The following is a 288,358-nucleotide window of genomic DNA, read 5'->3' on the forward strand; positions in this document are numbered from 1 at the left end:
CTTCCTTGTGTTAGTTTTAAATCTGCTGCCTATTAATTTCATTGGGTGACTCCAGGTTCCTGTGTTATGTGAAAGGGTAAATAACACTGCCTTATTCATTTTCTCCACGCCAGTCATGATTTTATAGACTTCTACCATATCCCCCTCTTAGTCGTCTCTTTTCTACGTTGAACACTCCCAGTCTTTGTAATCTCACCTCATATGACCCCAAATCATTTTTGTCACCAAAAAAATTGCTCATGATGGAGAATCCCCAACCCATGGTAAGTTGCTCCAATGGTTAATGCCGCTCACTGTTAAAAATGTACACCTTATTTCCAGTCTGAATTTGTCCAGTTTCAGCTTCCAGCCACTGGATCATGTTACACCTTTGTCTGCTAGCTGGAAGAGCCCATTATCAAATCTTTGTTCCACATGCAGATATTTATAGACTGGGATCAAGTCAAACCTTAACCTTGCTGCTGGGCTGCTTGTGACTACAAAAACTGCCTTGCAGCAAAGAGTACGAGGCCTAGTTAATCATAATCCACTGGGCATTTACATTTGGGGCCAAGGAACCATTGGAGTTAGCCAATAAGGAGCACGGGAAAAGCAGAACACTTATGACCATTGCTTCCCCCTCACTAGAAAAGCTGAAGCCTGTTGGTATGAATTAGGCAAAAGGCATTTACTAGCTTTGCCAGAATCAAGGCATTTTCCACAAAGGTCCTGTCTACACTGACCTTTGAACCACGTTTGAAAAATGACTTGGAATTTGGGTTTAAAGTACTTCCAGCTAACTCTGTTTCAGAATTTGTCTGGCTCTCAGTGCTGACTGGCTCTAACTCTATTTACCATGCAGGATCCTAAGTCCCTGCCTCTGTCAGAATATAAGACATGGACCCTGCAGCGTAGTCAGCAGCCAATCACACAACTGTTTACACTTGGCCTGTAAGCTCTTGACAGCAAGGACCATCTTTTCATTATGTATGTGCAGCACCTTGCACAACAGAGCCCTGATGAGACAGAGCTCCTAGATGCTACTGCAATACCAATACAGTATGACAGTATTTAGTCCAAGCCAGGACTCGGGGAGACCCTGTGTGGGTGAAATGAGACAGCACAGACCAACATTAGTCTTTCAAGGACAACCACAGGCTCTGATAAAGAACCCCCTTTATTCTCATGACAGTTGAGTCCTGTCTCTTCTCAACTAGGAGAAATGTTACAGGCTAGAACCCAAATATCCATCCCAGAACACCCCCACACTTGGATCCAGGTGTTGGGCTTTCTCCACTGAATTCAAAATCGGTTTAACTGGAATTGTGCTTAAATTGAATTCAAACTTATTGTTAATTACAACGTGCAGTGTGCTAGCACCTAGAGGCCCCAACCAAACACAAGCCCCCCCCATGTACAAACACACCGAAAGAGACAGTCGTGGTCCTGAAGAGCTCAGGATCAAATAGCTAAGACAGACAAATGGTGTGAGAGAGAACAGAGAAGTGACTCACGCAAGAACTCACAGCAGATTAGTAGCAGAGACCGTGCTAGAACAAAGATCTCCTGATCAGAGCTGGACAGGAAATGGGAAAAACACCACCTCCCTTCCCCACCCCCCGCCCCCCCAAAAAACCCAAAAAAACTGTGTGGGTCCATCTAAATGGTTTGATAATTTTGAAACATTTCATTTCAATTTTGACTTTTATTACTATTATTATTTTTAACTATACATTAAATTTTGAAGCAAAAAGTCATTTCAAATCGAAACGCTGCACTTTTCATTTTGACACAGGCAAACCGGGCTATTTTGACAATTTTGGTTCCTGCCCCCCCGCCCCACACTTTTTTTCTTTTTTTTTTTTTTGAAATGGGAAAGAACTGATGCTTTCCTGCCCCCCCCCCAAAAAAAGTTTTTCATTTTTTATGAATTGGCATTTTTTGATGGAGAAATGCTTTGTTAAAAAAAATTCCAACCTGCTCTATGCCTGCGTTTTAGTTGAGTGCCCAACACACAAGACCGCTCTGTCTCTGGTTGTTTTTCAAACATGGTTCAACAGTATAGACAGGGGCCTGTTGCTTACCTTCATCTCACAGGTATGGAACGTGGCATGAGCCCACTGCTGATCACCTTTGTACAGATCTGGGCCTTCTTCCATGGAGTTTTAGAAACTCAGACATGGCCAGTTTTTCACATGCAAGGAACACTGGGGTGGGCATCTGAATTTGATCCTGGGCATGTACTCTTTTTGCCAACAAATGCAAGGTGTAGGGGTTGGCAAAAACGATGATTAAGTTTCAAAACCATCTGTGGCAATACTGAGACATTCATGAATTTCCCTCTCCCGGGTGAAAATTCTTTCTTTGTTTAGTGAAAAAGTCAGTGTCCTTGTTGCTGAAGTTGCAGAAAAAGGTGGTAGGGTAAAAAGAAAAAAAAGGGGGGGTTTTCTCCCATCACCCCAGACTTTGGAGCAGTGGCTTAAGAAAAATGACTATGGCCTAGAGCTCCTAACTAGACTAAAATTCCCTTAGTTCTAATCCCACTTTTACCACAGATTTGGTGTATGACCTTCAGCACATGGCTGAGAGGAATTGGTTTGGATTCAGGCCTTGTCTACACTAGAAAGGCTTTTCTGGTGCAGTTCTATGGGGAAATCCTCCTAGCAGTGATGCAGCTAGTCCATTGGAAGAGTCCTTTTGCCAGTGCAGTTCATACCAGTTCCCCAAATGAAATAAACCATTCTGGCAAAAGGACTGTTTTGCCGATATAGCTGCAGCTACACTAGGACTTTTGCCAGCACCACTATGCCTGTCAGGGGATGATTTTTTCGCTCCTAACTAACAAAACATTTAAGTGGGCCAGGCCTCAGCTTGGGACTTTGCTCCTGGTTCCATAGACCTCTTCCCTTCAAGCTTTGTTTGTCTCAGCCTTAGGTGGCCTGACCTGATGAAGCTGTGGGGACTGAACCCATAGCTTGGAGAGAAGGTTATTACAGTGACCCACCAGAGCATTGGTGGAGCAACCTGTAAGCTAAGCAGTGTCCTTCCTCAGCGCCATCCGGCACCGACTCAGTCCCATCACCCTCTCGTGGAATAGGCCCTTCACCCCAATGAGAGAGAAGCGCCCTGACGCCAAATGCAGGAGGCGGCAGCTGTCAAGCCACGGTGACAGGTTTAACCTCGGACCCATGGCTGAGGCCCGGGAAGCAACCAGAGCATGGTCAGCTCTGTGCTTTGAGCTAGTAGCCAGCTGGGATGGATGTAGGCTGGTCACAATGGCCATGAGAGCCTGCGACATCATCCCTGGGGGCAATGTGTCACCCAGAGCAAACGAATGGCTGAGGGAGACAGCTGAGCTGCCGGTTCTGGCCTCCAGCACAGAGACCTGGACACCAGCTCCAACCCCATCCTGGGACTCTCACGTTAGGTGGTCAGGCCTCAGCCTGGGAGGCTTCCTGAATTTGAGGTCACAGGGAACCAACTCAGCTACCCCGACTGGAGACGTCTAGGCAAATAGCAGTTTGCTGACGAGGTCTCGAAGGGGTGCAGCTTCCGCAGGTAGGTATGGGACCGAAGCTCCCTCCAGGGCAGGGGGTCTGTGCTGTCTGTGTCGGGCTATCCACAGCCCAGTACGAAAACTCCCTTCCCAATACAATCCCCTGGGCCACCCCAAAGCATCGCGTTTCCACCCTCCATCATGACATGAAGTGAGACTGCACATCTCCTCCTCCCCCAGGGTTACAAGCCGGGGTCTAGGACCACCTTAGACCAACGTATTCCTGCTACTTCCTCCTTCCACGGGTCCCTCACCTCCCCTGCACATGGGATTGGGCAAACACCAGCTTTCCCCTTCCTCCTGCTCCTGTCTTCTTACCACACCCCAGGACCTGCGACCAACCCTCCCATGCCCCCCTGAAGCCCACCCAGCTCTTAAGAGCCGAGCTCTCTGCCCACCCCCTCCCCTCCTGCCTCGGCCTGTCCAGCAGTGTCGGCGTGTTTGTGGCGAGCATGGTTCCTCATTGATCCAGCTGTCTGGCAGCGAGGCTATCTGATAAATCCAGGCAGCAGTAATGAACCTCCCAACACGTCTCTTCCCAGAGAATAAACCAGCCCTGGCCCAGGCGGTTAATATTTAACTGAATAAGGGCCATAAATATGGAAAATGGGACTTTTAATTAAATAAGCAGCTTTTAAAAGGCCCCTTGGGCTAGAGAGGCTTTTGTTTAAATATGATTGATTTGACACGTCCTTTTCCTCACGCTATCTCGCTCTCGCCCACTCCTCGGAGTCGAACAAGCAGGGACACTCGGTCCCTGGGCTTGTTCCCAGGGGCTAGAGCCAGCCCCGGGAGGGGAGGAAGGGGAGCAGCCCCACAACTGGCTGGCTGCCTCAGGGCTTTCCCATTGGGGTTATCACCTTTTCACAGCACCCTGACGGGCATGATGGGGAGCTGAGTGTAAAAGACGCAAGAAACCAGCCGAGGAAATCTTTGGGTTTGGGACAGTGGGGAAGGTGATAGGGAATGGGCGGCAGGGCTGTGCACACTGCCCTCATGCCCCTGGCCTCAGTCTCGATCCTGCCACATCCCCTGCTATTTCAGTGCTGATATTTCTGCTGATGCACCCCAGTGCCACTCCACAGCCCCCTGCTACTCCTGTTCTGGCCTCCCACACACGACTCTGCCAGAGGACCTCAGGCCGGACCTCGCAGCACCGCTCTGACTCCAGGCCAGGGAGCTTTACCAATGCCCTGCCGCTCCCCATGCCATTCCAGCCCCAGTCTCCTGCTTTGCACTTCCCACTTGACTTCCACTTGACTCCTGGCCTGAGACACTCTTGCAGTCCTGCTTTCCTTAGCAAACTCTGCCAATGTACGTTTGGCCTGCAGCCCGTCTTCCTGCTCCAGGACTGTTCCCACGCACTGTGCTGCGAGCGCTGGAGGAGAACACTTGCTTTTCCCATTTGCACTCCTCCAGGAGAAGGGAGTTTTGCAGTAAAGATAGAGGCTCCATTTCCAGTTAGATTCACTTACTGCTCAGGCATGTACCATGTGGCAAAGCTTGGTTGCCCCAACCCTGCAGCACTCAGCCCTGGGTGGCACAAGTGGGCAACCATTTGCAGAGGTTCACAGGGAAAGGCCAGATACAGAGCCCATCAGATCCCTGGTGGAAGGGGCTATCATTCAGTGGTCTGACTGGGGAATCTTCCCTTTATTATCCATCAACTCCACACCCTTCAGGCTGGATTTCCCCACCCTCCTGCCCTCTCCTCCCTGGGTTGCCCAGCTACTGCAGGGACTTGGGTGCGCTAGGAACTGGACAGAAAGATACTTCCACCCCCTTTGCCTAATTGCTCTGAACTTTCCCGTACTTCACAACAGCATCTTGCTTCAGCCGCAAACGTGGAGGGGGCAAAAGGCTAAGGCTTAGATCCACTGAGATATTTAGGAACCTAACTCCCATGGATCGCAGTGGGAATCAGGCTCCTAAATACCTTGGGGCATCTGGATCCATGTGTCTAGGAAGGTCTTTGCCATCAGGTCGTCCCCGTTGTCCATCAGAGCCCAGAGGTGCAATGTCAGCAATGACAGTTGCTTCTTCACCCTTTCCCCAGGAGGGAGGATTGAGCTGGTGAATTCGCTACAGACCACCAAGGCCTAGCACATGCTGCATCCACGGATCCACTCCTATGAGCTGCTGTATCAGTGTTATATTGCAGTAGAGTCCAGAGGCCCAGCTGAGATTGGGGTCCCATTGTGCTAGGTGCTAGAGACAGGCCGTGCCCTAACCAGCTCACAGTATAAATGGACAGGACACCGGGTGCATGAGCAAACTGAGCCATAGAGGGGAAATGACTTGCCCAAGGTCATTTCCTGACCCCCAGGCGAGTGCTCTAGCCACTAGACTACACTGCCAGATACAAAATTGCCCTGGGAAGGGATATTGGACCGAAACCATGGATTCCCTGCATTCCAGCAGCTCTCAGATCATTGCATCAAAGAAAGGAGGGAGGGCAGCCTTTCCTCTTCCCTGCATCCTCCCCAGAGCTTTTGTGTTGTGGCGACACCCCAGCAAACCTGGAGACAACTTCATATCCCAGACTATTCTGCAGCAATGGGCTAAACCATTCAAGACAACCATGACCACAAGACAGCAGCCAGGATGCCTCAGAGCCTTGCTCAAGTCATCAGAGAAGCAATAGGAACAGTGTACGCAAGCCAAGCTGAAACTGCACCTATCCTGGCTCCTTGGGGAGTGAGAGGCAAGGTCAAGACTTGAGCACTGCTCCCTCTAGTGGTAGGACATTTCCCACAGCGCCGTGGTTATGTTAAAATACATTAAACCACAGTTTCTTTAAAGTTGTTTAACATGGAGGCTCATTTAGGCTTCAGGGTGTTTTTATTTTAAAGCTATTTTGTAGATTCTAGGTTATTTCCTATTCTCCCAGTGCAACTGGATCAAATTTTGTGTATGAAACTTTTTTCGTTGAAAACTGCAGATGTGGCAGCACGGAAACCTTTCGCAAGGTCAAGTCTGGTTCCCAGACCTGTGTCAGCTGGAAACCCTAAAAGTAGTTCTAAAAAAATCAAAGTGTTTCATTTGGATGTTTTCAAAACAAAATGTTTGATTTCTTAGAATAAAATGGTTTCATTTTAAAACTCTGTTAAATTTTTTAATAAAAACCATCAAACCTGGTTACAAATGCTCAACACCGAACTCACATGTTTTGTTTGACTTCAAGCAATTTTTCTTCCAGACTGTTTGATTCTCCAAAACTTTTGAAAAAAATAGTTTTTGGTTTAACCACAAATGATTTTTCTCTTCTGATTTTTCGGAATTGCCAGTGAATTGAGAATCTGTTATATGCGTCTTGTTCTATGTCACAGATACAGGGCTAGCTGCCCCTTGAACCCCTGCTTCCAATCTCACTGAACACACCCCACTCAGCTGTTAGGCCCCTTGCCTGTAACTATACAAGGGGCAAAACCATGATTACCCCATTCTCAGACCAGTCTCTGCTGTAATTCCCTGGGCATCAGCTGTGATTGCTCAGCAGGATCAACTGGGTCTAGTGACCTGCAGGCTTTCCCTTCAGGAGCTGGAGTGAGCACGGGGACCTCAAAGCAAACTTTTCAGAATAAAGTATTTTTAATTTCAAAAAGTAGGAACAAAGCATCAACAGAGCACAGGGTTCTTAACACAATGGAAGGTCTAAGCACATCTGTATCTTACCGAGATGCTTAGGGAGGCCTAGCTTATCCCAAACACCCCCACCTCCAGGGACTGGGGCTCAGACTGCTTCCCTGCAAGTATGTCTGCACTGCAAAACAAGGTGTGTTCCTAATTTGGGTTAAAACAGCAATGAAGACACAGCAACTTGGCTTGTAAATACATTAGGGCTCAACTCAACTCCTCCCATCCCCATTTTTCACTCTTCCTATCTGGTCATCCTAGTTTAAACCCAAATTGCTGTGTCTTGACTGCTATTTTAACCCAAACCAAGAACACGTCTTCGGGTTTTTTTGCAGTGAAGACAGAACTTCAGTTGTTACCAACTCTCATGACCCTGTCATGGGTCTCAGGATAATCATTGTTTTCCTTAAAGCCCCAGCTCCTGGAGTCACGTGGAGATGTGATGATTTCAGCCTTGATTCTTAGAGAAACAGTAAGCTTCTGGCCCTCGGAGCTGTGGAGAAAGCATCAAAATGTGACCTCAGTGCACCCTAGAGGCTCAAAAAGCAGAAAGCAAATTAAAAAAAACCAACAAATTTAGTATTTTTACCTACTCTCACAATTTTAAAGCCAATCTTGTGATTGGTGGTGAGCCTGACTCATGATTTTGGAACATTTGGGGTTGGCAGTCCTGTAACTTGCCTGTCTCCCCCTGTGCTTCTCTTCCTTTCCAAAGTTCTGCAGTTGCCTGCCTGGAAGCCCCCCGAGATTACACCCCTGCTTGCCAGCCAGGTGGCCTCAGCATGGACCAAGGTAAACTCTAAGGGGAAAGACCCTTGCACTGTCCTTTAAGTATTGGTAAGCAGGGCACCGTGAAGCTAACTGTCTCCTGGACAGGAGGGCATTAACCCTTCGTAACCCTACGGCAAGTACTACCATAACAGTCAATCAGACAGATAGAACATATAAAATTCATGAAATATTACAGGCATCTCCCATGTCCATAGGTGCCAAGTCTGTGGGTGCTGCAGGGCTGGAGCACCCGTGGGGGAAAAAAGGTGGGTGCTCAACACCCACCAGCCACAACTGTTTGGCAGCACCCCCAATCAGCTGTTTGGCGGGGCCCCTGATTAGCTGATGGGAGATGCTGCCCAACAGCTGTGGGGGCTTGGGGGAGGGCAGAGAGCAGTGAGTGGGCAGGGGCCTCAAGGAGGAAGCGGAGCAGGAGTGGGAAGAGGTGGAGCACGGGCAGGGCCTTGACGGAGGGGGAGGAATGAGGGGGAATCTTGGGGAACAGGGTGGAGTGGGGATGGGGCCTAGGGGCATTTCTGCCTATAAGGTGCTCCCCCTATGCCCAGGCACGGGGGGGGGGGGGGGGGAGGCGTGCAGCAGAATGAAAGCACAGATTTGGCAAATGATCACGTTTTTATATGCCATCCTACTGTGCTCCAACAGGGCTGAGGGAAGGCAATGCCCCCGTTAGGCCCTGATTCAGCAAAGCTCTTAAGTGCCTGCTTAACTCGACACACGTATTTAAGGCCTGCTGAAATCAACAGGATTTAGGCATACAGGCCGGAGATTTTCCAAGGGCCCGGAGGGAGTTTAGCTGCCCAAATCCCATTCAAAGCCAGTCAGAGTTGGGTGCCGAATGTGCACAGGCACCTTTGAAAATGCCATCCCCCTTAAAGATAAGCACATTTTCAAATGCTTTGCTGCACTGGGGCACAGTGGGGTGGGGCAAAGAGCTGAAGCTGCAGGACTATTCCTGAGCTGGCAAGTGCAGCAAGAGTTACGCAAGTGGGGACAAAACCTCTAGGGGTGTTTGTGCTCCCCCCCATGAACACCCTTTGTTTTAGGGGTTTGGATCTGCTAGAAGTCCTTAGGGTGCCTCCCCCTCTTTTTAAAGTTTTTAAAATGTGTGGAGTGGGGGAAGAAGAAAAATGATTTAAAAATATAATGGCTGCTACACAGAAAGCCTCATTGAAGTGCCCGAGTGCCGTCCAACTGCACCAGCCAGAACGCACCTGCTGTATAGCAGGACAGCCCAGGCAGGAACAAGCATTGCAGGAACTTGGATTTACCGAGGGTCTTTCAGCCCCTGGAGCTCAGCAGACGGTTCCTGGAGAGGGAGCAGAAGACCAGAAATTAGGGCGCACTAAAGCTCATACAAGGAAGGAGTGGAGCCAACATGGCATGCCCGTGCCCCTGTCAGTTTTCTGGGTTGGGGGCCACAGCTGCTTTGGTCATTTGGGGCAATGCTTGGGGCACAGTAGACTGGAATGATGGGCCTAGTGATTCTACCCCAGGCCTTCTGGGTGACTGGAGGCAAGTCACTTACAGTCTTTTGGCCTCCACTCTGAACCTGTGAAATAGGGAGAATGATTCTTTCCTTTCTGCCCCTCTTTGGCTTGTCTCTTTAAACTGTCAGCTCTTTGGGGCAGGGCCTTAGTCTGGATGTTGCTGGGCTGACCACCGTGAAACTCTGAAGAATCTAGCCTGGGCCTTTGAAGTCAATGGGAGTCCCACTCCCTGACCCCAATGAAGCCACACTCCATCTTGCCAGTAACACTGTCTGGGTTCTATCAACCCTTCTCCCGCCTGTCACTCAGCCCCGGAGATCTTATACCACTGCTGGTGACCCACTTGATTCTACTCCTGCCGCTTTGCACTCACTTGGAGACCTGGGAGGGAGGGAGGGAGGGAGACATCTCCCTTGAGTCTGGGGACCAGTACGAGGGTGAGGCAAGAAATCAGAACCGAGAATGAAGCGTTGACTCAAAGAGCCTATGCATCAGGGAACTAATTGCCTTTTATGGCTACAGTCCGTTTCCAGCGTGCACTGAACAAAGGCCCGTTTCTGAATCATAAAGCATTTGACAGTAGTTCCACTTTGTTTAAACCTAGATGCATTCAGAAGGGTCCCTCTCAAGATCAAAATCCTTGATTTTGAGAAGTAATGTCCCTAGCTGAGGCCCTGACAACACTTGCCATTATTACAGTCCATATAATTTTTAAAATCTAAATTAGTGTGAAACTCTTCCATCAGCTACACACCAGTGTAGTTCAGAGTAACCCTGCTGCCTTCAATGGAGTTACACCAGCTTTCCACCAACATCCCCAAGGACAGAATTTGGTTGTTCACTTAACACATACATTTACTTTGTGCACTGAACTCAGCTTGAGCATTTAAACTGGCTGGTTTGGGTGCTGCTCATAAGGCACAGCACTCGATTCCTTCTCCTGTGTGCACTGATGTGAATCAGGAGCGGCGTCACTGAAATCAGGGGAGAAGTGCTGGCCTGAGAGGGGTGTAAGGGAGAAAAAAATCAGGCTCAGTGTCTAATCCAGCTTCTGACATGCAATCCGCACACCACAGGCTTTGGGGGGATGGAGGTGTGTGGTTCACTACCTTGTATCAGCCCACATCTGCCTCCCCTTTCAAAGACGTTAAAAATCCTGAAGGCACATTTTCATAACAGAGACTAGCACGGTTTATTTTATATACTTACAATAAAGCCTATTATTTGTATGTATTTATATTACAGTAGCATCTAGAAGCCTTATCTGAGATAGGGGCCCCATTGAAATAGGTGCTGTACAGACACAGAGTGCTATGAAAAGCACACAATCTAAGCAGACAAGACAAAGGGTGGTTGGGGAAACTGAGGCACAGAGAGGGGAAATGACTTGCCCAAGATCACCCAGAAAATCTGTGGCAGGGCTGGGCATAGAACCCAGTTCTCCTCCAACCCAGCCTAGCTGCCAAATGAAACTGCCTCTAAAAAACAACCTTCAAGCTGAAACTCCAGTCAACGAGCAGTGTCCCTTTGAGAGACAAAGCGTTTGTGGTTTATAGTCTGGAGACATTGAAAAACAAACAAAAGAGCCCAACAGAAGTGCATAAAATCCCCCCGAACAAAGAGACCAGATTTTGGCTTTGGAGAAGAGAAGGTTCCTAGAGCAACGCTCCAGGCAGATAAATGACTTTCTGTTACTCCTACAAGTTCGGCGGGAAGGGAGAGAGCCGGAGAAAAGCAGTGCGAGGGAAGGAGGGGAAACCGGAGAGCGGGTAAGCGTGGATAAAGGAGAGCAGCAGGGAATGCTGTGCAGCAGGCAGGCGCAGGTCCAAGGTCAGCGCTCCCGCTCTGCTCAGTATGCCGCGCTACCTGCCGACTCCACATGAGCACACCCAGGCAGCCTGAGGCTATGCAGAGCCGTGGCCTCTGTCAAGCACATGCCACTGGCAACACAGCCCCCCTCCTCCCCCAGCCGAGAGGCCAGAGCTGTGCTTCATCTCCGTGTGCCAGCTCCAAGGGCGATTTACGGCTGCCCTCGCTGCCCCGCTCCCGGATCCCATTTCACTGCAGGCCGGGCTTTACACAGAAAGCCTTGGGGCATATGCTGCTGCAGTAATTCATGCCGCCTGTGACACGCCACAGCCGCTGCCTTGGCAACGGACGAGGGTGTTACAAGGCACCGTCGCCTCCCTTCTGTGTACAGATGGGGGTGGGTTTGTCTCTGGAACGGGGGAACCGTGGCTCAGCTGCCCACTTAGATGGACCAGCCTGAGATGTGCTAGGCAGGGCCGCATTTGGCTCTTGTCCGGCTACGGTCATGTCAACAAAACAGAACATGACCAAGCCAGCCTATTCAAGCAGAGAGCTGCAATGTCTGAGCTGGATCCCAAGGATCTATAAGATCCCTGTCAGGATCCAGGAGGTCAAGGCACTCACTAGCCTTTTAGCCAAAGTCAAAACATTTTGCTGCAGGTCCCAGTGAAATTACCTGAGCTGAAATTTCATCCCTGTCACACGTTTGTCCGTTTCACGAAAGCATGGAGTGATGGGACAGTTTGGCATCGCTGGGACTGCAGGCCCAAGGAGAGCACTAGCCCAGGACTGGAAAAGCAAGGGGGGTATTGTAGGCCAGGACTGAGCGACATTGGCAGACCTGGGCTAAGGGGGCAGGACTGGAATAGCAGGGGTGCTACAGGTCAGGATTGAGGGGCAGCTGCAGAGCTGATGTGAGAGAGCAGGGCTGGGGGTACTCTATAGTGCTCAGGACCAGGCTCCTCCCTTGCTCCAACCAGAGATCACAACCCCTGCGTTATACAATGTCTGGCTCTAGCCAGCATTATCAGCTACTTCCCTGAGTACTTACATTCACGTACACCCCCAAATAATTCAAAACTAGAGTCCGAATTAGAGGATAAGGTGCAGAGCTACAGTAATAGCTTGATAGGTGTCCCTTAAAGACTTGAGAGGTGCTGTGTCCTAATGATCAGTACCTGTGCCTGGGAGTCGGGACTTCCATGTCTGAACTTGGTAACTTTCACCCAGCATCATCAGGAGAGGGAAAGTGTCTTGGAGGCTATGGTCACAATTCCCATGTGGAAAGAACTGTTTCATGGCAGCCCCCTAGCCCCAATAATCCAACCAGTGCACTGCCAGGGCCCGGACTGCACGATCTCAGATGTTTTCTATCTCTAACTTCTATGATTCTCTGAGGTGTCAAGTTCAAGGTCTCAGTCCTTAGTTTCAAGACGCTCAGCGGCCTGGGCCCTGGACACCTCAAAAATAATCTAAAGCTCCGGGATGAAGATGGTGATCAGCAACTCCACTCCCCAGACACAATAGAACCTTCTACCACCAGGGTAAAGCTCGTTTTTAGACTGTTCAATGAACACAAGCACTGAGGACCATCTCAAACCTCCCCACCTTCTGATTCATGGTGGACTTCTCTGACCTGCCTTCTCTACATGCGGAGCAATGCGTCCATTTAAAAAATCAAAACCAAATGATCCACTGCACATCCGATTCTCCCCTTAGAAAAGGGCAAGAGAATGAATGTACCACAGGAAGTACTCAGAGACTGCTGTGATGGGGGTGTGTGATGGGGCGTTTGTCCCACAGTAGCCCATAAAGGGTTAATAGGACCTTAGGGAGGCTGTGCAGGAGACAGCCAATTGGAGAGGGGCTGTGAGGAGCAGCCAATTATGTCTGGACAGGCCCATATAAGAAGAGCTGCAGGGCAGAGCAGGTCAGTCACTCCCTGGAGCTCAAGGAGGAAGGAAGGAAGGAGGAGGACGACTGGCTGCCTTGCAGGCAGAGGTCAGCTAGCACCTTGGACAGAGCAGTGCTGGGCAGGATCAGGGGAGCAAGAGTGAGCTCCTAGCGGACTGCTGACAAGCTGGGGCCCTGAGACAGGAGCGGAGAAGGTGCTGGGGCTGCGGGGAAGTGGCCCAGGGAAGTAGCCCAGGGAAGTAGGCTAAGGGGTTGGCGGGGACATCGCATGTGGCTGCCATCTACAGGGTCCCTGGGATGGGACCTGAAGTAGTGGCTGGGCCTGGGTCCCCGCCTTTCCCCTAACTGCTACCAAGGAAGTGGCTGGACAGTGGACAGCCGTTCCCCTGGAAGGGGGAAGAACTGAGTGTGACACAGCTGGAGGGCTATGTCTTGAAGAGGATGCCACAGTCCTTGGGGTGACACGGGTCCAGGAGTGGAGGTGATGGCAGGCGAGACACCGCCAGAAGAGGGCGCACTGACTAGCAGAGCTGATCCCTGGGACATCCAGCAGGAGGTGCCGCAGTGGTGAGCCGAGGCCCATCACAGGGTGGATAAGAACCTACGCAGAAGAACACAATAGAAGGGTGACCCTTTGCTGAGTAGGCCGATATAAGAAAGGACAGGGACGTTTCTGGTGAGCTGGGTGAAGTTACAATCCCAAAGCCATGGAGCAGCTGCTGCCTGGCCTTTGGGTGTTGGCAGAGCCCCACCAAAGAGTGTAAGCCACAGGATGATGCAAGTGCCAGTTGACTGGGCTTTGCTGAAGAAGCCATGGGGAAAAAAGCACCTCCTTAAGAATCTGCATTGGAATCTAGGCTGGGCCGAAGCACAAACCCAGCCAGCACCTCCTGTGCTTTGGGGGCGCATAGAGCTATGTCCCATGAAAGATCTGCGGCTCACAGGATGGCCCTGTCTCTGATGCCAGCAGGGTGAATAGAGGGGGAGGAAACACGACTGCCAGACCTTCATGTGCCCCCATTCAGCTATGGGATAGGGCGGCAAACTCATCTGATTTCCCCTTCACAATAACTTGAGATCACACAGACCGTGGGGCGGGGTCAAGTCAGAATCCAAGAGAGGGTTTTACCAAGGCAAGTTGCACGCAGACACTGATGCACACATGGGACACACGCAGATGGAGATGAACCATTGTATTGTGACTAGGGCTGGTTGACAATTTTCCAGAAAAACAGTTTTCCATCAGAAAACGCAGAGGCATCCAAACTGGAACCGTTCATGGAAAAGGGCTGGTTCTGACAATCTGTTCGACTCCAGATATTTTTGACACCAGTTTCTAAGTAGTCAGAATGTTTCATGTAGACATTTTCTCAACAAAAAATGCCCGTTCTCTGGTTCCAACAGACTTCGCACTTAAATTTCTAAGTGAAGAATTGTTACAAAAATTAAAAGTCTACTTGGAAACAAAAGGTTCTGATTGACCTGGACCAAAATTCTTCATGACTTTCAGTTTGCAAAACTTTTCAAGATTTTGACTTTTCAGCTGGGAAAATTTTTAGATCCCAAATTTTCGAGGGACAGGAAAACCAACCTCAAACAGAGAGGGACCAACAGGAGCTGTGTTCTGCCAAGAGAGAGACAAAGTGCCCTGTGTGGCGAGAGGACAGATGTCCCCTCTTAAGGAGGGTGAACTCTGTGTGTGATTAACATGGATCTGTACTGCTCAGTCACTTTAAAATCATGGACTCTTCCTGCAAATGAATCTAGCCAAAGGGAACGCCATTGCTCTGGCAGAAAGGAGACACACACACAGAGCCCGGCTTCAAATATGCAGTAAAAACGTGACTTAATAGCTTTGTTATTGTTTGACATTTGGGTTTTACTCGCTATAGAAAGTGGCACTAATTACTTCTTAGTTACACAGGAGCTGCAGTGTAACTGGAGCGCAGGGTTTTATGGAGTGCTGCCAACTGTAATTGCAAAGCCGTTTTGTGGGTGAGCCGCACAGTTCCCAGTTCTGCAATGCACTGCCCACCCCCAAAGTCAATGCAGTCCTAAGGGTAGCAGAGGCCTCACGGGGGCTGCATGTCTGGCATTCGCAGTGACCAGTGGACACAGGCGACCACACTCCATACAAAGTGCAATACTCTCTCCGGGCTACAGCTGCCTCTTACAAATATGAAAGTACTAAGGTGAACAGAGGAGGGAGACGGCTCACACCATCCCTCAAGCTCTCTCTGCGTGGCAGGCTGTTAGCTCATGTCCATGGCTGGCTTTGGCATTTTGCTGGGAAGCCACGGGAGTGAAATACAGGTGCGAGCCTGAACTGCTGAGCAAATCTGCCCAGCTCCTGAGATGTACCAATGCAGTGATGTCTGCTGTCTGGCCTGACCAGAGCTCTTCGGTGTTTGTTAGGCTGGAGGTCTAGGTTGGATATGAGGAAACACTATTTCACTAGGAGGGTGGTGAAGCACTGGAATGGGTTACCTAGGGAGGTGGTGGAATCTCCATCCTTAGAAGTTTTTAAGGCCCGGCTTGACAAAGACTTAGCTGGGATGATTTAGTTGGAATTGGCCCTGCTTTGAGCAGGGGGTTGGACTAGATGACCTCCCGAGGTCTCTTCCAATCCTGTGATTCTAAGATTCTATGAATTCTCCCATCGTCCTTTTATGACACCATTTACTTCCTGGGTACCCTGGTGATGGGGCATTAGAAATCTGTAGATAGCCCACAGGCAATTCACCTGAGCCTGTCAAACTCAATCATCCACCACCTTCCCAAGCACATGATCCTCCAGAAGGTCCCTCACCCACGAAGGAGCGAGGTGGCTCTTGACTTTTGCTCTTATTGTTACATTTCACACTAGATTGCTCCACCTCTCTCTCTCCCCGCTACTCCCACCTCCTCCAGCAGACAGATGACAAGTGAGAATGCATTGTCCCATAGAAATGATCTTCCCAGCATAACTCCCTGCCCTTGCATTGTCTGGACAAGCTTGGGTGATTTCTAGTGGCAAAAAAATTGGGGGAAAAGGGGGGAATGGTCATTCAGAAAAGCAGAAAGGAGGGGGAAAAAACCCATCTTCCCATACACTCCCCCTTCGACAGCCTGTCTGCTGGGTGAGAATGAGACACGCCTACCTTGTGAGATCCAGGGGGATTTTGAAAATTTCACACTCACTCCCAGTCTAATTCCACACACTCAGAAACTCTGCACAAAGGTCTCTCGACACTCCCAGCAGCACAATCTGAATTTTTCCCTATGAAAAGCCACCTTCTTGCTCGCCCACCCCGCTTTGCATTTGCTGCCCAGTCACTAGCATGCAGAGCAGGGCACGTTTATTCCGGGTCTGTTTGCCTTTTTGTTTTGCGTGGCTCTGCTCCTGCTTCTGGATGTAATAAACTGTGCTCCACCTCTGCCTGCATGAAGGAGGTGCAATGGGCTGGCCAGAGGGCGCTTGGCAATGCCACATTCCCAAGGGAGTTGGAACCTCTTGCTCAATGGTTGGGCAGAAGATGGGAGCATCAAGGAGGACAACACACAAGGAGGGTGGCTGAGGTACTCACCTTGTGCTGGGCCAAGCAGACTCCACAAGCTAAGTGGGATCAGGTCTGCTCAGTGCAGCATTGGGAGACCTCCAAAGAACACAAAGGAGCTCAGGACGTGGAGCTGGTGGTTTTACAGACAGCACTATTTTCTTAGGTGATTTAAATACGATGGGACCCACTTAATCCAGTCCGTGGTTGCAGAAGTACTTTATCCTGCTGTTGGCAATGTAGTAAGAAAGATGGCCTAGTAAAGACAGCCCCCAGCTGGGACTCAAGAAACACAGGTTCAGTTCCTAGCTAGGCCACAGATTTCCCGTGTGTGACCTTGGGCAAATCACTTAATCTACATTGTGCATCCCGGGGAACAATACTGATGTATCTCACAGTAGGGTGATAAATCTGCTCAGATATTATGGTAACAAGGGCTGTAAAAGTACCTAGGATAGACCACAGCTGAAGGGGAGGCGGCCTTGTAGACTCCGCCAGTCACGATGGCACAGGCTCCTCTGCTCTATATGTCATGGTTACCTCCTGTCCCACTCTCTGTGGCAGCCCGTGTCAGCAGGTGGCAGGTCTCGGTAAACAAAGTAGGTCCAGCTGCTCCCTTTTGGCCAATTCTGAGGGAGGGGCAGCACCTGTCGCTAAAAAGGGCTAGGCCTTCCCCATGGCAAAGTTGTCAGTAACATTCACCATATTAATGGTGATTCCGTTTAATTTCCACCTTTTCACTACATTTCCTCCACCTATTTACATTTAAGGAGTCCTCGTAGAGGGAGCGTGCACGTAACTATCTGCATGAACAAAGCGACACTAACTATCCCCCAGACCGTGACCTGTTCCCGAATGGAATTGTGTGTGTAAAGTTCCGAAGAAATGAGCGAGCACTAACTTGTTAACAGAGCAGGTTAGGCTTAAGTTCCAAGCATTCTGTAGTTCAAAGCCTGGAATGGCGATCCTCTAACTACACTTCCCACAATGCCCCAGGAAGCTTGAGCACACCCTTAAAACCATTTATGAGCTTTTCATTGTGATGGCAGATTGTTACATTAATTTTTCTTTTTTTACTGTAGAAGTGAGGCCATGTGCTATTTTTATTAAATAAGGTGAGACGCATTAAAAAATCAACGTTTAAAAGTTACTGTTCCAGTAACTCCATACACACATAGTATCGGCTCCACTTCCCGGAAGTCCAGTCAGATGATGCCGCTGACACACAACAAACATAGCCCAGCATGAGGAAAAAGCCGGATATTATAAGAGCTTTACTTTTTTTTGACAAATGTCTGGTTAAATTAAACTGCTATAAAAGCATCAGGAGGCCTTACCTTACAATTTTTAATGTCACCCACCTCTCATTAATTCAAATGCTGTCTCAAATGACATCATCAGATAGCAGTTCCTGCAAGGAGGATGGCTTCCTCTTGACTGTTTTTTTTTTGTTTTGGGGTCTCTGAAGCTGTTTTTAGTGACATACCCTTTAAAATTCCTAAAATATATTGATAAAATGTGTATTTCATACCACATTGAAGTTTTCCTTTAAATAGGGGTTGAAACCACCTATGCACATGTACATGCAATGACCAGTGCTTATATGCCATATACTCTCTACTGAATATAGAGTGGCCTAAATTTTCCAAACGGACTTTGGCTGCCACAATATTTTGGGGTGCAGATTGAGATCTGAACACCCGCACTCTGAAAACTAGGCCTCTTTAACACATCTCAAGTTGGGCACTTAATAGTGGAGACAACCCAAGTCTCCAGTTGCTTTTGAAAGTTGAAACCAATGTACGCCGTTGTAATTCCCAACGATTTCAACAAGCTCCTCAGACCAGTTGAAAAGCTCTGCTCCAGGATAGGATTATGAAGAGGTCACTGCAGAATCAAGTTCTTATCTGATTATGTATACGTTAGTAAGGACAGGCTGTGAAATGGGTATCATCTTTATGTACAACTGTCTATGACCCAAGGACCGCTTTCACTGACATACTAGTTCACCGAAGTGTGTCACGGAAGGTCTGTACTGAAAGCCTGTTTCACTCTGATCAGCATAATCATTGCAAAATATAAGTACAGAGAATACGTAAAGAGCTATGTTTTTATACACACACTGAAAACTGTTCTTAAGGTACGTAAAACAGGTCAGCAGAAGGCAGTAAACAGGCTCCATTCACACAATGGACAGGAGACACTTCTCTTCCTGGCTGACCATTGTGTAACGGGTAACAGGTATAACGGGTAAGCTGGGGTGTACCATTCCTTTGGGAACAGCAGGTCCGGTAATTCTGAGAATGTCCAGTGGAACAGGGGCTGAACACAGCGGAAGGATGCTCAGAGGGTTCGGGGGCCGTCGGGATCTGTCACTAACCTGCAGAGGGACAGCAGAGGCTGTGTAGGCTGGTGGGGGAGTGCTTGTGAGGTCTGTGGCTAGGGGTGTCGTAGAGCTGACAGGCACAGACAAGGCTTCTTCACGCTAAGCGCAGGTGGTAGCGAGGTGCCTTACAAGAGTGGGTATCCCTAGGAACCATAACGCTGCCCCTCACTGGGCTCCAGAGAGGGTTCATTAATGCTTTGAGATCACAGAACAGAGAGTAACAAGAAAGGTTTCTTCAGGTATGTTAGCAACAAGAAGAAAGTCAAGGAAAGTGTGGGCCCCTTACTGAATGAGGGAAGCAACCTAGTGACAGAGGATGTGGAAAAAGCTAACATACTCAATGCTTTTTTTTTTTTTCTCTGTGGAGAAAGAAGTGGTTCGGGACTATTTAGAAAAGCTGGATGAGCACAAGTCCATGGGGCCGGATGTGCTGCATCCGAGAGTGCTAAAGGAGTTGGCGGATGTGATTGCCGAGCCATTGGCCATTATCTTTGAAAACTCATGGCGATCGGGGGAGGTCCCGGATGACTGGAAAAAGGCTAATGTAGTGCCCATCTTTAAAAAAGGGAAGGAGGAGGATCCTGGGAACTACAGGCCAGTCAGCCTCACCTCAGTCCCTGGAAAAATCATGGAGCAGGTCCTCAAGGAATCAATTCTGAAGCACTTAGAGGAAAGGAAAGTGATCAGGAACAGTCAGAATGGATTCACCAAGGGCAAGTCAGGCCTGACTAATCTAATTGCCTTCTATGATGAGATAACTGGCTCTGTGGATGAGGGGAAAGCAGCGGACATGTTGTTCCTTGACTTTAGCAAAGCTTTTGACACGGTTTCCCACACTTGCCAGCAAGTTAAAGAAGTATGGGATGGATGAATGGACTATAAGGTGAATAGTAAGTTGGCTAGATTGTCGGGCTCAACGGGTAGTGATCAATGGCTCCATGTCTAGTTGGCAGCCGGTATCAAGTGGAGTGCCCCAAGGGTCAGTCCTCGGGCCGGTTTTGTTCAATATCTTCATAAATGATCTGGAGGATGGTGTGGATTGCACCCTCAGCAAGTTTGCAGATGACACTAAACTGGGAGGAGAGGTAGATACGCTGGAGGGTAGGGATAGGATACAGAGGGCCCTAGACAAATTAGAGGATTGGGCCAAAAGAAATCTGATGAGGTTCAACAGGGACAAGTGCAGAGTCCTGCACTTAGGAAGGAAGAATCCCATGCACTGCTACAGACTAGGGACCGAATGGCTCGGCAGCAGTTCTGTAGAAAAGGATCTAGGGGTTACAGTAGACGAGAAGCTGGATGTGAGTCAACAGTGTGCCCTTGTTGCCAAGAAGACCAATGGCATTTTGGGATGTAGAAGTAGGGGCATTGCCATCAGATCGAGGGACGTGATCTTCCCCTCTATTCGACATTGGTGAGGCCTCATCTGGAGTACTGTGTCCAGTTTTGGGCCCCACACTACAAGAAGGATGTGGAAAAATTGGAAAACGTCCAGCGGAGGGCAACAAAAATGATTAGGGGACTGGAACACATGACTTATGAGGAGAGGCTGAGGGAAGTGGGATTGTTTAGTCTGCAGAAGAGAAGAATGAGGGGGGATTTGATAGCTGCTTTCAACTACCCGAAAGGGGGTTCCAAAGAGGATGGATCTAGACTGTTCTCAGTGGTAGCAGATGACAGAACAAGGAGTAATGGTCTCAAGTTGCAGTGGGAGAGGTTTAGGTTTGATATTAGGAAAAACTTTTTCACTCGGAGGGTGGTGAAACACTGGAATGCGTTACCGAGGGAGGTGGTGGAATCTCCTTCCTTAGAAGTTTTTAAGGTCAGGCTTGACAAAGCCCTGGCTGGGATGATTTAACTGGGGATCGGTCCTGCTTTGAGCAGGGGGTTAGACTAGATGACCTCCTGAGGTCCCTTCCAACCCTGATATTCTATGATTCTATGACGCTGGCGAAAAGCAAAGTAATTACCGGTACTATGGGAGAGATTATTACCCACGAGGCTTCAGAATTTGAGTGCTTTTGGTGCCTCTTTCTCTTGGACTCTATTGAAAAATCTCCGCCTACATTTATATCCGCCAAGTCTTCACCACCTCTAGATTTCCTGGGTGTGCATCTTTTAGACTGTCAGCTCTTTGGGGCTCGCACTGGGACTAGTTTTGTGCACTGGGCAGTGCCACACACATTGCCAATGGTAACCACACCACTATGCCCATCTCTAGTTTAACCATTTCATGCCAAGAGTAAATGACCTCTACAAAACTATGACTGATCCGCCAAGTCCAAGGAGTTACCTCTGAGATGACATGGTTCTTTCTCAGACGCCCAGTACCTCTGAGTAGAGACTTGGGGTAGGATTTTCAAAAAGCACTTGCTCAGCATTGGCCCAACTCATACCACTGATTTCAAAGTGAGCAAACCGCCATTTAAAATTCTCCTTTTAAAACCTGAGCCACCAGCTATAAGAGTCACTGACATCTCCCCAGTGCATCCCCATCTAAGAGGGCAGAAAACCACGCGTCCTGCGTTTGAGAAAGGGGCAGTGGTGGGACTCCCATCTCCTGAACTAGAGTCTGCCCCACTTGGCCCAGGTTTGCCCCTGTTCAAGGCTGGGCCATGCCTGGCATCCTGCAACCACTTCCCACTTGATGCTCAGAGCGGGATTTTCAAAAGCACCATGCATCCGCCTAATGCTGCTTCCCAGTGATCTCAATGACAAAACGCCCACAGCCTTCAATGGGAGCAGAGTTAGGCCAACGCTCAGTACATCTGAAACCCCTTCTTTACAGGTGGGAACGAATAGAGACCGCATCCCAAACTCCAGAATCATTTTAGGCAGCCGCAAGATGTAACCTTCCAGGGAAGCCTTAAGACACCTTCCCAGGGAGCAAGCTGACACTGTGACTGAAGGCAGTACTGGGCTCACATCCACTCCCTTGGGAAACCAGGCAAATCAGGCCAAGAGCAGAAAGAAGGGTTTTTTTTAAAGCTATGCAGTGATAAAACATATATATAAATAAATAGAAAATTTGCAGCAAACATGTGTGATCTGTTGCATCCTCTGTTAGCCAGAGCAGTTTTGATGTAAGACAGCAAATCCCAGGGGGAAGGGGGTGAAGTGAAATACTTTATCAGCTGGGTACATATGTAAACCAGTACCCCCGGCTGAAAAGCAAAAGCTTCTTTTCCTTTGAAACTGGGGAAGTGAAAGGCCACTGCTGGCTGCGAGCGTGGACAGAAATGACAGGCACAGAGATGAACACTAACATTTTCACCTTCCTCGTGGGCTCGGATAAACAACCAGTTGTGGTTAACAGAAATAAAAAGGGATTCACCTATTTTTAGTAACAGTTTTGAATTTTTTTTTTTTAACGTACACGGATGTTTTTTAAATTATTCAAGCAATAGGAACAATCGGTTACAAAAACAAACGACTGATGTTCCCTTGGGGAGTAGCTTTCTCAGTCTGAAGGGCCAACTCCCCAGATTGCAATGCTGGTGGGTGTGCACCTCGCTGAGGTGAAGGAGTTAACGTTCTAGCCTGAAATCCTTCTCTGGTTTAACAGGGCCTTCCCCAGGCGCACGCTGACGGGCATGTGTTGCTTGCAGATGGAAAAGGCTCGTCTTCCACCTGTGGATTCAAGGGGCATTTCCCTTTTGGCTTTAAAGGGCCTGGCTACCAGATCTGTGTCTGAAGCAAGAATTGGTCCTCCGGTTTAAAGGCCTGGCATAGCAGGTTCAGATGGCAACAAATGTGCTTCATCTTCTTGGTTGCAGAATACAGAGGTGGATGGATGCCACTCACTCTCTCTGGGTCCATCAGCAGATGACCTGAAGGAACAGAAAAACCAAAAACAAAACACCATGTAGCATTGTTACCTTTCATCACTGTTTAGAAACCAGGACAGAATCTTCTGCTACCAAATGTACACAGTAGAGGCCAATGTAGCAATAGCATGCAGCAGTGTGGAGGTGGGGGGAGGCTGAAAGTGACCAGACCAACGCACTTGAAAGCAGCCAGTCCTTGTGGTGGGGGTAAAGAAACACAGACCCCTAAGTGAAGTCCCCTAAGCCACAGCCCAAGTGAAATGCCCATTAAAAATGAACAGTGCTGCTCCCCAATTCCAGGGAAAAGTTTTAATGCACACAAAATAAAGGTAAGCAAAATGGATGGAGATGAAGGAGGAGGAGAAGAGAGAGAGAGAAAAAAGGAGAGAATGAGTAGAGGGACAGGGAGAGAGGGAGAATGAGAAAGAAGGGGGAGGGAGTGAAAGAGCACACACGCGCGTACCCATCTGGGCAATGCATCACATTGAAATTGCCCCGCATTAAAAATTCACCAGCCAGTGAATTTTCAAGGGATTTGTAGTAATTAGATGACAAAATGCTGGCAAATCTCAGGCTTGCCGAAGATGTTACTCAGGGGTCAAAGACTCGACACTTTTGGCTGGGTAATTTGTAAGTGTCAATCACACTCAGCCATCAGAGAGAAAGGAAAGATCTAACGGCTGAATTCTAACTAAGTCCACTGTTCTTGCCTTCAGCCACCCTGTCTGCTATCATCCCCCCTCGCTCCCGCCTTTATGTAATGCAAACGCAGCCGCTGCCTCTCGAGAGGGACTCAAGACTCGGCAGTTTAAACACAGATTTCTTTTTTTAAACTTCCTGTTTTTATTTTTAAAACCCAGATGCATGGAGAGAGTGAAACCTGTGTGGTTATTTTCACGTGGCTAGAAAGACGACTGCATGGCAGTCCCTGTCACTACAGGTCTTTCCCTGGTCTCCCCAAATCCCAGTGCCATTTCACCTACTGGTGGAAGAATGCATTGGTCCACATCAAGGCTTTCCCTAGCTGACCCTCAGTGTGCCCTAGGCCCCGTCTCAGTGGCTGGCAAATCGGGATTTTCTCATTTAGTCCCTTGCTACGTTCTTAGAATCACTTTTAGACAATGGCCTCTTATCCCATCCCTCGTCATCCACCTGGCTCCCGGGAGAAAAGAACAAACCAAAATAAAGCATTTGCAGTTTCATTTGCCTCACATGATACAAAACCAAGATCTACTCAGGCTGTCACAGAAGACCCAGGCCCCGATCCTGCGATGCACTCCACATCGGAGTCCCTTATGCTTATATGCAGCCCCACTGCATCTGAAGGGGATGAGCATGGGTGCAGGGGTTTAGCTGCATAGAGCCCAAGGGGTCTCAGTGAGCAAACCCAGTAATAAATCACAAGTGCGGTAATCCAGGGAAAACGGCTGCATAAATGACACTGACCTGACCAAGCGAGTAGGAAAGAAAGGAGAGGATTTACTCCTTTTCTTTACTCATGAACCAGGATGCCCTCCACTGACACACTCCCTTGCAGGAGGCTTAGACAGAGGTCAGAAGTTTGGGAGTGCAACAGATATGACAGTTCAGTGGCAAGCAAGATGAGACTTGTAATGCAGTCTTATGAAAGGGTCACCAACTTTCAGTCACCAAGTTACAGACCCGCAGCCAGAGGAAGGGTAAAGCACAGAACTGGGAACGAGGTTTACTGGGCTCAGTTCTTGGCTCTGTTATGACTTCCTGAGCCAAACTCTGCTCTCACTCACATCTGGCTCAATCCAAAGTAACTCCACTTCGTAGTGGCTTCCACTTTAGGGTCTTAACTCAAACTTTGACTAACTGGTGCTCTCCTGCAAGATGCAGCGAAGCACTTAAGCACGTGCTTATCCCCTTTGAAGTCGGTGGGATTCCTCATGTGCTTACATTTATGCACATGCTTTGGAGCTTGGCTGGATCTGGGCCAGACCTCAGCACCTTGCAGCCTTTGAGCCACACAACATTCCTGAGAGGAATAAGTTCCATTTTACGGATGGGGAAATGGAGACGCAGAAAGGTTTGAACATTTGACTTTAATGTGGATGCCTGAAGTTAAGCACCTAAATCTTTATTTTGGTGCCAAAATTAAGTGTCTTGATTGTCCACAGCACCCAGCGGCTTTGATGGGACCCGTGGAAGCTCAGCAGGCTCAACAATCAAGCTAAACTTATTCAGGTGCCTATCGTCAGGCATTCAGTTTTGAAAGTGTTGATTTAAGCGGCTTGGTCAAGGTCCCATCATCATCATCACCATGGCAAAGCCCTAAGGGGCATAGCTCCTTGCAGAATGAACACCACTTGGTCGATCTCTAGCTAGGTCCTTAAAGTGGTCTGGCTGGATATTCAACTTATGTCCATCACTGGCGATCTTAGTGCATCACTGAAGCTTTCAGCCAAGGTCCCCCATGGAGTCACATTCTATTCTCATCTACTACTAGTATAACCCCAGAAGCTGCCACTCTCGCCTTGGGAATCACTCCAGGCTCACACACGTTTAAGAGCAAAATTTGACCCAAGAAACCTGTAGCACAGCTGGGCATAGGACCCAGGACTCCTAACTGAAACATCATCCTCTCTCTAGGGGTACCCTGGGATCAATGCGTTTCAGATCAGGGCTCTGCTGAACCAAACTTCACTCAAGTTTATGGCAATCACCCAATTCCCTTTGATGGCATAACAACCCTATAATTCATAGCTGCTTATTCAGGCCACGTTCGAGATACAACAAAAAACTAATTGATTCACAAGCGTCTGTGCAAGTTATTTTAGGTCACCAAAAATCACAGGGGCGTGTGTCTAGCTGCATTCACTTTACCTATGTTTTATGTGTTTAAACAATGTCATTGCCCACTCTCTAAACCCTGTGGCTCACATCTGTTTCTGGACTGCCAGCAAGGAAGAAGGAAAAGTGGGAGGAGAGGTAACGACTGAGGTAGTGAAGGTGTAGGACTGTCATGAAAAGCCAATGGCAAGTGGCTAAATCTATCCTTTTCATATAGCAGAGATTGGGCACTGCGGCAATGACGACACAATCTAGGGCAACTGGGATTATATAGAGGGGACAATTTGGGCATCAAAACACCAAGAATTTTAGTGTGGGTGCGGCTGACCCATCAGACAGATCCCAGGGCAAAGTAGTCCTACCGTATGTGATAAAGAATTCCCAAAATACTAAAAAATGTAAGTCTCAGAAAAACAGCCCTCTTCCTCAATTCCTCCTGTGGGCTAAATTTTGTAAGATTCTGTTTTATAGAAACACGGGAACAGAAGAAAATTACATTTGAAAAGAAGAAATACACTTTTGTGTAGCAATCTTGTCAAATCTCGCCATAGGGTGGTGTGACCGTTATATCAGTGGTAACTCAACCAAACAGCATTCTGTTGATCTTGACCCATAGAAATGCCCTATGTAAATCAGCTAAGGGGACTGTTAATGTTACTGTAGTTTCGCCTTAATTTAAAAAGTAATTTAACAGCTGTGAAATGCTGCCCAACAACAGAGCAGATTTGAGTTGGGGCTATTTTTGCTAGCCAACAGCAGGATTTTAGTTCTATTATAAACATTTAAATAGCATTAATTTTGTGTTATGGCACCTAGAACTTTACAAAGGTGTCTTTTTTATTGTTATTTACATTGAAAGACATACAACCAAACATGCAAAGTACACATGCTGGCAGGTAGATGCGGGCAGAGCTAAGGTTGTGTGGGGTATTTTATCTCTTCATTTTCCACAGTTCCCTCCTTTTTTTAGTGGAACTTTAACTTTGAACTTCTTGGCTTTCATCCATTTGTGTTTTTAAACTACAACATTCCACTAAAATTTTTTTTTTCCTCCCTGTAAGTTATTGATACATATTTACAACTTTAACTCAATGAATTTCTCCCTTGGGAATAGATAAACTATGGATCTGACCACATATACACACCCACATGTGCACAGCGAGTGAAAGAACCAAGCCACTGCTGTGATATCCCATTGATGATCTATTAGGTCAGACCCTGGTCCCAGGGAGATGCTCTCCAGAATTGCAAAGGAGCCAGCCAATGGAATATACTCTGCATTTAAAGTCTTTTAGGCTTCAGTTGAGCAAAACACTCAGGATAAAGTTTTCAAAAGGATGTAGGTGATTTAGCAGCTTAAGCTCTACTGAAAGATTCTTGGAATCTGAATAAGGCTCAGGTCTGGTCTACACTACAATGTTGCTCCCACCAATGTAAGCCCCTCACTAAACTGACTTAATTGCATGAGAGGCGTAACACTTAGGTCACTTGCAGCCAACAGAAGGAGCTAGTATGGCCATGCAAACAATTTTGTAGTGTAGACTTGCCCATTGGCTCGTAAGTACCTGCGTCACTTTTAAAAATAGGTCTTAAGCTCCTAAGTCACTTAGGTAGTGGCAGTGTGACTTGCAGCCACGGAATACGGGCTCAGGATGCGTGTTTAGGTGTGACTAAACAGGACTGATCCTCCAGCCTCTTCCTGCAGTTCCAGGAACATACCGATTGCCAAATGGGATCAGCCCAGTGCAGTCTCCTGCCTGACAGTGGCCAGGACCAGCTCCTTCAGAGCACAGTCCCAGAAACCTTGCAGTAGACAACTGCAGAACATCCTGCCTATGGAGGAAGTTCTGCCCTAGTCCCTGCCAGTTAGAGGTCGTTGTATGTCCTGGAACAGGCTGATATCATAAAACCCATTGTTTTTTCAAGGACTCTGTTTAGTCATATTGTACATCATCCACTCCCCCCATCTTACAACCCTCCTCAAACGCTTCACTGCCTGCACCCTTTGGTTCTTGCCATCATGGCTTGACAAAAGATAATGCAGCAGAGCGTCAATCTAACATTGTGGTCCATCTAATCCAGGAGTCTGTCTCCAACAGCAGCCAATGCAAAATGCATCAGAGAAATTCCCCAACACCTCCTATAAATACACTCCTATGTGCCACAATGTACCAAGGGAGGAAGTTTCTTCCCAAGCTCAATCTGTTGATGGTTTTATAGTCTGGGATGAGGATGAAAGCTCATCTAATTGCTTTCCCCGGGGAAAGCCATATGCTAGTCTTAGTGACAGGTCTAACCGTTTATTAAAAATGTCACCAAGATGTTTGACTCAGCCATATCCTGCCTCAGTGAGTTCCACAAGTTAAAAAGGGAAATAGTTTGATATGCAATTATTAGTGTTATATTTATTGCCATTAAGTGCCCTCCTTTATTATAACAGAGTACACAGGCAACAAACAAGCCTTTCTGGGCACAATTCCCTGTATATATATAACTCAGCTCCTCTTGCTCATCTTTCCAATGACACATTTATGTTTATAAGCAGTGCTGTGTGCAATCATTGACACAGTACCTTTGTTCAACCTTGTGCCCCGGCCTTAGAGCATTATAACAATCCGATGGGGACTGCTCCATCACTTGCAACACATGCAGTATACCTGCAGAACAACAGGAGGGTACTGAGGGGCAGCCATACGCGCTCTCATTCTGCTGCTGCTACGCACCATCGGCTCAAGCTGCACGGCCAGGGTTTGACATGCTCACAGCCTCTCATGTGAATTATAGCCTTGTGCTCCCAACTCCTTTATTCTCTCTCTGGCTGGTGAAGGTAATGGCAAGAAGAAAGGAGAATTCACAGCTTAGGGGAAAGTGGAGGTCAAAGGTTCTGGAGTTCCAATATTTCTTTATCTTCTCGAGTGACATGGGAAGATGCTCAATCCCACAGACAGTCAAAGAATTACAGCTCTGTATGTCTCTCTTCAGTTTAAACACACAAGGAAACCAGTGTGGAGGAGTTAACCAATTAGTTTGGGGGCCTTTCCAACCTTTTACTCCACAGTTCATAGTTCAGATCATTCTGGCCTAGCCTAGAAGGACTGTAAAGTGGTTTGAGGCGAGACGGAGGTTCCTAGATTACTGGACATCTTCTGTACCTACTCGGAGGTCCGCAGGCCCAACAGATCAGTGTTTCTCTGGGCGCTAGACAACTCAAGGCGAATTGTAACAACTGTACCACACAGGGATAAGAGTCTGGTCGCCATTCCTTCCCTCTGGATCAACTGGGTGTGTACAGGGCCTCAACTCTAGCTGGAGAGTGAGCATCACTACCAAGGGCAACCCAGCGCAGAGTACAGGATGTGTATGCTACTCCCTGAACAGATTGCTGAGACACTCACCCTGAAGTTGGGCTTTTTAAAGTGCCTGGCAGATTCTACTGGTCAGGCTAGAACACCTTCCTCCCTTCCCCAAAAACACATGCTCACTGAAGTCAGCAAAAACATCACTTCATAGATGTAAAGGCCAGAAGGGACCATTCTGATCTTTTAGCCTGACCTCCCAGATAATGCTGGATCATTTAAAGACCTAGAGAACTCTTGCTCCATTTGGTTTGGGGTATTCATTAGAATCATAGAATATCAGGGTTGGAAGGGACCTCAGGAAGTCATCTAGTCCAACCCCCTGCTCAAAGCAGGACCAATCCCCAATTTTTGCCCCAGATCCCTAAATGGCCCCCTCAAGGATTGAACTCACAACCCTGGGTTTAGCAGGCCAATGCTCAAACCACTGAGCTATCCCTCCCCCCATTCATCCCTGATGAACAACACTGGCTGGCTCAAATACACTGAGAGCGCCACAGGTCCATTTCCTACTTCTCCTGCCCCTCCACCGAGGCTCCTAACCTCACCACAGAGAACGGCAACCCAAGTCTAGATCTCACTCTAGCACGCAAAGGGCCATTACATGGAGCTACTGCACCAGCTATAGTGCCGATGCTGAAGTCAAATATGGAAGGCACGTGTTGCCAATGCCCTCAGAGGGGATGTCAACATGTCTGCCTTCCAAACTCGCCCCTTCCGTTGCCATGCCTTGCGGACAGATTTTTATGCTATTTCGTCCACGTACGGCACTGGTTTGCATATTTCACCGATTCCGGTCACATCGTGTACGCATATGCCTGAGCCAACGTTTGTTGATATTCTCTCTCCCTCTCTCCTAGTTCCAGTTTGGGGTGAAAGCCTTCCATATTAGCCAATTTGGATACCCATTTACTGTGAATTACTGAGCCTGATTATTATTCATGAATGGATAAATCTGAAATCTCAGTCTCTGCCATGCGATTTTTCTCCCTCTTGAATGCATATATTTAGGCAAAATAGGAGGCAGTGTGTATCACACAGTCTCTCTCTCTCTCACTCACACACACCATAGAAGGAAAATCTGGACAGTGGCTTTTCACAGCTCTAGTTTACTTTTTAACCAGTGTACATGGATCTGCCACAATCAGCACTGATGTTCACTGAGATGGGACACAGTAATGCAGGTGGATGCTAGCACTGTGTTACCTGAGGTGAGGGACGCTTTAAACTGGAGCAGGAATGGAAACTGGAAGTTACGGGACAGAGAGCCAACACCAGCCAGGAGCTCAGAAAATTGGAGCATTTTGACTGCTGGGTGCAGGAGGCTTAAGAACACATTCCAGCCCAATGCACACAACACTGGCTTACGACGCTGAGAGTTAAAGTCTGACGAGGCAGGAGTAGTTTCGGGCTGCCATGCAATCTTCTATAATTGATTCCAGGTTCTCCAGCAGGGTAGGCAGAGGGTTTTTAAAATTTAAAGGGCATAAATAACGATGAAAGAACGTAATTACTAGCTAAGGAAAGAGTCCAAAAGGCTACATTAAAAAAACAAAACCAAAAAACCCCCAAAGAAATCACAGCGCACCTGCACAAACAGCGGGGACTTGTACTGTGGACTCCACAATAATAATCACTGGCACTTATTGCATGCAGCCGTTTCCAGCCGGAGAGATACAAGGTATTTTACAGATGGGGAAACTGAGACAACGAGGTTAAGCAACGTGACTACCATATTTCCTATCTGCCCTTGCAGTCAAAGGGAATGAGGGAGGCAGTGTGGCCTAATGGAGAGAGCACTGGACTAGACTTAGGAGACCTGCGCTCTAGTCCTAGCTCTTCCACCAGCCTGCCGAGTGACCCTGGGCAAGTCACTTCACTTCCCTGTGCCTCAGTTTCCTCATCTGTAAAAATGGGGATGACAATCCAGACCTCGTCTGTAAAGTGCTTTGAGATCTACTGGTGAAGGCAGGCATTATTAGTATTATTCTAAACTAGAGCTCGCTCATGGGTGGGGAATACTGCAGGCTCTTCCATAGCTGACCTTTGAGAGACTTTGGTAACTTCAGCCGAAACGCCATGTTGCCTGCTTCAACCTGCAATTATTGTGCAGCTACAGGGAACCTGACAGGCTGGGGACCTGGGCTGAACCCCTACATCTTCACACACAGATTGGAGTATTCGCACACACTCCAACTGGAGGCATCCTCTGCGGAAAATCTGGAGCATGGTTTGCAATTGCTTTGATAATCCAGTGATACCCAAAATGGAACAGAGAGTGCATTGGATGTGCATGCCGCTCAGAGAAGTGCAAAAGGGGCTAAGCCACAGGGAGTGACGCGACCACCTTTTCCTTTGTTGGTCGAGGAGAGCAGGCAAGGTTACAGAGGAGAATGACCATCGGCACAAAACCACAGGAATACAGAGTTTACACACACCCTTGCAAGGATCCAGCAGCTGGCTGGAGCTCAGATGTGGAAAGGATTGAGTATGCCGCAACAACCTGGCAAGATGTGAGTTCTTCTTTCATCTCCACCAAAGGGCTGGGAAACAACGTTCACCATGCTGGTTTCTTCTTTGAATTCAGCCTCGAGATGTAGGTAGGGTCTTGTGACAGAATCTTTGTACAAGGTATGTCTTGTAAGGTTTCATTTGAAAACTCATAATTTGCTGCTCAGTATTGTCCTGATCAAATATGTGTGGCAACACTACGTGAAGTTATAAGATTCCCCAGTATGATGCTAAGAGTGCGTGTTCAAGCTCCGCATAGCACCAAACTGGTCCAAAAGGCCTGTCTTGAACAAAAGAGTGCACGTTTGCCTTAATTTGCATTTAAGCAGTAAACAGAGTCATCAAGCAGGAAGGCAAAACAAAGGAAGCTCAGACAGGGGGAAAAAAAAACCAGCAGGGAACATCCTTCCACTAAGACTCTGTCTCCTAGTTCCCAGATGGAAATGTTTTTCAAAAGGGGGATGGAAACTATAAAAAGAAGAGGCAAACACACCAAGCCACCCCTCTTTCTCTCCCTGCCCACCTCATTCTCTGCATCTAAGACGACAAAAGGAAATGGCCCTGGGACTCTGGGAGAGGAGTCCTGACCTGTAAATTTGGTCAGTAATCTGCTGGAGCCTGCAGTGAGACAGTTTGCTTTGGAAATGAGATAGTTTTTTAAGTAGATACTAAAAAGCCTTTTATCTTTATTTTTCTTGTAACCATTTCTGACTTTTATGCCTCATGACTTGTACTCACTTAAAATCTTTGTGTGTAGTTAATAAACTTCTTTTGCTGTTTTATCTAATCCCGTGGTTTTAAGTTGAACTGTCTGGGTAACTCTCTTTAAGATAATAAGCTGGTATATGATTGTCTTAAAGGAAAAACAGACTTAAAATATTTGCACTGTCCAGGAGAGGACTGGGTAGTCCAGGGCATACATTTCTGGGAGAAGATCCGGGACTAGGGTTGTGCTGGTATAACCAAGGCTGGTAAGAGGCAGGGTATAACTGGCAAAGCTGCAATTACACATAGACACTCAGGGGGTGGCTTGCATGCTGGAAGGCTGTTTGTAAGCGGCCCAGGTGGGAGCTACTACAGCAAGGCAGGGATGACACAGTCCTCCACTGGTGTGGATTTTGCCCCGGTAGGTCAAAGGCCTTTATTCAATTAGCCAAACAGATGCTGGGTTATCAGGTTCTCCCTTCTGTAAAGGTACAGCTGGAATAGAGCCCAGAGCAGCCAAAACCCACAATGTATTCACCAGCCAGGGCAAATCCAGTAGAGACAGGAAGAAATCACCTGGACCTAGGTACCAGAGTGATGCAAAGGGACACAAACACACACAGAGATCATCAAGCTTTCCTGAGTAGGCAGCAATACAAGGTGTCACAGAGTCACCGGGTGAAGCTCTGGAACTACTCCATATGAAGCCAGTCAGGACTCTGGGGGAGCCTCCTCTCTCTGAGCAGACTGTCGCCAGGGCAAGAAGCTTACACAGCTTTGACCCTTCCTGGGTCTGACCTCGGAGCATTCAGCATCCCCTTCCTCACTGTGTGTTTCCCGCAGCGAGTCCGCCTGGGCAGGGCTCCTGGGGAAACCAAAGGGCCATGCACCCCAACTCTGCAGTGACGCTCAGCCAGCCAGTGAAACAGGTTTATAAGCTGACAGGAACACAGTGTAGAACAGAACTAGTTAGCACAGAAATCAATGACTTTCAGCCAAGTCCAACTTGGGGAGTCCTGTGCCCTGGACTCCCCCTCTTCCCGTCCCCCCCAAGCAGACTGCTCCGTTTCCAGCCACCCGACCTCTGACATGCCCATTGCCCCCCCTCCTTGTCTTTGTCCTGCTTCCCGGGCAAAAGGTGTCACCTGGTCGCATCCCCCTCCCTGGTCTCAGGTTATGAAGGGCACTGGCATAGCCTATGTGCAGACAGCTGGACAGCCTCACCTGCCCCGAGGGCCTCAGCAAAAATCACACACCCAGTTCCCACCACCAAAATATTGGTGCAATACACAGGGAAACTGAGGTACCCACAGGATTAGTATAGGACAGTAAGACTCGCTTGCAACATAACAAGATGAATAAAACCCCACTTCGTCACACAAGGATGCAATGTGTGAAACAACACCACAGCAGGCCTGGATGCTGGTTTAACATCTGCAAGCAGATTGGAGGCTATACCCTGTGGTTTCATTTCTGTCTGGGGTATGGGATGGATCAGAGAAACGCCACAGACCCCGGCCAAGATTTTCCAAAAGTGGCTAGTGATTTTGGATGCCCAATGTATGTTGATTTTCAGGAAGTGCTGAGCACCTGCCCTCTAAAATTCCTAATCCTTTAAGATGTCCCAAAAATAGGGGCACTCAAAATCACTGTTGAACATTTCGCCTGATATGTTTATTACTGTCTGTATTACACTGGTATTGTTGTTGTCCCTTAGTAGGTACTGCTGCCACTGAGGCCTTTGGCAATGGACAGCTATGCGTTAAAGTTACGCTAAACCATATTACTTTATCTAACCCAGTAAAAAGGCTACATTCTAATACAGCCCTGTCCCTGTTCTCTCCGCCCTCCCTGTGGTCTTTGGTCTATAGTTCTCTTCTTCCCAACACACAACTGAGCTGGATTCTTAGCTGGTGTAAATCAGCAGAATTCAATGGACCTATGGCAACTGACACCAATGGAGCATCTCATAGACATTTAAATTTAAATATATATTTATTTGTTTTGTGATCCATGACGGGGGCTACTGGTTACTACCATAAAACAAAGAATAAATAATACTAATAATTCCCAGCCAAAATAAACACATTAAGATGGAGGTCATGTTGAGAATGCATGTAAGGCTAAAAATCGATATTGGGTGAATTAACTATAAGGAAAGTGAAGAGTTTGTATTATTCCATCATTAGGTTCATCTGAGACCAAAAGAGGTCTTACGATGGGTGCTACATTTCTTAAAGGACCCATTTACAATTTCATTTCAATTCAAACTAATTAATGGATATACTTGTATGTTGTCAGAAAATCCCTTTTGAGTAAGTGCTGTAATTTCAGGGACAGGCTTCATGGTGTTCTTTGTACATAACAAAGAAGTTGAATCCTTGCTCGAAGAGTAAAAATCAACTCAAATTGTACCATGGAGCTGTGATTAGCTCATATATATTCTCATAATATTCTCTCACACACACACACACAAAACTGTGTAGCTGTGATCAGCACCTCCATAACAATGCACACATACATATATTATATATGTACATACATGTAAAAGCTTCCCCCACCAACATTAAAGAGATTTATTTGAAACTAAATTGTCTGAAAAATTGGCCAATGCCAACTGCTGAATGAGATAAGTATCATTAAGGGAAAAGAAAGTCTTCATTACTTTCAAAGAGGAAAAGCCTGTACACCAATGGGGAATAACATGTTTTAAAACATATCAAAGGGTTAAATTAATTTTCATTAAAATTTAAATGCGGGAAGGCTCCCTTCCCCCCGTCCCCTGCGCCTTTGAATGTTTGACTGGCAACCATTTCATATTTCAATCTCGGCAGAACAAATTGAATTAGATGTTGAAACCAAACTCTGCTCTGTTCTCTAAAGCCTACATGCTCTGCTTGCGCTAATCCTTTTCGTTGCTGCTACAGAGCACAGAGACGCTCAGTAAGAAATCTGCCCTGCCATAAAAGACAATAAGAAAAGAAGGGGGGGAAGGAAACCCAACAAACCCACAACCCCATCAAGCCTTGCTTAAGTTGTCTTCCACGTGTGCTTTAAAAAGACTGGAGTCAGAATCCCCATTCTGACCCCTCACCAGTTGTCATCAGGGTAGAATGGATATCAAGTATTTGTCGTCTTTCCACTCCTCTACTCGCTCCCTCATCATTTTCTACATACCTTTTAAAAATAGTTTAAAATGAACCAGAATTTCGACTTATCTTTTACATGATTTCCACCCACCCACACCCAGCCTTCTGGTTCTCAATTCCAAATATGCAAATTCCATCCACACAAGCCAACTGGAAACTTCCCCATCAAAAGATGCATCTCTACCCAGCCTGTCTTCTCAATTTCATGCCATGAAATCATCATAATCTCAATGACCTCACAGCTACTGGAGATCAATAATAGGCCTTACTGTTTGGTTTTCCCTCCCCAAAGCATAGTTGATAAAGGTACCACAGACTGAGCACAAGACAGGAATGCCACAATGATATCTTTGTAGCTCTTAGGAGTCCTGTCATGGTCCAGATCCCATTGTGCCAGGAGCCTGTACAAATCCAGAGCAAGAAAACGGTGCCCCTGCCTCAAAGAGCTTCCGATCAGTCTAACCCCATCCCTTTTACTGACAAGCTGACACACCACTTTAACCTTTCTGTGCCTCAGTTTACCAACCTGCAACATGAGGACAATGTCCATCCTGCCTCTTAAGAGGGTTGGGAGAATCCATGTTTGCACAGTGCAAAACACCATAAGGGCTGAAGTGCCATTTAGTGGTCTAGTCTTTCTCCACTGCAGAGATGAACCTAAATCTTGGGCTTGGGTGTCAAGCAAACGTGAGTTTGCCTGTTACCAAATGGTGAAGTAACAAAACTACCAATGCAGTTAAGAGATTCATAAATTCCAAGGCCAGAAGGGACCACTGTGATCATCTAGTCTGACTTCCTTTGTAACACCGGCCAGAGAACTGCCCCATAATAATTCCTAGAGTAGAGCTTTTAGAAGAACATCCCATCTTGATTGTAAAAATTGCCAGTGATAGAGAATCCACCACGACCCTTGGTAAAATTACTCCAGTGGTTAATTACCCTCATCGTTAAAAGTTGACCCCTTATTTCCAGTCTGAATTTGTCAAGCTTCCATTTCCAACCCCTGGATCATATTTGACTTTTCGCTGCTATTTGAAGAGCCCATTATTAAATACTTGTTCCCCATGTAGGTACTTCAAGGTCCAGTTCAGCATGACTGGAACAGCAGGGAGCTGCAGACAACATTAAAGGGATGATGGTAGAACCTTTGTTCCCTGTGCCCACAAAGGACTGGAACGGCAGAATGCTATGGATCAGGCCAGAGGTACATGGGGAGAGCTCTGTGTCTATTGTTGTCAGGCTCTATTCCCAGCTGTAACCAATGCTCACCATCCTTTCCCCTCACGCTGCTCCCTCCCCACCCCCACGTCTCTCCTCTTGCTCCCTTCTCAAGAGGGAGGTGTTAACAACAGATGCATCTGGAGGCATCCTTATATTAGAGCCATTCCAAAAGGACAAATGGTATCTCAAGGCCCTGTACTTATTCCAGACGCACGGCATGGAGCAGACAGTTATTTAACCCAGCTTGGATTATTCCTGTGGTCATGTAGCCACCTTTCCTTTCATCAGCAGAGCCCTGATGCTGTGTGTGCTTCCGTCACAAACGGGAGCCTGGGAAGGCAGATATATTAGAAAGGTTATTGGTCAGCTGTAGGCCCAGATGTGTTTTGAGTCACTATTCAGGAGGCCACCGGTGTTGTGGGTTTAACAAAAGTCCAATAATAAGTAAGGTTATGAGCATCCCACTGCTAGGCGTATTGGTAAACGTCTCGCAACAATAGACAGCTATCACAGAGAAAAACAGCCTCTTGCACACTAATATACATCGCACACAAAACACATGCCACTGAGAGCTGGCTGACTATCTGCGCACACAAGGGCCTAGTTCTGAGGACACAGCTAAGACTGAAAGAGGGTATGTGTGTGTGTGGGGGGGGGGGGGGACGGGACGATGACCCTTTCCTTAGACATACTAAAACTAGACAAGGAAAAGCAACTGAAAACTAGGGAGCATCCCAGGATTGGCAAGGAGAGTAGATGCCCTAATTGGCCTTCGTCATCCCGTGACCCCTGGGTAACCTCAAGAAGTTTATGAGCAGATGCCTTTCCTGACCTGTTCTACACACACAGTAAACAGGGCAGGTAACATTTTCAAAAGCACACAGATGACTTAGGAGCCTAATTTTCAACTTAAGTTAATGGAACTTCAGCCATTTTGAAAATTGTACCCAGTCCGAGCTCACTTCTTTGTTGGGTTTTGCTTTACCATCAGAGAAAACAACTCAGGGTCATGGCTTTGCCTCTTTTGATTCTGGAAGTCACTCTGGGAATCAGGGGAATTGGAAGACAGACACTCTTGGTTCCACTGCAGGAGGAAGAAATTCGGAATAACTCAGGCCTCTTTCGGAGCCAAAGTTCAGACAATGTGTGTTGCTCTTGGTGGCGAACAAGTCTGTCTCAGGGGGTCTCCACTGTTGGAAGTCAATTTGTGATGGATCTGTGCAATGACAATGTGCAATATGTGTTGGTCACTAACTGCCTGCTCACAAGTCTGATTCCTGGGAGGTGATGGGCCACTGGTGTTACCCTGTTCTGATGGCACCTGTTCCACAAATAGATGGCTTTGAGGCAGAGGGATGAGGAGTGGGCACCCCCTTGCTTGTTTATCTAGCACATGGTCATCAGGCTGTTTGCGAAGATCACCACGACGGAGTTCTGGAGAAGAGGCAGAAACGGCACACGGGCCACTCTGATGGCTGGGTTCTGGGACGTACACATGCAGCCCCCTGTTGCTTGGGAACCAAGCGACTCAGAGCTACAGGTGATGCAAGTGAGCTCTCCATCCTGTCCCTGACACATCTGTGATCAAGATCCTTGCTGGGGAGAGGACTGAGAAGGGGAACCCTTTTCAAGCGTTTGAGGGTGTCAGGCAGCTCCAAGTGACATGATACACTACTATCGCCTTCTCGTCTATCAGGTGTTTCACCGGAGAATAGACTGCCCTGAACCAGTGCTGGAGGGCATGTAGGTAAAGCCTGGCAAGTGGCATCATGTACATGCTGAGGTGGCTGCCGGACTCAGCTGCATCGATGGCCCCAGTGCCGGGTGATCAGCGTCGATGTCATCAGTGCTGATTTTGATGGGGTTTTCTTCCTGCCCTTCTCACTGCTAGACCCCAGGATGCGGTGTCTGCTCAGAGAAGAACTTGCTGAGCGTCACCCCATGGGTTCCTCGGAGGCGGATATCTCCTCCGGGGTGAGGTGACATGCATCAACTGCTTGAGCAGGTGAAGTCTGAGCCATGTGTCCCTGGGCACACGAATCCTTTACAAGAATGATTTGCACACCAAGCACCTACCAAGGATCTGACCCTCCCCCAGACAGACAGGGGCATCAGCTGTGCCCATCGACGAGAGGGATGAGTCCATTGTAGGTCGGGTAGGGCCCAAACCCTGAAGGCTTGGAGTCCATCATGGCAGTTAGCATGAAGCACCCTGCCCTGCTGTGCACGAGTAGCTGTCTCCTGATCTTTTTAGTTTTGGAACGTCCCGTTTCAAAGAATTAACAACAGAGGAAAGTGATGAAAGACTCTTCACAAAACTAATGAGTTTGAAGCTCACGAAAGAGCAGTGGGTCGGACAGTCGCCAGGATCCATGTCGCTGTCGAGGGCAGTCAGAGAACAGAGGGACCATGAGCTCTCAGCTCTTCAAGCCCTCACATGGGAGCATGAGGTGGCATAGGGCACGTGTGCAGCCCTGATGGACGCTGCTCCTCCACAACATCCGATCAAGTGCCTGAGGGGCCAGTGCACCTACAGTGGGAGCCCTGCTGACACATCATTAAGGAAGAAATGAAAGTTATTGCATTAAATACACACACAAATTTCTGATTGGTGCAACAATTTAAAACGCTGCCTCGCGCATGTCTGCACACGTAGGTGGTGAAAATGCAGCCACGTCTAGCCACCTGTCCTGAAGAGGAGTTTACGAGAAATCCACCCAATTAAAAAAATATCCAAAAATACATTTACTCCTGGAAACTCAGTAACCAAAAAAACAACTCTGTGTATAGAATATTAAGTTAAACCCGAAGATGTGCAGGGGAAGGCTGGAATTCACCCTAAGGGTGAAATGTGCCAGCTGAAGCTGTCCCCCACACCACAAGCAAATGCACTAAAAAATCTGTATCAGCCACTCTCCTGCAGCCACTCTCCTTGCACGAGAGCCACTGGTTGCGGGCACTAGCGCTGGGTGAGCAGGATTCGCTGCGGGGGCTCAGGAATGAGGTGGAAAGGGAGCTATAACCTGCGATCACAGGCACAGAAGGGTGCAGCAGGCCTGGCTTCTTATTTATTCGCCTGCAACAGTTTCCACAGAAGCTGTTCCATCCTCCCTAGAGCCTTCGAGACTGTGTCCCCTCCTGGCGCCCCACGCCATGGAACTGTAAGGAGAAGACATGAGCTGCACAGCACAAGAGGGAGCAGTGCCAATTACCACTCAAGGCAGCATGAACAAGACACTCTAAGTAGCTTACCAGTCAAAGGAAGAAGGCAGTGCAAAATCTTGAATCCTATTACATGCCACTTTGGGGCTAGGTGGCTTTTGTTTTGTGTCACAGCATTTCACTTCCATCATATTTTGCCAGCAAATTTAGCCCTGTTGAGAAGCATCAGACTGACAAGACCACAGAGCAGGCCTATCTGGGCATGGTACCCACACACTGGCCCACCAACATAGACAGCGTGCTCAGACCTCTGGGTCAGAGGAGCTCACTATGTCCCACTCCATCTCTGGCCTCTCCACTGAGATGGCTAGAGGTCCCAATTGGATTTCACTGCAACAGTTCTGTGGCTACCTGCCCCACTGGAAATGGGACTAAGATCTCAGTCTCATTTCATACCTGCCGGCTAACGGCGATGCCTTTGCTCACTGCAAACCCGAGACTCTGGAGTGGACTGGCTGCATGCGGCAAGGCCTGAGCTAGCCAATCCCCTCCAATACGACAGCTGTCTCCATCAGTTTGTAGCAGGTGACTATAGAATGTCACAGCGGTGTCTGAACAGCACAGCTGTCATCCAGCCCCATGGTAGCATCTCCGTGACCTTGAGGTGCCTGGTCCCTACAGATGGAGCGAGGCAGCACAAGTCAGCAGTGGTGGCAGGAGAAAGGAGATTGCCAAGCTACCCATTTTGCGGCAACAGCTGCTGGCTGCTCTCTAGACAGGCTCTTTGGCAGCCCATCTGTTTCCTCGAATGGAGCAGGGGCAGGTGAGGAACAATTCGGTATTCTCCAGCTCCACTGCCTTTCCTCTCAAAGCCCCATGAAAGTGTATAAAGCGAGCAGGCTGCTGACTGATTTCACCCCAAAGCCCAAACGTGGCACCAGTACTGGACCCAGTTCTGATCCGCCACCCCAGTATTGTGACAAAAAAACTGGTGAGGGGGTGACAGATTGCACACAGGGACATTGCAAACCGGTTGAGAACTGCTTCCAGCTAATGGAATAACCAGCCTTTGAGGCAGTGCCACCTGGTAAGTGGGAGTTGGGACTGCTAGGGTCTTCTCTGAGCTCTGCAACTGACCTGCGGTGAGACCTCAGTCATGACACTTAATACCTGCTGTGGGACTTAATGTTTCTAAAGTGCTTTGGGAAGTTTGGATGAGAGGGGCTAGATAACCAGGGAAGAGCAGGGGCTGTTTCCACACTGAAAGGAAACCTGCCCTTTGCTTCTGTAAGAGCCGCGACCCGCTGCAGCAAAAAGGCACATGCACCTCACAAAAGACCAGGCAAGCGGTGGGCTGCGACCTCTGAGTCTCTGCTAAGCTGCTTATTTTACGATTACCCTGCATCCTCCCCTGCCTCCACCCCCATTTGTCTTTTTGGACCAGCTGTTGCATCCAGTCCGACACAAGGACTGTAACTCTGAGGCAGGGTCTGTCTTCTTTGTACAGCACCTAGCGCAATGGGACCCTGATCCTTGACTGGAGCTCCTAGGCGCTACCATAATTGAAACAATAATAAAACAACTGAAAGTTGAGAGGACTTGCCCCCGCCCCTGCATGGAACACATACCCTCAGACACCAAACAGCAGCTGATGAGTCTGCTAGTCGCCCGCATCGTCATCCCTGTCCTCCTCCAGCTGCTCGAGGATTTCGTCCAAAGCCACAGTACGCTGCTTCTTCTTCGGGGAATCTGTGCAGGCCCAGATGGCAGAGGAGCGGGCGGGGTGAGAGAACACAGACAATTAAAAGACATGCATCTGTACCTCACTGCAGCCAGCTTCTGAGGAGCTTTCCCAACCCCTGCCCATGCTGAGCGGTGCACGGGGCTGGCAACAACCGCATTCAAACGCTTCAGAGCCCGGTGCTGTCACAGCTGGGATTAGAAGCCAGGCATTCCTGGCTCCCAGGCCTGAGCTCTGATCACGTCTCTCCACCCCAGACAAGCCGAAAGGGCCTCCTCACCTTTAGAGAAGCAGAAGGCCAAGTGAGCCTGCATCCCGGTATCTGCGCCACAGGGCCTGGGGCAGGTTGTGGGGAGGAAGAGGATGGGCTGTGGAAGCTTCCACAATGCTCTGACTCTTGTGGGCTTCTCTTTGTAACAGTGGGGAGGGCAGGACAGGAGAGGGCTCCTGGGGAGTCTCTCTCCTTCCACTTGCTGTTCTGCAGGATGAGTATGTGTGATGGGGGGGATGGGACGGGATTGCAGATCATCCCCCTTTCTCACCTCTGACCAGGGAGGACACTTGCACCCTATGGGGGGCAGCCAGATGTCACGTGTGTGTGCAGCGCCTATCAGAGGGGCTAATCACAGGAAGCAAAGGGGTGAAGAGCAGGAGAGAGAGGCAGCACACCTGGTCTCAGCGAGATGAGAGCACATGGATGGGGATACTGACTATGAGGTTGGGGGGGGGGGCGGGGGGGGGAGGAGAGCAAGGCAACTGGCAGCTTCCCCACCAGGATCATGTCCCCTGGACGGTGTGCACAGGAGGGAAGCTGGCTGCCCCAATCCCCCCTGCAGCAACCCCGGGCTGCATACGCCATCCTCGTTAGCTTCCTCTCCCCCACTCTAGCTCTCCTGAGCAGCTCGTCTTTAAAGCCCTCAACTATCATTTGCTTCTTCGTAATAATCAGGCTCTGGCAGTGCACAATGGCCTCTGGAAATTGAATTTGCAGGGAGGTAATGGGAGCTGTGGCAGCGGCGGCAGCCGAAAACAGAAGGGCAGGTGCGGCAAAGCATGAACTAAATGCCTGTCACTCTCTTGGCTGATGTTAACAACGCTGGGGCTGTGCCATGCAGACTCAGCCTGATGTAGACCCGCTCCCCAATAAGGGGCACTCCCTGGGGCCGGGTGTTCCGGGGGGTGGCGAGCGACAGCTATGACTCACTGCCTCCAAAGCTGGCGGGAGATTTAACCCCTCTCCTGCTGCAGCTCCTGCGGTGACAGGGCTTTGTTTGGAGGCAAACCCGCACATTGCTTTAAAGAAATATGCAGTGGGATTCCTTGCAGTGCCCACTCCTTTGATGTACCCTGATCTATTGAATCCATTTATACAGGAGCACATCTCATGGTCATCTAAGCCCCCGTGAGGCATTCAAGTCAGGACTGAAGGTCCCACTGCTATTTGTCAGGGAGGAGGTGGATGATCCACCCAGGACAGGGCTACATGCTACATCTGGGGTACGATCCCGCGTCTCCATGGGCCAGTAATGTCCACTCTGGATTGATTGATAGGGGTTATAGTGGACGAGAAGTGGATATGAGTCAACAGTGTGCTCTTGTAGCCAAGAAGGCCAATGGCATTTTGGGATGTATAAGTAGGGGCATTGCCAGCAGATCGAGGGACGTGATCTTCCCCTCTATTCGACATTGGTGAGGCTTCATCTGGAGTACTGTGTCCAGTTTTGGGCCCCACACTACAAGAAGGATGTGGAAAAATTGGAGAGAGTCCAGCGGAGGGCAACAAAAATGATTAGGGGACTGGAACACATGACTTTCGAGGAGAGGCTGAGGGAACTGGGATTGTTTAGTCTGCAGAAGAGAAGAATGAGGGGGGATTTGATAGCTGCTTTCAACTACCTGAAAGGTGGTTCCAAAGAGGATGGATCTAGACTATTCTCAGTGGTAGCGGATGACAGGACAAGGAGTAATGGTCTCAAGTTGCAGTGGGGGAGATTTAGGTTGGATATTAGGAAGAACTTTTTCACTAGGAGGGTGGTGAAACACTGGAATGCGTTACCTAGGGAAGTGGTGGAATCTCCTTCCTTAGAAGTTTTTAAGGTCAGGCTTGACAAAGCCCTGGCTGGGATGATTTAGTTGGGGATTGGTCCTGCTTTGAGCAGTGGGTTGGACTAGATGACCTCCTGAGGTCCCTTCCAACCCTGATAGTCTATGATTCTATGATCACGAACATTACACGTGGTTCAAGCTGTACTGGTTAGAAGCGATTTGACATGTAAATCACATGGGGCCTTTCTGTCCCCATGTTGGATTACAGCACCAGCACGTGATGTGAGCCCTCATGTACACCTTTGACGGTGGCTTTCTGAGAAGGTGCGACATTAGGGATAACCTGCCTGGGTGAACACTTGCCAAGAGTGAACCCAGAGGAGAGCAAGCGTGGCCAGAGTGAATTCATTTCAAGCTCCAGGCGAGCATCCATGGAAAAATTATCACCCAGCTTAGTGACACCAGTCAAGGGAGACCTTTAGCTCTGCTTGCTGAGGATGGCGTCTCTAGGAAAGACAGACAAGCTACCCCCACATTCTCCTCCCATGAGGAAGCACACCTCCACATGGAGAACAGCTGTTTAAATCCTGCTCTCAGACATCAAAAGCCTCACTGGGTTTCTCAAACAAACAAACATACCGTAGGACTGAAGAAAGGTGTAAAATAAATAAATGGAACAAGCTGTGCATTTTCTTTTAGTATTACAGCTGCTGCCGAAGATAAACAACAAGGAAATGTCACAAAGCATCAATACAGAAGAAATTAACCTGACAAAAGCGCACTCCCCCTCTTTCCCCCTTAAACAATTTTGCATTTCTGGAGTTCCCATCTAATGATTTTATTTTTCAATTAATTCCTTGACAGAATGCCAGAATTGGTCTCCCTTGACTTCTAGACTTTAGGAATGCTGTGGGAGACAGGCGAGGGGCAAGGGAGATTGGGGGGGTGGGGGGGAGAGAATATTGTCCTGCCATGGCTTCCGCTCAGTGTCAGACCCCCAGAGACAGGAGGAAGGCTAGAATGATCTATTCAGAGAGCAACCCTCCCATTGTTAAAGTGAGACATAAGGCTGCAGGTGTCTCTTGCTTAAACATGACAAGGAAAATTGGGACAAACTGAAACAGTTGAAAGTCTGGAACCTCACAGCCACCAGTAACCTTAACTCTGCCCTAGGATCCTTACCCGATCGCCATCTACAGCCCCTGTAATGTTACCCAATACCCCAGTCATCTTTGACTCAACCCAGATCACCTTTCTCCTAACTTTCAGGGACGTCAGAATTAGCCCAGCCTCCTTCCTGGATGTTTCCCCAATCTCCCTCCCCTGCACACACAAAACCCTCTCACTCAAGTGTGGTGGTGGTTTCAACCTAGGCTAGCTGGGGCAGCAGGGCTTTCACTGGGGCTGTAACCCACCTGTTTTTCAATGAGGACACAGGCTAAGCCACTCAAGTGCTGAAAGTCCTCTAATGCCTTCCCTCAATTCACCCTGCTCAGAAGGACAGACAAGTTCTCTTACAATTCACTGGGGGGAAAAAGCCATACAGCGGCTCAGCTCACTGAAGTGCGAAGCACCCTGGGATGTGCCCCCAGAAGTCCTAGTGACACACATGCAGCACCAGTGAGGACACTAACTCGACGTCACACTTCACTCTGTTATTGAGAAACAGGGATAACATACTCCCCATATACGTGCACCAAGTCCAAGTGGTACTTTGCGCTACACACTGCACGAAGTGGGAACAGGTACGGTTACTGTCCGACCATAATCATCGTTAACTCACATGTGATAGTGTGCACACAGGGCTGGGTTCAGATTTCAGGGGTGACTCAGGAGTAGCTTTGCTGATGGCAGTGGAGTTATACCAGTGTAAAGGAGATCAGAAGCAAGTGGCATCTGTCTAGGGGAACCAAGAACTGGAGACAGACGCCATCAATCAGAAGGCTGCTGATGGAACCTTAACTATAAACATTAACTCCAAATTTTCAAAATTTAGAGAAGCCCTAATCATCCTTGTGTTGCTTTTTGGTGTCTAAATGGGTTATACCTTATATGACGGTTACATTCATAGCTGTAAAGGGTTAGCAATTGATAGGCAGCTGTTTTAATAAACAGTAAATTGTCAAAAATTAAACATGTCATTAGGTTGCTTATAACCACGGCTCGTCAATTACACCTTCCACCGATACACTTATCTAATACTTACCAGCCTTATCTGCATATCACTATCACTTATTAACCCTTTATAAGCTACTTATTACAGACAAAAAATGTGTTCAAAGAACGTTGCAAAGTCAAACGCTCAAAAAATAGGAGCTGTCGGAATTAAGGTTCCACGGGTCAACCCTAATGTGGCCTTGGGCATGTTATAATAGCATAGGGAGCCTGAGGGTCTCATCTTGCTCTCCCTCAAAAGATCAATATCAACGCGTATCCCTCGAAAACGACAGCCCAGATTGGGGGTTATTGCTTAGCTTGAATAGTTCCGCAGGAGCACAGGATGTTGACAGAGGGCACCGCATCAGGCAGCGTTCAAGTATTTGCCTAGGCACTTCACAGTCACCCCGGGTCACTCCTCAGCTTCCAATGCTCTGCAGTGTGCCTGTACGCTCACCAAACCTGGGACCCGACGCCCCACGCGGGAGAAGGTAGTTCCACCACTTCATGGTAATACCACGCCAGTTGCTTGCCTACCTAGGCTTGTGCGAGAGGTGCGTACTTCTCACTGTAATGGTGGCGGTATAAAAGAGGGAGACAGGCAGTCCTCAGCCTTCCATTTGTCTGAGGAATTTACATGACCTTCAGCCCTATGGCATCTGAGCACCTCACAGTCTTTACACACACCCCTGTGCGGTAGGGCAGGGCTAATGTCCCCATTGTACAGAGGGGAAACTGAGGTACAGACACACTATAACCTGCTCAAGGTTACACAAGAAGTGTGTGGGGGAGCAAGGAATTGAATCTGGGTCTCCCAAGTCCCACTGGACCTTCCACCCTTCTACACTGTCATCCTAACCTGCTAAGGTGCCTATAAACAGCGGCTGAAACACCCCGGGTCTCAGTGGCAAGCCTGTGGGCTTTGTAAAATCTGTCCTTCAAAATCCAAAGTTACTGCCAATGCTTTGCATCCTTTCTGCTGCCTAGACTTGCATGGCTTCTGACAGTTTGAATTTTAATTCTGAATAATTAAAATCACAGCTGAAAGCAGAAACTCACTGAAACGCCACTCTGCACGAATGCCCAGCATAGAAACTGTCCGATCCTTTGCTGTTTTGCAGACAGAACTGGGATTTGGCCAACATCACATGGGAAGCTGGTGGCAGAGTCAGGAATAGAACCCAAGAGTCCTGACTCCCCTGTGGTAGAGACTGCTGCTATGGCTCCCCAGAAACGAGTACGTCCCAAGATGCACATAGCTGTAGCAGGGAGATTTCAGCAGCTGGGCATAGTCAGCTGAAGGGTCTTGAGAGGGGCTGCACAGAGCACTGTGAATGGGACCCTATCTGGGAGAAAGCTTCTCCACCTCCTGGCAGGGGGACTGGCCAGCTAAGGGGATGAGGGATGGAAATGCAGAGCCTTCCACCTCTAGGTCGTCAGCTGCAATCTAGCTCAGATCACTGTGAATGAGCATTACCATTGCCCGACGGCGATGTGGTGGCCTCTGACAAATCAGTTGCCACAGCCCATGCCCTAGTAGGCGAGTGTGTATGTCATCATGTCCCCTGCAACTGGTCACAGCAGGCGACGTCTGGAGACATGACCAGGAACAAAAGGGCCACAGGGAGTCAGCGGCCGTCAAACCATCGGCAAGCTCTACTGTACTGTGCAGGGTGGAGACATCACACCTTGATGGGGCTGCAGGTGGGGAGGTGGGTGTGGGAAGCTTTCTTTCCCAGGCCATACTGCTCTGGGGGTGGAGGAGTTCAATCTGCAGCGCTGCCAAGACAGCACCTTGGATCAGCATCAAATGAAAATAACAATATAAAATACAAGCTGCCAGTGAGGATATGCCTCCCCCTCCCCGCCACTTGCCAATGCAGAAGAGATCTGGGTTCGAGGCCTGGCTCTGCCACAGACTTCCTGAGTGACTGTGGGCGAGTGTCAACCTGTCAGTGCCCAGAATTGTCAGTCTTGCCTATTTAGAATGTAAGGTCTACAGGGCAGGGACTGCTTCTTCCTCTGTGTTTGTACAGCACCAAGCACAATGGGGCTCTGATCTCAGTGCGGTTGCATACATTAGAGGTGGGCGCTCACTCTCCACATAAGCAGGCCCTTGCTCTCCAGACTAGGAACTCCCAGAGACGACACAGGCAGGCAGCTGCTGGGAATGCACATAACCGTTTGCGCACCTTCTAAAAAAGGGAAGCAAATTGGTTTGACTTTGGTGCATGCATTGTGGTTCTGCTGCTCCAAGCTGGTTAAGGTTTGCCTGCTAACTATGCTATTTGCTTTCTTTAGACAATAGCAAAAGCCAATGAGGGCGGGGGCTAACGGGGAATTACCATGGGATTATCACATGGCAGGGTTGTGGCTGTCACACTAATCCGGCAGGGTTTTACTCTCTGGCTACGGCATGTGTTTGCATTAGTTACAGATGCTCTGAAAAACAAAACAAAAACAGAGGCACAAAGCAGAGGGGAAGGGAGATACATACTGGTGAAAGGAACGCGTCTCAAATGAAAACAAACACGGGCTCTGAGGAGCTCTTCAAACACGATTACAGGTGGGGTCTCTACAATGCACCTAGCAAAAGTGGCCACCAAAAAGCCTCTAAAAAACTTTCCAAAGGACTCAAGGATAGCAACACTGGGTTTGATAGTGATAGGAAGTATTACTGGGCCAGATCCTTAGCTGGTGTAAATTGGTGCAGCTCCATCAATGCAGACTGTAAATAGTGGGCCAGATCCTCAGCATCAGTGGAGCTACACTGATTTACACCATCTCAGAATCTGACCCATTATTTACAAACGCAGTGCATGCACCAAAGTCAAACCAATTTGCTTCCCACAGCCTTCTGCAGAGCATCTGGCTGGTCATGTCTGTTCACCACACAGCCTCCTGGAGAATGAGAGGAACTGGTTATAAAATGTTGCTGCCTTGTTTTTTCTGTGCCTCTTTAGCACTGAAACATGAAACAAGTCCCTTGTCATGCCACCCCCCTGCCCCACATGCTTTCCATTTGGAAGCACCCCTATACACACCCACACTTGCCGCCCCCATCTTGCCCATGAAAAGTCACTTTCCCCCTCCTAAGCCTAGTGCGAAATTCCCCCTCTGTCAGTTTAATTCTTTGATCGATGGGGAAGAGAAGGAAAAACGGCCCTGCTCAGCTGGCCTCCCAAGTTACCCCTGGCAGGAGATCGCCGGCCCCGCTGGTGACGGCTGAGTGAAATGTTTGCGGAGCACAGAGAACACAAGTCAATAGTAATTTAACTGGATTGGGAGCAAGTACCTTCCCTGCACGGATTGCAGCTCCCGGGAGAGAGGGAGTGTGTGCAGGATATTACTGGCTCGCTCGGAAATAGTTCCAAAACACCACTTGCCAGAGTGAGGGAGGCAGAGGGAGGCTTGCAGGCTGACACCGGCGCTACTGCTGTCTGGAATTGCAAGGGCTAGAGAAAGCAAGAGGGGGTTGTGTCTGTTCATAGAGGTGTGCCCCTCTCTGAGGCATCACCTCCCCTGGGAACTGACTGGACAGACCAGACTCCAGGTTGGAAAGCATCCACAACCTCCATTTTCCAAAGGCCACAGGAGGATTGGAGTGGTGACAGCGGGGTGCATCCCAAAACGAGCAGGGCTCAGCCCCCAGTTTAATCGTGCACTGGTTTGTGTGCAAAGCAGCCTCAATTGTAAAAGTAACTCCCCCACACTGGAAAAGTATTCTAGGAAAATTCTTCCCATCACCCAACTCCTTCCCTGCAGGAATCCAGAGCCCTACGTAAGTTCTCGGAGCAGGGTCCGATGGAGCCTCGAGTGGCTGAATGCAGATCAGCTGCCATACAGGCTCATAGGAAAGGCCATAAGAGAGAACCCCAGTGGGCCGCCCAGCCCAGAATGTGTCTGACAGTGGACAGCACGAGATGCCTTAGAGGAAAATGGAAGGAACCCCATTAATAACCTACCTACAGGGGAAAGCTTCTTCCCGACACCCCCCCAGTTAGGGCTTGTCTATACAGTGACACTCAGGAGAGCTAATCCAAATGAATTTTTCAAGGGGATTAATTAAGCCACATTAAATCCCTGTGTGGATGCACTTAGTCAGAATTAAAGTGGCCTTAATTCAGTCTAGTTTAATTCACTTCAGAAATGAATTAAGTGTTCACGCAGGGGTTTAATGTGGTTTAACTAATCCACTTTACATACATCTTTAGAACATTCGAATTAACTCTCCTATCTCTCCATAGATAAGCCCTTAGTGTTTGCTTTATAGCCCTGCAATCTAACCCAAACCCAATGGGGACTCAAGTACAAGTTCCTGGGTGGGATAGCTCAGTGGTTTCAGCATTGGCCTGTTAAACCCAGGGTTGTGAGTTCAATCCTTGAGGGGGCCATTTAGGGATCTGGGGCAAAAATTGGGGATTGGTCCTGGTTTGAGCAGGGGGTTGGACTAGATGACCTCCTGAGGTTCCTTCCAACCCGGATAGTCTATGATTCCTCTTGGGCCGTGGCTGGGTCAGCTCAACTCCTGCCCTGTGATCAGGCCGGTGGCAGCTGCGTGTCCCACTCCTGCAAGCTGACACCTCCCTGCACCGTGCGCTCTGTGGAGCGAACGTGCTGAGGAATTGCAGCATCTCTCACTGCATGGTGCACACAGCGCAGCAGGGGGCGGTGGACAGCAGGAGCAGGGCACGCAGCTGCCGGCGCCAGCTCCATGGGTAGGAGGCATCAGTGTCACTGAATCGGGTTCCGGGGGAAGGGTTGGGAAAGGTGAGCTTGGGTTTGGTTCCAGCTTAAAAATCAGACCTGAGCAGAGCTCTAGCTCGTTTTATGTCCTTAAGCAGAAGAGTTTCTATCCGTTACATTTGTTTTTTCTTCCCAATGTTACAGTGGATGTTCTCTTTGAACATAAAAGCATCTAATATTTTCTGGAATTCTGCTAAGCTCCTGCCTCAATATCATCTCATAGCACTGAGTTCCACGGACTAACGGTGTGGTGTATAAAAAAAGTATTTAAAATCTTGGGTTGTGTAATGCATAATGTATACAAACCGAGAGCACTAAAAAGAGGCTATACTAATATATGATAAGAGGGCAAACAAACTCCTTGGATGCATATGCAGGGGAATATCAATTAGGAGTAGGGAGGTGTTACTGCCACTCTAGATGGCCGTAGGGAGACCATTCTGGAATACTGCGTCCAGTTCTGGTACCCACATTTCAAAAAGGAAGTTGGAAAAAACATGGAAAGGTTTCAAAAGAAGCTACAAGATGATCCGAGGTCTGAAAAACAAGCGAGAGTCTGAAGACACTATTTAGTTTGCTGAAGAGAAGGCTAAGGGGTGACTTGATGACATTTGCAAAAACCTACATGGGGAAGAGATTTCTGACAGCTGATGGCTCTTTAGTCGAGCAAAAAACAAAAACCAAGATCCAATGATTGGAAGATGAACCTAGACGAATGCAGATTAGAAATAAGTTGCATACTTTTAACAGTGAGAGAAATTAATTCTCTAGCTGGGCCAAATTCTCTAGCAATGGTGGATCCTCCATCGCTTGCAGTCTAGAAGTCAAAACTGTATATCTTTCTAAAAGGTACCTACAGAAGTCATAGGCTAGATGCAGGAATCAGTTGGTGAGATTCTCTGGCCTGTGCTATTTGGTAGGTCAGACTAGATGAGGATTATGATCCCTTCTTTCCTTAAAATCTATTACTCTATACTTTGATGTATAGAAATGCTAAAAAGGGCACCCATCCATATGGTCTAAGACAGTAGTTCTCAACCTTTTTGATACCAGAGACCGGCTTGCTGCGTCCTAAACTGTGTCAGGGAGATCACAGGTCTAGAGACTGCTCGTGGAGAACCACTGTCTAAGAGAATCACTATGAAGAGGATGGAGTTTATTGTTGGTGCAAGTCAAACATTTAGTGAAAGTGTGGCCGCAGTAGTCTTGGAGCGTGCACCGTGTCATCCAATGTTAAAAAAAAATGGATAAGTTGTTACAAACCCATCTCCCTCCTTGTTGGCACTGTGAAGCCTGTCCTACACGTGGACACATGAGGCCACATAATGTTGGCAACACCTGTACAACCCTGTTGTGGCCACAAAGAAGAAGAAACTGAAAAAGGGCTTTTTTAATAACAACCCCCCTCCCCCAAGTGTTTCAAAATACTTTTTAAGTTTTACTATCAATTAGCATGAAACATGGAATGACACGACTACAAAAGGGGTACATTCTGAAACCTACGAGGGATATGGAATATTCATCACATTTGTCCTGCCCAGACATTTGCCTTATTCTAGTATGTGCAGAAACTTCCATGACACTTTAATTGTTTGCTCACATTTCCGTGCAAGTTTTACTAATAACTAGGAAGAAAGCCAGGTGTACTGTAGTCCAGGCTTATGTTCTGCAGCTCTGCCAGCATAACACCACCAGTGCAGCGTGATATAAACGGGCACCACCTCATTATACAAGTCCTGAGCCTGACGTGACCAGAGTCTACAGATTTATTCAGTGAATACAAATCACTTGCATTTCTGGGGCACTTTTGATTCTAAAGGACCCCAAAGCGCTTTGTAAACTATACAGGCATCACTTCACTGCCCACAGAACAGCAGCCCCTCTGGTGTGGCAGGACGCAGCTGTTGAACAATGCACAGTAACACCGCACAGTTTAGGGCAGGAAGCAAAGAATGCTCCATCAGCCCAAGGAAGGGACTGCTGTGCCGTCAGTACGCTGAGGACACCGAGCTCCGATTGTCCTTCTCAGCTGGGATAGTAGAGCAGAAGTGGGGACCGGCATGAAAAGTCGTTCACTCCTGGCAATACAGAAGTGGGAGCTTTTTGGTGGAAGGGAGCACTTGGAAGAACTGGTAACAATAGTGACCTCACCCTTAATGTAGGATGTCTGCTCTCCATGTCTCAGGGTCCTGCTGGGCTCATCTCTGCTCCTGGGCACTCAGAGCCTGGGTGGGCAGAAATGCCTTTTCCTCCTCCTCCTCCCTTTCCTCTTGGATGCTGCCCTGGTCATGGTACATGCCTTGGTGCCCTCAAGGCTAGGTTACTGCCACAGAAGGACTCTGAAAGCCACCTGGAAACCACAGCCAGTTAGGCAGATAGCAGCCCTCCTCATAAGCAGTGCTCATGTTGGTCCACCCAGGGCTGCACGTGCTAGACGAGTAGTTTTCAAACTGTGGGTCGTGACCCAGAACTGGGTTGCGGAATGTCAGGCACTGGGTGGCGGCGGCTCCGATCAGCACTGCTGACCAGGCTGTTAAAAGTCCTGTCGGCGGTGCTGCCCAGCTAAGGCAGGCTAGTTCCTACCTGTTCTGACACTGCGCTGCGCCCCGGAAGTGACCAGCAGCAGGTCCAGCTCCTAGGCAGGGGGGCCACAGGGCTCCACACGCTGTTTCTGCCCTGAGCACCGGCTCCACACACCCATTGGCTGGGAACCAGCCAATGGGAGCTGGAGGGGTGGTGCCTTTGGGTGAGAGCCGCGTGGAGACGCTTGCGCACCTCCACCTAGGAGCTGGACCTGCTGCTGGCTGCTTCCGGGGCGCAACGTGGTCTGCAGTGTCAGGACAGGCAGGAAGCCTGCCTTAGCACCCGCGCTGCAACGCTGTCCGGGAGCCGCCCGAGGTAAGCTCGCACCCCAATCCCCTGCCCCAGCCTTGAGAGCCCCCAAACCCGGAGCCCCTTCCTGCATCCCATACCCCTCATCCCCAGCTCCACCCCAGAGCCTGCACCCTCAGCCCAGAACCCTGACTCCCTCCTGCACCCCCAACCCCCTCCCACACCCTGAATGCCTCATTCCCGGCCCCACCCCACAGCCCTCACCCTGCACCCCAACCCTGAGACCCTCCCACACACCAAACCCCTCATCCCCAGCTCCGTTGGGTCATGGGCATCAACAATTTTCTTCAACTGGGTCGCCAGAAAATAAGTTTGAAAACCACTGTGCTAGACTGTCTGCCAGTCTAACTCTGGGTCCGTTTCAAGAACACAGCCTCCATTCTTTAAATCCCCAAACTTGGATTTGAATCTGGCTCTCCTTAAGATCATCTCTCACCTGCACCCTGCCCATGCCTACCCTATACCTCTGAGGCTGGCAGAGCCCGCTTTCAAACTAAGAGCCAGGAAGCAGAATGCTACCTGGGAGAAGGCACCAGGTAAGATCTCTCCTGCTGGATTTCCCCTACCAGGTAAATGAGGCGCAATCATGGCTGTGCACATTGGATACCACACCCGGATTCCTTCTGGTCAGTGAGCAGCTTTGTTACAGGGACATGTAATCTGCTGAGGGATGTAATCAGTTCAGGTCCTGTTGCCTAGGTACTACGGGGAAGGGACCTTAGAAATCCATGCAGTGGAATAACATTGGGAAGACCGCAATGACTGCTACTGGAGACTGGCCAGGGTAACACAGCTGTCACCCCTCTTCTTGTGCCGTGGGATCTCCAGTGACCACACATGGTCAGGACCTTACTTGGACGTGAAACCACCAGTACAGCACCCCCAGTACATTAGGCGTTATGTCAGTGTCTACTCAAAGCACCAATTACTGTCTCACCAGCACCACGTCCTGCAGCAACTTTGAATCTTTGGCGGGGTCTCTCAATCCAAGCAACCACCAGCTCTGACCCTATTTTGCTTAAGACTGGACAAGCTCACAGCCCGAGTGAGCCTGGGGAGAAGTGGTGGTGGGGTGCTGGCATGGCTACTGGCTGCTAGTGATGCAAGTCGTATTTGAACCCAGCTCTCCAGGCAAGAGCATTAACCCACAGCACTGCCCTACCTGCTATTAACAAAAGAACAGGAAGGGGGGCATTTTTAAAAAAAAACAACAACCTGAGAGAGTGTAGCCAAACAAAGCCATTTCCCTTCTGCCTGAGAGGCCAGCAAACAAAGACTTCTGCATCAGATTCTTTTGGCACTATTATATGCGCTCTGCTGAATTCACAGGCACTGCGGCCTGCAAAAGGACTGAAAGCTTCTCTCAGCCACGAGCCTGCTGTTTGAACCGCACTCTGGATGAATGAGACACAGCCGGCAGCTTACTTACTTTCCTCTGCTGTGTTCACTTCTCTTCCTCTCCCGAGCTCCCTCCCACGCACATGTCTGCCAGAGCATCCCCCTCTTTGCTTGCTATGTGGGTTCGCTTTCAAAATCCAATTCAGGGGAGGGGGAGGGACAGAAGATGCTGTACCCAGACAAGCAGAGCTTTCCGCCTTCCCTGCTGACGCTTTCTGCCCTCTAAGGCTGCTGATCTTTTGAGCGACTTATGCTCCTCTTTGAAACGTCTACTGCATTGTAAGACGCCATGTTCTCTGTCTCTTGGGAGACACAGGAGAAAGAAAACAAGGCTGTGTCCTACATGGCCAAGGGCCCAACCCCCGTGGCTAAAAGCACGATATAAGCTACCCTCAAATTCAAGGTAAAGCGTACACACTGGGTTGCACATAAAAAACCTGGCTGTCCCATGCATGATCTGGAAGAACCCGAGGTGCACTAAATGCAGGGGAAACCATGTGCTTCAATGGAAATGGCTTGCTGGGAAGCAGAAAGAAGAGAGAAAAATGGAGCGTGCTCTCCGCAAAGGAGGCAGCGCGGGGCCTCAGCAGAGCGGAGCGGGTTCAGGTGGTGTTTGTATGTTCACAGTACGTGTGCCCCCAGCAGGAATGCTCATGGCTGGCAACAAATGAAGAACGTTCTGCTCCATGACTCACTCTCACTCTGCTAATCTAAACTGCGGCCTTGCTCGATGGGTGCTTGTGGTCTGAACAGCTCCCTTATCAGCCGGCGCGGAGCAGGAAGCACGGCTGGAGAGACGAGCACGTGGGTGGTTATAACAATCTGTGCCATAGTAACAACTAGCTGCGTGGCAAGATGGGATGGAGGAGGTCAGGGGAGTAAATGGTGAAGCAGCTTTTGATTACAATCACCAATGACAAGAGTTTGGGGCTCTCAGACCCAGACATGTAGACTTTTTATTCCAACAATCACTCAGAGGACAGTATTAGAGAGTCCCAGCACTGGGCTAGACGGGAAGGGTCAAAGAGGTTTCAGAGCAGAACCGCAGTGCATTGGCACAAAGCTGGGTATTGCACAGCGCATTGGCACAAAACTGGGTATTGTACAGCGTAGACCCACAATATGCCTGGCTCCACCAACGGAAAAAATCAGCCTCTCCCCACCCCCAGCTAAGGTGCTATACTGACCAAAACAATGGTGAAGGTGTATCAGAGAGGCTGCTGATGGAAGGGAGAGATGCAGCTGCAGTTTACCTATGCTTATTTCTAGCCCTTCCATTTTCTGCAATATTACAGCAATGGTATGTGTCTCCCACACGTTCCAACATGGCAGACCGAAGCCACACAGAGCCTGGTGGAACACATTTCCCGTTCAGCTCCCTGTAACGCTGTCAGGTTCCTTTTGGGGGTGGCTTTGAAGGACCATATGCTGGAATAGAACGCTCCAGGCAACTAGGAGATGAGCTAAGTCCTAGATATAGTCACACTGGGCTCTCAGGCAACCACTGAACCCAGGGTCCAGAAGGGGCATTGCTATTAAATACGTATATTTCAGAAGCGCCTCTAGGGCTGAATTTGGATCAGGGCATTGTACAAACGCAAGAGGCTTACAATCCAAGTAAAGAAACAAAATCAGCATCACTGGAGGGACTGAATCCACCAACCTTTCAGTTAACAGCTGCATGCACTTGCTCACTGTCCCACAGAGATGTTTGGTCAAGAACATTCCTTTTAAGTAGATGCCCTCACAGTGGACTCCAGGTTCAAGCCCTGAGTCCAGTCCATTAGGTCTGGCCTCTTACGTATTTCCCTGAAAACAGGGCTAAGCACAAAGTAACTGAATGCCAACTAGAAGTAACAATTAGTGAGGGGCAGTTGCCAGTGCGCATGTAGGGAGGGCAGGGGTTGAAGTCCAATCGGTCTGTTTCCCTATCTCCCAGCACTCTCAAACCAAGAACAATTCAAAGCGAGAGACTGCTCTTATTTTCAGTTCCAAACAGATGTGGCTTACTGAACTGTCTCTTGGTCCACAGCTAAGATCCTGGGGACATGGTGCCAGTTTGGCTTCCAACTTCTATCCAGAGCAGATAATACAAATGCTAGGACATTAAGATCCCAAGGACTCAGGGAAAACAAAACCAGACAGAGAACAAGCGCAGAGAAATCAGTGCACCTGTTTGAGCCCAGTGTGACCTGTTGGCAGAGCTGGCTGATGGGGAGGTTGACAAAGCAGGGGGAGCAGTCTGCATTTTTATTAGATCTGCAGTCACCAGGGAAAGTCAAGATCCGTTTTTTAAATGACTCCTCGAGGTGGCACAGGGGCTCTGGAGACTATGAAAACAGAGGGGGAGGCAATTCTAAGTATATTAGGGACAAATAAATCACCTTCCTTGCAGCTCCCTTCTCCTCTAGGGTCACCTTGAGGAAACCTCTTTCCCCACCTTACATCTCCAACTCCACGTGCCGTGTCTGGAGCTATTTACGTGCACAATTCCTCCCCCTCGGTGCACTGACGCCCCCTGATGGTTCAATTTTATTGGCAGACATTTGCACATGCCAGGCCTCCCTTGTGGTATCTAGGTCACATCAGTGGCTCGCCTATTATTTCCAGTGCTCACTTGCTTTTCTGCCTTTCACCAACAGCTGACTGTCACCCCTTCACGTTCAACAGCTGGTCTGTCTGGTGGGATCCAGCCACACCCCTTTCACTGGAGACTGTCTTCCTAACCTGAATGTCTGTCAAGAACCACTGCCCATGCAGTCCTCTATTCCAGGGTGGGGGAGACGTGAGGTTTGCTTCTCATCGCCATGTACGTAAACTGATGCTTTCAATGCTTCCCTGGAATTACCTATCTCAACCCTTTTTTCTGGAGGAAGCTGGCGTGTGTATGATGGGGGCAGATTGCGTTGAAAGGCTGAAGGAGGAGCATTGATCTCCACTATAGTCCTGGAACCCAGGGGAGAACTTCTTACACAAATATTTGCCAATCAATGCATTGGCCCTTGTCAATGGCTGTCAATAGAAGTCTGCAGTAGGGTTATCCATGGAAATGTCGGCTTCTGGAATCTGATCCAAACAACACTGTTCAACTCTCAACTTCTTATCTGTTCCATTTTTACCTGGACTTCATTCTCCTCCTTCTGGAGGCCTGTATTTCTTGTAAATTAGCCATTCCAGGCACTAAACATGCTACCTTAACACACAGCATATGGGGATGTAGCATTTCAGTGTGCCAAAGCACATAATATCATGCTCTAATGTAGAACTCTTCATCAGTAGATCTCAACGTGCTTTACAAAGGTGGTCAGTAGCACTACCCCCATTTTACAGATGGGGAAACTGAGGCTCGTCAGACCACTGGCTGGGCCAGGAATAGAACACAGTGTCTCCTAAGTTCCAGCCCAATGCTCTACTCACTAGGCCATACTGCACAGTTCCACTGCCTTATTATTCAGAGCCATGGGTATCAAAACAGCTTCCTGACCATTACCATCTCACCTCCTATTTGGGATGCCTGAATATTTGGAATTACCCACAGCACTGCCAGACTAGTGAACCCATATGGACTGCAGAAAATCATTTCATGGATTGACTGCTCCAGCGAGCGCATAAAGGGTCAACATACAGATGCATACAGGCAGGCATGAGCAAAGGAGTAGTCAGGATGTTTCATGACCCCTTTCCTTGGCACAACCTTCATTACCAGGGTATGGCTTCCCGCCAGTGCTCCTCGGTGCGGTTTACTCTAAAAGCACAGGAGACATCCTTGGTTTCCACATCCACCATGCAATACACCTTGCAGTTATGTTCTCGGGTTCCACCATCCATTTGCCAACCCATGAGAACAGACAGCTCCTGGGAAAGAACTGGTCTGACCCATGCCAGATAGGGACTCACTTATCTCAGTTGTATTCACCATCTGGTTGGATGCTACTACATTACCGTGAAAATGCTCGGCTGTTTTCCGTCTCAGGGCCTCCACTGTTTCCTCCGTGTCAGCCCACTCCAAGACCAGCCTTCTGCCGTACAAGTGTGTGCTGTGGCACAGGGCGCTGAAGGCTTTCTGAAGGTTTAAAGGGGGGTGGGGAAAAAGAAATCACATGTAAGGAAACAAACTTAATATCTGTACGGGTTAAGTAATAGACATTGCCCTCCCTCTACCTCAAAAAAACCCAAAACCAAATCTATACGGACTCCTGGAACCCCAAGGCATCCAATTGTGGGGGGAGGGGGCATTACATAAGAATGGACATCCTAGGTCAGACCAAAGGTCCATCTAGGCCAGTATCCTGTCTTCCAACAATGGCCATTGCCAGGTGCTTCAGAGGGAGTGAACAGAACAGGTAATCATCAAGTGATCCATCTCCTGTTGTCCATTCCCACCTCTTGATCCAGACAGGGTGCTGATGTTCTTAAACACCTGCATTATGGAGTCTTCCCCTTGAAATCCAGCTACTCAAGGGGTACATCTACTCTGGAATAAAAGACCTGCGGCACAGCCACAACTGGCCTGGGTCAGCTGACTCGGGTTAACCGGGCTCAGGCTGCGGGGCTAAAAATTGCAGTGTGGACATTTGGGCTCGGGCTGCAGCCTGACCTTTGCAGGGTCCTCAACCTCAGGCTCCAGGACAAGTGTGAACATCTACACAGCAATTTTACAGCCCCTCAGCCAGAGCCCCACAAGCCTGAGCCAGCTGACCGGGTCAGCCACAGGTGTTTAATTGCTGTGTACACATACCCTAGAAGACAGCTCTCTCTGGGGAAGAGCAGTTTTCTGCAGCACGGTATCTTACAAATGCATTTGGTAGGGGCGATGGGAGGAGACATAAAACCAGGTGCAGCTGAGAAACACTGGCACAGGTTGGATGTGCCATTCCGCACTGCCTCCAGGCATACGTTTAGTGCAACACAACAGCTGTACAACCTGGAGTGTGGTCTTCTGCTTAGAATGGGAGCAGTCATCTAAGTCTCTCACACCAGGAAAGGTCAGACTAGATAACCACAGTGGTCCGTTCTGGCCGTGGAATCTGACAACACCGCAGACCATGTCACTCTCCTGTACGTCACAGTGAGTGTGTGAAACACAAGCATGATTCCAGAGCTCAGCTTTATGATTAAGTAGGTCCACTGAGGCAATGCATTTTGAGAACTCCAGCTACTGGGGGTAAGAAGTTTTCCCTTCCATTAAATTCTGGTGATAGCATAAGTCACGGGAGCAAATCCGGATGCATCAGAACCCCAAAATGGAATTGCCTCCTATTTCATTGTTGTGGTTTTGTTTCTCATATAGTAAAAAGGTTTGAATGTTTCCCTATTTGCTATTGCTAAAGAACGTGAGGAAGGACATGACCTCACACTGACACTGAAGGCACAAGTGCTGGCAGTACCATTAACACAACAGACTTTCTAGATCCTCAGCTGATCAATGGGAATGCTCAGGAAACACTGGCTTTTTCCTTGGAGCTCTGCTCGGTACATTGCAGGAGTGCGCCCCGTTATGCAAACACACAGTCAGCATTTCTATAGCTCCATTCATTCCAAGGGACTGCAAAGTGCTTCAGAACAAGCCCAGACACATTTAGGAAGACTAAAATGTTCTCATAAATGTGTCAGATAAGACTGAAATAAAACATGTTTATAAGGTTTGTAAACTGACTTCTATGGGACACCTACAGTGACTTAAATGTATGTAGAGTGAGAAACTAATCAATTCACCAGGAAGTGAAATTGCAGCCATGTCTGGGGTGGAACACAAGAGCTTTTTAACAGCATACAGTAACACTACACAACTACTCAGGACAGGATTTGAACAGCATATGCAATTAAAACAGGGACAATTTAGACAGACAGTATTGTAGGTAGTTACTCAGACTGGCACTGGGTCAGGATACCAGAATTAACCTAGTCTGACTCCTGTCTCCTACAGTGACCAGTCTTAGAAACTTTAGAAGAAGTTGCAAGAATCTTCATAATGTCTCACGTTTGAACCCAAGCCCCTTTCCACCCTCTCATAAATCAGCCTGACTCGGCTCAGCAAACACTCAGGAACCAGATCTTAAGACCCTGCTGAGGGATGGGTCACAGCCTGAGTCTCACTAGGACTCAGGTCCAAGTCCTGTCATTTTGCAGTAGAGATAAAAGGTCTGCATAGTGCAGTGTGAATGTGTGAGCATGGCTGCGGGACCTCGGTCCAGCAATCGTAAATCCAGGTTTATCATGTAGCTTGGACGTTCAAGCGCAGGTATGGAAATACCGAGTCCGCAAGTCCGGGTCCCGCAGATGCGGGTTTACAATGCAGTGTAGACATACCCTTAGGGACTAACCTGCCAAACGGGGGAGGAAAGGGGGAGTATTATTTTTCTTATTGGCCCTACTCTGTTGATGGCTGGTTCCTACTTTGAAGCAGGCAATTTTATAACCAGCATATATGTTTATCCAGACATAACCATGCATGTTCTTATCCATATAAATGTCTAATCCTTTTATGTGACTCCTACAAAGCTCCTGAAGCAATGAATTCCACGGGTTAATTATCTGTTGCATAAAAAAAAATTGCCATTTCAATATATTGCCTGTTTCAGTGAATGTCTCCCGCATTTTAACATTAAAAAAAAAAGTGTGAACAGGAGCTCCTGATTTGCCTGCCCTCCCCCATTCATTATTTTATTGACCTCTCATCTCTCTCTTCTTCTTCTCCTCTGTAAACTATATGATCCTAAACTGGAAAAGGACGGATACATTAATTTTCGGTTGGGTGTATTTTCTCCTCCCAGTACTTTTGCAGCTACAGCTGTTTTTATTTGCCACCGCTGTTGTTTTAAAGGCCTATTTTCACATGGAATGTTAGCCAATTAGCAGAGCAATGTGTTGGCTTAAACAAATAGTCGAGGGGTAGGAGGAGGCCTCGGGAGCAGAGAATTGTGATGGCTGTTTACTTTGGCACAAAGAACAATTCCACCCCTGGCAAACAACTGCAGCTCTAATCACTAGGCCTCATTTGTTAATTTATACTTTTTAATTTCTCACTTCCCACAACCCGAAGAAGAGAAAGGCTGTATTGAGAACAGTCAGGAATGAGCACGTATTGCCAGGGCAGCCATATTTTGCCCTACTGGGGGGTCCAGCTGGTAACCTGCCAGGCAACTGGGCACCTCATCTATATCAAATGAAGCTGCTGCAGCCACCTGTATTGTTAACGCAGGGTGCTGCCCGTGGAGACCACAGGTCCCAGCATGCTGGGATGTTCCATCCAGTCTGCTTGAATATGTTAACCCAATTAGTGTTCTTTATTTCTGTGCTCAAATATATTGACTTAATTTGTATTGCCAGTTTACAGGTTTGTTAATAAATCTGAGCATTATTGATCCTTTGGAAAAAAACAAAAAACATTGCATGCTGGGAACTATAGTGTCTGTGGGACCACCTTCAAGATGACCTCCAAAAGAAGGTGCAGGGGAAAGGAAGATATGTTTGTGCCATTTTTTTATTTCTTTAGGAGATATGAAGAAGGCCTACAAGGATTTTTTTCTTCTTTATTTTTAATCCTCCCCCTTCCTTTTTTTTTAAACATTAGAAATTCAGGTCATGTCTGCATTGGAAAAATCTATGGACAACCAGTGAACAAGAAAGATATTGCGAAGTCACCAGAGAAACTATACGTGTTATAGACGGACAGTGATTTTTTTCTATTCAAACTGTTTACATCTCAAGGACTGAGAAGGCTCCTCCCAAGCCCTCACCTCTGGAATTTCTCCAAAAGAAAACAGGCAAGATGAGACTTGACATTCATGTTATCATTAATATAATATAATGAGAAAAAAATTCTGATGTTCTTTATACATCATAAAGGAAATGAGCAGAAACCTAACTCTCTCTCTCTCCCCGTTTCAGGTCACCTTTTAAGAGGAGGTTGGGTGAATTCAATCCTCAGGATCACACTTTATCCCCATCCGACCTACTGGCTGATAACCAGAGCTGTAGCCAGCTGTTCATCCAAGACTGACACTCATTGGAAGAGACTTCTAACCCTCCACTTACGAGTATCTCTTTACATCGATGTAAAGGAGGGTGGTGAAACACTGGAATGTGTTACCTAGGGACGTGGTGGAATCTCCTTCCTTTGACCTTTTTAAGGTCAGGCTTGACAAAGCCCTGGCTGGGATGATTTAGTTGAGGACTGGTCCTGCTTTGAGCAGGGGGTTGGACTAGATGACCTCCTGAGGTCCCTTCCAACCCTGATATTCTATGATTCTATGATTTAAAAGCTCTAGGTGCCCTTGATTGTTGAAAAATGCAAATCAAAAAGGAACTCCACCACAACCAAGCAGCAGCAACCTCTGCTAGTACAACCCAAGCTAGGTAAATGAAAATACAAAGCATCCTTCCCCCTCCAACTCTCCACCACCCTTACGATTCTCCCCGGCTTTCAAAATGCCTCAGGGCTTGAATGAAAACTACAGGCCTAGTGTTTAAGGAAAAAAGGACATGCTCATGTTTAAAACCTTGCTTCTGAACCCTTGTGGATCTGATTTTACATTGTTTGGTTTAGCTTAATGTAACAGCTCGCTATGGCAGGAATTCTTTGCTAGCTAAGTGCCACTTACAGAGTCCTAAAATTACAATATGGCTTTGGGAGAGTCAGCCAGCTGAGTTAGAGTTGGCTGCTCCATGTGCTGTGAATAGACTAAATCAGCCTAATGCAGTTTTCATTTGCAAATTTAAACAAACTGCACCCCAAAATGCTTTGTAAAGTTCAGTAATAAATTAAATGTTGCTTATTTGTAATCCACTTCCAGGGTGCTGATTAAAAGGCATCTAGAGCCCATGCAGATGTGAACCAACAGCATACAAAACATTTCCAAAAAAGCCTAAAGAAAACCAGCTAGCTAAATCCAGAACATAGCCAGGAAGCATCACACACATGCCCAAAATGTGTTTTCTGATGAGCTATTGAACTGTGGTGCTGCTGGAAGTACTGGTAGCCAGGTCCTGGAAAGGGTTAGAGAGGAGGTAGGTGTTGGGTAAGCCAAAATGAACAGGGAAAGATAGAGAGAGGAAGAGGTGGCCAAGAAGGTGGGGTGGAACAAGCTGATGGAAGGTGTTTTGAAAGCCAGAAGGGCAATTCTGCGATGGATTCCAAAGCCAAGGGGCAGCTAGTCAAGCTGTTTGGGGACTGGGCTGTGCAGATGGAAGAGACAGTCTGCTTGTAATGGTGTCTGATGGCCTGGGGATTTGGAAAGTCATAGATCAAGAGACTGGACCGCTCAGTTAATCTCCCTTGGGTGCTATTCCTCACCATCTCTAAACACTGTTTTAATTTTGGGGACACTGCTTCTTTGCCTCTTCATTCCCCATTGCCCTATTAAACACTCAAGCGTAAGAGCCTTAGGGCCAGAATCATTAGAGGGACAAAGGGTTGATAACATTAGATTGCTGATAAATTTTCTTTCCTTCCTAAAAAGGAAACAGTCCCAGTTGAGGACATTCCCTACAATGCCAGCTGAGCTCAAGTTTGTTTTGAAGGGTTGAACATCTTTCCTGAATGGGCAATTTCTATTTGGAGACCAGATGTATTTTTATATCAGCAGGGGGGAAGGAAAGCAGAAACTCTGCCTGCAGTATTAGCTAAAAACAACCCAACTCTCTGCAGTGAGTACTCCAGGAAACATACAAATAAGCCAGTGCTGCTTTAATCAGAATCAATGTGCTTAGCAACACTGATCTGTGCAAAACAAATTCCTCCATGCAGCCACAAAACCAGATACCTTTAAACTTGACATCCATCTTTCAGAAGAGATGTAAACCAATGACTTGGCCTGCGGTTGTTAAAAATCCCAGGGTGCTTTTTAACCAGAGTTAGGATGTTAAAAACGGCTGCCCTGGCTACATTCCAATTCTGATCATTCCTCACTTTCAGTTATTAGAGGTGATAGCCTTCAGTTCCTGTTCTAACGTGTCTAGGGCTGCTGTGTTCTGCCATACACCAGAGGTGGTTGCATTTCAATAGTGGATTGTTAATCTTACTATAGGAGCATCTTGAGGTGATCATGGCCCCATTGGACCAGGAGCCGTATTAACAAAGTGAGAGACAGTCCCTGCTTTGAAGACTTTACAATTTAAAAGTCAGATGGGAGGTTCAGCTTCAGTAACTCAATTAGAATAGCACCTTACAACAAGAGCTGGCTATCACAGGCTACTTGTGGAATAACAAACATCCTACTCATCATGAGCAAGGGGATCAGAATCTGGTTCTAAAAGACCCATTTGAAACACAATGGATTCTGAGAGAGAGTTAGGTGCCCAGTTCCTTTAGGCTGTTATGAAAATTCCAGTTCACTCACTCAGAGTCATTGTAATTGCCTTGCGAAACAGGTGGACAAGGCAGTTCACAGGAACTAAGAGCACTTTTATCACACAACAAACATTTTAAGTTTGCAGTAGGTTCTTCTTTCACAGTCCGCAACAGTTCAGCTCAGAGGTCTCTCAGTCTGCCTCCCCCCTCTCTCGTTCACATAGCATTGAACCAGGAGCCAGTTATGCAAGGGTTTACAAAATTCAGAATCCTACTCATCGATACATGGTTCATTCTTTTCTTGACGGCCAACAGAATGAACCTGCTGTGCACTTTCTTAACACAATTAAATCCCCCAAAGAAACAGAAAACAAAGCTACTTTCCTCAAAAGGAAGAAAAGCACAAAGCTCTCTCTCGATGCAGGGCAATGCCCCAGCACAACAGGATCTGTGCCCTCGAGAGTTACTGCTAGGTCGGTGTCTAGGGACGAAATGAAATCACACACTGGACTACAGATCTGAGGGATGTTGCCCAGGTGAAACCTGTAACAGGGAAGTCTGCCCCTTTAGGGGCAGGGGGTTTGGGGACAGCCAGCCCTGTTTTGAGCCAGGGCCTCTTTAAGAGCAGATGCTCGGGTCTGGGAGAGGAAGTAGGGTGGTTCTGGTGGCAGGCCGTGGAAAAGAGGGACTCCCAAGCGGACAGTCTGTGGGAAGACTGGGGATGAACTGCCAGGGACAGGGAGTTGGATTTACATTGAACTGTTTTCATGTTAAGTATCATAGGGGTAGCCGTGTTAGTCTGGATCTGTAAAAGCGGCAAGGAGTCTGGTGGCACCTTATAGACTAACAGACGTATTGGAGCATACGCTTTCGTGGGTGAATACCCGCTTCGTCAGATGCGTGTAGTGAAAATTTCCAGAGGCAGGTATAAATATGCAAGCAACAATCAGGGTACGGATAACAAGGTTAGTTCAATCAGGAAGGATGAGGCCCTCTTCTAGCAGTTGAGGTGTGAACACCAAGGGAGGAGAAACTGCTTTTGTAGTTGACGAGTCATTCACAGTCTTTGTTTAATCCTAAAATGATGGTGTCAAATTTGCAAATGAACTGAAGCTCAGCAGTTTCTCTTTGAAGTCTGGTCCTGAAGTTTTTTTGCTGCAGGATGGCTACCTTTAAATCTGCTATTATGTGTCCAGGGAGGTTGAAGTGTTCTCCTACAGGTTTTTGAATATTGCCATTCCTAATATCTCATTTGTGTCCATGTTTTCATGGTGGGGCTTACTAAAGATTGTAGTGCAGCCAGTAAATGGTGCCAGGGCGAAAGGGCCTGAACAGACTCTGGGAGTGGCATTTACTCTTTCCTGGGCCATGGAGACAAGCTGACAGCTTAGGAAGCCTCTCTGATGCATCTGTCCCCCTTACAGGCACAGGTGGCAGGAAGAGGAGCAGCATAGCATGAAAAGCCAAAACCTTCATTTTGAGGCTTGCTGCTTTTTTTTCCTGCCACGAGTCCCAGCCCCTCTGCCTCAGGGTATGGGATACAGCAACTCATTCGAGACAAGGTATAAACACATACAACAGCCAGTAGAGGGTGCTGAGGTGGACAGGCTCAGCACATCAATCTCCAGCCCCAATCAGGACCCCTTTGGTTGGAGCCAGGCTGACATCTGCCATCTACCTGACAATTGGGATCCAGGAACTCCTTGGATTATTCTTATATGTATAAGAATAGTATCTGCTGAGATTGGGGCTCCATTGTGCTAGCCACTGTACATACACATAGCGGGAAACAATCCCTGACCTAAAGAACTTAAATTAAATAGACCAGACAGACAAAGGGTAGGACTAGGGAAGTATCTTTAGACCCATTTTACGAATGGGAAACGGAGGCTCAAAGATGGGAATAACTTGTCCAGCCAGAGTCAACCAGTGACAAAACCAGGACTTGGCCGAGGAATCTTCCTAACTTCCAAACCTGTGTTCGTTCCTCCTGTGATGCTATTCAACGGTGAGCCACACAATACCATTTGGTGGACTTTTACATGACAGCAGAGCTGTCATGACAGCTTCTCTGGCCAGTCAAAAACTCTACTAGATTCATAGATTCCAAGGCCAAAAGGAATTGAGATCATCCAATCGGATCCCCCTGTATCTGAAGGCCTCAGATGGTAACTCCATAGTTTAGGCCTTGCCTACATTGGGAATTAGCAAACATTCCAACCATTGCTGGCCAAGCACCGAGGAAGATGCACCACTGCAAAATCCAAGTGCAGACAAGGAAAGCCACAATAAAGTAAGCTACTGATTGCTGAAATCTGGCCTGAATCCTACCCTAGACAAGGCCATTGTTCTTTAAGTGAAAGGCCAGAAAGCAGACATAATTTGAGGGCTGGAAGGAGGAGGGATAGGGAGAGAGGACTGTGCCACTAAGCTCACCTTGGCATCCTGTTTGGTGAGGAAATCCACAAATCCAAAGCCACGGTGAGATCCTGTCCCGGCCATTTTCTTTGGCAGGCGGACGGTCTTCAGCTCTCCAAAGGTGCTGTGAATAAGAGACAGGGAAACAATACTTAGATAAAAACCCACCTCATTTATGAGCCAAGGCAGTGCCATTACAGAGATGTCCCCTTTCATGTAAGCCTTGCAGGCATTACAGCTACAAAATGATCACTGCAGGCAAATGCTGTACCATTTCTCTAGGCCACATTTAGTGACAGATCTTGGCTACTAAAGGTCTTCCAATTGGATACTCCCCAACACAGCAGAAGACATCTTTGCAGTATTTGGCATGTTTCTTCTCTCCTGGGAAGAAAGTGAGGATTTGTGCTGTACCGCCGTACACAGTGTTGAACACACAAGTACATCTCCTCCTCGTTAACAGTTTAATATTAGGCAGCAGCACACTCTGCCTCAATTTATGGTGAACTCCCCATTCCTTTCAGGCGGTATTTAAAATCAGCCGCTATACACAGGGCACTGATGTGAACCAGGAAAGGACAGGAGCCCATGGGGATAGAAAGCCATGCCAGGCAGGCTCACAGTGCTAGCATGAAGAAAAGGAGTACTTGTGGTCTTTCCAGGAACAGCTCCCCTATCTCCCACAGGTTCCACTCCTCACTCCCTGCGGACGTGAGTATCCTCTGAGCAGCGTCATAACTTGTAAAGCATTAAAGAATCAGGCAGCTGACTCTAGTTACCTCCCAATCCTGTCCAATGGGCTTCTCTTTTCAAGCTATTCTCTTACTTCAGACCCCTTGATGGGCTGGGTTAGAGGGAAACGTAGCTTGTGAGAGCTGAAGGCTGATTCTGAATACTTTACCTTCTCCCCACCCCGCCCCGGAGAGAGAGAGACACTGCCATTTTAGAAATTCCACAAGAGGCAGCTTTCCATTTCTCTGCAGCTGAGCTCTAGCTCCCTTTCTTTTCTTTTTAATGTCCAGTTATCATACACATATGCACAAACTGCAGACAATAAATATTTAATGTGGACTGGGTCTGAATAGATGTGTTATTTTATTTGAAAATCTACACACACACAAAGAGGTTGGAAATACAACAATGTCAAAGAGCGACCGGGACTAAACACAGTAAAGGCCGTAAATGCTCTCGTGAAATGATATAAGCTAAATCCAGAGAGTTAACCCGCTGCACTGGCAGCATGACCAGGCATTCATCTATCCAATTTCCTCAGGCAGTGCGGTGTGTAAATGTAGCATTATGAATCCTCAAAATGAATCTGCACGTCTGCTCCTCGTAGCTCTCCCCCCCACCCCCCGCAACCCCCCCTTTGAGATGGTGCTAAGGAAACAAACAAACAGAATAAAACAGAAGAGACGCAACAGCCTTGGAGAGCAGGAGTGCTCAAGTCTAAATGCGGCAGAAACATTACATTGTTTTTGGTGATGAACCAGTCTCCCACAAGGTGGCTGGTGGGGAATTGAGACTACAAGAACTCCATGTACTTCTCCATTATTATTTGTATTAGAGTGGTGGCTGGGTGAGCCAAACAAGATTGGGGCCCTGCTGGTCTATGCACACCTAGTAAGAGATAGCCCCTGCCCCAAAGAGATTACAGTCTGAAGGGACAAGACAAAGGGTGGGAGGGGAAAAAGAAGCAGACAGACAGAGGGGAAGTGACATGCCTAAGCCACACCAGGTCAGTGATCACATTAAAATGCAGGTCTTCTGGCTCCCAGACCAGTGCCCAAATGACTAGACAACATCAGGTCACGCTTCCAACAGGGGAATGTTGCAGGGCGGATACAAATCAATGATTTAAAAAAAAAAATTAAAAGAATCGGATTTTTTTATTTAAATCAGATTTTTTTTGATAAAATGCTTTTTGAGGAAGAAACTTATCAAAAGACAGTTTTAACTGAGATACATTATAGCTCAAAGATATCTCATCATGGAATAGGGATATAAATTCTAATTCTATAGTGTGAGACAATATATTCATGTAATGTTTAAGAAAAGTTTCGTAAACGAGTTCTAATACTTCATGGATTAGGGACCCAATCTTATGGGGTTCCACAGGCTTCTGTACAGGTTATTTAGGTTAATCTTTCTATCTACCCAATGGGACTCAGTGCTCAGCCTAGAAGACACCATCAGAGATGCTTAGTTTTGCAGCTCTCAAACTGTGGATTTGAATTTCTGTCTCCAGCGGTAACATGCTTGTTAACAGCAAAAATGTTTTTAAAATAAATAAATAAATATATAGAGGTAAGAAATAACAGACCTCAACTCTACTGTCCCTCTGCAAATTTGTGTACACAGAGTCAATCCCTTACCTCTCTTTAAAGTAAAAAGTTTCAAAAAATTCAATGAATAGAAGATTGTTGGGGGCTGAATAGATCTGGACAAGGAGAAGAAGTCTGGAGATAAATGTGAGAAGCGAGGGACATATGTTTTTTGTTAAAATATTTATGTTTGCTGTTGAAGAAAAAAATCCAAAATACTTAATGTTGTTTTAGTTAAATAAAACAATTTAAATGCCTGTCTGGTGATGTTCTCCTCCTAATACAGCCTGGCAAGAAAATCCTCCAAATATTAATGATTAACCTGTTGAATTGGATATAGTTCACCTCCCAATTTACCTTTGGTAAATGAAATAACCGAACAATCATTCATTTTCTGATATAGCTGTAAAACTAACCTGAAAAGTTTTCAAAATAAATCACTTAAAAATGCATAGTGTGTACCTTCTAAAAATGAAACATACGTCTCTCTCTGAGTTGCGAAGAATATGTATTAAGGTGATAACAACCAACAAGAATGCACTTTTATGTAGAAAACCATGATTAAATCGAGTCTTCCTAACTAGTGATTTAAATCAAATCCACCCTGGAATGTTGATTCTTTTGCGGCACTACCTGGTGGCGAGTGCATGAAGAAGGGCCTTTGACAGGGGACATGCACACAAAAGAATATGAATTATACCTTGACCTTATATGATATGCCTCCCACAGGAAGAAATCTCTCAAAGCTACATACAACCATGATGTGAAATCCCACTACCCTGATGTGAGATAGGTGGGCATCACCCCGTTTTAACAAAGGGCAAACTGAGGCACAAAGGCCCAGATTTTTAAATGTATTTCGGTACACTACCATTGATTTTCAATGAGAGTGAGACTCCTAAGTCAGGTGTTAGAATGATGATCAGAAGAACACTTACATATCTGTGAAAATTGGGTCAAAAAGCTTAAGTGACTTGACCCAGGTCACAGACGCAGGCTGTGACAGAGTTGGGAAAAGTACCCTGTTCTTCCGCCTCCCAGGCCTGTGCCTTGCCCATCAGAAGCCCAGGTAAGAGGTCAGTGAGGGAAACATGCTGAACTCTGCCCATAGCTCTCGTGCGTTATAACCACCACATTATTATAATAATTAGTACTAACCCCTGGGGATTGTTTGTTTGGGGAGATGACCTGAAAAAACATTGACATTCAGACTCACCCGAAGAGCAGGAAATCAACAAGAGCGTAAGGTGGGCATACCCACAACCTGGGCGGCGGGACAGATTTAACACACCTGTAGGGACTCCACAAGAGCAAGCAACACCATCATGGGAGCGGAGCATGTTTGAGTCCCTTGGGCCTAGGGGAGAGGGTTGGATGGGATAGACACCAGCTCCACCAGACTTGAGCTACTTACTTGACAGTGGTATCCATGGAGCAGCCGCTGAGGGGCTCAGAAGGGAACGCCCAGAGACCGTGGCCTGGGCAGAAGGGGATACACTAGGACTCCCAACAGAAGCACAGATGACCCCGCTAGGGATAGGCAGAAAAGCCACCCCACTGTGTTGATAATTAGAAACCATAACACAGCAATTACCATACGAGCAGCTGTGAATGAAGTGGAGAGATTGGGCCTTTAATGTTCCCCTTGCCACCTCGGTGGAGAAACTCACACCTCACGTAACCAATTATTCCTTCATCTAGCTATTTTTTAAAGGGAGGGGGGGAAGGGTACAATTACCCTCTCCTGAATGGGATATCCCTTATCCGGGGAAGACAGTTTATGCTTTGAACAAAGGGAGGCGTTCTCACATTTCTAATTTGTTTTAAGGGGTGTCCTGTGCATGCATACGTACAAAGAGGGAGGTGTGCTTTATGGCAGCTCAGATCAATGACATCTCCCTCCCTTCCCTATAACCAACTTTGATGCACACAAATCCCACTTGCCCATAGGTGTAAGTGTGACAATGGGAGGGGTGGGGATGGTTCCCTGATCTGTGTGTCGCAAATTGGACTCATCAGAGAGGGTTGCCGAGGAACCTGGCTGTCGGAGCTAACAACACAAAGCGACGCACTGTGCGGCCCACACCCTCTCCACGTATGAAGGGAAAAACCGTGAGACTCAGAAGTGGCAACTGACCCTTTATTCATGGGACACCCATGACCAGGACCAGAGCTCAAACTCTCTGAAGTAACTAGTAACTGAGGTGAGATGTTGGGAAGGGAATTTGAAATCCCTCATTTGTACTGTGCTACTTACTGCCAATGGAGGAGAGTTTAAAAAAAAAAAGCAGTGATTATGGTATTAAAATTCAGTGAGAGCCAAGGCAGAAGGATCCTCACATACTGAACACCAACATTCCTTCCCTAGTGTGTCTGCCAGGGTTCATACACTGCCTCAGAGTGCGACAGGACTCACAGGGCCATGGGTGCATCACCCTCTCACTCCGTAAAAGATGAGGTGGTGACTTTGCTTCATACCAATCAACATTCATGCAAAGACAACAGCATGTTGGCACTACTGGGGTGAATCATCTATATGGATTCAGGAAAAGAGGGTCACATACTTCTCCTCAATTGTGCACAAGCCCCGATCTGCACCTCTACAACCCACAAATTGCAGGAACTCAATAGAGAGGCGAGACCTGGAGGATTCACCGAGGCAAGCCAAAAGTCACAGGTGGCAAATGAGCAGACTTCCTGTGCAAGACCTCAGCCAGTGGGGCACATCAGTGCTCCCACTGAAACATACACAGCAGCACAAGGGTTTGCAGATTGTCTGCATGGCGTTCCTGGAAGTCAGTAACATTCCCACCACACTGCTAACTCTTCCAGCAATTGAGTGGATTTCCTCTTAACCAGCTGGGCGAACAGAGAGAGAAGCAGACGGAAGCTGCTAGACTCGTCTTCAGCTGGGAGCAGGCGAGTTGGAAGAACGAGCCCATGGCCTGCTGACCGTGAGGATGGTATGTTACTATCAAATGGACTGAGATCCTTGGTTTAGTTTGGTGGATAACAAAAAAGCCTATTTGGCACCTCTCAGCACAGGAAGGTCCCAGATATCTGGTGTTGGCACTTGTGCTCCTTTAATGGTGAATATGAAGGAGAATACAAATGAACATGGCCACACATGCGCCTCCTCAACACACACATTCCCCTGTGCTGCCTGCTGCTGTTGCCAATAAGCACCATCCTCCCTGTCACTGAGGCCTGTAACCTAGGGACCATCACTGACCCCTCCCCTTTCTTTTGCCTTACACAACCAGGCCATGTCTAAATCCTTCCTCCATAACATCTCAAGGTCCATCACCATCTTGCTGTCCACGCCCACAAAAGTCCTTTCCAGGCCCTCATCTCAATTACTGTACCCTCCTCCTCGCCGACACCCCTTGCCCCTCCCTCTCCCCCCTACCCCCATTCATACTCTTCACTCCGGCTCCATCACTCCATACCTGGATACCTCCACTGTGCCCTCGCTTTCCACCATGTTTAGTTCAAGCTTTTTGTCCTCACCATCAAACCCCTTTATAGTCCTCCTGCATTTATTTACCTGTTCTTTTCTATTATTGTGTTGCCCCTGTGACCTGCAGTCACTGCTGAACCAACCTCAGCCTCGATGACCTGTCTGTCCATGTTTCCCACAACTATCTCTGTGCTTTCTTCCACAGCAGCCCCTAGGCCCCTACCCTTTCCTCTTTCAAATTTCCTTCAAGACCTACCTCTGCTGTGATGCCTACAAGAAAATCAGCCAAGAAATGCTGGTTCAGCAAAGCATGTTCTAACCCCAACTGCTCTGCATCTTTGCTGTGTCCTTTCATCCCATTCTCCACCTGAATAATATCTATTTCGACTGTAAGTTCTTCAGGGCAGGGAGCTTTTCTTCCTCTTTGCAAAGTATCTAGCATGCCTTTGGCACTACATAAATAACAGCGATTGTACTAGATGCTTCCATAATTTAGCCCTTTCACATTATACACTTCTGAAATGGTGTCATTATTCTTAGACCCTAGACACTGAGCAAAGATCAATCAGAATTAGTGCGATAAGCTGTTAGTCACTATCTAATCAAAGGAAACTCAGCTGAAAGACTCCAAAAAGGAAAGGGAGAGCATAATTTCACCACTGATCTATACAAATGGTTGCACAAGAGACTACATACAGTGCATCCCAAAAACAAGATGGTTAAAATAATGGTTGCAAGGAAGCACCCCGAGACCCCCCACCCCACCCAAATATAGATGCTAGAAAGCTCATCTCCCATTCCAAGTGAATCCAGTGCCGATTACATTGCAAAGTCTAGTCAAGAAAAGATTTAACGGTTTGCCAGTAACACGGGGCGTTCTGGGCAATGAATGCAAAGTTCCCAAGGAGGCACAAGCACTGTGTAGCTTCTCCCTTCACTGACCTGCAAAATGCTGTCTACAGCATCAGGCCTAAATTCTGCATCATCTGAGCAAAATTTAGTCTTCACTTGGCAATGATTTTCTTTCTTTCTTTTCTTTTTTTTTTTTTTTTTTTTAATAAATCACCCCCAAATAGCAATTTGCCAACAAACTATTCCTCGCCAGTCTCTGCTCCTGCACCGATTTACTGATTACAGAGGAATAATGGCCTCTTTTCTTTTTCCTCCTCCTTTTGGAACGAAGGACCCTGCCAAATAGTTTTGCCCCTGGGCTGAGTCGTGGTCAGTTCCACCCCCTACATGAGAGAGTTAATGAAATACACAGCAGAATGTTCCTCCCCCTCAGGTCTTCAGCTGACTCCAGTACAGCTAATCCCATTACAAGAAAATAACGTGGATAATTCAAGCTAATGAAATCGTTACAAGAATGTGGACAGCCAGAGGTGGACATTCAGAACCAATTTAACAGTCTTTGGTGTTGTTATCCCCAGCACAGGAAATATCTGAAAGGAGGAGGAAGAAAAAAGCCCTCCTCTCTTGTTAGCTTAAATCCTGTTCGAGAGTTCAGGAATTAATCTGCCACATATCTTCCCTATTACTATTATCATCATCATCATCATCATCGTCTCCTTGGTAACCTCAGAAAATTAATGAATGAATGCAGGGGAAGGAGGGCAGGAATGGAGTAAAGCCTGCTGACATGCTGAAACAAGTCTGCCGCTCTTATGGCCAGTAGTCCTGGCTGAGCAATAAGGCAGGAGAAGGTTGTTGGAGGGACTTTCCAGCAGAACAGGCATGGGTCTGCACAGCTAAAGCAATCTTAAGAAGGGGCTACTCCCACAATAACCTCCCCAGGGGCGAATTTGAACACAAAGTTAATGTAATAGCTTCTCACCAGCTGACTTTGCCTACACTAGGCAATCCTGTTGGACAGGACACTGAATACTGACCACCACCTTTCACCCCCCAAACCAGTGTTACAAGCAGGTGTCCTCTTAGCATGGATGAGGAAGAGAACCCAGATGAGTGTGCTTCCCATGCATTATTAGATAGCACTTTTGTCTTCAAACTTGTTCGGCTTTTTGCTCACCCTACACCACAAGGCTTGTTTGGAGGCTTCTCCAACTAGTGCTGTGGAAAGGATTGTGTCAGGAGGCCAGAAACTGGGGGCATGCCTTGTGGAAGAGGGAAACTCATCTACCTCATTCCAGGGGGATGAGGGGGATGAGGTAGATGAGGCTTTCTTCCGGCAGCTCACAGAAGCTACTAGATCGCATGCCCTGATTCTCATGGGTGACTTTAATTTTCCTGATATCTGCTGGGAGAGCAATACAGCGGTGCATAGACAATCCAGGAAGTTTTTGGAAAGCGTGGGGGACAATTTCCTGGCGCAAGTGCTAGAGGAGCCAACTAGGGGGGGCGCTTTTCTTGACCTGCTGCTCACAAACCGAGAAGAATTAGTGGGGGAAGCAAAAGTGGATGGGAATCTGGGAGGCAGCGACCATGAGTTGGTTGAGTTCAGGGTCCTGACGCAGGGAAGAAAGGTAAGCAGCAGGATACGGACCCTGGACTTCAGGAAAGCAGACTTCGACTCCCTCAGGGAACGGATGGCCAGGATCCCCTGGGGGACGAACTTGAAGGGGAAAGGAGTCCAGAAGAGCTGGCTGTATTTCAAGGAATCCCTGTTGAGGTTACAGGGACAAACCATCCCAATGAGTCGAAAGAATAGTAAATATGGCAGGCGACCAGCTTGGCTTAATGGTGAAATCCTAGCGGATCTTAAACACAAAAAAGAAGCTTACAAGAAGTGGAAGGTTGGACATATGACCAGGGAAGAGTATAAAAATATTGCTCGGGCATGTAGGAATGAAATCAGGAGGGCCAAATAGCACCTGGAGCTGCAGCTAGCAAGAGATGTTAAGAGTAACAAGAAGGGTTTCTTCAGGTATGTTGGCAACAAGAAGAAAGCCAAGGAATGTGTGGGCCCCTTACTGAATGAGGGAGGCAACCTAGTGACAGAGGATGTGGAAAAAGCTAATGTACTCAATGCTTTTTTTGCCTCTGTTTTCACTAACAAGGTCAGCTCCCAGACTGCTGCGCTGGGCATCACAAAATGGGGAAGAGATGGCCAGCCCTCTGTGGAGATAGAGGTGGTTAGGGACTACTTAGAAAAGCTGGACGTGCACAAGTCCATGGGGCCGGACGAGTTGCATCCGAGCGTGCTGAAGGAATTGGCGGCTGTGATTGCAGAGCCATTGGCCATTATCTTTGAAAACTCGTGGCGAACCGGGGAAGTCCCGGATGACTGGAAAAAGGCTAATGTAGTGCCAACCTTTAAAAAAGGGAAGAAGGAGGATCCTGGGAACTACAGGCCAGTCAGCCTCACTTCAGTCCCTGGAAAAATCATGGAGCAGGTCCTCAAAGAATCAATCCTGAAGCACTTGCATGAGAGGAAAGTGATCAGGAACAGCCAGCATGGATTCACCAAGGGAAGGTCATGCCTGACTAATCTAATCGCCTTTTATGATGAGATTACTGGTTCTGTGGATGAAGGGAAAGCAGTGGATGTATTGTTTCTTGACTTTAGCAAAGCTTTTGACACGGTCTCCCACAGTATTCTTGTCAGCAAGTTAAGGACGTATGGGCTGGATGAATGCACTACAAGGTGGGTAGAAAGCTGGCTAGATTGTTGGGCTCAACGGGTAGTGATCAATGGCTCCATATCTAGTTGGCAGCCGGTATCAAGTGGAGTACCCCAAGGGTCGGTCCTGGGGCCGGTTTTGTTCAATATCTTCATAAATGATCTGGAGGATGGTGTGGATTGCACTCTCAGCAAATTTGCGGATGATACTAAACTGGGAGGAGTGGTAGATACGCTGGAGGGCAGGGATAGGATACAGAAAGACCTAGACAAATTGGAGGATTGGGCCAAAAGAAATCTGATGAGGTTCAATAAGGATAAGTGCAGGGTCCTGCACTTAGGACGGAAGAACCCAATGCACAGCTACAGACTAGGGACCGAATGGCTAGGCAGCAGTTCTGCGGAAAAGGACCTAGGGGTGACAGTGGACGAGAAGCTGGATATGAGTCAGCAGTGTGCCCTTGTTGCCAAGAAGGCCAATGGCATTTTGGGATGTATAAGTAGGGGCATAGCGAGCAGATCGAGAGACGTGATCGTTCCCCTCTATTCGACATTGGTGAGGCCTCATCTGGAGTACTGTGTCCAGTTTTGGGCCCCACACTTCAAGGATGTGGATAAATTGGAGAGAGTCCAGCGAAGGGCAACAAAAATGATTAGGGGACTGGAACACATGAGTTATGAGGAGAGGCTGAGGGAGCTGGGATTGTTTAGCCTGCAGAAGAGAAGAATGAGGGGGGATTTGATAGTTGCTTTCAACTACCTGAAAGGGGGTTCCAAAGAGGATGGCTCTAGACTGTTCTCAATGGTAGCAGATGACAGAATGAGGAGTAATGGTCTCAAGTTGCAGTGGGGGAGGTTTAGGTTGGATATTAGGAAAAACTTTTTCACTAAGAGGGTGGTGAAACACTGGAATGCGTTACCTAGGGAGGTGGTAGAATCTCCTTCCTTAGAGGTTTTTAAGGTCAGGCTTGACAAAGCCCTGGCTGGGATGATTTAACTGGGAATTGGTCCTGCTTTGAGCAGGGGGTTGGACTAGATGACCTTCTGGGGTCCCTTCCAACCCTGATATTCTATGATTCTATTCTATGAAACGCTGGAGACAAAGCAAACAGATACTCCCCCCCTCCTTTATACAGAAGCGTCTTTACTAACGAAGGAAGAGGTAAGAGAAGTCTAGAACGACTGCACATGCCGTCTCAAACTGTGATCTTGCATGCTAAGCAGGCTGGACAGGGCCAGTATGGGATGGGAGACGGTTCTGCAAGAAATGGTGATGCTGATTCTGCATGGGGCACTCTTTCTTCTGAGTCAGCACTAAGTGAATGCCCTACTACAGTTTTGGGTGGCACTCTATCCTGGGGGTTCCATATTGTGTGTGTCATGGAAAATAGATGGCCCCACCTACTTATGGTCATTTATAGCCCATGGCACTTTTAACAGGAGTAGAATTGTTAGTCTTGGTGTCCAGGCCAAATTCCATCTTGCATAATAATTCTCTGCCTATTTAATCCCTTTGTAGTTTCAAATAGAAATGATACTTAACTTTTCCTCATTTCCAGACCTGCACTGTTGGATAGTGTTGGTATGCCCTACTGGACAACTGCCGTGTTCCAGACCAGAAGGTGGAACTTCAGCAGTGAGTTAAATGATCCTGACTTATGCTGTATGTGCTTTGCAATCCCATTCAATGTATATAGTTCATTTCCCTGAAGATTCTAAGACTAGATTCAGTGAGACAGAGAAGTAGAGTTAGAAAACAAAAGTATTTTAGCTCGCAAGGCGACACCAAGCTTTCCAGGGAAGCAGACTACTCCACGAAATAATGGTAGCAGCTTGGAATGCCGTTTGGCTGGACCCTGTTTAAACATCCCATGGAAATGAAGAGTAGCTATCTTTAAAAGCCAGAGTTAATCTTTAAGGGTAGAGCTCAAGCAGATGCCAGTTTAGAGCTGTGCTAGCCCTTAATCAGCTGCAAAGTTTGATCTGTTAAATAATCCAATAGTTATAACATGAGAATGGACTTGTGGGTTCTATTCTAGACTCAGCCGCAGATTTGCTGTATGACCTTGGGAAAGTCACAACAGCCCTGTTGTTGGTGTTTGCCACCTGCAAAATAGGGATAATATTTACCAACCTCATGGAGCGGTGTGAGGCTTAATTCCTTAATTAATTAGTGCTAGCAGAGTGCATTGAGATAAAAAAAAAGGTGCAATGCAAATGCAAACATTTTCAAGGGGTAAAGAAAAATAATGACACACTCCAAATGGCCTGATGAGTTTTAAGACACAAGAGAGTGATTTTGGTTTGCAAACAAGGCAAACAGCCTCAAGCCCTGTGTGATTGAGAGAGAGAAAGGCTTCAAAATCAGCTGGTCAATTGGGGTTTTGCAGCCAAAGGGCACCTAACAGTTATTCTGTGGCACACACGTGGTCCAAACTAACACAGAAGGGAGTCAGCAGGAGGACTTACTTTCTATGCTAAAAGGAGAAGTGCCAGAGAGGGAGAGGGATAGGGGGTGGGTGGCGGGGCCCATGGGAAGTGCCCAGAATGAATGCCATGGTTAGATTTCTCAGGGTGCTCTCTTGCAAACGTGTCTAATTACAGCCAGACGGCGCTTTCGGCGCACCTGCCACAGCAACTGTTTATCTCGCCGACGAGTTAAAGAGCATCATTTGCAAAGTTCGCTAGGAAGGAAAGCCAATTATCATGTCGCCGGCTAGGCACAAAGCACGCTCGCGCTTTATCTCCCCGCTCGCGCTCCACAGCGCGGCAGAGGAGCCTTTCATGCTAATTTCTGCTGACTTCCCCCACCCCCCTGCTTCGCTCCTCCGTTTGGAAAACGATTCTACAGCTTCTCCGAGAACTGGCCCACCAGCGAACCTGTGAGACAGCAGAAGAGGGAGCAGGAGGTGGAAACAAACAAGCATTGCTGCCAAAAACCAGACCTGTTCTCACGAGGTCGCTCTTCCACCGCGGACCCACTCCCTTTTCATCGCAAAAATTTTCAAACTTCCCCTGATGCAATGAGATGTCAAAAGGCAGCTGGATTAGGCCACCCCTGAATAAGGAGACTATGCGATATCATAATTAGAGTGGTCATTAGTGACACACGCAGCAGAAGGACTTGCAAATGAAGTGTGGCTTTCTCTCTCTCTTTTGAGCTTACTATGAATATAGGGAGAGGTGGGGATTTGTCAATGGGACCAGCTTGAAGTGGTAAAATAAAACGACATGCTGTGAACAGGTACAAAAAGAAAAAAAAGCTGCTGGTGAAGCGAGTAGGATGCAGGGAGTAAAGCTCCTGAGTGGGTGCTCTTTGCAGCTCTTCCAAAATCCTCTCTTCAGCCACTGCATAGGGTGGCACATTTCTTTCTGTTTAGCCTTGCTAGTCACATCTATCCCTGCGCACCCCTCTCACTGCCACTTTGCTGAGCTCATACCAGCCAGCAACTATTGTCTTGTCTTATTCTCACTTCTTTCCTTTTAAGGTACTGTCCCAAACCTACCTTTTCCCCCTCCTCACTCCCCCACCATCGTGCTCACATCCTTTCAGGCACTGGGGGGAGGGACAGCTCAGTGGTTTGAACATTGGCCTGCTTAAACCCAGGGTTGTGAGTTCAAACCTTGAGGGGGCCATTTGGGATCTGGGGCAAAAACTGGGGATTCGTCCTGCTTTGAGCAGGGGGTTGGACTAGATGACCTCCTGAGGTCCCTTCCAACCGTGGTATTCTATGATTCTCTCCCTGTGATTCAGGATTCTAGCACCATGGCTAAGAACCTTGGCTTTGTTCTTCTAGCACTAACTCTTTGCGTGTCTTGCCCTCTTGTCTTTTGACTGTCATGTCAAATCCCTTCTTTTCTTAATGCTCCTGCTAATGGGTTGATGTCTCTCCCCTTCCTCTGCTTGTCAGCCAATACTCTCCTCTCACATGGGACCACCAGTTGACTTATTTGTTTTCATTGTTGATTGAAGTTTTATTTCTGTGTCCTGCTACACCTTCCCACGCACTTGGGATTAAAGGCATCTGTATAGATCACGTGATGTCATGGCTGCCGGAGGGATGGAGCAAGCCCAGAGCTCAGCTTCAGGGTACAGGCAGAGCTAGGAAACATGGTATACAACAGAAGAAATGCATACTGCATCTACAGCTAACAGAGGCGAAGTAGCTGCTTAGAGGATTAAGCACCAGCTTTTGTAGACCTGGATCCCCCCAAACCACAAGCAAAATCCCAGCAGGATAACTCAGTGTTTCCCAAGGGAGATAAGCCCGAGGTGGCTTTCAGTATTTGTTTAACACATTCATTATCATTAAGGCCCCACTTGAATCACAGGATGATTGTCAAATAATTGCATCTGAGTTGTGGACAAGCCACCGAAAATCGTTGAAAGTAATAATGGACAGATATTATTTGCAGTAATTCGGAAAAGCTGACAACTGCAGGAGCCCCGCCATGTGTGGGGTTGACAATGGGAGCTCCTGCTGTCAGCCACCTGGGGCAGAGAGTGGGAGCCCGGGGCTGAGAGTGGGGTCACCTGCTGTCGGCTGCCCGGGGCTGACAGCGGAACCCCAGGGCTGAGAGTAGGAGCCCCGCTGTGTGTAGGGCTGAGAAAAGGGGCTCCCGTTGTCAGCCGCCCAGGGCAGCAAGGGCTTCTGCTGTCAGCCCCCTCACACGGCTAGGTTCCCACTGTCAAAATTGCGAGGTGAGGTGGCTACAATGTAATTTGATGATAACTCACAAAGTGTCCCCTCTGCTTTTCAATAACATGTGATGCATACGGGATAGAAAGCTGTGGGTGGTTCTGCCTAATATACGACTCCACGGAAGTCAGTTTGACCCAATTCCTAAGTCTCTTCTCCCTTCACAGGATCCTACAAGTTCAGGGCCCATCCGTATCTGAGAGACTTTTTTGGGGAGGAAAACTGTAACATACATTTCCAGTATATTAATCCATATATATCACCTCTCCTCCTCCTCCTCTGTTCTCCCATAGAGTTTTAAATCCATCTGGGCACGGGCTCTGTTGTTGTTTTGCTCTGTGATCTAAACTTGGCATCTCTCCACCACCACCTCACTCTAGCATCACCTTCCAAATCATTAGCATAGAGAAACCCTGCTGTCCCAATACCCACCCACAGGTCTTATCCATGTGAACTGCATTTTCTGTGGTGCTCAAGGGCCACCATATGTGCTTCTTCTGAGTACTTATTGATCTGCTCTCAACACCCATATGAAATAGGTAACAATTACCCCCTTTTATAGAGGGGGAAACAGAGGCAGACATTTACCAAAGGCCACACTGGGATTTTGAAGCAAAGCCAGGATCAGAATCAGGGCCCTGGTCTCCTTAGTACTAGTCCAGAACCCTCCCCACAAACCCATCCTTCCTCTCTCAAGAGCCCTCTAAGAAGCTAATCACTAGCATCGTTTCCCCTTGCTTAGACTGTTTTTAGAAATGTAACAAGCTTTTGCCCCTTACTCAGTTTATTTTCCTTAATGGTTGCTTATGAGGGATCTTATCAAAAGCTTTCCGAAATTCCCAGTAAATTAGTAATTAGGCAGGTTTTCAGAATGATAATTATGCCCTTCCATACCCCCGATGTATTATTTACCTGAGATGATGTACATAATTAGGGCTCTTCTTTGTAACTGGTATTACGGACACTAAATTCTCCTCCAGTCTATCGTGTAATTACACAGTTAGGCTGCTTGCTAAACAGAATAAGCATAATTCCAAAAACTGGGCAAAAAAAATCCTCTTTCAGCCACACAGGGAAGGGGTTTAAAATGTCAATATCCCTCCATTTAACTCATTTTAAACAGGTGTTAGTATCAGGTTTGGCTTCTTAATTTTGTTTCATTTAATCCCACTTTGCGAGGTTTAATGTTAGTGCAAGATACTAAATTCCGTAAAGAGATTTACTTAAAGCTAGTTTTAAAGGGGCATTTCCTTTCTCAGGTCTGTACAGATTTGCAATGATTGTGGAAGAAGAATTGTATTGTCTTAAATTCTCTCTCTCTTCTCCCTCCCCGCACACTCTTTCTACCTTCCAAATAATGATTATTTTTCGACAGCTTCTCAGCTGCAGCTAGAGGAGAATGACAGACATAGACAGGTACAGTTGCCATGGTACAACTGTCACAGTACTTCAGCTCTACAGTGCTGGCTCCTACAGAATAATTTAACCAGCCATAGTGGCAGTAGCGAAGGTGGGAAATGATGGGTGGCTGAGGCCAAATAATCTAACTTTGCCTGCAGGAGAATCTAGTTCAAACCCCACCTTGGAAGATGCATGTTGGTGATCTCTGCTAGGTCCACAGAGGTAATGACTAAGAGATCCCCAGTGGAATGTCTTTGGAATTAGAGAAGTACAGAAATGGATTAAATTGGAAGAGCTATAAAGCCTAGTTTGCCAGTATCACCACTTCTAAAAAAATATGCCACACAGCAAACTCCAAAGGTGTCTCTACACTGCAATTAAATACCTGTGGTTTTCCCGTGTCAGCTGACCTGAGCTGTAAAATTGCAGTATAGACACTCAGGCTGAAGTCCAAGCTCTGGGACCCTATGAGGGAGGAGGGTCCCAAAGCCCGAGCATCTACACTACAATTTTACAGCTCCGCAGCTGACAAGGACCAGTCACAGGTGTTTAACTACAGTGCAGACATACCCCAAGGTGCCAAGTTCTGCCCTCCGATACACAGATACAACTCCATCTTGGGTCACTAGGTGGTACCTACATGTGTGAACAGGAAGATCTATGATCTACTGCCCCAAACCATGTGAGACACTGTGTGTGGCTGAAGCCAAGTGAGAGCTCCACCCAGGCAGAGCATCCCACATGAGCTGGGGCTCTAGATTGTAATTCTACTTGTGCAGATCAACTTGCAGAAGCAGGGCCTCAGAGTTCAAAAGCACCAAGTCACCATGATAGTGGCACAAAGGCTCGACCACGCCTGAGATCTGAGTGCCCAACTCCCTTAGAAAACCCTCCGCTTGAAAATCCCACTCTAAATGTTTAAATTGCAGCCATGGTCAAAAATAATTTAAACTAAAAAAATAGCCGCCCCAGGAGAGCCCACTACAAATCTACTCTCCCATAGCCTTCTTCTGAATCCGTTTCAAAGGCAGACATTTAAATTCTCGGCTCCATGGAGGACATTAACTGAGAACACATTCTATTGTGCCTTGAGTGTCACCAAGAAAAGCCCCAACTATTTAGCCCGTGTGCTATATGAGTAAACAGAGTATCTGTTAGATACCAGGCTGAGATTATGGTGCTAGCAGCTGAAAGACATTCATTTCAGGTTCAGTTTTAGCAGACTGCATCTGATCTGATGGAGAATAAATACAGAGGCACCAGATATTATTTTTAGGCAGACACCTATCTGAACATAGCTACAATTTGCAAGAGAATTTCCATTCCTGTAAAGCTGCAAAATAACTTTAAAATAAATAATCTGGTTACTTTTGATCAGAACAGAGCAGCACACACAGATTAAGAAATGCAAATATATTAAAAATGAAGTTCAAACTAAGTGTCCCTGTTTTCATTATTTGAGTAAAATAACAATCATGAGATCCGAGTGTGGGGCATGGTCTCCAAAGAGAAGAAACTTCCACACCCACCTCTCAGGTCTTTTTAAAATTGGGACTGGACATAGTAGAACATGGAGTTAACATACCCTTTCAGAGTCTGATGAAATGAAAAAAACGAAATAACCGTTCAGACACAGAGTATTTTTCGTATTTGAATCTTGAATTTGGGTGTCCGTTTCCATCAAACACCACAAATAAAGCCTCGTGTCCAAGTATCTATTGGCTGTAGGTTGTCTCTCTTTATAAGCACCTTATTAAACATAAAACTGCAGTATACAAGAAAATGTTTACCTCCTTATTTGCGTATCAGCCTGTGGGATAATGATAGCAGAAGCGTGTACAGCCTTGGAAATAGCGGCACTACGCACAATGGAGTAGCTCAGCCTTCTTTTGCCAAATGGACACTGCAAATCTAGTAGTTCTCTCTTACGCTCCTGTAGATTTGCTTTGCAATCTCTGTAGTGATTCTCAAACTTTTGTACTGGTGACCCCTTTCACACAGCAAGCCTCTGAGTGCAACCCCCCATTATAAATTACAAACACTTTTTTTTAATATTTAACATTATTATAAATGCTGGAGGCGAAGTGGGTTTGGGGTTGGAGGTTGACAGCTTACGACCCCCCCACGCATAGGTTCACACTGGTTCGCTAGAACCGGCCGAGGGACAACCGGTTCTAAAAGGGCTTCTAAATTAAACAACCAGCCAAAAGTGGCACATTAGGCACTGACTCCATGGGTGCTCCGGGGCTGGAGCACCCACAGGGAAAATTTGATGGGTATGTATTCAGAATTTAAACATGCCATACCAACTTAAATCAGTTTTAAAGTAGAGTGAATAAATACTTTTGCCCATGTTACATGACAGAACCTAGTTTTAAGAGTCTGTGTTTGCATTTGTAACAGTTGATGTTGTGTTACTATAATAGAGCTAGTTAATTCTTTTAAGTGGGCTCTCGTCTATATTATGCACATGTACATATCTCACCCTGGTACAAGCCTATACAGACAAGTCGACAGGAAAAATCCTGCAGAAATATTTATTACCAGGCGAGGAAATATGGATGGTCTTTGTGGTTTTGGCACTAGACGGGGACTCAGAAGATGTTGTTTCAGTTTCCACCCTTGCCACGGACTTCCTGTGTGACTTTGGGCAAACCACGTCTGTACCTCCGTTTCCCACCTGTAGACTAGGAACAGCATTTGCTTTCTCCACACTTTGTGCACTCTTCAGAGGGGGGACTGTGTCACTGTATGTACGTACAGTGGCAAGCACCATGGAGTCCTGATTTTTACGTGGAACAATACAGTAATTCAAAGGAATAACAAACAATGGTTACTAGCATGAGCGGTTCCATTCATGAGCCTTATCCTCATTTACGCTACACTGCTGTGCAGGCGTAAAAGGGTCTTACATATAATTTATGCGAATGTTAAGGGCCCTTTATACTACCAGAGCAGAGTAAATGGGCCGTTATGTACAGGAGAATAAGGCCCAGTGTTTGAAGGAGAGTATCCTACATTTTAAACTCAGATTAGTCTAATAAACTGTTGCAAATTGACATCGCCATTTAATGTTTAGAGTAATCACATGATAAAAGCATAGCTTAATTGCACCACCAAAATTGTGTTCTTTGCACTTGTGTGTTTACTAGAATTCCTGCGTGCTTTGAATTTGGTGCATAGGAAGTCCGTCCACTTTGATCATGTAACACTAGATTCTTTTAGTGTAGTGTAGTGTAAATTCTTTTAGATTCTTCATGCTGTCTGGAGGGGAAGAGGAAAAATGGTTTATTCCTTGATCAGGTATTAATTTAGTACAATTCCACAGTAGTTCAGTATAGATTTCAAGAATGTACAAATGGGATTTACTCAAGCAAAGCTGTACCTATCCACAGCTCTCTTAAATATGGTCCCATTGTATTGGCATGCAATATATTGTAAGCAGAGCAAGCCCGTGTAATAGCAGCTGTGAACCCTGGCCACGTAACCTCACTAATTTAATAAATAGACATTGACGAGACTAAGTGGCTGTTTAGATGGCTTTACCACCCTCTTCCATTTCTTCCCCTCCCAACTAAAAGCCTCTTAAATAAAACAAATTAAACCACACACACAAAAAAAACCACCACACTGCCTGAGCATTTTATGGCTCCATTCTTCAGCAGGAGCCAGAAAAATGCAAATGAATCCAGAGACCACAGAACAGCTCACTGAAGACTCAGAACGTTGTACGGGGACATGTGTGTTTTGGTTCCCTTTCTCTCTCCCCCGCCCCCCCCACTAAAACATCTGTAATAATATTCAGCACAATGCCATAGGTGTCTGCAACCAATCAGAGGCGATGGCAGACGCTTGCACCTTGCTGACAGGTACTGTCAAAATAGCCTTGCAGTCACAGGCTGGATGATAATGTGAAAATGAGATACAAATGAGGGGCTATCAGAGAGGGGTGGGATCAATGTTCTACTCAGTCCAGTAGCACTGCACACTCTGACAAATTCAAGAGAGAGATGTAACACACCCAAGTCCTATAAGAAGGGAGGAAAGAAAAGGATACCCCAAAATAAACTGCAATGTTTTAAAGAGACATGCCTATAAAGGGAGAGTGGAATTCACCTTTTCTAAGCGGCAAACACTTCTATTAAACACCACCTTGTGTTTATAAGCTGCATTTTCAGACCCAAAAGCACTTAAAGCTAGTGTACGCTACAGAGATCTTTTCCCTTGCTGAAATGCAGCCACTTCTGGGGTGGGACAAAACAGCTGTTTTGTGCCAGGAATGTATCTATATTATTTTGAGAGTTAGGAAGGAGAATAACTTCTCCCAACTGAAATTGCAGGGAAAATGTAGGGATATAGGATGCAATTATCCAAAGCTATAAGTGGGCTAAGTCAACATGGGGCTCCCATTCCTACAGCTGTGAAAGGGTGAAGAAGTCTTCAGGCTTACAGTTCCAAATATAGGCACCTACACTGATTCTCACAAAATATGCATACACCTAGATAAGTACCTGTCTGTGCACCCAGTTGCCAGGGTTGCAGGCAAAAGAGTTACATTTTAGATTTTAAAGATCACAAGCAGTCGTGGTCTGGGTTTTATGTTTCACCTGAAACACAGACTTTGAATAACGTGTCAGAAATAGGTTGACTCAGAGCAGAATAGATTAATAGATTACAGGGACAGAAGGGACCATTGTGATCATCTAGTCTGACCTCCTGTTACTCCTGGGAGAATTCGCACGCACAGAATTTTTTCTTCTCTGCAGGAAATACATTCTGCTGGAGAGGTGCTACAGTTACACCTTTTACCCAGCAGGGGCTGCTGTGGCATCAGGACAAAGGGCAGCTGGTCCAGGGCAGGAGCAGCCCCAGATTCAGCTAGGGAAGAGAAGAAGCTGCATTCTTCACAGCGCCCTGCCTGTGGGGCCAAGTTAGGAGGCATGGCACATGTGACGATGGCCATCGTGGGGCATATGGCTTTCGGGGGGGTCACAGACTGTGGTCCAGAAGGGCTAGTGAGGGGGTTGAATAGGAGTCGGGATGCAGGGACAAATGGGAGTGGGTGGCTGAGTGGGGATGCAGGGCCACATGGGGTCTGAGGGTGGCTGAGTAGGGGGTATGGAAAATACATTTCTGTATTGTAGTTGAAATGAACTATTACTCCAAGTTCTGTATTAATATGCCTAGTAAGGAATCTCTCTGTCAAAAAACATTTCCTGAATCTTTTTTATTGTCTGTATTGTTACAGACATACTTGCTGACAGGTATTTTGAAATAAAGTACCAAAATAATTGAAACTGTTGTGATTATACTGCGTTATTTTGACAAATAAAATAAGCAGAATTTTAAAATATTGTGCACAGAATTTTTAATTTTTTGGCACAGAACTCCCACAGGAATATCCTGTGTAACAGCCCCAGGACTTCCCTGAACTAATTCCTCTTTGAACTGGAGCATCTCTTTCAGGAGAACATTCAGTCTTGATTTTAAAATTGCCAGTGATGATGAATCCATAATAAGATTAAGTTGTTCCAATGCTTAATTAACCACCTCTGTTAAAAATCTGCATCTTACTTCCACTCCGAGTACATGAAGTTTCCCCAAGAAGACTGGTTTTAGGTTTGAACAAGTGTGGTTGCCCCATTAAAATAAATTAAGAGTATTGCGCTAACAAAGCGATCCTTAAGCAAACAATCTGCAGCCTTCTGAACTTCAGCTGGAGAAGACCTAGATCAGGGATGACTTCAGGAAGCAGTGTATGGTCTGGTTAATTCAGTTCTAAATCTATGTGCTGCAGATGACAAACTGGGTCACAACTAGGGGTCCCCACAGCTATTTGGATTATGGTAGTGCCCACAGTGTACAACACACTGTACACAGATGAAGAGCTTGCAATCTAAAGAAAGTGGGCAAGTCTTCTTGGAGCAGCCTAAGTCATAGGAGAGAAGTGTTTGGGGGGGGAACCCTTAATCCTAGATGCTTGGAGCAACAAGGTAGTAGTGTTTGTCACTTATGTAGGGCTTTTTCCACAGACTTCAAAGCATTTTACAGAAGTGCATATTCTTATGTAACAAATGGGGAAACTGAGGCATGGGGCTGTGATGTGACTTGTTCAGTCAAGTGGAAAGTCAGTCAGAAGACGAGGAAGAGAACTTGGGTCTCCCAACACCTAGTTTGGTGCTCTATCAACTGGACAATGCTACCTCCCTAATATACATAACATCTGCTCACGATGTCTAGGGAAAGAGGGACTGAAGACAGTAACTTGTCTTTTAAGAAGAGGCTTTCTAGAGGAACTGGCATGTGCACGGAGGAGCAATGAGTCAGAAAAGTTGACTCTCTTCAAGCAGAGTATCTTTTAAGGTTGGACAGTTCCTTTAATCTTCATCTGGAAACAGTCCTACAGAATTGTTCACACAATAAGAGAAGGAAGCTGGTAAGAGCTGGCAGCCTCACACAGTTCAAATGTAACCCTGCAAACCTTGCTGATGAGTTTTTATATAGTATTCCTGCAAATAGTCACTGCTTGAAAAGCTAACAATAAGCACAGTGTACCAACAAAAGTCTCTTCCTAGGGTATTATTTGGAGCAACTGTACCTACACTGGGCCCAACTTTCACTGTACCCATGAAAATGCAGATTCAGAGTCAGGGAGCTCAACAAGGGATTAAAAAGGAACAGAAGGCAAAAGGCTCCTGGTCTCCATTTTCAAAGAAACTGAGCACTTGCAGCTCCAACTCGAGTTTTGGGAGCTCCACACCTCTAAAAAAATATCTGGCCGGTGAGTCTATATGCAGCTCCTCTAAGCTCTCAAAGCTGAGTGTTTTACATTACACATCTTTACTGCACAGAACCTCAGACACAAGCTGCATCCCAATGAACTTTACAGTGGGGTTTTTTAAACACAGGATAAAAACAAAAGGGAGAGGAACATTAAGCAGCATTGGCGAGAGAGGAGAAGGTTCGCAGATGAGGCCAAGGGGATAGCTGAGTGGTCTAAGCTCCAGCTCTGAAGTCCCTAGAGCCACAACCCTTTCTTCTTCTGAGATGGGTAAATTAAAGTTTCCCAGGAAAGGCTCTTTTCAGACAGTAAAAGGCCAAGGCCATGATCTTTGCTTTGATGGACATGGAGATGCCACGAACTTGAGAATTTTGGACTTAAATTTTCAGCTCCTCCACTGTTGTACAACACGCTGCAAGCTTGGCTGATGCCCTCTGCTCCAGACGTGGCTGTACCCCCTCACTGCTGTTAAATATACAGTTAGGAAAATGCTGTGGGATCCCTTCAGGATGAAAAGGTATTACATAAAATACAAGACAGTGTATTAGGAGAGGGGATAAAGACTCAAAGGCAGAGATCCAGCTCCAGATGACTGGAAGTTGAAAGCTCTTGCACCAACAGAGCCGGAGTAGGTGAAGGGACTGAAAGGAGGTAAGCAGGGGACGGGCCCATGGAAGATTTTTAAAATGGGAGAGTAATTTATAGACACAGCCTGACTGTCTGCCCCCTGCCATTGCAAGAATCCTCCCAGTCACAGATGGCAATTGCATGTAAAGAAGGCTTTTACCAAAGTCCAACATGTAACAACTTCCTCATTCCTTACAGGTAGTACAGTTTCCTCTCACCCTTCTCCCGTGCCGCGGTTTGCAGAGTAGACCTGCCTGCTGCAGCAGACCTAATTTCATGAGGTTTTTGTGCAAGCAGCGGGGTGGAAAATGATCATCAGGGGCCATCATGTGGAGACGTGCCCCTCCCGTTTCCTAGATCCAGCCTCCCTCCCCCAGAACCCAGGCAGCCTGAACATGCTGGGCCAGTGCTGTAGCAGAGAGAGGCTACCAATGATCATTCCAAATACCAGCCATTCTGAAGCGAAAGCGCTCTCTGTTCCCATCCCATCACAGCTCCCGCCTTCCCAGACACTGATGAGCAAGACAGCGCAGTCCTGCATGACAGCGTGAAATTAATATGATTTTGGGGAAAGTTGGCAATGAATAATGAGCATCTGAAATACCTTAATTCCACCCCTTGCTTCCACTTTAACCCCTTTGCTGCTGGCTTGCCACTCTGGCATGTATGTGGGCTTAAGGTGCAAACAGTGGCAATTCTGTAGGGAAGCAGCTCTGAAGATGCAGTTGGCTCCATGTAAGCAATTGTATTGCAGAGTATGTTTTTTTCAAAGGCCAGATTACACTAGAAGCAGTTGGGCCTGGTATGAGGAGGTGCTCTGATCGCACCCTGGGCTTTGGAGTACAGGAGTCCCTGGACTGACCTCTTCTTCCAGCCTAAGTGGTGGAGCTCAGATGAATCACACAAAGGAATGAATCCCCACGCAAGGGAACTAGAAACCATGAGGCATTTGCCCCTTCCTCTAACCCCCGGGTCAAGTCAGAAAATGCCCCTGCTAGACTGTCCAGAATAAAGGGTTAGATCATTGCCTCATATCATAAAGGGTAGCAGAAAAGACCTCACAGCTGGGACACAGGGATGAAGCAATTGTGCAAAAGCCAAGAAGGGCCCCAACCCAAGGGGAGTGGAGAGGATATTCTAAAAGACACTCCACTCTTATCTAGAGCTTTTCATCACTAGATCTCAAAGCACTTTACAAAGGAGGTCAGTATCTTTATCCCCATTTTACAGAGGTGAAAACTGAGGCAAAAAGAGGGGAAAGTGACTTGCCCAAAGTCACCCAGCGGCACGGCCAGGAATAGGTCTCTCAAGACCCAGTGCAGTTCTCTATCCACTAGACCCTGTCTCACTCCTTCCTCTAAGCAGTATACTTGTACTGTTCCACTGGCAGGCACTGGCTGTTACATACCCTTATCCACTGTGACAGGGTCGGGCCAGATGGCTTCAGGAGAGTAATAGAAGGCAGATATATTAGCCCCAGGTTAAGTAGGTCTCTTTTCCCTGGGTAAGGTAACAGGGAAGGTTCTAGAACAATCAGGAACCTTCTGGAGACAATTAAGACAGACAGGCTGATTAGAACACCTGCTAGAATCAATTAAGGCAGGCTAATCAGGGCACATGGGTTTAAAAAGGAGCTCACTTCAATTTGTGGTGTGCGTGTGATGAGCTGGGAGCAAGAGGTGCTAGGAGCTGAGAGGGAGAACGTGGACTGTTGGAGGACTGAGGAGTACAAGCATTATCAGACACCAGGAGGAAGGTCCTATGGTGAGGATAAAGAAGGTGTGGGGAGGAGGCCATGGGGAAGTAGCCCAGGGAGTTGTAGCTGTCGCACAGCTGTTCCAGGAGGCACTCTAGATAGCTGAATTCCACACGGCCCTGGGCTGGAACCCGGAGTAGAGGGTGGGCCCGGGTTCCCCCCAAACCTCCCAACTCCTGGTCAGACACAGGAGAAGTTGACCTAAACTGTGGGTTCATGAAAACGGCCAAACTGAGGGCTACTGTGAAGCTCCAAGGCGAGCAAATCCGTCAATAAACGGAAGACCCACCAAGATAGAGGAGGAACTTTGTCACACACACTCTTTTATCTTTCTTGCCTGAAGTATTTAGCTTATAAATTGAAGCAGTTGGTGACTTGCCATCTGATGTCAAGAGAGCCAGCCCTAAGAGGCTACCACAGAACCAGCTTAACGTGACCTTTTCCAGCCTAGCCAAAGACAGAAATGGATGCTGCAGCTTCCTTTTAGTTCACAACTTCCAATCTGGTGAGGCAACCCCTAATCTCAGCATTCTCAGAAAGGTCTCTCCTAGTGCAAGAGTCAGGCTGGCTTCTAATTTCGTCCATGCTTTGGTCATGTGACATAAGGATGGGTCTCAATTCCAATCTGACTTGTCTTTTTCACCAGGAGGGCTTTGGGCAGGGGGCAGGGGAGAGTTTCTGCTGCCCGATTCCCTCTCAAACCAAATCAAACACTGAACATTCCAACTGCTCTTCCTGTTTTTTCAAGGGCTCTATTCCCCAAACCACTCTCGTAAGAGGCAAAAATAAGTAAAAGCTAGATGTCCGTTCACCTGCAAGGCTGAGGTTCCTGGGAGGAAAGGACAACTTACAAGAGGTTTATAAAACTGTACTGTGCCTTTACATAAGCACAGAGAGTGAAGACTTGCTAAAAGTATCTGAATTTTAAAATCCACTGGATTGAAAGGAACACCAATAACATCAGTCCAATGTTGCAGCTTGTTAAAACAATGCAAAGAATGGATTTTGCAAATGTCAACATGAATGGAAAGCATTAGGGTGTCTTTAACAGAATGTGATTATACTAAGACATTCCCATGAAGGGAGGAAGACTGAAAAATAAAATACACTATGTACTACTGAAAAAAAAGATAGGTCAATTTCACTATCTTCATGGTGAAATGCAAAAAATTAAAGTGCTTTTCATTCTCAACATTTCAAGAAATCTAAAAATAGAAAAGGGTTTTTTTTTTTTTTAATACTGGTTTTCAATCTTGATTGTTCCTTGAATTACAAACTTAGAGGTGATCAGCTTTAGATGCCAGGCAACTACAATTTCTATAAAGCAGCTTCTAAAAACCCTTATGGCCAACTTAAAAGCCATCTTAATAGTCAAGCATGCATCTTGGAAACACGCATGCTTTGCCTCTGCCCAACGACAAAAATATTCTTTTTAACAGGTCAGGCAAAAGAATAATACCTTGTAATATGAATAGCATTGAATAGGTATCCAAAGGAGATGCTGAACAAGATTACTGGGACTCAGCAAGTTACTTCCTATGAAGAAGAAACTTAAAAAGCACCCATTCACACACATGCGAACCTTAGAGTCACCGATCAGAACAAACAGATACGGGGTGGGGGGGGAGGATTGCCAGAGGGTAACCCGTTTGAACATGGTATTTCAAACAAAAAACAGAAAAGCATTGATGAAAAACAAGGAACGGGGTGTAGGAAACTAATTAAGCCCCATCACTAGGTTCAGCTTAGTGCATCGGTGAGAGCTACATCAGCAAAAATCATAGTGAGGGACCCTGGAAATTCTTAGTTTGCATTAGACAATCAGCCAGAGTAAGAACAGGCAGTTGAAAATGGCTCAGTGGAGAGGTTTAGGGGAGCAATGAGGAGGCTTGCGGTCTGGAATGTTAGCAATTCACTAAAATCAACTACTGTGATTAATATTCAGACCTCAGAAAGGAAACATACACTGAAGTAACGCTGTCAAGACAGAGCTAAAAATATTATTCTGTTAAACACTTTTCAGTTTCAATTTTTAAAAAGAACACTGAAAACCCATTTAACTTATTATTTCATGGCTCATCTTGGACAGTGAAACTAGACTGGTTAGTTTTGTTTGCTTGTTCCCATGCACTAGTTCAATACTGCTCTGTTGGGGTTTCCAGCACTGCATGAGCAGACCTCAAGAAAGAAAATAAATCTTCATTAAAAAAAAAAAACAACCATGAACACTTTTATAATGTGGTGACAGACAAAGACATGCACAATCCCTGCATTTGCATCTGAAAGTAGGCACTAGTATCTCTCAAAGCTGCATCTGCAATTTGATTTCAATAAAAGCAATTTTATGGAAAGCACATTTTCACATTGTCAGAGGTAACTTGGTGTTTTGAATCCGGTGTGTGGAACTATTAGTAAATCCTCTGGGTCAGGCCTTGTTGTAAGCATGCACCAGGGGTAGATTGTAAGGCCCTGACAACAGCAACACAAACACAAAGTTACAACAGTGTTCTATTATTCTTTATATTTCAATAGCCTCAACAGGCCTTAGTCAGAGATGGACACCCTATTGCGCTCGGCGCTGTACAAGCATAAGATATTCCCTGCCCCACCAAATAGTGCAGATTGGGTGTCCCTGAAATGTGCAAAAGCCTTAGATGTGTGCAAGGGCTGAATGCTGTTAAAAATGCTGTCTACACTATAGAATGGAACCAGACATGACCAGAACTGTAGCGTACACAGGCCCCCAAAACAGGCTAAAACCAGCGCTTAATCTTTAGTCATTTCCATCAGGGAGCAAAAAAAACAGGCATAAAAGAAAAGACTTCGAAGACAAAAGGGACAAAGATCACACAGATGTACAACAGGTGAGGCCACTGCAGCCCAACCCACACACTGTTAATGAATGCTTCTTCCCACCTGTTGTGAAGGCTGCCATTCACTCTCCTAGCAGGAGGCTCACACCTACAGGAAGGAACAGGTCCCAGAGATGCTCTGGAGGAGGGGGAAGTGCAGCCAAGCAGAGAAACTCCATCCCTTTAGGATTGTGAGGCAATGTGGAAAGACACCTACAGCACAGAGGTTCTCAGTCAGGAAGGGTGAGGGCAAGTTGCTGGGACAAATGCACTGATGAAAAAGCATCAATCAGTTTGGTTTTTTTAAAGCACTTAAAGTGTTCCCCAGCTTGCCCCCCACAAACCCCACCTAATCAGAGATTGGATGCATGGGCCGGAACACAAGCATAAGGGCTAGAAATGTAATATTTCACAGATAAAATTCCAGTTTAAATTCTACATCGCAATTCTGCAACCTGTGGAATTGCAGAGCACATAGGGCTTGTTCACAGTTACAGTGTGTGTGTTCATACGTGAGGATCCCAGCTGTCAGACACAGGATCCTAAATAGGAAGCTGAAATCCAGAATTAAACACTAAAGGGTATATCCTCAGCTGGCATAAACTGAAACTACTCTGAGTGATGCCAGTTTAGGATATGGCCCTAAATGATGCATCAAAGATTGCTTTAATTCACCTATAATAAATGTCCAGGTATAGGATCTGCACATCGTATTTAGGTACCACCTTTGAAACTGGGCCTCCAGCATAGAGGTTTTTCACTAGTGAATGTACAGATTGAGCAACACAAACCCGTACAAACGATTACAAACACATGAATCCATCCGTAGTGTAGACACACACCATACACATGCATCTCAGGTGTATTTTAGTCTAGCTCTACCATCTACAGATAGGCCCAATGAAATCAGCTATACAGTCAGTTAAGTAGAGGATATCAGTTCTTCCTCAGCATCTTTAAACCCATCCTTACCTCTTCATTCCTATTCCTAAAATCCATGTGTCCTCATCTCACTTGCCTTGATTACTGCAAGCTCCTCCCTTCTTTGCTTCTCACCTTGCTCCTGGTCCCCTCCATCTAACAAGCACTGCCGTTTGGCCTTTATGACTCCATTTCAAATCCTCTCACCAGCTTCCTCTTCTCTTCCTGAGGAAGTTCAAGCTCCTGATTCACCTTCACAGTCCTGCACAACCCTACTGCTCATGCCCTTCTTGCACCAACCAAGCCTTCCTCCCCAATGACCTTTTTGTCTTCTGTGCTTGGCCCACTCTGGTCCTTCTGCTTACAGACCCTGCTTTACAAAGAACCACCGTTTCCTTTGTTCTTCAACCACCTTCTAACAATAAACCCACTGACAAAAATACGGGTAGGAAAGAGGACTTCTGCTCCACTTCGAAATTAGACGTTTGCCTGGTTATCAGGCATATCATCTGAACTGCATTATCCATGTGCCTTCTCTAAGTAGGCACGGCACCTAGCTGCTCTAAGATAAACCAATGCCCATGTTAATCATGCATCCTTCCCACTCTAGCACAAGCAGGTCATTCCAGCTAGCTTCAGCACTGTGATCATAACAGGAAATCCACCAACGATATAGCGATAGTACCATTATCCACCTCGTAAGAGGCCGTCATTCAGATGAGCATTCAGTACATGGGTCTCTTCGGAAAATCCAAGAGGCAAATCTGTTGCATATTCAACCACCTAATTATTTCCCTCCTCAGTCTGAACATGCTCTAACAAAAATGTATGAGACAATTCTGTAGCTTTCAGCACCAGGAGAAACAGCAGCATCTTTCATTTTAATTTACTCCCTGGGCAGTCCAATGTTCCCCAAGAGACAAAGGGTACTTGTGTGTCTTCGTACATAAATATGATTCCTCAAACAATTCTAGCCAAAAGCTGATATTAAATATAGATCTAATGACAAGTGGCAGTAGCATTTGGTCATTCCAGGATTACCAGGTTTTCCTGTGCTATTTTTGCTCATGCATACTAATTTTTTTTTTATTGGTACGTTGCTAATCCTGACTTGCTGCACCAACAAGGTTACAGACAGAGCTAGTTGAAATCTGACAGAACAGCTTTCTGCCAAGAAATGCAGTTTCCCTGAAACCTAAACATCTCATGGCAACATGTCAAATTCAACAAAATTTTCGATAGGGGAAATGTCTAAACAATTTGTTTAGACTTTCATTTCAACAAGGTAAAAACATTTCATTGTGACTGTTTGATTCAGTTTGTTTTAACTTTTACACTAAAATATTTTATTATATGTATATATTACCTAGGTTTACTATGTTAACATAATATAAAAGCTAAACAAAATTCATCAAAACATTTTGACATTACCAAAGTATTTTGAAAGTCCCAAATTGAAGTGCCCCGAAATTTTCATTTTGTGGGAAATTTCAGCTTTTCAATCAGATTCAGAATAAAATATTTCAGAATTTCCCCACAAAATGGAAATTCCAGTTCCCAACTAGCGCTAATTATGGATCTTCAGTGTCACAGACACCAAGTATTTGACAAATTTCATTAACATTTTACTGTCCTGAAAAAATGTGATAATGCAGTCTGGTCCTTAGGTGAAATTCTGAGGACCTGATCTACATTAGAAAATTAAGTCAGCTTAATTACATCACTAAGAGGTGTAAAAAATCCACACCCGAGTGGCATAGTTAAACCAACCTAATTCCCCCTGTAGACACTGCTAGGTTAATGGAACGATTCTTTCATAGACTTAGCTACCATTTCTTGGGGAGGCGGATCAGCTATGCTAACAGGAGAATCCCTCCCATTGGCTTAGGTAGCGTCTACAATGAAGAACTACAGCGGCGCAGCTACATCAGTGTAGCTGTGCCACTATAGTGTTTTTAATGTAGACGAGCACTAATACAGACGAGTTGATTATCTGTGTTATGTCCTTCCACTGATTTTGTATTTTAGTACACTCAAACTTTACACATCCCACAATTCGTTTATTCAGCATTATATCCCCATATGTGCTGATCTGTTTTTGCTTCCGTTTTATAGGGGTAATAAATAGAAAGCATTATATTAGCATTAATAGCAATCCTTTTTGTTAATGCACATACGTCTGCCTAGTCTTTGTTTCCAGAGGTTGTATGGAGGATTCTTCTAGGGCTCAATATTTTGAACTGTTGAATAGACACAATAATTTGACTGGAAAGATCTGTACTGGGTTTTAAGCTGCTAGAAGGATTTAGCGAGTCATTTGAAAATAAAAATATCTAAAATAACCATTCCCACTTTTAAAATTGCAGCCACAGTACAATAATCAGTGTCAGGTGCTTAGCTATCTAAGCATTTTTAGTGTGTCATATACCCGAGCATATAGGAGCTGAATGTACCAATTAATACCACCTAGCTCTTATATGGGTAAAACCTCACTGTCCATTAATGGACAATTTTCTCTCTTCTGCCTTTGGTTAGTGAAAATTTCTATGGGTTCAAGTGCAGGAAGATATCTTGGGGAAGAGAAAATTTTTTACCAGTCTCTTTACTTGGAGAAAGGTGTGAACATGGAATGTGTCTTGCACTAGACTTCATTATATCTCCGTGTTCCTTCATAATGAGGAATGAAGAGCTCATTCTGGTAACAACTCTTATTTTAATAGGTCATTCCAAGCTTTGAAGAAGTGGATAATGACATAAGAATAACTTTATAAAGATTTAGTTAAAAAAATAAAAAAACTCGACCTATTTTATCAACTGTATCCTTCACCCATACTTTTTTTCTTCCAGAAGAACAGATCCAATTTCCAACTCTTACCCCTTGTAATACAGTTTTAGATTCATGACTGCTTCTACTTCGTCGGTCAGAGGGAACTTACTTCTGTCCTGGCTAGTCTGGCTAGATTGCTCTTCTAAAAGCACTACATCGTGAATTGTGGTTATTTTTTGGGGCGGAGGAGGGGTTGTTTTTAAGAAAATAAGCAACAACAAAGCCTTTGAAAAAGAATAAAATAGATAGACCGTTTATTTTTAGTACATTAAACCTGACCAGTATCATATTCCAATCTTTAATCCATTGGCTTCTCTACAACACAATGTTACTTTCACATAGCAATGTGATAGGCTATATTTATTCCTAGGAACCATAACCTGGTACCATGTTCTGGTATTATTTTCAGCTGTGTTTTTTTCCCCCAATAGCTGTAAACTTATTTCTGTTAAGGGTGAGGTCCATATAAATTTTGTAACCAGGAAGTCTTACTAAATTTGAATGAATTAGACTCCTACAGGTAGGATACAGAGGTGATCAGATATACAATAATGTATCTACATATAAAGCTATATAACTTAGTGTTTAGACTGGAAGTAAACCTTGAATTTTGGGATTTTCTCTCTCTTTTTTTTAATATGTTCTGAAGGCAAATAATGGGGCTAGTGGGCAGCCTGGTTTTCTTCCTCTGCTCATCTGGAAGCATGAGGCAGTGACAGATAGTTCTAATTTTAGAAAAGGGTTTACACATCTTACCCAATTTATATGCAAGTTCCCCAAAACCATACATTTTCAAAAGAAGCCCCACTCGACCCCATCACAAGCTTTTTCTGAATTTGATTTTATGACAGCTCTTATTCCCTTATTTGGTGGAGTGTGCACCATGTGCATTTATAATTCTACGAAAGTAGCCTACAGTGTTTGCCCCTCAACAAGTCCTATTTGATCTAGAGAAAATGTAAAGGACCTTTTACCATTTTAGTTGCTCCTATTTTAGGAGGGGAAAAAGATCTTTGTAACTTCATATTCAGTGATGCGAGTCTGTACAATAATGCCTCCATCTTTTATGCTCTCTAAGTTGGTGTATGAAGTGCTATGGCTATGAAACAAAGCATTAAGATCAAGACTTCTGACGGGAAGTGGTGATTATGTGGGACCAGCATGACATGTTTGAAAGGAACCTAATTTTCAGAAATTGCTCAGGAGCTGCCCTCTGAAAAATAAGGCCTTTTCACAGGTCTCAAATTAGACACCCAAAATCATTACTCATTTTTGAAAAGATTAGCTTAAGAGACTCTCTCAATATAGTATCAAAGAATTAAAAGTCTTCATCTGAGAAATTTTTTTCGTCTCCCCTCCCCCATTTTGGAAATGGACAGTTATAAATTGATAAACTACATAACTAGCAGCCTCAGCAAAGAGAGCAGACAGACTGAAATATCCTCATTATTAGGGATAGTCCCTCCAGGCCAGGATTCAAGTATGGCGACAGATACAGTATGAGGAAAAGCTTATTTTAGTGTTGTCCATGCTTAGGCAAAGGATTCAGACTCCAGGACTGCCAATGTTCACCATCCAGTGTTCACCATCACCAAATGCACATGAAGAAAATGGAGTACCTTCACTCTCCAACACACTCCCAATGGATTAAAACCTTATCCCTAAACCTCTGAAACCAAAGATATGCACCTTGAATCCCCTGCAAGCTACAGTTTTGGGAAAGCAACACTAATTTAACACCCATGCATGGATTTTCCAAAAGTGTTTGTCTTCATCCTCCTTCTTCCTCTGAAAGTTTTGTTAAAGTGATCCAAAACCCACCACTACCACGACCAGGGTGCAGGTCTTCAAGGTTAGTTTGAATTGGCTAGAGGAGAGTAACAACATAGGACTGCAAGGACAAGGCACCTTTTATATGTATCTTAGCTTGTTAGTATTGCATCCTAAACTATAATCATCATTCCACAGAGAGGCTAAGCACTGTGATGATGGATCTTTGAATCAACAAAATACTAGAGGAGAAAGATGAACAGGGTAAGCTGCAATTCTGAACAATCCATGAACTGAAGACTCCAAAAGTCTGCACTGTTTAAACAAATCAATCATTGTCCATTTCAAACAGCTAGCATTGCTAACACCTATTCTTGGGTACATTTAAAAGGGAGAGTTCATGTGACAAAGCTTGAAAGGTGAAGACATTTTTATAGAATAAAAAGGATTTTAACCTTCTGTGTTTCATATCCTGCCCAGACAATAATTCAGAAGTGGAGTAAAGGAACTGGGTTATGGGACAACATCACTTGGGTGGCTAGAAAGTGGCTTTTAAACATGTGAAACAATAAAGAAGAGGTTTGTCCCTCAAAGCCTTTAACCTCCACAGGCAGAGCTACCACTGGCCTGCAGCGTCATTGTCTGCGAGCAACAACTGCTGTTCCCCTCTTGTCCTTTATTTCCTGAGAAGACTAAGAGTGCCCCCTGCTGCCTTGATGAGGGAAATGCCTCTGGTTCCAAAGAATTGTTTTAAACTAAAAAATTATTATTAAAAAGAAACCCACCAAAGGACCTAAATCTATGGCAAAGACTTACAATTTTAAACAAAACCCCAAAAGAATGCCTGGCATTTAATAATGTTCAATGTGTGCACATTTTTAGCTCTTCTGAAAAAAATAAGTAGAGACATTATTAAATCAGCTCAGTTCTCTCATTGCTGGCTTTTGTTCTGAAGATAAACAATGTGTTCCTAAATATATTGTGTAACTAAGTGAAACTGACATTTTGGTGGAACATTGCTTCCTGATTAACATGCATTGTTCTTAACACGCTTTTGATAATGGGCTATAGAAGCCTCGTGTTCCTTAAAACAGACACTATCAGACTGGTCCCATACCCCCATCTTCTCAACCATGCATTGTTTTTCAAAGCCCTTTTAATAACGTGAAACAAAACATCTCTCTGTACTGATCTTTTATCTTTTGGACAAGTACAGATTCCTCCTGTCCCCTGAATATATTACAGAACCGAAAGCCAGCCCGGCTTTGTTTATTATTTGGTCTGTTGGCTGGTAAACTGTGAATATCAGTTGAGCACTGGCAATTTGACGCATCAAGTTGGTTGCTCTACAACTGGCAGGAAGAGTTAAGTTTGGGGCTTGAAGGGTCTCCTATGATTAGAAATCCAGCGGCAATTTTCCTCCCCATCCTAAGAAATTTGAATAGCTAAGATCCAAATTTTGGGTCTAGACCAATTCTGGGGGCTCTATCACTATTCTGTCAAAGAACAAGCATACAAGATATAAGCGCCTTTAAATAGACAAAGACTTCTGGCTAGAAGAGCCCTCTCTAGTCTATATACGTTCTTTTACTGTGCTCATTACAATAGCATCTGAGCAGCTTCCAGCCATAAGCAATGTGACTAACATACTTCTAACACATGGTTACCTCAGCCTGGTTCCAATTAAATACATACAACATCCCTAGCCCACCGCCATCCCTTGCACAGAAGAATTGGCCAACGAGCAGCGAGGACACAGGATCACACTTTCCTCCTACGGAGGCCTAAGTATTTTGTCTCTTATGCCTTGGCAACACTTCTACATGATTTCATGCTAATACAGTATTTAGAAACCCATGAATAAAAGCTCTCCAGGGACCTCTGGTTTTGCTCACCCCAACATGTCATTGGAGGATTGTTCCCTACACTGTTTTTCAGTGCACAATATTGGTTTTCTTTGAGTGGGTTAAGCATCTGGATTTCCCCCCATGTCCCTTAGGGAATAAACCTACAGTCTAACAGGGTTCATTGTTAGGAAAGCTAGAACACATTCAACCTAACCCCGCAAGACCTGAAGAAGTCCTCTCTATACTCTTTCCAAACACTGACACCGTGAACTCACATCCTAAAAGACTTTGTTTTTATATAGCTGTTTGCATCAATATTCTCCAAGACACAGAGAGGGGAAGTGACCTGCCCACGGTCACCCAGCAGGTCAGGGCAGAGCTGGAAATAGAACCTAGGGGGTCAGCTGGATTATTTGATATTCCCTTCTGTCCGTAAACTCTATGACTCCCCCAGTTTACTCTAGTATCCGAGCAGATACTCACATCTAGTGAGGAATTTGTTTAGTCATATGTAAAACAATTCTATCTGCTGTCTGGACAATTTCTTGGTGCTCCTCACCCCTCACTTTCTTGGGAAAGCCACGGAACACATTCTGGACAAGGAGACATTTGAGGTCAGATTCTCAGCTTAAGGGACGCAAAGGAGCCAGTTTCTGTCTGTTACCCACCAGCTGAGACCTGCCCCAGTTAAGAAGAGTTGGGGTACAGAACTCAGCTCCTGCACCAACTGTACCAATGCAGCACAGGGAACATGTCAGAAGAGACAGGGATGTATTGGGGCATCTCAGTGTGGATCCTTAGTGGGCATATGATCCCTAGGGGGCCAGACACTGCTGGTGTACATTAGTGCAGCCCCAGGTTGCTCTAATTCAGACAGAGGCTGGAGCAGTTTGGCCCTCAGGATGAAGACACTATCACCCACTCGCTAATGCGCCTCCCCTCCCGCCCCGCATGCTCCTGCTCAAAGCGGAGCTCAGACACAGAAGTAATCTGCTTATTTCATGTGTCCATATCTGCACTAAACAAAAGTCTCACTTAATCCGTAAGACAACAGTTCCGTCATATTTATGATCACACAGCAAGGTCACCTGCCAAAAGCAGCCACCGATGCCCCAGTGAGTAACGTCCCACTGAGCAGATGAGCAGCAGCAGATTTCTTTACCTGAACAGCTCTCTGATTTCCCTCACGGTTGCCTGGAATGGGATATTTCGGACCAAAATCTTGGAGCTCTTTTGCTTCTTGAGTGTTTGTTTTTTGCGGGATGGTGTCACAGTGGGCCTGGTAAATCAACGGAGACATGGTAAGTTACACTGTAGAGAACAGAACACAGACCTCGCTCTTTCTGGTTCCTTCCAGCTTACGAATCTAGACATTCTGGAGTCCAGTTTCCTGATCGATATGCTCAATGGCTTCTTATTTGAATCAATGGATGCTTCATAGACCAGGTGGGAGAACAGAACAGTTTGATTACAGTTATACTTGGAATATATAAAAATCTGCCTCATTATTTTAAAAAGGTCATAGTCTTCCTACGTGTTTGTGCATTATCTTGCAGACAGGACCCCAATCGTAACAGGGGCTTCTGGGCTGGGTGCTATTTCAAGACAAGTAAATAAAGCACTACCTAGGGATTACCATTCTGGAACAGACCAATCCTTCCGCTGATTTGCTGACCTGCTCTGGTACAGCAGGGAGAAGAAGTTTGCAACACTGGCTAAAGTAGTGTAAGTGAAGCATAGCTTGTGCCTTTAGTTTCACTTTTAACTGTTCTCTGACAGGCTGTAAATAGCATGAACAGTTCATACTACTGTGTAAAGCCACCAGGTTTAATTTCAAGACATGGATTCTGGCTGTCCAAGCCAGCAGGAGGCGGAGGCAATTCTTGGGTCTCAATGTACAGAGTGGTGCATTGCCCCACAGCAGCCGAAGAGCTGTACAGATGGGCCATTAAGGGAAGTCCGATGCAGCTCCTCTTGGTCTAACAAAGATGCCTTTAGCATGAAGGAAGGGGCACAGAACAATATCATCTACAGGACAGAGGAGGATGACAGTGGAAAGATGCTTTTCTTTAAGAAGCTGGGAGGAGAATAGCAAATTACCCCAGGGAGACCCTTATGACAACTTTTCTAGTATAGTTCACCTTTAGTCTAGCGTCTCTCACTTAAGTGATGAAATCATTTAGTGTTGCTTTGCTTTCTTCCTTCCGATTCCCAGAAGCTCAGTGCTTCCTTTTTAATTTTCTACTTAGTCTAATAAAAACAGATCGCCACCTAAAATTTCAGTTATTCCTATCCACTTGTTGGTCAATGCATATATGTTAGGTGTAGTATACACCATATTAATAGGTATTATGCACACAGTATTAATATAATACACATCGGAGATGGGAAATTATGTTAACTGAATGTATTATGCTCTTCCCACAATTCTGTTCACCTGCATCATACATCCCACAACACTTTGTGAAGCTGAAGTCAGCTTTGGCATTAGAAAATAGGAAACTTTTCAAAGCAAGGATGCAGGAACCCTTTGTACCAAGTACACTTTGGGAGTATTTTCATGGCTCATCAACACTTGGAATGCAGCAATTCAACCCAAGATATGGGAAAATATAGGGAGGTACTAAGGACAAAGCTGGCATAAACCAGTGGGTTAAACTTACTTTAAGTAATGTGAAAAGCATTCTGTAACTTGTAAAAAAATCATACTATAAACACTACTAGTTGCAACGTGTATCTTTGAAGCACAACTTGTGCGTACGGTGAACATGCTGTGAGATAAGGATTGCTTCCCAGAGGGAGGGTATGTATGTTTCCTTTTCATATTGTCCTACTTTGCCTTTAGACAATAAAATTGGTTAAGATTAGTTATTTGGTCTCTCTAACATTTTTAAGAATGAACAGCGAGTGTAGTCAAACAACTGGCTATACCTTGGAGTTAATATACTGGACTAACACCATTACGACTGCTATTTTTGAAGACTTACACCTGATCATCTGAAAGAGCCCAGGAAAAACATTTGTTCCATAGGATTGTTCCAGCATATCAGGTAAATGTGTATTTAAGACTGGCACTATTCACCAACTGAATTATGAAGTGACACCAGCAACCATACTGTAAAGAAATTAAAGAGCCATTCTGGGCAATCAAGGGCTACTGCTGCTTAAGTGTATTTGGTGCAGAGAAGTCAGACAGGAATCAGATAGACTTACTTTATGGCCCTTTCAGAGATCTTCACATCCAGCTGATGGCCATCTACTGAGCAACCCTAAAAAAGCAAGTTACAAAGTTTGCTAAAAGAGACAGACCTTAAGAACAGAGAAGAAGTTTTACATCTCAATTCTACTTCCTCCCACCTCTCCTTCACCCAAAGCTCTTCTCTTTCCAAGCGCAGTTAATACAGGTGAAGAGTATAAATACAGATGGGGAAGCAGTGTGGTCTAGTAGCCAAGGCATTGGCATGGGAGTCAAGATACCTGAGTTAATCCCAACTGTGCCAGAGATGTGATGCTGAGCGAGTCACTTTCCCTCCCTGAGCCACTACTTCCACTCCCAGCCTGTGTCTTTAGATTTTGGGCCCTTTTGGGCAGGGACCGTCTTACTAGGGGTATGTTCAGCACTCAGCACAATGGGGTTCTGACCTCAGTCGCAGCCTGCAGGGAACTACTGAAAAACAAATATTAGAAGGGTTCTCGGTGCCTCATGACCAATGTTCCCTCTAATTTCTGACAGGCCGTGTGCGCAAAAAATTTCTTCTGTGCAAATTTTTGTACACGCAATGTTTCGCCGTGTGCGCAGGGTTTAGGATCTGTGTGCACACGCACGGCTTAGAGGGAACAGTGCTCATGACCCACCCACTCCTCCCCTTTGGCTGCGTTTCCCACGGTTACCTGGAGCTGTCGGAGGGCTTTCTGAGCATGCTCTGGTTTCTTATACTCCACAAATCCAAAGCCCATAGGAAGTAAAGTGCCTGCCAGAAAGGGAAGGAAAGAGCCCCGTAAATGCTTTGGCGAAAAGCATTCGATAGTGGCCCGCACAATGAATAGGCCCTTGTGACTGGTTAATGACCGACAACGAAAAAGTGAATCAACACTGCTAGATATGGGGTGAGCTTTGCTGGACTAAACCTGCCCCAGAGGAGCCATGGGTAATTAAAACAACTGAAATTGTGACACTTCAGGATAAAGTCACCCTGGAGATGATGCAAAGAAAGTTGTATGACAGCTGTGTACAGTGGAAATCCATTTCATATGTAACTTCTTTGAATGCAACTAAACAAAAACCTAACTATCGGTCCTACAGAAATGATAGCTATGCACATAAAAGGTCAGTGACCATACTGCTTACATACAAATTTGTCCATGCACAGGGTTTCCTGCACTGCTGCAGTTGCAAACTTTTGGAATGAAATTTTCACCATAATCCAGACACAGGCACTCTCTGGGCATTCCTACCATGCCCTATTCGGACAAAGATACCCCCTAATAATTTACGCTTCCTTTTAGACGGATGTAAAACCTGCGGCTGGAGTTTTGACTGTATTTTTATCTGAAACCCACCAAAGAGTTCACTCTGGCCATCAAGGAGGAAATACCTTGCACATGCCAATTAAAAACAATTGTAAATGGAGCCTTAAAAAGGTTTGTCATCTAGGTAGATCCCTCATCAGAAAGGATGGGCTTTTGGCTAGAGCCCTGGTCTAAGACTCAGGAAAGAATTGGCTCTGCCACAAAAATCCCATGTATCCATAGGCAGCTCATTTCAACTGCATGTGCCCACTGCCAATTGTGAAGTGGAGACAATATATGTCCGTTGTCATATTTATAGGGTAAGCTCTTTGGGGTGAGAGACTGTCTCTGCGTACATTCAGTGCCCAGCATATGGGAGCCTGAACACTCTTCCTAGATATGTGAATGGAAACTGCTTGTTAAATAATTCCAGACCAGGAGTTCAATTAATTTGGGAACCAACGATTTCATGCTCTCCACTCTCCCATTGGTTAATGTAAAAATAGCGTCTGCCCTTTAGGGTGGCCCTATTCCCACTTGCCAGACACAGACTTCTCCCTTTATTTCCAAAAGCTTCGGCAGCTGACAGAATGACTATTCACCCCTTCCTGGTTATTCAGACCACTGGGGATGTCAGCAGTACAGCAAGTGCACAGATACAGAAGCAGCTAACTAACTACTGCTACCGAGCCAGGAGCATAGGGCTTATACATATTAGGTCTTCTCCAAACCACCGTGCAAATGTCTTGGCAAGGGAATAAAGGATTGAGATCTATTTACAAGCCAGAGAACATTATCTGATGTCTTTCACTTTATCACCTAGGTTGTGCCCTAAATTTCACTTGTGTGCCAGAGTCCCTCTGAGCGCCACAGAATAGATGCAAACTAAGCATAGTCCCTGTATGGTCACTCTTATCAGTTCTAGGTTATGTACTGAAGAATGAGACATTCGCTAGAGACGACAATGAAAACATAATTAAAGGGCTGTAGATCAAGTTATTTCCTTATTCAGCAAAAGTTTGCAACACCCTAGGCCATGCAACGCTTTTAGGGAACAGGGTCATAGTATCGTAACTTCAGGGATCCATAAGTAAGGCCCTGAGCAGAAAACACAATGGCAAGTTTCCAAACTTTGATGGCACTAAGCTACAGAAGTCATTCTTCAGTGACAGAAATTGATTGTCCTGGAAGGTAGAGTGAAGCTAGACACGGTTCTCTCCTAAAACCAGATCATGTGTGTATCACAGATCATGAGCAAACATGGGGCTGGGTAGGCAGATGTGCCTGTGAGGTTTCTTTTTAAAATTGACTGAACTCTTCACAAGACCTTGGTGTGAAGTAGAGCTTATGACACTTTCACGGAGCCTTCAGCTGAACAACTACGAGTCCCACCATGGTTTAATACTTACCTTTGGGGCATGACCTTCCTGGTTTAGTCAGCACTTAATTTTTGAGGCTTATGTTTTCAGTCATTTCAACATATGTATTTCTGGGCACATAAGGAAGATTTTTAACATCAACTATCCAATTGCCCACACAAATGAACGCAGAAGGCATCACCACCACCAACCCAAGCAGAAGGAAATGCACAACGATTCATAGGAGTACCTGCTTTGTCTTTCTTCTTTGAGATCGTGCAGCTCTTCACAGCTCCCACTTTGGAAAACGTCTGCAAAGAATTTTACATGGTCCTTAGTTCTCTTTGTAATTAAAGTGTAACCCTTTGACAACGTTCCCCTTTTGTAGCAACTGAAATAGACAAAGTCAACCCACAGCGAGAGAGAGAGATGCACACCGAACAAGGAAAAGACACACATCATGCATTCTGTTGTGACAGCCTTTATTTAAAACACTCTCTCAGTAATTATCCATCACACTGCACTATAGCTATGGAAAGATGCAGTAGTTTAGATCACTGCTACAGAATACTGAAGTACTTAAAAGAATGCTTCCACCCAGACACTGGCTCCTTCAAAGCTGATCTAACCATTGCCAGTTCATTACAATATCCTTAGAACATTTCTCTTTCCAGTACCGCATGGGAGGTACCAAGAAGTGCCTGTGGCAGCTCTCCTATGTAATATGTAGGCTCGGAAGGATTCGATTTTTATTGACAAATGTTGGTGAACGTTGATTTCACCGTATACACATGCACACACAAAAAAATATTTCTATCCATGATAATCAAACCTGAAACAGATAGGCAATAAAAAATGCTGCTTGAGAACTACAGTTTAAGGATTTTTACTTTGTATATTTTGATGTGTGATGTTGACAATTTATGTTTTAATGGTTAGAAAGTTTTAACTTTTTGAATCTCAACATCTACTGTCATTAAATAACTGTCTGTCTGACACCCTTCCCCCCGAGTGTCCAACCCCTCCTATAATTTCCCACAACTGTGAAAGTTTACAACAAAAAAATGCTAGCAATAAACATTGCTATTAGCCATCATTTTATAAAAAATAAAAACTGAATTCTGCCAGGCTTAATTATATGTTGCATAGCCCCAATGTAAGTATAAGGTATGGTGAACGGATTGGACCTAATTAGGTACTAGTGAATCTACAGGAGTTTGTGGTTCCCTTAAACCATAGAGTGAGGGGGGATTTGATAGCTGCTTTCAACTACCTGAAAGGGGGTTCCAAAGAGGATGGACCTAGACTGTTCTCAGTGGTAGCAGATGACAGAACGAGGAGTAATGGTCTCAAGTTGCAGTGCGGGAGGTTTAGGTTGGATATTAGGAAAATCTTTTTCACTAGGAGGGTGGTGAAATGCTGGAATGCATTACCTAGGGAGGTGGTGGAATCTCCTTCCTTAGATATTTTTAAGGTCAGGCTTGACAAAGCCTTGGCTGGGATGATTTAGTTGGGGATTGGACTAGATGACCTCCTGAGGTCTCTTCCAACCCTGATATTCTATGATTCTATGAACACATTAATTCTACAAATTCAAGGCCTTTGGATCCATATGTATAGGAAGGAAACAAAGAGGAGGATGGATAAGTTTCCTCCAATTTTGACTACCTGTATGGGAGATTATTGAAACATTTGGTGTTTCAACAGTGAGCTAGGCATGAAAGGTAAGGGAAATGGGGGTACCTCTACTGGGATACAGGATGGGATAACACACTCCAGTCTGGAGATGGATCGCTAGGGATGTCTGAGCAATTAAGTTAGCCTTTGAAAACTGCCTGGGCTGGTAAAGTTTCCAGGTAGACAGTCTACTTGACTGCCCTCTAACATGACAATTGATGTGAATGAAAAAACCCAAGTGCAAGATTCTCTGAGCATTCAAAGCCACCACTAGCCCCAATCTGTGCAGCATAATATTTTCACAACCAAGCTGGAGAACAGCTCTAGCGTGGTCTATAGCTACATCTATTGTCTCCTACCAGCAAAATGGAGAGTTGTTTAGTGGCTGGAAAAGGAAACAGAAAGAACTTCAGGTTACTCTTCCTGACTCTGCCACTGACTTACTGTATGACCTTAGGAAAACTACCTCACCTCTCTACTACTCTTTACCCTAGCAAAATGGCTATGAGACTTTTCTCACAAAGGCCAGGGGGGGCTCAATGTTTGTAGAGGCTTGGATGAAAGATATGTACTGATGAATGCTTTATCGATAGCTTTAAAATACCAAACAGTAGAGCAGCTGAAGGACTTTTAAATCTAGGTTGAGCAACAAACTCACTGTTTGACCCTGACCAAGCCACTCAAACCGAGCTGCTCCATCTAAACAGAACATTGCTGGACACATGCAACACCCAGTCCCACCACCTCTCCCTTTGTTCACCTCCTTCAGCATATCTTCTGTGGTGGCAAAGTTGAGGTTTTTGATGAACAGTGTACATCCTGGAACACTCTCCTCCTCCTCCTCCTCCTCATCTACAGCTATTTCTTCTGAGCCCTTTTTAGCTTCCTCAGTTTCATCACTAGCTGTAAAGCAAAGAACAAACCATAAACACCATAAAATGTAACTCCAGGCAGTTCTGGAGACTGAAGAGATTTATTGTATTTTGACCCTACCGTCGGAGTCATCAACGCACAGACTATAATGACTCATCTCTCTAGCTGCATTTAGTAAGTTCTGTGGGTGAACTTGATACTCTTGGACACGCAGCCACAACACGTATAGCTAGCGTAAGCCATGTATTGTTCTTCTAACACCCCTGAATTCCGACGTACAGCATACTACTTTCCAGGAGGCCAGACGCTCTGGTGACAAGCCTAGGTAGATACTTGCTCCAACCCTGGGATCTTGCACAGCTCTACAAGTATCCCTCAACCTTGGCCTGAAATACCCACTGCTACTCCAGTATAGCCCTCTCTTGACAGAGGCTGCTAATCAAGTATTTGATGTACAAGGTCTACTCCTGCATCGGTGCATAAAATACCTCAAAATACTCAACTCACTGACTGGATAAAAGGACAACTGAGGACCAGGTTCAAGATGGCAGCCATGCTCCTAAAGCACCCAGCCAATACAGTAGTGCCTCTGCTCTGCTAGTTTATTTTCCATGATCTATGGACCTTACTCAGCTGAACTGCAACACAGATCGTAGCATTTGGTAATCAACACACAACTGTACTGCTCTTCTGAAATACCACAAGTAATGATGACTCTGCTGTAGTGTTCCTTGGCACTCACCATATTACCTGGGAACTGCCACCACAAACGCAACTGTATCACCTCGGATACAGTCCAGTGTACCACAAAGGAACCTCCAGCACTGAGAGACAACAGCACCCCTTCTGCTATACCACAGAACGACACCTGGGAACCTCCAGCACTGAGACACAACTGCATCCCCTCTGCACAACAGCCAGGAATCAACAGGGTAGCAAATGCTGCATCTCACTTGGCTTACTTAATTTTTAAAAGAGTTTATGGGCCAATCTTCAGTCACCTTCGCTGCGCCAACCCGTTCGCTGCGCCAACCCATCCTCTTCGTGAACAGCTTCTGCTTCAGCCCATTTTGATGGAGGCTGTAGCAAGGTTTGAAAGACTTGTGTACATGAAAGGGAACTTTACGGGTTTTTGTCCATAATCATTTGACTCACCACAGCAAGTACCACGAAGACTCCACCAGCCTTTTTCCACTTTCAAGAAACAAACCAAATGTATTAAACTTCTAATTAATCTTCAAGGGCTCTGGCATGAAATGGCCCTTTTATGCTTTAATGAAAACAGCAACAATGATAACGTTGTCCTTTTAACATCAGTGGAACATGCAGCCATCCTATCTCTGCCGCAAAGAGAAAAGAAAAAGGAAAGGAAAGGGGAAAAGAACTTCACATTTTTCTGAGGCCCATTGTTTAACAACTGAGGAAGTTGGAGAGGCTGTCCAGAAAGGAGGTGGAGAGGAGTGAGAAAGGGAAAGGCAGGCTCAGGAGGGATGCACAACCCAGAGCATGAGGCTAATATCAGAATCTAAACTGGAAATTTGCCTTGTGCTCCAAACTTCCCAGAAAATGATCCACATACAAAGTAGGGAATTCCAACATCTCTATTCACCACCTTCTCCCATCTCCATTCCAAATGCTGGCATTAGGAAACAACCCATGGCTGGCTTCCAGCATTATCAGCAATTCAAACCCACATGCTGTCCTCCTTCCACCTGGCTCCAAGGCAAGGTAGAAGAGTGACAAACACTCTTCCTCCTCACCCAGAGAGGAAGATATCACCAACACAACCTCGCTCTTGGGCTCTCTCCTCCGCAGAAAAGCTGGGCTGCAAAACCAAAGGCAGCTGTCTGGAAGGTCTTCCAGAAATGACAGAGACCCAAGAAGCATGTCTTACAACTATCACTATACCCCCAATCTCTCTAAATGCTCACCTAGCCCTCCACTACCATCGTATCCGAGCACCAAATGTGGTGCTTTCCCTAAGTAACCAGCCTAATTCCTTAGCTTTAGGGCCTGCCCTGAGCACCTCCACTGCTGACTGCAATTCCCCTCTCTCACCCCAGCATGGTATGCGCCAGCACTGGGCACCAACAGCTCTCTCCAGGGCTCACCACATACACACGAGTTGCCAAACCACATCCAGCCAGCCTGGCCTCCCACCTCAGTGATCAGCATAAGATGCTTCAGAGGAAGGTGTGAGAGATCCCTTGTAGCCTTTGGGCCTCATCCAAAGCACACTGAACTTAACAGGGATCTTGACACTGACTGCAAAGGGCTTAGGATCAGGCTTATTAGCTCGCCCCACTACAGTTCATGGGAGGTGGTTGGAGTTTTTTATTGTCTCCAAGAGGAGCAGGATCTGACCCAATCCACTGGAGAGGTGTCGGAAGGCGTAATTGGTGCCAAAGACGTACGACTAGCTTGGCCTTCCTATTGCATCTACCCTTTGTACTGAGTATTGTGCTGATCATCTGCTATTCTGTTGAATAGGCATGTTCTGCTGAGACAACAGTGCCATGAGCTGGGTTGGTTCCAAAGTGTACCCAGATCCCTGCTTTGGTTAAAAAGCTTTTCAGAACCAGACACAAGTCACAGAAACAAGTGATCAACTGTAAATTTCTTCTGCCCTGAAAAAAATGTTTCAAGTTTTTTTTCTTTTGGCCAAGCACTTTCACCCTTAATTGCAAGAGAACCTTTTAGCAATTGCTGGAAATCAGCAAACTTCCGTAGAAAATTCACTGGTTTTGAAGACAAATGGGTTGGAAGAGGGGAAAGATGCCTCCATCTGCAGTTAGCACAACAGTCACATGGGGCTCTGTTGTAATCAGACTAAGGAATTTACTGCTGCCTCCCTCCCACACCTTTCCCCAGGCGTATGGTGCCAAAGGCTGACAGCAAAGACCATTATCAAACTGAAGCAGCTTTCCAGGAGCTCCTGTGCTTAAAGCCCTTTATCTGGAGGTGAGGGTCTCGGTTATGGGGAGATAAAACAGCTGCCCCTATCTTTGTCCCTCCCCCAGTACCTGGAATGGGAAAAGCTTTTCATCGGCTCCCTCCACCTCCCTGATCGTCTTGAAAAGGCTTCCAGGGGGAAAAAAAATTACAAATAATAAAACCTCAGCTATCCAACCTCCTTCCGTACTGGTTTTAAAAGTGTTTAAGGCCCCAAATATGCAAGAGCAATGCTAAAAAGCCCCAGGGATGGAGAGGGGAAAGACATAAAAAAGGTCATGTCCTTACCATAAGAGCAGTGGGAATTCACCCACACAAGGCATGCAGTGGGGCTTGAAATTAACACAGGCAAGCACACAAATGCACACGCTGCTCCACGACCTGCCAGCCAGGCAATCAGCTGGTCTGGGCCCTGCTGCCTGGTGCTACCTTCCTTTGTTCAATTAGAGCTGGGATCCTCAGGCCTGGCCCTTCAATTAGGCTCTTTAGACCCTTACAGGAGGGCACCATGTAACACATGTGGACAGGCAGCTGTGTCACTCCCCTCCCTCTGATGGGGAAATTCTGTCAATAACTGGCTTTGTTATAAAGTTTGGGGGAGGGGTCAATCTGCTTCCATGTCATGTTGTCGATACTAAAGTACCCCATCACAGCTACTGTTGGTGTTACTTCATCCTTCCTATCTCAGTACTGATAGGGCCCTCATCACCATGGTATCCAATCACCCCGAACTCACTGAAGGATTTTTTCCTCAACATCTCTGTGGGGTAGGAAAGCACTGCCCCCAATTTACGATGGGGAAACTGAGGCACCGGGTGGATTCAGTGACTCATCCAGGCAGGCTGTGGCAGAGTCAGGAATTGAACTCAGCTCTCCCAAGTCCTAGTCAGATGCTGTAACCACGATCTCATCCTTCCCCCCACCCCCAAACCATTCCTCTCATCCACCTCATCGGTCTTGCCTTTCAGACTAAGCTCTCTGGGGCAGGGACTGTAATTGCTGTGTGTTCACACAGCACCTGGCACAATGGGGACCTGACCTGGTTGAGACCTACTGGCACTGCTGCATGTTAAGTAACAGCAGCAGATTGGCCTTGCTCGTCCTTTTGTTCTGGGACTGCTTCTCCTACCCTCTTTATAGAGCTCAGTCTCCATTTATACCAATTATGCACATGGAGAGAACTCTCTAGTCGGGGTGGTGGCTTGTACAGTCCCTGTAAGCTATTTATGCTGCCTCTTGGAATAACTGAGACATGAGATGGCTGAGATAACATCTTTTACTGGACCAACTTCTGCTGGTGAGAGAGATGAGCTTCTGAGCTACACAGAGCTCTTCTTCAGGTCTGGGCTATAATAATGTTCATCATAATACCCTTTCTAAAGCAGAAATATTACCCATCAGCTGTCACTTCAGTATCTAAGCGCCAGTGAGGCCAACTCTCAAGTCACCAGATTTGACAATCTCAGGAGTGCGTCTCCTAATGGCAAGATCTTAGACGGTGTGATCATCTCCACTAGAAGTGGAGTTAGTCCCATCCACCAAGACTTTTAAAAATGGACTACACTGAGCACCAGAAACTACTGTATCAGGAACAATCCTGAGCGTCTCAAGGCACTGAATGTGCCCTGCGTTCCCCCTGACGTCCTAACTCCAACGTGTTGAAAGTGAGGAGTTGCTACAGTTCTCTCTTTTGGGGCAGTGGAGCTGCTGAAGGCTCAAGATCAGAAGCTCCAACAGAAGCCACCATAGATCCTCGCACAAAGCCATAAACATTCACTGGTTTCAAAGTTCTCCCACTGGCTGGGCTTCATGGACACAAAGCTGAGAGTGGCAATGAGACTAGCACAATTGCTACCTTGTTCGGCCCTGGTCATGAGTGCCATCTTCTAGCCATGTGTGTGTTTCAGGGGCAGGAAAAAAGGCCTTCAGCCGGACACTTCCTGCCTTTTTTGGCCTGGCTTTAATCTCATCTGCCTAGTTTTCCTGAAACTCCTCAAATCACCCTCCTTCAACAAAGGAATCTGCATATTTTTGGAACCAGTACTGATACTAAAGCACATGAAGCATAAAAACTATTGCACCCAAGAAAGATGCATATTTTCTTGGTCCACACTGCATTTGCATTAAGGGCGAATAAGGGGAAAGTCTAAGCAAACAATTTTCTTTGCATCTCTTCTTTAGTTCCCCCTTCTCTATTCTATCAAATATTCCATCCTCATCCTTCTTGACCTGTTGGCCATCTCTGATACAGTCATCTGTGCTCTTCTTCAAGTCCTGTCCTCCCTTGGCTTCCGTGACTCTGTCCGCTCCTACATCTCTAATTGCTCCTTCAGTGTGTTCCTCGGGGGATCCTCCTCATCCACCCTTCAACTCCCTGTGGAGGTTCTTTAGGGCTCTGTCTTTGGTCCTCTTCTCCTCTCTCTCTGCACCTCATCTCTGGGTAACGTCACTGACAAACACAAATTCAATGACTACCTCTGTGCTGACAACTCAGATTCACCTCTTCACTCCAGACCTGTCTCCTGTCCAGACTAAAAACTCAGCCTGTCATTGACGCTGCCTCATGGTGGGATAGCTCAGTGGTTTGAGCATTGGCCTGCTAAACCCAGGGTTGTGAGTTCAATCCTTGAGGGGACCATTTAGGGATCTGGGGCAAAAACTGGGGATTGGTCCTGCTTTGAGCAGGGGGTTGGACTAGATGACCTCCCTTCCAACCTGATATTCTATGATTCTATGAATCTCTAGACACCAGCTCAAACTAAACATGGCTAAACCCGAGCTCCTAATCTTCCCCTGCAAGCCCTCCCCATTACCTCCTTTGTTAACGACTGGATACCACCATTCAGACCTGCAACCTGAGTGTCATCTTTGACTCGGACCTCTCTCTAAGTCCTCGCATCCAGGCTGCATCTAAATCTTGCCAATTCTTTGGGCATAACACCTCTACGATACAGCCCCTCTTATCCATGCACACAGCAACAAAATTCTCATCACTTCACGGCTCGATTCCTAGAACATCCTTCTCTGGCCTTGACAAATCCCTGCTCGCGGCCATTCAGAATGCGGCTGCAAAGATCATTTCCCTACCCCATCACTTTGACTGTGTCAGCCCTCTTTGCACCCTTCCACTGGCTCCCCCTTCTCCGTTGCATCAAAGATAAGCCAATTGTACTCACTTTCAAGGCCCGTCATAGGGTCTCATTTGCTGTTGAGATGGTGACATTCAGCCCATGAGGTCATCCTCCACTGCCCACTTTTTAAATTTTCAACCCCCTCCGTGCTTTCTCCTGCATTATTCCATACGCTTGGGAGGCGCTGCCCATAAACATTGGCACACCTACCTCATTACCCTCCTCCAGACCCCTCCTCTGTCAGGATGCCTACGCAAAATATGGCAACGGGCAGGCTGTTGGTGTGCACAGATCTCTACCTCTCACGCAGCCCAATACTGTCTCATCGTTCACTTGTACTCCTCGGCGTGTCAATAGCCATCCGTTGCCTCTTATGATGTACTTCAATTGTAAGCCGCTTATGTAAGGAACTGTATTTTTGTTGTGCGCTTCTACAGCGCCTAGCACAATGGGGTCTTGGTCTATATTGAGGGCCCCTGGGTACTATAGTAATACAAATGAATAACGCTGCCCCTGCATTTCTGAGCCACAATCATTCTCCCACACTGCTTAATATCTTAGCTCTATTCACCCCACTGACCTCACATATGCTACCAATTGAACCCCGATACTGCACCAAATCTTAGCCCCATTTCTAACACCAGCACTGGCTTCCAAAAACCCAAAGGGAGAGAATGGCAACAGCAAGCAAGTGCACTGCTGTACCGCTTAGGTCTAGAGACATCTGCTTTCCCAGGTCAGCAGTCAAGTGCTCTGCAGAATGATGGGGGAAGAGAAACTCTGCTCATCTCTAGACACACGATCCTCAAAGCAACTTCAAGAGGGGACTTCAAGTAAGGCAGAGGTTCTCATCCATTTAGGACAAGAACAGCATGGCCACTGCTCTACAGGAAAAACAGGGTCACACACACTACAGTAAATACCTCCTCCCCCAAATAAAAATTCTTACCAGTTCCCAGCCTTGCTTCTCCTTCCTCTTCTGGAATCTCAGCCTGCTTCTTCTCAGGGGGTGGGCAGGAAAAGACACCCATGGGAGCCCACTCGAGATACAGAGGGACGTGCTGAAACTGCAAGGGTGACAGATACAAGGGATGGCTACAAGGCAGGGGAGAAGTGACTTTGCAGATGCGAGGGGGTGGAGGAGAACATAGGTTCAAATCTCAGCTCTACCTTCTCAAGGGACATATTACAGGAGATGGGAGCTGTCTGGAGGTTAAAAGCCACAGCTGCATGCTCTCCCTTCAGGGCGTGTTCTCACTGGGGGTTCAGGAGCATTCTCTAGGGCTGAGTTTGAATGACACTGAAGGACCAGGAAATAGCAACATGGGGGGATTTTATTCTCCTAAAAATGCCCTGACCTTCTCCCCACTTCTAGAGATTGCTTCTTTCAGCCCCTCCACATTAAGCAAGAACTTGCACCCTTTTGAATTTGAATTTGATTACTAATGATTACATCTGAGGTTTTAAGATATTGATACCTGATCAAATTATTCCTACCTGGCTTCTCAAAGTGCCAACACTGGGACAGAGAAGAGGGCAGATTTGCATTAGCCTGCCTAGCCTGGATCTCCTCTCCCGAAGTGAGATTTCCACATTAGACGACACATGTTGCCATCCTCATGCTTACCTTGGAGTAGGCCAGCTTGGTGAAGGCTCGCTTGGCCTCCGTGGGCTCCAAGAATTCCACAATGGCTGTGATCCCTCCTTCCGGGAGCAGCACTCGCCCGAGGCTGCCATATGGGCCAAAGACCTCCTCCAGCTCCACCACTTTAGTGCCGGCAGGGAGATTCTTAACTAGGATCACAGTTTTACTCCGCTCTCCAGCAGCCTGAAAAGGTGTGTGTGTGTGGGGAGAAAAATACAGAGGAGGATTCTTATAAGGGGTCTGAGACTTTGGGGGTCCCCCTGCTCCATTTTATATGCTTCCAGGATACACTGCAAACCCACAAAGAGCTGTGTAAAATTCCCTTCCTGCCATTTGAAATGCAGCCCCAGTGGACAAACTCCATTCACTCACGGGGCCAGGCATCAGTTCCCAACATACAATACATCCACACACACTGCTGATCTCCATTTTCAGTTCAGCTAGCTTCGTATTGCTGCGTGCATTCAAACAGCTGCCATGTCCCACTCCAGGCTGGGCACATTTCTGTGGTGGGTGAATCTACTCCTGCACATTTAGGGTTCAGTCCTGTAAGGTGCTGAGCAATCTCAGCAACTGACTTCAATGAGAGTTGAGGGGATCAGGATCAAACCCCCATCATTTGAGATACTTGGGTGGGGAGAAGATAAATAAGTCAATTTAGGGTTATGTATTAACACTTACACATGAATATTAAGGGCTGGGACGGAAGGATGAGAACTATTAATGAGCTGTGATCATTCAGCTGGTCCTGCATCAGCCGTCAGCCAGCAAATCCCATCCCCAGAGCTGTGCTGAGGAGGTCTGTGCACAGGGATGGTTAGCATGCAAAGATGCCGTGCAAGTTCTTCTAGCCTAGCACCGATTTCAGACATAGCTTTTACTACTCTACTCAAAACTGCCCCCCCCCCCAAAAAAAAAATAAAACAAAAAATCCATATTTGTGAAATGGAAAACCGGGGGGAAAAAATGGAGTAGGGACTTTGTAGTTCACATTTTTATACTCAAGCTTCTCAGAATCTCGTTGAGATTGACCTGAGGCTTCTGATGGATCTGCAGACCTCCAAGAGGAGAACACAAGCAGACTGAAAAGCCCTGAAGGGGGATTTCTAGAGACAGATGGCTGCAAATAAGTAAGAGGGTGAAAGGAGCCAGGTCAAATGTGTTCACCTTCCCTGGCAGCTGGAGAAGAAACATCCCAAATCCTAATGCCACCGACTCCAAGGTTTAAGGTTTTCCTCTGCATCCAGCCATGGCACTGTAAGGACTAAGCACCAGGAACCAATGGGATGACAAGCGTGAAAAGAGCCTCAAGTTTCGTGTGTGTTGCGCACCACGTGATCAAGAGAGCTGAAAGGCCAATGTTCCCAATCCTCATAGCACCCAACTTGCCCACTAAGCCAGGAGCAGACTGCTAACTTACAGACCATTCTCTCTGCTGTTCACCGTTCAAGTATTTATAGATGAGTGACCCACCCTGACATAGAGAGCACCCCCACACTATCAGCCTGCATCACTCTCTCCTGAACACCCAGACACTAAGGTGAGAAGAAATAAGCCATCTGCTGCTGCAGCGAGCAGGGTTTCTGCTGAGCCGGAGCTACTGAAGTGCCTCACCTGACTGAAGGAATCCAGGCTGACTCCATTGTCGATCAGGAACTGGCGGACGTCCTGGACTAGCTGGGTTTCGCCCAGAGCTACCCTCACGGCCACGCTGCCTTTGCCTTCCTGCAAATGAGAGCAACAGTGGTTAAATCCAAAGAGTGACAAAGTCAGGAGCATAAACTACGCTGGTAACAACAGGCCTAAACCAGAGTAACACCCACACCACTCAGACTCTGGCCTAACTGGAGGTTTGCATACAGACAGAGGGTGAGATCTTGGCTCCGTTGACTTCAGTCAAGCCAGAACGTCACCCTGAGGTTAGCTGATGACTCGTAGGCCATATCTAAGCTTTTAGGTCCAAATTCCAGCTGTTATGCATATGTAACTCCCATGGGAACTCCACCCCTTGTAACTGAGGGCATGACTGAATCTTCAGCTAGTGAAAAGAATGGTGCTGAATGCAGCAGTAAAGTGTTATGCAGGGTAGTTTTAGGACCACAGCTATTTCAGCTGGTGTCTACTTGACCAGTTGTGTGTAGTTTTGAGCACACAACTGCAGTAATTGTGAAGCGAATTAGGCACAGACAGTACAGCGTGGATTTTATGAATACCAGTGTTACGAATGACCAGTTGTAGGAACCATGTTCTCCCCACAAGGGAAACAAAAAACAAACAAAAAAATTATCACACAACAAAAGTGATGTTAATGAAGAACAAGTCGACATCCCCTCACATTCTGATGCCTTCAGTGCACTGAAAATTGCTTTGAAGTGCTTTGAACAAGTGATGCAGTGTGCCACACCACAACCTATGTACTGTACGAACTGTAACTGAGAGCTTCAGTTTTATGAATTCCTCAACCCTCAATTAGTTCAAACATAGATTCTACTATACTTGTGCACTTAAATTATCTGAATATCTGCCCTTTGATCTCTCGTTAGGTTTCAGAGTTAACACATGACTATAGTGACTTGAGCAAGGCACACCTTCAAATCTGTGCCATGCTGCCTAAACCAACATTACATCAATCACATCCAACAGGCTTTCTTCACACAAGAGCTAGGAGCTACTTGTGTATTAAATAAAAGCAGTCAGATTCTCCAGAATGCAAGTCACGTGGTTTGGACAATGTGCATACAGGGATCAGACCCAGCCCAGCCACTGGGTGTTTGGTACCACTGGTCCATAGTAATGAGGTGGATACTTCACACGCATGTCACTTCTGATCTCAGTGGACTATAATAATGCAGCTCTTCCGAGGTGAAAGGCTGGCACATGTGAATACTGCTCCAATTATGCAGGCAGAGCCAGGAATGATTTTTGTGAAACATACTTGCTCCTTTTAAAGCCTGAGACACCCAATGTAAGACTCATTAACTCCTCCCCAATATGTCCTCATTTAGCCTAGAGATGAGGGTAGAAACCACATGCTACCTGCTTGAGAGAGGGGGCTCCTGCTTCCTGAACCAGAGTCTGATCCACCTGGCCCAAGTTTGCCTGTTACCCCTGTTCACCAATGGGACCCGCCTGGCGCCCTGCTGCAGCCTCCCACTTATCACTCACAGCGGGATTTTCAAAAGCACCAAGCATCCCCCTAACTTGGCTTCCCATCGACCTCAATGAAAACTCCCATTGGCTTCAATGGGAGCAGCGTTAGGCCAATGCTGAGCGCTACTGAAACCCCCGCGCCAGAGAACAGGAAGGAACATCAGGAACTGCTAAGTAAAAAGAGCTGCCTTGGATGACCCAGGTGCCTGGATATACCTTGTATTTCATTTAGCACTCTGCAAGTGACCCCCCATTCAGATGAACTCCCAGATACCGCCCACATCTAGCTGTTAGTGCTGAGTTAAGAGCCATTCCATGCACACATGTACTAAGGGAAACTTAGTTCATGGTACCAAGAAGCGTGCTAAGAGCCTTCTAAGAAAGACACCCAAAGCAGCAGCCTTTAAGCTGCAGGCCCACACGCTTCCATCCATGGACTGAAACGATGCTTCCCAGCTAGAATCCAACTCACATGATCAAGCACTTGGCTCTTGGTGGCATTGTACTTCTGTGCGATTGCATCCGCCACAGCATTCGTGCCCATGAACAGTGCGTTCCAGTTGTGAGAGCTAGAGGGGGAGGAAGAGAAAATAAAATGAGGCCTAAATCGTAAGATCGTTCACACCTTCCAACTGGCATCTGCCTCAGAGCGACACAGAAAAGATACACTCAGCGGGACAACAAGGATCACAAACTGAATGGGAGGAAGGGTAGAGGAGGATGGGGGAGCAAGTGGGTTGTAAGTAGTGGGAGAGAAAACAGAGAGGCTGCATTTCAGTGGAATAGGACATTCTTCACTCCTAAACAGTTACAGAGCATTGGCTGGGCTCTGTGTAGCCTGCCACTGCTGAAGTTAGGATACTGGATTAGAAGGACTGATCTGGTAAGGCAACCTGGATGAGCCAAAAAAAGATCCCGGTTCTTTGGATGAGCCGAGGACAGAAAGAGAGAAGATGCCAGGACATTAGAGCCAAGGAAGGGGCAACGTAACAGTAATTTGACTGGCCCTGTTCCTTAATACACCCCCTAAAGAAGCCGCACACATTTCAAGTCTGGTCCCAAAGGGGAATTCTGCAGTTAGTGCCATATTAAAACAAAAGGATCCTGCTGTGTGACACTGCCCCCCTCTGTACCTGGCACTGTTTGCTTTGTCCTTGGACTCCTTCTGCTTCTTGTAGGAAGAGGATCCTTCAGCATCTAGGTTCTCCCCTTCTTCCTTCTTTATGGTGGAAGGTAACACATGCAGCATCCTGCCCTAGGAGACAGAGAGTATAGGACCTAATGCCTCTGAATCCACATTCACAAAAGAAAGTCTCGCTGCCTCAAGGTAAGATGAACTACCGTCAGTGCAGCACTGCCATGCAACTTCCTCCCACAATGGCCTTTCAACCTGACCTGAGAGGACCTCCTTCTCCTCTGCTGCTCCAGGCTGGCATCAAAGCAACTCACCAGAGCAGCCCAACAGGGAGTTTGAAAGATCAACAAACTCCAAACTTTTTCCCTTTGGTGATCTCTGCATGGCACCGTGCTAAGAGCAGCCTGGAGTTTTCTGAACCCACTGGCCCACGCAAACTGGTGCTGCTACACCGCTGGCCTAGCACTTCCCATCTTAACAGCACTCTATTCCTCAATGCACTGAGGACATCAGGCATCCCAATTAGCAGTGCACAGTGGGACCACCATAAGCATTTGACCTTCTGGCAATAATCCCTATGATCGAACATCCCCTCCCCCTCAACCTAACCATGCAGGTGAGTTAGAGTCACTGTACCTGAAACACCTGCCCATCCACTTCTGCGAAGGCCTTCACAGCATGCTCAGGGATCATGTAGGTGATGAAGGCAAATCCCTTGGGTTTCTTGGTCAGACTGTCTATGGGGAAATGGATCTCTGACAGGGGACCTGCAAAAGGCAAATCCTTTCCATGACATATACTCCCTTCTCAGGCACTGCAGAGCAGGGTTCTGAGCTGGTGTCTTCTGTAGGAGCCCAGCTGATGGAACGAAGCCATGAGCGTTGGGTCAGCTTAGCACATGCAAGGAGAGAATCTGGGCCTACTCAAGGGTTGTCCTCATGGATACCGAAACCTTTATTTACCAAGTTGGTACAGTAATACCAACCCTAATACCAACTTCCCCCACATCCTACTCCTGAGGGTATTCTGTGTCAAAAATTAAAAATTCTGCACACAATATTTTAAAATTCTGCAAATTATTTGTCAAATAAATGTGGAGGCTCCAGCATGGCATTGGGGAGCACAGGCCACCAGCTGCACAGAGGTGGGAGATCACTGTACATCTCCACCCCCACTCTCCCAAGACACGGACTCAGCAGTGAGGCTGCACCCAACCGACATAGTGCAAGGACCAGACCTGCCCCAGAAACACCCCAGGGCCCTGCCCCTCCTTGCGAGGCGCACCAGGCAGGCAGGCAGGATCCAAGTGTGGGCAGGCAGGCTCAGCAAGGCAGGATCCAAGTGTGGAGGGACTTAGTAGGGGGGGATCCAGGTGTAGGTTGAGATGGTTCTGTGTGGGGCAATCTGGGTACAGGCGGCTCAGTGGGGGATCCGAGTGTGGAGGTGGGGGGGGACTTGGATACACAGGGGCTTGTTGTGTTTTTTTGGTTGCAATGGTAATGGGACTCTGCTGGAGGGTCCAGGTGAAGGACCTGGGAGGAGTGGTAGATACGCTGGAGGGGAGAGTACTAAACTGGGAGGAGTGGTAGATACGCTGGAGGGGAAGGATAGGATACAGAAGGACCTAGACAAATTGGAGGATTGGGCCAAAAGAAATCTGATGAGGTTCAATAAGGATAAGTGCAGGGTCCTGCACTTAGGACGGAAGAACCCAATGCACAGCTACAGACTAGGGTCCAAATGGCTAGGCAGCAGTTCTGCGGAAAAGGACCTAGGGGTTACAGTGGACGAGAAGCTGGATATGAGTCAGCAGTGTGCCCTTGTTGCCAAGAAGGCCAATGGCATTTTGGGATGTATAAGTAGGGGCATAGCGAGCAGATCGAGGGACGTGATCGTTCTCCTCTATTCGACATTGGTGAGGCCTCATCTGGAGTACTGTGTCCAGTTTTGGGCCCCACACTTCAAGAAGGATGTGGATAAATTGGAGAGAGTCCAGCGAAGGGCAACAAAAATGATTAGGGGACTGGAACACATGAGCTATGAGGAGAGGCTGAGGGAGCTGGGATTGTTTAGCCTGCAGAAGAGAAGAATGAGGGGGGATTTGATAGCTGCTTTCAACTACCTGAAAGGGGGTTCCAAAGAGGATGGCTCTAGACTGTTCTCAATGGTAGCAGATGACAGAACGAGGAGTAATGGTCTCAAGTTGCAGTGGGGGAGGTTTAGATTGGATATTAGGAAAAACTTTTTCACTAAGAGGGTGGTGAAACACTGGAATGCGTTACCTAGGGAGGTGGTAGAATCTCCTTCCTTAGAGGTTTTTAAGGTCAGGCTTGACAAAGCCCTGGCTGGGATGATTTAACTGGGAATTGGTCCTGCTTCGAGCAGGGGGTTGGACTAGATGACCTTCTGGGGTCCCTTCCAACCCTGATATTCTATGATTCTATGATTCTAAGGTGTTTGGGAAGGGTGCTCTAGGTGTAGGGGGGATAGGGCTCGGCAGAGAGGTCTGGGTATGGGGGGCTCAGTGGGGGGTCCAGATGCTGGGGGAGTAGGATTCAGTGGGGTGCGGATCCAGGTGCAACTGGTTGGGGCTCAGTGGGGTAGGGGTGTGGGTGCAGGGGGAGTGGGGCTCAGGGGTGGTGAGGCTTAGCAGGAGGGTCTGGGTATGAAGGGGTCTGGATGCACAGGGGTTGGGCAGATGCGGGTGCAGCTCCCTGTACAGGGATCCTCCCCACTGCAGCTGAGGCGTGATGGGTGCAGGAAGGGGTGGGGGTGGGGGGAAGAGTTTGCAGAGCTTCCTGCAACCAGGGGAGAAATCTGGGGGTGGGTCTGACCCAGCCCCGGATGCCATGCAGGGGAAGAGGAAGTCCTGTCCTCCCCAGCCCAGTCTAGCAGCGGAGCCCAGCGCAGGGTTGGAGCCACCAGCCGGGTCTTCCCCAGTCCCGCCTCCTGCCCCACAGTGATTTACCTCTCTGTCGGCTGCCCTGGGCACCCAAAACATATGGCCGGAAAAAGTCGCATGACAGCTCTTGTGGCTTCCCTTTGTTTCCCCTTCAGAAAGTCATTTTTCTGCAGGGAAACAAGCCAGCCAGATCTATCCGGGGCCAGAAGGGGAGGCAGTTCACCACCCAGGCTTTTCTCTTCCAGTGGCACACTGGGGCTCCATAAATCCTACTCAGCCCTGAGCTAGGAGATGTCCTGGAGGTGGAAGGGAATTCAGCCAAGCTGGCCATCTCTATAGCTGGCCTCCATACAGAGATTGCAAACCAGGAGGTCAAACATGACCATGAGTTTTGAAATGGGTTCCAGTTGTAAAGATTTAGTTTTAAAATGGTGCCCATCCCTTTGTATCTGGGCATCTGCAGGCTAAGAGTGCCACAGCCTTCTCTTTCCCTGGCATCCAAATGAGCATTTACAGCCAGGCAAGATGATTAACCCTCAGATTTCTGGGGGGAAACAGGAAGCTGATTGGAGCTCCATTCCCTACCATATTTGGAAAATATTTGCTCCAAGTCCTCCTCAGTGCTAGTGTAAGGGAGATTCCTGACAAAGAGCCTTCCTGACTCAGAGAGGTCCTCCTCTTCCTCATCGTCCTTCTTCCTCCTTTGCCAGGGCTGGTCTTCACCCTTCCGGGTGAGCTTCATCTTCAGCCCACGCTCCTCTCGGAACACCTCAATGTAGCGCCCACCTGCCACACACAACACAGGGGGAACCTTACATCTCAGGCACTTCCAAAGGCCTCAACCAGACCTGAGCCTAGATAATTAAAATATATGGTCATTTCTAAAGATACTGGGCCAAATTTACTGACAATGTAAGCTGGCAAAACTCCACTGACCTCCTGTGGAATACCACCCCCCACACGCCCATGAATGCAGCCCACCCCATCTCTGTGAGAAGAACGTTAATGATGTTTTGGGGAAAGCATGGTGCTCATCAAAATGAGAGCAACACCACTGGCTAGACACCTCACAGAGTCAGGGCAGCGCATTCCAGTTCTCACGACCCCTCCCCATTCCAGTCCTATTGCTTCCACACAATAATGGTTTTGCAATATAGGACCAGCTTTCATTGAGGACTGGGATAAGAGCAGGATTTGAACACAGGGCTCCAGCACTAACCCACTGTGCCATCCCAGCCACATTTAAATCATTGTTTTTAGGTTTAAGACAAATGGAAAGACCAAGACACTTCTCCCAAGTGCATAATGGAGCTTTGGCCTAACACCAGAAGCAACAAAAGAGCTGCATGTTAAAAGTCAGTTCTACTGTAGCTGCTTCTACGGTACCAATCTCAGTGTCATTTTGTATGAGACACAGCATTCCTCATTTCTTGCCCACTGCTTCTGATCATAGAGCACTGAAGTTTTTGAAGATACCAGATAAGTGACTTTGAGAGCAAGCTTGTGGCATTTGGCCTATACAGCAGAGATCCCAAGATCAGGACTGCTCCCCAGAAGGTTTCTTGCAGGAGGGTTAGTGCGGGTGAAAGGTGCTACACGGACAGGTCAGAGCTCGCCATACAGCCAGAAATACAGATACAGCATAGGCTGCCGCACAGCAAGCTTCATTCACACTGCCATGGTGGGACTTTTGGGGCAGGAACGGGAAGACTCCCCAAGACTCTGCCAATCCCTTGACCTCTCTGCTCAGACTCCCAACTGAGAGGGTGGGTTTTGTGATGTGGCTACTGGACTGAAATCCACCAACTTGGTTCACAGAGGCCAGCCAGTCAGCAGAGGACGACAGCTTTCAGCCAATACCAACCTGGGCCAGAGTCCAACAGCTTATTTATGACACGCCCTGCTCTCCCAACCCCATACTACTTGGTTAGGTTGCAACAGTTTAGCATTTGGTTCTTTAATGAATTTGAGTAACAGAGTCAGGGTTCAGAGCAGCAGCTGTGTTAGTCTGTATCTGCAAAAAAGAACAGGAATACTTGTGGCACCTTAGAGACTAACAAATGTATTTGAGCATAAGCTTTCGTGGGCTACAGACCGCTTCATTGGATGCCCTAAGAATGGAATGGAATTCCATTCCAAGAATAAGAATGGAAGCTTATGCTCAAATAAATTTGTTAGTCTCTAAGGTGCCACAAGTACTCCTGTTCTTTTTTGCAGAGTCAGGGTTGTAGATCATGCTGCTCTTTGTTTTTGGCCCGCGACCATGATCAACATCATTTCCTGCCAGAGCAAAATTAAGAGACAGACCAGAATCCACTTGACACTTTAGCAGCAAACAGGGCCTACAGCAGAGCGTCACAACACTTACAGACCCATCAGGGTTGGTAACGAGGACCTACAAGCTGCCCTTACCCATGTATTCCTTGTTTTGTTTCAAGGCTTTCTGTACTTCTTCCTCGCCACTGAAATCAACGAAGACGTAACCTGGAAGGAAATCAGGTTCAACTGAGCATCACAAAGGTTATACGGATGCTTGTATGTACACGCACACTGGCACTAACTAGCCAGTTAAGCACAACCTAATGATGCCAGCTTTTTCTGTATTAGATCTCCATAGACACGTGTTTATCTCCCATTACAAATTGACTCTGGGCTGAAAACAACTATCAGATTTCAGACAGGAAGGGCTCTTTCATTGAAGAGAAATGATTGTTTAAGATGACTTTTGTTCTTGCTTGTGTGCACATAAATGGTCTAAAACTGATATGGCAGCTACACCCCATGGGTTCCATACACTTTAACATACCTCGAAATGACAGGATCGAAGATGCACCCCCCTAAGGTTATGAAAACAATGCACTGTGGAAATATACTACCACCCCTGGACTCATTTTGGGTCCCCTCTGGTCCACGCACCATCACCAATAACCATGACCCAACTCAGTTCCAGGTGTGGTTAAGAGCTGAACCTCAAGGTAAAGAACCTCTAACTGGAATTTGGTTAACAGTTCTATAGAAGATGCATGAACCAGAACAGAAGCCATCTCCCATTTGACTCTACAGAGCTTGGAGTTGTAGAAAGCAGTAAATCCCACTGGTCAGCAAAGCAAGTCAAAGTGGCTCATTGCACACAGGGAACAGAGCTGTAGGGCAAGGGGCACCATTTTTACAGTGTCACGCCTCATAACTCCATTCTAAGGTAAGGCGATTGGAGCAAGTCAAAGGAACTTGATGTATGAGAAATGAGGCAATTCATAGTGATTTGGAATCACAGGTACAGGAGACAGCAAAGGCCGGCACAGGAAAGAGCATTCCTAACTACATCTCTGCTATCTCCTGCACCCACAATGCACAAACCCCTGCAGCCAGTACCTGTCTTATTCCCATGTACGTTTCTTGCAATCCTGATTGCCACTGGCTTCAAGGGCAAGAAGAATTCTTGAACGTTTTGCTGCAAATAGAAAAGAGGAAAACAAGAATTTTAGCAAGTTGGGCAGATTTCGGAGGCCTACTTTTGTAAAGGTTATGAATGCTGAGTAGACACTACAAAAACCTTTCATAAACACAGTCAGGGACAGACAGAGTCCAAGGGACCCTCTACAGTATGAACATACCAAGCCAGATTCCATTCTCATAACTAACCCATTAGCCTGCAGATACCTAGAAGCCCCTGCAGAATACATGATGGTTTAAGTTGCTGGCTGCTGAATGCTAGACCTTGGGAATCCAAGGACCATCGTTCTCTTCCCTGTTACAAGCACGATTTAAGCCCTAAACGAGGGAGCAGTAAGGCTGCGATGGCAGGGCACATACCTCAGTAACACTGAAAGGGGCACCACGCAGTTTCACTGTATACGGTGTGGTAGCTGCATTAGGGTTGGCCCCATTCTTCAGCTGGACAGAGGAAAAAGTGAGAAACAACATTTGAAAAGTCATCCTTGGCAAGAGGTTTAATCTGGAACAGTTTCCAGACCAAGAGACAACCGTGGCCGGCAGCACAGAGGAAAGATGGGAGAGTTAGAGGCCTGATACCACAGAGCTAGTCTTACCAGCAAGCAGGAGGCTGTGGAAAGGACTCAGACACAGAGGACTCCCTCCCTCCCCTCACATACAGAGTCAGGAGACTTGGATAGGGCAGAAACAGAGAGGGGCAGCGCTTCAGCCCTTCCAACAGCCGGAGGTGGGGTAGAGGGTTCAGTTAGGCACTGAAATACTATAGTGATGGGCACACATGGGAAATGAAAGACAAACACCCCTTCTACCCCTGGACAGCAATCAGGGAATCCCAGAAGCTTGGAGATGGGAGGGCTGGGATTCACATAAATGGGTTACCCCTGGATCTCCACCCCATCTTTTATATCAGCTTCTGACAAGAAGATGTGGCTAGTTGGCAGGCCAGTAGGTTATTCAAGCCCTGCCTTAGAGAGCCTCGAGGTTTCAGCCCTCCAGTGGGTCTAACAGATCCCACATATAGCATCTGCCCTAGTTTGGCCTGCAGCTCTCAGTTACTCCATGAGATTCCTGCCTTATTTAAGGTCAAAGGGCTGAGCCTGCATGCGTATAACAAGTTCCCAGTTTCTGCCTGTTCCTTGCTCAGGTACGTAGAGACTGAGCCCCCACAGTCAGGGAAAGTCATAGGTGACACAGTGTTCATAAAACAGCTGGTGATTCCGCGGGGCCAACCTGAGACATCTTAAAGGGCTCCAAATTTTGGAGGGCACCAAGCACCCATCCTCTAAAATTTAGGCCTCTTCAAGGTCTGTCAAGTTGGGCACCCAAAATCTCTAGTCACTTTTCAAAGTTTTGATTAGCATATCTAGTCAGTTACAGTGTAACCTGGGTGAGATAGTAAAACACAGGATTAATCAGTACTAAGGGCAGTAATCCTGTACATATTCCCATTTACTAGTACAATGCCCTGGGCATCCTGTGACTAACAAGGCATACTAGACAAGGGCAGCTGGTAAGATGGCTCCAACTACATCCACAAAGATTTCAGAGTATCTGACCCAGCCTAATGTGTGTCTAAGGATGTAACAGTAAGGGAACGTACCGTTACAGTCCCTTCAATGGTCAAATAATTTAATCTGCTTTCACATTTCTCCATGTGGTGTCCCACAACTTGACCACCCAGGGGACTGATTTTGAGACAGCACTATGGAAAATTGCCCCTCTGAAACAAAACGCTAAACAAGGAGACATACAAAACAAAAGCCTAGGTATTTATATGGCCCCCACCACTGTACTGTCAGAGCACCTCATAATACCCCCGTGAGGTAGGCAACTATTATCCCCATTGTACAGCAGAGGAACTGAGCCAGACACACTAAGTGACTTGCCCAAGTTTGCACAGGAAGTCGGTGGCACAAAAGGGAACTGAACCCAAAACACAAACAGTCCATGCCCTGTGTTATATCCGGGTTTGCCTAAAATCAGGCGCAGGCCCAAAACTTTGCGTCTGCTGCATCTCGAATGGCTGCAACTCTGGTGCTTGCCTTTATGAGATTTCTCAAATGAACGGGGACCTTGCTCACCTCTCCCTGTGATGTCCCCGTTCATGCCTGTGTTTCCCGGCAGCATCCCATGTAGAGAAGGCACGTGAACCCATGTCTCCCAAGTCCCTAGTCACCGGGCCATCCTCCCTCTCTTACAAATATATCTATTTAGAATAGATATAGTGATTATTCATTGCAAACCCAGTGTTATGGGAGGGACAGGAGGACACAGACCTTTAGATTTGGAAATCTCTCCCCGTAGGAACGGAGATGGACTGCAGCTGCCAAGTTCATATCCAGAGCCAAACTGCAGGGGAGCTGGCACTCACAGTTACAATTCAGGCCCATCTCTAATTAGGTTATACCTCCAATTTTGCTCCTTTCGTCTTCTTCCTCTCCACCACTGTCCCCTGCCCTTTGCTATGTCCTGCCAGCTCTGCCCCTTTTTGCACCTGGGCACCGATAGTTTCCAAGCTGCTGGGCTTCTCCTCATCCTCGCTTCCCCCTTCACGCTGCTCGCTGTCCAGCTGGTCCTCCTCACTCTCCTCCTCGGATGAGGAAGACGAGGAATCTTTCACCACTTTAGATTTCAGGTAGTCCATATCAGAGAGCTCTGGCCTGGCAGCTGCCTTTTCTCTGGGGCTCTTCTTTACTGCCAGAGAGGAGAGAGATGGGCATCAGATATTGCACATGCACACACCCCCCTTTTCCCCAGCAGGGCAAATGGCCCATAGCAGCACGAGCCCCCACATTCCTTTTGCCCAGCTGGGCTACTGCAAGAGCAGACACCCTTTACACACAGGAGGTACCAGAGGATGGCTCAGGTTTTCCATCCCAGTACCATCCCCTTTCCTCTTCTCAGGTCAGATGATCAAATCCAGCCACGGCTGGTAAGGATGAGAGGCTGTTACTATCTGATCGGCTGCTGGGTGATACTGATTAGACGGTCTGGTGATTCCCAGCAGAGAGGGGTCCCATCACAAAAATCACCAGTGCTATTGGCATTACACTGTCTCAGCAGATGGGACTAAACAGGCCATGGATCTGAATGTCTCCCTCCTACCATTGAGGGTTTTCCATACAAAGTCACTGTCGGGGAGAATCCTACTCTGCTAATGCTCACCCTACAGGACTCAACAGAAGGTTTTGGCTTTCCAGGCTGTCGGCCTTTCTCTGGCACTAAAAACACTCTGCTATTTAAAAAGTTGGATCAGCAATACACAAGGACAGGGAAACACACGCTACGCTGGAGACCCACACTCTGCATGTTATTGCGTTCTTCATTACTAGTTATCCATATCACAACTGCACCCAAGGCACTGACATGCTAGGCATTATACAGGCATAATACAGGCCCTGCTCCAGAAAACTTCGTCTTAGCTTAGGACAAGGTGTGACAGGTGAACAAAGGTGGAATTGGATGGCAGGGAAGGAGCCATAACTACAGTAATACAAGTGTGGTTTTGCATGGACTAGCCGTGAGCACAACTATAGAGGAGCTGACTTTGGGGTTTGGTTTACAAATGGAGACCAATAGGCAGACAAGTATGAGACTCTCAGCTGAAATCTGAAGCACAGTACACAGCCAGGATATATGTGCATTTGTTCATTGATTCACTGGAGACTTACATTTCTCCAGTTTCCCCATCTGTAAAATGGGGCTAACAATATTAGCCTCCTTTGTAAAGTGCTTTGAGATCTCCTGATGAAAAGCGTTAGATAAGAGCTAGGGGTTATTATTCTTGTCCTCTCTTGATATTTAAAATGTTAACCACCTCCGAGTTTGCCAAGATTCAAAGAGAAATCTTTAAAAAATAGAAGGGACACAGGTATTTGTAAAATGCGCATAAGAACGGCCAGACCAGTCCACCTAGCCAAGTATCCTGTCTTCCAACAGTGGCCAGTGCCAGATGCTTCAGAGGGAACAGAACTGAGAAATCCATCCCCTGTTGTCCAGTTCTGGCCGTCAGAGGCTTAGAGACCCTCAGGGAATGGGACTGCATGCCTGACCATCCTGGCTAATAGCCATCGATAGCCCTATCCTCCAAGAACTTATCTACTGTATATACTCGTTCATCAGCCCGTTCGTTTATAGGCCAACCCCCCCCCCCCCCCCCAAGATGGATAGGTAAAAATAGTAAAAACTGTATGACCCTTTCATAAGCCAACCCTATATTTCAGCGGTTGGCAAACTTTGGCTCCCAGCCCGACAGTGTAAGCCGCTGGCGGGTCGGGAGGTTTTGTTTACCTGGAGCGTTCACAGGCACAGAGTCCCTCAGCTCTCTGTGGCCGTGGTTCGCCATTCCCAGCCAATGGGAGCAGCGAACCACAGCCACAGGGAACTGAGGGCTCCATGCCTGCAGATGCTCCAGGTAAACAAAACGACAATGCATTAGATATTCAATTCAACTATTTCATAGGGTTTAAAATCATCAAATTTTGGTGTAGACCTGTTTATAAGCCGACCCCTGCTCTTTGATGTGTCACTTTTTTACCAAAACTATTTGGCTTATGAACAAGTATATACAGTAATTCTTTTTTGAACCCAGTTCTATTTTTGGCCTTCACAACATCCCAATAACAAGTTTCACAGGTTGACTTTGTGTTGTGTGAAGAAGTATTTCCTTGTTTGTTTTGAACCCACTGCCTATTAATATCACTGGGTGATCCCCAGTTCTTGTGTTATGTGAAGAGGTAAATAACTCTTCCTTATTCACTTTCACCACTCCATTTATGTCTGTGAAGACCTCGATCATATCCCTCCTTAGCTGTCTCTTTTCTAAGATGAACAGTCCCAGTCTTTAATCTCACCTCATATGGAAGCTGTTCCACACCCCCAAATAATTTTTGTTGCCCTTCTCTGTACTTTTTTCCAATTCTAATATATCTTTTTTTGAGTTGGGGTGATCAGAATTGCAAACAGTATTCAAGGTGTGAGCATATCATGGCTATATATAGTGGCATTAAGAAAAGAAGACAGAAAATATCAATCTTTTTCCTAACGGTTCCTAACATTCTGTTAGCCTTTTTGACACCACGATCTCTTTCTTGAGTGTTAACAGCTAATTTAGGCCTCATCATTTTGTGTATATAGTTAGGATTATATTTTACAATGTGCATTATTTTGCATTAATCAACATCTAATTTCATTTGCCATTTTCTTGTCCAATCACCCGGTTTTGTGAGGTCACTTTGTAACTGTTCTCAGTCAGCTTTTGCCTTAACTATTTTGAGTAATTTTGTATTGTCTACAAATTTTGCCATCTGTTTATCCTTTTTTCCAGATCTATGAATATGCTGAACAGCACTGGTCTCAATACAGATCCTTGGGAAACCCTGCTACCTACATCTCTCCACCGCGAAAACTGAGCATTTATTCCTAGACTTTGTTATCTATCTTTTAACCAGTTACTGATCTATGAGAGGACCTTCCCTCTTATCCTAGGGCTGCTTATTTTGCTTAAGAGCCTTTGGTGAGAAACCTTGCCAAAGGCTTTCTAAAAGCCCAAGCTCACTGGATTACCCTTGTCCATATGTTTGTTGACATCCTCAAAGAATTCTAACAGATTGGTGAGGCATGATTTCCCTGTACAAAAGCTGTGTTGACTCTTCCCCAACACAATGTGTTCATCTATGTGTCTGATCATTCTGTTCTTTACTATAGTTTCAACCAATTTGCCTGGTACTAAAGTTAGGTTTACCAGCCTATAATGGCCATGATTGCTTCGGGAGCTTTTTTTAAAAATAGGGATCACATTAGATATCCTCCAGTCCTCTGGCAGAGACTGATTTAAGTGATAGGTTACATACCACAGTTAGTAGTTCTGCAATTTCATATTTGAGTTTCTTCAGAACTCTGGTGACTAATTACTGTTTAATGTATAGGTTTGTTCCAAAACCCTCTCTACTGACACCGCAATCGGTAATAGTTACTTAAACATGTCCCCTAAAAAGAGTTCAGTTCAGTCAATTATATGATTTCCAGTAGCACCTAGAGGCTCTGACCAAAATTCCAGCCATATTGTGTTAGGTACTGAATGCATGCACAATCCCTGACCCAAAGAGCTCACAATTTAAATAGACAACATGGACAAAGGGGAGGGGAAAATGAAGCACAGGGAAGTGACTTGTCCCAGGACACCCTGCAGGTCACTGGCAGAGCCAGAGATGGAAACTTACATCTTCCAGCTCAGTGCCTTATCCAAACTTTCTGAAAAGCCTTTGGGTCTGAGACAAAGCAGGAAAAATGTCACTCCTTCAGAAAGAATGTTAGGGAGAACATAGCAAGAGGGTTAATTAAAGGGTTGAGAACAGAGTGGCTGCAGAATCCCAGGTGGATGGGGAATGGGAGAGATTCACTTGGGCAGACAAACCAGGGAGTCTGCAGTTCAGATTGTTCAGGCTCCCTGGAGAGGGACTGAGGGTCTCAGCCTTTGTTACCCACACTGAAACAATAGTTACGGCACAGTTTGTATCTCCTCTTTTGGGATATAGGGCTTGATCCTGTGAGGTGCTGAACTACTGCAATTCCCACCACTTCCAATGGGATGTGAGGGCACACAGCATTTTCCAGGAGCTGCTCAGCACACAGCAGGATCAGGCCCCACATCAGTACACCACTGAAGAGAAGGATGAACAGAGCAGAGGGAAAAATTTACTTTTGGTGCCTGTGGTTTCTTGCTCCTCGTGGCATTTGCTCCTGCCCTCCTCCTCTTCGCTGAGCTCCTCTGACTCATCCGAATCGAAGTTCAGATAGTCATCCGCCGGCTTTGATTTCCCTGTCTTGGGCTCCTCCACCAACGTGTCATTAGCCCATGTGGCCACTTGCGTCCGTTTTTGATGAACCACCAAAAATTCTCTGAATGCCTCATCTCCTTCCAGCTGTTGGAAAAAACCACACACATGAGCAGTGAAGACAGACACAGGGGCAAGTAGCCAAGTTTAGATCAGGGTCACTGTGTAATTCCTCGCAGGTAAGATCTCAGGGGAGGGCGTCAGCTTTTCGCCTGCCAGGGCTGATTTCCCCTCCATGAGATGTGGACAATTACGCTCCATTCACGAATTTACATCCAGTATTATAGGATACGATATAGTTAAACCATCTGTCTCACCTGAATCAACAGCTCTGGAAGAAGCACTCCTTCCTAATTAAAATACTACCAATTAAACACAAGTGCAGACAGTAACTCTGAGGCAGCAAGTGAAATTCTTAATGATATAAAGTATTTTGCCCTTCTATGAAGCACCTTTAACCTGAGGATGTCAAAGCACTTTAAGCACACAACACAGACAACCTACAAAGTTCACTATTTTACAGATGAGGAAACGGAGACACAGAAAGGTCAAGTGACTTGCTCAAGTTGGGAATAGAACCCAGAAGTCTTGGCTCCGAAAACAGAATCAATGCAGAGAGTTCTCAGCAATTTCTACCCCATCCTTTCTATATCAAACCCTTCTCAAATGGACAATTCTCACACACTGCTCTTCTCAACTCACCTCTTTTAAGTTTCCTGTTGTATTTTTCTTCTTTTTATCCTGAAAGAAGAAAACATACATGGTTCAGAAAAGCCTCTCTAAGATATAGCCATGAACCCCATTATACAGATCGGGAAAAAGGCAGAAAGTGCTCACTAAGATCACAAGCGAATGGTAAACCAGGAATAGGACACAGGAGCCCCGAATTCCAGACCCCCTGCTGCAGCCATCAGAGTGCACTTCCACAGACAAAGTTACTGATGTACATGTTGCATACCTGAGGAAAGTGAGTATGACTTACTTCCTTTGTCTCTGTGGGAGCTGAACTTGTTTTGGGCTTATCGGTGGGTTTCTCTGGTGCAGAAGGCTTCTGGGAGTATTTGCTCCAAGCTCTGGGTTTCGATGGGTCACCGAATGATTTACAGAACTCTACCTGAAAAGAGACACCAACAAGGAGGCCCCTTATAACAGGTCCTACGTTTTATTATTTCAGTTGCATTTAAAGCAGAAAGGCTTAGAAACTACCATGCTAAGGGCCCATTCAGAACCATCTGTTTATGGCCCTTCAGTGGAGGGAAGTCTGTAATTATATTAATTATTTCCGGACATACTCAAACAAGCTGTTCTGTTCCACTGTCATCCAGTGCATTGTCTCCGTAGAACAAGAGAAAATGTAAATTTCTTAAATAACTTTAAGAAGCATGTACACAACTTCAGCCCAGAGATCTGAGACTTTAAATCAGCCTAGCACTGGAACAGCACTGCTGGAGCAAAGGATAGAGCAGACTAACAACCAATTCGATTTGTATTGCACACCTGAATCTGACTGCTCCTCTTACCATCAACCTGACCAAAACTAAGAAGATCAAATGCTGCAGATCGTGCCCTACCTCTGCAGTGGCTCCCTTCGCAGAAGAACTGGTATGGTCCCACTGAGTGCATGGAAATAGGATGCTGGGGGAATGCCATATTGATCATGTTGCAGTACCCACACGGCAGATCCTCCTGTTCCTAACCCCTGTATGGACCCTGAGAACATATTCCAGCCACTGGGCCCAAGTGGCCAACAGCTCCATAGCTGCTCTGCAGCTCGTGGGGACAGAGGAAGGGGAGGATTTTATCTCCCAAATATTTGCACAGCACATGGCATGCTTATTCAGGCTGGACACTGGGCAAAGGACTCTTTCCTTAGTGTGTAGCTTCCACAGTACTCCTAGCCCTTGCCAGTGGGGGAGCAAGAGACTAGGACTCAAACCCGGCTCCATGAACAGCAGCAGGGATAATTACTAACACAAGTCACTGGAATGCCTGATAATCACCCCACAAACGAGGCTCCACCACTGAAGTATATATACCCAGCTGGGTTTAGTGAATCTCCTCTCCTCCTCTGCACAGACACAAATACAATTAGTTCATCCTAAAGAGTAAAATAATATCAAGTGGCAAACTTCTCCCAGAGAGAGAAACAAACATTTCATTTTAAGACCAACTCACCGTTATTCTGGCCATGTCTATGAAACTCTTGTTGAAATGATTCATTGCCATTTTGGCTTCATCTTCGGACTTAAAGCCGATAAATCCAAACTTGCGGAACTTGCCATCCTTGGTGAATTTCAGGCTGCAATCAGTCAGCGTGCCAAAGGCTGCAAACAGCTTCCGGAAGCGATCCTCCTTCATCTGTAAAAAGAGGACAGGCACCAGGGAGGCAAATTATTTATAGCACATCAAAAGGGTGGTAGGTGGTTTATAGACAAGTCTTTGCACTGAAAAGCTCACAGTTGAATTACACAAGGACTTCATCTTTATGGTGCCTCAGAAACACAATGTTTAGGGCACCACTGCTGTAGCCCTTATCGCCCTAATACTGAAGCACAGGTTATGTTGATAACAGTCAAATTCCCTCTCAGTTTGCAAGCCAGTCCTGTTGTCTCTATATCTGTCTGTCAGCCTGCAAGATCTTCAGAGCAGGGGCTCGGTATCTGGTGCCTTGTAAAGCACAAGTATGTCACTGATTCAGAATAAACAGCAACCCCTACATGACTTCCATAACTCAGCCTAAGAAGTAAGCTCCCCCTTGACCAGGGTTAGGTTCCTAGCATAATGGTCAGTGAGAGTGAGACCCTTCATAACAAAAAAGCAGAGCAATCCCCAAATTGTGCCCCCTAGTCCTGCAACTTAGGGGCACCCCCTAGCCTTTGTCCCTCCAGCCCTACTCCCAAAGAACTCACCTTAAACCTGGCCCCAAACCCTCCTTGCCCTTCTCCAATATGGGATATCTCCCCACACTGGCCTCTCCCTCCCCGCCCCCCCGCCAAGGCTTTAGCCCACGCCGCACCACATGGGACCCCTCCGACTGTAATCTTCCCTCCTCCTCCTCGCCAAGTGCACCCCCCAGTTTACCTCTACTCCCCCCTGGACCCTAACCATCCCTCCCCATGTTGAGCCCTTCCCTCACTTCACCTCTCGTCCCCAGGGCTACATCCTACCCTCCTCTGCACATAGGGCCACCACGCAAGGCTATGCTCACCCAGTTGTTGGTGACACTGGGCACTACTCTAGTTAACTCGGGAGGGTGGAAGACCACGAGTGTCAGTGAAGCCCCCTTGCTCTAGGCCCAGGCAAACTGAAGCCCCTCCGCTCCTTAAACTTTCTGTGACCCTGCAAAACCATGAGGAAGCTAGCACACAGACAGGTTTGCACATGGCTTGCTAGCCAAAGCCAGCTTCGGCCTGGAAAACGTATAAATAAGGCAGGAATGTTTAGCAAAAAATAGTAACAAATAGAACCAAATAAGGCAAGGCTCGGGCAACGCTACTGAGGAAAAACACAACTGGCTGCTTTAGCTAATTGGCTACAGTACTGTACAGGGCAACAGGTAATTGGTTGCATAAGCTTGTGTAGTAAAGTAGGCAAAGATATAAAATGTATACTGAAATCTGCATGCGGGGCTGCAGGACTTGAAACAGTTCAGTCTCCCTGCGCCCTATCTAAAGCTTCAGATAAATCTCTCCGCTTCTCCACCCCATTGTGGTCATTGGTGCGACGCACACCGGGCAACGAACCCAACTGTTGCTTGCCTCGGGCACTCTGTGCTGGCAACAGTTCTTGGAGCCCAACGTGGGGCTCGAGGCTGCTATTCAGCCTTGCCCAGACCCCTCCTGGTGGTCGACGGACTGCGGCGACAACCGACGCCCAGCACGCACCGGTGTGTTCATCGGGAGGCCTCAGAGGAGACGCGATTTGCTCGACCTCGGAGGGCACAACGGTGCAACGCGCCCCTATAGTGGAGAAGCAACTGCAGGCAACGGTGGGAAACCAGTCCCTTGAAAAAGGTAGGAACAGTCCAGTGGTCTGGACTTTCTCTGTTAAGACCTGGGGACGCCCAGTGTTGTCCGGGAATATGGGACAGGGACAGAGTACTACAGGCAGGGCACAGTGCACGCCCCTAGAATGCATTCTAGCAAACTGAAAAGTGTTTGGATCGAATCCAATAACAAAAAGCAAATTAAAAAGGTTTTGTACAGTAGCCTGTCCTCAATTTCGGCTAGAGGACCAGGAACGGTGGCCACCGGGAGGATCAGTCAATTATAATACGATCCTCCAATTAGTTCTGTTTTGTCAGCAAATGGGTAAATGGAATAAACATCTGTATGCGCAGGCGTTTATGGCTTTAAGAGATAGAACAGACGTTCTACAGAGATGTAATTTGACTCCAACAGGACCGGTAGTAGCTAATGTTAGCCCCCAGAACCCCCCCCCCCAATGTTGTAATGGCAGATTCAGTATCCCCTTCGGCCCCCACACCCCCACCTTATAAGGGTAGAATGCCTTGGGTTACAGAGATTGCCCCCTCGGTGGGACTCTATCCTTTGATTACCGAGACCGTTGTGGCTCGCCCAGGGGCAGACGGACGCCAGGCCACCACCATGCAAGTTGACACCCATGTGCCATTCAATCCAGTAGACGTAGCAGCTTTTAAAACACAGGCTGGGGAATTCTCAACGAACCCAAGCTGGTTTATTTCAGTTTTCGAGGGGTGCCTCAATAGTCACAAGCCGGATTGGGACAACTTTAATACCCTCCTGAAAACCTTGTTGTCTAAGGTAGAGCAAGATCAAGTTACAGCTAAGGCAAGGGAGGAGGCATGGCAGAGACACAAAAGGGAACCAAATAATGTCCCCACTGCCGAGGACGCGGTCCCCCAGCAGATCCCAGGTGAAACCCGAATGACCCCATACTCATGGCCCATCTCACCTCCTATAAGGAGTTACTTTTGCATGGACTCCGACACTCGGCTGTCCGACACAACAATTGGGCAAAACCGTATAAAATAATACAGGAACCAAAGGGAAGTCCGGTTGCCCTTTTACAGCGCATTCGGGATGCCATTCGGCAGAATACTAACGCAAACCCCAATGGGCCTGACTATGGCACAGATTTTAAAAACTGCAAACCAAGCTTACAGTCTAAAAAAGAAAAAAAAAAAAAAAAGGCAATGTAAAATACTGGTAGCAGCAGTGCAGGCTGGCACAAAGGGAAGACCCCGGGATGTTAAGAGTGGACGGGGAGGAAGGAACAGAGGACGAGAACGTCCGGGCCCGCAGGAGAGACTTCTGGGTCGCAACCAGTGAGCCTTATGCCGGAAAAAGAAACACTGAAAAAATGAGTGCCCTGAAAGGGAGCGTGCCCCCATGATGGCGGCAGGGGAGCAGAAATAGGGGTGTCAGGGGAGACGCACCGCCCTGCCCCCAGAACCCCGAGTAAAAATGCGGGTGGAAAGCTCGAATATTGATTTTTTAGTGGACTCTGAAGCGGCATGGACTGCCATGAACCGACCCCTTCAGTTGCCTGTGGCAGATTCCCTTACCGTGGTGGGCGCCACAGGCAGAGGCACCACGTGCCCAGTGTATGCCCCAGCGAAATGCGCTTTGGGAAACAGAACTCTCTCTCACAAGCTGGTATACCTCCCTGACTGCCCAACGCCTCTGCTGGGACGGGATCTGCTCTGTCGCCTACGCGCCACCCTGCATTTTACTGAGGATGAAATAACCCTTACCTTACCCCCCGAGAATGCATGAATCATGTCCCTTGCAGTTGAATCCTCAGCTCTACAAGCCCCAAAATGAAGCCAGTGGGAAGACCACGTGTACCCCTTAGTGTGGGCAGCAGGGGTCCCAGGAAAGGCCACCCACCAAACCCCCGTCAATGTTCAGCTCATGCGAGGGAAGGGCCCAGTGCAAATCAAGCAGTATCCAATCAAAAGGAAAGCCAGAAAAGGTCTGCAGAAGACTATAAATCGGTTCCTAACGTACGGCATCCTGCAAAAATGCCAGTCAGCCTGGAACACTCCCATTCTGCCCGTACAAAAGCCTAATGGCACATATCAATTGGTACAGGACCTAAGGGCGGTAAATAAACGGGTTAAAACTCTGCACCCCCTTGTCCCGAAGCTGTATACACTACTGGCTTCTACAGGGGGACCGTATACCCATGTTTTGGTCCTCAATCTAAAAGACGCTTTCTTTACCATTCCAGTTGACACCCCCTCTCAGGAAATCTTCTCCTTCAAGTGGAAGGACCAAAAAAGGGTTAAAAAGCAACTTTGCTGGACAGTGTTGGCCCAGGGATTTAAAAATTCCCCCACCCTCTTCGGCCAGGCTTTGGCCAGGGACCTAAAGAAGTGGGACAATAAGGGAAAGGCCCTCCTTCTGCAATATGTAGACAATTTGTTACTTGCCACTGTGGGCCTCTCTCCCTGCCTTGAAGCCACCATAAGCCTCCTGAACCATATTGGGCTCCAAGGATATAGGGTTGCATGGAGTAAGGCTCAAATCGTCCTCCCAAAAGTACGGTACCTAGGGTTTCACAAACGGCAAGGGGAGCGCCAGCTTTCAAACAAAAAAAGAAAGCTATATGTCAAATCCCTACCCCAAGCACTCGTAAACGGCTCAGGGCTTTTCTGGGTATGGAGGGCTTTTGCAGGATCTGGACCCCAGAGTTTAAACTATGGGCTAAACCATTATATAACTGTGTCAAGGGAACGGATCATGATCCCTTTCACTGGTCCCCAAAAGCCAACAAGGCATTTAGAATCTTTAAAAAAAAAAAGGTAATGAAAGCTCCAGACCTGGGTCTGCCGGATCTCTCTAAGCCATTTCAATTGTATATACGTAAACAAAAAGGGATGGCCCTGGGAGTCCTAACCCAGTTGTTGGGGACCTAAAAACGTTCCGTGGCTTATTTTTCTAAACAACTGAATCAGGTTGCAAAGGGTTGGCTGGCATGTTTACGGGCAGTCGCGGCTACTGCCCTAGTACTCGAGAAAGCCAAAAAGCTAACACCGGAAGGGGTTATGCAAATATATACTCCCCATATAGAATCATAGAATATCAGGGTTGGAAGGGACCTCAGGAGGTCATCTAGTCCAACCCCCTGCTCAAAAGCAGGACCCATCCCCAATTAAATCATCCCAGCCAGGGCTTTGTCAAGCCTGACCTTAAAAACTTCTAAGGAAGGAGATTCCACCACCTCCCTAGGCAACGCATTCCAGTGTTTCACCACCCTCCTAGTGAAAAAGTTTTTCCTAATATCCAACCTAAACCTCCCCCACTGCAACTTGAGACCATTAGAATCATAGAATATCAGGGTTGGAAGGGACCCCAGAAGGTCATCTAGTCCAACCCCCTGCTCAAAGCAGGACCAATTCCCAGTTAAATCATCCCAGCCAGGGCTTTGTCAAGCCTGACAAAGCCTGACATTACTCCTTGTCCTGTCCTCTTCCACCACTGAGAATAGTCTAGAACCATCCTCTCTGGAACCACCTCTCAGGTAGTTGAAAGCAGCTATCAAATCCCCCCTCATTCTTCTCTTCCGCAGACTAAACAATCCCACTTCCCTCAGCCTCTCCTCATAAGTCATGTGTTCCAGACCCCTAATCATTTTTGTTGCCCTTCGCTGGACTCTTTCCAATTTAACCAGATCCTTCTTGTAGTGTGGGGCCCAAAACTGGACACAGTACTCCAGATGAGGCCTCACCAATGTCGAATAGAGGGGGACGATCATGTCCCTCAATCTGTTTGCTATGCCCCTACTTATACATCCCAAAATGCCATTGGCCTTCTTGGCAACAAGGGCACACTGCTGACTCATATCCAGCTTCTCGTCCACTGTCACCCCTAGGTCCTTTTCCACAGAACTGCTGCCTAGCCATTCGGTCCCTAGTCTGTAGCTGTGCATTGGGTTCTTCCGTCCTAAGTGCAGGACTCTGCACTTATCCTTATTGAACCTCATCAGATTTCTTTTGGCCCAATCCTCCGATTTGTCTAGGTCCCTCTGTATCCTATCCCTCCCCTCCAGCATATCTACCACTCCTCCCAGTTTAGTATCATCCGCAAATTTGCCGAGAGTGCAATCCACACCATCCTCCAGATCATTTATGAAGATATTGAACAAAACCGGCCCCAGGACCGACCCCTGGGGCACTCCACTTGACACCGGTTGCCAACTAGACATGGAGCCATTGATCACTACCCGTTGAGCCCGACAATCTAGCCAACTTTCTACCCACCTCATAGTGCATTCATCCAGCCCGTACTTCTTTAACTTGCTGACAAGAATACTGTGGGAGACAGTGTCAAAAGCTTTGCTAAAGTCAAGATACAATACATCCACTGCTTTCCCTTCATCCACAGAACCAGTAATCTCATCATAAAAGGCGATTAGATTAGTCAGGCATGACCTTCCTTTGGTGAATCCATGCTGACTGTTCCTGATCACTTTCCTCTCATGTAAGTGCTTCAGGATTGATTCTTTGAGGACCTGCTCCATGATTTTTCCAGGGACTGAAGTGAAGCTGACTGGCCTGTAGTTCCCAGGATCCTCCTTCTTCCCTTTTTTAAAGATTGGCACTACATTAGCCTTTTTCCAGTCATCCGGGACTTCCCCCGTTCGCCACGAGTTTTCAAAGATAATGGCCAATGGCTCTGCAATCACAGCCGCCAGTTCCTTTAGCACTCTCGGATGCAACTCCTCCGGCCCCATGGACTTGTGCACGTCCAGCTTTTCTAAATAGTCCCTAACCACCTCTTTCTCCACAGAGGGCTGGCCATCTATTCCCCATGTTGTGATGCCCAGCGCAGCAGTCTGGGAGCTGACCTTGTTCGTGAAGACAGAGTCAAAAAAAGCATTGAGTACATTCGCTTTTTCCACATCCTCTGTCACTAGGTTGCCTCCCTCATTAATTAAGGGACCCACACTTTCCTTGGCTTTCTTCTTGTTGCCAACATACCTGAAGAAACCCTTCTTGTTACTCTTAACATCTCTCGCTGGCTGCAGCTCCAGGTGCGATTTGGCCCTCCTAATTTCATTCCTACATGCCCGAGCAATATTTTTATACTCTTCCCTGGTCATATGTCCAACCTTCCACTTCTTGTAAGCTTCTTTTTTATGCTTAAGATCCGCTAGGATTTCACTGTTAAGCCAAGCTGGTCGCCTGCCATATTACTATATGGTCCAAGCCCTGCTGAATACCAAGGGTGGTCTCTGGCTCACCCAGGCTCGGATAGCTCGGTATCAGGCTAAGCTGTTAAAGAACCCTGAGGTCACCCTGCAGCCTTGCCCCACCCTCAACCCAGCCACCCTCTTGCCAGAAACAGAGAAACAGAAACACAACTGTTTAGAAATCATAAATGCCCAATACTCCAGCCGCCAGGACTTAAAAAATCAGCTGCTCCCAAATGCGGATTTTAAGTGGTACACAAATGGTAGCAGCATTGTCATAAATGGGCAAAGGAGGGCGTGTTAGGCTGTCGTAACCCTCCATGATACCGTAGAGGCCAAGGGGTTGTCCACCGGGACCTCTGCCCAGCTGGCTGAGCTGGTAGCCCTAACCCATGCGCTCAAACTGTCAAAGAGAAAGCAGGTCAAATTTTTACCGACTTAAAGTGTGCCTTTGGGGTGCTACATGCCGATGCTGGCCTGTGGAAGCAAAGGGGAATGCTAACGGCCCACGGCTCCCCAGTAAAGTACAGGCCCCAAATTCTCCAGCTCCTAAAAGCCATACAACTCCCCTCAAAAGTAGCGGTGGTACACTGTAAAGCTCATCAAAGGAAAAATCAAGACGTGGCCAGGGGCAATGCCAGGGAGAACAGAGAAGCCAAGCATGCCACCACATTGACTCCACCGGAAGCTAAGAATGCCCACATGCATACCCTTATCCCATCAGTGGGGAAGCTTCCAACCCCTCAGTACTCTGGGGAAGAGAGAAAACTAGCTAACAAACTCGGACTTCAGAAAAAAGAGGGATAGCTTCATTCCCCGGAAGGAAAAATCCTCCTACCGAAGGGTCTAATCCGGCCAGTACTGCAGCAGCTACACCAAACCACTCATGCTGGCAGGGAGGCCCTTATCCAGCTAATGGAAAAATACTTCTTGACTTCAGGACTCCGACCCCTGGCTACCCAGATACAAGCTGACTGTTTAGTCTGCCAAAAAATAACCCTCGGCCAGGACATCCAGTAACACCAGCTACCTTGGAATCCAGGCCCCGAACTGGAGTGGCAAATAGATTTTACTGAGTTTCCCCAAACTCAAGGGTTCAAATATCTCCTCGTCTCAGTGAATCAATTCAGCGGATGGCCTAAAGCCTTCCCATGCCGTAATTGCACCGCCAAAACAGTGGCCCTCAAGTTTGTTAGGAAAATTATTCCCCGCTTCGGACTCCCCCAACGGAAAAAAATCTAACAATGGAACGCACTTCACATCAAAAATCGTTCAAAACATCTCAGATGCCTTACAGATCCCCTGGAAACTCCACACGCCATGGAAACCGCAGGCCAGTGGTGTAGTGAAGCGTACCAATCAAACCCTTAAGCAACACCTCTCAAAAGTGTGCCAAAAAGCCTCCCTGCGATGGCCCGATGCTCTGCCCCTTGTCCTGCTCCACGTCTGCGCTCTCCCAAAGGGTAAATTAGGGCTTAGTCCCTTTAAAATTATGTTTAAAAGGGCATGGCCTATAAATGGAGAACCAGTTCTGGCAGGAAAGTGGAAAATGGGGTGTGGTTTTTTGTCTCAGCATATGTGCTCTCTGTCTGCTGTTCTCTCTTCTCTCCACAGGTATACCAAAGACGCCCAGCCTCTTCCATTAAATGCCCCCGTCCACTCCTTGCAGCCAGGTAACTCTGTGCTTGTTCGTACCTGAAAGGACAAGCCTCTCCAAAAAAAGTGAAAGGGACCCCACACCGTCCTGCTGGTTTCCCACACGGCGGCAAAGGGACACAAAAACTGAATCCATCACTCTCGCCTGAAGGCAGTGCCTACTCCTCCCCCAGCGGAACGGTGAACCATCCAGCCCATCACCACATCACCCTCCAACAATCTTGAACTCAAATTATTGTTTAAAAAAACATAAGCACGGGGAGGGGGTGGGGGGGCTACAAGGGCATATACACCATGAGGTCTCTCATAGTGGGTGTCATTTGCCTAGTATTCCCCATATCTCTCGCTCTAAAAAAAAGATAAATAAAAAACGTTAATTTCAATGTAAATACCTATAAGGCCTCAAAATCGCCTTTGCCCGTAAATTTAATCTATCCAACTGCTGGATATGTTCCCAGATTCCCCTACCATGTGGCCAGCTTCCCTTGGAGGGCAACTGCCCCCAACTGGTCAGACCTCTGTGATGGGTGGATAAAAGCAAACGCCACTCGGTTGCAAACGCGGCCCACCTTAACAGAAAACTGTACTAAAGAGGCCAAGTTTAGCAGCAACACTAATCCCTGGAAACCCTACTGAAATGCGACCCATGCCCCCAAACCCATCCAGCTACGCTCCGTCCCCATGGGCCTCCTTTGTTATCGCCAGGAAGCCACTGTTAACCATACCTGGTTTGCTGGTAATAGTACCTGTCAGTATTATTTGTCCCCGTCCACGAATACCACTATTCCTCTATGTAATAGTGCTGGCCAAGACAAGGCGAAGGGCTTCAATGTTATACCCCCTTAAAAGCCGCAGCCGACAAATGGGGCCACAATGGCAAGGCAGCCAATGAACAGTCTTTTTATGTCTGTGGTAACTCAGCCTATAAATGGCTACCCCACCGTTGGCACAAAAACTGTTATTTGGGACACCTTACCCCTCCCCTTCGGGTCATGGCCCACCTCCCATCGGGCTGTCCCCGGCATCAGCGGTCCCTGTATGCCACCTTTGAACCCATTAGTAAAAAAAATAAATTCGGTATAATCCTTCTCCCAGCATATGGGGTGGGTAAATTGGCCAAGCTCTATTGCCAGCTCTCTCTATTCCTCACCAAGTTAGCCAATAATACCTTGGCCATAACGAAAAGCCTCAACACGAAACTTTATCAACTCCAGTTGTTGTCCCTGCAAAACCGCCAGGCCCTAAATTACCTTTTGGCTGCACAGGGCGGGGTGTGTGCCCTAATTGGAAATAAATGCTGTACATATGTCCCAAAAAAGTCACAGGATATTAACAAGCACATCCTGTCAGCCAAACAGGCTCTTAACCAGTAAAAAGCCCTAAAAAAAAAAGCCCACTATTTTTGACTCTCTGGGAATGGCTGCCCAACCTGGGGGAAGGCATTATTCGTCTCCTGGTCACAGGTGCCGTGTTGTGTATTATCATTCTCCTCTTGCTTGTTGTAAAACATACATATACAAAATATGTGCCTCCCGCGCCACAAAAACCCCATTATATCCTCTTGTTAAGAATTCTAACTCCTCAGCACTTAATCACTTATTGTCCTTAAAATATAAAAAAACTCAGTTGTTGAGTTGAGTTGTTGCAAGCTTGTTAAGTGTTCTCAAAGAAGGGAGTTGTTGGTGACATTGGGCACTACTCTAGGTAACTCAGGCGGGTGGAAGACCACGAGTGTCAATGAAGCCCCCTTGCTCTAGGCCCAGGCAAACTGAAGCCCCTCCGCTCCTTAAACTTTCTGTGACCCTGCAAAACCATGAGGAAGCTAGCACACAAACAGACAGGTTTGCACATGGCTTGCTAGCCAAGGCCAGCTTCGGCCTGGAAAACGTATAAATAAGGCAGGAATGTTTAGCAAAAGACAGTAACAAATAGAACCAAATAAGGCAAGGCTCGGGCAATGCTACTGAGGAAAAACACAACTGGCTGCTTTAGCTAATTGGCTATGGTATTGTACGGGGCAACAGGTAATTGGTTGCATAAGCTTGTGTAGTAAAGTAGGCAAAGATATAAAATGTATACTGAAATCTGCATGCAGGGCTGCAGAATTTAAAACAGTTCAGTCTCCCTGTGCCCTATCTAAAGCTTCAAATAAATCTCTCTGCTTCTCCAACCCGTTGTGGTCATTGACGCGACGCAGTTGGGCAACAAACCCAACTATTGCTTGCCACAGGCACTCTGTGCCGGCAACACCTTTCCCCCCAGTTCACCTCCTCCTTGGTCTATAGCCATCCTTCCTCCTCCCCCAGTCCCTCCTCCCAGATTTACCTTTGCCCCCGACTCTCCACCCCCAGGCTATGCCCATTCCCCCACCTACCCCAAGAGGGGACTTCCCACCAGAGCTCAGGTTTCAGAGTAACAGCCGTGTTAGTCTGTATTCACAAAAAGAAAAGGAGTACTTGTAGCACCTTAGAGACTAACACATTTATTTGAGCATGAGCTTTCGTGAGCTACAGCTCACTTCATCGGATGCATACCGTGGAAACTGCAGCAGACTTTATATACACGCAGAGATCATGAGACAATACCTCCTCCCACCCCACTGTCCTGCTGGTAATAGCTTATCTAAAGTGATCATCAAGTTGGGCCATTTCCAGCACAAATCCAGGTTTTCTCACCCTCCACCCCCCTACACACAAACTCACTCTCCTGCTGGTGATAGCCCATCCAAAGTGACAACTCTCTACACAATATGAGCTGTAGCTCACGAAAGCTTATGCTCTAATAAATTGGTTAGTCTCTAAGGTGCCACAAGTCCTCCTTTTCTCTCTACACAATGTGCATGATATTCAAGGTGGGCCATTTCCTGCACAAATCCAGGTTCTCTCACCCCCTCACCCCCCTCCAAAAACCACACACACAAACTCACTCTCCTGCTGGTAATAGCTCATCCAAAGTGACCACTCTCCCTACAATGTGCATGGTAATCAAGGTGTGCGCATTCCCCCGCCTCCCCCCCCAAGTGGGGAACCCCCCCAGGACTATACCCATCCCCCCAAGTGGGGACCCCACGGCGGGACCCCCCCAGGCGGATCACCCCCATTCCCCCGCCCCGGACTCACCCCGCTCGGCAGGTTCTTCACGATGAGACGCGACATGGCAGGGAGGGGCCCTGGGCCCGCCTGTTCCCCACTCAGAGACGGAGCCCCCCGCGCTCAGCACTGCTCACGCCGCCCGCTGGCCGCCGCCATCTTGCCCGCAGCGAGTCACGTGATTTCCCCAACGGCAGCACGGCACGCACGTGCGAGGAGGCCAAAGGACGGAGAAACCTTACGGGAAGGGGCGGGGGAGGGTCGGTCCCCCCCTTCGTGTAGCTAATGCGCATGCGCGAAGCTGGGACCTTCTCCTCCTGTGGGCGCAGTGCCGAGGTGCGGTCAGCAGCGGGCGCTGGCAGACGGGGGAGGTTGCAGCCCCGAGCTACGGGGCGGGAGCGGGCTCAGTCCGGGCCGGCTCACACCTGGCTTGGAGTCTCCGCCCAGGCTTGGGGCCCGCGGGCAGCGGCGCATGCGTCACCGCCGTGACTCGCCGTGCTGCGCTTGGGTGTGTCTCTGCTCAGGTCCCTCCCCAGAAACGCCCCTTGGCCCGTCCAGCGCCTGGAGCCGCGGGCAGCCGCCGTGGCCGGAGTCAGCCCCGCGCACGCGGGGGCATTTCCGGGGAAACCCAGCGAAGGCGTGTCTCCTCTTCCCAGCCGGCCTTTGGTGCCCTCCTCCTCTGCCCGCCCGGCCCCTGCCCCTTCTCGCCCGGCCCCGGCCCCGGCCCCTTCTCGCCCGGCCCCGGCCCCTTCTCGCCCGGCCCCGGCCCCTGCCCCGGCCCCTTCTCGCCCGGCCCCGGCCCCTTCTCGCCCGGCCCCGGCCCCGGCCCCTGCCCCGGCCCCTTCTCGCCCGGCCCCGGCCCCTGCCCCTGCCCCTGCCCCGGCCCCTTCTCCCCCGGCCCCTGCCCCGGCCCCTTCTCGCCCGGCCCCGGCCCCTGCCCCTGCCCCTGCCCCGGCCCCTTCTCCCCCGGCCCCTGCCCCGGCCCCTTCTCGCCCGGCCCCGGCCCCTTCCCCTGCCCCGGCCCCTTCTCGCCCGGCCCCTGCCCCGGCCCCTTCTCGCCCGGCCCCGGCCCCTCCCCCGGCCCCGGCCCCTTCTCGCCCGGCCCCTGCCCTGGCCCCGGCCCCGGCCCCTTCTCCCCCGGCCCCGGCCCCGGCCCCGGCCCCTTCCCCTGCCCCTGCCCCTTCTCGCCCGGCCCCGGCCCCTTCTCGCCCGGCCCCCGCCCCGGCCCCTTCTCGCCCGGCCCCTGCCCCTTCTCGCCCGGCCCCTGCCCCGGCCCCTTCTCGCCCGGCCCCGGCCCCTTCCCCTGCCCCGGCCCCTTCTCGCCCGGCCCCTGCCCCGGCCCCTTCTCGCCCTGCCCCGGCCCCTTCTCCCCCGGCCCCGGCCCCGGCCCCTTCTCCCCCGGCCCCGGCCCCGGCCCCTTCTCGCCCGGCCCCGGCCCCGGCCCCTTCTCGCCCGGCCCCCGCCCCGGCCCCTTCTCGCCCGGCCCCTGCCCCCGCCCCGGCCCCTTCTCCCCCGGCCCCGGCCCCTTCTCCCCCGGCCCCGGCCCCTTCTCCCCCGGCCCCGGCCCCTTCTCGCCCGGCCCCTTCTCGCCCGGCCCCTTCTCGCCCGGCCCCGGCCCCTTCTCGCCCGGCCCCCACCCCTGCCCCGGCCCCTTCTCGCCCGGCCCCGGCCCCTTCTCGCCCGGCCCCTTCTCCGGCCCCTTCTCCCCCGGCCCCTTCTCGCCCGGCCCCGGCCCCGGCCCCTTCTCGCCCGGCCCCTTCTCCGGCCCCGGCCCCTTCTCCGGCCCCGGCCCCTTCTCTCCCGGCCCCGGCCCCTTCTCGCCCGGCCCCTGCCCCGGCCCCTTCTCGCCCTTCCCCTGCCCCGGCCCCTGCCCCGGCCCCTTCTCGCCCAGCTTTGGTTCTCGTCTCCCAAGGGTGAAGAGCTTTTGCCTAACCCCGGTTGCTGGGCTCCACACGGGGGCCCGGGTGAGACGGAACCGCCCGCAGCACGCCGGAGCTCAGACTGGATGCTCGAATGGTCCCTATGGGCCCGAGACGCTGTGAAACTCTTTGGCCCAGGTTGGTGGGGACCAAGTCACGCCCCATCCTGCCTGCTCAGGGGCTACGCGACAGGCGCTGAGCTGGCGGCATCGGTCCAGCTCCTGGTAGGAGGGAGGGTGAGCTAGTGGTCAGGGCGGGGGCCTGGGAGTCCGAGCTGGTTTCTAGTCCTGATTCTGTGACCTCGGGCAAGGCACTTTGGGAGCTGTGCCTTGGTTTCCCCAGCTGTACGCTGGGGTTCGTGATGCTTGGTCACCTTTGTGATGTGCTTTGAGATCCTCAAAGGGTCTGTACATCCACACCTGAAGTGTGAGTTGTAGTATTCAGAGTAACAGCCGTGTTAGTCTGTATTCGCAAAAAGAAAAGGAGGACTTGTGGCACCTTAGAGACTAACCAATTTATTTGCATCACAGACCCACCACAGAGTGGGCATTCACTGTGAGTCCCAGCAGAGAGGCTAAGAAATAAATGAGCCTAAAGCCTGAATTGTCTTATTACTCCTGCATTTCCAGGGCAGGTTTGAGGCACTTTCCAGGGGCAGAATGAGGGAAGCACTGCATCTGTAGCTGCTCTGAGTGCAAGCAGAGAACTTCAGTGTGCCGGGCTACCAGCATGAAACCCCTCCTCTCAGGAGTCTGTGGACTGGCTCTCCCCACCCCTAACGTACAGTGGCCAAAGGGAGGTCCCACCCTCACTTATTCGACACTTGCTCATCTGCAAGGCCTTGCCCTGTCCATAGCCAAGTCCCTCATAAAGACACAGAGGTAGCTCCTCAGCTGGTGTAAATCGGCATAACTCCACTGACTGCCAAGCTACCTCCACCTAGTCTGACCCCAGCCTCTGCCTGCACTGGCTTGTGGATACATTGCCTGGTTGGTGGTCCCCTTCCCCGGACTTCTAGCGCCATTATTCTGTGATTCTATGATCCTTGGGTTGGGAGCTCTCAGGCACGGCCCGCCTGTCCTGGAATGTCGGGAAAGCACCGAGTTCATTGTGGGCGCTCCCGTAAATAGTATGTCTTGGGAACGAGGACGCGTGGCTTAGCTGCTGGGAGGGGGAGGCCCAGCCGACAAGCATGGTTAATTCTGCCCAACCTAGAACTCTTTCCTCTCCAGCTCCTCACATCTCTTCCCTCATCCCGTTCACAGCCAGACCAGAACCAGCGGTGGCCTCCAGTTTCTGAGCTGGATGCTGCTGGGCCATGGGACTGGTACCAAATGAGAAGGTGGCTGTAAAGGGGAGAAATATCTTGTACCTCTGCTCTCAGCTTTCCTGGCTCTGTGGCCTTATCACCGGTCCAGCCATACTACCTGAAACAGTGTGCGTTCTTGGACAGCAAGTTCTCGGGAGACTGTTAAGCAGAGTGTCCTTTATGCCCATGCATGGCTTGGGTTACATACGGCTAGGCTGAGCAGCCATAATCCATTAGCGCTCATGATAATTGCTCACAGCGGCACCCTGACTTGTGGAAAGCAAGGGCCGAACATCCAGAGAGAATGAACCTCTGGCGGCAAGAGGAGGCTGCAGAGGGATGGAATGGAATCAGAGATGAGCGAGTCAAACCATGGAGACAATCAGGGCGAGGAAGATAGCGTTCTCAACTGCTGCAGGAGTGTTGTTCTGTCCTGCTACTTCCTGCTGTCCCCCCCACACTCAGCAGCCAGAGCATGGCTTGCATGTCTGTCATTCTCCCTCTGTCCGCTCTCTTTTGCCCCACAGCAGCTAGCAGGGAGGGGTTCAATTCCCAGCTCTGCCACAGATGTGGGGGCCTGCTAATGGCCTACGGCAGCTCGGAGAGGATGGTGGGTGTGGGCCGGGGGGTTGTTGGTTGGTTGCTCATGGGGGGCTGGAAAGAGCCCAGCCTGGCAAGCAGAGCCCACCTCATGGGGAGGGGTCTGTCTCTTTTCAATCCATGGCCTACATGCAGGGGCTGTGCTGCTAGGGATTGGGCTTGGATGGCTAGATGGATGAGCACTTTCCCTCCAAGGGGCCTGAGAACAGCTGCTGGTTGCACAGAGGAGCTGCTGGAGTGGGCTCAGCCCTGCTGGCAGCTGGTAATGGCTGGGGTGGCCGGAGAAGAAGACAGAGCTGCGGGTGGATGGCTGCGGGGGCAGAGAGCGGTGGGGCTGGAGGGGAATAGGAAGCCTTGTGTGAGGTTAGATGTAGCTTCTCTTTGGGAGGGGGGCAGGAGGAAGAACCCAGCTGTCTTTTGAACGCTGCAGTTCAAACACCACCAGTGCACCTGATTCAGCAGGTCCTGCTGTGGCCTGTCTGTGTTCCCAGCTCTCCCAGCAGTGGGACATACAAATGCTGCTGCCCTCCCGGGTGTAATGCAGGGGCCCATCTGCTGCCCTATTTCCACACAGGCAGGACCTCAGAGTCCTGTCTCCATTTCCAATCCAGCCCCAGCTAAGGGCATGAATAAATTCACAGCCATCGGTTTCTCCTCTGCAGAGCAGGGTGGGGGGGTCAGCGCTAGGCACAGCAAATAGTGACTCAGGACTGAAACACGTGCTTGGAGATCAGCGGATTGCCTGGAACAGGTGGCCACTGGGCTGTAAATGAGCCTGTAGCTCCAGGTGCAGAGAGGCATGACTGCTGTGCATGTGCCCAGAGCCGTCCCTTGGGTACGGCGAATTGGGGCAACCGCCCTGGGCCCCGCACTTTGGGGGACCTCAAGCTTCCATAAAATCATGAGGCGGGAAACAAGGAGGTGAGCGGCAGGCGGGTGGGCAGGCAATGAGGAGCCCCCCTATCAGAACCTGCCCCTCCCCACAGCGCCTCCTGCCCACCAGTGGGCCCTGCTGATTAACACCTCCCCCTCCCTCTCAGCGCCTACTGCCTGCCACAGATCAGATGTTTCGCGGTGTCGGGGAGAGGGCTGAGGGCGCAGTGCACTTGGGGGAGGGGGCAGAACTGGGCGGGGAAGAGACGGGGTGGGAAGAAGCAGGGTTGGGGTGGGGCCTTGGGGGAAATGGTGGAGTGGGGGCGGGCCTGGGCAGAGCTGGGGGGGGCTCGGTGCCTATGTCCTGGGTCCTGCTAGGGATGGTCCTGTATGTGCCCCCACAGTTTGAAAACCTCTGTGCTAAATGGAAGGCAGAAATCTGGGGATGGGGGCAAAGAGCCCGCTGGGATCATTGGTATTTTGAATTTTCTGGCCAGATAAAGTGTATGTTGCAGAATTCCCATAGTATTAGAGCAGGTGGAGAGGTAAAATAATAATAATACCTCCCTCTTATACAGCACTTTGCATCAGTAGACGTCAAAGTGCTTTACTATGAAGGTCAGCATCATTATCCGTATTTTACGGATGGGGAAACTGAGGGGAAGTGACTTGCCCAAGGTCACCCAGCTTGCCAGTGGCAGAGCCAGGAATTGAACACAAGTCTCCTGAGTCTCAGTCCGGTGCTCTGTCCACTAGGCAATGAGCCTGAGAATGACTTGAGGAATTCCCATACCAGGCACACAAAGCCATACTGTGGCATCTTTGGTGAGATTTAGCAAATTCCCATCCTGAACGGTGATGAAAAGCCAAAATCTTGAAAATTTTCACCAATCAAAAAAAATAAACAAAAACCAGCGCAGATCAATTGAAATGTTTTGTCAATTTCAAGAGGTTTTAAAAACACATCTATGTACTAAAAATTAACTTTAATTTCTAAACAAAAAGTTCATTTGAATCCAGATTTTTCCTTTTGAAAATGTCAAAACAAGAAGTTTTGACAATTTCTAAATTCCCAACTCCAAACATTTTTAAAGTAGAATTTCAGCACTGACCCTTTCCCACAAAGAGTTTTGGTTTCAATGAACTGGCATTTAAAAAAAAAAATTATGGAAAGATTCCCAACCAGCATTCCTGCTCAGCACTGAGATATGCAGGAGATACACTTCCTTCTATTCCGAGGTAAAATCCATTAGCATTCTAAAACCATGTAATGCTATTCTTCATGCAGTTAGAGCCAGGAGTTCACCAGGAGTTAGGCTGGATATTAAGAAAAACTTTTTCACTGGAATGCGTTACCTAGGGAGGTGGTGGAATCTCCTTCCTTTGTGGTTTTTAAGGTCAGGCTTGACAAAGCCCTAACTGGGATGATTTAATTGGGGATTGGTCCTGCTTTGAGCAGGGGGTTGGACTAGATGACCTCCTGAGGTCCCTTCCAACCCTGATATTCTGTGATTCTAAGGCTGAACCATGGCAGCCCACAATACAGAGAAAATGAATTTAAAGGGCTTGCATACACAAAGAATTAGTTCAAAGCAAGCTGGGGTGTGACTCTACACTGCACTAGCCTGCCACAGACCAACTGTCCATGTGGATCCTGCTGCTGCTCATTACCCGCTTGTTAGTGCATTTAGATCTAGACCTGTTTCAAAAGACTAGATGGAAGCACAGTAAGGACCTGTTGTCTGGATAGTGATTTGGACGGCCCAAAGAGTTAAAGGTGTTTATAAACTTTTTGACTTTCCACCATTAAATAGTAATAGGCAGGTTTGTGTTTATTTTAAACAGGGCTCTGGTTTTATTTGGTTACTTATTAAACAGCCGAAAGCATTTGTTCAAATTGAAAGTATATTGATTGAACACAAGAAAGAGTAATACATTCAAAACAAGCTTGTATATTGAAATTATGATGGAGTGATTATGCAAAACAAACTTAGACCTGATCAAAGTCTCCCTCCTTTTGTAGTCAAAATATTAGAGTTTATGTTTAGAGCAACCTTTGATGGAAAGGAGAACGTTAATTTTACTCTCACTTCCTTATCCAGTTTTTACCAGACAAGGTGGAGGAGAGACAGAATAGAAAAGATGGGTGAAATGCGGCTTTTGTTGAAGTTTTTGGAACACTGAACTGCTGGTTAGTTACAAGTGGATGCTTTGGCTGGCAAGTGGACCAAGACACCTGATGCTTGGACCCTGGTTAGTTATGATCTGTTCAGGGCTGTCATCTGGTTGGAGCATTTCTCCTTACACAAGGCAGGTTTGGATGGATGCAATATAATTGACTTCATGATTTGATGAAAAGTCAAGAGAAAGAGAACTTACACTACGTTACAGCATCCGGGAACCCCCAGCACTGAGACACGCCTGCATCCCCTCTGCAAGATCACAGCACCTGGGAACTTTCAGCACTGAAACATCCCTATACCCCTCTGCTAGATCACAGCACCTGGGACTTTGCCACTTTGTCACCTCAAATCAATGTCCACTAATTTTGGGCATCCACCTTGAGACATCTTGATCTGATCGTCAGAGAACCCTAGGGTTAGAAGTAGGGTGACTATACATCCCGTTTTGGCCGGAACAGTCCTTTTTTTAAGCCCTGTCCTGGCTGTCCTGCCTTTTTTGGCAAAAGTGGGCATTTGTCCCATTTACTCTTGCCAACTTAATCAGGAAGTTTTTTTGCTGTGGCTCTGGTCTGCTTCAGCTGGAGTTGTGGGTGCTCAGCTCCTCTGAAAATCACTACTTAAGGCCAGATTTTGAAATATCTTTAGACTTCTAATGATGCAGATAGGTGCCTAGTGGGAATCTCAAAAGCACCTGGGCCCTAGCTGCATTTTAGGCACCTAAATACCTTTAAAAATCTGGTCCTTCTCAGGTGGGACACTCAGAACTATGGGACACTTTTGAAAACATTGGTCTTAACCTCCTATGCCTCAGTAGCCACCCACCAGGTTAGCCCTTCACCTCCTCCCAGGGCAGTGAGTGTCATTATTCTCAGTAGCCTAGGATCCTGCAGGGAGGTTGGCCTGTGAGTTCATTACTAAATATTCCAAAGATGTCATGAGATCTTTTTAAATGCAAGGCAAATGCAGCGGGTCTGAATGGAGGGCACACAATCCGGAGAGGGGAAGAGAAAGGAAGGCATCCTGCCCTAGCACGTCATGGTTAACTCATGTACCAGGTCCCCCCCATAACATTCCTAGCAGAACTTCATCCCCCAGATACAAAGCACAGCCGTGGTTTATGGTAGCAAGCAAACACCATGGGCATGATTCTCCAGTGCCTTGCATCTTGTGCAGTCATTTACACCAGTGGGTGCAAAACACCACCGTATCAGAGCAGTAGCATTTTATATCCACTTTGCACTTGCCTTGCACGGGTGAAAGTGACCGCATGAGGTGCGGGACAGCGATGAGTTAGGTCCTGTAGCTTTCAGTGCCGCAACAGCTTTTGAGGATAGCACAGTAGAAACTGACGTGATAGATGACCAGAGTCCAGTGCGTGATCTTCTAGCTCTTTGGGAAACTTGCCTTTTTTTGCTGTAAATCACACATCTTTTCTTTGCCCTATTATATTACAAATATGCTGGAAATCTTTGTTTGTGCCAGGTTATTACTGTAAGCAGTTTGACTGAGCTCTCCCCTGACATCTAGTGGTGAGCTGATGTCAGAGGAGGGCCCTGAAGACATTGAGTGGCCAGCAGGGAGGCTGGAGGAGAGGTGCGGGGAGTGGCCAGCAGGGAGGCTGGAGGAGAGGCGCGGGGAGTGGCCAGCAGGGAGGCTGGAGGAGAGGCGCGGGGAGTGGCCAGCAGGGAGGCTGGAGGAGAGGCGCGGGGAGTGGCCAGCAGGGAGGCTGGAGGAGAGGCGCGGGGAGTGGCCAGCAGGGAGGCTGGAGGAGAGGCATGGCGAGTGGCCAGCAGGGTGCCTGGTAGAGAGGCGTGGCGAGTGGCCAGCAGGGAGGCCGGCGGAGAGGCGCGGCGAGTGGCCAGCAGGGAGGCTGGCGGAGAGGCGCGGCGAGTGGCCAGCAGGGAGGCTGGTGGAGAGGCGCGGCGAGTGGCCAGCAGGGAGGCTGGTGGAGAGGCGCGGCGAGTGGCCAGCAGGGAGGCTGGCGGAGAGGCGCGGCGAGAGGCCAGCAGGGAGGCTGGAGGAGAGGCGCGGGGAGTGGCCAGCAGGGAGGCTGGAGGAGAGGCGCGGGGAGTGGCCAGCAGGGAGGCTGGAGGAGAGGCGCGGGGAGTGGCCAGCAGGGAGGCTGGAGGAGAGGCATGGCGAGTGGCCAGCAGGGTGCCTGGTAGAGAGGCGCGGCGAGTGGCCAGCAGGGAGGCCGGCGGAGAGGCGTGGCGAGTGGCCAGCAGGGAGGCTGGTGGAGAGGCGCGGCGAGAGGCCAGCAGGGCGGCTGGTGGAGAGGGCCAGAGCAGAGCCCCGCAGAGAGGCAAGGCTATGGGCTGTTGGGGCGACGAGCGAGTGCCCGAGCAGCGGAGGGTGTAAGGTGCCTCCTTACCCGTCCCCTTCCACGCAGGGTGGGAGGTGAACTCTGTGGCTGAAACTCTGAACTCTGGGGCTGCGCTGGCCAAGGACAGCAACTGTGAGTGGGGTACAGAGAAGGGACAGGCATGTTAAAGGGACTTTTGGGTTGCTGGACTTATGACTGTGAGGGGAAAAGGACACTGCCCAACTTACTTGGGGATGGGTCTTTTGCTCCTGGTTTGTTCATGAGCCCGAGCTGCAGTGTCTTCCCAAGTTAATGCTGAGCTAATTCCCTCCTTTTATTAAAAGGTTTTGCTACACTGAGACTCTGTGCTTGCAAGAGGGGAAGTATTGCCTCTTAGAGGCACCCAGGGGGTAGTGTGTAATTGTCCCAGGTCACTGGGTGGGGGCTCAAGCCGGTTTTGTGTGGTATTATTGAAAAGGAACCCCTAGACCAGTGTTCTTCATTGCAAGGCTTGTGAGCCAGTGGCGGCTCTCATCGACCTGAAGCGCAGCTCCCTAAGTTCCCTCTGAGCCGCTTGGCCCTGCAGCAGGCTATAAATAGCCATGCAGCAGCTCTAAAGGGCCACACAGCAGGGACCTGGAGAGGAGAGAGGTAGGGGTGGGCAGGAACTGGGGAGGGGAGCAAGTTGGGTCTTGCAGGGCTGCTGTGGGCCTCTCCCCTGGCCCCGGAGCTCCCGTGCCGCCTGCCGGCAGGGGGGCAAAAAAGAGCCCCTTCCCCTGGAGCTAGCTGCTGCAGGGAGGAAGGGCTGGGAGGAGTCCTCTAGCCCCAGCCGCAGAGCAGCCTGCCTGCACCCCAAACTCATCCCTGGCCCCACCCCAGAGTCCACACCCCCAGCCAGAGCCCTCCCCTTCCCCCTGCATCCCAACCTTCTGCCCCAGCCCTGAGCCCCATCCTGCACACCAAACCCCTCATCCCCAGCTCCCCCCTAGAGCCCTCACTCCCAGCCAGAGCCCTCACCCCCGCATCCTACCCTCTGCCCTACCCTGGGCTACCTCCCACACTCCGAACCCCTTGGCCCCACCCCATGTGGCTCTCACATTGAAGGTTTTTTGCCAAAGTGGCCCCCACTTCAAGAATAGTGAAGAGCACTGCCCTAGATAGTGAACCTGGCCCTTGTTGCTGCTGGTTCCACCTTGCCGAAGGTTTACTTTACCATCTAGGTGTCCTGGTGATTTTACTTCCCCAGGATTGCTTCCATCTACCTGTTTTTGTAGTGCCCATTACTGTAGTCCCTACACACTTTCATTCCACTGAAGAAAACCAAAGGAGGACTTGTGGCACCTTAGAGACTAACCAATTTATTTGAGCATGAGCATTTATTTGAGCATGAAGAAAACCAGTGTCTACCCCAATAAACACTTTAAATAAAAGTGGAGACCTCCAGCAGCGATGCCACTCGTGACCCGAAGAGGGAGCTCTTTGCTTGTCTAATGCCCTAAGATTCAAAATTAGATGCACAGCAGGGAGTCTTGAAATTCAGGAGTGACTGAGCCAGAGGCAGGGAGGAAGAGAGTCCCCAGGTGTGGTTTGTTCTGATGTTAGTCTGATGGGTGTACATGGGCCTGGCTGTGTTGTGGGATGTTTAAACCCGTGGTGGGACCATTGCTGTTGCACAATTTGCCCTTACACACGCTGGGGACATTTGCCAAGCTCTTCTGGCCAGTTCACTGGCTCTGTGCCACCTCTACTCTCCCCTATACCTTACGGCTTACAGCTTACAGCTGCTTCGTGCTACTGGAACTGCACCAGAGAAACCCCCAACCTAACAAAAGAGCCACATGACTCCCCCCAGCCCCATCCAGAAAAGACCTAGGGTCTGATTCTGATCTCAGAACTCCACTCCTGACTCCTAACCTTAAAGACCAGTTGGGCTTGTGTTCTCCATCAGATAGGCATAGGGTCCAGAGGGTGGGGGGAGGGTGGCAGGTGACCAGTTTTCTGCAGGGAAGTCCGGTCAAAAAGGGGACCTGACAGTGTCCAGTCAGATCTACTGACCCAATGTCCAGTTGCTGCGGGCCGAGGAGGTGGGGAGGCACCGGGTCATCACCCGCACCAGCCCCTACTCAGCTGGGGCCACATCCTATCTGCACTGGGCAGCTGCAGCTCCCAGCCCTGGTTCTGCAGGTGAGGCCCTCCCGACCCAGGCACAGAGGGGTGAGAGGAGAAAAGCAGCGAGCGGCCGGTGGAGGGGGAAGAGAAGCAAACAGTGGGGCAGGGCTTTGGGAGAAGAGGCGGGGCAGGGCCTCAGAGAAAGGGGCAGGGGAGGTTCTGGCGCTCCTGCTGGAGTGTCTGGTTTTTAAATATTTCAAAGTTGGCAACGCTAGGTGGGGTATACCTAGGCATAGTGGGGTGAAGCTGAGCAACAGGGAAGTTAGACGGACTCCCTCCAAAGGAAGGATGGCACAGTGGTTTGGGCCCCTAACCTGGGATTTGGGATATCTGGGTTCATTTCCCTGCTCCTCTACGACTTCTTGTGTGACCTGAGGCAAGTCACTTAGCTTTTCTGTGCCTCAGTTTCCACATCTGTACACTGGGGAGAATAGCCCTGTTCTGTCCCACAAAGCATCTGAGCACCTCACCATGCCTATCGTTTTACGGGGACCAGAGAAGTATCGTAGACAGGCTGGCGTGCTGACGGTGAGGTCTATGAGATGTTGGAACAATCTTCCTAGTTTCAGTTGCTGGGGCTGGAGAAAGAACTGGGAGACATCCAGCAAGGACCAGTCCTGCCCTGGCTGGCTAGACCTTCTCCACAACTGACAGCTCTGACGTTGCTGAGCTCGCTAGCATCCTACATGTATCCAGACCCTGTTCCTTTAGAAGAGTTGATTGGCAGAAAGGATATTTGTTTGCTACATGTCAGCAACCAGCACCCCATTTTGTTCCCTTCCGAGCTGGTGATGGGGGATCACCAGTTCCTCCATGGCTGCAGGTGAGTGTAGCTCCATTGACTCTGTGGATTGACATCACCCGAGAAGCCAGCCCCAGCTCCGGATCAGTCCTTTAAGGCCAAATTTTGGGATTGGGAGATGAGTCTCTCCATGTTTTGGTGCCCAGTTTGACACCCCCTTTTCAGAAGGTGCTGAGCACCCGCCCCCTGAGAATCAGACTCTGTGCAGGTGTTTCAAGGGTGGTGCCCAAAACCCTGAGTCACTGTCAGGGGGCAACAGGGTCTGCACACCCTGCAGCAAGCGACGTCTGGCAAAGCAAGGAAGTCCTCTATGCCCAGAGGGCATGCAGCATGGGCAGAGGCCGTGCCTGCTTCCTCTCGGGGACAATCCAGCCTTCCTAGCACCCAGATAGTACTGCCAAATGCTGATGAATCAGGTAATCTCTCCCTTTATCTGTTTGGGGCCTGGTACAGATCCACCCCCTGCCACTCCCCATTTAACAGTGATCCCAGCAAAAAAACCTCCCTCCAGGGAGGCACTTCTCACCACTGGCCCCATGACCTTTCCCCACCTTTCCAGCTTAGGAGGTTGGGGCAGGCAGAAGGATGTACCTGGCATGATGCCCTGTCGCTCGGTGACAGCTTTCCAAGGGGGCCTGAGATCTGCGGGAACCCTATGGGGCTGCAACTGCAGGCACAGGTGAGGGAAGGCAGCAGCCCTGGATAAAGGGTGGGGGATTCCCACCCTGGCCTTCCCCTGCATGCTTCTTTCCACTTCTTAGAGCCCCCTTGCTCATTCCCTGGCTGGCAGCATAGTCATCTGTGTCTTGGGGGGGTTGCGGGCTACAAGGAAAGGAAGATACCCATGCGCCAATAACTATACTGGCAAACAGAACCCAGCCTTCCTCACGGAGCAGTCTCTGGGCAGTGTCACGGTGCCAGCCAGCCGGTCTCCCTCCCTCCCCGCACCTCGCCTCCTGTCCCTTCACAGGGCTGTCGTACCCGTCACTCGGAGTGAGGGCCGGCACTGACAGAACCGTGCTCACACTGATGCTGGCATGTCCAGACCGTGTCCTTGCCTCCCCTGTCCTCTCCAAGACGCTGTGGGTCCCTGGAGGCCCAGGGCAGCCCCTGCCATCTCTGTATGGAGAGACAACTCAGCCCAACCACCAGGGGTAGGATTCAGGGATGGATTCAGGAAGGCATCTCGATATTAGACAGTAATTCCGTGGCCTTTAATCTGACTAAGGCCCAGCTCCTCAGCTGGTGGAAATCGGCATCGCTCCGCTGACTCGGAGACTTGGTGTGGTGGTCACAATGACTGCAGTGGAGTGTTGCCGATTTACACTACAGGGATGCAAATTACCAGCAACTTCTCTCCATTCGCAGCTCCCCAGGGGACGTGCAGGGAGATGGAGTGTACTTACCCAACCTGGAATGTGGCCCAGACACTTGGGCTGACCCCAACTCCCGTGAAAATTACCAGTGGATCTTTAACATCTGCAAGGGGGCCCCAGCCTTCATTTTCTCTCTCTGGTCCAAAAGACCATGATGGCACCCAACATTGCTAACTCCAAGCCTTTCAAAAAATGGGGGGCCTCAAATATCAGGAGATGGTTTTTAATTTGCTTTCTGGCCCTTGAGGTTACACTTAGATTATGTTTTCAAAGCTTTTCTCTACAATCACACGGGCTAGAAGCTGCATTCATTTTAAAAAGTTAGAGTTCCCCACTGATTCCCCTGACTCTGGGAGCTGGGGCTTTAAGACAGACAACTCACATGAGCGAATAGCCACTGATGGACCGATTCGCCAGCATCCTAGCTAGTTATTTTTTTAACCCAGTTATACTTTCGGCCTTCACAACATCCCCAGCAACAAATGCCACAGCCTGACTGTGCGTGGTGCGAAGAAATATTTCCTTATGTTTGTTTTAAGCCTGCTGCCTGTTAATTTCATTGGGTAACTCCCAGTTCTTGTGTTATGTGAAGGGGTAAATAACACTTCCCTGATCACATTGTCCCCAGCGTTCATGATTTTATAGACTTCTGACATATTCCCCGCCGTTGCCTCTTCTAAACTGAAGAGTCCCGTCTTTTTAATCTCTCCTCCTGTGGAAAGTGTTCCATACCCTAATCATTTTTGTAACTCCTCCCTGTACCTTTTCCAATTATAATATACATTTTTTTTAGATGGGGCAGCCAGAACTGCCCCCCATATTCAAGGTGTGAGCATACCATGGATTTATATAGTGCCATGATCATATTTTCTGTCTTCTCTCTTTCCTAGTAGTTCTTAGCAATCATTGTTCGCTGCTCTGACGGCCGCTGCCCACTGAGCAGATGTTTTCAGAGAACTCTCCACAATGACTCCAACATCTGTCTTGAGTGGTAACAGCTAGTTTAGACCCCTCACTTTGTATGCATAGTTAGGGTTATATTTTCCAAGGTGCATAACTTTGCATTTATCAACATTGAATTTCATCTGACTTTTTGTTGCCCAGTCACCCAGTTTCGTAAGGTCTCTGAATAACTAGGGTGTCAGCCACAACTCCCACCTACGGTAGGAGCTCAGATACCATGGTGATGGGTTAGGCTGGCACAAAGGGGATCTAGGGCAGTATGATGGGGTGCTCTGCTCACCGCAGGTATGGCGCCTCCTCCTGGCTGTTCTGCGGAATAACTTACCAGGTTGACACCTCTCCCCACGACTCTAAATTGTCCCTCCACCTCTGTCTGCAGCCCCTCTCTCACTCCAGAAGCTGCTGTGGCCTCTTCCTGACTCAGCCCCCCAGCCAGGTCGCTCAGCGTTCCCCCTTTGTGGGTTTAGTCCTTCAAAGTCCCTGTCACTCACACAGCGACCCAGGCAGACTTCCAGTTCACTGCCCCCACCGGTGCCACTTCCCCAGGTCCCACCCTCTACTCCTGGTTCCAGGTCAGGGACCCTCTCGCCAGCAGCCAAAGTCTGTTCCCTTCTTGACCTCACTGCCTTTCCCTGAGCCCCCTCCTATCTTCCTGCCCGCCCCCCTGTGGGTTGGCCACCTCCTTTCTCCCAGGGAGTGGCAGCAGACTGCATCCCTTCAGCCCCCTGTCCTGCTACAGAAGGCCCATCTGTTCCCACACAGGTGAGCTTCCCCTAATTAGGGCTTTCCACTGAGCCTGCCTAACAGGTTAATTGGCCCATCTGGCCTCCATGAACCCCTTCAGGGTGAGTGTGGGGTGGACACCCCATCCCAGGCAGGCCTAATACCTTCCCCTCTGGGCAATCCCCCCAGCACAGCACGGGCCTCCACCAGACCCAGAGCCTCTGCAGGAGACCCCTCCCTTACAGCACATGGCACATTCCAGGGCAGGCCAGAGAGGGGAGGGGCATATTGGGGGCAGGAGAAGGCAAACCCTGGTGGGTTTTTCCCCCTGTAGCATCCCCAAAAGGACATGGTTTTGGCTGAAAAAGCTGAGGCAACCAAATCCACAAGGGGTTAAATCAGGGATGCTCCACTGAAGCCAATGGGCATTGAAATGAGGGGGGGGGGGAGCTAATGAGGGGCAGCCTGCAGAGGGGACTGAACCAAGCCCCAGCTGCTCCTGAACTGGGAAAGCACAAGCTGCCTCTGCACCCATGCAGGAATGGATCTGGCCTTCAGGGAGCAGGGTTTCACCTAGCTGCCATGAGGCTGACCGTGAATCAGCCTTGCCTCCTCTGTTGGGCCAGTGAATGCCAGCCTCCCCGACACTGCGCAGCCAGGACAAGGCCCCAAAGTCTCCCAGGGAGTTAACTTGTCAGCAGGAGGTTCTGTAATGTATCACAAGCCAACAAAGAGCCGCTCCGCCCAGCCCAGCAAAGGCAGGGCACATGCTGATACCACGCCCTGCCAAGTTCTTTGCTTCTCAGAGCTCTTGGCAAAGGCGGGTGGGGAGCACAAGCTCCATTTTACAGCTGGGGAAACTGAGGCACTGCAAGGGGCAGTGAGTTGCTTGAGAGCCTACAGCAGGCCAGTGGCAGAGCTGGGATGAGAACTCACCTCTCTGAAGGATCACCACACAGATGTCCTCGGGGGGCGGGGAAGATTATCAAAAGGGCTCAGCTCTATAAAGAAATGAGCAGATTTTCAAGAGAAGCGAGGAGCTGAACGCTCCAGGCATGGATACCAAGCACTTGGAAGTCTGTGCCCTCTGTCACCCAGAAAGGTTGTTCTTTAACCCTTTCCTTGTTGCAGGACACGCTCAGGTAGATCCTGGAAGTGTGCCAGGTGCACCATGGTTAGGCCAGGCACCCACCATCCTGCGAACGGAAGTGGAATGAACTCTGCTCTTGGGATCAAACCTAGCATCTAGGAAGGGGTTACACCGATTGTTTTTTGAAGCAGGCATTTACTGTAGAGATGTGTGTCTTTTAGTGGGTCTGTTCCCTTCCAGTCCTTTAAATAGGCTCCATCGAGGACCCTTGGGATTCCCAGAAACTGCACAAGCAGCTGGGTCTTTGCTCTCCCGCTTCCCCCCCCCCTCATCTCCATGATGGTGGCCATCAGATCAGAACATTCAGGGCCCCTAATGGACTGGGCAGCCATAGCTCTGGCTGTCATTCTCCTGCCTTCTTGATTCCCTGGACCTCTCTCCATCAAGGCCATCAAGAAGCTGGGGGCTGGGAAGGGGGGGGAATGGTGACACTGAATTGTGCTTCCAACAGGAGAGGGGGAAAGAGGGCTATTAACAAGATGGTCCTTCTGTACGTTCAACTCGAACTGTCACAAAGCATTAGGTGACCTGCTCATCGGAGGAGCTGGACGGGGAATGGCACCGCGCAAAAGAGCAGGGGTCACCTTGCAGTTAAATAGTATTATGGGCTGCCTGCAGCCAAGCGGCTGAACTTTCCAAACCACCTTCAGATATGGGAGCCTGAGAGTCTTGGGGCCATTGCACAGCAGGGGGATGGAGGGGCTGCGATTCTCCCCCAGGTGGCTAACACGCCCGGAGAAAAAAGGACGTATGCTTTTTGATTTGGTCCTTGAAGTTTAGCCAGCAGGAATCAGGGCAAAAGAAAGGTCGACCCTTTAATAAGACAGGCAGATACTGCAGCTCCTATGTACAACTAGGTAGGGACATATAGGGAAGTTACAGCCTGATTCAAAGCCCATTGACATCCGTGGAAAGACTCTTCTATGCGCTTTTTGACTCTTAGTACATAGCAGCTAGGAGATGGAATCCTGTAACCAGCTGGTAGATCCCATCAGAGGCCATGAATCCCAGCCCATCTGGCAAGGTTGGGGAGCCAGAATGGCTAAGGTCAGCAGACTCCTGCAGAAGCTGTGATCCTGGAGATAGGAGGGACACTGGCTGCAACTCTGGCACTGAGACAACTCGTAGAACTTTACTCATCAGAGAGGCAGGGTTTTCCAGGCTTGTAACTGCTAGTCCACGACTGGAAGGACGGACACAGCCCCGGGGGAACCTTCATGCTTGTCTGATCAGGAGCAACTTGTCTGGAGCTGGACGCTGGTGAAGGTGAACGGGGAAGGTAAGACCCCAAGGGGGAAGCTCCTGTGAGTGCCCCTGCTGTTCTTGCCAGGCAGTCTCATGCCACTCCTTTCCCTGGCAACAAGTAGATGGCCAGAGCTCTGAGAGGCACCCTAAGAGCAGCTTCATGCCAGGAGTAGAGATGCAGAAGCAGCAAGTGGATCAGTACCACTTGCTGCAGGGGCTGGAGATGTGTTAGCTGCATCAGTAGGGAGTTAATACTAGAGCTTAACTGTCATCCCTTTCTGTCCCCCAAGGACCCACAACCAGGAGACCATTTGACAAGGTGATGGGAGCAGATCAAGAACAAGTCAATTTCCCTCCCCAAGTGACCAGAGCTGGTTTCTTCCAGACAGGATGAAGCTTTAATGAATTCACTTGCATTCGCACATACATCACAGCCCCATGTCAAGCCTGCTGGAGTGGACAGCACTTCCTCTTAGCGGATGAGTTAATGAAGCTCCTTCCTAGCTCATTGAGGAGAGCCCTGTATTTCTGGGGGCCAATGGCTGTGTGGGATCTGTATGTGATGCCCCCTCGCTGTGGTTAATTCATCTCCCTAGCATTAGTGTATGTTCACAGGCAAGAGCTGCTTCAGTGGCAGTGACAATCTCCTCTCTGCAAAGGCAAGGGGCTGAGTATATTCCAGAGTCCATGCCAGAGTGAGCCTGGGTATCTGTATTCTAGTTCCTCCTCTGCCTTTTCCCAGCAGGTTGGCCTCTTGTCTGGGCCTCTCTTTTCTGGTAGTGAGCGACACCCTTTGCTCACACAGATGCACCTGACAATCAGCTAGTCTGGAAGATGGTTCACTGATTCAGCATTGCTTAATATGCTAGGCACACAGAGCATGTGTGTGTGGGCGGGGGAGTTGCCCTCCCAGTGCCACATTATATCCCCCTGACATGATGGCATGCCAATGGAATTCCAGCACTTCAGAGAACACCCCCACTTTGTGCATTAGTGAAGCCATGCACAAGGTCTCCATGTTTAACAAACCCTGGCTACCTCCATACAAACACCGTGGAAGGATCAAAGTTGGGGCCTTCAGCACCAAGAGCACAGGTCCTTAACACCGAAACTAAAGGAATAACTCCATCAGGTCTGACTAAGTAGCAGGCTGTTACAGTTACTAGGCCAAGCCACTAGAGGGAGACATGATCGCACACACTAAGCATCTTGTGCATGGATCCATCCCCTTCATTTTTTCCCCAACAGTTTTACAGTTGTGTTATATAGTCATGATCAAAGCCAGGGGGTGGTGGCTGGTCTAAATTCTGCTGCTGTTGAACATGGTTAAACTATTCATATTCTTACAGTAGTAACTAGAAGCCAGGCCCCTACTTTGCTAGACACTGTACACATTACAGGAGGTTGTCCTGGCCTTGAAAAGCTTACAGGTAAGGCTGGTAGAAATTTTTTTGTTAAAACTGTTTATTGGTGGAAAGTTGGGTTTTGCTTAAGTGATTTTTTTTTTTGGCTAAAATTTCAATTTTTCGGTGAAAAACTGAACACCTGAAAAACCAAAATATTTCAGTCTGGAAATGATCATAGAATCATAGAATATCAGGGTTGGAAGGGACCTCAGGAGGTCATCTAGTCCAACCCTCTGCTCAAAGCAGGACCAATCCCCAACTAAATCATCCCAGCCAGGGCTTTGTCAAGCCTGACCTTAAAAACTTCAAAGGAAGGAGATTCTACCACCTCCCTAGGTAACGCATTCCAGTGTTTCACCACCCTCCTAGTGAAAACGTTTTTCCTAATATCCAACCTAAACCTCCCCCACTGCAACTTGAGACCATTACTCCTTGTTCTGTTATCTGCTACCACTGAGAACAGTCTAGATCCATCCTCTTTGGAACCCCCTTTCAGGTAGTTGAAAGCAGCTATCAAATCCCCCCTCATTCTTCTCTTCCGCAGACTAAACAATCCCACTTCCCTCAGCCTCTCCTCATAAGACATGTGTTCCAGTCCCCTAATCATTTTTGTTGCCCTCCACTGGACGTTTTCCAATTTTTCCACATCCTTCTTGTAGTGTGGGGCCCAAAACTGGACACAGTACTTCAGATGAGGCCTCACCAATGTCGAATAGAGGGGAACGATCACGTCCCTCGATCTGCTGGCAATGCCCCTACTTATACAACCCAAAATGCCATTGGCCTTCTTGGCAACAACGGCACACTGCTGACTCATATCCAGCTTCTCGTCCACTGTAACCCCTAGGTCCTTTTCTGCAGAACTGCTGCCTAGCCATTCAGTCCCTAGTCTGTAGCGGTGCATGGGATTCTTCTGTCCTAAGTGCAGGGCTCTGCACTTGTCCTTGTTGAACCTCATCAGATTTCTTTTGGCCCAATCCTCTAATTTGTCTAGGTCCCTCTGTATCCTATCCCTACCCTCCAACGTATCTACCTCTCCTCCCAGTTTAGTGTCATCTGCAAACTTGCTGAGAGTGCGATCCATACCATCCTCCAGATCATTTATGAAGATATTGAACAAAACTGGCCCGAGGACCGATCCTTGGGGCACTCCACTGGATACCGGCTGCCAACTAGACATGGAGCCATTGATCACTACCGTTGAGTCCGACAATCTAGCCAACTTTCTATCCACCTTATAGTCCATTCATACAGCCTGTTTAAGTTGCTGGCAAGAATACTGTGGGAGACCATGTCAAAAGCTTTGCTAAAGTCACGGAACAACACGTCCACCACTTTCCCATCATCCACAGAGCCAGTTATCTCGTCATAGAAGGCAATTAGATTAGTCAGGCATGACTTGCCCTTGGTGAATCCATGCTGACTGTTCCTGATCACTTTCCTCTCCCCTAAGTGCTTCAGAATTGATCCCTTGAGGACCTGCTCCATGATTTTTCCGGGGACTGAGGTGAGGCTGACTGGCCTGTAGTTCCCCGGATCTTCCTTCTTCCCTTTTTTAAAGATGGGCACTACATTAGCCTTTTTCCAGTCATCCAGGACTTCCCCCGATCGCCATGAGTTTTCAAAGATAATGGCCAATGGCTCTGCAATCACATCCGCCAACTCCTTTAGCACTCTCGGATGCAGCGCATCTGGCCCCATGGACTTGTGCTCGTCCAGCTTTTCTAAATAGTCCAGAACCACTTCTTTCTCCACAGAGGGCTGGTCACCTCCTTCCAATGCTGTGCTGCCCAGTGCAGCAGTCTGGGAGCTGACCTTGTTAGTGAAGACAGAGGCAAAAAAAAAGCATTGAGTACATTAGCTTTCTCCACATCCTCTGTCACTAGGTTGCCTCCCTCATTCAGTAAGGGGCCCACACTTTCCTTGACTTTCTTCTTGTTGCTAACATACCTGAATAAACCCTTCTTGTTGCTCTTTACGTCTCTTGCTAGCTGCAACTCCAGGTGTGATTTGGCCTTCCTGATTTCACTCCTGCATGTCTGAGCAATATTTTTATACTCCTCCCTGGTCATTTGTCCAATCTTCCACTTCTTGTAAGCTTCTTTTTTGTGTTTAAGATCAGCAAGGATTTCACTGTGAAGCCAAGCTGGTCGCCTGCCATATTTACTATTCTTTCTACACATCGGGATGATTTGTCCCTGTAACCTCAATAAGGATTCTTTAAAATACAGCCAGCTCTCCTGGACTCCTTTCCCCCTCATGTTATTCTCCCAGGGGATCCTGCCCATCAGATCCCTGAGGGAGTCAAAGTCTGCTTTTCTGAAGTCCAGGGTCCGTATTCTGCTGCTCTCCTTTCTTCCCTGTGTCAGGATCCTGAACTCGACCATCTCATGGTCACTGCCTCCCAGGTTCCCATCCACTTTTGCTTCCCCTACTAATTCTTCCCGATTTGTGAGCAGTAGGTCAAGAAGAACTCTGCCCCTAGTTGGATCCTCCAGCACTTGCACCAGGAAATTGTCCCCTACACTTTCCAAAAACTTCCTGGATTGTCTGTGCACCGCTGTAGTGCTCTCCCAGCAGCTCTCAGGGTGATTGAAGTCTCCCATGAGAACCAGGGCCTGCGATCTAGTAACTTCTGTGAGTTGCTGGAAGAAAGCCTCGTCCACCTCATCCCCCTGGTCCGGTGGTCTATAGCAGACTCCCACCACAGCATCACCCTTGTTGCTCACACTTCTAAACTTAAGCCAGAGACTCTCAGGTTTTTCTGCAGTTTCATACTTGAGCTCTGAGCAGTCATAGTGCTCCCTTACATACAATGCAGCTTCCCCACCTTTTCTGCCCTGCCTGTCCTTCCTGAACAGGACTCATGGTAATTGCAGCTGGGTGGCCTCATGTACCTGTTGCCTCTATGGGCTGGTCTCTTTGGTAGTCTGACCAGATTACATCTCCCAGTATGCACCATGGCCTCCCATGATGCACTGCCTCCCTTCTCCAAGAACTGGAACCGTGGTACATCATGGGAGATGGAGTGAGACCAGTGAGCCTGGCCTACAGTGGAGAATGTGAGCATGAGGACCCCAAAATTCAACTCCTGTGAGGCACCCCGGCAGCACTTTCAAATTGAAATCTAGGGGGTTGACTAAAATTCTTGGATTTTGAATTTTTCTCCCCAAAATTGAAATTTTGCGTGGAAACCTCATCTCCCATTTTCCAAACAGCTCCACTTACAAAATAAGCCAACAGACAGCAGGTAAAACAAAGACGGAGGCACACAAGGAAAGAAGTGGTCTTGTGGTAGCGTGGCCGGAGCCTATGAGATGAAAGCCCAGCCAAATAACCCAGACACAGAACCAGACACAGAACACCCGCCTGACTCCCCTCACTGGGGCATGGTGGCAGCGGAAGGGTCTCTGTTGTGTTGTCATTTCCTCTCAAACAGCATTTCTAAACTGCTCGTTACCGTTCAAAACTGGTTGCTTTCGGGCCCTGCTCTGATTAACATGGACATGCTCGGAGGCTGTGTTGTCTAGTGGTTTGAGAAACAAGTAGTTTTCATCTACACGACGCGCCCCCTGGTGGCGGCATGTAGTGTATATGTAGCTACATGCCACAGTGAAAAATGAGCTGTGCGCGCCCTGTGGGGCATTGCTACACATGGCAGTGAAAGGCTCTGGTAGCAGGGAATGCTTCAGCCTTTCCCCACTGCCTTCCCCTGCCAGACCCTTTCCCCATGGCAGGGAAAGACTCTAACAGTGGGGAAGCAGCAAACGCTACACTGCTAAAATAGCAGTGCCGACAGGGAGGCACTGTTTGGGAGACTAGGGGCATGGAGTAGATACCCACATCCTCCAGGCATGTCTTTATTCCCCTAAGCCGTGCCTCATGGTCTACGCTGCTTTTATACCCCTGCTGGGGGGCCACATGCGGACGTGGTCTATATGCTGCTGAAAGAAGCATGCCGTGGAGAGGTGCCCTTAGGGCAGATTTCTGAAGGCTCAGAATCCAGCCTCCTAAGCACTGTTGAAAAACTGTCCCTTAGTCTGGTGCCTAAATGGGACGTGAGCTCTTTCGAAAGCCTGAGCCTTCACAGCTCTGATTCGTTAGAGGTACGAAACATTCCCAGCTCCCAGTGACTTCAGTGGGGGATGCTCAAGAAAATCAGACCCTTACCTTCTCCCTGCGCTTGTTTCCCTCTGTTAAATGCGGATAATGGGCTAAATTCATCCTTGGTGTAACACCATTTACTGGGGTCAAATCCATCCCTGACGTCACTTTTACCCAGTTTTAGAAGGTGCTTTGAGATCCGCAGCTGGCGGACACTCTACCCCCGTGAAGCGTTAGTAGTCAGTATCACTCTGTGGAAGAGAGTTGGTAAACGTTGCTGTTTCCTTTCTTTCACCATGTGCGGCTGCAGGCTGAATGCGAACTGGCTGCTGGGTAGCAAAGAAGGCCAGGAAGCCTGCATTGTACATGAGCAGCAACAGGAGTGTGGGGTTGGCAACGCTCCCCTGAGATGCCTTCTGAAGGGGCACACGCAGCTGACACTGATCAACGTCATTCCCACCGTGGGGCTGCTGCGATTCATAAACAACTGGGGGTTACATTGGAGTGGGGAAAGAAAATTACAGGCCCTGTGGAGTGACAGGGAAGCCTTTGAAATACAGTGATTTATAGGCCTGCCCTCTCCCCGCCCCTCCTGCAGAGGGGTACTCCAGCACAAGGATCTGAACAGAGATGCAGAAGAACTAGGAGCCTTCTTGAAGGGCCTCCATCACCTCTCTTGTTTCTTGAGCAGGGCTCCCTGATGAACATCCATTCTTTGGTCCATGCACCGAGAGCAAAGCTGGGCAAGAGGGGATCCCCTGTACTGTGTATCTTTTGGACTGCTGGGACTCGGACCAGCCTCCTCTGCTGTTGCCTGTCCCAGCCTGATCAGGAAGCAGATAATACTTGTGCCAGTGATCAGGTGATTAACCAGCCACACAGAATAACTCTGCTGCGCTGGCAGCTGGGAGGATGAACTGCTGTAAGGTTCCAGAGGGCAGTAATGCCGCCCGTGCTGGTCTCTGCTGGAAGAGTGCGAGTGTGTTCCTGTTTGATACAAACACACTCCTCTCGGGAAGAGTATTCTGGGAAAGGGCAGCAAATAGAAATACTTGTGTGTCGGATCCCCATCCCCTCCCTGTGCTGGGTTGTGTGTCTTCCAGATGTAAACTCTTTGGGGCCAAGATTCTCTCTCTGTCTGTTTGTATAGTGCCTAGTACAATCGGGGTCCCCTTCCTAACTGGAGCCATGGGGTGCTATCATAATACTGTGATAATCCCATAATCAACAACAACAGTAAATAGGTGAGTTGGGATGTGGAGCTCCCCCGCCCCCAACTAGGTCACTTATTTGAATTAGCCTGTGGAACTCATTGCCACAAGTTATGATTGAGAGCAAAAGCTTAAAGGGATTCAGAAAGGGACTGGACATTGATATGGATAATAAGAAAAATGACAAAGTTAGTGTGGTATGGATTAAAGAAATGAACAAGAGTTTTGGAAAGGACACAAACCCACCTGTGCTTCTGCAATACTTTTAGTACTAATAATTATGATGGGCATAACCCAGACTGTAACTAACAGGGGTTAAGAAGAAACTTTCCCTGGAGGCAGGTTACTCCATCATTGTCTGCTGGGTGGGGGAGTGGGGGCTCTTGCACCTTTCTCTGATGCTTCTAGCCTTGCTAGTGGCAGCAAGGTCTAGGTGCTCTGATCCACTCTGGCAATTCCTATGTTCCTAAGGATCCAGAAATCATTATTATCTGATGACTGTTCACCAGCCTCTGGGAAATGAGCTGATGAGTCTCACTTCGTGCCTGGTGGACAGATCTGTCTACCTATCTAATGTCACCAGGGACAGCAGGGACTGAACAAATGTGGCGATTGGCTGCTCAGACATCGGAGCAGGAAGGTAAAACATGGATAAGACTGACCTCTCCCTCTGGATGGTTCTTCCAAGACAGAGGGAGGCATATTGGTGGGATGTTTGCCCTGCACAAGATACTTAAATTCATAGTACCCAAGCACCTCACAATCTTCACCATACTGATGCTCCAGACTGTGAGGCAGGGCACCCCATTTTACAGACGGGTAAGTGAGACAGAGAGAGGCTAACTGATTTTCCCAAGCTCTCACTTGCAGTCTGTGACAGAGCAGGGAATCGAACCTGTGTCCCCTAAACTGCAGGCTAGCAGACGAGCCCCTGGACCACCCTGCCTCCATTCCCTAGCTCTCAGTTCCTAAGGTTGCAAAGCCAGCCTCTTTCACTAGAACTGGTCAACCTAGTGGCTGTGGTTGGGACCCTCCATTTGTGTGTGTGAGGTGGGTCAGGAGAAGGGAAGCCACCCAACAGTGCCCCCCAGTCCCTCTTCCCAACCCTCTTCTACCCTCAGCTTCCTTCTCTGGGTGGTGTGTGTGTAAAGGGGCTTGGGGAAGGTCCACGCAGCAGCTGCCTTTGATCAGCCTAACATGTGGGAGACAGGAATGCCGCCTCATGATCAAAGGTGGGAACTCGGTGACAGCCAGGACTTGGCAAAACCTCATCCATATTAATAAACAGGGGTGGGGTTACCAACCCACCCACGCAGCCCAGTCTGCGGCCAATCAAGACTCCAGGGGAGGAATCTCGGCCCACAAGGTTGGGGGAGGGAGAGGAGAGATGCCCCTGAACTGTTTCACAATCAGTGCACTTACAGATAGAAGAAATACACAAGCAGCCTAGTCCGTTCTGTCTGCCCAGCCAGGGCAGCAGTGCTCCTTGCATTGGATGATAACACCGAACACTGGGAGTATGGTGAGCAGGGGGCACAGACTCGCATCCATCTGATCACTCCCTGCTCCTTTTCCTTCTGCGTAGTCAGTGACGCACATTCTTCTTTCCCTTTCAAGATTTCTAGAAAGAACAAAGCATCTGGGAAATAAACAGCAAGCAGGTTAGCTGGGGAGACACGTTCTGGTGGCAAAGAGCACAGATAGCACATAAAACACCTTGGAAGGATTCGATTTTAGCGGTAAATGTCGATTGCACTGCGCATGAACAGACAGAGGAAAAAATATTTCCACTGATAATCATCCAAATTTACCGATTGGCAGAGTAAGAAAAATGCTGCTTGAAAACGTATTTGAGTTTGATTTAAGGATATTTACTTTGTGCGTTTGCCGTGGGATGTTGGGAATGGGTGTTTTAGCCATTCTGAAGCTTTAACGCTTTGAATCTCAACATCAACGGTCATTAAATGATTATTGGCTGACCTCCTATAATTTCCCATAAGTAAGAAAGTTTAAAGTGATAACAATGGGGGGGGGGGATGCTAAACCCCTATAATCTTGCACAACGGCGAAACTTTAAGAGATAAAAATTTAAAAATGCTTGAAAACAAAGATTGATATTATCCATCAACATTATTTTTTAAAAATATATCAAACATTGCGGAGCCTGCACACGCACCTAGTGCATCGCTCCCAGGTTATCGTTATCCACGTTCCTCCCCAGCCCCCCGTCGCCCCCCAACACACAGCAGATCCTTTAGTTGTCTCCCAAGCAGGCGGGACATACAAAAGAGCCAGGGAGCTAGATGCTGGCCTCCAAATCTCCGATCAGTTGAGACCCTAGGGCACATGCCATCCAGCCTACACAGGGCTCCGCTCCCAGCTACAGGACACACAGCCTGCAGAGCGGCACTTGCCCTGGGAGATACAGGCACCATTCAGGCCCACCCAACCCTAGGATCACATACTGCTAAAAAACAGAGACTGACGCCCACCTCCCATGTTCACAAAGGGCTTGGGACACTGTCTGCTTTTAAGCTCTCAGAGACTTTCCCAGTCAGTCAAATTCCCAGCCTCCTGCCCTGGCTAGCCTCCCTCAATTAATCCCTTCTTGACAATACTGCCCCCACCTTGTAAGAAGAGGGAAAGAAAGAGGACCCAGAGCTTAGGGGCAAAGGACCATTCCAATGGTTGCTCTGTCTCCTCTGTACAAGACAGCCTGTCCCCTGTCACTTTGCGCCTGAGATGGCAGAGGGAGGGCTGTCCTAACACTTTTATCATCCCCATAAAGATGAGGAGAGGGTTAAAAGGTCACTGACTATAAAAACAACTCAGAGGAAAAGGGGAAGTGGCCAAGATGAGTTATTCTTCTCTTGAGAGACAGCTGGGTTCTAGAAAAGGGGAAATCCAGGTCCACGCTCTTCCCTCCATTACAGACTCAAGAGTCCCACTAGGTCATGTGGCCTAGGTGCCTGTATAAGGGTGCAGGATTTGTGGGTCTGCCTTCAGCCCGTGAACCTATCTGATGTCACCTTCTCTCTCTTTTCCCCACTAACCCACTGTGCAGCTAGATCCTTGCTGTTAGTCTGGGAAACTCCTCTGGGGGAATTGGCTTGACCGAGCTGTAACGAGCTGAGGCCCATCTCAAAGGGGTGAGGACACTTAAAGGCAGGATTCTCAGCCAGGGAACTGCCCGCTGATGGAGAGAAGAGCGATCTGCTGCATCGGCACAACCCGGGCACACTGAAAACCCTTCGCGTCACCCACAGTGCAGCAGAAGCAGAGTCTAGCAGAATTTGCCTAGAGGGGGAGGACTTCCCTGCAGCGTTAACACAGGGGATCAGCCCTGGGGTAGCCTAGCCTGGGTGTGAGCAGCCACAGTGCAACACCCAACCCAGGTTGTGTCCTTACAGGCGCTGTGCTTCACCGTGTGTGGCAGTTGGACTGCTGGGGGCACATCCCAGGATTTGTTGTGCTGCAATAAAATGAGCTGCTCTTTGATTCTTTCCCAGGGAATTGCAGGAGAACTGGTCTGTCTTTGATTGTGCCTCATACTACAGAAGCAGAGTGGGCCAGACCCTGGACTGGGATCAGGTTCTACTTCCTCGTCTATCAGGGGACTGTTGCCTCTTGTCTTAGACTTAGATTGTAAGATATCAGGGACCGTCTTCCTGTTGGTGCAGCGCTTAGCACAATGGGGTTCTGGTGGGGTTTTGCAAGTAGTACAAATAATGGTATCTACAACACAATAACTTTGCCTTTAAGGCACAACTTAGGCCCTGCTAGAAACACGTAGTGACATATGAAGCATGAGAAGAAATCTGGAGCTATGTCAATATGACCACCTAGCTCTTAGACAACACTTCTCATCAGTCAAACCCAAAGAAAATGAGTATCCTTATCTCCATTTTACAGAGGGGGAAACTGAGGCACAAAGAGGGACTTGCCCAAGGACACTAGGCAGGTCAGAGCCAGGATTAGGAACTGGGTCTCCTAAATTCCAGTTTGGAGACCTAGCCACTAAGTCACTCTGCCCCTTACACTACGGTAACAGAATCACACCAAAGGATCTAAGAGCAGAAGGGTTCCTTGAGGGAGAAAGACATGGTTTTATATTAGGCTCATCACCGAGTTCCGGCCCATGCTGACCTTTCCTGTCTGTGCTCACTCTTAGCAAATTCAGCCATGCTCAGCAAGCAGCTTTGCGAAGGAGAATGAAGATGCTGCTACCATTATAGTGCCTACAACGCCCAGGTGCTACACTTCTACCAAAGCTCCATCCAGCCCTGAGCTTTTCCATTTCCTTTCATATACATTGGGGGGGGGGAGGTCACATTACTTATGTATTTATTTATTTTTGTTGAACAAGGCGCCGCTGTCACTGTAAAGAAAGAACCATTTAAAGGCCTGATAAGCATTAATCATGGAGGACCACTCTCTCTACCCGGCTGCCTGATAATGAGTCAGTCAGAGCTGGAGTTTTGAGACAGAATTTATCAGCAGGCTCTGGGAAAGTAAAGAGATGAAGGTGGCTGCTAATCCCAAAGCCAAGTGATAAAGGAGGGACCATGCCAGGGGCTGTAGCAGAGACTGAGCCTACGTGCTCTGGGTATCTTGGCTTTAGAAGGTGTCGTGGACCATGCACAAGAAGCACAGTGTGCATGTGAGAGAGATTAGGGGAGGTAAATAGCAGTAGAAAATAGAACCCCAGAGAGAACTTGTCTTTCTACAAGAATCTACTCAAGGATTGGGTCTGTTGTACAAACCCTATTTTAAAAAGCACCAGTATTTTGCATAGGAATGATCCCAAAACACAACAGCTTCCAACTCTGCAGCTAGCAGCACCGGAGCCATCCAGCTAGAGGACTGCTGCAGCATTTGGAGCTGCTAGGTGGTGGACAACTGGAGTAGTCATGGCTCCGGAAGGGGCTCTGCTTCTCCCTGTCTCAATTCCACAGAAGGGCAGGTAGAACCAGGAAGTTCTGGGGGCATCCTATCCGGATTGTGGAATAGTCAGAAAAAAGACCCACCCAAAAATCCACACTGGGTTTTGCACTGAGCTCAGTGCATGCCAGGTCAGGACTATGGTGCAGGCTGGGAAGTGTGGACACGCGTACCGTATAAGCTTGTTCTCATCTGACTGCACCAAAGTAAACCAGGGCCCTGGGTTTCTGATGGACGAAGGATGGAGTTGGAGGGTGCAAGGAGCAGTGGTGCAAGGAGCTCCCAAATCCCACTCCGCATGGGCCCCAGAGCCTGGCAGTGCATCCCCAGCATTTGGCCCTCTCACAGTTCTTTTACTTCCGGATGTTTTGCAGACATTAGTGAAGCACCAATGGAGGGGACGTCTACACTGCGACCCAACTGAGCTTGTGCCCTAAAAATAGCAGCAGAGCCGCAGCAGGTCAGGCTACCTTCCCAAGGGGAATGCCGGCTGAGACATGAGGTTTATGCTGGGATGGCTGGCCTCTGCCAGCATCCATGTCACTGTGGCTATGCTGCTATTTTTAGCATACTAGCTCAATCAGGGCTAGTGCGGGTACATAACTCCCTGCTCGGGCAGACACCTCCAGCTGCAATGGTACCTTAATTGCCCACTCTATAATAAACACCAGGCAGTGCATTCCCTGCGCTCAGCTGCACCAGGAATCGAAGACTTGCCAAACCTACGTCCTTCAAGCCATTCTCTCCCTATGCAGCATGCCAAAGGATGGCTTTGCTTTGGCGGGCCTGGTGCCCTGAAGAACACATAGTACTGGAGGGAAAGGTTTGTACAACTTCCCTATTACACCTCAGCTGAGCTCGGGGCTCCACTATGGTAGGCATGAACACACGCACTAAGAGACAGTCCCGGTCCTGCAGATTCTACAGTTTAAATACACAAGACAGACAAAATCAAACCAACCGGATAGCTTTCTTGCCAGGGTAACAAGCCTTGTGGATGTGGGGGAAGTGGTAGACATATAACTTGATTTTAGTAAAGCTTTTGATACTGTCTCAAATGACCTTCTCAAACAAACTCGGGAAACACAACCTAGATGGAGCAACTATAAGGTGGGTGAAAAACTGGTTGTAGTTATCAGTGGTTCACAGTCATGCTGGAAGGGCATAACCAGTGGGGTCCTACAGGGATCAGTTCTGGGTCTGGTTCTGTTCAATATCTTCAGCAATGATTTAGATAATGGCATAGAGAGTACACTTACAAAGTTTGCGGACAATACCAAGCTGGGAGGGGTTGCAAGTGCTTTGGAGGATAGGATTAAAATTCAAAATGATCTGGACAAACTGGAGAAATGGTCTGAAGTAAATAGGATGAAATTCAATAAATACACATGCAAAGTACTCCACTTAGGGAGGAACAATCAGTTGCACACGTACAAAATGGGAAATGACTGCCTAGGAAGGAGTACTGCGGAAAGGGATCTGGGAGGTCATAGTGGACCACAAGCTAAATATGAGTCAATGCTGTTGCAAAAAAAAAAAAAAAAAAAAAAAGCAAACATTATTCTGGGATGTATTAGCAGGAGTGTTGTAAGCAAGACATGAGAAGTAATTATTCCGCTCTACTCCACCCTGATTAGGCCTCAACTGGAGTATTGTGTCCAGTTCTGGGACCACATTTCAGAAAAGACGTGGACAAATTGAGAAAGTCCAGAGAAGAGCAACAAAAATGATTACAGGTCTAGAAAACGTGACCTATGAGGGATGAGTGAAAAAACTGGGTTTGTTTAGTCTAAGAGGGGACATGATAACAATTTTCAAGTACATACAAGGTTGTTACAAGGAGGAGGGAGAAAAATTGTTCTTCTTAACCTCTGAGGATAGGACAAGACACAATGGGCTTAAATTGCAGTAATGGAGGTTTAGGTTGGACCTTAGGAAAAACTTCCTGTCAGGGTGGTTAAGCACAGGGGTAAGTTGCCTCGGGAGGTTGTGGAATCTCCATCATTGGACATTTTTAAGAGCAGGTTAGACAAACACCCGTCAGGGATGGTCTAGATAATACTTAGTCCTGCCATAAGTGCAGGGAACTGGACTAGATGATCTCGCGAGGTCCCGTCCAGTCCTATGATTCTATGAAAGTGTGGGAGGGGAAACTGAGGCCAAGAGCAGGGAAGGCCCAGACTTGCCCATGGGCACCCAGCAGGTCAGTGGCTCAGTAAAGAGTGGGACCTAGATTCCCTAATCCCAGTCCAGTTACTGGCATACTTTGCTTCTGTAAGTATCAGGAGCAATCAAGGGTCCAAGCCAATATTTACTTGCTGAAGGGTTTGCAGGGGACACGGAAGATACAGGAAGCCGCATGGCTGGAGGTGAAGGGTGGAACTCAGACCTGCTAGCACTGCTGGTACTGGGCAAACAGCCCAGGACATCCGTTCACATCCACCCCTTGAACAAAGAAAAGGCAGGAGCCTGTGGTCACTCCCAGAGGTAGCCACCTCTGTTTTATCTTCCCAGGTGCTAGAAACCAAAGTAGGATCCTTCTGGCTGGGTTCAGGGCAGCAATTTGTTACCAACAGGTACAGTAAGAATGAGGTGGGTGTGGGGGACAGGAGAGGGAGAGGGGAAAGAAGGAGAAACGGATCAAAGAAGGGTAAGAAAGGAAAACCTAACAGCAACTCTAAAAGCCAGGAGGAGTTTGAGCGAAAGGAGAGGTGCAGGCACAGGGGAGCGAAACAGACAGGAAAGAGAGAGAGGAGCGCATTGCATTGGCACAGCCTGTCAACACATGACAGAGCAGGGAACGGCTCCGAGGCAGCGTTAGGGACAGGTCATTGCTGACACTTCGACATGGCAGGAGACCAGCTAACTGAGCAGACAAGCCCCGTGCATGAGAGAGAGTGGGAGGAGGATGCAGGCCGAGATCAGAGCCCCTCAAAACAGAACCAGCTTGGCATCACCTTGGCAAGGACACAGGCCCCCCTCATGCCCCGGGCAGCCAAGGCGCTGTCAGGGGGGTAGGTGTGTCAGAGCAACTGCTCCTTTCTCTCTCACCAGAGGACAGGCCGTGCGCCTTGGCAGCAGCAGGAAGGACTCAGTGTCAGCTCTGGGGGAAGGTTTGGATCTCGCCCCCCGCCCCACCGACATGCATCTTGCAAACACTTTCCCTATCAGAGAGGCTTTACATGACGAATATTGAAAGCACCTGCCTGGCCTGGAATGGAATCAAAGGCCCTGGCGTGCCATTTGAAGGGAACAATTATCCCCGGCCAAATGCTGTGCAAAAGAATGTAGGGCATCGTCTCATTTGGGAGCCCCCAAATAGAAGCAGAGCGCAATTAAAATAAGCAATGCCAGATGGTTTATTAGCAAATACAGAGCTGGGGGCCGAGACTTGTTTACACATTCCAGTCAGTGGCTTAGGAGCTAGTATATCACATGCACGCTCCCCTGCGCGCGCACACACCAGATGATGGAGCAGGGCGGTATTTCATTTGTTGAGAAACGTGGCATGCAGATACTGCAGTAGTGAGCTCATCAGTCCAGTAGATGGGATTAGATTAGATTATTGCATTACCACAAAGGATAAGCCCTTAGGAACTGTAGTATTAGATTAACAGAATGTAAGGCCAGAAGGGATCTAGTCTGACTTCCTGAACATCACAGGCCATGACATTTGAGCCAGTGAGTTACAGCCATGTTGAGCTCAAGACCCTGCATTCAGCTAAAGCATCACCAGCGCTTCCAGAAAGGCATCGTCCAGTCCAGATCTGAAGCTATAAGAGCGGGAAAATCCAATACTTCCTATGGTTGTTGGTCCCATTGGCTACCCACTCCCACTGGCCTTATCTCTAATAGGAATTAGTCTGGTTTTAACTGCCAGTCATCGGTTCTTGGGCTGCCTTTCTCCACTAAGTCAAAGAGCCCCTAAGGAGCCAGTGTTTTCTGCATGGGAAGATCCGTATACACTGCAATCAGGGTACCTCTCAGTCTTCTTTTGAGAAACTAAACCGATTCACCTCTTTAAGTCTCTCATACTAAGGCATTTCATCCAGCCCTCAACTCATTTTTGTGGCTATTTTCTGCCCCTTGGCTGCAATTTAAGGATGTTGAAAAGCTGGAGACCAGCTCTGTTCACAATATCCCGTTATTTTTCTCACCAATGCCGCACACAGAGGTAAAAAACACCTCCTTGCTCCTGCTCCCGTTTTCACGTCCAAGGATCGCATTAACCCTTCATGCCACAGAACTGCACTGGGAGCTCATGTTGAGCTCTTTGTCCTCTGTGACCCCTAAATCCTGTTTGGAGTCACTGCTCTCCAGGTTACCGCCCCCCATTCTGCAGGGGTGGCCTGCATTCTTTGTTCCGGGATATGTGATATAGCATTTGGCTATATTAACCCACGTTTTGTTTGAATGGGCCCAACTTCCCAAGCAATCCAGATCACTCCGTATGAGTGCCCCATACTCATCATTATTTACCACTTCACCAACCTGTGTGTCATCTGAAAATTTTAATGAACAGTGATTTGATATTTCCTTCCAGATCATTGATGAAAACGGTAATAGTGTTGGGCCTACTGCAGACTCCTGTGCAGCCCCACCAGAAATACCCCCATTCAAATACAATTCTCCACTGACAATGACTTCTTGTGATTAGCCAGTTCTCACTTCATTTAACATGTGCTTCATTGATATTGTCTAGGGCTATTTTTTAAATTAGAAATAGGATGGATCACTTCATGATTCCCTCTTCTGCTCATTCCCTCTGAAGCACCTGGCATTGGCCACTGTTGGAAGACAGGATCCTGGGCTAGATGAACCTTTGGTCTGACCCAGTATGGCCGTTCTTATGTTCTAATGTCCTGCAACACGAAGTTAAACACCTTACAAAAGTCTAACAATTGCATCTATGCAATTACCTTTATCAGCCAAACTTGTCATCTCAAAGAAAGAAGTCAGGTTGGTTAGACAAGATCTAGTTTCCATCAAACCATGTTGAATGTCATTAATTCTAATCCTGTGGACACAGCAGATTCCTCACAGAGTTCCCCTTGCTGCCCCACTCTTATCAGATGTTTGATCCTGCATCTTAACTAGTGCTGATTTATTGGGGCAGATGTGACTCAGACTCCAGCCTTCACAAAAGGGAAGGGAGAATCGCCCTTGTCGGTGGCACTGCTTGTATGTGTAAAGTTCAGCAGATGTAAGTGTTTGCAGGATCAGAACCTTAGTGGATGAACTTTTGGGCCAGAACCTTGTCTCCGAAAGATGTGCCCCTATGGCATATATCCGCTAAGGGTAATTAGCCACAGGAACAAACAAGCAGGGATAGAGAAAGAGGAATTTCTTTCTCTTGCCATCTTCAAATCAAAACAGGATGCCTTTCATGAAGACATGCTGAAGTCAAACACAAGTTATTGAGCTCAGCGCAGGAATAACTGGGTGAAATTCAATTGTCTGTGCTATACAGGAGGGCAGAGCAGATAATCTAATGGTCCCTCCTGGCCTCTTGAAGTCTATAAAATGTTAAAGATGTTGAAATCTTGCAAGCAGAGGGAGACTGCAGCCCCAGCTGGGGAATCACGTGGGAGCTCTTGTGAGTTCTCGGACCTCCTGAATTGTCAAACTCTCTCCAGTCCTGCTTTGCTGACAAGATTTCTGCGGCCTCAGCCTTTGGTGTAGTACCAGCTCTTGCCATTTGAATCCCAAGTCTCCAGATATCGGGTGTTTCTTAAAGCTCCAGCTCCTGGAGTTACGAGAAGCTCTGCTTTCACTGAAATACATTAAAGCTTCCAGCGCTCACGGTGGGGGAGAAAAGCTGGAAACGTGACCCAAGTGTAGGGTAAAGGCTCAGAAACCAGAAGCCAAGAAGTACGTACCCAAAATGTTGGTGTGGTTTTTTTTTAAATCATGATTTTTTAACATGTGATATTGGCAGTAATGGCTTCCTCCAATATGGACACAGAAAAGACATATTTTATTATCATTATTTGTGATTTGTATTATGGTAACGCCTAAGAGCCGCAGTCTCAGACCCAGACTGCATTGGCTAGGTGCTGTAAACACAGAACAGAAAGGTGATCTCTGCCCCAGATAATTTACAATCTAAGGGCTAGTCTAGACTAGAAAGGCTTTGTCCATACTGGCAGAGCCCCTCACTGAAGATGTAGCTTCTACCAGAATAAGGACTTCTTGTGGTGGTATAGTTAAACCACATCCTTGAACAACATAAGCTATCCTGAAAAGAGATCTCTTTTGCTGGTATAGCTGCATCTACACAGGGGTTTTTGCCAGCATAGCCATGTCCGTTGGGGCGTGTTTTTTACCACACCCCAGGGCCCAGACTTGTATAGCTAGGTAAATGGTGGCAGAAATCTTGCTGGTGATAATTTGTCCTTTAGCTCAAATGACACAGCTGTGTGCTTTCAGAACTGTGGGATGAGGTACTAATCCTGCCTCCCTGAGAGTCTGTGATTTATATCTCACGAATCAGTTTATTTAATTTTCCTCCTGCCATTCCAGTGGTTATTGTCAAACTGGTTGCATAAACTAAAAAAGTCTTTTTAAAGCAATGTTGTGCATAGTTATTTTGATGATAGGGCATGCTCTGGAAAACAAAAAGCCACCAAAAATTCAACCTTATTGCTACTGACTTTGCATCAGCAAAATCGTGTAAGTGAATGCATTTTATGAATCAGCTTTCATAATCATCTTGGAAAGCTACTAAAAATATTCAATGTTCCTTAAAGGATTGTTTTTACAAGTTGGAAGTTAGTAGTGCCTTACTCTTATGTAGCACATTTCATCTGTGGACCTCAACGCGCTTTACAAAGGAGATAAGACATCACCTTATTTTACACATGGGGAAACTGAGGAATACAGAAGAGAAGTGACTTACTCAAGGTCACATATTACTAGTAGAAGCACGAATAGAGCTCATGCTTCCTGAGTCCACTCTCATCTGCTAGCCATTGGCCCAACACAGTCACACAATGTAAGAAAGTACCTGTCCCATAAGTCAAATGTTTTATATTTTTCCCTAGTATTTCAATTCAAACTGTTTCAGCTTAGGCCCGGATTCTGTAAGTGAGCAGTTCCTGGCACCATGCAGGCCCAACTGTGTTGATCTTCTCAGCACTTTACTGTGTTCCGTAGTCAAAACTAGAGTTTGCCAGGAACAGGCTTTTCTATACTGACGTAAATTCCACGTTTTCAATTTTTTTTTCCTGTTCCAAAACAGACCACAACCAAAAATGTGGAAATTTCCTGAGAAATGAAATTCGGAAGAAATTTTGTTTGGATTGATCAAAATGTTTCCTTCCGATTCAATCTTTAAAATGTTTTTAAATATAAAAACCAACAAATTTCATGTTGAAAAGCCATTCTGAAAATGTCAAAGTGGGGCATCTCCATGTTACCAAAATGCCTTGCTTCATTTAAGTTTCCTAAAACAAAATTTTGTTGAAACGGACACTTTTTCAAAAAATTTCAATTTCTACCAAAAAAAAAAAAAAAAAAGACTTTTTTCATCACCCCACCCTTCTGATCAGCTGTAGTCAAAATGTGTTCATTGATCCATCCTGGCTTCCCAGGAAAAACTGGTGTAATTATTGGGAGTGATTTACAAATCGATGGTTCTCGATGTAGAGCCTCTGGGGGGAGATCTGTGTTCTCCAGAGCATATTCATCCTGGAGCCATTTCTACACAGGCCTGCTGCCAGACATAGCTGAGAGCAGCCCTGCAAATGCCATAACCTGCTCTGGCTGCCCTCACAAAAGGCCTTTATGCCGGCTGGGTACTGCTGGGCTGCTGCTTGCCCATGCCTTGGGCACTGGGGAATCTCTGGCTGGCTTTGCATGGCTGGAGTGGTGGCAGGGTTAAGAATCTGTCGCATTGATTTCAGTAGATTTTGGCGGGTGTACATGAGATCAGAATATGGCCTGTAGAACCATATCAGCTAGAGATGGACAAGTGTGCCTCAAGCTCATCTGTGCTAGGCAAGGCCTGTTTCCTATTGTCCAGTCTAACTTAAAAGGAGTTAAGCAATGGGGCTTCCACTGGCTACATGGGAGACTATGTCACAGCTGAGCCCATCTGTCAGGACAGGTTCGTCCCAAATATCAGCATTTTTTGTTGTTCATGTTTCTGCTCTTCCTGTACCCTAAGCCGTCCTTCTCCCGTCTGTGTTTACAGCCCTGTAAGCCAGGGCCTGAACCGCTCACTGGACACCTCTGACAGTTTATATACTGCTGCGAGGTTCCCTCCAACAGTAGTAAGAGATTTTAGTGCCCCTTTAAGTGTTGTTAAGTATTACAGCAGATCTTCCCAGGGGAGGAATGAGAACAGGCTGTTCCATCTGGGAAACACTCCGCAGCCTTCCTGTTACACAAGGGCTTGGCAGCGCCAGCCTGCAGAGCACCGGCTCCATCCCGAGCGGCTAACAAAAGGCAATGGATCCCCAAAAGCAGCCACGGACCCTCAATAGCTCTAGCCGGAGAGCTGCAAGCCACACAACAGCTCAAAGGCCACAGCAAAGAGCCACCGCCGGAGCCCGGCATGCCATGCAGCCGCAGCCAGGGGCCAGAACTCTGTACACATGCTGGGGGTGGGAGACCCTCTTCTCCCTGCCTTGCACACACTGCTTCTGCTGTTTGTTTTTGTGTCCAGAGCCAGAGGAGGTACAGTTGCCAAGCAGAGGGGGCTGACACCTCTAACGAATTACAGTCATCCCAGCTCGAGGTGAACTCCAAAGCGCCTGTTTACACAATCGCTGAACTCCCTTCAGCCGCTCTTTGGTGCCACGAGTCCCTCCAGCCTTGATGGATCCCAGCCGAGTGGGCGCAGAGGCTCGTGTTTATCATGTCAGAGTGACAGGCTTTGGATGGGGGAACAAGTTGCTCTATTTCCTGGCGTATTGGCCACAGGCGTGATAAGATGCCCACCCAATGCTTGTTCCAGAAAACAACCTTTCCTGCCTTTTCCCCCAGTCACTGCACAGAAGCCTATGGTTAGAGAACACCTCACACCAAAGCACTTTAGAAACGACAGCTGCTGGGGATGGCTATGATGCTCTGATGGGAGTTCAAGGAGCCCAAGACCATACAGGATTGGGCCCTAGTGGGTAAACTAGAGCAAATATTGGTGGGAACGCATTTGTGCAGTTTAGAAGTGAATTCCCCGTTCCTGGGGAAGAGTCACCCCTGTGCAAAAGGCCAGCCCAAGGCCTATCCACCACATAACTACCGTAGGGCTTTATTCGGCTGTCCATCTCCGTACTGCCTGAACAACTTAGGTCTCACTTAAGCCCATGCGGATTAAGCCAGTGCCTGAACTTCTGGCTTAAGTTGTGCTCACAGTCAAGGACTTCAAGCAGCCAATATGGAAGCCATGGATCAGCAGGGCTGAGGGAAGCCCCAGTGACCCCATGTATCCCCTAGCCATGTCCTCCCATACACCAGCAGCAGATAGAAGCTACAGTACAGCTCTCCAGTCACTGGAAGTACCCCATACACTGGGGAGATACTCCCGTGGCTAGTTATGTGGGCTCGGTGGCCACTTTCTGCCAGTTCAAAGCAGCCAGGCTGCACCCAGGTCTGACAAGAGGGGGAGAAAATGGGGGGACAATCGTACGGGACCCTGAGCTCAGGGGGAGCCCAAAATGAAGTGTAAATGAAGTGAAATGGGAGGGCGAGCCCAAGCGAATGTGATACACCGGGGCACAGTTCTTTAATGAGCCTGCCCTAGCACTAATAGCAAAAAGGAAACGGGACAGAAACCTAGGTTTGCCTCAGGCCAGCCAGTAGGTGGAGACATCACAAACTGTAGCTGGCTGTTGATACACGGAAGGGAAGGGACAGTATTCGGATGCTAGACTTCTCTGTGAAGTGGCTTGTGCTCCGGTTTTATTTCAGCCTAGAATGACCCAAATTGTACCATGACACGCTCTGCCATCTGTATGATCTCCTCTAGTCCATGCTGATTTCCCTGCTGCAGGCCTCTGGGCAGCAAACCCTCACGGGTGGTGAAAGATGGAAAGCACAGAATTGACACCGTGGCCATCAGAGGAAGCGTTCCAGTCCCTGCTGCTGGGGCTGACCAGCTGAAGGACCACAGAGTTCAATCGGGTTAGACAAGGGACTGGAGGAGCCGCACTGCAAATAGCGAGGAGGGAGCCAAAACCATAGGCTACACGCACATGCGTGCATGCACTCAGCCGCGTTGCTTGCTTTAGCCTTGTCAGCATATTATTATAGCCCAGCCTCCCTTCTCCAGGACTTGGAGGAATAAGACCTCAGGGCTAGCCCTTGGGGGAAGAGGCTTCTCCTTCCCCGCTCATCTCCTGACCTCCTCATTTTGTTCCAGAGTTATTTTTGGAAATAAAAGCTTTTCTTCCTCCCCGAGCCCTTGCATCTATCATGCAAAGTGCCATTTTAAGCATCCTGCCCACCCAACCAGAAAAATGGCAGTGAAGCCAGGGTAGAATTAACCTTTAGAGCCACTAGAGGAAAGGAGAGGCCTTCTCGACTGATTAACCCTCCACTAGCACGGCCACCTGCATGGAAAGACCTCATCGGCATGACAACGCAGGGAGGGGCGGCCACAAGTGAGCCAAGCTGCGAGGTCTCAGCATTCTTCTTGCCATTTGGTTCATTGGATGAGAGCTCTGAGAAAGGAAGAGATGAAAGAACAAAAGGGCGGATAGAGAGAGGAGAAAAACAGAGGGATGAAAGGGAAAGGAGCATGGCAGGGATTCTGCAAAGGATGGAACCTGCAGAAGAAAGGGGCTTGGAGGGCAGGGAGTGCCAGGAGGTGGGTGGATTGCTGGGTGACTCACCAAGGCAGGGGGTGTAGCTGGCACGGACAGGTGCAGGTGGATACCAGGATGGGGCCAGCTGGTGAGAGCAGCCTGGAATCCTCAGCAGCCTGCAAGACCACAAGGCACAGGACAAGAAGAGTTCCCAGCTGACTGGTGACAAGTTGCACAGACGGGCTGGCTGCTCTTTCTGTGGGATTAAATAGTTGTCTCTGGGGGTCATCTGACCTGGTCCTTACTCATGGATTGGCTGCTGCAACATGCTTGAAGGATGAGTCATTGCGGGCTCTGGCTGAGGGTTTAGCTCACAGTGACGTGCCCATGCCTCTATGCATCAAATCTCTGCTCTCAGTAGTCACTGGCCCAAGCCCCTGTGTGCTTATTACTAATATCACAGCACCACCTTAGGCCCCCAGTTATGATTTATTGTGTTGTGGTAGCACCTAGGAGCCCCAGTCCAGACCTGGACCCCGTTGTGCTAGGCGCTGTACAAAGACAGTCCCTGCCCTGGAGAACTTATAGTCTATGTAAATGAGATCAGGGCCCCATGGTTCTGTGCACACTGTATACACACACTGGGAGATGGACCCTGCCCTTGCAGTCTAGACAAGACAGATAAAGAGAAACTGAGGCACAGAGAGGTGAAGTGGCTTGTCCAAGGACACACAGCAGGTCAGCGGCAAAGCTCGGAATAAAATGGTCACATATAACAACAGGGTAGTAGCCAATAAATAGTCTGCAAGCCCTCTAGCAGCAAGCTCTGTGTTCTTATGTTTAGAAAGGTTCCAGAAGAGCCATGCAAATATGTAGCTAGGCCTTGCACATAGTTAGTAAATCCTGTTATCTGGACCCCAGCATGCTCATGTGGCTCCTTCAGATAGCATTTGGTGTGTAGAGGGCACAAGGCTCAACAAAAACCCAGGTTTCTGGATCCCCATCCCCTGCCCTATCTGCAAGGCCCCACTGCTGGCCTGGTCTGGGGCCTGAAAACACCACTGGTAACAGAAGGGGTGTATTGGCTGTACGGGTCCTTCCCACAGATGAAAGCAGCTCCAGGTGTGTAGCTGAGCAGTTTGAAACTCGCACACCTTAGACCTCAGGCAGCCCTTACTCTGGTGAGCGCCCCCTGCTGCCATGAATCCTATAAAACTGTAGTGCAGTGACGGGGCAATGCTTCCCAGCTGCATGTCTGCAGGGGTATTTGCGCTTTCGCTGTCCACCCGCGTCACCGTGCACTGACGCAGAGTTACAGTGGGAAGCCATTGAGAAGGCTCAGGCCCAGCGTGCTGACCCCACCTGAGCTCCAGCCTCTTTCCCAGGATATGCTGATGGCAGCCCTCGCTGCAGGCAGGTGCCTGCCCTGTGTGCTCCATGCAAAGACATTGCACGTCTCTGCAGCTCACTTGTGGCTTCTTTCCAGACATGGCCCCTGTCACTCTCCACGGGAGTGTTTTTCTTTGGCTCCTTTTGCCTTTTGCTCTTCGAATGGCTGGAGCCCTACCCACAAGGGGGAGGAATGAGGGACGAGGGCTCCAGGATCTGACGACCTCTTCAGTGCCCCCAGGGCCCAAACGCTGTCAAGTCAAGGACATGCTTGGCATCTGTAGACATTGAAGTCGACAGGGTTTCTATGCCGACGCCAAGGAAACAAATCCCCATCATTCATGGTGATGGAGATGATGGCAGGAGACTGGACAGGCGCCAGATCCCAAACAAAGTCAGAGGGAACGGGAAAAGGCACACGTGCTGCTTGGTGCCAGCGTGGCTGCTACAAACATGTCAGGGCAACAGGGCTCCAAGGCAAAGGTACTTCCTAGAACGTTAACTGCTCCATTGCCACATGGATGAAGTCCACTAAGAGACCTGGGCACCAATCCCCAAAGGTATTTCGGCACCTAACTCATTCATTTCATTGGGAATTAGACTCTAAATCACTGTGTTGTGTAGGGACTCGGAGCCTTTAAATTCCACCTGCCCTCTAGGAAGGGAGTGGGGTGGGGTTTTTTTAAACAGCAATTCAATGGACGTATGATGACCAGCATCTTGGCAGGGAGGAGCATGGGATTGAACCGGAGACCTCCAGAGCTTTAAATTAAACAAACAACCCAGCACCTAGACTTGTGCTACAGGCCCAGTTCTTGTAAATAGTAGCTGGAATAGACACCTAGCCTCTGGGGATTGGGCACCAAGAGGGACATGAAACACACACAGACCAGTGGATTGTAGATACGCCATGTAACGCCAAAAATCCCGTGGGATTTTAACACTCCAAGACCGCAGATTACGTAGTGAGAAGTTGGATGGCATCACAGGCACCAACTTTCCAAAGTGCCTGGGGTGCTTGACCCACATCTCTGCCCCAAACCCCACTCCCACTCCACCCCTTCCCCCAAGGCCCCACCCCCTCCCTGCCTCTTCCTGCCCTGATCCACCCCCTCCCCTGAGTGCGCTGCGTCCTCGCTTCTCCCCCTTCCCCTCCAGCCTCCTGCACACAGCGAAACAGCTGATTGCGGTGGATGGGCAGCGCAGGGAGAGAGAGGGAGGCGCTGATCGGCAGGGCCTGTTGGTGGGCAGGAGGCGCTGTGGGAAGGGGTTGGTGCTGATAGGGGGGCTGCGGTGCGTGCTCGAGCCCCAGAGCACCCACGGAGTCAGCACCTAGGGACAGCATATTTGGGTACACTAGAATGTGCAAAGTGATTTCTGAGTCAGGGCACTAACTTTTCTAAACTTGTTAGAATAATGACCCTGGGCAGTGGCTGCAAAGGGAAAGATCTTTTGTTTTCATTTTTCCCATTTGGAATCTCTCCTGCTCTTCCTCTTTTCCTTTGGTTTGCATCCTGCTGTGCGTTATTGCCAGAGGTTTCGGCATATCTCCACAGTAGCCTCATCATTTACTTTGCTGCTCAAGTGCTTTATGGTTTAAAGACAGCCCGGAGGATGCACGCTCTCTGTAGGTGGAGACCCCCTGCCTCGGCATTGAGTCAGAAGAAGCTGTTGCAGCATAGCTCCATCTGCTGTTGCAGAATGGGCCACGTAGGTCAGCAGAATACAAGTTGCAAAGATGGTACAGAAGCTGGTGCATCAAGGAGCTATGAGACATGGACCCCTTGGTGTGTCCTTCCTACTGCCAACCCCAGATATGTGCCCCTTGCAAGAAGTGATGCAGCCTTATAAAAGAGGCAGGATGGAAGAGGGGTGGCCCAGAGCGAGGATTCATTTGTCTTGTTGCCATATGTTCCTGGATCCCCTTCCAAAGTCCTGGCTGACTCCTGGGTTTTTCCTGGGTCTGAAGATCCAATTCAAGTATAATCCCTCTGAATGCGACAAATGTAGGATTCCTGGCTTCCTCTTTGTACAGGCTGACCTGGCCAGAAGTTGGTCTTGGTCACCTGTGTCCCTAGCTGCAGACAGCCATCAAATCCCGCTCACTGACACAGCAATGCTAGAGATAAATACAGTAATACCGAGAGATACAATGGCCACTCCGGGGTAGCATGAGAAGGGGATGTGGTGAGTGCAGGGACTGTTGCTGGAGGCGCCAAGACAAACTGCAGACCATAGAAGCTGTGTGGCCTAGTGGATAGTGCACTGGACTGGGACTCAGGGGAAGGGGAAATATATGCTCAATGTCATGAAGGAATAACAGTGAGGTCTACTATGGGGAAATTCACTCCTGTCAGTGGGATCTGGCTTGTGGATTTGGTGTTTCCAAGACCACACTGCATTGTAAACCTGGGCTTACAATTGCCGGACCTGGCTCTGACTCAGCCCCCGACAGAGGCCCAGGCCCTAGGTCCTGAGGGCTTGCTGCCCTGAATCAGACTGATTTGTGCATGGATGGAAGAGGGCCTTGGGCTTAGTGTGCCGCACAGACGTACCCCACGAGGTCTGGCACCACTTAACTTACATCTGCCTCCTAGAGCTGAATTGGTGCCCAGGCCTTGTGCTGGCTCCCTCAGGCCGTGGAACAGTCTGAGCAGCAGGGGAAGCCTCTTTGCCAGGGGCATTTGAAATAAGGCTGGTTACAAAGATTTACAAAATGGATGGCAGGGAGCAATCGGCTGGGGGCAGGGAGAGAAGCAGAGGGGGAATAGACTGGGTGACCCTGAGGGGGCTTTTCTACCTCAGCCTGAGCTGAAAACAGGAAGGGAAATGGGTAAGCGTCCTCTGCTATTTGAAGGGTACAGCTGCACATGCCTCTAGCAAGGAAAGACATCACCACAAGATGTCACCAGAACCCTTTGAGCAAAAAGAAGAGAACCCAGTGTGTTGTTGAATGTGCTTATCTGCACCATGGACAGGAATTCCCGGGCCTTTCCTTGTGTCCCTATCGCCTGTCACCGTCTGCTGCAACAGGCGAGGGATGGCAAGGGAGTATTACCAGACAGCTGTTCTACCACCAGGCCATCACTATGGTGACTGCCTGGATACATCACTCAGGGAGTAAGCTGGATAGCAGCAAAGGTGAATGATACTGGGGTGTAGGCATGGGCTGGCTGTTTGGTGTCAGTATGTAATGAGAAAAGGAGTACTAGTGGCACCTTAGAGACTAAGCAATTTATTTAAGCATAAGCTTTCATGAGCTACAGCTCACTTCATCACGAAAGCTTATGCTTAAATAAATTGATTAGTCTCTAGGGTGCCACAAGTCCTCCTTTTCTTTTTGCGAATACAGACTAACACGGCTGCTACTCTGAAACCTGAAGTATGTAATGAGCTGAATCCATACTCTGCATCCAACATATGATAACAAGGGAAGGCATGTGGCCTCCTTTAATGAGAGGACCAATTTCTCCATATCCGTCTCTGAAGTTTACCTTTTCTGGGGAATCCCCTAGAGTTATTTCACTGCAGCCTTTCACCCCTCCAGAGACCGGGGGTCGGAAATCCTAGATCACAAATTAATTAAATTAGCTGCTCTCAGTCACGTCTTTAGAAAACGTCCATTGTTGGGCATCTGCTGTGATGGGCAGTGTCTGCTCAGGCTAGGGCTGAAATGACATGGACTGTTTTAGGTAGGTAGGCAGAGCTGTGTAGTCTAGGACTGGAAGAGAAGGGCTGCTGCTTGGCATTGGAAGAACAGTGTGGAGTTCCACAGCAATAGCAGGGAATGCTGCAGGTCAGATATAATTTGCAATGGCTGAGCTGAAAAAACCAATAACTTAGTAACACTGTATGGAATAATTGATTATACACAGTGTAATTAGTTATTACCTGAAAGCAGCCCCTGGCCTCATGAGGGTATCACTTTTAGGGACACTATCCTTCACCCCAAAGTAAAATAAAAAAAAAAGTAAATAAAGCAAGCTAAGAAAAAGAAAGCCAAAGGTGGCAGCCAGCTCTTTCCTAGTCAATGGGATGATGGACATGGGCCAAGTTGCACATGGATATTAAGTGTTTGTGGACTCCAGCCTTGCGTTGAATGAATAATAATTAAGCAGCTGCAAATCTGGATTCTCAATGAGCAAAGGTGCAGAGTTTTTGTCCTTGTCAAACAACCTTTCTCCCACACGGCCCCCGTTCCCTCTTTATCCACAGCCCACGGGAGTCAATGGAAAGACTCCCCCACTGATTTCAGTGGGCTCAGGGTCAGCCACAGAATAGCAGATATTCTATATGGGGCAGAAGCTGGCAGGGTCAGTGACATCAGACTCATGCAACTCTTCTGAAAGAGCTGGACGGAGCAACACGGAAGTTGAGGCCATGCAGATGTTGTCCTTTCTGGAGCTGAGGAGAGTTCTCAGCGCACGGACAATGCTTGGTGCGCTGCTCAGGCCTGGCAAATAAAGAAGGCTGATGTCAATAGGGATAGTCCCCCAAAGGCTGAGCGACTGGAGTGGTGGAAAGGGACTGCACATACCCTCCCACTGGAAACCAGACGGACAGATGGGGGCGAGGGAGGTGGCATGAAGGACTAGCCCAGCCCCAAAAGTGAGAGGTGTCAGTCACAAGAGGAACACGGGGGCAGGGACTGTCTTTTTGCTCTGAGTTTGTACAGCACAATGGGATTCTGGCCCATGAGTGGGGATCCTAGGGGCTACCGTAATACACCTAATAGATAAAGATAGTAATTCCCCTATGGAGAACCAGGAACTAAAGCTGGAAAACGCCAGGACACCAGCAGGGAGCCATGGTGGCACAAGGGATGTGTGTGGAAAGTGGTGTCACTGCACCTCCTTTTGGCAGCTTTGGTGCATCTGACCCCAAATCCGTATTTAAAACTAGGTTTTTCTGAGCTTCCCTGGGGTGACCATTCCCGAAAAGCAGCATTAAGGGGAAAGGCTTTGACTTCCAGGAAGGGCACTGGGCTAGGAGACCTGGTGTCTATTCATGGCTTTGCCATTGCCTGCAGACAAGTGACTGAAACTCTCTGTGCCTTGGTTTCCCCATCTGTCCAATGAGGTGAGTGGTGATGGCCCCTGGTGGAGCTCTATGGATACAGAGTGCTCCTTATGGGCTAACTAGTACATATCATTCTGTGACCCCAGCCATGTGCAGAGAAGGTGGGGCCAACTCCATGCCAGAAACCCAGCCCTGCCATCCAGAAGGGAGAGCTCCTGGGGAAGGAAGAGTGATATTCAGGGGAAACATTAAACAACAGTTTCCTTTCGATTGATAAGACAGGAGCCTCTGCCCAGTTTATGGCCAGATCCTCAACTGATGCAAACCAGCATAGCTTCACTCAAGTCAATGGAATTACTCCCGTTTACATTAGCTGGGGATCTGACCCGTCCACACCATGCTCCTGGTGTCACTGCTGGAGGACACCAGCAGGGGGGTCAGAGAGGCTGAATTTAATGCCAAGCTTGCTTTTTCCAGGGTAATTCCTAGCTGAAATTTACTCATGGGCAGATGCCTCTCAGTCAGCCAGGTGAACCCTCAGAGCCCTGCACTTAGCAGTCAGGACTAGGTGCAGCTTTCTTTGCAGCTACCTGGAGGGGGCCAGTGCTGAAGAGGGAGGGGGCTGGTTTGCTAAGTGCTTTAGAGGTCTGCTTTCTTCTGGGAAGCGCTGATAGCTTCTGAAGGGAAATAGGCTGGTGCGTGACTTTACTCTTCACATGCAGCTCTTTCAGCAGAGCCCCAGCTTGCCTGTGCGTGCTGACACCTCCTCCTGCTTCCCACCTGCCTGCTGCTAAAAGCGGACAGAAAAACCCAATCCCTGCCTCACGAGTGTGGTGACCACGGGAAGGGCAAGGGAGGCAAGGGACAGGACAGGACAATTAAACTAAGTGTCCGTTTCCCATCCGATGGGCCTCCCGCTCCCCCTTGTCGGTCTTGTGCCCTGGGAGATAAGTGGCCGGGGCGGGGGCAGAGGGGGGGCGCTGTGGAGATATGGAGGAGGGAGTGGCTGCCTCAGGGAGCCCTCTCCCTGGTGAAGGGGCAGCGTTGAAGCCACACTCAGATCTGGCCTTGGATTTCAACCAGGCCCAAAGCTGGATCCCCGTTTGGATCAGGGCTTTCAAGCACATCTCTAGCAAACCCCTGGTACAGACAGGGCCAGCCCCTCTGCAGAGCAGGATGGAGTCCCCAGATCAGAAACTACAGGATGCTTGAGCTTAGCCTACAGACTGCAAACCCTTGGCTCCAGTCTGAGAATGGGCAGATTCCTCATACAGCCTGTTATCCAGCGCAGGAGTCATGTCCTTCTGAGGGGGCAAGCTATGTACAGTCTCTTCTCCTCTCAGAAAACCTCCTCTGGGTTTTCCCCACAAAGGGGGGTCCACAGCCCAGGACCCCTGACTTCAGTCCTTCTGCTCACTTACCCTATGGCTCTCCTTGGCCCCTCTGCCTCTTCTCTCCTATCCCAGCTCACAATCACTCACCCACACAGCTATCAAGAGAGCGTAAAAGCTTTATTCTGGGGAGCCACATTTTGCCAACAATGGCTGTTGCTCTTTCATAAAGATCCAGTGATTTCCAGCTGGCCAGGTGCTAGTATAACCATGCGCAGAGAGCTTGCACAGGATCCATGGGCTTAAATAAGATCATAGAATCATAGAATATTAGGGTTGGAAGGGACCTCAGGAGGTCATCTAGTCCAACCCCCTGCTCAAAAGCAGGACCCATCCCCAATTAAATCATCCCAGCCAGGGCTTTGTCAAGCCTGACCTTAAAAACTTCTAAGGAAGGAGATTCCACCACCTCCCTAGGCAACGCATTCCAGTGTTTCACCACCCTCCTAGTGAAAAAGTTTTTCCTAATATCCAACCTAAACCTCCCCCACTGCAACTTGAGACCATTACTCCTTGTCCTGTCCTCTTCCACCACTGAGAATAGTCTAGAACCATCCTCTCTGGAACCACCTCTCAGGTAGTTGAAAGCAGCTATCAAATCCCCCCTCATTCTTCTCTTCCGCAGACTAAACAATCCCACTTCCCTCAGCCTCTCCTCATAAGTCATGTGTTCCAGACCCCTAATCATTTTTGTTGCCCTTCGCTGGACTCTTTCCAATTTATCCACATCCTTCTTGTAGTGTGGGGCCCAAAACTGGACACAGTACTCCAGATGAGGCCTCACCAATGTTGAATAGAGGGGGACGATCACGTCCCTCGATCTGCTCGCTGTGCCCCTACTTATACATCCCAAAATGCCATTGGCCTTCTTGGCAACAATGGCACACTGCTGACTCATATCCAGCTTCTCGTCCACTGTCACCCCTAGGTCCTTTTCTGCAGAACTGCTGCCTAGCCATTCGGTCCCTAGTCTGTAGCTGTTCATTGGGTTCTTCCGTCCTAAGTGCAGGACCCTGCACTTATCCTTATTGAACCTCATCAGATTTCTTTTGGCCCAATCCTCCAATTTGTCTAGGTCCCTCTGTATCCTATCCCTGCCCTCCAGCGTATCTACCTCTCCTCCCAGTTTAGTGTCATCCGCAAATTTGCTGAGAGTGCAATCCACACCATCCTCCAGATCATTTATGAAGATATTGAACAAAACCGGCCCCAGGACCGACCCCTGGGGCACTCCACTTGACACCGGCTCCCAACTAGACTAGATCAAAGTGGTACCTAGGCTTTCTGCTGGTACATGGGTGAATTTCACCAACTGCAATTGTGATTGAATGCCTGGAATAGGGGGCAGAGTAGTTCTCTAACCAGGTTGCGGGAAATTCACAGATTCTTAATTCTTATTAATTAATTCAGAGTGGCCAACCTTTGAAAGCTGCTTGCCAGACAGTACTGTAAATCAGCTGGGAGGTTGGCGGCCTGTGGGCAGCTATGGGTACATTCTGAGGCATGCTAGTTTATTATTATGACAGTAGCCCATGGAGACTGCAACCGAGATCAGGGCCCCATTGTGCAAGGCACTGTACAAATACATAGAGAGAGACAGCCCCTGCCCCAGGAAGCTTATGCTATCATTAGACAAGGCAGACAAAGTACCCAAGGAAAACAGAGAGAAGTGACTTGCCAAAGATCACGCAGCACATTAGAGCAATAAATAGAATCCAGATGTCCCAGGTAGTGCGCTACCCACTAGACAACATTGCCTTTCCACTTTAAAATACGAATTTTAAGCCTCAGGTTATCAAAACTGATCTCCTCCTATTCAAGCCCTGGTATGATTTTGTACAAATCGGAATGCTAGCACTGGGAAGTTGCACACCACTGGCTGGGCATCTAAAAATCATGCCACTGATTTGAGACAACAGAGATGTTCCACTATTGCCATGTATACATGTCTATTTAGTCCGCCGGCTTTCATATGTCACCAGCCTCCACCACAACCTTATAAAAGAAGCCTGCAAGGGGATTTGAGTGCAGCGTTTAACATAAAAAAAAAGACCTCTGTTAAGGTTACAGGCTGATAGCCAAACAAGAGGTCATGATCTAAAGCTGGTTCTGGGCCAGTTTGGAGCTGATACCAGGAGCAATTTCTTCTCCAAGAGAGTTTTGCAGAATATGGAATAGACACTGGGGCCTGAATTCAAATTCTCTTGAACTCATTGGCAAAACTCCCACTGACCTCACTGGAACAGGGGCAGGGCCCAGGACAGGCAAGCTGCTAATGTTCAGCAATAAGGAACCACCTGTTGCAAAACAGGGCTTTTCACCCAGAGGCTGATGGAGAATAGATCAAAGGAATCAGAATGGTGTGATTTTCGGAGTACTACCAAGCCTAGATGTTCAAAATGAGGAAGCAGGCCCCCTAAATATCATGAGATTTAAAAAAAAAAAAGATAATTTGGGTTTTCTTTTTATTTGTTTTCTGATTTTTGAGACTTTAGAGGTCACATTTTCCAACTTCTCTCTGCAGCCATGAAGGCTTTTTCCAGTAAGAATCCCCATCCACTTTTCAAAGGTGGGAAGCATCATCATTCCCTTTTATAGATAGGGAAACTGAGGCACAGAGCGGTAACATGACTTGCCCAAGGTCAGCCAGCAGCTTTGTAGCAGAACTGAGACTAGAATCCAGGCTTCTGATAGCCCAATTAGCCACTAGGCCAGGGGTTCTCAAACTGGGGGTCAGGATCCCTCAGGGGGTTGTGAGGTTATTATGTGGGGGGTCGTGAGCTGTCAGCCTCCACCCCAAACCCTGCTTTGCCTCCAGCATTTATAATGGTGTTAAATATACAAAAAAGTGTTTTTAATTTATAAGGGGGGGTCGCACTCAGAAGCTTGCTATGTGAAAGGGGTCAGCAGTACAAAAGTTTGAGACTCACTGCACTAGGCCACACTGACTTGCCATTAAAAGGAAAGCTGAGAAGCCTAGATAATCACATGACTCCAGGAGCTGGGGCTTTAAGAAACTCTCCCTCCTCCCTCACCGGGAAATATCACAGGAGTTGGCAACACTGTTCTCCATGGACTTCAAGGCCAGTGCTGAGCACTCTGGAAAATCCCATCCCAGTTATTCTTAATCTTTGACCTTCTCTGCGGAGATGCATTAGCCTCTCTGTACAGCCTCCCCGATGCCTGAGCCATAAGTGGGATCCTGCTGAGTTTATTATGGAGGCAGAGGTGCTGACTCAGCAAGGTTTCGCAAAGCTAGGTTCCCTCTCCCCTCCCCCCCATTTAGATCAGGTTGCGTTGTTTAATGGACTGGTTTAAAAAAGGCATGTCTGTTGCAAGCCCCCACTGTGTCTTATAAAAGTCAGTGCTGCCAACAAGCTGTGAGCTAGGCTGTATGGACTCGCTGCTGTGCTTAGAGGCAGGTTATTGCCTTGTAAAAGCCCTGAGCTGGAATGAGCAGCACTCTATATGGGCAAATCAATGCTGCCCTTTGATTTGCTAAATAAAAAAAAACAAAACAAATTAGATGTCAAGGAATATTCAATATGTTTTGCTCTTTGGTGTCCAGAAGGAAAGGAAATTATTAGCCCATTAACAACTGCCCCTTGGTCTGTTTTTCCTGATTCAAAACAAAGCGCTTGGAAATTTGCAACTGGGTCAGCTTGAAACATTTGTTTTGCCTCTGATCACTTGCAACACCCTGTAAACTTGGTGGCTTTTCGCTCCCTCACTAAGGGGATTTCTCCTGTTAGTTTTTTTCTATTTGTCTCCAACATATGGAGCAATAAAAAACAAGCTCATAGCTGGTGTTGTGAAATCGTTGTGGGGAAAACAAAATTCAGATCTGCGTGACCTGGCAGAGACCCGGGCCTGAAGGAAGCTCATGTTTTTATTAGCCAGGAAATTGCAGGCTCAGCTCAGGTTGTGCTGGGTATCCACATTTGTCCAAGTTTCACATCATAACCTGCATCTCGGTAGAGTCATTAATATGGAAGGAGAAATCTGCATGGATGGGATGGTAGCTTGATGAGAGGGATGAATCGGTGAAGGAGTGAAAGATGGATTGTTATGTAGATGGCCAGGCGGGTGGGTGGGTGGCTGGCCGGGCAACGGATGAAAACCTGAGTGAAGAGTTGAACAGATGGAGGATAATAATGGAGAAAGAATTTGGGGAAGGATTATTGTATGTCTGGGTAGATAGAAGAAAATGAAAGAAAGGAAAGGGGCATGAGGCAAAATGTAGGGATGGTTTATAGCAAAGTGGCAGAGTCTTCTATGGCCCTGACTGTTCGCAGGCATTAGAACCTTGCATATAAATGCTGATTGATCCCTGCTGACTCATCGTGCCATGTGAGATCACTGGGGATTTGGGAGGAATGGATCTCTGGGCAAAGGGAACTAGATATGGGACAGAGAGATTATCCACTACAGGAAGAGCCCTACAAGCAGCCTCGCGTGGAAAAAGGCTTGGGCTGGGATTTATGTTGACGTCTGGTTGTTTCAACTGCCTATAAATGATCCATCCCAGGAAAATGGGGTGAGTTTGGGGACTGGGCTAAGAGTCAGGACGCAGCCCATTCACAGGGTTGGATAGATGATCATGAGAAATTATACTACTGTTAGCATTAAAGTAGATATCAAAGGCCCCAGTCAGGACCTGGGTCCTATTGCACTTGAAGCTGCAGAAACATAGAGGAAAAGACAGTCACTGAAGAGCTCAGCGTCTGAAACGGAGCATGTCGGACAAAAGAAGTCTAGGATATATTAATTAGCTCCATCCACTCTGTTGAATTAGTACTTGTACCTTTTAACAATGGGCCATTTCCTCATCTGGTATAAATCACTGTACAGTAGCTTCACTGAGGTCAATGGAGCTGTACTGATTTACGCCTGTGGAGAAGTTCATCCAATGTATATTTTTTGTCTAACTTCTTTTTAACAAACCATCCATACTAATTGCTTTTACTCAGCCCACGGTCATGTGTGCTATGCATTATCTGTGCATACACATTTTACCTGGTTTCCTAGCCTCTCATTCAGCTTATGACCTCTGGTTCTTGCCCCAGGCAATAGTTCATATGGACTTGTCACAAAACTGCTATTTGCTGTGAGAACCAAACAGGAGATTAACAGGGGACCTCGCACCACCTCTAACTGCAAACCATGGCGAGGTTCCCTGTTACTCTCCTGTTTGTTTTCCAAAGAATAATTACCCCAGGGCATTCCCCAAAACAAAGACTCTGTATTATACTGGTTCCCTGTTACAAGTTGGCTTGCCCCATGGGCTGGAGAGCCTGGGCCAAAGCTAAACCTGCCTATGATGGCCCCCACCTGAGAGGAATCGGGTGACTCTAGTAGACAAGGAGCAGGAAGCAACAGGGAAGAGCCAAGCCAGTGGCAGAGGCAATTGCAATCTCTGTCTCTCTCTCTGGGCAGGGAGGTGGATGAGAAATCTTGGGTTGGGAGAACTTAGGAGTGGACTTTGTTTTGGGGTTTGAGCTACTGAGTTTATTTTATATTAATAAACCCAATCCCCAGCGAGGGGCATTGTGACCAAGAAAAAGCCTGAAGTGGAGTTTCTTTGAGCAGTCCAAGAGGGGAGACAGGGTGTATATGAATACAGGTGTGCATGCCGCTTTGATTATGGGCATGAGGGCATGTGTTTGTGTGCTCTGTGCATGTGCAATTTGGATTATTAATTGAGCACATCTGTAGCATGTGGCTGCGTGAACTTATCTGAATGCTATACCTATGTGTATAGCGCACGCGCGTGTGTGAAAGGTCGGAATGACTATTTCTGCCCGCTGCCTTGAGCTCAGGGAGGGGGATGCTATGGGCTGAATTCCTTGATAAGGACTATGTGAACACCATGCTTTGTGCTATTCTTTCCTTCTTTGCTTTGCTTCCATCCAGGGGCTCGTGAGCAGGGCCGGAGCTGGGGGAGGCGAGCAAAAGGCTGGCATTTGTAAAATTGTGTCCAGCTGTCATCACTGGCATTTGTCAAATGAAGTGACCACTCTCAGGACAGGTACTATTTCAAAAGTGGACATCACTTTAAAAAAGTGCTAATGTACGAGGCTGTCAGGTCCCGGCCTCAGGAGCAAGATCAGTTCTCTGATGTTTGGGGGAAAGATAAGGAAGCAGCATAATCGCTGGCTGTGGTCTGTCTCTCTAACGTACCCTGGGGAAGGGACCTAGTCTGGGCTGTTTCTACAAGTCACTCAGCAGAGTGCAACCAAACCTCATCTTCCAGAAACTCTCACTCATTGAGCATCCTCCCAAGCATTACAGTCATCCCTATGTTACTCCAGGCTGGGAAGGAGGTTGTTTCGCAATAGGTTATTCCTGATTAAGCTCACAGTGCTATTTAATGTATCAGGGACCAATCATGTGTTTGCAGAAGTAACAATATTCCACACACCAAACAGACTTGCATAGTGTACTGCCATAGCACCTTCAGGCTCCTACTGAGAGATGGGCCCCCACGGGAGCCAGTGTGGCCTAGTAGATAGCATAAGGGACTGTGTAGCAGGGCACAACTCACCCAGAGGTGCCTCCTGCTGGCTGTCCAGAAAATTAGCATTCCAGCCTCTGGAGCGCCGTCTGCAGGCCAGTGTCCCGCTTGCCGCTGGCCCTCCCGTGTATCTCTTGGACCCCGGTGCCCCTTTCCCTTGGGTCCTGCCCCTGGCAGAACCCCCACAGTCTCTGGATCTTCCCGGGGACCCCCCAACCCCCTATTCCCACCTCGCCTCAGTATATGGCTACTGCCAGTCACCACCTAGCCCTGTTCACTGGGGCGGACTGCAGTGTAAAGGCCACTCATCACAGGCAAGCGGGGTTTGGACCTGCTGCCGCCGCCTACCCTTGGACTGCCCTGTTGCCTGGGGCTTTTGCAGCCTGGAGCCTCCCACCTCCTCTGGCCTTCCCCAGCCCTGCTTCACCTCAGGTACCCTGATACACTCCCCAGCAGCCAGGCCCATCTCTCTCCATAGCTAGAGGAGACACTGTCTGAGCATCTGGCTCACAGCCCTTTTATAAGGGCCAGCTGTGGTCTGTTTGGGGCATGGCCCCAGCTGTGCCTACTTCCCCAATCAGCCTGGGAGCTACCTGCCCCCAGCCACAGCCCTCTCCTCGGCTGTTTTAAGCCTCTCTGGGCAGGAGCGGGTGACCATCCTGCTACAGACTGGGACTCACAAAACCTGACTTCTGTTCCTGGCTCTGCCACTGATCTGCTGGGTGACCTTGGGCAAGTCATGTTACCTCTTTGTGCCTCAGTTTCCCCATCTGTAAAATAGAGATAATGATACTGACCTTCTTTGTAAAGTGCTGTGAGATCTACAGCTGGAAAGTGCTTGAGAAGGGTAGTATTATTATTGTGCTAGGCACTGTACAAACACACAGTACGAGACAGTTCTTGCTCTGAAGGGCTTAGTAGTTTAAATAGACAAGACAGAGAAAGGCAGCTTGATTATAAATGGGAAGGTAAAATATAAAGGGATTTCATGACTTGTCCAAGGCCACTGGGGGAGTCTCTGGCAGAGCTGTGAGTCACCTCAGATCTCCCATGTCCCACTCCAGGCCCTGAACCAGGAGCCCATCCCCCAGCTCAAAGCTGAATTAATAACGTATATTTAATAGAAACAAAAAATTATTTCAAACTGAAAAATAAAAACTTTTCATTTAAAAAATGTCAAGATGGGTCATTTCAATTGTTTTGGAATCTTTTTAGAGGTTTTTTTTCCCCTACAATGAAAAATGTGGCAAAACTGACACGTTTTTGAGAAATGTTTTGGTGTTGCCAAATCTGCATTTTTTGCGGAAAAAAAGTTTGGCTTGAAAATTTTGCCCAGCTCCAATTGCAAACTCCTCAGGCCAGAGACTGTCTCTTACTATGTGTGTTCCCAGTGCATAACGCAAAGGAAATCCTGATCTCCCATAGCTGCTAGTGTAATATGAAGAGCAGTGACAGGACAGCAATACCATCTGTGAGCTAAAAGGGGACCATACATCTTCTTATTTCCTCTCCATTTTCACCGAGCTGCTTGGCTCCTGCCCTTAATAATGGACCTTGGTGGATTTTGTTCTAAACCTCATCCCATTAGCTCTGCACTCTTTCACAATCAGAGCTGCCAGCTCTACACAGTGACCTTTTAATGCCACCTAACTTGGTTTAATTTTAAAAGTTCCCCTCCCTTTTCATCCTCCTTATCTAACCCTCTGTAATTCCAGACAGGGAACATGATTTGGAGAGTTTTTTGCTATCTCCCCCAGGTACTGAGACAGATGGGCAGGGCCATCTGAAAGCTGTTCCTTTAGTCTCATCTCCTCAGGAATGAAAGAAACATTATTTGTTCATTTCCCTTCTTTGTTCTTTACCTGGTTAGCACAGAAGTGATCAAACCCTAAACTGGAAGGGTCTGGTCTGATTTTAAGAGGTCAGCAATGGACTGTTAAGCGGGCCACCTAGTTATATTGTTCTGGCCATTCAGGGTACAGGTATGCTGCAGTAAAAAACCCAAACATGACACCAAGTCTCAGAGCTGGAGTCAATTGGTTCAGACTGGCAGGGCTTGGGCTGGAGCCTGGGCTCTGAGACCCCCCCCCCCCATAGGGTCTCAGAGCTTGGGCTACAGCCCAAGCCCAAATGTCTATTCTGCAGTTTTACAGACCCACAGCCCGAGCTCCTTGAGCCTGAGTCAGCTGACAGGCCAGCTGTGGCCACGCCAAAGGTCTTTTATTACAGTGTAGATGTGCTGTGCGAAGCTGACCATCTGGGGTATACTGTTCTGGTCATTCAGAGTCAGCTCCAATGCCCACTGAAATCAATGGGAGCCTTTCCATTAACTTCACTGGCATTAGATTGGGTGTTTAGTCCATCTGGGCTTCCCCATTCTGTTCATCTGACAATGTCCACTTCTTTTAAGATTAAGAAGGGGAAGTTAATCTTTATATTCAACTCAGGTGAGATTTACAACCGTGTGCAGTAGGCCAGCACACTATTTTGAGTTTCTGGATAAAAATGTTTTCTGGCGAATTTGCTGAAAAATGCACCAAAACTATTTAGAAATTTGGGTCACATTTGGGGAATAGTTTTGATATAGAAAACTTGAAAAAAATTGGGAAATATTGAAATGTTTTGTTCTGACATTTTCAAAATGAACCATTTCAACATTTGGTTTGAATCCACATTTTCAAAATGACATGTCATTTAATAGAGTCCAAGGCCAGAAAAAACATTTTGAATTGGCATTTTATTTAGAAAATGTCACTTTAAATCAACATTCAAAACATTTTGTTTGACCTGAATAATTTTTTTTTTTTTTTTAGTTTGGTGAGGTAAAAAACAAAACAAAACAGTTTAAGTTCAAAACTAACCATTTTTTAAAAATGTGTTTTATCAGAAAAATCAATTATTTGCTCAGCTCTAACTTTGAAGACCTACATGGCCTGACTCTCTGCAAAAGGATGAATTTCTTAGAATTGCTACATCAACAGATCACAATGTTGACAAAGAAGATCCATCGTCACTTGGGATCAGAAGGGAGTTTTGTCCCATGGGTCTTTCCTTCCAGTGCTGCCCTCATAATGGACTCCAGCCATGAATAGGTGATTCCTATTCTTCTCACACTTTTTCTCTCTTGGGGTGAGAGGGGTCTTTGGTCTTCACCAGACTCTAACAAGTCTAACTCTGCTATGCTGATACCACCATGACACCTTCTGTTGTGATGCTGTTCGTATTCACAAGCTGAACTAGCTCAATACCAGGATGGGAGACCTCTGAGGAACGTCTAGATGCTACATAAAATGGTTTTGGTGGCTTAACTGAGAGGAAACTTTCCACACCTTTGCAGCAGTGTAGACACAGACTATGTTTAGCATGATTAAACACTAGTCCCAGAAGGGTTTATCCAGAACTAGCTGACATGCTGCTGAACATGATTTGTCCATCTCTACACTGACTGTGTGGCCGGCATCTCGTTGATTAGTTTGACTCTTCAAAGTCATGTTCCAACATGATAACAGTTTGGAGTGAAGACAAGCCCTTTGTCAATAATGATTGCAGCTGGTTGAGAAAAGCATTGTATTTTGATGAAAATATTTGATGAAAATGAAAACAATTCATTTTTGCCAACGTATTTTGGGTTTTCAATGAAAACCTGAAAATCCCAAAAAGGAAAATGTTTCAGCCTTTGACAACCAAAATATTTATATGAAAAAAGAAAAGGAGTACTTGTGGCACCTTAGAGACTAACCAATTTATATGAGCATAAGCTTTTGTGAGCTACAGCTCACTTCATCGGATGCAATGAGCTGTAGCTCACGAAAACTTATGCTCAAATAAATTGGTTAGTCTCTAAGGTGCCACAAGTACTCCTTTTCTTTTTGCGAATACAGACTAACACGGCTGTTACTCTGAAATCTGTCATTATATGAAAAAGGGAATTTTCCATTTGATCAAAAAGTCATTAATCACTGAAAAAAAGTTTAGATGAAAATGTTTCAACAAGTCTCATACTGAACAATGCCCCTGTTTGGTGGTGTTGGTAGAGCTGGTCAGTTTTCTTGTAGGAAAAATTTCAAATTAAAAAATGAAAGTTAGTCAAAATTAATGTTTTTCATGGGAATGTGTTGATTTTATGGGAAAAAAGTAAAAATATTTTGTTTTGAGAGCATCAAAACCTTTCATTTCAATAGGGCCATATTGATTTTTTTGCTTGTATAGTATTGTAATTATTTGATTGTATTTTATTATTGTATAAATTTTTACTTGTATATTATATTACAATATTAACTGTAATATTTATGTACATATATTTAAAATTTTGTTCTAAAATTCAAAACTAAATGAATGGAAACAACACTATTGAAATGAAACATTTTGATGGTCCTGAACTGAATGTTTGTTTCACTGTATATTTTAAAAATTCCTGAACCAGAATTTTTTTTTCCTGAAATGTCAGAATTTCTCATCGAACAGAAATTCTTGTTCCTGATCAGCTCTGTTTACAGGACACTGTTCTTTGGGAGATGCCATCTTTCCATAACTCACACAAAGACACCCTGTGATCCTTACCACTTATGATAATAAAATATCCCATAGCACATTTCTTTCTTCCTTTGTCACTAACATATTTTGTTTTCTGTTTTCCATACAAACAAGACAAACACAGGAAAACAAATACTAATAGAATATTTTTAAAATTAAATAAAATTATGGTTAAATGCAATATACAATTCTAGATACATGGAGGCTTAACTGAAAAATCTCACTGAATGTCTTGACTAAACTATATTTCTGAAAAAATGTAAATGTCTCTGAATTATTCGCTGCTAACCACAGTAGCAAACTGTTTTGTTTGAGTAGGCTGGGAAATCCAATGGGAGTGGGGTGCTTAGCTTCCTCAGGGTCGATTGAAAATTTCAGTCTGAATTTATTGTTGTTTCTTTAAAAGGTAAATAAATGTAAACGATAAAAAAGAAATACTTTTATGCACAATGCCGAATTAGCATGTGGCACTCACTGTCACTACATATCACCAAAGCTAAGACCTTAGTAAGATTTTAAAAGCGGATTAGACATTTATATGACTAATGAGATGTCCACAGTTACAGGATAGATAGGATAAATAGGTCTTAATAGGGAATGTAGGTTCTCATGCTTCAGGGCATAAGCCAATCTTTAATTGTTGGGGCTTAGGAAAAGAATTCACTTATAGGCTGTTTGTTCCTGAGTTGTCTACTGGGAGATTTTCTGTACCTTTCTTCTGAATCATCTGGTGTTGGCTACCAGGATACTGGAGCAGATGGGCCATTTTTTGATTTGTTATGACAATTTGTGTGCGACTGTCAAGAAGCTGTAGACACAGATGAGTATCCAGGTGTAAATACTGAGGCAGGAAAAAAACAAATTACCAAAGTTGTTCAGATACCCCAAAATAGAAGCATCAATTAGACTCTTCAGCAGCTTTCAGCCTTGACCAGCTCTTCCCCAGCCACCAAACCTCACAACAACTAGTGGTAGGTTTCTTATCATGGGCATCTTACCAGTAGGGATAGGGAAGGCATCATCGTCCCATGTCTAGGGTAACTATCTGAGAGGAGACCTGATTCCATTGCTTGGTTGCCACTGACCTGTTCTGTGACCCCCTTTGTGCCTGTTACGCCTTCCAGGCTTTGTCCAGCTTGTCTATTTAGACTGCAAGCTCTTTGGGGCAGGGATTGTCTCTCACTATATGTTCGTATAGTGTCTAGCATAGTGGGAATCCACTGTCACTCAGGACCTCAAGGCATTACTTTAAGACAAACACATAATAACAACAACAATAATATGGGCTTTCATGGGGTTAATGAACTCTTGTGAGGCAAAAAGTCAGTACAGTTTTACTATCCGACATCTTCTACCAGAAAATCTCATATATAGTGAATCTCTTAAAACGTTTCTTCGTAAAACATGATTTTACTATGGAACAAAAAAAAAAATAAGAAATTACTTAGAAAAAAAACTAAAAAGAGCTGGGAGTTGGAGGATGGATTCATGAATAATGTGTGAAATAAAGTATCCCTACGTCTAAAATGCCTAAGCAGCTCCAAGATTATATAAAAACAAGGAGTCCAGTGGCACCTTAAAGACTAACAGATTGGTTTTTTACCCATGAAAGTTTATGCCCAAATAAATCTGTTAGTCTTTAAGGTGCCACCAGACTCCTCGTTGTTTTTATGGATACAGACTAACATGGCTACCCCCTGATACAAGATTATATAATGACTGGAGGTACAGACTGAATTTTTGAGAGCAAGTTTCCTTGAGCATATTTACTACTTCTGTCCCGGTGCCTTCTGGGAAAAGGGAAAGTTCAATCTGGGACAAGGAAGCCAGAGGATGAGGATGTCATTCCTGCGAGTTCCTCAGGGGATAAAAAATCAAGAGCCAACAATGAGAAAGATGGTGAAGATCACACACAAAATACAGGGAAAATCAGAGCAAAGAACTGTGCTGTGAATGGGCTGAGCCAGAGAGAGTCCAAGTACCCATAATTCTCAGTGGTGTCTGTTGGAATTGCTGGTCCTCAGCACCACCCAGAATCAGGTGCTCTGTGACCCACAACAACAGAGTAAAGCCTCTGCACCAGAACTGGGACAATCTCTTTTCATGAAGTTTTGATGGTCCAATGACCCATCTGCCATCTGGGCAGCAACTAGAGCTGTGAGCAACTCAGCTGTTTTGGCTGGCAAAGGTCTGTGGTTGGTTTAAAGTCATCAGAACATGGGGCTTACCAGCTGTATCAGACCAATGGTCCATCTATCTGCATCCTGTCTCTGCAGGAGCTTCAGAAGAAGATGCAAGAAACCTCCAGTAGGCAGTTACAGAATAACATGCCCACAGAAAAAGGTCCTACCTAAACCCATTAGAATCATAGAATCATAGAATATCAGGGTTGGAAGGGACCCCAGAAGGTCATCTAGTCCAACCCCCTGCTCAAAGCAGGACCAATTCCCAGTTAAATCATCCCAGCCAGGGCTTTAATTAATTAGAGCTGGCTTAGGCCCCGAAACATCATTTGCTTCCTGGGGTTGAATCCACCAGGAGACTCACTAGCTGATTCAAGTTCAAGTGCATCCAAAAATCATAGCTGAGTTGCCACATTATGTCTAGTTTTGCATGCTATAACCTACACCTGGCTCAGGCATTTGAGGCTTACGGTGTCGAATCCTTTGGGTCCCAGTTCAGTCCCTACTTCTGACAACTTGCGCAGGAGTATGGTTTAACACTGACAATCATAAACTGATCCATATGTACCAGAAATTCCAGGCTCTACTCCTGACTGGGACTCCAGGTCCAGATTCTCCCCAGTCTCAAAGCACCGAGTGCAATGGGAGGGAACACAATGTGCTACACCATGCTTACAGGTTCAGGAACTTCAGTGACCTTAGTTCATTGAATGTAGACTAAGTTATACAACCCAAAGCCAGCCAAGTGGGGCCTCATTTCAGGCTTCCTCAGTCAAGTTTTCTACACTTTGCTGGGGGCGGGATATGCAAAGGCACACTGGGCAGTTAAGTGCTCGACTCCCTGCTTTTCAGAAAGGGCCGAGGACCCATCCTGTGAGAAACCAGGCTCCTCTAAGGCATCTCAAGTTGAACACAGATAACTGACTCTCTAAATAATGAGACAGTTTTGAAAATCTTGGCTATGCCCAAGGACATTTCTAGGCCAGGAGTTTCATGCTTATTTGTGCGGCCAACTATGAGATCATCCTTAGAGAGAGGCTAATCATTTTAGTGTTAATCCCTATTTCCCCTTCTTTGAAATGTTAATGGAGATCCTTCTCTAAGGACCTCCAACGAGAAAGCCCCCTCTCTCTCGCTGTCCTCTGTAAGGACCTCCAAAGAGAAAGCCCTCTCGCTTGCTGTCCTCCATTGAAGTTACTAGTTTAAAATCCCTTTGAGGCTGTTCCCCTCATCCACGTCAATATGAAATAAGCCACTTGACTATATTAGCCCTGATGACCACTTCCATTTAACCCTACTGTTCTGTCTCCAAGGCCCATCTCCTTGCAGCAGGGCAGGGAAATATCAGAGGCACCCATGTGACCTTTACTGGCTCAAAAGGTAGAGACTGGCTGTGGGAGAAACACCCAATTATTTAGCAGCTGTCAGGGTTAAGCTAAGTAACCCTAGGATGGGGCAGGTTGAGCCATGTGTGTGAGAGAGCAATCTTCCTAATGCAGAATGAGGAAGAGAGCAACGTATGAATTAAATACATTGCGCAACGCCAACGAGATGGATGCCTGGTTTTCGAAGAATGAAAAAAAGCTGGGGATGTCCCTCCAGACGCGGGAGCAATGGGCTCTGAGCAGACAAGCCCCACCAATTCATCAGAGGACGTCAAGCTCTCAGAGCTGGCGATGGGATAAATCAAACTGCAAGAGGGGATGAAAAAAAAAGTGTCGGAGGGGGAGTTGGGGGGGGAAGAGGGACGGAAAGGCAGTGAGAGGGAGAAAAAAAACTAGATCAAAGGCAGAAATTCATCAGAGATAACGGAATTATTTATTTTTCCTGCTGCTAGTGGGGATTTTTTCCCCCTTTGAGGCCCCCCAGATCCTCTGGGTTCCTACGTCTCCAGCCAGTCTGTTATTCTCAGGCATCCCACCCCATCCACAAAGCAACATGTTCATTTCATCACACTGCTCTACTTTGCACAGCAAGACCTTTTGATCTTCGTCTTTTCCCGTGTTTACGCGGGACAGTGCAAGAAATATATTTACAGTACATGAGGCTCTGGCTGATGCTGTCTGTACTCATTTGCACATTAATATTGGGAGCGGGGAGGAGGAAAGAGCGCTCCTTTAATTCCCCCATCATTTGTTAAAATGTTTATTTATAAATCCACAGGGCCATTTGTCTGGTTATTACTCACGGCCTGATCAAATAATAACTCAGATTCTCTGGGTCACACAAGACAAACCAAATATACTGTAGATGGGGGTCTTTGTATAGCCTGTAGGTCCATCTTCTTGCTTTGCATTTTGTGTGTCAGGGACTTGGGTGGGCTCAGGGGACCTGTACTGACACATGGCACTCTTCATCTCTAGGGGTGTCAGTTCAACCCTTGCCTAGGTCAATAACAACTGAAAATTGTTACTGCAGGAGAGCTTGTCCCGGGCTGGCTGGTGGGCTTAGGCTAGTTCCAGGGCCAGCTTACAAGAAACCACTAACTGGCCCCCTTCTTGGCAGTCTCAAGTATTATATGGATTCCACAGTTGCCATCTAGCCCCTTCAGTTTGGGAGGCACATTGTAGGTTGGGGGGAGAGTGAGAAGGGAGCGCTCTTTACTGCACTTGCAGTGAAGCTAAACAGAAGGCTTCCCAGTCCCCTCTAACTGAGGGCTGGGCTTTCTATACCTCTTTGGGGCTTTTTCTATTCCTTTAGCTTTGGGTTGAATAGATTGGCACCATTGGTGAGCTCTAATCTCTCTTTTCAAATGCTTTGCTTTGGTCTTCATTGCTTTTCCTAACTCTTGGAACAGGACTACTCCACAATATCACCCCATAGGCCATTGCGAGTCAGTAGCTGCCATTGTGTTCCGGAGACATCACAACGCTCCTACTAGCAGCACCGGAGAATGGAACGCATGTCCTAGCATGATGCTTTCTGGGAAATATAAGCTGTATAACACAGGATCTTCTTACATTGACCCGGGAAATTGTGTCTTAGTATGTTGTGGTCAACAATGTAATATGGGGAATACTGAGCCAGATTCTCTGCTGGCATAAATCCACTGAAGTTAATGGAGTTATTGTGCCACTAGAGAATTTGGCCCAGTGTGTCTTGGCACATGAAGAGCTGGGATCTGATGCTATAGTACATTGGGTTCTGGAAATGGCACCATGAATGTCCGTTGAAAATGATAATTACGCTAAACTTCGCAGCCTTGGGTGGTATTAAAAAAACCGAACCAACCTCCTCAGTTCATTAGAGAGTTTCATATTTTATACATGTGGATTTAAAATGCATATAAGGTGTAATAAAAAACTCACAGTGGAAGAAATGTTAAGTTTGCTATGTATATATTCTTTACGGTCACTATTGATAGAGGTGTCTTTGATAACTGCTGTTAGTCTAGGGGTTTGTAATAAAAACAACTGGAGTCAGTGAATGCAGATACCTGCCCTGGGACAGGTGTGTATAATCTTTTATAACCTTGATCTATGTCATATGACCAAGGCCAGGAAATAAAGAGCAATCTTTCCCTCCAGCATGCTTGTGTGCTCCAGTACGGTTATAAATACCTCCAGAACAAATGCATGTAGCATACACACACATGATCTGTGTGGAGGGGTAACCACCACTCATACCCCACCCAGATGGAAGGATATTTTATTACCTGTGTAAATCTCTTGTTGGCCCTGCCTAACTGGGTGCTTTCCTTTAACACTATCTAAGACAGTGGTGGGTGTCCTGGCCTACAGGATCCTAGAGTGTGTGCAGGGGAAAAACCATCTGGAGGGTTATAGCTGGTTATATAGAGAGCTGTTGGGGAGATGGTTGTTGCTCTCTGTGCACCATCCTCCTGTCTGAACTGTAGCTTCCAGCTAAGGAATCTCAGGAGGAAAAAGTCTCATGTACCTCCCCTGTCCACCAGAGAAGAGCAGGCCACATGCATATACATTCTTACAAAGTTCAAAGGGCCCTTTGGAGGATAAAGCCATAGATCAGCCAAGCTGTTCAAACCAGTTGAGAGGAGAGATGGTCTTGTGTTAAAAGCATTAGACTGGGGGTCTACAGCTTTGGGTTAAGTCCCGGCTCTGCAAATTGCTTAATCTGTGTCCATCAGCTATGAAATTGGAGGGGGGGAGGAAATGCTTCTCAGAGGTATAGGGTAATTTGTTTGTTAACAGAGCTGGTTCAAACCTGGAAATTCCATACCACAGGACATTCCAAATTCCCCTTTATCTCAAATCAGAACAAAAAATCCAAAATTTCAAAGTTTCCCACTAAGTAAAAATGCCCCCAAATTGTTTCAGAAATATTAAAATGATGGTTTTTAACTTTTTCTTTGCAATAATGTTGACACACTTTGTTTCTGCTTTTTCATGTTGACCTATTGAAACAAAAAACATTTTAATAATTTTTCATTGAACATTTTGATGAGATCAGTATGTTCCCATGAAAGGTTTCAATTTAGTCCAATCAGCATTTTCTGACACGTGCTCAGTCAGAACATTTTTGACCAGCTCTGTTCACTAATGTTTTGAGGTGCTCAGATACTGTGGTGATGAGGGCCATATAAGGCAATAGATCCAGTCAGATTCCTCCACCATTTGTCTGTGGAATGCAGACATTTGAAATGGATTTTTTTTTAAAAAAAACCTTATTCCAATATGGCACCTTTCTTGGATTAGTTCAATAACATTTTCAAATATAATAGTAATAACGAGATCTCTAGATCTCAAAGTGGTAGAAACTCTAAGTATTAAGGTTGCAAACCATTTCCATTTTTAACCCTCTTGTTTTCTGGAGCTCACAACTTTGCGAAATTATGTATATAGGAAAAGGATATTTTAGGAATGGCTAATATCAGGTTTTGGTAGTCTTAGTTTAAGACTTCTTGCAGTTACTTTAATCCCCCTTCTCTCACACCACACACACACGTACACGCACAGCTAGCTGTAGTCTCCCTCGCAGTGGTGTAGGGGGAAGCGCACAAAGCAGAACTCTCAGCAATTAACAGCTCAGAGTGGATTCTCCCCCCCCCTCCAGTCCTAAGTTGGTGAGTCACAGCTTTGAAATCTGCGCTGGATGCCAGCTGAAAACAGAGGCTTTACATGATCAAATTGACAGATGATGCAAGGGCTGCCCTGCTAGGCACAGACTCATCCATATTCCGAGTTAAAAGAAATATTGCATTTTTAAGGGTAAAGAAACATATTTAAAAGATAAAGGAAGAGAAAAGCTTGCTGGTCATTAATTATAATAATAAAACAGAGGAGGGGGGAAAATTCACTTTAAAGACACGTTAAAGCCCCCTAATCTTCAAAGAGATAAAGGAAGGCCAGCTGCCCCCAAGTGAAAGAGACTCCACCAGGAGGCAGCCGTGATTCCTAAGCTGAGGAGCACTGGAAAAGTTACTCCCGCATCCGGCGTGAAAATAGGCCAGGGAATAAACTTGAACTGAGCTTGACTGAGTTCAGATGCTAAAAGGGAGGGGAAGAAGGAGAAGAAAAGCTGGACTGAGGGACGCTGTACATAGGGGGCAAATGGCTGATGCCAGCTCAATGGATTCACGGGCCTGGGGGAAAGCGCTACTCACTGGCCTCACGAGTCATGAAGTTAAAGGGAGAGTGGAGTGCTCTCCTTTGAATTAGTCATGTCCTCCTCCCACCCCAAGAATATGCTTTAAATGCCTACTGAATACTGTGCTTTCCCCAGACTGTGCAGATCAATGACTGTAGCGAACACTGGTGTGGTAGGTTGGTTTGACTAATGTTATTATTATCAGTGTCTGGGTTTTGACTATGGTTGGACCAGGACTGGTGGGTATTTAGGCCCAGATCCTCAAAAAACATTTATGCTCCTATCTCCCACTGAAATCAGTGGAAGTTAGAAGCCTAAATACGAATGAGGATCTGGGCCTTTAGAGCCTGATTCAAAGCCTTTTGAAGTCAATGGGAATCTTTCCCTTGACTTCAATGGGCTTTTGTCCAGGCTAAAGGTCCATAGAACATTTCCCGTGTTGGGTATGGCATTGGACAGATGGATGTGAATTAGGTGGAAGATAATGTAGAGGGCATGGTTCTCCACTGCCTCACACTTCATGCAATGATTTACACACACTAGTAAAAAGTGGGTGTTGAAAACTACCAGACCTGAATGGTTATCATCCTCAATCATCATCATCTCGTATTTTTATTGCAGAAGGGCCTAGGAGAGCTCTCGTCATGAACGAGAATCCCATTGTGCTAGACACTATACCAACACAGAACAAAGACCTTTGATTGCAGTAAATGCCTACACAAGAGATGGAAGAGCAGAGAATCTGGTCTAGTTCTCCACTTTTCTAATTTGAGGCCCACTTAAACTTCTTGAACTCACACGTAAAACTTGTTGAAATCAATATTATGCTTAGGATTCACTTAAAATTTGGCATTGAACTCAGTGAAAGCAAATGAAAAAATAATTTTAAAAAATAGAGAATAGAAGATTATTTTTATGCTCAGGCTTTGTATGACACAATCTGTCCAGGGAAGAGTGGTTTTGTTGAATTCCAAGTAATTCCCCATTCTGTTATATGATAAAAAGAATTCTTATGTGTATGCATACAAGCTTTTAAAGGTTCTAGAACAGCCACATCTTTAAGATCAAAGGCCTAGTAGAAAGGACAGTCAAAAAACCATGGAACAAATGGCTAGTTTTATACTGGCTGGGCCAGCAAGGTCACTGTAAAGGAGAAATTGGAGAATTCTCAATCCTACATGCAATGTATAAAGGACCCTGTTTGAAGTGGATTGGGAATGGATGCAGAACAGCAGCCAAAACCATCAGTGACAAGAAATGTTTGAACCAAAGCAATCCGCATAGGTAGGTCCGGAACCGGGGATGTATATTTGCTGCCAGTACTCCTCTCCAGTCTTCACTTCTTCCTTCAAGAAAATATTGTCTGCCCTCTAGCAGTCTTGGCTGAGAGCAATTGGGAAAACGTCATTTGAAATAGGGGCAGAAGTTAGCCGATGTAGCAGGGGTATGAGTCACTGAGGGAAGTTTCTCCAGCACTGCCATGATAGCAAGACAGCCTGTAGGTAAGAGATGGTAATTAAGCGTGGGTGTGGTTGTGTGTGTGTGTGGGGGGGGGGGGGGGGGTGGGGAGAAGGGGAAGATGTCAGTCATTTGGAGGTGTAAGTTACAGTCCAAAATGCAGAGCTTTCTAGAGGGAGTTAAACACCATTATCCACTTAAAACGTTCCTCACTGAACATTTGAAAGGCGTTTCCTAGCAATGCAGAAGCTACAGACATGCTGAGGAAATTAGAGTTTGCTGCCTCATGCCTAGATTGTCGCTAGTGCTTTGTAAATGCAATTTATTGGATTATTAATAATATTCTGTTATACTTCTTTTAACAAGAACCGAATCCAACTTGGGATCTGCCATCTGGATGTAAATCATTTCAAACAAACAATATAACTCCACAGAGTCCAAACTAACTAGCTTCCAGGAGGGCTTCTGGAGTTGTAGCCATGTGCCGCAGCAGATTAATTCACTAACCTGTCTGTGAGAAGGTGCCTTTCCTGATCTGCTCTACAAACACAATGAATTTACTGTGTGGAATCCAAATTCATCCCCTTCCCTGGGGTTTAGCTTTATGACAACAATGAAAAACCAACATGGTACCTTAAAAATCACCTCAAACCTTCTCCCCAGGTTTTGCTGCTCTCAGGGTTCCTCCTTAGGGCTGCTTAGACCACAGATCCTGTCCTCTCTGAGAAACAATCCCACTTCCTCTGTATCTGGATGGAGTTAATGGGTCATCTGCCTCAGTGAGCCAATAGAACCCACCCATACCTTTCCCACCAGAATCAGAACTTACTAACAGATCGGGGTTGCTTTGGCCAAACACAACCAGCCAATTACACTTTCTGTCCGGGCTACTAGAACAGAATGAGAACAATTAACAGTCAATTAGAATGGAGTTTATTGAAAACAAAAAAACAAACAAACAATATAAAGGTCAAGATCCGAAGAAAACCAGTCTCAAGTATCCTGCTCCCACTTTACATAAAAGGAAACAAACAAAAAAAAATAATTGAATCTTCACCAGAAGGATTCCCACCAGATAAACCTTCACCTTAGTGCATTTTCTAGTCTCCATTGTACACATCACAAACCCAATAATCTGTCGCTTGGTCAAAGTGCAGGACTGGAATAGCAGAGGTGAGAGTTTCAAGGACACTGGCAGAGCAATGAGTGAGTCTGGGCTGCTCTACACCCACAAGGCCTGCTTTTCCTCATGGCAACTCTGGCAGATCAGGAGTAACTCCACTGAAGTACATGGAGATGCACCAGAGTAGAACTGGCCCAAGTGAGAAGAGAATCAGGTCCACAGTTTTGTTTAAAAGGGAGTGGGGAGATAAATAGAGTAAGTACGTATGTCACCATCAACACTATGCTTGGCTTGGGATCAAATTGTAAAAACACCTTTTAATTAGAGCTGGGTGTAATATGGATTTTTCATTTGATTGGACATTTCAAAACATTGGGGGAAATTGTTTTGGGTTGGACCAGCCTCCTGAATTTTGAAAAAAATTTGGCAAATCAAAGAGTCAGAAGAATGTTCATATTGAGTCACACACTTCATTCTGATTGGCCCTTTTTAGGTTTTTTTAAAATAAGAAAATTTTGAAAGAGTCTTTTCAAACAGCTTGAACAGTTTAGCAAAGTCAGCATGAATTCGTGAAACGTTTCAGTGTTGCCAGATCTGTATCCCCCCCACCCCCAAAAGCTGTACTTTTAATGTAGCTCAGAGCACCCCCCATGGACCCCAATGCTACTGCTTGGTAGATGTTACTATTCCCTTTTTCTACAGATGCCTTTAATACCCACCTAGCCAGAAATTGGGTTGTTCCTGATCCATCCTTTACTCTCTTGCTGAGCAGTTCCTTTTACACCCATTCCTGGGATTACTTGTCTGGCTTTATAGAGTCCCTTTCTGTATGCGCCCAATCTGGGCCGCACATATAGTGAGCCATCCAGACACACATTAGATCTTGGAGGAACTGATGGTGAAATGAAGCCCGATTCTCACAGCTTTGGCAGGCTCAGAGCCCCAAACCTATTTCACTCAGGTGAGGTAGGTTAGAAATAGCATATCCATTTTGTGGATGAGTTCAGTTGAGTTACAAAGCAAGCAAGTAACCTGCCAAAGGTCAGATAGTGACTAAGCGGCAGAATAACTCAGGAGTCCTGACATCCAGCCCCTGCCCTAACACACTGCTTGTCTCAAAGGTCTGAGCCAGGGAGTGCCATCATTGATGGACCAGCATCTCTCTAGCCTCAAAGGGCCCTAGAGGCTCTTAAAAGTTGTTTCCAGTCTAAGAGCTGAGCTAGCACTGAGAGTATATCATGACGATCAACACCACACTTTCTCTTCACCTTGCCCGCCAAAACTAACAAACACCCAGCTCCTCATTCATTATTCTAATTCCATTGTAAAACATGCCAAAGCTGGCTCTGTCTGAGGTTTTACTTGATTTACTGCCTTTGCAAAAGAGGCAGGGTCTAATGAATTGGGTAAGCTTGCAGGTCAAGTTATATAGGAGCTGCAAAGGACGTCACAGCTATTCCAACCTCTCCCAGCAGGGGTCACACTAGAGGGAGTTGGATGGAGTGCACAGGTAATTCAGATTCCCTCAACAAGAGTCATTCTAGAGCATGGTGCAGGAGCATTGGCTGTATAGTACGTCACAGCTACTCCTGCCATAATCTCCACCAGCAGGAGTCGCTGCAGGGAATGGAGTAAGCGTGTTGGCTGTGGAAGCTCCCAGACACCTTACTAGGATGCCTGTTTTTTTTTTTAAAGGTTACTTTCTCCTGTATCTATCTGGACCATTATTTCTGCAAGTAGACTGTCACTTTGATGGTTTAGACGCTCAACAGGGCTTTAACCCTTCACTGTCCCTACTGCTTGGTTGCCACTGAGAATGTTTAGAATGGATCTCCTCTGACTTTTTCCTCGAGGAGGCATCAGTTCTAACTGAAGCCAAGTCTGCATGCAGGTTCCTGAGAGATATTATGCCAAGTGACATGCTATGTGGGTAACGAGACCGATTCCTTAGCCATCTCGCAGCATGTTGGTCAAAGGACATTGTCAGTTAGTCTGCCTCCTAAGTGGGAAGGTGGGGGGGAACTGCCCTCATCAGTTACAAACATCTGTTTCTCCCTGATCAGGGCAGACCAAAGCCCAGTAGCTGTTATCTCTGCCAGAGTGAGACTCAGAGTTGGAGGGTCTTTGAGTTACCCAGGGCTATTACAATAGGGCTTTATTTGGCATGACATCTTCCATGCAATCTCTGCGCCCAGTTGCCAAACATGGGTGTCTAAACTTAAGTGCCTAAAGACACAGTCACCTAACTGGATACTTTGACACTTGAATGTTAGGGTTAGGCTTGCACCAGCCCCTGAGGTCTGAGCACACTTGAACTTGGTACGAGTCCAGATCAGAATGCTGTGACTGGTCCTAAGATCTATAATGAACCTAGCCCCCAAGCCTGCATTAGAGGGACCTTTGGATCTGGATCAGAACTTTGTATCTCAGTCCCATCCCTACAGAACATGGATTTAGGTGCCTACATTTAGGGGGTCCCCAATATATCCATTGCTGGGATGGGGAAGGGTGTGTGCATAGGACCCCTTCAGTGCCACCAAACCCTGTTGGAAAAAACAATTAGACAGTTAGCCCTGGTCTGCACTTTAAATGTAGATGGACTTAGCGATGTCACTCACACCCCTGAGCGCTGTAGATGCAGGTAGGTCAATGGAAGAATTCTTCCATCAACCTAGCGACCACCGCTCTGGGTGGTGGGTTATCTACGTCAATGACAAAACTCCTTCTGTCAATGTAGGAAGTGTCTTGTAGCGTAGACCTGCCCTTAACATAGCCTGGAGTGGCACTGAACTTTTCTATGCCCCCCACCCCCTCTCCCAGCTAGGTAGAGGGAGCGATGGTTGAGGGAAGCCTTGGCAATGTAGCACCATTAGCTCTATGTTGCTGGGGAGCTGAATAATGATGGGGGCCTCAGAGGCAGCATGAAGATACCAGGCATTGGTATGGAGGGCCAAAACCTCCTGCAGTTCTCCCAGGATCAGCAGCTCTTAAGGGGTAAACATGTGGTAGATCAGCAGGGAAGCAAACCCCACCCCCAGGGAGACAGATCCCAGGGATACTGCATGAGGAACGGTGACAGAATGTACCCCAGTGTCCACACCCTACACACGATTGTAAAAGTCTTTGTACAAATTGTGCCTTGTGAGATGTCACTTAAAAAAAACCAAACTCATAATTTGCTGATCAATACTGTCCTGATAAAATGTGTGAGGCAACACTGTATGTGAAGTTACACAATCCCACTGTATCTTAACTCATGTTCCAAACTGGAGTTGGCAAACAGGCCTGTCTCGAACAAAAGAAGGTGTGCCCTGCTTAATATGCAGTTCAGCTGTAAAGAGCAGGAAGGGAATCAAAAAAGCTCCAAGAGGTGAGGAAAAGCAGCAGGGAACATCTTTCCCTATAGGCTCTGGGTGTCCTGAATCTCAACTGGAAATGTTTTCCAAAAAGGGGATAGACATCATAAAAATGAGGGACATACACCTCAAGGCACCTCTTCCCTCGGTCCATCAATTCACTACACCAGAAGAGCGAAAGGAAGGAGCCATTAAACTAGACAAGGGGTCCTGACCTAAGAATTTTGTTCAGTAGGACTGTTGAGCGCATGTGGTGAGAAAACTTTGCTTTGAATTTAACATAGTTGGTTACATCAGGCACCCGTTGCATTTTATCTAGGAATGGGGGTGTGTTGTGGTCACTCTGCAATATAACCCAGGCTAGTAGGAGCTCAGGTATGTCTGACTGGCTACAGCACTCACACAGGCACAGCTGGGAATGACTTGCATGCTGGAGGCTGTTTGTGAGCAGTCCAGGCTGGAGGCTAGAGCATCCAAGCCGTGTAAGGGGCACCCCGCATTAGAAAGGGGGGTGCAGCTACTCATTAGTCCGGATTGTACCCAGGGACCCTCCCAGCTGCTTCTGCCCTCCAAGAGCATTGGATCAGGTGAGCTAGGTCTCTGGAGAGCAGCGTAAGGGAGAAGCTGGCACTGATGCTGCCTGTGATGGGGCTATCCAGGGGATGCTGCTGGTCTGACACCCTGGTGCCTTTCTCCATTCACTCTACCACAAAGAATCCACCTCCCAAACAAACCCAGGAAGCTGGAGTCAGACACTCACACCACCAGCCCTCACCATGGACACGGTCAGCAGCTCTCTCCCCCCACAGTGCCCTGAGCATGACTCCGGCTACAAGTCTCTGTGTGTAACAAGAGCCCTCCTCTTGACTATATACTTTCAGCAACGGCTCCAGTCAGATTGTATTTTAACAGTCAGAAAAACAACAGGGACATGGGTGTTGGGAAATGATGAGAGGGAGGCCAGGCAACCTGGATTTTCCTATGGTGGGTGAGAGGGGAGGGGTCCAGTTCCCAAACTTAGTAAGCCTAAATGGGATTGACTCCATGTTGCTCCTACTCTGTTGTTTTCTCTCCAGATCTTTTAGTCTGGAAGCTGGCAACAGGCCCCTCAGTGTCTTAACGGCACATCCATTTCCCTATTTTGTTCCTACTCTTGCTCACGTCTGCTGTCCGAAGTTTTTAAGGTCAGGCTTGACAAAGCCCTGGCTGGGATGATTTAGTTGGGGATTGGTCCTGCTTTGAGCAGGGGGTTGGACTAGATGGCCTCCTGAGGTCCCTTCCAACCCTGATATTCTATATTCTATAATCTCCAACAGCTGGAGATGGGACACTAGATGGAGAGGGCTCTGAGTTACTACAGATAATTCTTTCCCATTTGTCTGTCTGAGGGTCTTGCCCGCATGCTCAGGGTCTAACTAATTGCCAGATTTGGGGTTGGGAAGGAATTTTTCCACAGGTCAGATTGCCAGACACCCTGGGATTTTTTCCACTTTCTCACCATGAGGCATGGGCCATTTGCTGGTTTGAACTAGAGTAAACGGTCAATTCTCTGTAACCTGAAGTCTTTAAATTAAGATTTGAGGACTTCAGGAAATTGGTCAAAGGTAATGGGGTGGATAAGGGATGGGTAGACGAGGTTCTGTGCCCTGCAATGTGTAGGAGGTCAGACTAGATGACACAGGCCCTGACTTTCCAAAATGCCAGGGGGTGCTCAACCCCCAGCACTGCCTCAGGCGTCGCCCCCACTCCTCCCCTTCCCCAAGGCCCCACCCCTGCCCTGCTTCTTCCTGCCCCACCTCTTCCTGCCCATTTCTGCCTCCTCCCCCAAGCATGTTGCATCCTCGCTCCTCCCCCCTCCATCCCAGCCTCCTGTACACCATGGAACAGCTGATTGTGTTGGGATGGAGGCACTGCGGGTGAGGGGGAGCTGATAGGGGGGCTGCCAGTGGGTGCTCAGCACCCACCATTTTTTCCCCGTGGGTGCTCCAGCCCCAGAGAACCCACGGAGTCGGCGCCTATGCTCGATGATCAAGATGGTTCCTTCTGCCATTTAAGTCTATAAGTTGCTCCATATTAAGTGGCAGGACAAGATCAGCAATAATGATACTCACAGCTGAACCTACCAACCACCTCTCTCAGCACAGGTTTAGTTTTAGCAGCTTTCTTGGTCTGAACATATTAGGATGGAAGACCAGCAAGTTATGAAGCACATTTTCCAAGGGATGCCACTACATTGGCAATGATCACATAGGCACCAAACCCTTCAGTAGTGCAATAAGACCACCAATGATATAGACTGAACATCCAGCCAGACAGCCAACGACAGAGAGAGATCAATCCAGGGGGTGCTTAATCTGCCAGGAGGCTATGTCCTTTTGGCATCAGCCATGACGACAATGAGAAATACTGCAAGCAAAGCAGCAGCTTCATATAGAAACGCAGAGGAGTGGGGAAATGAAAATAAGGCCTTGTCTATACAAAAGGGTTGCACTGGTTTAATTCAAATACGTTTTTAAATCCATCTAAACACTCTTTAAACCAGTTGGCAGCTGGTTCACACTGAAACCAAATTAAGCAGACCTGATTTAAGGGTGTCCACAAGGAACCACACTAGTTTAAGTAAGTCCATTTAAATGACAATTTTAGTTAAACCAGTGCAACTTGTGCATGTAACAAAGCCCTAGGAGATGCTTCAGATGCATGGGGGCAAGATAGAGAAGGAAATAGTTCCTGTAGCTTCAGCCAGTGAGGGGCCCAAACCCAGACTGGTTCCAGATGCCCCAGATTTGATCCAGATAAAGATCCAAAAACTCTGTGCCTTGGAGCCCTCTGCAGTCTGGGCTGTTTAGGTAGGAGCATGCAAATTAGGGTGACCAGATGTCCCGATTTTATAGGGACAGTCCTGATTTTGGGGGCTTTTTCTTATAGAGGCACCTATTCCCTCCCACTCCCTGTCCTGACTTTTTACACTTGCTATCTGGTCACCCGAATGCAAATCGGCTGCATGGTGCCCAGGAGACATGAATACATTTGGGGAGCTCACACAACCATGATTTAAATAGCACATGGCCTGTTTGTAACGTGTTAAGAGTCATACCCCCTCCTTTCCCACCCTGCTTCATCTTGAGCCTTGCCATGGAGCAGCAGATAGAGCCCTGTAAATAAACAACAATGGGAAGGATACCGTAGGTTCTCCAGGAAAGCTCTTGGAAGCTGAGCTGGAGACGAAGAGGGAGAGGGAGGGGGAGAAAGGTGTGTGTGTGTGGGAGGGGGGGAAGCTGACTGATGGTGATTTAGAACCTGTCTGAAAAGCAAACAAAAGCAATTGAAAACGGCATCATCTAGGAGAACTTGGTAGGCTGTATTTTCACAAGTGAGGACTGATGGTAAGGCTAGTCTAATCCCCCAGCGGACTTTCCACACCTCCACACAGAGTCTGACAAAGCCAGCTGTTTTGTCTTGCAGCTGATTGTTGAAATAACATTGCTAGACCCTCACACTATTGAAACGTGTGTGTGTGAGAGAGAGAGAGAGAACTGAAAGAGAATATTAGAAGAAATCTGTTAGGCTTTCTAAACCCCACAATATTCCCCAATTTCAAATCTTCCTGTAATAGCCAGGTTGGCATCTCACGTCCTGGTAGTAATGGACAGTGACCCTCAAATTGTTCAGGCAGGATCAGCATCTTTGATCTAGAAAAAGGACTTGAAGTCTCTTGAGAACAGACTCTGGCTCTTTGCTGGGACTCCAGCTGATTTTGGGCACATCAAAACCCCACAGGGATTGCATTCTGTTGGCTTTCAGTCCCAGTTCGAAGCACAAGTTCATCAGAACATGGCAAGAACAAATTCACAGAGGTGCAATGGTAGCCTGCTGCCTTACATGACAGTTCCCGTCCTGGCTGACACACCAGGATTGAATCATAAACCTCCACAAAGAACACAGATGGGTTATGCCTAGCTGGGGCTGTGACAGATGCCCAACCTCTGTGGATTGGACACAGAGCGTGATCTGTAACACACACTCACGAATGGGGGAGGGGGAAATGAAGGAGATGGGCTCCCCTCAAGCTTTTCACTGCCTTCTTACTATCCATGTAGTTGCAGAATTCATGCAACCTCTGCCGATCCCCACAGCTTTTTAATTGTTAGTTGCATAACCCATCCCTAGTGGCTCAAAAAAAATAAACCCACCACATTTATTATTTTTAAATCTCATGTCTTAACTTTTAAGTTAATCCTGTATTGGGGGGGTGAGCAGGGATCTGGTGCATGATTTTTGAACACGTAGGGTTGGCAATACTGCAGGACAACAACTTAAGCCAGACATCTGGGAACTTAGCTGACTACACAATAGGCAGATTCCAGTTTATGTATGTGGTGGCAGGCTGGTATGTACGTAGCTCTCTGCATGCAGGTCTACGTGCATCCATGCTCACATGAAGCTTCCTTCCACCCTTCATGAGCTTCCTAAAGTGTGCCATTATTGCATCTCCGGTTTTATTATTCCCATAGGAGCACCTGAGAACATCTGGAATCCAGATCGGATTTGATTTGCTCTTTTCCTCTTCTTGAAAGAGGGTATGGGAGGGAAATGATTGACACTTGGCAGTAATACACGGGGACATTAAAGTGGAATACTGGGTGTCAGTGGGTCGTACTGAAAGATAGAGCTGTCTGAAAAAAAACTTCAACAGAATACTTTTCTATCGGAAATCACCAAAGTGATTTAGCTTCACCAAAGTCTAAATGCTTCATGGGAACAGGTCAATTTTCATGGGAGGACTTCCTTGTTTCATATTGATAACGTTGGAGTGTTTGGTTTTGATAATTGTTTCACCTTTTATGTTTGAATAAACTATTAATAGCATCTGATATTTAATATTGTATATATTTTATGTGATAATGCTTTGAAATTCTCAAAACAAAATGTTTCTGAATCAAAAGCTTTCAGAATTTCCATTCCATGGTAAATTTCAAAATTTTGACTTCATTTCAATTTGGGATGAGAGCAAAATTTCAGTGTCTGAATTTCCCATGGAACAAAAATTCCATTTTCCAACCCTCTCTGCTGGAAACCAAATCAAAGCAGTTTTGACCCTGTCTAGCCTGGCTGACTGTCTCCTTCCCTGCACCCCCATCTTCTGGTTCTTAATGGGTATGTCTACATAAATACCCACGGCTAGTCCATGTCAGCTGACTTGGGCTCAGGCTATGGGGTCGTTTAATTGTAGTGTAGACAGTTGGGCTCAGGCTGGAGTCCGGGCTCTCGGACCCTCCCTGCTTACAGGATCTAAGAGCCCAGACTCCAGCCTGAGCTTCTACACTGCAATTTTACAGCCTGTTTCAGCTGATGGAGGCCAGGCGTGGGTGTTCAATTGCTGTGTAGATATACTCTGAGAGGGGACAGAGAGGAGGGTGCAGGAACAGTTGGGGTCAATGAGAAAGGAGAGAAATAAGGCACACCACAAGAGATTTTGCTGTGATGCCTGTAAAGTGCTGAGAAAGCAGACTGGAATAAAGTTCTCCCTGCACACAGTCATTTACAAAGCAAGTTATAATGTTCATGAAAACTCAAAGGCTAATAGCATGGGCTACAGGCTGGCACCACGCAGACTGTGACAGTGTACCTCAATCCTGGCCCCCGGTGCTGGATGCAATAGTCCTGCCACTAAACACACTCAGACTGCCCCCAAAAGCAACCCAGTCCTCCACCTGCGGCAATCCCTGCTGTTCCAGTTCTGGGACATCTGTATCATCCTAGAAATACCCATTCCATAATCCTAATCCATTTTTTGGAATAACCAAAGCAAGGCCTATCCCCAGGAATCCATCTCAGCTTTTGCACTAGTCCCACTGTATGCTGGGACAAGTTAAACTCCAATTATGTCATGTGATCCTTCAAGAAAGCAAAGTGTGCTCAAGAGAATGTGTCATGCTACTTTTTAAAGTATATTTATTAATTAGAGTCAGTTAGGGCACAACAGAATGTCCTCAGGGTATGTCAAGCTCTTTGTCTAGAACAGCAAAAAGTGTTTCGGGTGCAAAACAAAGTAGAACATTTTAGCTTTTTGAGTTAATTGCTCCCCCTCAAAAAAAATCCTTCTTTATCAGACAATTTTTGCACATTTTGATCAATAGATATAGAAAAAAAAGACTGAGCACGTATTGCTTTTGAGTGGCTTCCTCCCCACCGACCAGGGGAGCAAGAACACTGCAGGAGGTGGCCATCCTGTAAAATCCATTGACTACTTTTTTATTCCACTACTATTCTAGCTAATATTACAGCAGCCCCGCTAACGTTCAGAATTACCCGAGGGGAACGGTACTTTAACAGGAAGTGTAATAAAGCAATGCACTAATTCTAGTGTGTGAGTGCCTTGCCGTCATGACAGTATTACTCTAGTGTTTGAGTCCCAGAACAATTATTTAAAAATTTTGAACTTGTGTTTAGCTGGAGCCGATCAGACACATTCTTACTCAAAGTTAAGGGACCGGGGGAAGGCCTAATCCCTGAGCCATCCAATAGCCCAGGACTTGAGAGCCCTCAGTTCAAGTCCCTGTGTCCCTACATGCTTCCTGTGTGACCTTTGGCAAGTCACTTAACCTCTTTGTGACTTGGTTCCTCATTTGTAAAATGAGAACAATAGAACTTCCTCACCTCAGAGGAGTGTTATAAATATGTACTCCCAGATACTAGGTTATTGGGGACTGTATAAATATCCAAGGATGGGTCTTCATTTAAAAAAAAAAAAAGTGTTGCTGATTAAGTTTAACATAGCAGCTCAGGCTCCTCTTTAGAAGGAATTGCTGGGTCCTCCCTGCTACTTTAAACCAAGCCTGCCTTTTTGTAAGGAGGACAGATCCTATGATAGAAAGAAAGCAACAAAGAGTTAGAGCTCGGGGGTTCATGGCACCCAGGCCTATACTCAGACTACTAGATCGCCTCCCCCCCCTTTCTTGTCCAAAGATAGCCTTGAGTTACCTACAGAGGTGCCCTCAAAATGTTCTTAGCTATAGAATCATAGAATCTCAGGGTTGGAAGGGACCTCAGGAGGTCATCTAGTCCAACTCCCTGCTCAAAGCAGGACCAATCTCCAATTTTTGCCCCAGATCCCTAAATGGCCCCCTCAAGGATTGAACTCACAACCCTGGGTTTAGCAGGCCAATGCTAAAGGCTATAACACAGATCTAGAGAGTGGAGCCGTCTGGAAACGTTTGGATACTGCAGTGATGAGCATTGGACAGACAGAAAGGGTTAGGACAGGGGATATTTATGGAGCCCCCACTCAAACGCAGAGGCAGCATTTAATACATTCTGCAAAAAGAACCCATCCTGGGTTTATAGGACACTCCCCTCTCAACTTGAAGGCTCCTGAGGTCAGACTATTTCCCTTGTATGAGAGACTGAGTGGTGGTGCCTTTTAGTTAACATGCTGTCGAGTGACTGAAAATGCCAGCATGATAATACATGTGCTGAAGTGCGGATTAGTGCAGTGGAGCCAGGAGTGGAATATGAAACCACCACAAGGCAGCTTCTGAACAGAAAGAACATTGCAGAAGAGTGACTCACCCCTCGCATACCCCCTCATGGCTGGGCATAACATTGCAGGCACTTGCTCCTCAGTCACCTCCACCAAACCCCATTCAGGTCTGCTGAGGATCCCCTTCTTGTGATGTGGCCCTTCAGCTGGGTTATGTTCTGTCCCACCCTTCCCAGGGTATCAATGTCCCAAACAAGTCAATGTCCTGACTCATTCACAGGACATGTGTCCAATAACTAAATTAAGCCAGACCATCAGGATCACCTGGACTGGCCAGGACAGGGGGAGAAATGGATAGCTCAGTGGTTTGAGCATTGGCCTGCTAAACCCAGAGGCGTGAGTTCAATCCTTGAGAGGGCCATTTAGGGATCTGGGGAAAATATTGGGGATTGGTCCTGCTTTGAGCAGGGGGTTGGACTAGATGACCTCCTGAGGTCCCTTCCAATCCTGATATTCTAAGAATAGTTGCTGCATCACAGGTGAAGCTAGGCCTGATTTCCCCAGCCTGTGACAGATGACATAACATGCCTGACCCTGCTCTTAGCCCCTTATTGTCCAGCTTAAACTATTCAATTTTCCATTTAATAGCGATGGATTCCCAGGACTATTTTCTTCCTACCCCATTGTTAACTTTTGCCTTAACTATAGATGGATCCAACCCCCTGATCCACCTCCCACCCCAATGCCATCTCTGAGGTTTGGGGGGTGTTCAAAACTGAATCGGAGCAAAAATGCTGCAGCTGGTGGTTATTTCGATACAGGGGGCCAACCTCCCAGATCCTAAGCTTTAAGGGATTAAAATTTAACTCTGAATTTTACAACTTGGGGCCTATTTCCAATCATGACCCATCTCCGGGCTGTGCGTATTTCAGATGTGGGACCCCAATGACCTCTCCGAATCCAGACTCGGTGTTTAACCCGGAAAAGGAGGGGGGGGAAAGGCAAAGAAACATAAAGGCCCCGAGTGAGTGAGCTCTGATGCACTTTAGCTGTGAATGCAGGTAACGGGCAGACGCTGCCTCAAGAAGAAAACAATTCCATAACCCTAACCTTAGACATTTTCCTGAACAATTGAAGGAAAGGAGGGGGAAAAAAGCAAACCGAAGGCCCCACATCTAATTGATTTCCTGATGCAGACTCCTGTTTTATCACTTGCTATTTATTGAGTACCTGCACTGGAGAGCTGTAGGGTTTCTGTACCCCTGGGATTTCTCTCCTCCTCCCTTCCAGACCTCAGTGAGGATGATGGACTCATTCGCTTCCATTCACCCTGTCAACAGCCCCCAGCCTTGATGGAGATGGATTACAAGCAGTGCAGGCAATCAGGTACACTTCATTAATACTGCATTCCCCTGGTTAGCAAGCGACCGCGTGCAGCATATGCTCGGTGAGTCCCGCATGTGTGGTGCCGGCCCGTTTACCGCAGGTTGCCGTTGTGTCTGTGGGGGTGGGACTGAGGGAAATGCAAAAGGATCTCTCACATCTGATATGATCCCTACGTTTCTGGGCTGTTCCTAAGAATGGGCTGAACCAGCTTTGATAAGAATCCTGTAGTGTATTTAACTATGCAATTGTCTCTTGGTTTCTAGGTCCTGTGATCGTATATCTCTAAGGACTCTGTCATCTACAGAAAAAGCCAGCCATTTTGTATTCATTTCAGTACAGACTGTTAGAGGAAGCAAACATACACTCTGTGCTTGCCTGGAAATTTTACTTTCATTCTTTCTTGTTCTTATTGTAAAGCAAACGACATTTTGACAAAGTATGTTTGCTTTTTGTATAGAAAAGTATAACAGGTCAGACCCCTCCTGTATATTGATCCTGAATCAATACTTTGTAAGGTTTAGTTCTTTCTTTTTCCATGTTTACTCTCCTCTGTATTTCTGTCTTCCATCAGGGGCCAAACACAGAATCAAACTACCATGAGAGAAACTTTGCAAGAATCTTGCAGGAGGAAGCCTCTTCTTTTGAGACTTACTTCTGGGAGATATCCCCTCATTACTCCAGACCAGGACTTTGCAACAACCAAAGAAACACCTGTACCCCTCCCCTCAGCAAATGCACCAGAGATTCCACCCTGGGTTTTACATTGAACTTGGTGGACAGGACTTTGGGAGGTTAGCTTGTGTTGGGTAGATACTCATGAAACACAGATCAGAAAACCTCAGAGTTATGTACTGTTATAGAGATTCAGCGGCTTGAGTTTAGGAGCCCTCGCTGGGTTCAGTGGGAGTTATACCACAAATTAATTTGGTCCTGTGGCCCCAGTTCAGGGATGAAATTACACTAGTTTAAACCCACCACGTGTGCAGGGCTATTGAAAAGGAAGTGTAAAGCTAAGCGTAATGGTATCTCAAAATGAAGCAGAGAGGCACAAAATGGTGGCCTAACAAAAGTCAGTTTGAGTTGTTCAAGAGAAGGAGTACAGAAAATACCTGAAATAACCTGAAAAGCCAACAGTGGAGCTTATTTCCTAGACTCCTGAAATAGCAGCATGAGGTCAGCAGCTGAGACCAGAGCTCTCAGGACAGTTGGGGTCAATTAGAGGGGCTGGTGTTTCTGGGAGCAGGGAGAGACGCCCGGTTGAAGGGCTAGTTTTGGAAGGATTCTGAGTAGGGCTAGTTGAAATTTTTTTGAACTCTTTTTCTGATGGAAAACAGGGATTTTGACAAAATGAAATTTTTCATGGGAAGCATCTGCTTTCCCAGAAAATTTTGAATTTTTGTTAGAAAGCAAAAACCTTTTTGTTCAAAAACCTAAATACTTTGGCTTTTGAGTTTCCAATTTAAGCAAAATCAAGTTTTCCTCAAACCCTCTCACCTTTTCCAACCAGCTGTAATTGTGACACTTGTCAGAGGGGAAACCAGGTGTTTCAGGTTCTCCTGATACAACAGATGCCACAGAGAAGTCATCTGCTTTCCATTACCACCCAGTGACCTCATAGGGTCCCTCTGTTCTACATAGGCAGTAAATCAATGGTCAGAGCTGAGCAAGGGGTGGAAAAAATGGTCCATGAGTAAACTAAATTAGAAAGAGAATTTCTACTTGACTGTAATTGACTATTGTAGTAAGTTATACCTCTTTGGAGCCCCTTTGGGAAGAAAGTGGGCACTCCTGTTGTCTCCACAGATCCTGATGGGGTTGCCCCAGGGTCTTCCATAGCAGGGACCAAGTAGTCTAAATGATGCTGCCACAGCCCACAAAAGGTGGAATCCAGAGCCTTCAGGAGAGAGGGAAACCAGCCACTCTCCTTTCTGAGGCCCTAGGCAGCCAAGGGTCATGAGCTTTTTCTCCAAGACAGCAACCCTTGCTTCCAGGAGCTGAGGAGCTCTGGGTGATAGCCCCACCTTTCAGACCACCACCCCAAACATCGTCTTTTGTAAGGACCTGCACCGCTCCAGACTTGACAAGCATCACAGATGCTCCCATTTGGCTGACTGTGCCCACAGGAGCTCTTTAATGCCTTCTCTGTAGGGGTGGGGATCTGCCCCACCACAGCTACCCTCTCATGTTTGTTTCCTGCCAGCATCTGAACCTTCCAAGCCTACCTGGGCCAAAAATGGTGAAAAGTGAATTCTGGTCATGAGTAGTCACGGAGGATGAAATTCACACTTGTGCACTGTTTAAGTTTCATGAAGGCCACAGAGGATTGTGCTGGCAGGGGCGTATTTTCCCCAGTATGTGCTGGCAGTTAATCATCTAAGTCATCCAATCATGGAAGAGAAATATGAGGCCATGCCTCGTATTGCTAACTAGCATAGCACACGTTGAGGATATGTACCCAAACTGTTCCAAAATGATCTGCACCCCAAGAATTATTCACCAATCCTTTGCCATTACAAGCCCTCTGGAGAATTTCACCAGCTGTTCACACTCCAGAACAGAAAAGGGAAAAAACCCACATTCAATAAATATTAGTGGCCAGTTATGCAGTCAGTTCAAGATGTAGGAATCTTAGATACCACTGTGTGGTGGCAGTTAGGACATGCTAACTTTGCCGCAGTGACCACTGTACCAGGGCGTCATGTCAGAAAAATGTTACAGGGGCAGTTGTGTTACTATCCCAGCTTCTGCCTCCTTGCTGAGGCTGTAGCCACTCATAGGGGAGGTGTTAGTGTTTTGGTCTCATCCTCGAGCGGGGCGGTGAGGTGGGAGGCCAGTCCAATTCTGGGGAGTAAGGAGGATGGTGGGCTGGGAGAGAGGTGTCTCACCAACAGCCAGCCCTGTGTGGAATTGGGGCCTGGCTATCTCCACATTCAGCTCTGACCTAGGCCACCACTGCTGTCTGGCTGGTGGGGAGGGTGTGTGCGCCAGAGTCTGCTCGAGACAATCTGCTCCCCCCCCGCCCGCCCACCAATAGACCTAGGGTGGTAGAATAAGGCTGGTTGCCTCTCCATCATGATGGATGGGTGGACAGGCCAAATTTGAGTGAGTGGCATGGTGATCTGGTGGATGGGGTTGCAACATCAACTCAGATTTGGCCTGCCTGCCTGCTCCTCCCTCAGGACAGAAGGGCAGCTGGGCCAAATCTGTTGCTTTAGGCAGCTGCCCAGAAATTTGCCACCTAAAATCAGGGGAGGGAAGGGTGGGGAGCAGGGCTCTGTCCCATAGCAAATGGTGCCCCTGCCCTGTACTCTCCAACATATCAAAAGCACTCTAGATTTCTGTATTACTGTTTCACTTACTTATTGCATGGGAAGATGGGTATTACCAGACTGGATTAGACAAATCGTCCATCTACTCAAGAAGGCAGTACCAGCAGCTTAAGAGGAAGATGCAAGAAACCAAGCAGTAGGCAGTTAGGGGTAGCCTGCCTTTAGGGAAAGTTTGTGCTTCACATCCATTAGTAATGCTGCCTGAAATGAAAATTTTGTCCATTGAAAAAGGGACTAAAAAAGGAAAAAATTTTAGCAAAACCAATACTGAAATCCTTATAAAAACCTGGTTTTTGGTTAAAAAAAAATGATAACTGCTTGATAAAGATTTGAGACTCCCTCCTTCTCTCTCAAAACAAACAAAGCAGTACACAAAAAAAACTGCAAAAATAAAAAAGGTTCATTTTGAAGCTTTTGCTATGAAAACACCTTTGAAATTTAGTATTTTTTCCACAAAATGTTTTTCATTTTAACCAGTTTTGTTAGCAGCAGACTTATGTCCCTAGCTTGACGGTTTAAATCCCACCCCACTCTCTTGCTTTTAAATCTAGACTAAAACACCTCAGAATATTCTTCATTATCAGACGCGAGCAGGTGTCTTTGTGACGGGACGGTAAAGTTTCTTCATAGCTTTGTCATCTCTTGGCCCCTCACGTCCCTTGAAAATAAATGCCTGCGTTGTGCTTCAAAGGATTCATTTTCCAATACATTGCAGGAATAGAGGGGAAGGCAAGTAGATTTTTTCACTGGGGCGGGGGGAGGGAGAAAGAGGGGAAGAGATTGGGTAGTTTGTATTCAGCAGCAGGTAGATGGCCTTTTGATCCCATGGGAAGCCTAGGGCACAAGGGCCTATGGATAAGACTGAGGAGACTGGCTCCACAGCAACTCCTCTTTCTCTAATTCCCTTCTGAAGTGCTGGAGCCACTGTCACTTCTCATTAAAAGAGGCAAATGCCCTTGTTTTAATTTCCAACCAGAGCAGACTGGATAATAGTATTAACCCCAGCAGGGGGTTGCAATAGACGGCACCTCCTTGCTTCAAATGTTTGGACAAAAAAAATTGCTCTCATTAGGGCAGAAATCCAGAAGATGTCGCTTTTATACCCTTGTCTCAAATGGTATCGAGTGGCTTTGTTCTGTCTGAAGTCCTCCTCATCTCATCAGAGTAAAACCAGAAAATATAATTGGTCGCAGGCCACAGCTTGTTGTCAAGGAGCCAGAGAGTGAGACACATATACACAAGGGAAGGGAAGGTCAGTGGCATCAGACTCGTGATTCCCAATTTTCTCTTGAGAAAAAACTAGGTCATCCTCAACACCACCAGCCACAACCATTTTGCCCCTTCCTGCCCATTACCAGACTGAAGTGGCAGCCGCTAAGGTAAAAGGGTCTCTGCAAAGCCTCTGACTTGGCTGTAAAAATTGGCTCGGGATGGAGAACTAATCACTGACAAAGAACCATAGCTCGGGGGTGGGGAATGAATGATTTGTTTACAGCATTAGCCCTTTGATTTTAATAGGATCCCCAAACCCAACGCAAATTGTCTGGGAGATTCTGAGTCAGATTGACATGTGGCATAGGTAGCCATGGAGAGGCATAACAGATGGTAATCTCCACCCCCAGAGGGCCCTCCCAGCCCTTGGGTGCTGAAGGGTAAAAATGCAGCATATCTTTCTACTTTGACCCCTCCCTCCCAAGCAAATTGGTAGGGAGTGACGGTACCTCGGCTCCATCCCCCATTCGGCAGTACACATGAACTGGTGCAGGATGGAGGAGTAGTAATCTGCTAGGTCACTGGTTAGGGCCAGTATCTAATTACAACCCTCTTAGTGGGAGGGGGCATCAGAGAGGGGATTGTGCTTCTACATCCTTTGCGCCTATAGCAGCCCTGTGCTCTGGTCTGCTTGTATAGGCTCCATCTCACCTTGCAGACTCTCAATTTTGAAACGGTTTCTGCAATATCTCATTTTTTGCAGGGGTTGTTACTCCACAATAATGTTACCAAAATGTAACTACATGACAGAAGGCTGCAGACATGCAGAGACTGGTCATAATGGGGTTGGCCAAGGAAGTGGTGTTCAGCTTAGAATTAAGGTTAAATTGGGTTCAAGGGTGAATCAGGAGTAAGGGTCAGATGTGACAAGGCCTTGAAAAGGAAAAATGGCAGGACTGGAAACTGGCCCTTCCCAGTTTTGGATCCAATCCAGAACCAAAATAGTAGAAGTAGATAGCTGGTTTAGTATCCAATTCTCCCATAGCCCAGCAGGGCTTGGATTTGAGGTGATAGTCCAAATCTATCTGTGGGTTTATAGACATGAGGTCTGATTCTCTACTGTGTTCCAACAGTTTTTAAACGGTGGGACTCCAGTGATCTAAGTAGACCTATTCTGGGAACGCTGGTTGGGAAATGATTATTCTCCCCCCCATGAAAAATTGTTTTGACGAAGAAAAAGATCCACCATTTTCTGTTTCTGGGGGAAATGTAGTTTTCCATTGCCAAAAAAAGCCAACCAGCTACAAAACCCCAAAAACTAGAGAGGAAAATGGAATTTTTTCCATGAAAATTCCAGTTTTGCTGGGGAAAAAAAAACAAAAAATACACTCCTCCTCACACAAACATTTTGATGGAAAATTGTCAACTAGTTATTAACCTTAACTGAAGGAGGGCACTGGAACCCAATGGTTGACCTCCATTGTTGGCAATAGGTCATTCATTCTCCTAGTGAACAAGCATGTCCTGAATGTCCTTCCACCATCACAAGCTGGGAATGCTTGTGTATGGTGCCAGTATATGCCACATCTCCCTGAACCCTGCTCCATGTGCAGGAACAGAGTAACTGAGATTCAGACCCCAAATAATTATCTCCCTCTGTCTTAATGCCCTGATTTATTTAGGTTGCCAGGAGCAGATACTGGGGTCTGACAGGCAGGCAAAGATTTATTTTTCCATAATAGCTTGTTCTTGTCTGTAACTGATAACATAGCCTGGAGAATTCAGAAGCTTTTCAGGACAAACACTGGAGAGCAGCTGATGGGCCACCATCTTGTCTGACACAGGGACTGAACTGGAGACCTCTAGAGCTAAAAGGGGTGATACTAACAACTCTCCTCTAACCACTGAGCAGTTTTTCTGAAATGATGCCCTGGTACAGTGGTCACTGTGGCACTGCACATGGGTATCTGGATTGTACAGAGGGGGACCTGTAACCCACACGCACCAGGTGTTTACAGCAACAGCTGGCATTAATCAGATATTTTCCTATGGACACCACTAGTACCACAGAGTCCGATTTCAGTGTGTCTCTGCAGAGCAGCTGTCTACTGTGGGATCTGCAGACAGGTTACATACACCCCACGTGAGTAGGGCTGGTGGGATTTGGCCCATGACAAGCAGCCCGGGCGACCCAGACCCAAACGGATGTCATGAGCAGGCAGTACTTGACTCTACTGAGACACTAAGGGGATACCACAGCAGACCCTGCCTCTCTAGGCAAGAACTGGTGTGGAAGTTGGGGGCGGGGGTAAGGCAGTGGAAAGGAAGGTGCTTCAGAAGACAAATGCAGCAGTGCAGCCAGGAGCTGAGCAATAACCAAGAAGGAGGAAGGCTCGGCCTTAGAGAGAAATGGCTGTAATCAGAACCACACCCGTCTCCTCTGCTCAGAAGTGTATTGTCAGCTGAAAAGCAGCAAGTCTGGTTTGGAGGGAGGTTGTGGGGGGAAAATTACAAGAAAGTGTTCAATTAATTCCTCATTTACAACACAGCATTGGGCATATTGCTGGTCTCAGTCTCTGCCTCTCCCCCTCCAGCTGAGCCGAATCACCTACTGTCAGTACGTTTAGAAACAGGCTGGAAATGAATGTTTCTTTCCTGTGGGGTAACTGTCACAAAGGATAAGAGTTTTCTTTAGATTGTTTGTTATGATTCTATGAAAGGTACAGAGCCACGTTTTAGAGAGACCCAGCTGATAGAGGCCTGGGAATAGGGCGAATAAAGATTAAGTGCTCAGACTCTCCCACCAAATGCCTGAAGAGGCAATATTGCCCATTAGGTAAGATACTGAATTGGGAGTCTAGATTTTCTTGCCAATAAAATGAGAATAATGATTAACATTTACCTTCCTTTATAAGGTGCTGTGAGATCTCAGATGAAAAGTGCTTTATAGGAGTTGGTTATTAACTGCTTAGCTATTGGGTGGAGGTTGAAAGACACAGAATGAAAATAGAGCTGGTCAAAAAAATGTGACCCTGCCTTGAAAAAATGTGGTTTGTCAAAAATGAAAAGTTGTCTGAGAACATGTGGATGTCCATGAAATTCAACAGGAAAAAGTCAAAACAATTTGTTTTGACTTCTCATTTTGTTAAGGTCGAAACCTTTCATTTCAATAAGCTACAAAATTGTAAAGCCAAAATGAAATGTTTTATGTTTATATTTTAAAACAGTATATATTTAATATTATGCACAATATTGTGATATATTAAAATATTAATTGTAATATAGGACAAGAGTCAAATTAAAACTTTACCTTCTCAAAAGGACACATTTTTCTCAAACTGAAACTGTTCATTATCTAAATGAAACATTGATAGTCCTGAATCAATTTTTTAAAAATTTTCATTTCACAGGAAATGTCAAAATTTCAGCTTTTTGTTCCAAGTTAGAACAATTTTTCTCCCCCAAAATGTTGGAATTTTCCATGGAATAGAAATTCTGGTTCATGAGGACTTTGGACTCTAGGTGGTCAATGGAGTTAGTCAAGAAATACCTTATTCCCCCCCGCCCCCAAAAATGTGCATGGAAATTAAACTTGTTTTCATCAATTTTGGGGGGGTGGGGTTCACTGAAAAAGCACAATTATTTTAACTGCCAAAAAACTAAACATTTTAAATGAAAAGGGAATTTTTTCATGAAAATGTCTGCTCTCCCATAAAAAAAGTTTTAATAGACAAATGATTGTCCAGTTCTAGTCATTAACGTAATGATTTTTACAGAAACGTAACAGCAAATAGTATGGATAGTTAAAGGCCTTAAATTGTGTGCCTCAGTTCACTGAAGGCATGTTGGGCTCCAGTAGAATGACACACCTTGTTGGGTAGGATTGCAGGTGTTTGTTCTAGGACAGCAATGATTTAACTGTGGTCGCTGGAGCTTTGCTGGTGACCCATGGAGACCTGGCTGGGCAGATGGTGCTGTCTACTCTGCCAAATATCTAGCCTATTAGTTGCATTAAAAGAAACTAAAAATGCTTTAAATCCTGTCTTAATGTTGCTTGTCATAGAATATCAGGGTTGGAAGGGACCCCAGAAGGTCATCTAGTCCAACCCCCTGCTCGAAACAGGACCAATTACCAGTTAAATCATCCCAGCCAGGGCTTTGTCAAGCCTGACCTTAAAAACCTCTAAGGAAGGAGATTCTACCACCTCCCTAGGTAACACATTCCAGTGTTTCACCACCCTCTTAGTGAAAAAGTTTTTCCTAATATCCAATCTAAACCTCCCCCACTGCAACTTGAGACCATTACTCCTCGTTCTGTCATCTGCTACCATTGAGAACAGTCTAGAGCCATCCTCTTTGGAACCCCCTTTCAGGTAGTTGAAAGCAGCTATCAAATCCCCCCTCATTCTTCTCTTCTGCAGGCTAAACAATCCCAGCTCCCTCAGCCTCTCCTCATAACTCATGTGTTCCAGTCCCCTAATCATTTTTGTTGCCCTTCGCTGGACTCTCTCCAATTTATCCACATCCTTCTTGAAGTGTGGGGCCCAAAACTGGACACAGTACTCCAGATGAGGCCTCACCAATGTCGAATAGAGGGGAACGATCACGTCCCTCGATCTGCTCGCTATGCCCCTACTTATACATCCCAAAATGCCATTGGCCTTCTTGGCAACAAGGGCACACTGCTGACTCATATCCAGCTTCTCGTCCACTGTCACCCCTAGGTCCTTTTCCACAGAACTGCTGCCTAGCCATTCGGTCCCTAGTCTGTAGCTGTGCATTGGGTTCTTCTGTCCTAAGTGCAGGACCCTGCACTTATCCTTATTGAACCTCATCAGATTTCTTTTGGCCCAATCTTCCAATTTGTCTAGGTCCTTCTTTATCCTATCCCTCCCCTCCCCTTGTCTGTGTAAGTTAACCCACTGCTCATTGTGTGCCCCCACCCATAGCTGCTGAGTGTTACAGCTGCTGGCTAGACAGCCCAGTGTTGTGTGCTTTTCCATACTGGAGGGCCTGAGTTCATTCCCTGCTTTGTCAGCCAAGATGGAAGCTGGTAGAGAAGCAATTACTGTAGTTGCCAGTGATGCTAGGTTATTGTGACTGAGGGAAGTGGCCAGTGGGAGAGGAGGTGGTAGCCATGAGACATATCTACTGACCCATACCATGAAGAAGTTAGAATATTCCTCCTCTGGCATATATCCCCGCTGGAAGGGATTGTGCCTCAGGGATGGTAGTCTGAGCCTGGCCAGCTTTAGTGGTGGGTGCAAGAGGGGATGCTAGAGCCCATTGGTTCACCTTCACTGCTAACTATTCCACCCTTTGGGGGAAGGGGAGTTGTGCCCCTCCTTCAGGAGGATGCAAGGCCTATATTTGGAGATGCAAAGGATCCTTGCACCCACTACCCTCCCTCCTTTGTGCATCTGGGCAGGTGCTGGGCCACAATATGGAGTGTTCTGATCCACCTGGGAATCTTGCGAGAGCCTGCTCTGCTGCAAAATTGGGCTGGAAATCTCAGACACCAGAGTTTGGCCAACCCTGGATCCCACTGAATAGCAAAAACATTGTACCTTAAATGGTCATTTGTCCAAGACTGAAGCCCATGACTGTACTTTGCAATGCCTGCCTTAGTTGTGGGAAGGGAGAAGACAGACATTCTCTTAATTCTTCATTTAAAAAACTGCTATCCCCTAAACATGGCTCTGTCCTTTGGAAAGACAGACAGGCCTACAGGAATTAGGGGTCAGAGTGACGGTGAAGGAATTAAAGGCTTGGAATAGATGGTTTGTTCCATAATTGGACAGTTTATCCACAGGTTGGGGAAGGATGGGATTACATTATATCCCATGTGGGAAAAGTTTGTGGGATTAGATAGAAATACACAAGGTCTTACAGCTGCACAGCTATAGTAGCCATTTCAAAACATTACAGAAAGCAGAAGGAGAAAAGAGGACAAAAAAACCAAAGTAATTTTATTTTCATATAGATACATCAATACTAGTATGCAGCCACCTCTGCTCTGGAGGAGACTGCCGTTGTCAGGGTCTATGGGTTTGAATTCCCTCACCCGAGACTGGGGCTAGCTGGTTTGGCCCTCAGTCTGGTAAATGAGTCCAGCTGGTCTGTGACAGAATCACCTGATTGGCAGCCTGCCTGATTGGCTGCAAAGAGCCATTCAGTCTGCATTTAAGCTCAATAGCTGTGGCAGGTTGCTGGCTTATCAATTTGTGCAGCAAATTCAGTTAAAAGCTTCATATTTTTAGGTGTGATATTTGACAGCACTTGGCAGAATCAATTGACTAACAGTATTTTTGGAACTTCCTGGGGTGTGGATAAGAAAGTGGCAGTAATGCTGTACAGAGAGCTAACACCACCAATTATTGGCTATGCCAGGTCTTCACTTTGGCATCAAAGCCGATTTTGAGAAAGCTTGATTCAATCCAAACTCAGGTGTTGTAAATTCCCTGTGACGCCTTCATCACAATGCTGATGTACTGCAGATAGCTGTGGATGAAATGCCTGTTAATTCTCAAAGTAAGTTTTTAGATTTAACCTTTTGAGCTAAAGTCACTGAAAATAGTGAAGAGGCAAAAACTCAAAATGTCTCAAGTAAGTAGGAATAAAGCAAGGGTGGGCAAACTGTGGACTGAGGGCCACAGCTGGGTATGGAAATTGTATGGTGGGCCATGAATGCTCTCAAAATTGGGGGTGGGATGCAGGAGGGAGTGAGGGCTCTGGCTAGGGGTGCAGGCTCTGAGGTGGGGGTAAGTGTGCAAGAGGGTGCTCTGGGCTGGGACTGAGGGGTTCAACGGGCAGGAGGGGGAATCAGGGCTTGGGCAGGGCTTGGGAGGGGGTCAGAGGTGTAGGCTCTGAGTGATGCTTACCTCAAGCAACTCCCAGAACCAGCAGCATGTCCCCCCTCTGGCTCCTACATGTAGGGGCAGCCAGGCAGCTCTGCATGCTGCCCTGTCTGCAGGTGCTGCCCCTGCAGCTCCCATTGACCATGGTTCCCAGCCCATGGGAACTGTGGGGAGGCACTTGGGGCAGGGGCAGCATGCAGATGCCTCTACATGTAGGAGCTGGAAGGGGAGGGACATGATGCTGCTTCCAGGAGCCACACGGAGCGGGACAAGCCTTGGACCCTGCTCCCCAGTGGGAGCTTGAGGGCTGATTAAAACTTCTGGAGGGATGGCTGTGGCCCCCAGGCCATAGTTTGCCCACCCCTGGATTAGAGCATCAAAGGATCTTAGTGAAAAGAAAAAACTAAGAGGTTAAGATCTATAGCTTTGGAGGAATGCATTATAAGTGAAAAATTATACCAACTGAGGTAGATCTGGAATTATATAATGACATTAAAAGAGGAAAAGGAGTGGTAAATGTGCAAGATCTGCCAAATGTATACCAATGGCTTGAAAAGATTTAAGTACAGGCAGAGTGGGAACAACATTCTCTGTTTTTTCTGGGAATCAAGAAAGCTGTAAGACTATCAAATTCTGTAGTTGTTCTGAAGCTGAATTGGCAGGGATAATGCTGGCATTAAGTGGAGTCACAGATGTGTGCCTAGCCACCATGGTCATCCTGTTTCAACTCCTTACTAGGACTATTGGTGATCAGAAATAGCACTTCAGGTATCAGAAACGATACACTTAATGAAATATTACTGGTAACCACAGAACAGATGCAGGTGGGTGTAAATCACAGTAATATCAGGGATTCCAGTGGATGTCAGAGTGGTGGGCAAAGACTTGAGACAAAGTGGCAAAAAATGCTGTCAAACATGAGCAAGTTGATTTAGAGATCCCTTTAGGTAAACTGGAGATTAAAAATCTCATTAAAAGGAAATTGAGAGGAGTGGCAGGAACTATGGGCAAAGAAAATGAAGGAAAAAGATTCTGTGAAATAGGGTTAGGCGTCAAAAATTCTGATATACTCCAAGGGCCTGGTAGAGAGAGAGAAATGGCTATTTAGAATTTTAAGTGTCAACTTTCAGAGTAACAGCCGTGTTAGTCTGTATTCGCAAAAAGAAAAGGAGTACTTGTGGCACCTTAGAGACTAACCAATTTATTAGAGCATAAGCTTTCGTGAGCTACAGCTCACTTCATCAGATGCATATTGTGGAAACTGCTGCAGACTTTATATATACACAGAGAATATGAACCAATACCTCCTCCCACCCCACTGTCCTGCTGGTAATAGCTTATCTAAAGTGATCATCAGGTGGGCCATTTCCAGCACAAATCCAGGTTCTCTCACCCTCCACACAAATTCACTCTCCTGCTGGTGATAGCCCATCCAAAGTGACAAATCACCAGCAGGAGAGTGAATTTGTGTGGAGGGTGAGAGAACCTGGATTTGTGCTGGAAATGGCCCACCTGATGATCACTTTAGATAAGCTATTACCAGCAGGACAGTGGGGTGGGAGGAGGTATTGGTTCATATTCTCTGTGTATATATAAAGTCTGCAGCAGTTTCCACAATATGCATCTGATGAAGTGAGCTGTAGCTCACGAAAGCTTATGCTCTAATAAATTGGTTAGTCTAAGGTGCCACAAGTACTCCTTTTCTTTAAGTGTCAACTGTGGCTCAAATAGTTTTGAGTCTAAAAAAGAAGGTTTATGTGGAATGTACACAGTCTAGGAAACAGTTGATCTATGGAAATACAAAGGGGGTACCATCAAAAGGGGGTATTTATCTGAATAACAGAGGCCCTAAAGTATTCAAATTTTCATTGCAACACTTACGAAGAGCACCAGGAAAATTGGGTCCTATTAAAAAAGCAAGATTGCAATTCTTTAAAAATACTGGGAAAGGTGAAAGACCAATTCTTGAGTTACTGAGGTATCCAGTACTTGATGGTTACAGACTCAGCAAGAGAGTCTGCTTCACCATAAAACAGAAGGAGGTTGCTGGCTATGCCTGCAGTTGTAGTGTCTATGCCTCCCTTGTTCCCAGCCTTGCTCCCTTACCCAGCTTCTGACTCCAGCTCTGACCCTTGGCTCTAATTCCTGGCTCCTGTCTCTGGATGTAACCACTTGACAGGGAGGTCTGGCTCTAATCACTAGGTATGACTACCCATGTCCCAGTCCCTCAGTTAACTGCTGTCAGGAGTGAGATTTTATACAGGACAATGGCAAACCCCTGCTCTCAGAGAGCTATGGGAGTTTTATATCTGTGCAGAATAGGTAGAAAAGACTCCTCAACAAGACTAGCTTAGAAATAAACTTTCCTCTGGTCATGTTAGGGCATAGTTTATCATTGCTGTTTAGTGTATTTCTCGGAGGTACTGGCCACTGTCAGAAACAGGATACTAGATGGGCCACTGGTCTGATTTGGTATGGCAGTTCCTGTGTTCTGAAAACCACCATGCTCTAAACTGCATGGGGCTCACTTTCTTCCTTAGAAAGAATGAAGGGCTGAGCCATAGTGATTTCAACCAGTGGCTCCAGGAAGCCTTGGATGCTTTGTCTTCCCAAGCACATACCAGCATGCCCATCAGTTTTGACTTGCTCTGCCACTCACAGGTAGGATGACTAGATAGCAAATGTGAAAAATCTGGACAGGGAGGGGGGGGTAATAGACACCTATTAAATAGGGACAGCCACAAATATCAGGCCTGTCCTTATAAAATAGGGACATCTGGTCACCCTACTCATAAGGGGTGTGGTCACCTTAGGCTCCTGCCAACATAACTATAAAGTAAGTTCCATATGCTGGATGAGAGACCAAGCCATGCATCACATGGTGGTATGAGGGAGTTTGGGGTGCCTTCATTTCTCACAACAATGAAAGCCCTTACCTTAGGCAAGTCTTGTCAAGCAAGTGCCAAAAAACAAATACAAACCTGTTATACCACCAGCAGCTGTTAGATTTGACACTTTAGAGAAAAGACACATTAGAAAGATGCGTGAGTGTTTTATTTTTGTCAGGAGTAAGCATGATCTAGTGGATCAGGTCCTGGACCAAGTGCTGGGAGACATTGGCCGAACCCCTGGCTCAGTCACTGACCTGCTGGGTGACCAGGGGCCTCTGCCTCCCCTCACTTTGTCTGTCCTGCCTTTTTAGACTGTACACTCTTTGGGGTAGGGTCTGTGTCACTATGTTTGTGCAGTGCCCCACACAACAATCAGATCCCTCCACCTGTGGGTAAATTCCTTTGAGGGTCTGGAACCCATGACTGCAGGCTCCTTAGTAGCAGCTGCAGCCACACTGCCATTCGATAACTCTAGCAGAGCAACAGACAGCCACCTCGGAGGAGCCTGCTCATGGAGGCCCTGACTGGCGGTGTCTACTGAGTCCCCCGGTTGGCTCCAGCATTTAAGGTCTGGGAGAAACAGTTGGAGGCTCTGTGGAGCTAGGCAAACCCTGGCTTCTTGCCTTTCCTGATTCCTTGCCTGGCTCCACTACCCCAATCTTGGCAGACCCAGTGGACTTTTGACTTGGCATAGCTCACTGTCTCCAACTTAATCCTGCAGCAGGACACCTGGGCAGATTTTGGCTACTAGCCTTGACCAGTGCCTGCGATCAAGATACTTATAAAAAGAAATTAAACTATGACAGGAATATTGCTAAGAATTAAAAGGAGGGCCCAAGGCCAAGATTTGGGGATGGGGTGTGTTCATTATACAGACAAGCTTGAACAGAGGAGTCTAGAATTAGACCAGAATTTACCTGACACTTAGAGGTATTTAGAGCCAAGGTTCTGACCTAGTTTCATCTTTAATATGAATAACTGTTAAACCTATGGCCCCGCTTACATGCTCAGTTACACAAAACTTCCACCTATTGACTTCAGGGATAGATCCATGAGCACAGCTGAGAGCAGAATTGGGCCCTGTGACATTTTCATTTACACCAGGACATCAGTTTTACAGTTTGTGATTTCACAACCCCTAAATGCTTCATGTTAGAAAGCAGGACGCCTGGGTCCTCAATAGGCTATTGCAGGTATTTCTAGCCCCCATGGGTCACAAAATATCAGACCTTAAAACTGTTGGTCCACCACTGAATATTGCCCAACTTGGACCAGAGCAATCATTTGTGGTTTTTTTGGGCGGGTGGAGGGAAGGGGTGAGGAGTTATTCCTCATCTGCAAAGGGAAAGAATGAATTGTTTGTTGCATTTGTTCTTAACTGGGTGTCTGCTGAAAGCTGCTCAGAGGTTTGGCATGTGTGAATTAGCCCTGGCTGAGGAGGTAGATGACTAGGCAGAGAGCAGGTGAGCTACTCCAAATTGAAAAAGAAATGCTGCTTATCACACAAGGATCCCATATATCACCTGGCTGCAGAAATAAAGGCATTTGCAAACCAGATATCATTAACCCATGTGGTGTGTGTTTTTACATGATGCATAAGTGGCTTTTGCAACCTGCATAGGACTGGAGCTTTCAATTGGCTGGCAGTTACATCATAATCATAGCTTGAATGCACAGGTTCTTGAATGTTTTCATTAAGATGTAATATCATTTCATAATAGTAATTAGACACCCAGGGGCAATACATCTCTTGGGGATTATTGCCTTTAGCTTTGTGCTGTAGGGTACATGCTATAATCACAAAGCAATGCACTGCCTGTCAGGTCACATTACTTAAACACAATTTATACAGTCACCTATTAGGTGAGATAGCTGGATTAGGGCCATAAAATTGTATGGACAGTGGTGGCTATAGTTAGGGTGTATAACTGTTCCCGATAATGGTTTGCAGCTGTGATAGCTCAGCCTAGAAAAAGCCTCAACACCAAAGCTAGTTCTCACCTCTTACAAGCTGGTTAGGAGGTTAGTCAGCCCACTGAGCTGCTGAACAAGGCAATGGATTTAGGAGGTAATTCTGTGGCCTTTTACTTCTCTGCGTCCCATTTGGGGCCTGTAGATAGAGTCAAGAAACACCCAGCAGACCAGCTCATTCTCTACCCTGGCTCACAAGTGCTGCCTGCAGGGATTTTCATTGGTCAAGTCTCAAGGTGGATTACCTCTACTGTCTGCTGCCCATAAACAATCTCATCATTTACAGGATTTCCTGGAGACTGGAGCAGTGAAGGAGGAGGAGGGGGGGGGGGGAAGAGAAGGCTGGACTCAGGTGGTTTTCCTACAGTGAATTGTGTCACTCCAAAGTTATTTCACGGGTTTGTAGTCAGACTGGGCATCTGCAGGAGGCCAAGTGTCTGAAAATATAGGGGGAAGGTCCCCCTGTTCCAACACTAAAGGACAGGAGAATTGCAGCCAGCAGGTGACCCCAAACAGGTGCTTCCTACCCCTGCTAACAGCATCTGGAGAGACATGAAGGGCCTGTTACAGCCTATGCTGTCTGGGACAACTTCACAACTCATGTTTCCCATGGTCACCCTGAACGGCCTCATGAAAATTCCAGGGCCTGAAGAGGCTTTAAGCCAAGCTGGTCAGCAAGGAGTGCTTGGTTCCAGCCCTTCGTGGAAAGTTCTCTCAGGCGCCTGCAGGAACTCTAACAAGGTGGCATTTGTTGGGATGCAGCCATTTAGGACAATCACACTGGCTCAGACTCTCCAATGCTGTGCTCCTCCCTCCCACGTGCTCTTTACCTTTCTGTTCAGGTGGAGGAAGTTGTAGCTCACTCCCAAAAGTGAAAAGGTGAGGGGCAGAAAAGGCTGGGGCTGGTGACTTTTCTTGACAGTCTTGCAAGGCTGAACTTCAACTGGTTTCCTAGCAGTCTGTTGATGGTCTTCTTGATAAGGACTTTGACCTGAACATTAACCAACAGATTCAGATTCCAAAGTGATTCAATGTTCATTCAGGTAGTCTTGATCCTTCCAGATGCTAAATAATCTGGCCCCCTGTCCAGCAAAGGACCAAAGCTAGGGATCAGCCTGATGGAAGTAGTACTCACATGCTTAAATGCTTTGCCAAATCAGAACCAGATTGTGCCAAACCTTGCAGGAATCAAGATCCCAATGTTCAGGTCGGTAACAGTAAAGAAGCCGATCAATAGAAGATTCTTGAGACAAGGACAGTCTTTGTTCTGGGTTTGCACTGTGCCTAGCACAATGGGATCCTGGATCAAAGCTAGGGATTCTTGGAGCAATGGTAATACAATAATAATAAAACTGATGAGTTCAGCCTTTCAAAGTCCAAGTAAGAACCTGCCATCAGATGGCCACTAGGTGAACAGAGTTTCTACTCCACCCCTAGTGCAGGCACACACATGTTCCCTTCCAAGGGGGTTCTTTATTCTTACCTTTAGAGAAAAAAAAATATAAATCTTGGTCTTGTCCCTGCTGACTTTCTAATGTTTCTCCTTGCTAGATCTCCTCTCTAGTCAGTCACATTTAGCAACAGTCACACAGATCCTTTTATGCTCCTGGAGTGGCACTGAGGCCCACCTGGTCTGACTGCCAGGAGGAGTCAGCAGATTAGCCCTATGCAGGTTCCTAAGGCCCTAGCAGCCCATCATAGGCACACACAACTCCCAGTGACTTTAGTGGGAGCTGTGCCTGTATCTTGGATGGCAGAAGTGAATCTGTAGGCCAATGTGTAGCAAACAGGCCAGGAAGCAGTTCAAGGTAAGGATGTTAAATTATATCTGCAATGTACAATAAATACCTGCAACTGAGTCTAATCTTCTTTACCAGGGACACCACCAATCTCCTCAGAGCAGAGGCCTAAGTTGTTGCTTTAAGGCAAATTCAAGTTTTATTTGGAGACCAGAACACAAGGACTACTGGAACTGGGGAAAGACTGGTTCTCCCCTTCCTTGCCCCAAGTGAAATCATTACGCTAAGCCAGTGGTTTTCAACCTGTGGTCTGTGGACCCCAGGAGTCCTCCGACTAGGTTTAAGACTTCTAAAGGGGTAGATACCTCCATTTGAAATGTAGGGGTCTGCAAATAAAAGGTTGAAAACTACAGCTCTAGGAAATAGGAGTTAGCTTGGGCTCTAGAAGAGGAAACGACCTTAAAGGACAGAAAGATATGGGCCCGATTCTCATCTCCCTTACACCAACTTCACTGGCTGCAATTGTTTTTCCTGCTTTGCACACAAGTCAGAGAGATCAGAATTGGGCCCTATTGCATTAAACTAGAGGCAGGTCCACCCTCAAAACACAAATCCAAACACCCATCCCCTCTGCACTTCACAATTCAGCTCCAGCCTTGGTAGCTCAAGCCTGTCCCAATAGGTTAGACATTTTGGCTGCCAGGTAGGGCTTTGTCCCATCTGCTAGCAGCTGCGCTGGCCTCTCCCTGCATAACAAAGGCCACTGTAGTTTAAAAGTGGAAACCTGTTCTGCAGGCCATACAATGAGCTAGTGACAAGCTGAATCCAAAAGGAAAGCGAACAAGGAGAGTGAGTAATAACCGCCTTTCCTCCTTTATTGCAAGGATTCCTTTTTCTCTTGCTCTCCCTAAGGCTCATTCATTTTGTTCTTTTTCCTCTTGCTGTTCTGTTTGACTCTTCTCTTGCTTTCTTCCCTTGCCTTCCTTCTGTTTTCCTCTCCCTCCACCCTCTTCTTCTTTTCTTCTCACCCATTTTGAGTGGCCCAGGTGTAATACCCTAGTGGCGTGTTTGTCACCTATTTATCCCCTTGATGTGTGCATCTTTGCAATGGATCATTTGTATACCTAGGTTTGAGAGGGTTAGGTATTTGTCAAAATTATAAATCAGTACAAACGGAGTTCTGCCAAGCCTGTGTACACTGTACCTTTTGGAATATTCTACATTTCCTGCATGATGATTTGTTAAAGGTTTGGTTCCATGTCTCCCTTTGGTTAGAAGTGACTTTTTTTTGGGGGGGGGGGGGGGGAGAAAGAAGGGGAGAACACTTGTTTTGTTTTTAATTTTTATAACATGCTTCAAAGATTGGCCTAGCCAGCTCCTTGGGATTGCTCCACTCATTCTGCAGCTCAACAGAAATGCTGGTTGTTTAAGGGCCTCCCCCTGCCCAACAGATTCTCCAGGAGTGCTTTGCAAAATTCTCCTCCCCACCACAGTCCCAGAGCTTGTTAAGTGTTAAATTACTCAGGAAATAAATCATGGTTAAGGGCAGATTTCAAAGCTAGAAGAATTCCCCATTTAGGCAGATGGGTTGAATACTCATTTAGCCCCACAAGCCGCAAGCCAAAAATGAGGCAAGCATCCAAGGGATCATCTCTCAGCCTCCCAGCAATCTTGAAGCACAAACAACTTTTAAAGTGGCCTTTATTTTTTTAAAGGGTGAACTTTATGCTCAGGAATGAGAGAATCAGGTGGTTTACAACCTGGCAAAATGAAATGGGCCACCCCTCCATTCTGGCTATGCACTTCAATCCAGACCTGACACACGCCCTGCTCTTCCAGTCCTGCCCTAGATAGCTCAAATCCCGTTGCTAAGTCAGTCCTAGCCCCTGCACTCCTGGCTATCCTAGTCCAGCTGTGCTGCAGATCTGTCTGTGCATCTTAGCTGCAGCACCCTCTGCTAGTCCAGTCCTGCAAACCCCTACAACTCTGCCAGTGCACCTCAGAACAAGTCTGAGCTTCAGCACCCTCCTGCATTCAGCTCTGGAGTGCCTTACACAATTAGGCCTGTGCACTTTTATCATCGCCTGCAGCACCCCACCTGCCACTCCAGTTCTGGATCAGTACCGCCAGCTCATCCAGTGCTCCTCAGTCCTAAACTGCAACACACCCCTACTGTTGTCATGAGCAGGGCCAAAGTCAGGCCATTGAGGGCTCTCTACACCCCCAGTGGGGCTTCCTGTAGACAACCGCACCATCGCCTTGAGGTGGCAGCAGGTTTCCCTTAACTCTTGAGCCTATTGTATCAGGCGGTCTTCAGATTCAGGCAGGCATTGGATACGCTAGGGTCATGGCTCCAATCCTTTCTTTGCTTCTATGAGGGCTAGAAACCCAACTACTTTTTAAATGGAACTAAAGATTCTGATCTCACCCCCTGACTCCAGGAGTTAGAGCCCCAGGCCCAGGCCCATACTGCCTAGGTCTTAATCCAGCCAGACTCTTGAACTCCTCTCAGCTCTGTTAATGCCCCTCAGTCATGACCCACAGCTATTCCACTGCTCCCAGCACTGGAGACCTTTTACACCAAGCACAAATAGCCACTGTAGACTGGGATGAGACAACAGCAGCAGCCTTGCAGCCCCACAAGCTGTGTTACAGTTCCTATTGCTGCTGCTGGGGCCAAAAAGGAACATTCCAAAGGGACCTCTGGTTATAGATGCACCCCTGGGACCACAGAGGGACAGGGGGGTTATCAGCTGCAGAAAGCCCTTCAGTATTAGAGGGATGTGCACGGAGGAGGGAGAGGGAACCATGGAAAAAAGTAAAGGGAAGTGTCACACAGCCAGTCCACCTCATCCCCCTGGGGGGTGGTGCAGGCCCACCATTAAAGGGAATAGGCCTCCCTTGGGCTGCAGGGAAGCACAGCCCAGGGCCAGAGTCACCTCAGTGGGCCATCCCCTAAAGGGGATAGGCAGGTTGGGGGGGGACCCAGGCCCTCCCTGCTCCACCAGGTCCCAGCCCAGGGCCCTGGTAGTGACAAATGGGTTCACCACTATGTTGGTGGGGAATTCACCTGCAACACACCAATTGCTGCCAGGACACTGGCTAGACCCTCCCTGGGCTAGTTCCTACCGTGACTCCTGCAGGGTGTCTTCAGAGTCTCGGGCTCCTCAGGCAGTGACTGCAATCTCCTGGGGGTGTCTCCAACTCCCACAATCTGGGATCCTGGCTGTGCCTCAGCTGGAGCCAGCAAGGTGCATCCTCAGGGACTAACCCAGACTAAGCTATGCTTCTCCCCTTTATACTGCAGCAGCAGTTGGAGCATGCTCAGCAGGGTCAGAGGGCGTGGCTTCTGCTGCTAAGAGCACTGCTTTAACCCCTTCTGCTCCAGTGTGGAGCCAGTACACCCCATCTCAGGGAGCTTGCTGCACTCATACGATTCTGCCAGCATCCCTGGAGGTGCTGGGAGGAACAGTAGCTGTACATTTGAATGACTGATTCTCAGGGGCATCTCCAAATGCTTGCCCTCCCCTCCGTATGACTTGTTAATTGCCATGGGGGAGGTTTCAGCCCCACTGGGGTTATGCAATTTCTATGCCCATTAGACAAGAAATCACCTTTCTGTTATCTCTGCTCCACATGTCTGCTTACATTAGGGGGCTCCCTCACCCACAGAAGTGCTGCTGAGCTGGGGTCAGGTTTTGGGATGGCCTCCCCTCTACTCTTCATATCCAATCTGGGGCTGGAACCAGCTTAATAAGAAAGAACTCCCATGTCTTGTTTGATGCTTGGGGTGGCAGGGGGATTGTTTCTGTGCCTTCTTCCTTATACGTTACAAACTAGGATAATGCACAGTTGCCATTAGGGATCTGAGTGCTTTTGGCCTGGATCCTTATTAAGTTCAGAGAGGAATTAACCCAGGTCCTTGCTCTGTTAGCTCAACACCCTCCACTGTGCTTGGAATTAGGAGGTTACCCATGCTCTGGGTTTGGGCCCAAGGATTAGGGGCTGGGGATCCTCCCTATGATTGCAGTGAGCTAGGTGTTCAACCCACCTAGGCCCCACGGGGAGAATGCATTTCTCTGCCGTCTTTAAATATAGTTTGTTGCCTACACTTTACAAAGGGTAAAAGAAGAAAGAGTAGGGAAAAGCTGATTTTTGCCCCATTTGCCTGGGATCCCAGCCGCCTTGCTTCTCTGCCCATGCCCACGGCTCTAGGGTCACACGGAGCTCTGCTGATGCTTCTCAGACCAGACCTGCATCCTTTTGTTTCTATCCTCCCGGGGTCCCCACTCAGCTCTGCTAATGCACCTAAAATCCACCATGCAGCACCCCTTGCTAGTCCAGTCCTGGGTGTCCACACATTGACGTCCCTCAGTCCTGACCTGCACCACACTCCTGCTTTTTTCAGTCCTGGTCCATCCCCCAGCTCAGCTAGTGCATCTCAGTTCTAACAAGCAGCATCCCCTGCTATTCCGGCCCTAGTTCTCCCCTGAGCAGAAACTGAAAACGCCACCAATCTGTGCAGCTTTTTCAAGCGGCACAAGTGATATCCCTAAGTCGTTTCTGTCCTGGTGATGAAGGGGAGCCTCCATAGGGGAAGACTTAGTTTCCCGACCCACTGCCCTGCATCGCCCTCCAGCAAGATCTGCCTAATTTGGTCATGGCAAGGTGTGAGAATGAGTCCTTGTAGGTTCTCAACACACTCTCAGAATTGAGGTGATGCCTGTAATGAAAGGCAGCTCTTGCACATTGGCTTATGAGGGCAAGCTTGACACGGCCCAGGCAGCACACTGACTCAGTCAACCGGAGATGGTAAAACAGTGCAGCCTCTAACAGAAGTAAAGCAGTGCTCATTCCTGCTGTATGGACTCCATCCGTCGTACACCGCACACACAGTTCATGGGTAAGTCACACACATGCCTGGGGAGTGGGGATTAGAACCCTAATTCCCAGAGCTCTAAAAAGCACAGGCCTCAACTACTTGCATCTCTTAGCATCTCTCTAAACCACTGCATGAGTCAACCACTAGAGGGCAACATCTGTATATCTAGGCTTGGAAGAATGAGATTATCGGTAAATGTCTGCAAGTCTCGATTTCACTGTACATGCACAAACAGACAAAAATACATCTCCATCGATAATCATTGAAATTTACAGATGGGCAAAGGAAGAAGAATGCTGTCTGAGAACTTACTAGACTTGAAGGATGTTTACTTTGTATATTTTGACATGTGATGCTGACAATTTGTGTTTTAATGTTATAACTTTTTGAATCTCAAACCCTACTTTCAACAATTATTTCCCCCGCCCCATAACTTCTTGCAACTGTGAACATTTAAATTAATAAATAAAAATGCTTAAACCCCATAATTTTAGTCAACTGTGAAAATGTAAATAGATAAAAATGCTTAAACAAACATCAATATTATCCATCAAAATTAAAAACTAAAAATTGAATTCTGCTAAACCTACTTATATCACAGTATGGTGATGAGACACATCCAGAGAACAGGGCAATATGGAATGGGGCTTTAGGAATAAGGTTGACAATAATGTACTGGGAAACAACCCTCTGGGCAAAAGAGAGGGAAAAGGAACCTACAGATGAATTTTCATAACCCTGCTGTATGTTCTACTACAGACAGGGTTGATTTCTGATCACCTGTGACTTGTGATTTTGTCTCCTTGAATGCTTTGGTGTCAGCCCTTTAGGCAGCCTAAGTGGATAGCAGACAATTCCTCACACACACACACACACTTCTGGTCCTTAAATGAAGTTGGCTGGGTAGGTGGGTGGGAAACATTTTTAATTTCACCCCATGGCAATGGAAAGGGTTAATCCATCCCGGGGGAAGTCCCACAGGATCAGGTGTTTGTCTCTGGATGTTCACGATTTCTCCCAGGGCGCAGATTTAATGTTTTCTACTATCACCAGGGATGGGGAGCTTTACATTTTGTCTAGCTTCTACACCTCTGAGGTGCAACAAGAGGCTCCTGATTTGGGAGCAGGGCCAGCTGGCTCCAGATTCCCCTAGTTCAGATTTTAGGCAACTTGTTCCACTGAACCACGGTTCAGAGTGGATGTTTTGTCACCCACAGCCTGGGTTCCACTTGTTTTGCCTGTGGTCCCCAGGGAGTAAATTGTGCTCACACTCTGAAACATGCCTGCTCCTTTAACAGGGATGCATGAGAAGCCTCTGCCCGCTGTTTGCTGGTTTTCTCCACAGAAGATGCGTTTACTTCCCAGAACCGTCCCTTTAACAGGTCAGGTCTCCATTGCATCTTCCCCTATGAGTGCCATGGCTGTAGGTTTCTAGTTTCCTCAGTGGCTCATTTCACAGTGTTGCCATTCATAGTTTGTTTCATCTTCTCCTTAAAGAGGCAAGCGCCACAGTGGGCCCCACCATATCCTAATAAATGCCAGAGGAATTTGTGATTAAGCCGTTCCATTAGTGTTTTATCCAGCAGGCTTTTGATTTGGTCGGTCATCAGCCTCAGGCTTTGCCCTGAGCACCCCCACTACCTCCATGTTTATCAGGCCCCGAGTGGTGGGAGATAGGGAAGGACTACGATAAGACTTTTCAAGTGGCAGTGTGCTGTAAACATTCCCACTGGTGCTGTTAGATTAGAGCGCTGGGAAAATGCCTCAAGCCCCCCCCCCCCCCCCCCCGGACCACCAATGTGTCATGACAGGGCTAGGGGCTGCAGAGTTGTTGAAAAGCCAGGTGGGAGGAGCTGGCGGGGTTGAGAGTGCATAAACTAAAGTACTTGGCTGTCAGGCAGCGGGACAGGTTATTGCCTCACAGGATACATGGCTCAAATGCAGTGTGTAATGCACACCCACAGGGCCCAGTTTTCCTGGGTGCTGAGCATTGACTTCAGGGGAGTTGGGATTGATTAGCCCTCAGGATCCCAGGCCCCTCTGGCCTATATATATCCAGGCCAACATTGAAAGTGTCTTGGGGTTTGGCTACTAAATGGAGATATGAGTAGCCGACCCTCCAGCTGTAGTTCTGGACACAATCAGTAGGGGCTGTGTTTAACAGGTCAAACCAGATAATCATCACAGACAATTTTTAAATCGAGATTTTTCTGAAAGATCTGCTCTAGGAATGATTTGGAGGAAAATTCTCTTATACAGGAGGCCAGACTAGATGAGCACAACGGTCCACTCTCGTGTAGGAATCTATGAATTCAGTAATCCCATCCAGCCTTAAATTCCGTGACTCTAGACGCTTCAAAGCCTTTCTTGTTCTCCCAATGAGGAACATAGAGCGGGTCAAAACTCTGCCTTTCCATTTCACAGGCAAATTTCCAAAAAAGTGTTTTCATTTGAAATGAAAAATATTTTCAAAGTTTCCTGCCAGAAGGAATTTCTGAACATTTCAGTTTTGGAAAATTGTCATTATGGAATAGCAACCTTCTCTGGAACGGAAAGTTTCCAACGTAAGAAAAAATGTCATTTTGAATCTGGGAGGGAATTTTTTGTTAAAATCAACATGTTTTCCAAAGGTTCCAATTTGGATGAAAATGACATTTTGCATCAGACTCATGTTTCAAGAAAAAGCGCTAGTAGAATTCCTTGCTGTAATTCCATAACAACTTCCCAGTTGCCACAGGCTTCCAGCGACAGCCAGAAATCTGCAGGATTTACCCAATAATCTGGAGACATCCAAGAAACATATATATTTGGGGGAACAGAGGCTGTCTTATTGTGCTGTATTTGTGAGTGCAAAATGGTAAGGTGCTATTGTTCGGCACACTACTCATTTTGACTGGTGTAAGTGACTTTGCACAGTGCTGAGCAATGGAGAAGCTGGTCCGCACGCCTATAATTTTAACTCTGACAACATGTATAAACTAGCTCGTCTCTGCCAATGCACATCAGTTCTTGTTGTAGACCTGGGGTGCCTGGAATAATGCTACAATGGATGGGTTCCAATGTGCAGTGTCGGCAGTGGATTTGCAAGTCCAGTGCGGCCTCACCAGAAGAGGAACGTGAACCCTTATAGGGTTTCACAGAAAGTGATGCTGGTGGTACAGTAGGAGGTGCTCTTTCCCCTGGGAGGGCGCTGAGCCACTGCCCCGGCATGAGGTTTGCTAGAGCCATGCAAAATCTTCTCAGCCAGACCCAAAACTGCATAAAAATGTGAAACCTAGAACTCAGATCCTACTGATCCAAAGGTGGCCAACATGGGCTCAGCTTATAGCAAACCAGGGCTCATTTATTGGGCCAGATTCTCAGCTGGTGTCAAGTCAGTTCAGTAAATTCACAGGAACTGCTCCAATTTTCACCAGCTGAGAATCTAGCCCACTGCTTCACATTTTTCAGCATAATATGGTCCCATCTCTAATGGAATCCAAACAAACCCAATTGACTCGGGTACCCCTGAACTTCATGGCTGTCTTTGCAATCTGAACCTAAAGCTAAATTTTGCAAATGGCCCCACACATTAATAAATGAGCTGAAACAAAAAACTTTGGATCCAAACAGCCCTGAACATTGAGACATTCAACATCCAGCTCTGGATCTCAATTATGCTGCTTGATCCTATGATGTGATTTCAGCTGAGCCTCGCTTTGAGTTTTTGAATTCAAAAGAATTCAGAACTCAAAACAAGACTTTTGGGGTGCAAACCCACATGGGCTGCAAGTGACGAGAATGTTTGCAGGAATCGTGTGGAGAGAGAGAGAGAGAGATTCCCATCACTCTTGCATTCAGGAGCATTGCATTCATAGCAATAAAGGGCCAAATTCTGCTCCCACTAACTCCCGAAGTCAATAGATTTACTCTGAGTTACGCAGATGTAAATACCAGCAGAATTTGGCTCAGGTGCTTTTTGCGTATCGATGTGCACTGCGAAAGAGTAGTCACATTTCACCCCAGAGGTGGCTGCATTTCAGTGGTGGGTATAATAACCTTGTATGTAGAGTCTGTAAGAGCCTTAGCACCAAGGCTTCGCTGGTAAGACAGTGGGTTTACATCAGCTGAGGCTCTAACCTTTGGTAAGACTAGGGAAAAATAGGAATGTAAAATGTTCTTAGAAACCGGTAGGAACAAAACAGCCTTGTATCAGCCTATGATCTGAAACATGATTCACACATGTAATGAGCATGATCCAATTCCCATTGCCACTGAGTTCAGTGGGAGCAGGATTGGGCCCCTTGTGTTCTACTCAACTCACAATCCTGTGCAGTCTCAAAGGTACATCCTCTCCCATAGGGTGGACCACCAAGGATCCTGGAGAGGGGTGCAGGGGCAGTGATGCTGGGGTCTCTCTGCAGTCTCAGTTCCCAAATGGAGGGAGATGAGGTTGAGAAGTGGTTCCATATGGAACAGGACCCAAAGCCAAAGTGAAAATCTATCCGTGAGGCTGGCGACTGGCATCGCAAAGCCAAGACCGAGGCTTTTGCTACACAATACGGCATTGAAGGAGGAACACAGAGCGGCAGCGGAATGCATCCTGCAGATCGGATGACGCCCGTGTCTGCTACAAACCCTGTGCTCTGCAGTTTCTTAGTCACAGATTATAAATCCACAAGTGCTAGTGTTGAGGTGCAACGGCAGGGGGAGGAGAAGAGGGAAACATAGCCCCCCAGCATCTCCCCACCCCTTGTGCATTTCTAGTGGCCAGTGACTCTGATACAGACATGGGGCAGATCTTAATACAGCAAAACCTACATGAAATGCAGGAGGAAACAGTCGAGACAGACAGTCAACCGGACTTCCAGTTCTGCTCTTGCTTACACCAGTTACGCATTAACTTCAGTGGAGTCACTCCTGATTTACAAAGGTGTGAGACCAGAATAAAGCCCAAATGTGTTTACAAGGGTCTGACTGCTGCTGGATGCTTCATGCACTGAATATCAGCCCCAATTCCCATGCTGGGTTTTATGCTGGTGTGACTCTAGTCACACCAATGGAGCTCACCCATATTTATGCTGGCAAAAACAAACAGGAGAATCAGGCCCACCCATTTGGGTTTAGAAACGAAGAGTCGGATTCTCTGGTTCACATAAGCAGCACAAAGTGACCTTCAACTGGTCAGAGATTCCCACTGGAGAATTCACACTGTATAGGGCAGGGGTGGCCAACCTGAGCCTGACAAGGCGCCAGAATTTCCCAATGTACGTTTCCAAAGAGCCACCGTAATACGTCAGCAGCCCCCACCCATCAGCTCCCCCACCCCACTCCCAGAGCCTCCCATCCCTGCCGATCAGTGCCTGCCCCTCCCTCCCCGCACCTCCGGATCAGCTGTTTCATGGCAAGCAGGAGACTCGGGATGGGGGGGAGGAGCGAGGGCACGGCAGCCTCAGGGGAGGGGGCGGGAAGGGGTGGAGTGGGTGCAGGACCTGTGGCAGAGCCAGGGGTTGAGCAGTGAGCACCCCCCGGCACATTGGAAAGTTGGCGCCTGTCGCTCCAGCCCCAGAGTCGGTGCCTAGAAAAGGAGCCGCATACTAACTTCTGAAGAGCCGCATGGGGCTCCGGAGCCCCAGGTTGGCCACCCCTGGTCTAGGGGGAATCTCTGCCACGGAAAAGCCACCTGCCATGCCAGCTGCCCCCACCCCCCAACAAAAGCAGGAGGAGGGGGCATGTTGGGAGGACGGCGAGGTGGAAGGAGGTATACTGGAGCTGAAATCTCCAGCGGAAGGACCCCTGCTGCTTTAACGGCTGCTGGGGCTGAGCAACTGGGGATCATGGAGTTGCAACCAGCTCCCTGCAGCCACCACTGTCCACTAGGTCAGAGCACAGCTTGGATGAGGTGGAAATTCGGGCTGAAGGAGATTCAGCTCTGATCTCATTTACCACCAGCATCAACATGGAGCAACCCACTGCCTTAGTGGGGTTGCTTTGGATTTATAGGGATGTAACTGAGGGAGACTGGGGGTGCAATTTGGAGGTAGGAATGGACTATGCACCCAAAAAGTGCTCCTCCCTGCTCTCAGCCAGAACGTCTTGGGTCTGCCACAGGGGAGGAAACGCACACAGCCATCGTTTATCATTGTTCTGGCAGCACCTGGAGGCCCGAGTCAGGGAGCAGGGCCCCACTGTGCTAGTCACGGACACACAAAATCATTCCCTGCCCCAAAGAGCTTACAATTTCAGCATGTGTTAGTGGAAGGAAGCTTTTTTCCTGCTTAAATCTGGCATTGAACTAGCCCTCCCTGTTCCATTTGGGGGACAGGCCTCCTCCCCACACACCAAGTGCAGAGATGAATGAAGGGTGGGGGTGGGGTGGGAAGGCTTTTTTCTAATTTCCCAATTGGCGGAGGTTGGGGTTGACTAGCATTGCAAGTGAAGGTTCATTCTGGTATTTATTTTATCTGAACTAGTTTGCACACACACCCCCAATAAAAACCAAATAGCTGCCCCACCTACCAGCCTGGTGATTTATTATTGGGCTGGGTTTTTTTCTTTTTTATGCTCATTCTTCAGCAGTTTGTGTTGCTTCTTCGCATTTGGATTGTGTTTTTTCTTAAGTGTCATCATAGAGATACACACATACAAACCCTTCCATACACACCCACAGTGTCACACACACCTTGTCCCGCTGACCTCTTGTCTTACACCGAGACTGCAAGCTCTTTGGGGCAGGGATCAGCTCTTTGTTCTTTGATTGTTCAGCACCTAGCACAATGGGGTCCTGCTTCTTGACTGGCCTCCTAGGCTCTACTGCAAACAAAAAATGACATCAGCACTACTACCGCACAGGGTGAGGTCCTAAGCCAGTGCAAATTGATTTCAGTGGAGCTAGGCCCATTTATATCAGCCAAGTATCCTGCCCACAAAGCCATACTAGTTTGCTCGTTTTGTTTGCTAATGCATCATTGCAAATCCTCCCTGAAACACTGCGTGGTGCCGTGAGCTCATTGGACATCACTCCTGCTTGAGTCTATTCTATTTTCCAGCCGAGGACAGATCATAAAACACTCCTGGATCCAGACTATCTGGAAGCCATGAGGAAGGCGGGGGAAATTTCTTTGAAGCAAACAGCTGGCCTTCTATGCTGCTTTGATGCAAACTCCCCCTGCCCACCAATAGCATCTTGGTCTCCACATCACTTTCATAGCTTCTACGCCGGCAGCGCTGAGCTCTGGGGTCCTCCCACTTTCCCCTATTGGTTCCACAGTGAGTAAATCTCAGTCCTTTCATGACTCTAATTTATTATTTTTACATTTGCCGTGGGTCTCTGGCCCTGTTATTAATGACAACCTCCAGGAAAGCTCCTCAGATGCAGAGCTTGATTTTCTGCCCAGGACCTGTGGACAAGTTTTTCCAAGACAACCTCAATAAAGCAGCAGGTTTCCATTAAGTCAGAGGGAATGGACTCCTTTACTTTTGGGATATTGAAATCCTCTGGAGCGGGATAAATCTTTCAGTTTCTGAATTTCTAGCTGCACTTTATTTTTTAAAATAAGAAAACTCCTTGTTGTCTTACACTGGCATTAGCACCATCCTTCAAGAGATGCCCAGACTGTGGCCCGGGGCCTGCATGCAGCTTGAGATATCCTCAAATGTGGTCCACTTGTGGTCTCAGCCCTCTCTGCAATTGGCGGGTTGAAGCACTATAGGGTTTTATTCGTGGGGAACACAAGCAACAAATGATTCCCAGGAGTCTGTCAAAGGTAAGAAGGCAAGCTAACTTTATGGAGGTGTGCATTCTTTTATGATGAAATATGCAAATATGTATGCAAATTAGACATGGGCCTTAACCAGTTACAGCCCTCTGTGTCAGAGCAAGTGAGTGTCCCCAGTGTAACTCACCAAATTGTGTCTAATCGGAGTACAAAATATTTTATATTCATTGATAAGTATGCATCCATCTCCAAGCTTCCTATGACATGTACTGTGACTTTTTATAAACCTGTCAAATCTTCCTAAAGAGTAGCATAAATGTTTTCTACAATGCCATTGTTGGGGGTGGGAGGAGAGGGGAAAGAGCGCTGGTAGATAGCTTTTGTATATGACCATGAATTCTTTAAATCAGCACAGTATAAGATAGTATGGACCAAATTAGTGGCGGCTGTATCAGAATCATAGAATATCAGGGTTGGAAGAGACCTCAGCTGGACATCTAGTCCAATCCCCTGCTCAAAGCAGGACCAACCCCAACTAAATCAGGTGACTGACAGTATAGAATTTGACTTAATTTGCTTTTAGCTTGTGCCTTTTGCATTCAATGTACTCTAGCACTTTACAAAGCAATGGGCTAAACACAGTACTGTCAGTTCAGATGAATACAGCTGCTCTTACGTGCTCAGCATGCAGCTGTGAACTTAGAAAGATTCTTTTATAAGGATGCTGGCGTTACTAATAAAAATTATACCCTTATATCTATATACTGTAGCTCCTTTTATCAAAAGGACTCCCGTGCATAGAAAGGGATCGGTTGCTGAAATCGGTTCAGAATCTGTTAATGGATAGAAGGTCTACACAGCAGTCTTAAGGAAAAGTGGAGAGCAAAGACAGACAAGGGATATAAATATTTAAGCTTTGTGTGGCAGGGAATGTCTTGTTATTATATGCTTGTACAGCACCTAGCACATGGCCTTGGGGCCCTGATCTATAAGGTACAGAATAGATATATACACACACAGAGCCAGGACAGTCCGACGCTTTCTGAAAAGTGCCATTCCAACTTTAATTTGCATCTACACAGCCACCAGAGAGAAGAATAAGGGCCTGTGTGGATTCCAGCATAGATTATCTAACCCTACCCTTATCCTGTTAATAGGGGATTTGAGCCTATGTCTTTTTGATTCCAGGGCAAATGTACGGCCAGCGAGGCCTGTCAGAACAAGAAATGAATGATGGCAGGAGTAGGGATATGACTGTAACATCAGCTAATATTAATGTACCAAATGGGTCAATTTCAGGGCTTAAAAGTCCCCCTGAGATGGACTCGTGGTTTAAAATTGGCATTTAGGCTATCAGACATTATGTTTTAACTATCAAAATGGCCCCACTAGCTGATTTTTCAGAGGCCAGTTTGACTGTCCTATGCGGATATAAAAGAATCGTTATAGAAAACAAGGGCCAGACACCAAACTGGGATCAGCCCTCTATATGATAATAAAGTGATAAGTAATAGTCAGCATGGATTTGTCAAGAACAAGTCATGTCAAATCAACCAGATAGCTTTCTTTGGCAGGGTAACAAGCCTTGTGGATATGGGGGAAGTGGTGGATATGGTATATCTTGACTTTAGTAAGGCTTTTGATATGGTCTTGCATGACCCTTCTCATAAGCACATTAGGGAAATACAACCTAGATGGAGCTACTATAAGGTGAGTGCATGACTAGTGGTAAAACCATTCCCAGAGAATAGTTATCTGTGGTTCACAGTCAAGCTGGAAGGGCATAACGAGTGGGGTCCTGCAGGGATCAGTTCTGGGTCCACTTCTGTTCAATATCTTCATCAATGAGTTAGACAAGGGCATAGAGAGTACATGGATAAAGTTTGCGGACGATACCAAGCTGGGAGGGGTTGCAAATGCTTTGGAGGATAGGATTAAAATTCAAAATGATCTGGACAAACTGGAGGAATGGTCTGAAGAAAATAGGAGGACATTCAATAAGGACAAATGCAAAGTACTCCACTTCGGAAGGAGCAAGGAATTGTACACATACAAAATGGGAAAGGACTGCCTAGGAAGGAGTCCTGAGGAAAGGGATCTGAGGGTCATAGTGGACCACAAGCTAAAGGTGTGTCAACAGTGTAACACTGTGGGGGGGAAAAAAAAGCAAACATTATTCTGGGATGTATTACCAGGAGTACTGTAAGCAAGACACAAGAAGTAATTCTACTGCTCTACTCCACGCTGATTAGGCTTTAACTGGAGTATTGTGTCCAGTTCTGGGCGCCACATTTCAGGAAAGATGTGGACAAAGTGGAGAAAGCCCAGAGAAGAGCAACAGAAATGATTAAAGATCTAGAAAACGTGACCTAGGAGGTAAGATTGAAAGAATTGGGTTTGTTTAGTCTGGAAAAGAGACGACTGAGAGGGGACATGATAACAGTTTTCAAGTACATAAAAGGATGTTATAAGGAGGAAAAAGAAAAATTGTTTTCCTTAACCTCTGAGGACCAGAAGCAATGGGCTTAAATTGCAGCAAGGGAAGTTTAGGTTGAACATTAGGAAAAACTTCCGAACTGTCAGGGTGGTTAAGCACTGGAATAAATTGCCTAGGGAGGTTGTGGAATCTCCATCATTGGAGATTTTTAAGAGCAGGTTAGACAAACACCTGTCAGGGATGGTATAGATCAGGGGTTGGCAACCTATGGCATGCGTGCCAAAGACAGCACGTGAGCCATTTTTAATGGCTCGCTGCTGCCTGCCGGGTCCCAGCCGCCGGCCCCGCTCAGCCTGCTGCCAAACCCAGGCCGGCACCCCGGCAGGCAGCAGCATGCCATTAAAAATCCTGCCCGCCCCAGCCTACTCTTCTCCGCCCTGCCCCCTCCCCACGGGGGCAGGATGAAGAAGCTTGGTCCTGCTGGCTGTTGCTGGAGGGCAGGCAAGGTCCCCCCTCCCCTGCCTCGTCCCCCAGCATGCTGGGGTCCTGCCCCTCCTCTCCCTCCCGCCCCGCTGCTGATCGGCTGACGGCCCTTGCAAGGGAGGGGAGAAGTGGAGCCGCAGCACGTCCAGGGAGGAGGTGGAGAAGAGGTGGGGATGGGGCCTTGGAGAAGGGGGGGGGAATCAGGGCATATCCCCTCCAGCCCCCTGCCGTGAGCCGCTCTGGGCAGGGGTCTGGGAGCACCCCCACGACCCTAGCCCACACCCCCAACCCTCTACCCTGACCTCTGCACCCCCCACAACCCCCGTCTTGACTCCAGCACCCTCCACACCCCATGCCTTGACTCCTGCACCCTCCTCACACACCCCCAGCCCTCTGCCCTGACCCCAGCACTGCCCCACGACCCCAGCCTTGACTCCAGCCCCCTTCACACATACCCAGCCCCCCCACACCCCATGCCCTCCTGCATGCCCTCACATTCTGACTCCCACCCTGAGCACCAAACGGGAGCTCCTGCACCCCCCCCCCACATTCCTACCTGCACCCCTTGCACCAAATGGGAGCTGCCCAGGTAAGCACTCCACACCCCAACCTCCTGTCCCAACCCTGAGCCTCCCTCCCTCATTCTAGCTCCTAGCCTGACCCTACACCCCAACCTGCTCCTTCACCCCCAGCCCTATGCTCAGTGCACTCCCACCCTCAGCTCAGTGCAGAGAGAGAGGAAGAGAATGGGCTAGAACCAGGGAGAAGGTAGGTACCTATTCTATGTGGGCAGGGCCAGGATCCCAGACCAGCAGTGGGCTGAGTGGGGCTGGCAGCCGGGACCCTGGCTGGCAGGGGCCGGCGGACGGAACCCCAGACTGGCAGCGGGCTAAGCCACTCAGCCCACTGCTGGTCTGGGGTCCTGGCCGCTGGCCCTTCTCAGCCCGCTGACGGTCTGGGGTTCTGGTTGCCGGCCCCTTGCCAGCCGGGGTCCCGGCCGCAGGCCCCGCTCAGGCTGCTGCCGGCCTAGGTGAACGGAACCCCAGGCTGGCAGCGGGCTGAGTGGGCCGGCAGCATAAGATCAGCATTTTAATTTAATTTTAAATGAAGCTTCTTAAACAATTTGAAAACCTTGTTTACTTTACATACAACAATAGTTTAGTTAAATTATATATATATATACACTTCTAAAAAACGTTAAAATGTATTACTGGCACGCGAAACCTTAAATTAAAGTGAATAAATGAAGACTCGGCACACCACTTCTGAAAGGCTGCCGACCCCTGGTCTAGATAATATTTAGTCCCGCCATGAGTGCAGGGAACTGGACTAGATGCTCTCTCAACGTCCCTTCCAGTCCTACAGTTTTATGATTCTGTGACACAAAGGGCCTGGAAAGCAGCCAGGTTTCCCAACCTGGAGATTATTTTGGGGAGGGAGGTTTCACCAGCATGTGTTGGCAGATGTAGTCCTTGGAGGTGGGGGTGTTCAAGGGCTAGGATGTGTGTGGCTGGAGCAGCATACTTAATAGCCAATCTGCTTCAGTGTTTTTCGCTCTCTTAGCTGCACTAGTGAATTCAGCATCTAGCCCTTACATTTTAAAAAGGCACTCTGGGTATGTCTACACAGCAAACATACCTTGGTGGCCACAAGTTTCAAAGCCAGGACAACTGACTTGGGCTCGTGAAGCTCGTGCTATGGGGCTGAAAACAGCAGTGTAGATATTCCTGCTCGGGCTGCAGCCCAGGCTCTGAGAGCCACCTGCCACACCCGGTCTCGGAGCCTGAGTAGGAACAACTACAATGTTTTCATCCCCGTATCTTGAGCCCGTGTTTGTAGAGCCAGGCTCTGAGACTCCCTCTGAGAGCTTTGTTTTTTGCCGTGTAGCTATAGCCTCTGTTTCTCACATGGACTTATGCTCTTTGATTGAGCTTTCTAAATTGCAAGTGTCAAAATTACTTGACTTTTTACATATAATAAATGGCTCCCTACTACACATGTATGCAGACCACACACTCAGGGCTAGACTGGGGGTGGACTGCAAGGTGCAAGTGAGCAGCAGTACAGAATTGTTTGCAACACATCAGCTTAAATTGGCAGGGGCCCTTGAACGTATAGTACATGTGTAACGGCCAGAGTCATGACATAGGTACACCTTGTCATGGGAGTCAGGTCACATATGGTTAAAAGAAAGGGAAAGGCTGTACTGGAGCTGGTTAGGGCCTATGCGGATGACCCTGATAATAAGGCATGGTAGTGTGACCTAGTGGCTGGAGTCAATAAAGTCATCCTTCCTCACAGGGCTGTGTGGCCCAATGGCCAGAGTCAATAAAGTCACCCACCTTCACAGGGCTGTGTTGCCTATTGGCCTGTTGGGGAAGTGGGGCACCACCCAGGGGTGTGTGGCACCCAGGTAGGGGGACTCGGGCCCTCCCTGCTCCTCTGAGTCCCCATCCAGGGCCCTGGCAGTGGTGAGGGTGCTCGCCTCTGAATCCTTGGGGGATCTCCCCAAGACACGCTGACCTGTTCCCCAGTTCTCCAACCAGAGCAACATCTAAGTCCCCTGGGCTGCTCCCTCCCGTCTTCCTTAGCCGTGGTCCACAGTTCCCCAGGGTCTCTGGGGTCCTCGGCTGGTGCAGCTCTCGATGGCTTGGTCCCCTCTCTGGGTTCCGCAGGCAGCCTGGAATCCATCTGGGGCTCAGCGCACCTTGGCTTTGTGGTCGGGGCCTTTAGCCGTTCCCGGGAGAGAGCTTGCAATCTGCATCCTTCCCCTTCAGCAGCCTGGGCAGACTAAGCTGGCCTGCTTCCTTTTATTGTCCTGTCTCCAGGCAGAGCACGCTCAGCAGAGTTGGAGGGGCGTGGCCTCCTCGGCCTGCAATGCATAGTTAACCCTTTCTGGGCCAGGGAGGGGTAGGCACACCTCCTTACAGCCACCATCTTGTCTGACACACTGTGCATGTCCAAAGCTAAAAGCATGACCTGCTACAGCACTAAATCTTTGTGGGGTAGGCTGTGAAAGCCTCATAACCTCTCTGGATTGAGTAGAGGAGGACCTGTAACACACTCACCAGTGAGCTGCATGCATTTAATACTAGTAAGCTATTACACTTTTTATGTCCTATGCACAATGAGATCAATTTATGGCTGTTGTGGGAATAAAATATATTTTGTTTTTTAACTTGAGAGTTTCCATTTAAAGAATGCCAGCCTGCAAGTCAGATAATGCAGGGTTAACACTTGCAGTGTGTTTGATGACCTGGGGTGGGGGGATTGTTGTAGAAGTTCAAGGTCTTGGTCCTTGTCTTCAAAGCACTAGGCCTAGGACACCTAAAAGACAGTCTAAAGCTCTGGGACAAAAACCGTGGTTGAGCACTTCATTCCTCTGGCACAGCAGAGCTCTCACCAATAAGAGTAAATTCTCATCTCTGCAGGAGGTAGAACTTTCTCCAGGAGCTGGTCCATGACTGTGGAATGAAGTCCCCCAAGAACTCAGGACCATCACAAACCTCCCCACTTTCTGCTCCAAGTGCGAGGCACATTTCTTTGACCTTGCCTTCTCTAATAGAAACACATAGCAACAAGGATATTTATTTAATAAACCTACCAAAAGAAGACACTCGATTGCACATGTTTTTCCCTCTGGGGAGAGGATAAGAGAAAAAATGTGTATGACAGTATATAGTCACATTGCTTAATGCTCTGCTGGAAGATGCTTAGGTACTACAATGATGACCATGGTATAAAAACATATATAGAATAGAATGGGCAATTTTCAGTGTTGCTGAAAGTCCTGAAAACATTCAGGCACAGAATCGCTCTGGCTCCATCCTTCTGCAGTAGTTTTATGCTTCACAACAGGCCCCCATATCCTGTTAAGCAGTGGCCAGCTGCAATAAACACAGTCATTAACCACATTTCAGAACAAATACATAATACTATGTGGTATTTATATTTTTACCACCCCAGTGGGACTTTGGCAAGTAAATAATATTTTACCACCATGGGCCAAATAACCGTCCTGAAGTGGAAATATCATATTTCCTTTGCCTGTAATAACGACACTATTGTTCCAAAGGGGATGTCAGCTCTATGTTCCTGAATCAACTAGATCCTGCGGAATTTCCACTATTCTCTCTTCACTGTACGATGACCTGCAATACTGGGGCCTGATCCAAAGCTCTCACTGACGTCAATAGAAAACCTCCAGTTGACTCAACTAGGCTTTGGACCAACACTATGACCATTAAAGAGAAGGAAGGATTAATGGGTTTGGTTAAAGCAAGATGCTGCAATCTATCAGCCTGCAACTCTTTGCCCGTCCTCCACCATCTCTTTCTCATGGGATTCTTGATCTGATGGGGATGTACAGAGGGAAGGATCTCAAGGCATCAGTGAAAACAATTAAATTTTTCCTTTGTTTTCTCATCCCTATTTCCTTTCCTTCTCCTTTATAAAAACAAGGAAATTAGATAACCAAACTCCCCCTCCCCCAGGCCTTTATTGCCCACATAAGGTTGAGAATTTATAATTGCACTGAAGTCAGGAAATCCCAGGTTTACATTTCCAAATAAACCATGTGCTGACTGCATTGGGCATATGGCCTTCTCCATGATCTCGCCTACTACTGATGAATACACACACAGCCGTAAGCAGAGACATGCCAGGTACGTGAGTTTCCATGAGAATTTTAATCTCTGCATTTTCTGAAATTTGTTTAAATTCTCAGTCTTAATGTTTCACTGACGTAACTTCTTACACTGGCACCAAGGCCCAGATCTTCAAAGGTATGTAGGCACTAGCTGTCATTGAAATCAATGGGGTGTTTGTCCAGATCCTCAAAGGCATTTAGGTATCCAATCCTGCCACTTCCATTGACTTCAGTGGGAGTTCTCACATGAGACTTCAGGACGGGGTCCTTATTTTCCAAATGCTGTGACCACATTTGCTGAGCTTTGAAAGTCAGCATCCTCTATAAATATGCTGTTATTTAGGATACTTTGGGCTACACCCTCCCCTCTTATACACACAGATGGATCCCACTGCAATCAACAGATTAAATTCTACAATGGGGTGCATAAAGGTGGCTCCTTTCACGTCAATGGGAGTTGCATGTTTGAATGCAGAATTTGGCCCTGTCTGTACAGCTGGTGACTTGTTAGAGAGCTACAGAATAAGATAAGGCTGCCCCTTTGCTGTGTACCGGTACTGTGTTCACCTAGTGTCTGGCCAGTCCTCCCTTCTTTTTAATGGAAGGATCAACTCCTCAGTTCAGGTTCTATAACTCCAACAACGGAAACAGCTGCCCATTCCCTTCTCCACCCTGGATCAATACTGTCCCTGCCAGATCCCAGCCACAGCATTCGATGGCATATATTATTTATCACTAATTGGACTGGATGCTTTGTGTATGCCAATGAATCAATTAATTCATGAGTATTTTCCATCAGGTTTCTGAGCACCCTCAGAGAGACTTGCAGCAGCAACGACAGGCAGCAAAGGGCTTGTGGGGAGTTCAGAGGGGAAGATAAATCTCAGAGAAGTTTCCCCTTTGCAAGGCATTGGTGAACTGAGCTGGAACCCAACACAAAGCAGAACTTACCTTGCACACTCACACCTTTCTGAGGTCCAGGAGAAGACTTGAGCCAGCTTTATCTACACACTATCTACATCTCCATCACCTTCCTCTCCCCTAATGACCCTACCTTACCTTAAAGGGTGTACTGCTGGGGATGGAACCCTTCTGTCCCACTACTCTCCCAACCTGCTCAGGGATGGACCACTGTCCTCCTCTCACACTTATAGTCTGCAGGGGGTAGTCAATCCTTGAGGGAGCCTTTGGGATCTGGGGCAAAAATTGGGGATTGGTCCTGCTTTGAGCAGGGGGTTGGACTAGATGACCTCCTGAGGTCCCTTCCAACCCTGATATTCTATGATTCTATGATCATTTTGGATGCAATTGGATGGCCTCCGTTCCAGGCTGTCCAAGGTGCAACCACCTTACGGTCTTAGGTCTTGTCAATACACTAACTTGCACTGGCTAATTTGAACTGGTTTAGTTAAAGTAGTGCAAACCCCTGTGTGCAGGATCTTCTTGTGGTTGAAGAGCAGCTTATTGCAGTTTAGCTTAACCTTGTTCCTAATCAATTTAAGCTAAATCCAAATAAGCCAGGCTAACGCTGAAATAAAAGCATCAATGTAGCAGCTGGTATTTGTTTAACAAAACTGGTTTCAAAATCACACCTGAAGTTAAGGTGGCACAGTTCTATGTGGATGAGACCGTAAGTGCTCAGACACCACAGTGAGGGGGGTGGCATAAGGACTAGAATAGAAAGCAGTAGACTAGACTTTCCCATTTCCTTAGTCTGGGATCTTTCCGGGGGTTGTGTGTGAATCCACCTTCACTCCAGCCCATGGAAAAGACCATCAGCTAAGTAGCTACCCATCTGCTTCCCAACTCCAGTTAGCAGCGGCAGGACCATGAAATCCCCCTTCAGTCCTGTTGCTGCTAATTTTAATGTCAGTTTATCTTCTACTCTGGCTGGGTAAAACAGCTTGTGAAGGAGAAGCAGTGGGGCTGCAGGGACATTTCTGACTCCTGCTACTGGATGGGAATGTGGACTGTTGGCCCTGAAGAACTTTCCCATGGATTAGAGGGGCAAATAGATCTTTACTGACTAACCAGTTCAGAGGGAGGATCAGGCCAACCAGTTGCCCCTTGAAGCTCCAGCCTCTACAGATCCCTGGGAGGTCGATAGGAGGCAACTGCTTCCTTCCTCCTAAAAAAACAGTTAAAGCTAAAGGAAACTGGGGTTCTAACGACTTTGGGAGGCTGACAGGAGACATGGTCCCAGAAATCCTGTTGAAGGGAGGTGGGATATAGGGGCAGAGGGCTAAGTCAATAAATAAACCAGGTTTCTTATGAATCTACCCGGTTTTGCAGGATCTGAATGGAAGGCCTGATCCAAACCCCATTGGAGTCAATGGAAGACTTAACCAAAGCACAGAGGAATCATAACCCCTTGAATGAGCGAAACTCATCCACGTTGCCTTGCTGGACCTTCACACTGCAGGCACTCTGGCTGCATAGGAAGATGTATATCCACCTGGATGGTTCCTCTCTCTTGGTCTAGCTTCGCCTTCTCTCTTGGTACATACCAGGACATCCTCACCAGCTGACTGGATCGATTGCTCCTTATTCCAGGCCAATCAGAGAGAAATCAGGCCAGAAATCAGGCAAGAATAACCTACTCTTCATTTGGAATTCAACCTGCAGACGGACCTCAGAACACACTCTACTCATGGAACAGCCTCACCATGGAGAGGGTTGTAAAGTGGAGCAGCCCCAAGCACCAAACTGGCCATGGACAGCCCTCAGGATTGGGGGAGCTCACGGGCATGCAGCCACCTTAACCTGACTCATGGTGGAGGTCACTACACACACATAAGGAACAGACCATCTGCTGAAGTGATTACCCTCTAGTCTAAATAGACAAGCACGAGAGAGGAAATGACTTGTGCAAGGTCAGAGTTGGGACCTGCATCTGCTGCATTCCAGCCCACTGCCCTATTCATTGAACCAGACTGCCTATCTTATGAGGCATGCATGATTACTAGGACAGTACTAATCACGATTACTACTGGAGTTCATGCCCTGCTGGGAGAAGCAGATAGCATCTAACCCAGATAAATGCATCTCTGTCTCTCTACTTCAAGCACATGCCCCTTAGCACAAAGATGACTGCTAACTGTATGTGACTGCTTACTGTATGTTCAATGCCACTGATTTCCACAGGCCACAAGATACCCCAGGAAGGGCACAGGCCTGTAAGTTGTGCGGGAGATGCTTCCTGCGCCCGTCACAGTGCTTCTTCAGCAATCACATCGGGCTGCTCCATGCTGATTCCCAACAGATGTTGCACTAATGAATAACAATGTAATCTCAGTTCCTTAATATAGTGCTGGGGCGTGATAACTCTGAAATTGCTGTCATCGTCGGTGCTGGGATGGTCTGGTCATTGTTCAGAACTGTCCTCCTCTGATGATTATGTGAAGGGGAATTTATTTTCTTCCATCCACTCCCGCTCCCCTCCCTCCCCCATATTAAAAATATTTGGGCATATATATTTAAAGGAGCTCAATAACAGGCCAGGACGTACATTTTGATGGGGGAAGCATGGATTGGAAATGGGGAAACCACATATAACCATGCCTAGCACAGAACACACAATTCAGTATTGTACACATCAAATCAGTGAAAGAACCCAGGAGTCCAGGCACTGCAGCAGCAACCATGATTATTTGCAACATATTTGGCCATTGTGTGGGGGTATTCATGAGTGTAGAGCAGAGGTGGGCAAACGTTTTGGCCCGAGGACCACATCTGGGTATGGAAATTGTATGATGGGCCATGAATGCTCATGAAATTGGGGTTTGGGGTGCGGGAGGGGGTGAGGGCTCTGGAGTGGGGCCAGAAATGAGGAGTTCAGGGTGCGGGAGGTGGCTCTGGGCTGGGACAGGGGGTTGGGGTGCTGGGGGTGGAAAGGTGAGGGCTCCAGCTGCGGGTGCAGGCTCTGGGGTGGAGCTGGGGATGAGGGGTTGGGGGTGCAGGAGGGTGCTCTGGGCTGGGACCAAGAGGTTCAGAGGGCAGGAGGGGCATCAGAGCTGGGGCAGGGTGTTGGAGTGCAGGAAGGGGTCAGGGGTTCAGGCTTCAAGTGCACTTACCTCAAGCAGCTCCCGGAACCAACGGCTCAAGCAGCTCCCGGAACCAGCTCCTGGAACCTTTGGCTCCTACGCAGAGGCATGGCCAGGCGGCTCTGTGTGCTGCCCTGTCTGCAGGCGCCGCCCCTGTAGCTCCCATTGGCTGCGGTTCTCGGCCAATGGGTGCTGCGGGGGCAGCATGTGGAGCCCCTTGGCTGCCCCTATGCGTAGGAGCCAGAGGGGGGACATGGCACTGCTTCTGGGAGCCGTGCGGAGTGGGACAAGCCCCCGACCCTGCTCCCTGGGTGGAGCACCGGAGCGGGGCAAGCCCTGGACCCCATTCCCTGGTGGGAGCTCGGGGGACAGATTAAAATGTCTGGAGGGCCGGATGTGGCCCCGGGCCATAGTTTGCCCACCCCTGTCTTAGGCCTTGTGATAGCCTGAGGGACAGCCCTCTTGCTAACTCCTGTCTAGTCTGGACCCCTTCTGGGATGAAAAAAGTACAACTAAAAGTTAAAAAAAAAAATCCCACTCTTTCTGCTCCCTCTTGGGCTAGTCCTTTAGGCTCATTCTCCAGCCCCCCTGAACTTAATAGTTCTTATTTTGGCCTTGTATACCCTTTCCTCAGAGCTGGTAGGGTAACCCAGACCCACCCTCTGCTCTGCATTCTGGCCCAGAGACCCCATATTGAGTAGCTAGGTCTGCTCCATCAGACATGCTGCTGTTTTCCTAGGTCACTTCCTACCTCCAAGCCCCATGTGGTGCGTCCCTGCAGCCTGGGCTAAACACAACCTTTCCTCTGCTTCCCAGGCCTCTCACTTCTTCCTAAATTCTCCCAGCACCTTTTTTCTCTGCTGGAACACCCACCCCTAAGGATTTCATTTCTGGGCCTTGCCCCTTTTCTGGGCCCACACAGAGATTAATTCCATCTCTGTGGCTGTCTTCAGTTTGCCTTCCCTAGGCCCTTCCCAGAGCACAGGAACTCCCTCCCTCCTGGGATCCTCCTCTAACTGAGTTCTCCACTCTGTTTATGCAGTCATCTCAGATCTCCTCACAGTGGGGTCAGTCATTATAATAAAGTCTCCATATCGCATTCAGCTGGGGGATAGCTGCCAGGTCTGATTCTGGCTTGCCTTAAAAAGCCAGTCAGCCTGTGACACAGCCCTCTTGCACATAAATCAATTGCGTCCATCCTACCCAATAGGGAAGTCCACTGGCTTCTTTCACAAGCCATGTGTCACATTCAAGTGTCAGGAATGGGGAAGGCTAGATTATGAGGGGCACAGCTTTACTGGGGGACACCTCCTATGGAAATTTGAAGGCCCTTTGGTAAACTTAGTTTCTGGGAGCTGAATGTGATGTTCTTGGAAGCAAGTGTTTGAGAACATTAAGTGTAGTTGGGCACTGCACAAGTTTCGCCCACCCTTCACTGCAGTCTTGGCCTGCACCTGAGAGCTGGTCAGGAACTTTTTGACAAAACTTTTTTGTTGGAAAATCCCAATCTGTTGAAACCTTAACTGTCTGCCAGAAAAGGGCCAGTTTTGCTGAATTTCTGTTGCAAACAATTTTTTTTAAAAGCATTGAAATGGTCAAAATGTCCCATTTTGACATTTTGTAAATGAAAAAAATTCCAGGTTTTGGGTCAAAGCGCCTTTTCATTCAGAAATGTAAGTAACTGATAGGGAGTTTGAATAAAAGTTAAAAATAAAGTGAAATCAAAATTAAATATTTCAATTGACCCGATCCACACTTTTAACTTTTCAGCCCAATTCACGGGACAGGAAAAAATTTTGAAATCTTGAAAATTCTTACCAGATGGGAAAACCTGTTTCATGCCCATCTCTGCTACACTCCTGCTATTCATGTCCTGCCACTCTGCTTTCCTTAGCTACGGTCAATACATCTTTACCCTAACCCACAGCACTCTTTTGTATTCCAGTCTTGGGTTCTCCACCCACGTCTGCCAAGGCACCAGGGTTTCAAGTTACACAATTTTTTTGGTCACAATATTTTTTTCAATGAACTTTTCAACCAAAATTAATTTAAAATAGTCACTTTTGTTGAAATTGTCTGGTTTTTCAACAAAAACCAATACCCTACATTTTTTGGTAAAAATGTTTGGGTTTTGAAAACCAAATATTTATGTTGAAGTAACATTTTTGTTGTTGTTTTAGGGTTTTTATTAAAAGAAAACCATTTTCCTTGGGAAATTTTGAAAACATTAAAAGAAAATAAGAAATTTCCAGTGCACAATTTTTTAGCATTTTTCAAGCCGCTCTTTTTCCAGCACACCCCTGTTATTTCACTCTAGAGTCTTTTCAGAACAGAGACGGCCAGTTATGGAAAACAGTTACAGTCTGTGGTGGTTTTCTGACAGAGACAATTGTCCACTAGAGACTAACCTGAGAGCCTCCCAAACGCTATTTCATTTGTGACTCAAGAAATCTTTACCCAGAAGGTTCCAGAAGTGAGGGGCCAGCATGTTATTCCCTTGCATCTCATTGCTTCCCATTGTGGTTTTATTTGAGTTTTATGGCTATGCCGTTTATTTTCTTGAAGCATTGTCTTGGCTCCAGTAGGGAGCTCAATAAAATGGCTGTGAAAACATTTTGTTCCAATGTGCTGCATAAAATATGGCAAAACACTGTCCATGGTTAGAGGAGATTTTTCTGGGGTGCAGCCTGGCTTCTAATCTGGAGCAGCCTCTTTTCTCTCTCACTGTCCAAACAACTGAGGAAATGTTATGGCCAGGTAAGATATTCCTGTTTCCCAGTTTTAATTGAGCCCTGAATATTTCATGAACTATTCAGGGATCGACAGAACCAGAAATAATTTGTCTTTATTACAAATAGTACCAAACTGCAAAATTCATGTTCACAATACATCCAGATTTGGCTCTGAAGTTTCAGTTTGTTCCATTATAAACCTGGGACCCATTTGCAAAAGTGGGATATGGATCTTGAATATACCAATGTTTGGGTCTTTTGGGACATGGGAGTTTAGCGTGGGACCATATCTCATTTCCTTATGTTAATGGGTGAATTTCAGAAGATTTGGAGTTTGAGTTTGTTTTGAGTGAGCACCCAGGTCTTTGTATACTTACTTATACAGAGCAGGTCCAAACATCCTGAACCCATTGGGTCTTCAAAACTGAGAACTCAGTCTCATCAGAACAGGTCCCTTCAGCTGGGAATTCCAGTTATAGGTAGTGTGGGGATGTGGACAGCTGTTGACTAGAAACTGGACCAAAACCCATCAACTTATTTCATTCACGGAAAAAACAGCCATTATATGAGAAAACTATCAGTAATTACCAACTTGGGTGAGCTTCAATCTATAATCAAGTAGAGGTGCAAGATGGTTCTGTTTCCTCTTCCAATCTCCCGAGTCAGCTTTGGTTTTTTTCTTGAAATTAATCCATCTTTAAAAAAAAAGAAAGACAAAGAAATGGTCACTCTCACTTACCTGGGCTAAATCTCAGAGGAACTGATCCCAGAGGGACCCATTCACAATTGCTCTATGGGAACAAAGAATTATCAGACCAGAACAGGGAATAACACCCACTTTATACCAACACAAATGATGACACAAGGCACAGGGCAAATGTGTAGCAGGCTAACACAAAAAGAATGCCTGAATTATTCAGCATAACAAAGAGATTCATCGGATTTCGTTAATATTACATATCCTAAGGGCTGGGGAAATGCCAGCTGGGCTTCTTTAACTCTGGATTGAGCTGGGATGGCTAAATCCCATTCTGAGAATATGATCTATCTCCTGCTCTTTTTATAAGTCTCCATTTGTCAATGGCCACAGCAGACATCTCCATGACTAACCCTGCGATCCTTGGGTCTGGAAACAGTGCCAGTAAAGCAGATGGGAACTCAGCTGTAACTCAATCTAGCTTGCTCTGTGTAAAATGTAATAAGAAGGAGGCCCAGGCCCGTGATTGTAAATTTTCCTTCTGCACCATGCCTGTCCTCCTGCGTCTCTCTCTACCAGGCTATTCCTGCAGCTGGGCTGTTGTATACTGTCCTGCTGCCTTCTTGACTCAAGGATTCCAGGGAACAGCAGTTGGCACTAAGGCAGATAGCCCAACTGGCAGGAGGAGGGAAGGCTGGCAGGAGATGGGGAAGAGTGAGAAGAAAAAACTGGTATGCAATTAAGCTACTTGTACCCAAATAAGGTAATTGGATTGGTCTGGGGTGGGGGTCTGACAGGAGGGATGGAGACTTCTGCATTCCATATGCACATATGTACGGAGCAGTTCGGGAGGGGAGGTCACTTCCGTGGCACTGGTAATCACTAACTTGTGTGCAGCTGGGGAAATAACCAGCCTCTAACTGTGTTTTTCTTTTATCTAAAGGTTTTAATTGTAAAGAAATAAACTGAAGTGAAAAGGTCTCTTCCCTCCTCCTCTTTGAGACCATCTCGTCCCAGGTTCTCACAGGCAGTTGGATGCTACAGTAAGGCCTGTAAACAAACAGAACTGAAGAAAGGTAGTGCTACCTATAGCCTCCATGGACACTGTGTCTTTCGTATTCTTACGCTGGTATTCTCTACCGCTCTCCTTAACAAGAGCCCCCTCAGTTCACACCTTATTGTTATCATCATGTGTCAGCAGCCCAGGGGAGAGGAAGTACGGTCTAGTGGTGAGTGTGCTAGTTTAAGAGTTGGGAACTAGGAGTTCAATTCCCTACTCTGCAACAGACTTTCACTGTGACCTTGGGCAAGTCACTTAGTCTCTCAGTGTATGTCTACACTGCCAATCCCCCTCTCCCTTGAAATGTAGCTACCACATTAGCATTATCACCTTCCAATAGCACACAAACTTCTGAGAGGGACACTACGCTGCTATTTTGAGCCCCACAAGCACTAGTCAATACAACTCATTGGCAAAGTAGGGTTTTGTTGTTGTTGGTTTTTGCAGTGTAGTACCCTATGTGCCTTAGTTTCATAGAATCATAGAATATCAGGGTTGAAAGGGACCTCAGGAGGTCATCTAGTCCAACCCCCTGCTCAAAGCAGGATCAATCCCCAATTAAATCATCCCAGCCAGGGCTTTGTCAAGCCTGACCTTAAAAACTTCTAAGGAAGGAGATTCTACCACCTCCCTAGGTAACGCATTCCAGTGTTTCACCACCCTCCTAGTGAAGAAGTTTTTCCTAATATCCAAGCTAAACCTCCCCCACTGCAACTTGAGACCATTACTCCTTGTCCTGTCCTCTTCCACCACTGAGAATAGTCTAGAACCATCCTCTCTGGAACCACCTCTCAGGTAGTTGAAAGCAGCTATCAAATCCCCTCTCATTCTTCTCTTCTGCAGACTAAACAATCCCAGTTCCCTCAGCCTCTCCTCATAAGTCATGTGTTCCAGACCCCTAATCATTTTTGTTGCCCTTCGCTGGACTCTCTCCAATTTATCCACATCCTTCGTGTAGTGTGGGGCCCAAAACTGGACACAGTACTCCAGATGAGGCCTCACCAACGTCGAATAGAGGGGAAGGATCACGTCCCTTGATCTGCTTGCTATGCCCCTACTTATATATCCCAAAATGCCATTGGCCTTCTTGGCAACAAGGGCACACTGCTGACTCATATCCAGCTTCTCGTCCACTGTCACCCCAGGTCCTTTTCCGCAGAACTGCTGCCTAGCCATTCGGTCCCTAGTCTGTAGCTGTGCATTGGGTTCTTCTGTCCTAAGTGCAGGACCCTGCACTTATCCTTATTGAACCTCATCAGATTTCTTTTGGCCCAATCCTCCAATTTGTCTAGGTCCCTCTGTATCCTATCCCTGCCCTCCAGCGTATCAACCATTCCTCATCTGTATAATAGGGATAACAACACTGCCCTACCTCGCAGGGGCATTGCGTGAATAAATAAGTCTGAAAGATTGTGAGGGGCTCAGCTACTATGGAAATGGGGCTGTATAAGTATCTCAGGCAGACAGATTACTATGTTTGCTTAAACTACATTTACTATCTACTATGATAGATTACCTAGTTTACTATGAGCCTATTAGCTCTCACAACCTAATTAGGTTTGGCCTGGATCATTCTTTGGAAAGGCCAATACTCTGCAGGACGTAAGATCTTGCTATGGAAAGAGGTGTTGTTCCATCTGACCAATCGCTGACTGAATGTCCCTGTCAGGGGTCACTGTGCTACTGGAAGGTGGTAGGGCAAAGGAGGTGACTAAATTCCAGGTCGGATAGAACACACCAGCTGCAGGTCAGCTTTGAACCCTCCTGTTTAGCAGAGAGGGAGACTTAAAATGGGAACTGGGAGCAGTAGGGTCTGAGTCTAGCTGCTGCTGAACGGGTGCCACATCACAAAACCCACTCCCCACCACCAGACCCTTCTGTGGCTGCCTCAGCAGAGAGTGCCTTTCATTTGGCTCTAGGTCAGGCTTCAGACCCATTGTGAGGCAGCTGCATTGATGCTGGCTATGCTATACCCATGATGTGACCAGAGAGATGGGTTGAGTGACCAGGACCCCAACAGCTTTTACCAGCACTAAAGCACTTCAAGTTGCAGTGGGGGAGGTTTAGGTTGGATATTAGGAAAAACTTTTTCACTAGGAGGGTGGTGAAACACTGGAGTGCGTTACCTAGGGAGGTGGTGGAATCTCCTTCCTTAGAAGTTTTTAAGGTCAGGCTTGACAAAGCCCTGGCTGGGATGATTTAGTTGGGGATTGATCCTGCTCTGGGCAGGGGGTTGGACTAGATGGCCTCCAGAGGTCCCTTCCAACTCTGTTATTCTATGATTCCCCATGTAAGTTGCATGTAGGGGGCAGATTGGGCATCTGAATGCACACACATAGGCCTAGTTCTTACAGCTGTCCCAGCTGCCTTAGAATGGCTCATTCCAGTGTGCTGGTTTGAGTTCAGCCATCTGACTGTGGGCAAAGAACTGAAACACCCAGACGCAGGTCAGAAAGCCACTTGAATCTCCTTCCGAAAGCCTGCAGCACATGGAACTGGAGTATCCCTGGTGGGAGGAAAGGGAATGGAGCCGCCAAGAGCCTATCATCTCTCCACCTCTTCAGAAGAATTTTTTCCCCCCCAGGTGAGGTATCACATGACAGTGGCAGCTGTGCAGGGGTAGAATATACTGCACCTGTGTGCAATGTAGCTGCACCATTATTAGCATTCCTAAACAGCTGTAATTTGGGATGGAGGGGGTGGGAATCTGATGTCCCAAACGACAGCATCTCCATTGCTTTGTATTAAAACGGCCTGTGATGCACTTTGCAATAAATATATGAATAAATAGCCATTTTAAAATGAGATTCAGGCAAGCTCTTTTTAACTGAATTTCCTCAGCAGAACTTTAGCAGGGGCTCCTCTGGTTACTTCCTACTCTTCAGATTCCCTCACTGTAAAAGCCATTACTTAGTACCTCCTGATTTATGGCGCCTGAGAGCACACATCAGCTTAATTAGGAGAGCTGCTTTTAAGGAGCATCGTTTAAAGAGGCACTGATGGCAAAGTGGCTTCAGCCCCAGATTTGACCCGCGGTGTCATGAAATTGATATGATCAGGTATGGAACCTCCTCCAGATCGGAAATATCAGTTATCCTCAGTAAAATCACCAGCTGCCAGCCAAGTTAAACAAAGAAACAAATGCTCCCTACAAACCCCAAAGCATTTAACTGATGATGAGGGACTTTTGTGCTCAGGTGAATTTCACCTTATGCCGCTAAGCTTGTATACCAAAATCAGTGTGACTCCATTGACTTCAGTAGAACGATGGCAACCGACACCAGCTGAGAATCTGCCCCCAAGGGGTTTCAAAATGTAATGCTGTGTTAGTGGGGATGGGATGTACCAATTCCACACTGGGCCAGAAGGGGTTAATGGGCTCATACAGCCTTGTCCTACTACACCTGCAGTAGGCATTAAGCCTGAATAGAGGCCCTGCAAGGGCTGAAGCCAGCTCAGGCTGGGGCTGACCAGGAAGGAGAAATGATGGCTAGTTGGCCCTCAGTGAGAGAAGTCTGGCTGGTGCCACTGTCTGGAGCTGGTCCGCTGGTAGACAGCCTCCCTGGTGGAAGGTAGACAGGCCTGCCATGGGGAGCCCAAGTAGATGTGAAGAAAAGCTGGGGGAAGGAAGTCTGCCCTGGAGTCTCTGGGGGGAGTAGGATGGCTCCTGCTACCAGGGGAGAAGAGAAAACTCTCTATCAGTAGACCTGCCTATGGGGTAGAAAGCGCTAAGAAGCTCTGCAGTGAGCTTGGGGAAGAGAGAGACAGCAGCTGATCCACTGGGAGCTTATGCAGAGGCTATGGGAATAGAAAGACCTTGGATAGAGCATGGTAGGCAGTGGCTGAGGGATGTAGTAAGGGGTCTGGATAGTCAGGCTTTACTGCTTATTAAAGAGTTCCTGGATCGGAACCCTGTGGAGAGGGGGGTCCTAGGTTCCCCCACCAGCCTGCTGAGGAAGGTAGAGCAGAAACCCCCTGCTAAGGGGTAAGGGCTATTGAAACCCACTGATAGCAGGGGTAAGGACTAGTGAGGCCAGAGCAGGACAGAATGCCCCATGAGAAGGATAGCTTAGTGGATTGAGCACTGGCCTGCTAAACCCAGGGTTGTGAGTTCAATCCTTGAGGGGACCATTCTGTGTGACAGTTGTTTTTCAGTGGGAGGGATAGCTCAGTGGTTTGAGCATTGGCCTGCTAAACCCAGGGTTGTAAGTTCAATCCTTGAGGGGGCTATTTAGGGATCTGGGGCAAAAATTGGGGGATTGGTCCTGCTTTGAGCAGGGGGTTGGACTAGATGACCTCCTGAGGTCCCTTCCAACCCTGGAATTCTATGATTCTATAAGACGGGACTGCTTTTTTTTGTTGGACTTCTTGCTTGTGAACTATAGAGATACCAAGGGTTGCTGCCCCAAAGAATGAGATTTATGGCCCCAAAGAGAGATGCAAGACCAAAGTGTGAGACTTTTCAGGTTAGGTCATTGCTTTAAAAAAAAAAAAAAGAACATTTTATCAAAGTTAAATATATAAATGGGGAATTAATAAAAAGTCACCAAAGAAATTACTGCTGGGGAACTCAAGTGTCCTGAAGAGGGTTAATAATAATAATTAATAACAGTAATCCTAATTATTAACCATATTTGACTTACATAATCAGGGAGGGATTTCCCACAGGCACAAAGGCAATTTGTGGGTTGTGAAGACACTGCTCTATTTGTGTGGTGTATTTCACTTCCCAGATGATGAGTTACATCTTTTTCTTCTTGGTGGTCACAGGACAGCTCCTGGTGACACAACGTACATTTAAAAAAAAAAAAAAAAAAAAGAGTCTTGCTTGCTACTGGGGCAATCAATGAAGGGCCATGAATTCGCAGTGTAGTTTAAATTTTGAACTGTATTTTGCAAAGCCTGCAAACTTTTGAGCATGTACTGCTTGTTTTTTGGGTGAACTCATTTTTTTGACTCATATCCACACAAACCAAAAAACTTTGTGTCGCCTCCTCTCATGCACATATAGAATGCTGGCCTGGAGTCTCCATGACTACCAAACTACACAAGCTTGGAAAGCAGCTTTCCAAGCTTTAAGCCTCTTCTCTGAGGCCCAGGATGTATTGTTGTCTCTTTCCGTGCCTGAGTAACAATATTTTAAATCTCTAAATACTTACTCAAAATGAGTAATTAGGAACGTGTGTGAGTGAGGTAGCATGCTGATGAGTGAGTCTCACATGCAATTAGTGAGAGTTGATGTGTCTGGAACTATATGTGGCCCAGACAGAGGGCCAAGTTGCAAAACCCCCACAAGGCCAAAGTGGCTGTCAGCAGGGGATGCAAAAGGAGAGCCTGCCATGCCCAGCCAAGTGGGGGTGGGGGTGGGGGTGTCAGCTCACACTGATACCTACTACTAAGACTAGTCAGACTTTTTTTCTCACCAAAAAACAAAATTCCCTTTGAAAATAGTAGTTGTTCCCCCCCCGCCCCCAACTCCATATTTTTCTACAGGAAAGTGGGAAAATATCCAAATTGACAATTTTCTGACAGGAAAATTTAAAACAACAATTTTTTTTGAATTTCCATTTCTAAATAAAATGGAATCTTTTCTTTCATTTCAACTTAAAATGGAATTTCAGTTCAGTTTTCTCTCTTGGCTTTTGGGGGGGAAATGTGGATAATTTTGCAACTTTTGTTTTCCAGCCAACCCCAGAGCTGGTTGCAACTCTTCTGAATTTTGAAATTTGGATGAAATTAAATTCAAAATTTGATTTAAAGCAAGAGAACTTTTTTACAAAATCTCTCTCTCACCTACCCGTGATAGTGCTGGCGAAATTTTTTTTTTTAAATTGACAATGTTCAATTTCAATTTGGGGGGAAAACTGAACATGTTTGTGGCGGGGAAAAGACAATCCATAACGTATTTTCCCTTTTCTCCCCTTCCCCCATCCCAGCTATCTCTTGTGTTGTTGATTAAGGCTGTATTAGGTTTAATTCAGTTTAATTTGTATATCTAAGTAATGGCAGGGCTTTTAGATCAGGCAATGCTTTTAAAAACATTTAAACTAATCATTAAGCAATAAATTGCTAGTTATGGGGCTGATCACTTTTTTTTCTACCCCTGGCTTCCATTCCATATGAAATCTAGCTTGGTGCGTAAGGTATCCCAGCCTCTTTCCACCATACCTGGTTTGTACTTTCTCTTTCATGAACCCTCAACCTGTGGACATTAAAAAGGACCATGGAGGAAAATGAGGATTTGTTGCTTTTATGATGCAGTTGTACTACTGCCCTTTCCTTTGGGTTGCTGGTTGAGCTACAGTATTAAAGAGATGGAGTTTCTGTATGTCTGTGTATGGTGAGGGATAGGATGATCAGATAGCAAGTGTGAAAAATAGGGATGGGGATTGGGGGGGTGATAGGAAACCATATTAAAAAAAAAAAAGCCCCGAATATCGGGACTGTGCCTATAAAATCAGGACATCTGGTCACCCTAGTGTGGGAAAAGACTGGGGTGCTTTACCTAGAGTGCTAGTGCAGAGGTGGTGTGGGGAGATTGGCTGGGAGGGAGGAAAAGAATGGAGTTATAGGACTCGCAATCATTGGACTTAGTCTTGCAAGTAGGAGAGGGTGGAGGGTTCAGTGCTTAGGGTACTAGCCTGGGGCAGCCTGGATTTAATTTCTTGCTTTGCCACAGACTTCCTGCAAGTCCTTGGGCAAGTCTCTGAGCCTCTCCTCCCCATCTGTAAAATAGGGATAATAGCACGTTTCTACCTCCCAGGTATGTTGTGAGGATAAATACATTAAAGATTTTGAGGGGCTCAGATGCCGCAGTGATAAGGACCTAAGAGAGATTGGTCAGAGCAGTTGGGTAGGAAATTGATATTTTTGGTTCCAATGTTCAAAGGCATTTACTGATTTTTGTTTGTTTGTTTTTGGTGTCTTACTTTTGGAGTGTCCATCTTGGGCCCGATCTTCAGATGTGCTGAGAACCTGCAGCTTCTGTTGTTCCAACTGGAGTTGTTAGCGATCAGGAGCACCTACAGACCCAAAGTATGTAAGCACCCCAAAATAGAGGGCCTTCCATTTGATTGGGCTTGGAGAGGGCTGAAAGCCTGAAAAACTAGGCTGGAATCATAGGACTGGAAGGGACCTTGAGAGGTCATCTAGTCCAGGTCCCTGCACTCATGGCAGGACTAAGTATTACCTAGATCATTCCTGACAGGTGTTTGTCCAACCTGCTCTTAAAAATCTCCATTGATGGAGATTCCACAACGTCCCTAGGCAATTTATTCCACTGTTTAACCACCCTGACAGTTAGGGTCCCAGAAGAAAAGGACTTCTTGTGGGAGTTCTAGGACTTCCTGCTTCCTTTCTTCTGGAAATTTGTTCAAGACGTGTTATTGAGGTATTCAGGGGCTTCTGCTGGGCAGCTGTGTCTGGAGCCCTCTACTGTCCAGGAACAGCGAACGTGAAAGGATCGTGACTAGATGGTTGAATAGACATTCTCTTTGGACTCACGTGCTCATGGGAGACTGTAGTTGCTGCCATCTCTAACACTGTGTCAATCAGCTTCCTTGGAATTCTGCCTCGCTGGGGGGAAAGGGCTGTGTGTGAAGGAGCCTTCTACACAGGAGCACCATCAGCGGCAGTCCAGCACTAACCTGATACTGTCACTGGCAAAGGCGCCAGGCTTAGTGTGCATCTCTGCTGCCCTTGTTCTGTCTTCATGTCTTAAATCAACTATGGCGAACCACGCCCGCTCCCCACTATTGGCTTCTGGGACTGTGGGTTTGGGCTATTCCTTCATCCGTCTGGATGAAGCCTGCTGGTGAGGTGAGCTTTCTCTTAACGTTACAGCAATCTCCTTGCATGGCAGCAGAGACCCCCCTCTGTCAGCAGCAGCTTCAGCTTTCTGTTCCTCTGGGTCTCTCATTCTCACTGGCTGCAGGGGCTGGGTTGCTCCACTACTAACCTGAGTGCTATTCCCACCTCTGCTACTGAACTGCTGTATAAAAATCGCAAGTTTGCCCCTCATTTGTCCCTGCAGTAAAGCGGAGATGATGATGATTGGCTTGCTTTGGAAAACGCTTTGAGGTCTATGGATGACAAGTGCTATATAAATATTCTCATTACCAACTTCAGCTGCGCTACCTCAAACCTCCAGGTACGCGTCCCATATTTACAGTGTAGGGCCCAACGTCTGAAAATGACTGGTGATTTTGGGTGCCTAACTTGCAGCGCTTAGGCCTCAGAGGGTGGCTGCTCTGCACTTTGCGAAAACCAGGCCCCTTTAAGCGGAATCAGGCTGAGTAACCCAAGAAAGAGGAGTCCAAAATAACTAGACGTGAAAAATCTTGGTCCAGGTACTAGGAAGGTCCAAGCCAAGCCCTTTAGCTTTCAACCCAGTCTGCAGCACCGGGTGTCCCCCTTCTTTTCCCATGTGTGCTCCAAAACACTTCAAAGGTGACCAGCAATTTTTTTTTCTTATGAAAATTTTCACAGGAAAACTTTCTTCACAACTTTTGAGGTTTTTGTCAAAAATCCACTTTTTCCTCTTTTTTTTTTTGCAGTTAAAAGTTTGGGGTTTTGACCACCAATACCCCAAAACTTCTGGTTTAAAACTGAAAAAAAAATTTTAAAAATGCAATATCCTGAAAATTTTCAGTGGAAATTTTTTTTTTTGAGCCGGGAGACCATTTTTGACCAACTATACCCATCTCTTTAAGCAGTCATTTCAGGCAGGTGCTCTCCTGCTCCATTCCCCACCCAGCCAAGCCCTTGGAAAGTGCCTTGCATGGCCGGAGCTACACACCTGTCACAAAGCAAGGCAGATTCTTCTACCCTGACACTTCAACACAACCCAGTTCGCTGTGTCTATTTTTAGACAGCTGATGAGTAAACTGGTGTGAAGCACTATGGGAAACGAGATGCAAATGCTGTTGTGGAAGCCCATTACTGTTTTATGGAGGTCACCCTGATCTAATTATGCCACTGTTCCTCCCAGCCCCAGCTTGACCCTGGCTGATCCTGAAACGGATTAACATGTCTTGGTCACTTGAGCGTGTGTTGTGTGTCTGCTCTGGCAGAGCAGCGGCTGAAGGTCTGGCCGTATCTCAGTGTTGTTTTGACCCCAGCCTTTCTTCCCCCCCACCCCATGCCAAATCCTTCGCAGACCTGTTGAATAGGGGCTTTCATTTCAGTGACCTCTGGGGTCATCTGTTTTCGGAGCATGAAATATGGCTGCCCAGTGGTCAGAAGCAAAGAGATAAACTTCACTGAGGAGCCTTAACAGGCCAATGAGCCGTGACTAATGATGATTGTGGTTTGTCTTTCTGGAGTAAAATTTATTGGGCAGCTGACCACTTAGTGCACTGCCTGGGGGATTAACCCTTTCAGGTATGACTAAGGGCTTGGATTTGTATTGGATAGAGAGCTCCTTCTTTCAAACATTCACCCCAAGAGGAGGTTGTTTTCATGCTCCTGAACCAATCCCCTATCCCATCCTGAGCAGGACCTTTCTCCATGCCTGGCACTGCCGCTTCTCCCCAAATTCCTCTTAGCCCCGCTCTAGTGTGGGACATCTTAATTTTTTTACCCTTTACCAAAGAGCCAGTCCCGGGCTGGGTAGGGGCTTTCCTCACAGCTGATTCCTACCATAGTAGCATACCATTACCATATCCCTAATACTAAGAGTCTCCCCTGTCACTTCCTACAGTCAGAAAAGAAGGGAGGCCTTGAACTCTAAGTCCTGCACTGAGTTCTGCTGAAATGCAGCTGGATCGGCCTCGGGGCTCAGCTGCCAGAATGGTGTCCAGACACAACTGGGACAGCCTAAGGGCTCAGTTACCAACAGCCAAAGTGCTAGGGACCACTTCTTACACCTCACCAGTGGTCTCTAAAGGCACACAACTTGGAGGCTGTTGCACTGTAACTTATGCTTGTTTGTTTGACAGTACGTCGCTGGTGTACCTCCCGTCCATCTCTCAGTGTGGAATGGCATGGCTTTGCACACCTAGTATAGCAACATTTTTGGCTGCTGGGGCCTAGGCACTGACTTTATTTTATTTTCCCCCTTGGGCACTCCACTCCTGCTCCACCTTGAGGCCCAGCCCCCGCTCTGCCCCCTCCCACAGACCCCAGCCCCCGCTCGGTGCTTTCCGCCCTCCCTCAAGTGCCTCCCGCCAGCCGCCAAAAAGCTGTGGCTGGTGGGTGCTGACCACATACTATTTTTTTCCATGAATGCTTGAGCCCCGGAGCACCCACAGAGTCAGCGCCTATGTGCTGGGGAGTTTATAGTTTCCTTTGGAGAAAGGCAAAAGTAACTGGGATGGTGTGAAGCTCTTATAC

At 47.4% G+C, this 288,358-nt stretch overlaps 1 protein-coding gene and 1 long non-coding RNA gene across 8 annotated transcripts; one reads left to right on the forward strand and one right to left on the reverse strand.

The window, feature by feature from the left end:
- Nucleotides 1-6,642: 6,642 nt before the first annotated feature.
- RBM19 (RNA binding motif protein 19) lies at nucleotides 6,643-150,593 on the reverse strand. 6 transcript variants are annotated; one of them, XR_012155096.2, is made up of 26 exons: nucleotides 149,955-150,592; nucleotides 138,175-138,357; nucleotides 136,982-137,113; nucleotides 136,702-136,740; nucleotides 135,864-136,086; nucleotides 131,571-131,857; nucleotides 129,524-129,604; nucleotides 129,083-129,161; nucleotides 128,123-128,194; nucleotides 126,296-126,496; nucleotides 123,445-123,575; nucleotides 122,807-122,928; nucleotides 122,146-122,242; nucleotides 120,138-120,248; nucleotides 118,506-118,706; nucleotides 117,828-117,945; nucleotides 110,683-110,825; nucleotides 108,496-108,556; nucleotides 106,270-106,349; nucleotides 105,592-105,647; nucleotides 103,541-103,657; nucleotides 67,551-67,656; nucleotides 58,766-58,886; nucleotides 41,472-41,592; nucleotides 9,175-9,269; nucleotides 6,643-7,664 (listed from the first exon to the last, which is right to left on the reverse strand). XR_012155096.2 is itself a non-coding variant. In XM_073313160.2 (25 exons), the coding sequence occupies exons 1-24, from the start codon at nucleotides 149,988-149,990 to the stop codon at nucleotides 41,504-41,506; spliced, it is 2,886 nt and encodes a 961-aa protein (XP_073169261.1). In that variant the 5' UTR covers nucleotides 149,991-150,592; the 3' UTR covers nucleotides 6,643-9,269; nucleotides 41,472-41,503. The 6 variants fall into 6 exon arrangements, 5 of the variants coding, with proteins under 5 accessions (XP_073169261.1, XP_073169259.1, XP_073169260.1 ...); XM_073313160.2 differs by having other exon boundaries at nucleotides 6,643-9,269; XM_073313159.2 differs by lacking the exons at nucleotides 6,643-7,664; nucleotides 9,175-9,269 and adding an exon at nucleotides 22,839-22,925 and having other exon boundaries at nucleotides 149,955-150,591.
- Nucleotides 150,594-151,659: 1,066 nt separating this feature from the next.
- On the forward strand, nucleotides 151,660-177,723 carry LOC140898742 (uncharacterized). 2 transcript variants are annotated; one of them, XR_012155084.2, is made up of 5 exons: nucleotides 151,660-151,981; nucleotides 173,740-173,910; nucleotides 174,731-174,899; nucleotides 175,877-175,998; nucleotides 177,324-177,723. It is a non-coding gene; the product is annotated as an uncharacterized LOC140898742 (long non-coding RNA). The 2 variants fall into 2 exon arrangements; XR_012155083.1 differs by lacking the exon at nucleotides 151,660-151,981 and having other exon boundaries at nucleotides 173,286-173,910.
- The last annotated feature ends 110,635 nt before the right edge of the window (nucleotides 177,724-288,358 follow it).

The sequence above is a fragment of the Lepidochelys kempii genome, chromosome 15 (assembly GCF_965140285.1).
Source record: "Lepidochelys kempii isolate rLepKem1 chromosome 15, rLepKem1.hap1, whole genome shotgun sequence".
Lineage (NCBI taxonomy): Eukaryota > Metazoa > Chordata > Testudines > Cheloniidae > Lepidochelys > Lepidochelys kempii.

Coding starts and splice junctions, on each gene's coding strand:
- RBM19 (XM_073313158.2), bottom strand. CDS start 149,990: ATGTCGCGTCTCATCGTGAAGAACCTGCCGAGCGGG. Junction 126,497..128,122: donor ACAAAACAAGGAATACATGG/GTAAGGGCAGCT, acceptor TGTGTGTGGCAG/GTGGGCGCTACATTGAGGTG. Junction 58,887..67,550: donor TCACCAAACAGGATGCCAAG/GTGAGCTTAGTG, acceptor TTAAACCTTCAG/AAAGCCTTCAGCGCCCTGTG.